General features: G+C 41.4%; 3 protein-coding genes and 1 long non-coding RNA gene across 5 annotated transcripts; all 4 read left to right on the forward strand.

Annotated features, from left to right (window-relative positions):
• Nucleotides 1–44,407: 44,407 nt before the first annotated feature.
• LOC117155301 (uncharacterized) lies at nucleotides 44,408–49,287 on the forward strand. Its single transcript, XM_076624475.1, has 6 exons — nucleotides 44,408–44,532; nucleotides 44,628–44,743; nucleotides 45,553–45,656; nucleotides 46,298–46,329; nucleotides 47,452–47,570; nucleotides 48,897–49,287. The coding sequence occupies exons 2-6, from the start codon at nucleotides 44,663–44,665 to the stop codon at nucleotides 49,038–49,040; spliced, it is 480 nt and encodes a 159-aa protein (XP_076480590.1). The 5' UTR covers nucleotides 44,408–44,532; nucleotides 44,628–44,662; the 3' UTR covers nucleotides 49,041–49,287.
• A 2,237-nt stretch (nucleotides 49,288–51,524) lies between these two features.
• LOC117154150 (omega-conotoxin-like protein 1) lies at nucleotides 51,525–53,942 on the forward strand. Its single transcript, XM_033328865.2, has 3 exons — nucleotides 51,525–51,678; nucleotides 53,032–53,143; nucleotides 53,618–53,942. The coding sequence occupies exons 2-3, from the start codon at nucleotides 53,033–53,035 to the stop codon at nucleotides 53,750–53,752; spliced, it is 246 nt and encodes an 81-aa protein (XP_033184756.1). The 5' UTR covers nucleotides 51,525–51,678; nucleotide 53,032; the 3' UTR covers nucleotides 53,753–53,942.
• A 29,524-nt stretch (nucleotides 53,943–83,466) lies between these two features.
• On the forward strand, nucleotides 83,467–198,865 carry LOC117154459 (uncharacterized). The gene is made up of 4 exons (XR_004463782.2): nucleotides 83,467–84,007; nucleotides 102,027–102,085; nucleotides 131,261–131,298; nucleotides 198,826–198,865. It is a non-coding gene; the product is annotated as an uncharacterized LOC117154459 (long non-coding RNA).
• Nucleotides 198,866–199,443: 578 nt separating this feature from the next.
• On the forward strand, nucleotides 199,444–242,633 carry LOC117165227 (uncharacterized). 2 transcript variants are annotated; one of them, XM_033348701.2, is made up of 5 exons: nucleotides 199,444–202,336; nucleotides 203,293–203,778; nucleotides 207,265–207,419; nucleotides 237,363–237,507; nucleotides 238,929–242,633. In XM_033348701.2, the coding sequence occupies exons 1-5, from the start codon at nucleotides 199,793–199,795 to the stop codon at nucleotides 239,106–239,108; spliced, it is 3,510 nt and encodes a 1,169-aa protein (XP_033204592.1). In that variant the 5' UTR covers nucleotides 199,444–199,792; the 3' UTR covers nucleotides 239,109–242,633. The 2 variants fall into 2 exon arrangements, with proteins under 2 accessions (XP_033204592.1, XP_033204623.1); XM_033348732.2 differs by having other exon boundaries at nucleotides 199,710–202,336; nucleotides 203,308–203,778.
• The last annotated feature ends 1,160 nt before the right edge of the window (nucleotides 242,634–243,793 follow it).

A 243,793-nucleotide genomic window follows, 5' to 3' on the forward strand; every position in this document is an offset into this window, starting at 1 on the left:
TATATGTGCGTGTGTGCAAAAAAATAAAAATATTGCGTTTGACACACATCTAAGAATAATTTCTTCCAAATATTATAAATATGGTTACATGCGCGTAAAATTGTACCAACAGTTGAAGACAGATAAAAGACAAAGGCGAGCAATTATCATGAAAAACTGGCGTTCGCTTCATGTCGCGTTTTAGATAGTTTATAGCTACGCGTAAATTTACGGCGAAACGTATTAACATTACAAATCTCGACAAAACGTTTCCTGTATTTTCCACAATCGCTCGCTAAATTATTTAGTCGTTAAACGAATAAGATTGAAATTTATTGAAATTGAGCAACAGCCGAGCTGCACGTCTAAACTTCCTCTAACTCAGCCGCCTCATCCCTTAGCAAATATTTAAGATTCAATCTTGAAATGGAATCGTGATGTTGTTCCTTATAACGAAACGAGTTTCTATTCTCTAAGGGATTCTAATACAGCGGTACAGCTTATAGCGGTAGAGAGATGAAAATCCCCTCCTCGAACTACCCCATCTCCCTCCTTCCGGTTCTCTCTTATCTGTCGATCTCCCCACTCCTCCGACTCCTTCTTCGAACCCTCAGATGCCACCCCCAACATCGCCACTTCCACTAACGGCACGGCCAGCTCCATAACTACCACCAACCCCTACAACTTTACCCTCCTCCGTGACACCGTGCGCACCCTCTCGCGCAGGCGGCCAAGAAAACTCTGAAAAACTCAGCTTTTTACGCGGGAAAACTTTTCGAACTTCTTGACCGACACGTCAGCGCACACGCAGATGGAACGAAAGTTTTCTGACGGAAGTGGGAGGCCAAACATTACCCGTGTGAAAGAAATCTCACCCCCTCGAGCGCGACTAACTCCGTCAAGCGAGAAGCTCGTGAGAGGGAAAAAGAAAGATACGTAACGAGGGTAGTTTCGAACCTCTTTTTCTCCGTTAATTTGCTTTATATAATTAACCAGAGAGAGAAATGAGCGCTATGAAATATAAAAATATATTAAAGCAAAGTTTTATCTCACACTATTTTTTTCTGTTACCTCGAGTGCAACCTCTTATTTGAGAAGGTACGTTAAAATAAAATTCTCTAATAGAAATGGAAATTTTTATTCTGTTATTGTTTGATCTATTTCATTATTCTCTATATGAAAACAGTGTATGTAAATACGAATCTATAATTGAATCATTATGTTTTACGACTAATGAACTAAAGAAAAATACATAGTAAAAATTAGAATAGTTCTGAAACCTATTTTCAATCAGTTTGTTTGTCAACTCATTTTACGATTATCTATAGAAGAAAATGAGCAACAAAGAAGATACTTACAACTATAGAATCTCAATTCAAATTGGTCGCATGACTTTAACTTTTTGATAGTGTAATCAAACATCAAACGATATGGTACAAATGCTTATCAAACATTGAAACGTTAAAGTGACATTGGTCAATCTCTAAATTCCTCTATTAAGTGTTCGCCGTCTTTGTTCCGATTGACATTCAGCGTTAAATGCAATCCTGTCAGGGGTAGAATCGTCGTAGGTAGGGTAAATACGAGCGAAAGGGCGGATCCATAGACGCAGTCATAAGGGCGGCATGGGAGGGCTTTAATTAAGGCAAGTAGAGGAAAGAAAAATCCTGAGGGAATTTATAGAGGTCGACGGAGCCACGACGGGGGTTAAGGGACCGAAGGGAATGGAGAACATTGGTTGAGACGGGGGATGCTCCTAAACTCGAAGGATGTGCCCATGGTAATTTAGACCTTCGAAACGACTCTGGGCCTCGTAAAGGTTTGAATGTAAAACAGACTGTCCTGCGTTAATTCCTTTAGACGATTAAACAAATAACTGTCTGACTTTTATTCCTTTTCCTTTCACTCAAATAAATTTATTGTAAATGTATTTCTATTAAACAGACAATTGTAATTCCAACTTCAATTCTATAAAACTATTAACGTTAATCAATAATATCTGTCTATAAGTAATTAATTCTATAAATCTTCAATTTTATAAATGTATTTTATAAATCTAATACATTAACACAATGTATTACATATTATCATATTCATGAATTTCAATAGAAAACATTCGTTGGTGGATTTAAAATTAATCGCCATAAATTAGCTACATTAATTTGTAGAAATCATCAAATCATCCAGGATAGCATAAAAATCGTATGAAAACCGTTTTAACGATGATTACGAAATTATCGTAGGTCAAAAATCTGTACAAAGGACAAAAACACGAAGACGTTATCAACGGTGGTTCATTGAATCCAGCCTTGGAAAAAAGGCGTACCATGGCAGAAATCTGGGCTTGTATTCAGACCAGCATCTCTCGTCAGCGATGGTTCGGGTCACGCAATGTAACACGCTCGTCTTTTTACCAGAGTTAAAATCCAGAGAGAATTTTCCTCAGGGTAGCTCTATTAGTGCACCGAATAATGATGAGTTTAAACATGGCGCCGTCGTGTACGGATACATAGGCGCTGGCTACTGACCAGACCGAAGGTAGTTCGCTCGGATTAACTTGGTCCGTTGACGAGGTGATTAAACGTTGATTAAACGCAGACTAAATTGCAGTCAAAAATATCGATCCACCGCCTTGACTCCGCCATCAGCCTCTTCCACCTCACCTCCTCCCCGTCTCATGGAACTACTGTGCGTCTATGCTACTCTTGCCGCTCACATTTTATCCGTTCCCTCCACCTTCCCAACGGGTCACCTTTCAAACCCTGGTAATCACGGTTATCTTACTCCGTCCTAATGGAATTACAGCACGCTGCTTTGATATCGTTGTGTCTCGTACTGCATAATTACGAGATTGCTTAATGACGCGGACTGAAATGTGGATCATTGTCGAAAACTGCGGTTACCGATAGACTCGTTCGTCCGTGCAGTTGGTAGAAATTGATGAAGGTTTAATATGATCAAACGATGTGAAAGTTGTTTTTGAATTTTGTGAAAATAGGATATAACATGTTAGTGAAAAATTGAATATTAAGAATGTACCCACTGAATGGATACGTATCATCTAATTACGTTGTAATCGTATGATAAGTTTATTTCGATGAACCTTTTGGATTAGAAGTAGCGAGGGAGACTACCTGAAAAATGATTTTAGGAAACTGATTGATATTTGATTTAACTCCTTACTGTGTACAACAATCCACGCGAATAAAATGCTAAATTTCGTTGCAAAGTTAATACAGTCTATGATAAAGCGACCAATTTTATTATTTCTCTTTGGATATGTTAACAAATGAATATATTAATGTACATCGTGTTGTATACGTTTTATTGAAGTAGATATTATTTATAAGACTCGACTTTCATTTATTCTTTCGTATCTCGTAGAAAAAGAAACTTATTAAATTATATTGCTTTTTAAAATAAAACCAGATTCATCAAAGAAATGTAATAAAAATATTACTTTCTCCAAATTCCTTAACATCCAAACTTTTTCCAAGAATGTCAACCTCTACGATTAGAAAATACTGCAAAACTACGCTAATTACAATTAGATAGCGTATACAGAACTACGTTCTAAAAGAAAACCAACTTTTTCCCAAAAGTTCTCCACCTCCGGGCAAAAACGTTTCTATCGAAGCATCAGGAACAGCTAGTTGGCGCATTAACGCCTTTCGCATGATCGAACGCGGCCGATTTTTGCGTGGTTGTTCGGCGAGCTCGGTAACGTACAATAATTAGCGGCTCATTAACGATGGATGCGTCGACGTGATACCAAGTGCTCTCATTGATTCCACGATTCAAACGTCGCGTTCCCCGTTCACGTGGCCGCTTCTGTGCATGCACATGCATGGATGCTCACACATCCTGTGAATCCGGTCTAGGAAATCAGTGTCTATAGTCGTCGTCGCGAGTTCACGCTTCGCGCGAGAGGGTGCGAAATATCGTCGATAGATCGGCGACTTTTAATCAATCCGATTATTGTCGGTAGCATTGGACTTGGCACTCTCCGTGGAACACGCCTCTCCGCTTGTGTTAACGTTTTACAGGCATTCAATCTCGATATACGTCTACTCTTTATCGTTCCGCTTCTTCCCAATCTTCCGTGTCGTCGTTCGTCTCGTTTTAGCCTGTTGCAACCATCGTGTGAGTCGTTTATAGCTCCGATACGCATTTATGGTTACACAGATGGAGAAGAGGCGGCTTCCTCGATCGATCTTAATTGACTCGTACACGGTGTGTCGGCCACTTCTCCTTTTTCATTGCACACCACTATTCCTATGGCCTCGAGCACGACGAGATAATTTTGCGGCCGGAGCCGCGACCCCACGAGAATTGAAAATCGAATAAGGAAAATATTTTTCTTGCGAGGAATTGTCCGGTCTGGCGGTTGTCCAAGGTGGTTTCCCTATGTCTCCATAATCTCCTTTCTTCCAGGAATTCTTTCACGTTTTACGAACGAACATTAATTGGCCGCGCACGTTCTTAGAGTGCTAAGGATCGGGCCTGAGTAAATGTTTGACTTGACGCTTTTTAATTCTTTCTTCGGGTGGTTTCTTTGAAAGCAGAAGTCTGATTTCTGAACTTCGTGGAGTGTCTATTTGAAGATGCAGATTGATTGCTGGGATTTTAAAGGAAATTTTGCCGGAAAATTTAATATCGCAGAAAATTTTTATTTTATAAATACTGTTTATTGGTCTATGGCGGGTATCGTGATTTTATTGGTTATCACACCAATTAAAAAATGTATATAAATTTATACTTATAAGTCATTTAGTATAAATATACGCTTCATAAAAAATTAATGTACAGCATAAATAGTCATTTTAAACAGGTAGGTTCTACTTAATGCTAAAGATATTTTCACTAAGTATACATATAATATAACGAATAATTGTCTGTCCAAATTACTTTTGCGATATCGTGGCTTCTAGGTATATTTTTAAACTCGAAGTCTTGCTTCGAATACAAGGTGAAGCAAATTTCTACTTAGGTTCTATTTCGTTAGTTCATAAAATATGAGTTTGCATAAACAACCATGGCCCATTAATCAAAAGAAAAATTCACATGGTACAACGCCATAAATCCGATTAAGGTGGCCTTCGCGAGTAAAACCGAAAATAACACACGCCCCGATCCAAGAATTCCTCATTTACATAATCTCCACCTAAACAACCCTCTAATTCCGAACATTATCCAACGCGCGGATTCCCCGTCTCTGCACATAAACATCAAGCCAAAGACAGAAAAAGAGAAAACAAAAGGGAGGAGAAGCGGGGAAAATAGTAATAATAAAAGAAAAAAAAAGAGAAGATTGGCCCGATATCCGCGTGCCAATACACCGATCATGCTTAGGTGGCGAACACACGACGGAGCCTCGAATCACAATACAAGTCCGGCGGACGTTGTACGTGCTCCCACACCAGATAGTACACACGCTCACAGTCTCGCAAAGAAGTGGACAGCCTGGCCCTGACACTCAGAAGCACCATCAGTTATACAGAGACCGCCGCGCGACTGAACCAGCTCGCACACCATCTCACCGAAACGGTGACACCAACACCATCGTCATCTACCACCGCGAACCGTAACACATGGCCGTGCGAGGGGCACCGCCTGGATGGGGACGGTTTTTTAAATCTAGCCATCAAGGATCCATCCTGGCCTGGCTGAATGCCCGCACCGGCACACATCGAAAGCCATCTAACGCGGTCGCGCGCGTATTTGTCGGCCGCCCATTATCCTCGTCGAAATTCAATTACCGGTGCGGTCGTTGATTCTATTTTTGCGAGCACCTGTACTCGTTCAGCCTTAGTTTCTTACCTCGGACCAAACTACACGTTCTTCTGTCTTTTAGTTTCTTTACGCTCTTTATTCTGCCTGACAGGTTATCAAGCATCGAGAATGAGCGTGGATCTTCTTGAATTGAATCAGTGATACGTGTACGTATTAAACATGTATTTTCTAATCGTATAGCAAACTTTTTTTTGAACGGGTTAAAAAGATATATTGCGAGTTACTGGAAGAATTGGAAAAGATGTTAGAAGTTAGAATGATAATTGATGATAATGTCAGAAGTGAAGATTTTTAATAGAGGTGAAGAATGTATTTTTTGTTGATTTTGACACGTATATCGTTTATCACTTGAACACTGTGGATTTTTCACATTTATTATCTTTATAGATTTAGTCTCTATAAGCGAACTATTTTTGTAGGACAGAAATATCCTTCAAAATCTGTTTGACCACCATTAAATTATCGATTTGTTGAAATTCCATGGATCTTTCTGCGGAATAACTAAATTAATTTCTAACCAATTTAAATGCCTGTATTTTCTATTAACGGGAACACGACCGAAGAGTGAAAGTAGCATCATCTGGTCCACAACAATGCGATTCTTTTTAATCAAATGCAAAGTGTAGGGAAAACGAACAACGAAGAGATATAATCACGGAACGAGAACCGTGTAACGCCATCCCGTAAATTTGTCGGCTTCCTGTTATTCCCGTTGAAATTCAATTACCGATACTAACGGTGGGCGCTTTACATTTTTGTTACAGACTGTACGCCAATTGGATTGTTTTGGTATTCGCCACTTATTCCGCTTTTGTCCTCGTTCTTCAGGCTTCATCGTTCACTAAGCTTTCTTCAAGTACTGTATATTCATTGATCACGTAATTACGGACTGTTGATACGATATGGGGATAACAAGTGCGAGGTATAATAATTGATAATGCGTCGTAATAATAAATTGACTTTAATGCTGTTTCTTTAAAAATATATATTTTTATGGAAAATCAAAGAAACCAATATATTGGAAACTTATTAATCTAAAAATTATTTATTCAATCCTATTATATTCCGCAGATGAAAATAATTTCTCTGCTAGATATTATACATATATAGATATCTAAAACTTCGAATATGCAATGACTTAAATCTGTAACGTATTTTTATAACATGTTATTTTTAATATCATAAAGCGAATGCTATAAGTATGGAAAACGAAAGATTCCAATAAATTGAAAGTAGGTACATAATTAAAATAAAAACTGCATTTAGACAGGATTCCGCTAGATTAGTGAAACGAGCGGAATAAAAATAGACGTCGGTACCTTCTGACGCATATTTTCATTGCAACTTTTTCACCGGCCGACTTCCTCCGATATCCCGATAGAACAGGGAACGCAAACTTTTTTTTTACGGAAACAAAAATTTTTTTCAGGTTAATCGAGAACCGATCAACCGCACGGTGAATTCTCGAAAGCCCGGCATTGTTTATCTCGCGATTGGTAGACGCGATTGAAATCTTTCTCCCGCGCCACCTTTGTTCCCGACCTCTTTTGATGCAGGGATGTTCATAGACAAGCTGCAACCGTCTCTTTAAAAGCGCGAATCAACCTCGCGTTGAGACCTCAGACGACATGACGTTGATGCAATTAAGATCCCGCTTTTCGTCTCATACCGAAATCCAACTCATCATAAATAAATAAATCTCATCTTCTTTCTTCTTTTTTATTATCTATCACGATCCCTCTTGTACTTGGTACAATAAATAGTACTTATAAATAGTTAGTACTAATAAATTTTTTTCTACGATACTAACAAATTTAGTAATAGAAGAAACTAAGTGTTGCGAATTATCAGCCATTTGGTTATTCTATGTAACGTAACATTGTAAAATTATAAAAGAGTCTATTCTCTTCTTACTCTAATGTTATCAATTAATAAATTAGTATGTAAAAGCGAGAAATATGTTCTGCACGAACATGTATATTTTCAATAAAGTGATTGATAAGCCGTGTTTTTGAAACAGAGAATTTATTTGAAGTTCCGTGGAAATATCGCTGCGAAGAATCGAAGTATCGAACGATCATCTATACGTTACAAATTTATTTAACACGAGTTAAAATTTGATATTAAATTCTTTTACAGTTATATTTACGAATGCTTATGGTGACTTATATTGCTTGTAAAAGCGTATGTTACACGAATTAAAGAAGACCTGTTTAGTTTATTTGATCTTTTAAATATGTTTTCTATACATGTAGAATATCATTGATCAGTTCACGTAGTATTAGAACATTTAGATACCCTAGCAAAATTAGCTACATTATTCGAATCGTGCACAATTTAATTTTGTCTTTCATCCAACGATCAAAATACAATTATACTTGACAATGTACATACATCATTAGAAAATGATATCTTTCAAAAGAAGGATTCTCGCGTGTACAAATTTTCCACCACAAAAAGGAATACTCGAAGGAAAATTACAAATAGTATGTAGAATAAACAAGCGTAGGACTATCAAAAATAAAAATATCGAGTATCATTAATTACACATCAGCTTGTAGTAAAACGGAACCGTTCTATTAGTCGATGGCACGACAAGGATGTCCATTCACCGATGTTCAATGGACGCAGGGCTTGACAAAGTCATGAACTTAATATCCACGTATCGCGAAATTGCCATCTGGCCTGATCCCCTTCATTTATTATTTCCCTGTCTCCTGGACGTTTCGATTTGCCTTCTTTTTGCGTCCAGGGTTTCGCACGACGCTTTTTCTTCCCTCTGTAGACGAAGGGGTTGCGTGCCGAAAAAGAGAAGGGGCTGTTGTTGCAGGCAAAAAAAAAGGCCGGTTGAAAAACGACGTGCCGGGCCACGATGACTTTCGGAATCATTTTTCAAAATGTCTGCCTCTGCCTCGCGGGGTGAGGTGGGTGGATGGTTGAGTGGGTGGTTGGAGGGGTCGGTACCGACGAACGAGGGGGGTGTGGGGGGAGTGGGTGGTCAACCCCCGTAGCGAAGGGTGGCAAGATGGCGGCGCACAGTAAATCGATGGAGGCTAGTCACTGCAGGCGCCCTCGCTTTCACAATCCCCAAACTCATCCCCCCGTACCGCCGCCACACCGCCAACCTCTCTGCAACCCCCTCATTTTCGTGCTTCACGCAAGCGCCCGCACCCTGGACGCCGTGTCTTTGCTCATCTAAGAATCATTCTGCACTGATGACCTATACTCGCGCCAGGAAAAATGGAAAAATTCACGATCTTTAATTTTTTTTTTCTTTCTTTTCTACAAGAAAAAAATCCGTTTTTCTCTGGGGCACGATCGTTTCTTTTTTACGAGGATATTTTTTTAATCGATAAAGTGTCGAAATTATGGTTGGAACATGCGTTTGAAGGAATTTGCAAGTGTCGTAATTGATTTCGTTGGAATCTTCTTGGTCTCTTTTTCATCGAACCTATTCTAGCCAAATACTACGTGCATCCCATTGACTGGAACGCGTCATGGTATCGAAACAGTGAAAGCAGAGATAACACGTATTATTCCCCTTTCGCTGCGACCAACGGTATCCATTCGTTCGTATTCTTTACGATGCGACGCGACGTATTGATGAATTACAGTTTCACCTTGCGTACGGCCTTGATTATTAACGTTCAATCATAACCGTACCGGATGAAAATTTCATCCTCACATTTAGTGTACTCTGAACGAGTGGTAACGAGCTGATTGATCGAAGCGAGCTTCGTAAAATCCTTTAATCAAATATCGAAGGACACGGGCAAGAACACTGGTTGATAAATAAACGATAAACAAACGAGTTCGATTAAATCATCTCTGTTACGTGGTTTAACGTTCATCCATGACTTAACGTGCCCGATAAAAGGGAAAAGTAAGAGGAAGAATATCAAGCGAGGCAAGTTCGTTAAAGAATTAAGTCGCTTACGTTCGATGTAAGAGATAAAAAGTTTCAAAGGAGTCAACGGAAGATAGATTTTTTATGTGGCACCACACACAAACACACACACGGATACACACCGGTTACGCAAACCTGTTTGATTCTGTCTGAGAAACGAACACTCCGCTTTCGAGAGTGAGAACTTACGACGGCTAAGGGAAAAAAAGAAACACGTGAAGCCACCGGAGTTGGCTAGGGCACAACAGGTTTCCGTCTCTTATACCTTTAACTCCGAGATTTTTCCTTTCGGTCATTTATTTCGTGCCCCGAAGGGGATTACACGTGCACCGCGTAACACCATTAAAATAACTGAATTAAAGTCTGCTAACCGCATAAAAACGCGTTAAATAGAGCTGTTTATTCAGTGGTGACGAATCGCCGCGATGGATTCTTCGATTCTTGTGAAAATTGAGGAACTATTTGAGAAAGGGACCCATAAGACAGGATGGCAAAGGATTGAGTACATTGCATCGAAAGCTTCGCTCTTAACTTTTTAATATTAGCTACGTTTGAATTGATAATTGGATATGAGCTGTTTTGGCCCGTGAACGGATTGTACAATGGCACTTAAAGAACTTGATTCATTTTATATTTACAGACTAAATGAAAATTTCATAAAATAATAAAAGTATTTGATTGGCAAATACACTTGATACTGATATTATTTACAAATTTATATAAGCCTATATACAATAAATTCACGTCTCTGAAAAGTAGTCGAATATTTGTCTACTTTTGATAGAATATACCTAATTTAATTACGGATTTACAAGTAGAAATTGGAAGAATCATTTCGCTGGGTAATAGTTATTTATAATATGAAAATGCATTGATCTCATTTATTTATAAAATTCAAAAGCAATTTTATGAGACTGTAGGATAAGCACAGACGCTGTCAAATGTTCGATTGTAAATCGAAAACCGTTACGTGTTGCATGGCTCTTTGTTAAAATTATTCCATAACCTGTCAAGGGAAACGAATCTAATAGCGTAGATCGAATCAAAATTTCGTACGTTTTACATGATGTTGATACAAATAAATGAATTACTATCGCTCATTGTGATGCTTTTACCGAATTAAACTCTCGTTATTTCGAATACAATATCGTTTCATGCAGTGTTTACAGTTGAAATAAACTAACGGAAAGCGTCAGCACGCGATGCAAGTTGTTTAAAAAATATGTTCAACATACGTATCATGAACATATACGCTCTTGCATAAATAAGAATGTACCATAAGGAGAATGGAAATAATTATTTTGTCAAGAAAATACAATTTTTTCTTACGTTTGTTCGAATAAGAAGTTCAATGATTGTTATTAATAGCACAGTCGTCATAAACATATTATTTTACGATCAGATCAAAATTTACGAATACAATGTGTAATTCAAGGCAGCTAATGAAACTCCATTATACATGTCAGTTGATTGAAGCATTTAATAGAAAATTTCATCTTAATTTACATCATATAAAATTACATGTTCATCATTGAATAATATAATTATTTGATCGCTGATTTCTTATTATCACTTTTTCAATTGTAATATGCATAATTATTTCGTGAATACATTTTTTTAGTTAATAATAAATCATTTACAGTAACCTTTATATAAAGTATTACCGTATACAAATAATTAGAAAAAATGCAATGCATAGATACTTTATGATCGTAGCATTAGATTATATACACCTAATTATCAACAAAATTGGCGAATACGATATCACGTTAAATTCATCAAATTTTCCATAATTATATTTTGCATAATCTCTAGTAGCTATCAAGAGATACACTGATTATTATCCAGGAGGAAGCTAAACGGTTATTACTATATTTGTAATACTTATACATGTATATATATAAATGTTATAAGGTAGTTTTACTTTACTATTTTCATTTACTCAATAGAATTATACAAGTGCATAATATATAATATATTTATATATCGATACTTTATAAATACTTTGCATTACAAGAATATCGTATTTTTCTTTTACGAAAAAGTAATATACGTACAATATTTTTTAAGATCCTACTACGTAGTTCAATTTCTTTTAATAATGTTATCTCCATTTTAATAGAAAAGGGTCAGCTATAAATAACGTGCTAATTTGTTCATATCATATTTTATCATACCACATAAATTATGGCATTGCTAAATAACACTATGTAGTATCACTGATACAATGTCATTATTCCATTATCATCGATGAGTAAATACGTTTAGTCATAGCAATTACATCTTAATTTCTAATCTTTTTACTCTTGTGTTCGTTTTATTTTTATTCACTATCATCTTCAATTATTCCATTCATAGAATCTGAACATTTTTGAATGATTCTAAATCTAAAATATTATTTCGAACTTTTTCGTATTATTAGCTTTAACAAATATTTTAAATAATTTTACATTCTATTCTATGTTTCTTTGTTTCCAGAGAAATTACAACGAATAAATAAGATGTTCCTTCTTTCGACGAGGATGTCGTGGTTAACGTGTTAATTAGCAAGCTTTGTGAATGATCAGGTGGAAGGACGAACATCGTTAAGGATGTTCGAGTTTCGTCAATGGTTCGTTTTAGAAGACGGGATGAAAAGCGATCTCTCGTGAATGCAAAACTCCTCGGGTGAACAGGGGAGCGAAGTGACAATGAACATACCTGAAACACTAACACGGAGTGAAACATTATCCTGCTATGGGATGTCCCAAACAGGAATGCACCTGATGCCGTTTCAAAAAAATCCCGGTTCCGACTACAAAGTCCTTTGCGGATCTGTGTACCTTGAAAAAAGCTACCTTTCAAAGCTATCCCCCCCCCCCTAAAACAGTCTTTTGTCCGCGTCATTAGGAGGATAAATTATCGCTAAGCAAGTTAGTAATTGTGATTCGATTTGTCCTGTGTACTTATCAAAGAATGTAATCGAGCAGTCGTTTATTAATGTCAAATTGCGTTTTGTAAAATTCCATTGTATGGAAATCTTGCAGAATTCTCAATATACATTGTAAATAATATTTTGATGAAATTAAGGAGAAACAAGCAATTTGGACTACAAGTAGAATTCCACTCTTTAAATATAAAATAGAATAATGAAAACAATATTTAACAATAAAAAAAAAATGATACAGTAAAAATAACTCTTAGTTGGAACAACTCTATTTTTTCAAATTCGCGCTCTAAACTAATTATCTCAACAATATATTTTCTTATTATATATTTTCTTTCGATCTCCTTGGCGATAACGCGAGTATATTTTTTCCTAGATCGGTCGTTCTCGTGATTATGCGTGACAAATCGGCTCGCTATCGGCAAAAATCGTTATTCGTGAATTTCGTCAGGTGCGATTCGGTTAAAGATAAACACGGAATTATTTAAAGTGACAGTGAAGCGACGAACATATCCCCCATCGAAATAAATTATCGATCTTCTCTGCCAAGCGTACGATTATTAGCTTAGATTCAACCGAGTCTTAACTGAAACACTAAGTAACACCTGTGTAGTTCGCATAATATTGGTCAGAACTGACGATATATGTATATATAATACATAACGTACATATATAGATACAGTAGAAAACGAAGTAATGCATCTGGATTCAGTAAAAATTGCTTATCGATCAGCCGCCTGTTCAATTTTCGAGTGGTCACTTTACTGGGAAGCAATTAATGTTGTTTTCTGTTCTAAACTGTCTATCACTAGCAGTTGGTTTTTCAATTGATCGACTCGGAGGCAATCGGATTGTCCGGTAATCTAAACCCTTTTCCGTGAATATTAAAACTTGCTCGCGTGGCCAGTAGGTGATTCACTGATTGTTTCTTTAACGCTTTCAGATTATCTTGTAAATGATTTTTTAATTCGATTAAATACTACTACTATACATTTCCACTCCTTCACTCGAATACCAATATTGTCATATTTTATTTGATTATAGAGAAAAGAGTAAATCTTCATTAATTTTATTTGAAATCAAAATTTTATTGGAATTAATGCTATATCAGATTAAATTTTATTTCAAATCTAGTATCGAGTATTCCTCATTCCCTATTTACGCCTACGTTCATAAATATTACAGTGTCTGTTCCAAAACATAATATTGAATTATTAGGAATCTGATTAATTGATTAGAATTTTATAAATTCGTACAAAATAATGATTTAGAGCATGCGATAAAAATTGAGAAAGATTTCCTGACAGAAAAAGATAAATTATCAGATTAATGAAATGAACGAAATTTCAAAATGTTTCACATAACATATATAATATATTCATCAAAGATTTCTATAAATGTTCGAATACTTTTGTCATCAACTATATTTCTCTGACAATTAGGACGAGCAAATCGTCCGATCGAACCACCTCGAACGGTCAATCATCGGGAAACGAATCGACCGCGGCGGACATTTTATAGAATTTCAGCATATTTGCGTTGCACTTGTGCACATTGCCAAGTGAAAATTGCCGGCCGAGAAAATTGTCCTTCTACGCACAGAAATCGCAGCCTAAAGAACTGGAAGCTGCATCGGCGACAGTAATTCTTGTCACCTGGTCGCCACGTGGATTCGGTTGGGCGGTCAAGATTAAAATCCGAAATTGACGCCCAGGGAGAAATTAAAGTTGTAAAGTTTCTGGTATCTATCAACGCGGCCCGGCTCCATATATCTGCGAACATGGCTCCCGGTTCTTCCATTTCGGCCCCCAAACTATTGGACTAGCTTGCCATGTTCATTCCCTTATGAAAAGCGGACAACTTTTTCTCCGTCGTCTGTCCTCCGAATGGCCATTTATTTTTCTCAGAAAATTGATGCCGAACGAGATCTCGCTTCTATTCCCTCTTTTTCTCTCTCGCTCTTACCTATCGCTGGAAAAATTCTCCTACGCTACCTTCACGCACCGAGAATTAAAATTTCTCGATTCAGCCTGCTCGTTTTCCAGCTTTCTTCGCTGATCCCGGAGGAGGAGGTATAATATGGATGCAGATGTTCTTGAAAGATTTTTTTCTATGAGATATGTGTGTGGACTGATATTTTAGGATCATAGATTAAGGAATATATTCTGTTCGCAATTTCCAGTTAATTTCTCTCTCCATGTAAACCAATGTAAATCAAATACAATACAAATTCTTATATATTATTTACTCCTCCTTAACTCTCCTAATCTCCTCTTAAGTTTCTACTCTTACTCTTTAGGTAAGAACAATAAGTTTCTAAAGTCTTAAACCGCCCTGAGATTGTAATATCTTAACTAATATTTTAATATCGTGTCAATACAAATTTCATATTGGTTCGGATGATTTCACGTAAAAGAAGAATATACGTGTGCTCTCCCTAACGAAAAAGGAATTTCTACAAATAAAGGGAAGAAAAGGGAAGAAAATGCTTCCTTTTCCCTGACAATGAAAGCACTTGGAAAAAGTGTAACATGTACGATTAACGAGGAAGAAATATACGTGTTTCCTTTTGTGTGTACGCGTATGTGTGGTATGTATGGTCACTCTTCGAGGTATATTTAATAACCACTGCTTGTTTTTTATATCCTTGCGGAAACTCGTTTCGCGACCACTTCTGACCGTGAGAAACGAGGTCGAGAAGGGACGAAAAAATCTACTTTCTCGAAGGATACTCATATCACGTATGCTCGGCTACACCAGCCTCCTTAGTTAAAATGACCGCTTTGAAATTGAAGAAAATTCCAGTTTTTATCTTCTTTGATACATCAATGAATTTTCTATTAAATTTACATATACCGTTGGTAAATTTTTAAACAAATAATTAAAATTTATTACTGGTTTTAGCTACTTGTTTCTCATTAATTTATATATTTTACTAACATTTATGTGCTGTTACTACAAATCGGCTGAAGTGTTTGGATACTTACGAGCGATAGTATAATAAATAAATTAAGGTCAATTCTCATACATCTTTTCTATGAACGAGAATAAATGTAACGAGCCTATTGTTTGTTTATCAATCGTTTTCCAGCGATTTCGTTCCTTTCGTTGATCCCCAATTAGTCATGAAATTGGTCAAATTACCAAGCGGACGGCACTCGTTTCGAAATTTTCCACTTTGTTGACCGGACGAACGTGTGTGTACGTGTTCCATGACGTCTTTCACTGAATTTACGCGTGCATCGCATAAAATAATTGCTAAATGAATCGCGACCCTGTTTTTCCCGGTGTACTTATTAAACAAACGTTTCGATTAACACGGTGATTAATAACCAAGGTCATCGGTTGATGATGATATGCATCATATTTACAGTGCAGACCGCTGCGTTTCGCAGCCAGAAAACAAACGAAATTTTAAACGATCATCGAAAACAATTTAAAGCTCGTATCGGCCAGTAATATCTCCGATAACGTGCTTCATTATGCCCCGATCAGAAGTAGTACGTCAGTAATTAATTGAAAGTGTTAATCGAATGAATCGAAATTCGAAATACGTTGCCGTTTCAATTGAACCATTCACCACAAAACGTTTCGTATATCTTTCTCTTACACTTTTATCGAGATATCCTCCATCGTTTTCAGCCAAGTGCTCAAGGTGAAGAAACGTTGTCGGTATAGTGATGTACCTGTATGTACAGTTATATACCGTGTTATTAACCGTAATTAAAATCAATCTGAATTAGTAGAAGAAACTGAACTTCGTCTATACGATTTAGGATCCATTCATGTTTTCTATTGTTTAGAAAATAGCAAATTTAACACAGAAAGTTTTCAACATATTCTTAAGAATTATGTGATACATCTTTTAAAATGATAATGGACGTTTGAATATTTTAACGATTACAGCAGTTTAGGGCGAAAGATCTAAGCTTTCATTTTCTATTTGACGAGAATTGAAAACTTCAAGATTCATAAGGTAACCTAAGGTAGAACACTGTTCTATTCTTCGTTTATATAAATAACTATTCCATTCAATAGTTACAACTATTATTCGTTATAACTCTTTAACAAGATGTTAACGCTTTAAAACTATAACGAAAGACACATTTGATAGCTACATTTTCATATTTAAAACGTCATCGTGTGTAACACAATTATTAATATTTATTTGCCATAACATGTTGTAATTGATATGAGAAATGGAAGAAATCTTTACGACATATAGTTAATTATTCTTTAAATCGTTCATTCTAAGTTCTCCATCATTATATGGCACCGTAGAAGATACAATTAAAATTGTTAATCCAATTAAAAGTGTCTTTGACAGAAGTAAGATCTTTTATGTTCAGATTATCCAAAAAACCAGGTGTTCAAATAGCGTTCCTATGCCAAGGGTCAGTCTGAAGGAATGATGCGACAAGAAATGGGAGATCGAACTACGAGATGAGCATAATTTCACATCGTAAATACGTAACCGGAGCTAGGCCGGTCAGCCACTTACGTTTAATTGGTTCTTATGATGGCCATCTTAATTGACCATCTAACTATTATCGGATTGGGTTACCGTGTATTTGCATGGTGCCTTATGGTCTCCCGCGGATGAGTCAACTTCCACCCAAGGAATAATGCGGTCTGTATAACCTGCACGGATTTATCTACTTCGCAAATAAGGTAATACGTCAAAGTCATCGTGACACAGCTAGAATGCCGATAAGTCTAGTCGATGAATTATATTACCCGGCGATTAAAGCAGACTCCTTGTCCATTGATATCACGGATGTATTCGATTGGTTGCAGATTTGATCGATCGTTAGGTCTATTCTGGGATATCCTGGAACTTCGCGGACTATTTGAAATATTAGATCACTTATCCTTAAATATTCTTAAAAAATATATCGAGTATTGAAAATTTTTTATATGAAATGTTTATATGCTATTACCTTCGTTCAATTTATCTTATTTGTTATTTGAAATAACTACACAGTTCTAATAATTTTTAGTGACACGTGGTTTCAAGCCTTCCACAAAAACTTGGGTATAGTTGCCAATGTAAAATCGAGAAAACGAACACGCGAAATATTTCGAGTATCCGGAAGTTTCATATATTAAAAATGCATAGGAATATTTAGAATTCAAAGCTGTTTCAAATTTAAGTAGGCAACTTCTCGCTCGCATAAAATCCGATGGATTACTCGAGACCATTACAGCTAATTCTGAGTAACTGAGTTAATTTTCAGGTGCCTAAAACTTTCGAACACTTCACGTAATTCGAGGCAACTGCACATAATGAAATTTTCAAATGTTTGATCCGTTTCAGGTATCCAACGTTTTCTATCTACGTGATCTGAATATGTGTTCTTCGTCTTTTATTTCCTTAACTATTCAGCCATTGAAGAATAATCCATCTCATTTTTATGAATAGATATTAAATAAAACTTCAAAGACTTACAATTGCACAAATAATTTCTTGCTAGTAGTTACATTTTTAAAGTGACATAAGCAAATTATTTGGAAGAATGTTTTATATTTACCTATTTTGCAAAATATCGACACTTTAATGAATAATCAAAGGGTTAATCCTCTTTCGTCCGAAAATACTCTCCTCCTAATTCTTAATTCTTTTAATATCGCAAATTTTTCATGTAATTAGAAATCGGACCGTATGTCCAAGGTCCATGTCAAAGTTAAAAAAAAAAATGGCCGAGTCAGGATTGGAAGAGCGTGCTAGCTCAGTTAATAAACCTTGAAGGAGACCCATTAATCATCGGCTATCTCGTGGTCGAGGTTGTTCGTGTAAAACCGGCTAGATATTTGACTAAACGCGCCTAAGTTACCGTGACCACTCTGGCGAGACAGTCATACTGGTGGCAAAGAACTCAGGGATAAAGAATGAAAATAAAAAAAGTAAGAGGGGAATGGGCTAGGGACGAAGGTGGCAAGGGTGTCCTTAATTCAAATATTGACCGTTCATTTATCAAGCGACGAGGCTTCGATCCGCGCTAATTAGCTTTTCCTGCTCGTTCCCGGATTCCGTTTCCGCGCTGTTGGCCGATACCTCGAGCGAGTTCGACGCTCCTTTATTTATCGGCCGTTTGATCTTGCTGCGTTCACGTAGCGATAAGCAGAACGTTTTGTCTCGCGACGTATATTTGATATCGAGGGAGAGGCCGGGCGAAAGGGTGGACGCGTGAAAAAGTTAGCGCCGACGACACCACCTATCTAACGCCGTTATTAATCAGCCTTCGTCGATGGATTTTCATTAGGACCGTGAATTCCTGCGTCTGTCCGTTTTCTCGACTCCAACCGTATTAAATGTACGACAGGTAAATGTGAACGTTGTTTTTCAACCTATATGAATTTTCGAGAAAAGTTTTTGTTCGAAGATAAGTACCTATACGAAATTGATCTTAATATGTTTGTAATGTTACATGTGTGTCACGTTTTAAGATTAATTTAGATTTAACTCTTTACACTGAGAAATACTCGAGCAAAGTATCACATCTACTATAAGTCTCTAGATGTCATTTATATAAATAATACCTACATATTTATTATATCTTCAAAAGCAGCTCTGTAGAATACTTTCTTCTAGGCTGGATCGGATATAAATCGTATCAAATTCATAAAATTGTTCCAGAAAATATAACGATTGTGTAAAAGTGCTGACATTATCATATTTAGAGTTCTAGTCATCGTCATAAATCCTTTATGAGTTACAAGTCTTCTCGAGGCAAGTGTTAAATGAGACCTATTTATAAGAGTATTAAAAGACATATTCCGCATAAAAGCAGAGTTATTCGGTTGAAAATTAATAAAAATCGTCTGAATGTTCCGTTCACTCACTGTGTAAGTCGATATTTTTAACCCATTGTTCCTTTAATTCGTTATTCGATCAATTCATTGTTGAAGATCAAATTAAGAGAAAGAAGTTAATAGGAAAAACACGTCATTGATGTCAAAACCGCATCTATTAACGTATCCATTGATGTATCGAAATATTTATCTACACCCTCCAACGACAGATGCAAAATGTTACCAAGATATATCTAAAACATTTATGATGGGAGATTTCAATACAAAATATCAACGATCAATTATCGTTACATTATGTCAGAAAAATTGTATTTGTTCCGCTTTCAGTATAAAATCTGTAATTTTTCCGATGAAAGGGTATTTTATCGAAGAATATAAGTACATGTAATACGCGAGTCCTCTATGCTTGATACGATTTTTATCGAATAATAGTACCTAAAAAAATTGGAAAAATTTATATAGTGTTTTCAAACATTCTAGATTAAGATCGTCATAAAATGTTTAACAAGTAATTCGTTTAAATACATCGTACAATGAATAATATACGGTGAAACACGAACTAACACGGATTCGAAAGATCCACGTTAAGACAGTAAAGTTTAATATGTAAAATGGTATTCGATGAGTTTCAATTGGGATTTTATAAAAGGTATGAGTTTCATATAAACAAGGCATATAGTTATTCCAAAGCGCTTTTTAGATTAGATGCTAATATAAAATTGTCTAATCGTTTATAATGTAAGTTTCGAATATGCTACTTAATTTTACACGACAATTCTATCATTGCCTATAAACGTACATAAAAGTAACTATTGGAAGTTTGAAATGTTAAAAATAGAAAAAAATATCCATATACTTTCGTGAAAGAAAACGAAATAATCTGCAAACTATGATTCGTTCAACCACGTTTATCGTATCGCATCGTATCGTACCCTTAACAACGTACGTTAGCAGTTCTCACGCTTTCGCATCAAAGACGATCAACTCGTCGAAAGCTTCTACCCTTCGTTTCCCAGCTAACAAACGAACCTCTATAAATCGACACACTTCGAAAATCAAACACCCGCACTACGATTCCCTACACAGCGCATCGGTTCGATTCTTAAATCACAAGCATTCTAACTGCCCCTGCTTGGTGAAACGTCCGAGGTGAAAGGTATCGGTCGAAGAAGCGCGAGTGTCGGCGAACGCTTAACACGCGGCACACGTATCAGGCCGCGAAGCTAGTACGGTCGATCGGTGTTATAGTGAACCAATAAACGTCACCTATCCGCCTCCAATTCAGATCAACCGCAAGATCGATTATCCGTCTCGCAGACGCGCTTAACAAATATGGCCGACTACGAACCTGCAGGGCCGAGCGACGCGCGTCCGCCGCCGCTGCTCTCCGTGCACACCGGTATACAGCCAACGCTGCCAATGTGTATTTATCACGCACACGCGCACCAATACGCGAAATTCACGCGCAATCACGCTCATACACAGACACACGCCTGAGAAACACGCGACGGATCCGATTCTCTTCTCATTCGAGGTTGGAGAACCTTCTCCCTCTCTGGATCTCGTCTTCAACGAGAAACACCGGGAAACACGTAAACGAGACGAAACAGAGAACAGATCACGGTGAGAAATGGCGCGATGCAAGACACGATCATCGCCGTATAGGAGAGAGGTTGATGCGGCTACGACTGGCTGGTGATGCAACATAAATTAAACTGCATAGCTAGCCTGCACACCCCAATCAGCCCCGTGTCCCATGGTCATCGTGCACAGTATTATCGGACAGTTGTGTTTGCGTGGCCGTGCGTGGGTGGGATCCAGCAGCACGCCGCGTATAAGCGTACACAACGGTACGGTGCGTGTGCAAAAATTGGCATTGCGCGAGGGTTACGCGTCCGCAGGCCGCGCGATACCGCGCCGCGGACCGAGCCCTGCTGTTTCCCAAAAATACCACCCACCGGTCCCCTCTTTTGCTCTCTTTCTCTCTCTCCGCTTCCACGATTACGCGTCACCCGTGCGGCTGCTTCCCTCGACTACCTTCGCGTAGCTGCCCGCTCTGCGCGCCACCCTGCACCTGATAACGTTCTATGTTCCTTTTTTTCTTTTTTTCGATTTTGTTTTGTCAAAATGAGCTTGCTTCTACCAACCGCTGCGCCGATCGTGCCTTTTAAAATTATGCGCGTTTTATGCGAGGATAAAGGACCTTTCACTTTAGGATCGTGCTTTCTGATAGAGAGAACAGTGGCAAAAGATCGGCTGGCCTGCGACCCCAAAGGGCGGAACTCGCTTTTTACGGATGTGTTTCAAGTGCCTGTATGATAACGATTGACGGGGTATAGGGTATCTCTTATCGCGCAGAATGAAAAAAATGGTGATGGTGTACGGCGTTTTAGGAAATCAAGATTGATGGATAACGTGTCAATTGAGATACGATATCTGCAGAAGGTTTTTAATAATTTTGTAGCTATACAACTACATCATGAAGCGAGAGAGGTAACTGGGATCTTTTTTTAATTATTCTTTACCTTATAAATTCGAAATGTATTGTCCAAGATTTCAAGTTTTTATGTACGTACAACTCTCTGTCAGGTGCTCCATCTCAACATTTCAAACACGTCTACTGTAATTCGCGGTCCATATCAACTCCTCTACATCGTCGCTCCTTGCTTATCCCTACTCACCCATATGCCCAGAAATGGAGAAACCTATAATAACTGTCGCAATTTACTAAGTACGCTTAACTATAAAAGTGGTGCAACGTAGAAACAGAAACGTATGAAGCTTGGTAGCTTTCATCATACCGATTCAAGTGGCTGTAGGCCATGCGATAACGAAATACCGAACGAATACACACAGAGAAACTTTAATAAATCCTTGCCAACAGGGCGAAAGAAAATCAGGCCGTGGTGTGTACCTCCCCTGTTACCTCCCCACGAGCCAATATTTCCTAAATATCGCGCGGATAGCCGTAGGATCACCGCAGAGGCAGATTGGAAACGAGTGATCGTCCAGCGAATTTCGAGGCGAGAGACCGCGCGTCGCGTCGCGGCGACTCGCGTTCGAGAATTCGGAAACGAGGTGAAGTGGAGACCACCGGCACAAGTGCGGCGCAGGAATTTCAATTTTCGCGGGTCGCCGCGTGCATATACAAACTGATGAAAAAGTCGCGACCCCGCGACCAGGCTCCATATCGCACGATAGAATATTACCGATTGCAGCGAGTCCACTTCACCTTTTCGCCTGCTTGCCTCGACGAATACTTGTTCCTCGATATCGTAACGGCCTCGAGCTCGCGAGTTGGACAGTGGTCTGGAAATCGGCATTCCGTGGTTAAAATTAAAAGCATCTATACAGATATATATTTTTTCAATATAAATCTAATTTCTATATAATAATTCGTCTATTTATTAAAAATGACACGATTGTTGTCCACGAAACAAAGATATTTCAAGCTTGAAATTGAGAACATCGATTGTTACGTCTGGCGACAGTCTACCTTGACCAGGCCACGCACCGCGGACAGGATGGTAACCAGACGTCCGTACATCCTTGCTGCGTACCCTCCATACTCTCAAGCACGTACCATAAATCTCAGGAATTTTCTAGCTAAGGTCCTTCAGAACGAACAAACATCTCTTTACTAAATCGTTTTCTAAAGGTTTATCGTTTACTACAGGAAAGTTACTTTTCTCACGTATGACGCTTCCCACTAGCAACTTTCTCTCGGGGGCGGTTAGCACCCTTCCCCACCAACCAAAATAGAAAATTAACCAATTGACAGCTAACTCTTTCCCTCGTTCTTCCAACGAAACCTTGTCCTTAACAAATCAGCTCTTTCTTGTAGATCAGACCCACCCACAACAAGCTTCCTCTTTTGCATTATGTCTTTATGCATTTTTTGAATCGTCATCGTCTAAGCGTACGTCGCGTACTACACATTGTAACTTTGACTATCGATCGAAGCTTAAGTATATCTCTCTAGTCAAGACGTTGTTTGAATAAACATTAATTTATACCTGTTAAATCAGTGTAACCTCATTTGAACCACCCCTATTGTCGTAACAGAAATAAGGGAATCGATCAGTTCGTGGCATCGATTATTTAATCGTAACGGGAATTTACGACGATGTTCGGTCGAAACATCGATACAGCGATATTTTCGGTATACAGTTGCTCACTAAGGTATCTGTACTCTTTTATGAATATCTTATATGCGTGTAGAAAAGATTTCGATATTTTATAAATCTACAATGAAATTATATTGGACAATTATATTGGACAATTTTCAAAGTAACTTAAGGACGTGTATGGGTTTTAGCGAAGCCTGAAATAAAACTGAAAATGAATATAAAAATTAAAAAATATTTAATGCAATGTTTCGTAAGGACCACAAACATATTTAAATAGTAAATTATAGTTATATCAACAATAATATTGAATATATTATTATATTATAATATAGTCATAAGACTGCCCATGCTATATACTAATTTTTCGCTATAGTAAATATCATATGTGTATCTTCTATATATATTTTTATATTGGTTTCAAACTTTATTTGGAAGTTTGGAGAGTCATCATTTTACAGAGATTTTTTTCCAAATGTTGAAGTCGAAAAAGTGTGTTTTTGGCCATGAAGTATCAGACCATTGTGGAGTCATAAGCTCGTTCACGATACACGAGATTCGTCAAGTAAATTCACGAGACTCCCAGCGTTTAATATTGTCACTTTTCGATCAAAATTAGCCAAAAAGGGAACGAGTACCAACAACAGGGGAACATAGCAAGAGGAGAAGTTAGAGAAGAAACTAGAAAAAGAAAGGGCGATGGAGGGAAGAGGAGTATACGAGAACGTTGAGAAAACCGTTGGGAAAGAGACGGAGAAAAACCGTCGGTTCTCTTTTAATTGAAAACTCAAGTGCCCTCGCGATCTTAATTAAGGGTTGGAAATTTTCAGCTCGATCGATTGGATAAATGAGAAAGACTGGTCCCTATCGGTTGTTCCGCACTCGACCAATGGTCACTCGCGCACCGTGCACTTTACACGGCTATTTTTTCATCTCTGTTTCTCCCTCTCCCTGTTCCTTTCTCGCAGCTTTCTCTGCGTTTTTCCGACTAGCCATTGTTGTACTTCTCTTTTTTATCGCCACTTTTACTCGTGATTCTTAGAGTTTTTCCCCTTGTTCTTCTTTTTTGCAGGAAGAGATCGCCGATATAATCTGATCGAGGAAAGTCGAACTTTACGAGTCGAAGCTAAACAAAGCATGAATGAGGAAGTCACGTGGTTCAAAGTATGGGACCAGTTGTAAAGAACCTGTGTATATGATATGAGCATTCCTCAAAGTTATCTTCAAATCATCTTTCCAAGTTATCTTTTCTCACATGTATTTCAAGAGCGTCACAATTCGAAATAATTCAGTCCTGTGTTAAAAGAACATCAAAACCGTCAAAGAATGATATCAGAAACTACGACTAGAAGATATTATTTGGAAGATGTATTTAGTAGATAATTCTTTTGTAAGTTGTCGAATCAAGTTCCTCCTTATCAATGTTGTAACAGAGTCTCAGCCAAGGTGTTCAGGATACACGGTCTGGAACGAGGTCGCAGCTCGAGGCCGTATCGAGATCCTCGAGTGGCACAGACCATAAGCTCGTTGCTTGCTCGGAGAATGATCGATATCTAAACTCTCTAGAGCTTCTGTTTCTCCCATGCACCGTTAATTCTGCTCGTTGGGAACGCGGCTGCAATCGTAGCTTGATGCTCTTCGCGACTAATTTGCGCGTAACACGAGCCCGCCGACCTGAGTATCGGCTATGCTTACCGGAAAATTTTGGCGTTGATTACGGTGACAGGCTCTTTGTCACGGTGTTTAGATAATAGACGGATCATTGTATTGTATTGTAACGGATTTTCACAGGCATTTCCAATATCATGCGAAACGTGTCGACCAACTCGCCTACGTTACTATGAGCATAATGCGGAAAATCGATGATGATCCGAGGTAAATATTTTTGCCAATTTCATTTCACCACGAAAAAACATTGTACTTCATTCTTGTAGAATTTAGCTTTACGGTTAATTTTGTTCATTAGTCTCGTCGATAGATGGGGTATATTTTTGGAATATTATGTAAGAATGTAAAAAATAGATGGTACGGGTAATAACTATGTAGAGTATGTTCGTGCAAATTTCTATATTCGTGATCACAGCTGAAGAAATGAGACCTAAGCAGCGATTCGTTCATTCACTAAATATTATAGTGATATTTTATATATTTTTCCATACTGTACGCATTCTATGCTTTATGGCATCTTTAAATTTCCCCGAAATGTTTAAATCTACATGAAATTAACTATTTCCAAATTTGTTAATTTATATAACTATTTCCTAATTCGTTACTATTAACATGAATTCATTTATTCGGAATGAAAGAACGTCGTGAAACCCTTGTATTTTACTTTAACGTTGCAACCATTGCACTGAGAATGCAGCGAATGGACGCCTGCAGTCTGCAACCCATCGTGCAAGTCGGCACGAAAAGAGTCAACCCTCGGGAGAGGCTTGAAAAAAAATCTTTCTAAAAAAAATACCGTTGTTCAGTCCTCGAATTTTTGTCATTTTTCCAATTACTTTTTATTTTTTCATTTTTCTATGTATTTTCTAAATTTTTATGGGTTTTTCGTCATTTCTAAAATGCGAGTTTCGCATCGAGCTCCTAATTTCTTCACATTATCGATCTCGTTAGGAATCCCCGTTACCGACCTTCCCTATTTCTGATCTTTTCTGCTCAACGCGCATGCGTCGAGCCGGTTAGTTCGCGTAGTCCACGGCAGGTGGCACCAGCGACCTGCTTAAAAAACGGACAAAGTGTTGTCTGCGATACTCGCGGGAATTAACACTGCAGCGAATCTTTTGTCCAATTGAGCAACATTTTACGACGCCCTTCGGCTTCATGTTGCGGCCTTACCACTGTTTCAGTAATTAATTATCCGAATTAGAACGCACACATGCTATGTGAAATCTTAAGCGAGAGAAAAATTGGTTAATTTCACGTAATGAATTGTATTCTCAGTATCTGTGGTTATTTATATCTGTAACATTAGCAAATATCTTACTATGAAAACATTACAAAAAGTAAGTTGTTCTAGTGAAATATTTCATTAATTAAAGTACTAACAAGTCATCTAATGTATACTGATAAGATAAAATTATAGGATATCATTCAATGGCTATACGTATTTCTCAATGTTAATGTGACAAAAGGAATAAGATTTTATATAGACCGATAAATAAATTATTTTTTCTTACAACTAATAATACGAAGGATGTTTATAGAAATTGAAACAATTTGCGTAACGAGATAATAGAACGACATGTTTACGAATCCAAGAATAATGAAAAAATAATAAAGCAATAGGAAAGATCTATGTGTAACTAATATATAGATCGTTCAAAGACAATTAATAAAACCGCCTACTTGAGAACTAATGAATTTTTTAATCGTATCTGCTCGCTATTTAAATACTTGCAGAAATTCGCAACGTATGAAACACGGCTCGATCAAAATGAAACAAAATGTGCTACGGAACGATGGAAATCGTAGTTATAACGAATGACAGCCAACGGAGACACGCGAACAAAACGAGAAACATTTATTGAATTCAAATTTAAATAACGATTTATTTATTTAGCGTCAAGTAGAATTCGATTGTTATAATGTATGCTAATTGAATCAATTGGTAGCCATTAACTTCTACTTCATAATTAAAGCCTCGTTATCAAGTGAAATTTGTTATCGGGTACCGGAATAAAATAATTCCGGAAATTATTACCGAGAGTGTGAGCTTTTCCTTATTCGTTCGACTGGCCATCCTCTATCGCATTACCGCGTTTCCAAACAGTCCCCAATAAAGTTGTAAAAGTCGATTCACGTTTACACAACTACGTCGAACAACATGTTGCGCGTTAAATTAATAATTTACAACTGGATTTGTATTCGCCTCTTTGTACGTAAATACTATACTATGGGGTTTACGGAATTATAAATCATACATCGATTTTTAGAAGCCAATCAAGTGTAGATATTTTATCGTAATTTTGTTTAATTGCGTGTACGATAATGCCGTTGAATATTAAGTATACATTTAACTCACAAATTGAACTATTGAATATGTAATAAAATTGATACGTTTATTTTCTGTTTAAATCTTCGAGTTAAAATAACGAATTCATTTTTCCTGTCTTTTCTGTATTAACCGGCATTCCAATGAACTATAACTGCGAGCATATGAAGAAGAGCAATTTGTATTAACCATATTCTGTGACCAAATCATTCGTAATTAAGTCACTTAAAAATGAGCAATCGATAACTCTTTAAATTATTTTTCAGATAATTCGTTCGCAAATAAATGTTCGACATATTGTGTTCACATTTCATCAAGTTCGTTCATACTTCGGATAGAATTTGTTTGCTGCGTGTTTCAATGCATACTGTGGGTACGTTATAAAATACTGCCGATTACAATGTCAAGGGTATTGATAAAGATCATTGATAAGACTATTAATAAAGATTTATTTGAATTAAAAAGAGACCTTCCAAAAAATTATACCTTCGACGATATATCTTCTGGTTACAAAATTAGAAGATTACAGCTGTATAAAAAAATACAAGACATTTACAAACCCTTTATGGCGGGAAATTTGAAAAAAATAGTTGAATAAATATTGTAGTGTGCTGTGCAAATATAAGAGCACAATCACTGGCGACTCATATGCTTTAACATTTTTAACGATAAATTAACTATCAGTCACCGATGAACGCTAAATTAAATTTCTAATAAATATATATGGTACCTCAGTACACTACTCACAATTTAAGCATGGTGTCGTGAAACGCTACTTTTCTTGCCAGTTACTGAACAGCAAATGCGTGCATAACGATAGTTGAACGTTGTAACGAGTGTAAAATACCGTTTACAGGTTACATCGTCGCGGAAAACTACACGACCATCCCTTTTTAGGATCTGCTGCCCATAAACCGAACGGTGGCACGCCTGATGCGAGATAACCGTATGTGCATCCGAGCACAGGCCACATTCTGTCCCTCTTTACGATCTTTCGCACGTTTTAGTGGCGTATTTAACGAAAACATATTCAGACTTAGTGGTGTTTTTTTTCCTTTCTTCTCCTTTTTTCCATAGGAAACACGCCATTGTCCTGTTTCAAGATTTAAACGCACTCAGTGCTGACGAGATCGTGCTTCTATTCGATCTTATCAATCACGATGCTTGGGCGAGCAGGATGAATATTTCAGTCTGGCTGGAATCACTTTAATCACGAATCGCGTGCCAAGGAATGACTAACTCGTTCGTCGATGTAAAGAATTATGCATATACGGTTAGCGGGCGAGGTATTAAAGTCGGGGATATCGTATGAAAAATGCAACGATTACGCGCGTGAAAGTGAGAGGGAACTGCGTAACGATATCGTCTCGTGCAGAAGCGATAATTTCCTTCGTGAATAGAATTATAAAGATTTAACGTATTATCGAGAAAAGAAGCTTTCTAAAACGAACGCAAAGACAAAATTGTAATTTCTGTGACGCGCGAGTCTCTAAATCGTTTAACATTTGTCTTTTAGATATTTAGAGAAGTTAATTAGAACATAGAAATTAGCGATATAAATATATCGTTTGAGATGCAAAAGACGAGTGTATTTTTAATCTCTTAATTTCTCTTAGTAGAGGAATTTACCAATTTATTATATTACAACCCTTCGATTATTCGTTCGTATGAATCACAATTTTGCACGATCATTTCGCGCTCCGATCACGAGTTACAAATCACACCATCTCCTCGCTGAGCATCTCGATAGCCCTTATCGCAGGGGCCGGAAACTTTGTTCGGCGGAAACTCGAGCTACCAAGACAGCTCGTTAATTTTCGAGTCCTTTTCGTTCGCCAGGCACACGGATCGTTGTCCAGCTCGCATTAAATATACAGGACGCATCTGGACATAAAAGGCCGGAGCGTGGGCCATTTATAATCGGCCAGTCTTGCCGTGGCTACTTAGCGAATATTTTCCAGTGAAAAGGTGCCAGGATAGGGGGGGAAAGGGAACAGTTCAAAAGTTCACGTGAAAAACAGCGTCAGGAAATTGCTAGGAAATGGCCACCCTTTTTGACCACGCTCGTCCCTACGCTCGTTCTCGTCTAATAGCCTAAACGGTCACAAGAAAAGCCTTTAAAAGGCTGGCGCTCGTCGAGTGGAGACTAAAAAATGTCGCCTGTTCATCCGCGCGCGCTCGATACATCGCGCCGCTGTCCTCGAGGAAATTAAACGACGTCCCTGCGGAGTCTTGACCAGAGCGCGCCGAAATTCGTGTTTACCAATGGCCCTCTTCCGCTCGATGGTCCTCGTGCGTCTCTGTCGCGCGTTCTCTGTCCTTCGCGATTGTGGACGCCGATCCAAGGAGGCGAGAGAATGGATGTCCCCGCTGTTTCATACCCGACGCTTGCTGATTGGATTCGACGAAAGAAGCCACCTCGATTGACCGTAAGTCGATTACAACGCGTTCTTCCTGTAAAAGAAGCTACGCTAACACTCGAAAATTCGCGTTTTACCCAGTCACCGAAACACGATTTTTACGTGTACGATCTTTTGACGAGCCATTCCACGCGTCGTTTCGATATACCATTTAAGTAAGACACTAAAATCGAGATTGCACAAGGGGTGTGTACAACTCGTCCAAGATTTTTACTTCGCCATTTCTAGCAGTTGTTTTATTGTAAGGTCGATTCCTTTTATCGCGGATAAAGGTTATTACCGAGCTCCCTCTCTCACGAGAGGTTCACCCAACAACGTAACTTTAACTTTCCGCGTTTCTTATTTCTTACTTTATGTCTTCTCTGTTTGCGATCAGGAGTATCGTATACGTGTACTTTAAGAGGCGGAAAGAAACTAAGTAAAAAGATCCATTAGTTTATTCGATAGAGGATTTAATTAATTAAATGTTGGGAGGAATTTGTATTTCGAGAATTTTATTATTAAGTATAATATTTAAGAGAAATTGCTATATACGCATAGGAATTTATCTGTTAATTCTTTTTACAATTTTAATATTCGATTCGCATTTTATGCATTTTCCTTTTTCGAAGATCTATGTTTATCTTTAATGTCATAAAAATCTAATTAAACTTTGTTTTTCAAAAGAGCAAACTAAGAAACAATATATATGAAAGATACGAATAAAAATAATTCGGGTTAATTACGTGTAATTTATCGTGCAAAAATGTGAATTATTAATAAAGCTAAAGTAAAGTCCAAAGCTAAAGAAACGTAGACCATCGAAAAAATTTTCGAAACAAAAGTAAGAAGTCCAACAAAGTAAAGCGTAATTTACAATTACAAACTGTAACAGAAATTTTTATATATTCTACGTATTATATCATTTTGGCAAGCGAAACTCAGTCGGAGAATGAAAAGCAGCGTGATAAATAAATTCGCGCAATGCCGGCTAAAAGTCTCCTCGATTACCGAAAGAAACGATGCCGAAAATGGCAACAATCCTCTTAACGCATTGTTGATGGCAGGATTTATGCGGAAACTAACGCCCGTGGCTGACTATTTTTCACGCAAGTCAGCGTTGAAACAACCGCGTGTGATATAAAAATGATCAAAAATAGCCTAACGTGACAAAATGAGAATGACGAGTAAAAAATTCTCTAATGAACGTGGTATCGAGCTTCGACAACTTTGTACGATAATTCTAACGACCAACGGAATTCGGATAACGTAAGACTTATTGACACACGTTTAATGAAAAATGTGTTGACGATAACTCACCTCGAACAATATCCTTTCAGCATTCGTCAACGCCATGCGCAGCCACCAAACAACACATAAATACGCATGCAGCAAGGATAAGTGGAGCTCTTAACCTTTTAGAAAGAATTGCACCAACAAGGAAGCTCCTTCACCCTTGATGAAGTTTAACACGATCTCAGGTTACGGTGTACGGTTGAGAGAATAAGTCCCGGAAGAAATTAAGAAGAACTGTTCTTGACGAGGCGACGACAACGCGGAATGAAAGAAAGGAACGATAAAAAGGGAGAAAAGGTTGGAAAGAGCGAGACAGAAGAGACGGTAGAGGATCGTGGAAAAAGGTATCCGGGCGCGTAACGTGTAATATTTAAAACACCTCAAAGGCGATGTAACGACAATGGAAAACGGGGAGGAGAGGACGCGTCTTTCTCCCGGAAACTTTATCCTCCCCCAAACGTTTTCGTTTTACTCTCCCCGTTTCATACACACCTTCGTTCGCCTCGCCTGGGGTGCACTTTTTCAGCCGGCAGCTAGACGCGGTAAATACAGCAAAGAAGCGGAGAAGCAGAAGAGAGCTTTCTCTTTTCTTAACGCGCTCGACGCTGCGACTGGCCGGCCTCTACCTCCGCTTTCTGTCTCTGTCTCAGTCGTAAGAGGAAAGATTTATATACACGGGTGCGCGTGACCGCAAGAGACTGCAAGAATAAAGCCACATCGTGCTCTCGATCCCAAGCTTTTTACTACAGTCGAGAAATCCTCTTATGCAACAGATAAAACCTGACAGCGCCGCTGTGTTTACCCCCGTTGTTTTTCACCACCTTTACCTTTCCCCTCTCTTTTCCTCTTTTCCTCTTTCTATCTGTTACTCCTTTTAGGTTAATGGTTTCATTCGTTCCGGTTAGCCCGATAATACGGGCTGACGATTTACAAAGCCACCCCGATGATGACAATGATAAAAATAATAATCGTAATTCGAGGACGATAATAATCCGCGGTGGTTGCGTCGTATTATCGTGTGTTGGTTGTCATCGTCGTTATTATATCGTCGAATAATTACACGAGAAACGCAACGCGTTATATACAACAAGCGATTCGAGCGGCAGGGGTGGCTTGGGGGGAGCGTGGTTGGGTATCTTCCGGTTAGCGAGACGAGTTGAAATCGCGGCCGCACAAATGCTGATTAATAAATTATTGAATTTATTTAACACGAGTGTTATTTACATTTAATGATTGATTTTCATACTTTTAATCCTTACCGATACGGGCAATCCGCGCAATTTACTCTTCATCCTGATGGCCGTGCGGCAGCAAAGTAAATTACCGTTTATCGTCGTTCGTTGGTCGTCATTTTTTACTTCGCGGACCACGGTAATCAATTAACTGGCTCGGTTTAATCACGCTTTATGCGTTATTAATTTATTATCCGGTCGTATTAACAATATTTAATGCCGTTGAGAATATTAAATAACGATATACAAAATCGACTCGTGTTACCGCGAAAGACATAACCGAACAGATCGGTCTTCCCGTTTTTAATGTATTAAGACTTTCCAAGAGTAATTTTTCAAATGTATATTATCCAAATGTAAATATACAACTATTTGACGATGATTAACCGATGATATATTTTATCTCATCTTTTTCAACTTCTACAATCGTTTTCATTAAGTTCTCTCTTTGCTTGTTTACGATATATAAGTTCATATAAATTTCAATCTCTTTAATAAGAAACAAACAAACAAAAAAAATCTATCTTTCCAAAACTATTTCTGGCTAACGTGTCACGAATAAACGTAAAAGCGTGAAAAAAAGAAGAGGAAGAGAAAATGTATATTCACGTGAAATTTTTTCGTCCAGAGAAGTTTGAAAGAAATATCGACTAGACGTCTGTGGAGAGATTCGTCAGCCTGGAGCGTCTCGCGCGACGAAAGCCAACCCTCCGACGAATTTCCAAGTTCCAAGTTCAGCGAAGCCAGAGTGGCGAATAAACGAAGAAACAACCGGCTGCCGGTTTATTTCTCTGGTGACGGTGTTTCCTGCTTCTCTTTTACGGTTGCCGTGCACGACGACGACGATGGCGACGTGCAAGAGATACACGCGGGCCAACTTGCCATCGGTGTGAAAAGAAAGAGAGAGAGAGAGAAAAAGCAGCGATCGTGTCGGCAGCTTTCACCCAACGGCAAGGAAGCTTTACGAGGTTCTTTCTGCTACCTCGTCGTTTGATTTTACGGGTCGTCGCCTTCTTCTTGCGACGCGAATTCGATTCAACGCGAACAGCCTATCCGGAGGCTCGCTATCGAACCGCAGGCAATTTTCCTACGGCCGTTTCAACTTCTTTTATATCTTCTCTTTCGTCTCACACCCGGTAACCGAGCTATCATCATCAGTGCCCACCAAGATCGGAAAATTATCGTGCAACTTTATTCCTTTTTCACTTCCCTTCTCCCCTCTTTTTATTTTTAGTTTATTTACCGCTGTAGATAAGGGAGAGTAAAGGCGAGATACAGGATTCTGTGTTAAGGGGATGTTCTAATATAAACCTCTGAAAAAATCGATCTTTCTCCTTTTGCAGATTTTCTTGAGGAGTATAATTTTTAGAATATAGCGAGTTAAAATATAAAATGAAACGAACTTATAGCTTTTTAAAGAATCTGAGACATATGCCACATTTTTGTGCTATTGAACGTATTATCTCCTTCGCATAATCGTACAATTTTAGCGTCTGTCTTAACGTTATAAACCACTAGCTCTAAAAGTCATAGAAATTAATAACAACGAGTAGTAACAGTAAAAACAGTAGTAACATCTACGAGAGAAACGGCAATGTCAACAAGAAAAAGACATTACTCCTTAAGAACAAAAATTCACATTCTCAAACAAAATGTTCCTTTTTTTTTAATAAATTTTTTTGATAAACTTTAAATACATTTTTAATTCTAATAAATCCAACTCCTCATAGGATAATAATGAATAGTAAAAGTTCCTTGTCGCATCCCTGGAAAGCTTGGATAATGGGTACATGTGACGCGATAATTTGTCCTATCATTGGAATTGCGTGGTAAAACATCGTCTAGCCGTGCTAGCAACGAAATTTTAGTTAATTCGCAGAAGACGCATCTCTCCAAGCCGATTGTCTCCACTTGGGGTCTTCGAGGGTGGATGCATCGCGTGCCCCCCGCACGGATGGTCAGCTGGACCCTCGTGCACGTAAATCACGCCACTGCCGCAGATCCAATTATCAAATTGTCCGGCACTTCAACCGAGTCAAGAGAAAACGGGCTGAAGCCGCAGAAGGAAGAGGGATGAGAATTCGGTACGAAGGCGAATTTCCAAGAAAAGAAAGAGACGAGGTAGGAAACGCGTGAAGACGAAACCGAGAAGACCAGGAAAACCGGAAAATAGAAAGAGAGAGAAAGAAAGAGAGAGAGAGAGAGACAGACAGACAGACAGACAGAAAGAGAACGAGAAAATGAATCTAGGTTGGATTTATATAGGTTGTTCTAGAATCGCATAAGATAAATAACAATTAGAGGATGAGTTTAAAATTCTACTTGTTTACCGTGAAAGACGAGTTAATCTTACTGTAATCGCTGAATTCGTATATTTTAATTTTCCTCTCATTTAAAAAAAGAAAGATTTGCGATATTTTAAAAGAATATCTAATGTGAAATTTTGAAACGAGAAGTTACGAATACCAAATAATAATTTTTTCATATTTTCCACCAATTTGAGAAGGTTTTTAACGTTAGAAAAATACAATTGTGTCATAACTGACGAGCTGATTGTCATTTGTTTTAATAAATTATTCATTGTAATTACTACTTAAAAGTTACAACGATATATGAAAGTGTTTCCTTGCGCACTATTCACATCATTTGATTGAAATATGAAAAAGTACCTGATATCCGGTGTAATTTTTTAATAACTTGTTACATGCACTTCTCGCGTTGGTATACGTGTTAACTTGCAGTCTGTTACATTAATGGTATTTTGATATATCATAATACTATTTTCATCTGTACAAGTATTTATGAATACATACCTGCATTTGTATGGAATAAACTATTTACCATAACAAAGGTAACTGCTTCGAATACAAATGACACTGTCAATATTTTAACGAGAAAATGGTTAAGATAGGCAAAATAAACCGAACCTATATATTATTTTAACGAAGCTAACAAACTTATAAGCGTGACTATCTTCCTCGAAATATTTTGAAATACTAAATCTTTATAAATTCATCAACCTATTACATGTGGTGGCTTGTTTATACAAATTTCCGAATTTGCATCGGTTTAAAGCATTCATAACTGTTATTTAAAGTGACAATTTAATCAGCTTTTAAGTTTATGTGCGGAATGTTTCGTTAGTTTAAAATTGTTCATTATTTTAGTTACATTTACGAATGCAAGAAATTATACAAAATATTCAGAATACAAAATTGCATTTATTTGTACTTCCATTTAAGAAAAATCTCGATGAGTTTAACAGCTTTTCGTAAAAGATGATTTCGAGAAGAAACGTCTCGAAATATCACGATGATCTCCGTTCTGAATTACTTTCTCTTGTTAGGACATAAATTTGTGTATCGATAAAAGCAATTAAGAACAAATCAGACCAAAATACACGAAACACTTTGTACATAAATGAAATTTGAATTTTGTATTCTTTTCTAACATTGAAATTTGGCCGTCTCTTATAACAATCTATTTGTAATTTTGAGCCACTATTTCGGTAACGCGCAGAGCAGACGATAGACAAGCCTAAGTGCCGTGAAATGGCCAACTAAGGGAGCAATAGATTTTGCCAGGCAAAACCACTAAAGACAGCTCGACGTTAGCAGCGAAAATTTATCACTTAAGTGACTGGAAAGCACACGAACCCTGGGGAGTATTTCGTCGTCAGATAAGGTGATAAATCGATAAGAACAACGGGCTGTAAACATCGAAGAATCGATGATGAAAATGACAATGAAGAAGCAACAAAGTGATCTTCTCGGTTTTTTCATGTTTTCGAAAAATTAATATAATTTGCATATATCACAAACGTCACGTAAACTGAAGCTTTTCACAATATATACTTGAATTCTGTGCATCTATGAAATTACTTATGATGTATAAATTTTTGGTAAATTGTCCAAAATAGAGGTTTTAAAAATAACGCGGAAATTACCGACAGAATATATGGCTACACTAAAGTAGACCATTAGAAGTAGTACAGAAAGTTCATTTTAATTTATACGAATTGACCGATGTATCAAGATTACCGTAAAACATGTAACTCCACTAATAAGATAAAGTTTTAGTTCCAATTTTACTTTTATTTGACATAATTCATTCGATATGATAAAATAGAGAAACGAAAATGTTATTTGGAAAGGGTATAATTTGTCAGTGTAACCTTGAGAATAATTAAAAATCAATAAATAAAATACGATAAAATATTCCTATTACAAAGAAATTGCTGAATTGTTGTCACGAAAATTACAGTTACCGTTAAGAATAGCTTCTTCGTTAGATGATTATCTGAAAAATTCGAAACGATCAGCTTTTAGGCGACTACACAGTTCACCCTGATCCCTATCAACCCCACGAGACACGTAAACGATGCAATTTTTTGTTCTCCCCTTGGTAAGAACGTCCATGCTAATTTCCTTTTCACCTAACCACAGAGTTTCCTTGAAGTTAAGGCGACACGTGTACAGGAAAATGATTATTAGTGCCTGGAAATGCAAACCGGATGTGCGTGTGGAATGTGTACACACACACCCCCTTTGCACGCGATTCTAATGCAGACATCGTCTTAGAGACCAAGTTTAATTCAGTTACGATACACGCAATATCGTAATCGCCAGCAACAAGTAACTGGCTCTTCAACAACGGGAATTATTGAACTAGGGAAATTAAGCACGATAATTCCAGCAATATGTTGTTTGAATTTTCAGCTGTTTAACAAAATTTTTGATTCCAGAACTACTGACAGTTAATAAATAATACATGTATCGAATGCATAGAACTTCAAATCAAAGAAATGAAAATGGAAAAGATACGAAGAAATATATTATCTATATATTTTATAAAAAATCATTGAAATTCCAAAAAATCCACTTTCGTAGATCTATGAAATATATATGAAGAATGTCTGTGACAAATTAGTCATTTTGATCAGTTTGGTATATTTGTCGAATGTAGCAACTGACAGTTCGCTTCTAAGATGTAACGTTTGCTCTTAAACTGGTCATCATTAACATTGAATTGCTAATCCTGTAAGTATTTATATCAAACGAATATTTAAGTAGTATAAAGTAATCATTTGTCATTCAACATATAAATCCTTCAACTAAGATAAATATACTACATCGTATAGTTCAATTACAAATAAAAATTCCTTGATAACATTGCTTTTTAAAGAAGGATATCTACAGGAATCTCAATACGTATTTCCCTTCCTAGCGAGTCATAACATCGAAGCTTATCTGTCCTAAATGAAAAATCGAGTAAACTGAAATCGTAGAACGTATAATTAGATATTAACCCTGAAAATTAATCGATATCGCGGAAATCTACTCGAGAATCGTAACAAACAAGTCCTCCTCGTGGAAATGCGTTTAATAATTTTCCAAAGACTAGGAGCGCAACATCGTTCTCGGAAGAGATATCACTTTTATCGCCTCGTAACTAACCCTGAGGTTGATAGACGTCGCCTTATTTCACCGACCACGTAGGTCATGCATATTGGTTATTCAAATTTAATAGATGACTTCGCAACGCAAATGTTCTATAAGCAATGTTCGTATTTTCATTTTTATCGAGTACGATTAACACAAATTCTGATAAGAGCAACGTAGACAAATTTATTAGATGTTGTTACATTCATGTATAATAGGAAAATGAGTTTGGAGTATTCGAAACATGGACAGATAACTTCACTTTCAGTGAATAAATGAAAGAGGAAACATAAATGATAAACATAAAAGAAGTTAGAAGACTGAAAAGTTCACGTTGTGAAATCTTAGATAAGCAATTATTGACACCGCACGCGTCATTGTTTTGCAAGAAGAGTAATACGACTCGTTAACTAAAGGAATGATACGGTACAGTTTCGTAGATCTCATTTTTTAGTTAACAAACATTATGTTTAATAAAAGTACCGTTTTGTGAAGAATTCAACTGCATAATCTACGAGTTGATAAATTCTACGTTCTTTCGTGAAGAATAGGTATGAGAAATATGTACTTTAGTTTAAATAAACGTTTATCTAATACTTTTGTACAATAATTATTCGAATGAATTTCGTTCGGTCGAATATTTTGCCTGGATAATAATTATTGGTTATTTGTAATATATTATTCTATCTGCATATTCAAATGATTCCTCATTACGTATTCGAATAATTTATTGAAGCAACTATTCTGAAATTATCCGAATAATGATGCAAATAACTACTGACAGTTTTCAGTTCCACTTACAACATTACAGGTTGTAATATTGGAATAATTGTTAAATTTGCAAAAGTTAATTTGGATAATATGCTGCATTGAATACATCATTTGAAAACGCATTAATTATATAAACCAGGTTAAAAACAATTACGCGATAATGACTACGATACGCTAAATGATTCACTTTCCGATGCTTTTCTTTTAAATCTTTTTCGATTAAAGACTTATTTACCTATGATAAGAGACTTTATGAAAACATACTCGTCACTTGTTATTGGAACAAACTTATGCTCGATTTTGCCGAAGACTCTAGTACATGAAATTTAATAATAACATTCCTCAAATTCTTTAAAAATTTTAAAAATTTCCCGGTAAAAGAATAAGACTCGAAAATATATGATACAATTTGTATGGCAGAATCAAAAAAAAAATATCTTCATTCACTATATTAGTCTTGTGTAATTTTCTCTTAAAGAGCAGCCAAATTCTTCCCAAAATCAGCTCTTCTCAGCCTTTTACGACATTGGAAAAGACGATATCGCTTATTAATCAAAACGTTGAAATGGATTTTCGTTGAATATTGTTAAATTTATTAAACTAATCCAGGATCTTACTCGAAGTACGATAACTTGAAAGAAGAAAAAGAGGAAGGCTGGTAATCCTGACGAACACTTCGATTGGCGCAACAGGAGCGCAACAGCTTGATCTTCTTTCGGATGCAACGAATTAATCGGAACAGGCATTTAATTATCGCTTCGATAAAATGACTGGTCGCTCGTTTGTTTGCCGATTATCAAAACCGCGCTCGATAAATGTTTTAATTGTCTTCATTGTATTAAATTGCAAGCAATGATGCACTTGACCAGCCGTGTTCATCAGTCAGAGAGAAATATTATTCGCGGTTAACGGAGCCCCGGTTGCATACATTTTATAATACATAATATCGTGTTTACGTAAAACACGTGATCGTCGATTCAAGCAGCTCGTTGCTCTCTCGTCACTCCAACTCGTTCTCTCATCTGCCCTTTCTCGTTCTCTTTTTCTTTTCCTCTACGTTCAGAAAATTCACCGCGGGATTCGTTTTCGAATTGCTAACGCGTTACATAACTCGTCGATCGTTTACATTTTCTATATCAATGAGTGTAATTTGAGTCTTGCCAACGGATCAGAATTTCTGATTTACGGGTTTCAAATTTTTCACCGATGTAGATTGTATTACGTTCTTCTTTGGAGCGAATCGTAATTGTAATCTTGTAATACTATCTGCTACCTTCTGAATTTTTTTTTCACTTCACGAAATATTATTAACCATGTTGCCTTAAGAAAAAAAGAAAAGAAATTTTGACAGAAAATTGAGATATAGACTCATACACGTTAACGTTAGAACTACCGACTTCGATATGTATGTACATGTTGTACACAGGTAATTAGAATTGAAGCGATATAATGCAAATAAGTAAATACAGTTTGTGAGATGTAAATATACTACTTTTATCATTCACTACATCTGTTACGATCACATCAATCGATTAAAAAGTTAATGAATATTAAAGCGATAAGTGATATCAGTGCGTGATTTCAAATTTGTTAAGGTTTCGGTGACTGTATTTCCAACAGCACCGGCATAAATATGTGCCACGATAAAATTTTAATAATATAAATGATATTGAATTCCATAAACGATTTTACGAATCCTTTATGATCGCGCGAACAATAAATTTCGTTACTTTGTAACTTTCGACGGTGCGTTTTATTTTATAATGTTTTTTCCGTTTACTGCTGCGTTTTCCAAACCTCTCGATATCGCTCTTTTTAATTTCGTAAAAATCCTATCTGATCTTGCGATATTGCTCAACGTTTTTAATGAAAAATTCCATTTGCGATATAAAATTGGAAATGAAAAGGAAAATACGGCCTAACTACTTCGATTTGAAACAAAAGCTATCGAATAACCTTCGCTTCTTTTTTCAGCTCAACATTCTTCGCACATTACGATTTTCGATGCAATGATATTTTTCATATCTTTAAACGCTTAATTTTTTTTTACATATAGATAAAATAAATATAAATAGAAATAAACGATGTTATTCAAGATTTTTGTCGTTTTACTACTGTCGTTAAATATCTCCAGTTACGCAATACTTTAAGGCGGAACATTATGCTCCAAAAAGAAGAAGCAAGCAACTTCTAGATAAAAGTCATCCACAGATAAAATGGTTTGTTTCATCATTTAAAAGATTAGACAAATACAAATAACTTAAAATTGTGTGGACTAATCGAGTGGATATATATATCGCGCACCACTATCATAACAACTTCATTTCTTTCATTTCCTCGTTCGTAGAATGCGAAATCGCTAAATGTTTCCAATAAAAGTTGTATCACTCTCCGCATGAAATTTTTTTAATATCCTGCCACTTGTTGCGGATAGACTCGAAAAGAATCGTTTTCCGAATAACAATCTCGGAAAAACAATTTCAGCCAGCGAAGAAGGAACACGTTGTACACGATTTAACGCCTTGAAACATTTAGCTTGGAAGTTTATCGGCAACGCGCATTTCCATAGCGGGTGAAACGTTCGATCGCACGACAATAATTTTTAGCCCCGAGAAACGCCTCGAGAAAAGCGTCGGAATTGGGGGAAAAAAGCAACAACAAAAAGAGCAGGCAGAAAAAACAGAGAAAAGTAATAGCAGTCGCGGTCAACGGATTTACCGGGTTCCCAAAAAATAAGCGCACGAGAAGGCCTCTCTTTCCCTCGGGGAACGACAATTGAATCAATTTAGAGGGCGGTTTTGATAGGCCGTACGACATGTGAACGCGTTACACGGCAGGTGTTTTGAAATATTACGCCGGTGTTACGCCAATTATCGTCGACAGCTCGCAGAAAAAAAATGCGATCGGCTGTTACGACTCACGTCAGATCGCGATTTTTTTCGCGGTATAGGTCGTATTAGACGATATATTGACATAAGTATTAGATCGTAGTATAATAAACTTGTTACGCATTTGTTTATCTAAAAATATCAACGAGATTGTTATTTTTATATTGTAAAATCCGCTTAATCCACGATATACGTATTATTTCCTTTCACTGTCATTTGATAGTGGATTAAGTAATTTTTGTGATTTTATTATTCGAAAGTTTTCGTTCTTTGAAATAATTTCAGACAATAAAAAATTTAGCACTTTTAGCTTCCACTACTATGGTATAGTTTAATAGCATGAAAACTGAAAACGAGAAAAACGATACGTATGCGTGGTGAAGTACGTACTTGCATTTTCAAGTGTTCTTGTTGACTTAACTGCAACTGTCTATTCGAGTGAGAATGCGTAAATGTTTGGAAGCTGATGAAGAGCATTTTGAACATCTATTACAATATTTTGACGATGTTGAACATGTAGTAAGCAGCAATGGTAACAGATACCCTTTTTTTTTACATGCATTTCGTCAGCAAGGAATGGATTAAAATCATTAAAATCAGTTGAGAGTGGAGTAATAATATTTGTCGTTGAATTCGACTTGTCGAGTTTGTCGAATCGTAATATTTGTTTTTCTACATGATTATGCCCTAAAAGATGAAAATGATAATGAGAAGTTTCCCTATCTAGAAATATTTCGTTTGTCACAAAGAAATGGCTTTTTTTAATAAAACTTCTAAGAAACTAGTTCCATGATAATTACAAAATTAATTTTGGATCATAAAAATTCCATAACATTTTAGTCTTTCGCATAGCACTTTTTCCTCTCTAAATAGTTTAATGAGAACGAGATAACTTGTATTTATCTTCAATTTTAATGATAACAAGGTTTCTGTTCTTTTTTTAACTACTTAAATTTATTTACTTCTGTTTATAGTTCCTTCACTGCGCTTGAAAATCATTGTGCATAAGATTTCATCAAAAGGATATGACAAATAAAACTTTATCTTTGAGAATGATACAGATTGCCTTTAAAAGAAATATGATTAAATAATGTGTTTACAGTGGTATAAAATAATTATCTTATAGTTAAACGATAATTACTCGCGACTCTTAATTAAAATATACAATGGAATATTAATTAATAAATACAAATGAATGCAACTGTTTATCCTGCTTATTTTGTCGAAAGCGATGATTTTGAAAGTTCATCTATCGAATACACGTGGCTATATGTATCTCCTGTTTATTCAAAATTTTCATATAATAATAAACATACTTACTATCTCACATTGATTCCATATTCATTTTTATACGTTATTTACAAAATGTAAAAATATTATTTACATATTATAAATTAAAAAACTATAACGGATAATAAACTTCGACGATTTTAACATTTCAAAATGATATACATTTTGAATCAATAAAGTAATTCATTTTTATAAAATGTACAGAACTTTTCATAAGGATTTCTTGTTTATGCAATTTGCTAAATTAAGAAGAAAATTAGTAATTATTAAATTCTTTATCAAAGCGGTTATTATTTGATCGTATGAAACTTTATTATTTTCGATTCATAGAATCTGCAGTTTATCGATGATTCAGAAGTCAATGCGACGAGAAATTTTTATAAAAAGGGGAAAAAGAAAATAAACGGAATCTTTTTCGAGGCATTGTCAAAATGAAAAAAGGAAGATCTGGAAATGTGAGTACAAAAATTTGTCGAGCACATAGAACTCTTACATAAAGTTTCAATATTGTCCTGGTTAACAACAAACAGAATAATGAATACACAACGTCGTGCAAAATTCAATCATACAAATTAACTGCTTGCATCAATTTCGTTTACCTTGTAACCCAGTCGAATCGCTCGATTCGATCGAACAACTGGTGAAAACGCCAAGTGTTTGTTATACTTTCAAATTATGCTATTTCCTGAAAATGTTGGTGACCAGCGATCGACGTATTAATGACGTTCTGGAAACACGACATAAAAGTTTCATTTTGGGAATAACGATCGTATCGCAGTTCTGGAAGTTAGTAACAACTCGACGATTAATTTAAAACAATAACGATTACTATACTTTGATTATTCTATGTACTTTTAAGTTATCTAAATGACATGAATTCTTCTTTTACGTAAAAGGAAACGTACGAGTATCATACACACGTACATGTAACTTTAAAAATGGAACACTTTGATAAAGATACCTTAGAAGTTTGAGATTCGATTTTTAAATAAATTTATTAAATGTGAATATTGTGTTACATTCGTGTTTGTGTAACTCTTCTATTTCTATATCTTTTACGAAAAAAAGTAATATTTTAATATTATAGGTATATTGTGATTACAATAACTTTGCAAAAAAATGTAAATTTCTATTTCTTATTATAATTTATTATACTATCTCGTTATCTATTATTGCAGTGTGATAATATCTATTGTTACTAATGTCAATTGAACTTTAATTATAGATTTACAAGCATATCTAATTATAAGTTTATTAATTTGGAAATAAACACTTACAAGATAAAAATTATGAACAGAGATTACAATCGAATTTCTTGGAAGAAAATGATAAATTGGCAGCAAAACAACGATCTTTAGAAAAATAATTATTTTATCAAGATAAGAAACGACAGGGGGTTTGTTCTTCTCTCTCGTGGATTTCTGCGAAACAGGAAGGCTTGCGCAATATGTTTGTCCAATACGGTGTTTACCTTGCAGTCGGTGAATCTCGATAAAATGCAGTGGTATCCGTGACGATCACAAATAGAGTTTGATGATTCGTCAAGGTGTCCCGTCCAAATAGAAAAAATATTATCTACAGATTTGTCGGATCGTATAAATATCAAAGTTATAACAAATATGCTCAGACGTTACAAGCTACATGAAAGAGACTGAAAGCTGAATCTAAGAAAGGTAAGTTTTAAGTTTGTATATCAGATATACTAAATTTGTTTCAAACAAACAAATACAATCTTTATAATTACGCTTCATTGTATGATATTTTGCAGTTTCTATATTTGTGGAATCATATCGAGTGATTAAAATGAGAGTACTGTTCGTAATTCTCTTCATTTGCTTACTGGCCATTTCAGCCATTACGGGTTGCAGACCAGCAGGTGCACTAGTAAGTAAATTTGCTAACGATGAAAATTAAACTTAAGAGTATCAATTTTGTTATTATATTAAACTAAGTAAAACTGTTTCAGTTGTTTGAATCCGCCAATTAGGGCTAGGCTTAATTTGAATCTGTTATTTCATTCGAATAGAAATATCTTTTCAAATTTCAGTTAGAATTGAGATTCTCTTAATTATTCTTTGTAACGAACAACACTTGTTAGATAGCATAATGTTTTTTACAATTTAGTGTATCGCTGATATTGGATCATTTAATTTTCATTAATCAGCTCTTATTAGTCAAGTTACTTCCAATTGCTTGAATTCAAGTAGCTTGGAATTACACTACCCTTTTCCTTCTATTTATTTATTTCAATATCGATTACAGTGATTATTCGTGCAAATAGTAATATACATGTACTTGTTACTTTACCTGACTTGAGATATTATTTTTACTTTATAGAACTATTGACAAAATGTGTTCCTATTATTAGTAATTAATAGGGAACAAATTTTCTCGCAAGTTAAGAAAAAATTGAACCCCGAAAGGGTAAAATTTAAGTAATTTTAATTCATACAACTTGATTCGTACAAATAAAAGCTTAAATTCAAGTCTTTCGAATTCAAATAATTTGACTAATCTGAATAACGATTGATTCTATGCGAATAATTTTCCAATCCAATAGCTATACGTAATGTAGCCAGATATTTCTTTAGAGACCAACGAAACTTATGCGTCGTCTGGGAATTTTTCGAAATTTTTATCACGCGTCAATTGGCTCGTTCGTATGGCTAATCATCGGGTATAATTTGTCGTAGTGCTCTGATGACAAAGATTGCTGTCAACCGTTGATATGCAACCCGTGGGCTCGCCGATGCACCAAGAAAATGGGTCCGCCTTCACCACTAGAATTGAAAAATTAGCTACAAGATCAAGCCGCGCACGTGTTCTGGCCCGGCAATGAATCATCTTTCGATTGATATCAATGTTATTTCGTTTGTCTACGAATCTAGTTAGATACTCGTCATATTTAGAATCTTAAAATTGAATTTATTTTCCTCTATATTAATATATGTATGCATATGTATAATAAATATAAGATACATTTGTGCTAAATTTATTGTTCCTTAATTTTCCTTATCTAAGGTCCTATATCTTTCTCTGTTTATTAAACAGATAAATTTATGTACGGTATAATTTGTAAATAAATTACGGAACTGCTCTGACTAAATTAATATTATTAGTAAAATTTGATGATAAATGTATACAGTGGTTACAAAAAGTATTTACACACCATTGTATTTATAGTACTATTTACTACATACTAATTAATAATGAATTGAAATATACGTAATACAAAAAATAACATACGTAAATGATAAAACGAAAGAATCTATTATATCTACACTGTATGTATTAAGATTCGCGAGAAATTATTGAACTTCTTATAACAATACGACAATAACATTCCACGATAACATGAATGGCTCTGTGATTTCAACCTCGATCGACTATGTCGACCGTATAAATACACGAAACTACCGATTACACGACAGTTTAAAGCGTACTTCGACGCTGGAAGCACGCAGATAGAAGTTAGTATATTTCTTTATTCTCTAAAATTATTTGTGATCTGAAACATCAAATTATTATTATTTCACTGCAATTATCTACTTTGAATAAAAATCTCAAAATATGGAAATATTTTCTAATTTGCTGTTTCCGTTCACACATATTGTAAATTTCACTGTAATTAAATTTTAAAAGAATACATAACTTGAATTAATATCTACAACAAATATAATAAAATAAATATTTTATAACTTTTCTTTCAAACATATTTCGTTCATGTTAAGTTCAACTTTTACGTTGAATTTCACCTGAATTCTACACAAATCATTCTTTAATTTTATATAGCACCTTAGTATCAAATTGTATTAAATACACGCACATATATATTACATCCATATTAATTCGCTTATCAAAAACTATAGTGGAAAATATATAAAGTTATATTCCAGCCTTAATATATAAAATTATACTCGTTTTCTAGAAAGCTCCTCAATTAGTATTATTCATATAAATATGTGCCATAACTAGCATTCATACTGTCAATGTTAATCGCATTTTTAGTCCAAAATATTGATAAATTGTATTTTTAACGAAACAGAAAATTCCAGGACCCGATAATCTAAAAGAAAATGATTTAAACAAATGTTTCATACTGGAAGGAATTAAAAATTTACATTATATCTATTTTGTCGCTTTGAATCGTATCGAATCTCTGTTCTGTGAAACATAATTATTAAATTTTTGAGGAATAATCGCAGAACCTGCTCAACCATACGTAATAGAAGTAATGTTTCAATTTCACTGCACATTTTGTATAGCGCAAGTATAACAGCAAAAACGAATGTAATGGTGAATTTTTATGAGCTATGCGCAATCGGACGGAATTCAACGTGAAATATGAGAAAAGTTTGCAGTTATGTTCACAACGCTTCTGTTATGTTTTTCCTATTAGATCTCTGTATAGAAATATATATAATTAGCACGAAACGTTTATAAATAAGGAGAATAATCATGAATAATAGACAATTTGTTTATTAAGCCTAATTAAAATATTTATTCAATTTCTTGTACGTATCATATTTTCCTAATTTCTATGCTTACAGTAATCTTTAATTATATCAAGTTCTTTTCAATAATTATTGCAGCTTCGATAGCTATTGAAATGCGATTTCTGCTGCCCATGTTGATGTTTATGGCAGTTTGTACTGCAGTGCTATCGACTCAATCGAAAGAAACCGGCACTTGCAGCCCTTGGAATGGAAAGGTACGTGCAACAGGCATAAAACTTATAAAGTACAAAAAGAAGTACTTTTCTTTATAGAATATATTAATTTTAAGGTATTTCATTTATACCTATAAATTATTTTCCTTTGTATTTCCTAAATTATCCTAGAAATTATAGACATCAGTTGTTTAAATCAGAGGAATCACGTAATTTTATAACAGATTCAATACTAATAAAAAAAAAGTTACTTATGTGTTGAAAAACTGAAAAAATTTGTAAAATGAAATATACATAATATCGGATATCGATATTGAAGATTATATTTTCTTTTTTTATACGGTACAATATTTTTGCTTGTAGTATCTTGAAAAGTGTATGTGCATGACGTTATTCTTTACATATCACAGTGACACATTTTATTTTTGTCACATTTAGATCGTCGCTGACGCTTACTTAAAGACAACTTATAGTATTACAACCTAACATCACTTACATGACATATAAGAATATAACAAATGTAAAATACCTTGAACTTTATTCTACAAACTATTAAAAAAGAGTCATATACGACTTTTTCTCTGCAGCTAGTAATTTTTAAGTATACCTAATGCAGTGTGTACGGTTTATCGTTTAATCTTAAACGATTCTGTAGATACAACTTCGCCACAGTGTCGCTAATATGAAATAACAAAATATATAATAATATATCTCTCGTGCATATTGATGATACACTTCTACAATGATATCTTCCACTTGTTCGAAGATAATAGTCAAGATTTTTTATTATCTAAGATTTTAACCCACATTTATTTTGTTTACAGGTGCTAATAAAGCATTTACATTGTATGTAATTTTGTGATAACAATACACTAAGCGTTATTTTACGACAATGTTTAAATAATCTCGTAGAAAATATGACAATAACCTAAAGACAAGGTTGATGCCTTATAATTAGTTTCATACTAAGAAAAGTAGTTTTTCTTTGTCATCTTCTTTTTTCATTTTTGGTATTAGTAGACTTCTTTTAATAATTATGTATACAGTAATATTTAACACGAGCAAAAAACGTGCAACTATCCAATTGGCAATGTTAAAATTCTGTTATGAGTATGAAATATGCACATATACAAGTAAATGTTATATTCATATATATATGAAAAATTATATAACTTTTATTGAAAATTTGTACTATGCAACTTCGCAATTCGAGTTTGTATAAAGCTTGAATTTCAATATATTTATTATACAATGAATATCGATATATTAAACATATAAAATATCAAGTACAGTTTAGTTACCCTAGCTCTAAGTCTTAACATCATTTTTAGCATTGAATATTCTATTATTTTGTATTTCTGATTTTAGTGTACAGTGTATGAAGATTGTTGTCGCCATCTTCTTTGTCTTACATATGCAGCTAAATGTGTGCTAAATTCAGTGCATATTCCAGGACAAGACAAAAGACCTATTGGAAATGGACCATTTCCTCCTGGTTATCCAAGCGATTGAGTACTATGTAAAATTATTTACGTTTTCGCTTTTCCCCTTAAACTCTTTATTTATCCATAACAAAAACGACCCTTCTGAATTTTTATCTTTTTCTAGGAAAATAAAAAAGATACTTTAACATGTTTCATTTTTGTTTAATAAATTTTGATGCTTTTTAACAAATCGTATAAATATGTATCCTCGTTCGAATTGAACGTTCCTTATTATATAAAAAGAAAACAAGCAATAAAATACTTAAAAATATCAATACATATTTCGTCGTCTTCGTTGTTACTATAATAGCTGAATCATATGGAACCATGTGAATCAACGGCTAAAAAGAAATAAGTGACTGATAAAAATATCTGCTGATAGCAACGCAAAAGTAATATTAAGATAAGAAATACTTCTCACACAAATTTTTTTTTTTGTAAAACGTTTCAATTTTCATTTGTCCTATGTGAAGGTTCATTGTGATATCAGTTTCACCATATCACGAGTCTTATTTCTGACTGTTAGCATACGTTGTTATTTAAATAAACGAAAAATTATCACTGCTCGTTTATATTACATATAACATAGCAACATAATTTGAAACTTCATCCGTTCCTGCGGATGTTGCGTGGAAAATGTCAAAGTTTTCAAATGACCTAATCTTTTGACAGTTTAGTGGCAGTATCATCGTAACGATAAGTAAACGAAATTGTATAACAAACAAACAACGAGATACGTTAAAAAATTTTTAATTTTGAAATTGCAAAGTTGTGACGTTGTATGGTGATGTTTTTCAAAAGCAGATTTACCAAGGAGGGAAAGAAAGCTACGGTTGCGGCGCGCCGGTTCGTTGTACGTGAAATTCAGTGACGTTAAAAGAAACAAAAAAAAAAAAAAAGAGAGAGAGCGAAAGAAAGGAAAAGAGAAATAATCGACGTTTTCACTTGGCTACCGTCTACGGATAAAAGGACAATATTACCGGATGATTCGGTTTTCTTTCCTGTTGTTTCCTATTAAGCGAATTAAAGAACAAGAGGGCTTTGTCGGGAGATCAATGGAATGTATAAAGCCTGCAATATGCAGTCGATGGAATATCGGCGCAGAAAGCAAAAAGTGCTCGACCATTTCATAGCGACGAATGGAAAAAGAATGTTCGCAGTGACTGCCTCTTTTCAATTGTTATACAGTTTAGAGTATAATCGGAGTGAATTATAATTGTAGGGAAAATAGTACGGCAGGTTTTGACTTCCTCGAATTTGCCGAGATACAAACTAAATAACAGGTCCAGAACAATCTTCAGTTACTATAAGTTAATAGGTGGCCTTTTCCTTCTTTATTTTCTATTTTCTTTTCCTTTTCTTTTTTTTTTTTTTTTTTTTGTTAACGCAGAAAGGAAAAGAAGGATTTGTACATACGACAGAACGATTGAACTCGAAGATAGAGATCGAAAGTAATGTTTCATTGTTTACGCTCATGCAGTATATTGTGAAATTGAAAAATGAAATCTGTTAGCAACAAAGACAACGGATTTCCCTATTTTATCTTCCTTGTTATTTTTATTCGCGTTTAGCCAGCAATTTATATTCTCCAAACGTTATCTGTTCAATTAATTCTTTTTCTCTTCCCTTTCTTCTTTCTTTTTTTTTTTTTTGGAGAAGAATAATTGTAAAGCATTGCTTTATGCGCTCTTAATACTTTACTGATGTAAGGTCCTATGAATGTTTTATAGATAACCAGAAAAAAAGAGATAAAAATATACTTGTTGCACGTATACACGTTGTGTACATTCAACTTTCAAGGACGAACTGTATCACGTATTTTCCATTTCCGACAGACTCCTTAGTTTTCCCATCGTATCTGTTTTGGAAAGTATGACGAAATATGTTGAAAGACAGTTATATTATAGTTATATACATGTAATCTACATAACAATTATAACTGAAAGATAAAAATTTGCTCATTATTAATTATAATTTTGTATTATACTTATCTTCTATTATCTTCTAAATACGTAATTGTAGTTAGTCACTTAAAACATATAAATTAACACGGATTAAAACATGTAAATATTAATATAATTTAATACTTATAATTTTAATTTAACCAATTTAAATTTAATATCTATAATTAAATTAATTAATAATGATGTGACAAACCTACTCGATTAATCTCTCAGTAATGAGTTTTAACACAATTTTCCAACCATGTTGTTTTAATATAATATATATAACAGTTCTAAATGACATAATTGCATTTCACAAAATTCTACAATAAAAATTCCAAATTTCCTCCAATAAATAGGTCAGAAAGAGGAAAGAAAATAAGACGTGGAAAATTCATTCAGTAGCTAAGCTAATCGTTGGAACGAAAACTCATCAGTGTAATAAAAAGCGAAACAACTGCACAAACATTTCTTAAAACTGAATCACGTGTACTTGCAAGAAATATAACATTTCTCGCTATTACCCAGCACTCTTCCAGCTACGCACACGTGCCGCATACTGTATGTGTAATACACGACTTAAACAGCGGCTAGAGTGACGCGATGTTGCGGTATAAAAGCGTAGTATATTTCAAGTTGAGAAATCAGTTAAGGTCGAACTCTTGAGACGTTAGCTGTGAAGAAAGAGCCGTGAAATCGCTCCTACAGATCAAGTCACTTCTGGTGAGTAGAATTGCGCAGTTTCTTCGTGAAGCACAAATTACTTCTGAATAGCTGGCAACAACTTGTTTTTAAGCTGATCATCGTGAAAAAGTGTTTGAAAATAATACAATTACAGTTACAGATTTCACGTATAAACCGTTTTTCAGTGATTGGTTCGATTCGATTGTGAATTTGAATTTCGGTAAATAATTTTAGATGGTGAAACATTTGAATATATGATTTGGAGTGAATAAATATCAAGAGAATATAGAAAATCGTATGAAGTGTACGAAGTGTAAATATGAGTGTATCGTAAACGTCAAACTTTCTCAAATTTCTCGAGCTCTTCAAAGAGACGAAAACGTTCGACAGCATGTTTTCCAAGTGACTTCTTCTCGATGCGTTAACTTGGTCGTGCATTGAACTTTGAACGCCTGTTGTCACGTATTGTTGTTATTTTAGTACGTTATTCATCTCGTCATTGTACACGCAACTATCGAGATAGTTATCTTTTTCCAAATCAAACGCTATGATTATAAACGTTTTATTAACGATCTGGTAAAATAAAAATAAAATTGGCAAATTAGGAAAGAAGACAATTTTAAACTGACTATAGTGCTGCTATCGATTAAATTAAAAATATTATTCTTTTAACGAAAAAAAATTCCAGACACGTCGATAACAGAATTGTGTATTCGCATAATTTCCATAAAAAGTGACGTAATAAAAAAACTTGAGCAGATAAAGATAATAAATTCGTAACTCGTCAGTAAGTTATTTTGCAGAGGAAGGCCAAAACAATGTGTTTATTATTTCATGTCCATTATAAAGCACGAAAGAATTCTGTCACACTAAATACGTGACAACCACTTGGCGAAGTAGATTGATGCCGTACACGGTTGGCCGTGGCCATATACTTTAGTCACTCTGATCGCTATTCAAGAACGAGTCAGGTCAGTAGTTAATGACTCATTCACGGACACCTGTGTACATCCTTCCTGCGCAGAACTCATACATATGCCCGGTCGCTTGCGTAATGAGCTAGAATGTTATGAATCTGAGTCCGACCTTCGCAGGAGAGCGTCTTTCACAGATCTATTCAGACGAGATATAATTGAGTTAAGAAGTATCTTTCTCTTGATATATTCCGGTTCGTTTTGAATTTCTTCTAAAGATAAATGCCCCGAATTTGACAAAAAAAGCAAGTGTTCGTTAAAAAATGTTCGTTACAAACGAAAATAAAAAGCAAAATGATAGTTCGATGGGAAACAATAAAATTCCTAGTGCTATACGAGATTAAAAAATTGAACAACAAGAAATGAATTGCATTGCAAGATGGGAAGAGAAAGTGATACAATTTTTTCTCATTTACAGTATGAAAATACATCGCAAAATGTCCAAGTTTATGCTATTCGTTTGCGTCGTTTTGCTGGCTACAACCGTCATTACGGCCGTCCCCAGCTCCTGCGGTAGACACGGTGACCCCGTAAGTAAAAAGTTATTTTGTTATTTCTCTGAATGTCCACCAACAAAATGATGTAACGTTGGTTCGTTGTCAACACGTTCAGTAGCGTGAAAAAAATTTCGAAATTTAAAACGATATTAGAAATTTATATTCGAATATTTAATTGTCCTGATTCTCGACATACTCTGCCTGCCATTTTCCTTCAACAGTAGATAAAACAATATCTCTGTGTTTCATTGAATGAAACTATCATTTTGTAAACGTGTTGATCATCAGAAACGTTCGACGTCAGCTTGACACACAGGTCATAAAGAGGACCAGACGTAAAAATAATAACAGGGTTACGCGAAGCAGTTCCGCTAATTAGAGTCTCGTGGACGATGAGAGCCTAAAATAGAATTTTAAAGCAGCCGTAATAATATGCAGCCAGAGCTGCACAATGTCATTTATACCAGCTGATAAATTCGCTAACGCGAATTTATTTCTTCATTTCAGTGCGTTTCCAACAGAGACTGTTGCACTAACACAAAGTGTCACATATACGCTAACAGATGTCAAGTACAGATCACGGAAGAAGACCTGATGGCTGCACGTGAAAAGATCCTTGGCCGGAAAGGGAAGGATTATTAAGTAATTAGCCATTTCAACGTTGAGCATATATCAATCAAAGTCTCCCATTGAATCAAATCAACGTTCAAAACCGATTAATACCTTTGCCTCGAAGTTAATGTTTACCTAGAAACAAACAACAGCGCATGATTCATGCAACAGATGTAAATATGTGAAACAAATAAATGAAATAAATCGTACATACAAGCAAGTCTAAAACTACATTCACGTATTTTCTAACGACTATCGTAATTATATTGTTGAAATTTGTTTACAGTTATCTATTGCAAACGTATACTTAATACAAAATTAGCGTACATCATGAACAATGATTTTATACTTAGAATCAGTGCTAAAGATTGTCTTATTAAATAATATAGCTTATTAGTATAATCAACAATTGACTGTTCAAATAATAATGTATACAAAATGTATGTTTGCAATGACTATCTTGTAATTTCTATATATATTTTCAGATTGGTTTCAAATGTGATTAATATAATCATGTTTCATTACAATATTAATAAAAGTTCGAAATAATTTTATATAGCAAATGTAATATATTGAAAGTTTTTTATGTTAAGTGTCCAACTATTTCCACGAGCCACTGTATTTGAATTAATCTCCGAATTGACTTTACTTTTGTCAAGGTTCGCCTTAGAAAAATTAACATTTATCTTTTAATTTCGACGTCCACATTCGATCGAATGTGTGACGATAGAGCGTTACGTGTAAAAACGAACGAGCTGTGGAACACAGCGTAGATGGAATTTCCATTCGACGAAGAGGTCACGATTATTAGGCTGACGATTATTATTATCAGCTAATACGAGATTATTGTGCTTCGTTTCTGACGCAGGAAAGTTGCACGCAAGATAATATCCGCGTAACTTGTGGCAGCGGCAGAAATGCGATTGTTATGAAATAAAATTCCGCTAATTTTATACGAAACCGTTCGAACAGCGTGTGGTTACTAGGAAGATAAACATTTTAGAAAATTATATGCGATCAAGCATGTAATTGCACGGTGCCCGCTGGAAAATTAAGCGGCACGGCGTTCGATTGCGCTACATGCTGTATCGCTTTATCGCGCGTATCGCATCGCGTTTCGAACTTACTATCGCCTTTAAATTCGCTATCTTCGACGACATTACCATTGTTCGTCCGAAACGTATAGTAAGCTAGGATTATTTGAATCACCTAAGCTTCAATATCTTAAAACTTTATTTTCAGCTTTATACAGAGTAATCGAACTTGTTGTATATTATGAGACACCGTTAGTTTTAGGATAACGACGGCAAGATGAGAAAATATCGTACAAGTACGTTAAACTCGGCAAAAAGTATTTCTTGAAAAATAATTAGAGTTATTCGAGTCAGTAACGAAGTATCGTACGAGGAATAATAAAATAAAGAATAAAATTTCTCCTAAAAATAACTTCCTGCTTTTTGGATGAATAGGCGTTGAGTAGAAAATGATAGTAATCGAGCTGTCAATGTACACCATATATTTCATCGTTTAGCAAGTTGTTTTCGAATACAGATCGTTAAAAAAATTCGTCTAACAGGATTTAACAAATTACAAGGTAGATTAAATTGCTTAACTTGACCCAAATATCCTATTGATTTAAATAATCCTATCTTAGCCGAGATATGCCTTGTCCTGCTGATAAAGGCACTTTGCCTCTGATCGGAAATGTGAATAGATTGAAAAAAAGAATCTAGCAAATAAAACTGACGCGAAAGGAACAGGTGCGCGTTACAGGAAAAGGGTGTAGTTTAATCGCCTCGACTTATCATTCGATAAAACGACAACTGAATCAGCCATATGTGACTTAATCGAAATCGCTCATGCACAAGGTCTGTCTGTGTCTCGAGATTTCTACTGGATAGGTTAATAAATTATCCTCTGGCTTTTTCCTTGTTGAACAAATGGTTCGTCTAGAAACACTAATGTTCACCAAGAATCGACTGCTTCTTCAACATTCACGATTGCTGGCACATCGATTTGCTTCTTTTTACTCCTAATTTACATGCGTTTTTGTAGAATAAAGAATTTGATGCAGTCCGAATGTCTAATACGTATTAGTTTCGTGATCAAACTTATGGTTTCTGACAGAAAAGAATATTTTCACGCTGAATTTCGAATATTGTTTTAGTTTCTATCGTTAGACTATAACTGATTAATCCAGTCTACTCTGAAACGATAAATACATACTTATTTTATGCATTAGTTTACATACTTTGAGATATTCCTCAGTTACACTTTATTCACATATTAATTTATATATTTAAAAATATTTAATGAAAATTTTCTATGTGCAGTATATATGTATTTAGATTTAATAGAATAACGGAAATACATAAATCTAACAGGTAATCTCGCAAAATGATATTCCGCATATTTCTAAAATTACCATCTGTACTCGTGACTTACGAAAATCAAAGCTGAAAAGAGAATTTCAAACTCTGCTGTTTTACAGATGTCGTGAAACTTCGCGATCGCGTTGGAGATTTTAATTTCAGCAGAAGTTGTTTAAAAATTGAAATCGGCCGAAAGGTAAGCTCGTTACTTGGGGAAAAATTCTCGATCGTTGGTCGACCATGCTTTATCGACCATTAAAAGGCATCCTAATTTCCAAAAGTAGGCGTACTTTGAATCAAAGACCGAAAGCTTCTTCCGTTCGTTAGACGACATTTACGTCGTGCTTCAATCTCATTAGTTTCAGCTTAAAGTTAAGCGCCTCAACTCTTTTAGGCCGAGCTGTTTCCGTTCTTTGACCATCACGGAGTTTACAAAGTTCTTTTCGACGGAAGTTACGCCTGATAGCCATAGAGAAAAAAGAAGAGCGCGCACGAGGAACACTGTACCCATAATTTAAACTTCTACATTTCTTCATATTCGAATATCGACGAATCTTTACTACTTTCGCTCTTTTACAATCATCTATGTTAATCAAACTGGAATGTTATCGAAAATAATGAATCAAATTCAGATTTTAATTAGACTTTTCTTATTCAAATCAGACTTTCATTAAAATTTTCTTTTTAATTTACCTCAAATTTTGTCACTGAATTTTACTACTCCAAGCAAGTATCATGAGGTAATTGTTCATTCATCATTTTTCTATAACTCCTACAAATAATTTTTGTCAGCTTTTATCGTATATTTTAAGTCGTTATCTCACACGATACCAAAATTTTGATTGATTGTGTCCCATATGAAATTAGTAGACGTCCATATTTATGTATATAAACAACACAGAATGCTGATATATAAATACATAACTTTTACATTAAGGTTTTACATATAGAAAGATGATTCATGAGCTTTTTAGTAAGCTACGTACTCAAAGCAAAATCTTCCTTCGTCAACGCTTATTTAATTTTTATATTTCCGAATCTCGATCCGTGTGACTCTGATAAGATGGAAAAAGTCCTATCTAGTGGATCGAAGGTAAAGGCATCACTGGACAAATATTTGTCTGATGTACCTTATCGTGTTCCAGCTTAATTGCCATATGTTATACTCTCATACTTTGTGGTACACCTTCTGTCTTAGGTAAAACGCGCGTACGTGCCTTTATAAAACGATATATTTTGATGAGATTTAGCGTTGTATTAATTCTAAGCACTCTGGATTTAAGCGTTAAATTAATCTTTATTCTTGAAATTAATCTCTTACGTCTCCTAGGTTTTAATTTTGAAATTACATTACTCGAAATAGTTTTTACAGTAATGAAAAGGCGGTATGGTATGATAGATGATATACATCAAACGTATATAATCTACGAATAACGAAATGATAGAATGCTATAGATAAATAAGAATAGTACAAAGATATTTAAATTTTGATATTAAAACGTATTCAAATTCTAAATTTATTTTATTTTAGCACCGAACATAAAGAATACTTTGTTAAAATTCGTTCCTGGTTTAGCGAAGTACTTATCATAATCCATTACATTAACTTTTATCCTCAGAACTGGCGAGTCATTAATTGAAACATTTTCTATTTTCTATTAGGAACTTTTCAAATTACTCCTTCGAAATTAATAAAAACAATTTTTCTTCCACTGTTATGGACAGAAAAAGTAACGCTATTCAAGTCTGAATTACTAACAAGTAGATTAAATAAAGTACATATTTACAAATTTTTTAAAATTCTTTTTATCAACAAATTCTTCGTCCCTTGAATCATCGGACTCCTAAGAGGTAATAGATACTTGATCTACAAACCACAAAAAGAATAGATCTTTTTCAATACAAAGTTCAACCCCCTAAAACCCAGTCTCATACAAAGCCAAACGATACCATTTACCTCGTCCACAATTGGAACGTAAAAATCATCGATCCGTAAGCTGAAGGTGGCTTGGTTGCCGCGTGAAACATAGAGAAATCCTAAGCGGGAAACGAGGGAATCGCTCGTACGAAAGCTGGTGGCGAAAAATTGTCGACGTAGCTGGAAAAGCGTAAAGGATAAGCATATGGTGGAAACGAGGGAGGGAGCGAAGTCGACGACGAGTTGAAGACAAACGGTAAGCGGAGGAAAGCACTCGAGCTGGAGTCGAGTGTCCCTTTTCGTGGTTCCTTTCAAGTTCTCTTCCGTGAGGCAAGCCGAGTCCTTCACTGCTTTTAAGCTCGTTCTCGTTGGAAGGCCGTCCGGGTGAGAAGCTGCTCGGATGCCAAGAGACACGTTCCGGTGCAATTCTGAGCGCCAGCTCGCGCTGGCTTACCGGATGTGCCAAGAACAGCCTGAGCTCCAGGGTTGAGGGGGTGGAAAAACGTCGAAAGGACTTAAGTTCGTGGAAGAACAGTGAACAAGCGACGGGCAAAACGGAAGAAGAAGCAAGGGAATAATGCAGCTAGCACGCCGTAAACATTCGGGGCCATAATATGAAAACATTGTCGGATGTAAGCCGGAAGGCACACAGTAATGTGCTGAGCTTAGCTAGCGAGCCTGGTGCCGGCTCTCGCTTCTGTCGGCGCACTGCCACGTCAGGACGTCAGGATTTCAGGCAGCTACACAGCTCTCGTTCGATTCGTGGGATTCGCCTAGCCCAAAAGCGCTCTCAGGCCAGCAGGGTTGGAAGGACAGGGTGCAAGGAGCGCGCCACGTGGAATTCCAAACGGCTCCAGCGTGCCATACGCCGCTGGTGAAACGCTGACGAATCTGACGCGCGCTTTTTGCCAAATTGTTCCTTAACTCGGCGACCGGTCCGCGGAAAATTCGGGGATAATCGAAGCGCCGCGTTGTTTGCGTCGCTCGCGACTCGGATTCACGTGCGTCCGTAAGTCGCGATCTAGCGCTTGTAATCGTCGCTCGGTGTATTCGATGATGGATTAAGCGCGCTCCCGAGACCAGTCGGTGTGTTTCAGTTCATGGATGAATTAGACGCAGAAGTTCATACTGGCTTTTATATGCTGGTGCTAGTTCTCCTTTCCTTTTTTGCTTTGGTTTTTAATCGACTGAAACTAAAGTTGTAAATACGTTGTTTTCACTCATTGAATATTAATAGAATATAATTGTAAAAGAATATAACAATAAATTTTTATTAGGAAGATAAGAATCGTAGGTTTATCATAATAACTAACACGTTTAAACATCGTAGCACAGACTATTTCAACGATTTTACTGCTTCGTTGAAGAAAATACAGCGTAAACGTTTCATGCGATAAATGTACTTTCTAAGTGTCGAATTTAGATTTCCTAATAACATGTACATGGAAAATACGATAAATCATTCCTACGCTTATAACTCTTTTTATCACATTCCTTATAGAATCTACATTTTCTCTAGCAAAGAAAATCTACTCTAACTGTTCGATTTTATCAGGTATAAAGGCTTCTCGAAGAAAACTAATCCACGTACGTCTTCGTCGACGGACCTTCGTAAAACGAGCTATTCACAACAGACACCAGCGGACATTAGTGATTTCCCCCTTATCGTATCTCGATCTGACGTTCACGAATAAAGGGGCTGGCTAGGAAACGCGTATAGGCCTCGACGATAGGTGTGTAAGTTATATCGGTGAGAGGCGGCGATAGTGAGGCAAGGGCGACTGTACCGTCGACAGTACAAATACCTAGAGCTACTTAGAGAAGAGGGAAATGGGACTAGCCATTTAGGGCAAACTACCCCCGAGTTGGCTCACGCGACTGATCTTATCGTTCGCCCAGTCGGTTCCCGGCTACGGAACGCATACACTCACGGTTATCTCGCTGCAGAATTGATTTCTTGCATTCGTTATTTCCCTGAGACCTCGCCTGGTGTCACACGCGCGATCTTTCTGCTGCCTGCGATGACTATACACGCAACAAAGTATCAATAGAAATGAGATATCAGATATGATATATTGCGTAATGCACGAAAAGTAAAGTAAAATCAAGTTAATTGGGTGCAATTAAAATTGGCGATATTACATCGATTATATCATGACGAATATCATGGCTCCTTTTTCCAGATATTATTTTACTTGACTGGTCTATTTTCTAAGATAGAATTGACATTCTGAGATCGGTCGGTGAACAGAGCATCATTTCATTGGCAATCGAGGAATTTTCTGAAATGGAGAACTATACATTTATGGTAAATATGATCGAAAGTAATGTTTTCTAATCAAACAGTTAAATACTTTAGTAAAATTTTTATTTATTTTGCAAATGTAGAAAGTACAAAGTGTCATTATATCATTTCGTTAAATTTTTCTAGAAAGCTTTTCAACTTCTCTTCTTATTTGAATTTTTTATTTGAATTCTAAGAAATTATAGGGATGAGTTCTATTACATTGGTAAGTCCATTTACTTTTTACTATACTGTGAATTGAACGTAGAGAGAGATTGACTCGATTGTGTTTGGTTAATATGCCTGAAACACAGTACGTGCGATTCAGTCAATTTACTGTTGTGCCTAACAGGTGCCAATTGGATTTCATGAATAGTTATTTATTTTATACTGTGTTCTACTAATTAATTTCCTAAATTCGCGTAAAATTTAAGTAAATAGGTAAAAGATGAAAATTGACGAATTATATTTATGTCCTTTCTTATTTTATATAAGAAGATAATTTATTGAAATGATTGAACATTGCTCGACTACCTATGCTATTATTTCTGTATCATATGTCAAGCGTTATACTATCGTAAAATGCTCACATAAAAATGAAGCGATAGCTGAAACGGAAATTTTAAAGAAATACTGACTCACATATTTTTCAAGAAGAATATTTCATGATGTACTAATATGATATGAAAAATTATGGCTTCATGTACATGCCGATATAATATATAATATATGATAACTCAGCAAACATATATTAGATTCAAAAGTGAATAGAATTCTGTGGTCGAAAATATTACATATGCATTTTATAGATACTATTTTTTCTACATTTTCTCTGTAAATTAAAAACAATTTTTATTAACTTTGATAGGCATTTAACATATTCCTAAGAAAGGATATATTGAGAAAAAAGGTTGAGGTATTCGAATTATTTAATAAAATATCTATTTACAAGTTAATGCTCTAAAAATGTAAAATTTGTTGTGACGCGAGTGATATATATTTTTAACGTCACATATCAGATTCTTGATTCTATTAAAAATATTATAAATTTTTTTGCAATAATCACATAATTATCTATGTTATCATGCATTTTAATTCATTCGTGAAATAAGCAGAAAAAGATTTCTAAGAGAAAGAATTATTGACTAAATCAAATTTTAGAATTGAAATATTTTCATGAGTCACGATATATTTGTACAAAATTGGAAAGAAATTTCATTCTCCTGATCATGGAATTTAATGCGACACTAACAAGATACGTGTTGATTCGATTCGTAAGAGATTCCTGTTATGGGCCGCGGAATCTCATGCCCCTCGTGTTTGCAGTTCACGCGTCGACATTCGTCATATTCCAAGATTTCGATTGAAATCCATCCCCAGACCAGGATTCCTTCGAAGCAGTCGCGTAGCGCTCGCATACTCAACTTGCTGCATTTTCCTACGGATCCTGCAGATTAAACGGGTTCGATCTTCGGAGTAACTCGAATCGAACTTAACAGTCGGTTAAGTCCAGACGCTGGTCGTTTAGTTAGTCCGTTTAGACCAGAGGCCACGAAGTTCGATCCGTAAGCCAGTACAGTGTAGGGACTGAAGAGGGTCAGTCGAGATCGTGGAGATTTGCTAGTCCTATCTCGATTTGCATAAATTCATAGTTTGCGGCTTACATCTAAGGACGTAAGGAAACCTCGCTGAAGGGACCGCGAATATTCTTGAGGCGAGAAGCTGATGTTCCTTTCACTATTAAGTACTTATAATATTTGACAATAGCGATATAGATACAATTGTAATATATACATATTCTATAATATATCTATTTCACTGCTTGGTCTTTAATGAGTTAACTCATCGTTAATTTCCTTTGGTCAAATCTAAATACCGTTAGTACAAATTGGCCAAATTATCTGTATTCTTACAAACGATAGTGTACGTCTATGTACATCAGTTTCTTTTTTACAATAACCATTCTCTCTCCTCCAAACCTAAACTCTCCTCCAAAAAGGCATTGTCACAGTCTTTTCCGAAAAACTGCTCATAAGCTGATTCGCAGCTTTCAATGCTCAATCCTTTCTCTGTTGCTCATAGAACAACATAGTCGTTGTAGAACGTAACCGAAATTCGACAAAAGTCTGTAGCGACGAAAATAGGTACTTGCGACGCGTGCACAGGCAGACAAGGCCCGCGGGTGCGCGCTTTATGGAATTAATAAAATATTCACTCGACGGACAGACGGCAAAGTAAGGCATATAATAATTTTCAGGCACGCCACCTTGTGTGTTGTCTCCGGCGGTGCGGGTCGTACGTGACCGTTATCGCGAGATCTGATCAGAAAATGGCGCAAACTCCGATAAATAAGATAAATAATGTAACGCGGCTTCCGTACAGGACACAACCCCTTCCCGCGAAAAACTTCGAAAGTCGCGTGCACGTCCATCAGCGTGCCGAGCCCTAATATCGTGTTTCGCGCAAAGCGACCACGATTGGCCTCGTTCAAGGAGATTCGCTCTGGAACAACCATTATCGGCCCGCTTTCGCCATAGAGTAAAAGTCGTTACACGTCTATCGTCCGATCGGTATCATAAATTGCCACTGGTCTAGTTTTCTTCGTGCCGTGTCAGCCTCGACGACTGCGATACTTCAGAGGTAATAACGCCACGCACAGGCATGCGTTCCTTTCAAAGGCTATTAGAATCGATCCGATAGAATTCACCCTGAGTGAATTTTAATTACGATCTTCGATCGTTTCCATCGTTGATTGACTCTGGCGTGATTAAGGCAATCAGTTAGTCCTCCTTTCTAGTCGCAGTTAGAAAAGAATCGTGTGTCGTTGGAATGAAGGGGGAAGATACATTAATCAAAGTGTATTGTACCGGTTGCAATAATCTCCACGTCATACGGCAATCTAATGTTTTGTGACTAATGAGCGTAAGACGTACAGTGGAATTAACTCATTCTGAATTTAATGATATTGCGTGCTACGTGTAATACAGAAGCTCTTTTTTAACAAATAGAAAATGTCTTGTTTTTGTAGAAATAATTGCGAAGAAATAATATAGTAAGTTAGATAACTCGGTAAGAGTTTTATTTCTTACATAAGTCATTTGTTTTCTCTGTCTATCTTAAAAGAAAATATGAAACATATCCTCAGAATGTTTGAAAATTATAATTAGTTGAAAGGGTCAATGGGATGTATAGGTAATACACTAAACTGAGATTGAAAATGCTTCAAATGAATTTATATAAGTTGTATAAGTAAAACATGAAAGTCAAATTTTTTTAATAGTAAAATATTAGCTACTTCTCATAGGAAAAATAGTCTTTTTTCTACAATTTAGTATAATTTATCTATATTTGCAGGTAATAAAAATTTCTATTTGTACATTTTGTTCCTACAATTCTGGGCCGTTACTATCACACTAATCCCATTTCTCGAATGGCTACAGGTAAAAAAAAAATAGAGGACTGAAAAAACGTATTGTATCTACAACATGTAGCAAGTTTCGCTTTTCACAGCATGGATATATTGTTTACAAAATATTTTAGATACAGAGGTATCATCCACATCCCGGTGCATACATTTCGCAAATGCATTTCATGCATGCGTCATGCATATCTATTATCTCCATTGATACTACCCTAAAGCTCGAACCATACAAGTTGCGATAAATTTTATGTCGAAACCCGAAGCTCTCAAATTCTCAACACTCTCTACTAATTCGGTCTTGACAGTAACGATATGTGCCGCGAAAACCTCAGCTTTACTCGTAAATTCAACCACCAACCACTGGCGAAAATCAAAATACAAACAATGGATTCCGAATCGTGGAACTACAGTCGCATTCGTAAGTACTAAGACACTTAAGGAGAAATAAAATAAACCTTGGCAAATCGTTAGGAAATTATTTAAATTTTTAAAAAATACTATCTCAAACATTAAGCTATAAAGAACTCGTATGTTCAACATCGTAATAAAAAGCTCAGAAATTATGTACCAGATCATTTCGTAAGTGATGTCGTACGGAAATATTAAAAAAATTTTTAACGTGGATAGCTTATCATATTAATAAATAATAAGATCCCGAGTAAAGTCGAGTCGTTAAAAATCCGACATTTTTAATGTTACAACTTAACGCGACATTAATTTCTTTTTAAAAGGAAATTTTTTTAATACAATATCTACGATGAAACATTTATATTTCAACGCATGATCTATCCTAAAATACCAAAAGAAATTTGACAATGCTTTGCTTGTTTGCTTGACAAAACAAACGCTATACTCGATATCGATTGTAAATACATATTCGGAAATTATTCAATTATAGTTAATCGACTGTTCGATCTGGATTCAATGAAGATTAGTCAGTATCGTAACATTTCTGAACAAGACAGTACATTCTCCCTGTAACATTTCGTAATTTCGCGAAGAAATCGAGCCGAATCGTATCGCGTTTTGTAAATTATTCCACGATACACGAATTCGCATCGAGATATTACTGTAGAATACGCTCGAGTACGCGTTTTCGTCGATCTTTAACCCCGTGAAAATCCACGGAACGCTGACATTTTTAATGAACGCGGAAGTCTGAATTTTCATGGGATCCGGACGGTCTGAGGATGCGCGATAATCATTAGACATAGATTCGCAGGGGTGACTGCCCGTTCCCCCGCGGCCCATTCGCCCCTCTACCTCGGCTAGCTAGCGCCGCACTTATCCACCGAAATTCAGGGTCCCTCCGACGTCGTCCCTCTGCCCTCCGACTCACCCTTTCGCCCTCTACACCGCGCCCCCTTCTCTGTTCTGCAGGATGCAGTTCCGCTCGCAAACTCAAACTGCAGCCGTGGGGGATGCACAGGGTGCCGTGGTGGTGCAGTCGGTTACCATGGCGACCCATCGTCACTGGACACCCTCATCCCACGGTCCACCCACGTTCAACCCCCCTGTGCACGGTGATCCAGCGGCCGGACAACATCGTCCCATGCCGAGCCAAAAACACTGGTCTCTTATTACGCGGCTAAGCCCGTGAATTGTCTTCCCTCCGAGCCCCGTTTGGTCGTTCGCCTTTCATGCGACTCTACCCAACCCGGTTCAACTTGATTTTCGACTCCCTCCGACCCTCTCCGCGCGCCCTTCGCACGAACCTGCTTCCACGTTTCTCCAAGACACCGTGCGCTGTCGACTTCTGGAATATCGTGCGAATTCAACGATATTTTGAAGTTGAACCAGTGTTTGAATATTTTTCGTTCTTGTAATTTCGGTTTAGAAAGATTGAAATAACGAGTGGAGTAAAGTTCACGAAATTACGGACACGTATCGATCCGGTGTTATTAATATGATACGAAGGTCTCGTGTAGACAGGTTTTGTACGAAGATGAATTTTAATATCGCGGAAGGTTAGGAAGTTAGATGTTCTTCGAATTACAGGTTCGGTTAATAATGTAATAAAGTGAGATTAATGTATGTTTACGGCATTAATAAACGAAGTATTTCAAGCTATAAATATTTTGTGAATTTAAGTTCTATGCTCTATGTGTAGCAGTATTTTTATCCCAACATGGATAGGACATATTATAAAAAATTTTAACGAGTTACATCAAGCGCTTTGAAAAACGTATGCAGCAAAGTACAATTTTTTGAAAATATTCCAGCTAATTCATTGGCTATTTAGAGAAAAGAAGAGAAAATTTTCTGTACAAATTCCCTCAGTCAATTTCTACTTTTTTCATGAATCCACTCATAGTATTTTTTATTCTTTAATATAAAAAAAATTCACGATAGACAAAAAGTTCTCAATCCATTGCTGTATGATGAACAAGGTGTATAATTATAAAAACTGACAATTTACTTTCAGGTTTTATCGATTTCGTTGGTATGAGACATCAAACACGCCTGATAAAAAGTGTTTTAATTACTGCGACGATGACATGGCAGAAACTTAGAAACTAATCAAATGGATTAGCCATATTGGTTCGATAAATGAAATAGCAGCTCGTCAGAGCTTTTACATAACCAAGAGAAGTGGTAACGTCTTAATATCAGATATCCGTCGACTAACCGGATGACAGCCACACCCTCTTTTGGTCACGCGAGAGACGACTTTTCAAAGCCGCCTCAAGCAGACATAATTAATGAAACACAAGGGAGTGGAAAGTGTAAGCATTTTAACGGCTGAAGTCTCTAAAACTTCTGGATCATTTCAACCCGCTTCACGATACGTTTCTCTTATAATTCAGAAATATAATGTCGTGAAAGTATCCTTTTATGTCATCCGAGACTATTAATTGCGGCGTTTTTAAGATATTTGAAACACAGTCAACGTAAAGGATTCAAAACTGTCTGATCACGATGAGGAAAGAATTATTCAGTAAAGTATTTCCTGAACAAACTGATCATAATAAAAATAAATTGTATACAGATTTGTATTTCTCATCCTTCTTCTTATTGTAATTCAAACTTTGAATTAATCGAAGAATCGCTTATGGTTAGTTAATTTTTCAAAAATTGTAGATTTTAATACAAAACAAAAGTTCTATTTTGATTAGTGATATTTTATAAACAATTAATTAATTAAGACAAACAATAACTTTGATGATATTCTTCTCTAGCAAGTTAATATCTATTGATGGTTTGCATTTACAAAATAATATTAACAAATTAATTTCACCATGCTTAATTTAACCAATAATTTCTATAACTATGAGATTCAAAATTAATGATAAACACATATTCAATTTTAGGTAAATCAGTTCAAATTCTTGTAAATACGAACATGAACAAAAGCGAAATTATACGCAACGATATAGGGTATCTTTAAACAAAAAATTACCATTTAATGACGAGTGAATTCGCCTTGTCCGATTAACAGATTAAGAAACTAATCAAAGATATAGTGAACAAAATACACGAAGACTTTCGAAACAACTCAGCATGGCAATCTTCTACAATCAAGACAAAATAAGATTTAGCCAAGCTTCAGATCATTTTCGCGCGTATACCCTCGACGATTTAACATTAATAATTCGACTTACGCAGTCACCGTCAATAATTAGTACACAGGACACGCGCCTGAAGCGACAGTAAATCCTGGCAGCGCGTTTATAGATACTAAAGCGTTGGCTACGGCTCTGAACGGGATCGATCGATCGAACTTGACGATACGATCGGTCGTTTACCATTACGTATCCGTATGATCGTATCGAGGGGTGCACAACCCCCTTAACGTGTGTTCCACTGGCATAGTGACCTCGATACCCGTATACAAAACGGGCACATTCTCGTCGAGCACACAGCCACGCTCATGCCTGACCACGCCACGTTCCCCCCGCGTCTGTTGTGTACATGGACACGCACGTATTGGTCCTCATCGATACCGATCAAATACCAAAGATTCTGAGGCAGCCCGAGTGTATGTGCCCTTCGACCGAGGCGCCTGTTGCACGTCGCCTCTTCCTACGAAACATTCCTGAATTTCGCGTTTCTGATGCTTCCGGTCGTCGTCCCTGCACACCTGCAATGCTCCGTGTTTAGGTGTCGACAGACTTTTCTTTCTGAAACCTAGGGGAAAAAAGGAAAGATTGTAGAAGAATTTGAAATTCTGACCAAGACGAGATGTAATTGTGTTTGTGTTAATATATATTTTTATGGAAGATTTTTTATACATTGGTTGTCAGTATCACATTATAATATTAACGTCTTTTAGCACTTAACACGTTTGTACACTATAATAATGAATAGACTGAGGATGTTTGCGCATTTATGGAATATTGAAATACGCAAAAGCGTACAAAATGCCATTATACCTGTAGATATCTAAAATAAATACTCGTTATAATACTTAAATTATTAAGCGAATCTCTATTTAAATTCTATTTCTTCGGTTGTATTCGTAAGGATCCAATTTTGCATAAGCATCTGCAATTTGATAATAAAATTTCACTAAGACTATTCCATTTTACACAGCTTGAATTATTCAAAGATTTCAAAAGAATCGTACAGCTATCATCGTAATAAGCTCAATCGTAAGACCGATAGTAGCCACATTATCCTCTGTCTGTTATTAACTGGAAACGTTGTAAACACACGATTGAACAATTATCGAAGGTCCCGATCAAAATACCGATCGAAATAACGATCGATCATTGATACCGAATTTATTATTGCATGTATTTGTCCAGCCTAATGAACAGCGCGCGGCCGACTCAATCGTGTTGCTGTTGCACGCACACGTCTGCATGTATACGCGTCATAGACGCGATTACAAGCGTGGATATAATATATACACGTATACGCCGCACCCCGTGCGATCCCGTGTTTATTTCCACAATCAGGCGAGTCATAATACTATTATCAAGGGGTGAACCATGGGGGGAACCACCGCGTCGATGTATCGTGGCACACGACCCACTGATACGATGACCCTATTGAATGTACAATATCGCACGTGGGTTGACCCGTAGTTAGGCTTCAATTTCGATCTGGCTTCGACGGATCGATGATGCGTCGGCGTATTTTCTTTCAAACATTCCATGAGATTTCTTTTGCTTCAACTGGATAGAAGCTGGATATTTTGGGGGAAAGGTCATGGGTAAGTACACCGTATCGAAGGAAGCATCTTTTAATGATGAAAATTTTGTTAATTTGCGTTAATATTTTAATTTTTTAATTTAAAACAGCTTTAGTGCCATTATCTATCTCCTCAAAGTAATAACACGAGTACAGAAACTGCTTAATCCTTAAGTGCATAATGTTGTCATTTGCAAACACACCTATATTTCCTAATATACCAGACACATTGCACTTACTGCATGATATGCTGAAACATCAGTACGTTGAAACAGAGAAACAAACACAAAAGAATTACTTTCGCTTTATTATCTTATTACTCCTATAACTCGAGCGTCTCAATACTCTTTATTTATGGTTGTTACTTTTAATGTTATATTCAAAATATTATTTAATATTACATTATTTAAAATGTTGTGCTATACCTATTACCAGAAGATAAATAATTTATAGTATTTTTACAATGACTATTCTATAACTTATTCATATATTCTACATACGGTGCATCCAGGGAATAACTATACTCAAGTGAAACATGCAAAATGGTGAAATATCCAAATTCGTATTCTACTCGCGTATAGTTTCGTAGTATAAAGATTAGAGATTTTAAATTGTTCTATTATATTTGAAAGACTATACATTTAAGGTTCAATATAGAAGACCTCAATCGTAACGTAATTAAAATTATTGTCCAAACATTTACACCTTAACTGCTTAATATGCGTCTGGTATATCCTATTTGCATATAGATCACGAAGAAGCAGTTCTTCGAAGAGTAATAGCACACTTCCTGGAAAAGGTTCAAGGAGACGCCACCTCATCAAAGATGCACTACTATCGGTATGTGAGACCAGACCAAATTTTCAAACGTATAATCGGCATTTCGTTTGGATAGTCGTTAGTATACGTGGCCGCGGTTGATTTATTGTGACGGCGTACCGTTGTTGCTAGTAATTTTATCTCCATCGAACGTTTTTCCAGGAAATCGAAATCAAATGGGGGTATTAATATCTCATTGTACGGTCGCGTGTCGGCGACACTTTCCCAGCGTGCGCCGCGGTTTTCCATCGGTTTATTTCTCTCCCCCTTTTTTCCATGCGCATTAAAGCGAGGCGACCGCCAGTCCACGTGCAACGAATCAACCGTGGCTCGCTTTTGGAAACGACAAAATATTCGCGATCGTCGAAACAATTACTCGCTGTTTGCGCTCATATTATCCAATCGCGACGGTGTCAATGAATATAATGACGCGAAGTGTTTGCGTGTAATTAGCATGAAGGTGAAATGATCGGTGGAAATGACGCGTCGCGAAAGGAATTCCTGAAACGGCCGACTGAATTTGTAAGTTAATCGGTTTCCCCGGTCGCTCTCAAACCTTTGCCCTTCAAATCTCGATCGGCCACTCGCTGTTTTCTCGATTAATCGGCCTCGTGTTTGCTTTTAAATCATACTTTCGCCTTTAAAACCGCCCCGACGTCGTTCCTCGTCAATTGTACTTTTCAATGCGTACTTCCTACACACCGTCATTGGCTAATTAACGACTGAAGCGTCGATCGAAAATAATATATTTCTAATTAAACCAATGCGCGATGTTAATTTCAACCCTAATTAGAAATGTTACAAATTATCGTGGGGGATTTGATTAGTTTGATTTGATACTCGTAAACTGGTAGATGACACCCAGATGACCATTTTTAGGCAGAGATTGATACGAGTATATCGTTTACATAAAAGAAAAAGTTTCAAAAAAATGTCAAAAAAGAAGAACAATTATCTATGTTGGCAATTAACGTTTCATTGTTCTTTTGAAAATCATATGTTTTGACATAGATATAGACATGTTTTTTAATTGATCATTTTAATTGATCGTTGTTTATCTTCGAGCAACTACAGTAGCATTATTATTAGGATAAATATTAAGAGTTACACATTAAAGATATTATAAATATCAAGACTTGTAAAAAGAGTATAGATAAACGAAAGAGTATAGTTTAAAACGATTCACATTAACATTAATATTTATTGTACATAATATGATGACCTGGGATATATGTACATAATTATTATAAATGTATACAATACAAATATTGTAATTGGTAGAAACGTATGTTTAAATAATAAGCAATAAACTAAATGATGCTGAAATTTCACATATGCAAAGAAGCATATATATCAACTACATATTTTAGGTCGTCCTATAAGTTGATTTTGAAATATTCAAGATATAGGACATTCAGAATCACAGAGACATCAGAATCAATAATTTCAATTACGTATGATATAATAATAACTTATTAATTTATTAAATTTACACATTTACGTGCCCATAATATCTTCGATTTCACGAATTTATCTTCCCATCAATGCAGCTTTATTCTGACGAAATCCTTAACTAACCGGTAGGTTGTTGCTCAAATGTCTACTAGTCCGTGAATAGAGTGAGTTTCGAAGGTTATTGCGAATAAAGATAGTCCCTTCTTGATAACGCCGTGCTAAGATACCATAGTCCCGAAGCAAGTGGCATATCTTGATTGGGATCTTCAACCCTCGCGCAATCCAACCTTTGCAGGCGGTGCACAGAAGATTTTGGATTTGTGTGTAAGAATCGATTCTACTTGTATCAAATCGCAGGTTGGTACGAAACAGAATGGAATACGCTTCATACGACGAACTACAAATAATATGAGAATATTTAAATGCGAGAAATTTTATAGAAAATAATTAAACTGCGAGTATTTACGCGTTTATCGAAAATTTAGCAGTAAATATCTCCTTTTACAGACAGTTCAAATCACAGATGCAGTGCAGCGTATTAAACCATACTTACAAAATTGAAACTTGTCGTTTATCATTGGACAATTAATTTCAAAGCAACGAGCAAATTATAAGAAGACAAGAAGAAATACTAAAATCGATTTGTAAACAAATTCTTGGCATTTGAAATCACAAAATGTAGTGCTAATGATTAATGGGAAGAAGAGACATATATTTACAAATTCACAGAATGCCGTAAACGTTCCTGGCATATGGATACGTGTGTGATGATCGTTCTATCGATCTCCTGTACTCGAATTTCAATTTTTGAATTTCACGGTGCACACGAAAGTGGTAAATTAATGATATTATGTTCGTGTAAATACGGCAATGGCAGATAATATGTAAATAATTTCAAGCGGCATCATTAAACGAACTGTTACATGTTGCAACCACATTTATCAGGCGCCGCAAATAAATCGTCATTTTAATTACTCTGCGATACTTCTAACCTTTATCGTGTCATTTTCTTCCATTTCGAATGTTAAAACCATGTCAGTTACATTGGCACATGTAGAAAAGACTAAAAACAGACACATTCAGTTTTCTCTACCGAGTGATGTACATATCGTAACCATAAATTTCAATCTTTAAAATTACCTTTGCAAAAATATAAATTCGCGTAAATATACATAGATGATCTACCTATAAACGCTATTGCACCTTTAAACACAGGTAGGTCTCAATTCCTACTTCAACGATAACCACAAACAGCAGTCATGTCGTAGGTTCTCCCTTAACAATTGTCGAAGGAAGGGTTCGGTGCGCGTGAACGAATTTCGTTTCCGGTGTTCGCATCAACGTTAAAAGTTGCTGGTGATATCGTGCGTGCGTACTTACGGACCTGCCGTCACGCCCTTTAATTATCATACTGGCCATCACGCCATTACACTTCCGTATACAATTACTTAGCTGCTGTATCGTCGCTACTCGCAAGATTCATGGGAAGATGTCGGGCATCAAGATTAACCGCGCTAGCCATTTCCTCGAAATAGAATCGTCCCGGTAATTTATCGCGATTGACTTACATGCATACGCGCATTTTATATAGGCGTCGCAGGTAGAATAACGTACAATAAGCATAGAGAATGCGTTGTTTGTTTCGTTGAAACGGTGCATTACGCATCATCGAAGCGGCGATGAAACAATGAATTAGTCAACAAGTGAAAAGCCAACTTTTGGAGGCGGGGCCGATGGAGTCGCGATTTACGGGCCGGGAATGAGGTGCGTTATTTCAGTAAAATTTCCTCTCACCGCGTCGATCGACGCAGAAAAACTAATATTTCTGCGCTGGTATTAATTACATTATAAATCCACATAATCCCACATTATCGCACGCCCTCTAATTGCCATCAATAATTATCGTATATCTGTCAGCGGCCGAGAGCGTTGTTAAAATAATGTTTAAACTGCACGCTTTAATTACATTGCTACCTGTTGCTGGTTGATTGCAAAATAAATATTTATTTGTTTGAATATTAATCCGTTGCCACTCCGTTCTCTACCAATGCCAGACGATGGGCGCGAAAAATGAATTCTTAAAGTTTACTTTGAGAGAACGAGTTGGGAGGGACGATCGACAAATTTTTAGGATTTTAATCGTTAATTATTAATTAACGGTAGGTTCGAATATATTCATCATCAACCGTACTTATCATTCTTACAATTTATTCATTATTATTATTATAGTATGTGATTTTTAGTTTGTAAAATGTAAGAGAATTCAATTGTAAGGATGATGAACAATAAACAATTAGAAAGGTTGTTCATTTATATGAACTATTTGGAAAATCAATTTTTCTTATTTGTAAGAAGAGATTCAGGTCGTAGAGAGTTAAAAAAGCTCAACTTCAATATGATCCTTTCTAACAGAAAGAACAAACGTACAATTGTCGTATAAACTAATAAGTCAAACAAAAATTGTACACTCTCAATTCGCTGGAAAAAAGACAGAATGCTCGTTCCTTCTCATCCTTTATGAACTTTCCACGAACGATGTAAACGCATGGCAGTATCATAACTTCACAGTTTGAAGTACTAATTAGAAACTTGCGCAACCGAACATAAAAAGAGCAAAGAATAAAAAGATGGAGAAGGATGAGTCCCGAGGAACTTTGTAAAAAAGATCGAGAAAACTCTATATGCACAAGCTCAACAAGGCGTTCACCTGTCGCGTATTTCGCATGGCTAGTTTAAAACGTTTAATAGTTCATGTATATCCGTGCGCGTATTAAAACCTTGCAAACTTCTCGAGCCACGTTACGGTAGAAGTTATTAAACAGCCGGTAAAATTTACTGCGTCAAACTTTCCTAACTTCTCCAACGGCCGCTCTAATGGTTTCGATATTTAACGAGTGTCCAACAGAAAACCGTTACACCCAACGAAGGAACAGTTGCGATACTTCGTATGATAAAACGAAGTTAACCGACAAGACGAAGGAAATCGTAGTTAAGAAAGACGGTTAAGAATGCATTATACGTTCGACTCAAGAGGTGGTCAACGTGCGTATCGTGGGGTGCACCTGTTGGGGGCCCCCTTAAGGTGCACCGCAGCAGAACCCCGCCAACCTCTGCTTAATGTTTGTGACGAAGACGTTGGTCGAACGTGGACGTTTAAAGGCCCAGTGTCTGTTACGTGTCTTTTAAAAAATCACCAACCGACAATTTTGTTCGGTTAGGTTGCTATTTAAAGAAGGCTGGTATTTAACTACGATGTATAAAATAGTTTAAGTATAGAATTAGATGTTTCCAATGTTTTTGTATATTACACGCATTATAGGCATTTATGTACCTTCGAATTTCCAATAAATGCGTAAAGATCTGGTAATTAGCAATTTATCGTCAGCTAAAATCATAGATTGAGTTTTATGATATTTGAAAAAGATCGGTTTCCAATGTTTGATTAAAGTACAAATATCTTACTGGCGTAATGAAATCGAAGTTTTGCTGATTCCTCTTACCACAGTCACCTCGTACAATCATTATAAAATTTGACGTTCTAGCGAAGCGATACCTTTCTTTCTGTAATATTTCAATGGTAATTGCAGCGTGGACTGTGTAATCGAGCAAAAAGAAAGAAGAATGAAGTGAGATCGCAATCGAGTGGTAGAACATCAAAAATCTGAGCTGGCACCCGCATCCGTTCGTTGAAAACCATAGCACGAGGTGAATGAAGGAGGATCAGGCTTGGGTAGTCGTTTTCTCGCTTCCGAAGAGAAGCTTTCACGCAATCTAAAGACATTCCTTAATTGAACGAGACTGGTGTTTGCACCAAAATCCAATGATGGTCCTACTCTTGACGTGGCACTTAACAGGCTTCGTTAAAAGCAGAAATGTCACGACGAATTATAACAGCGGCTGGGTACCTTCGCCGGCTTCAAAGGATTTCGATAATTCTTGATCGACTGGAAATCGTTTCCCCATTCGAACGCTTTGAATCTATGGGCCGGTGCGCATCATCTGTATGTTTCTCGAGAAATAAAACGAACACGATTGATTCAAGCGTTAATTTAGCTGAAACGCCACTCGCCGTTGAGGTTCAACCGTTTTCGAAAGCGAAAAAGTCGAAATTTCGGGCGCTGCAAGTGGTACCTCTTACGGATTCACTCGCGAATAGTAAACGCGTATATACGAGTGCGTGGATGCGTGCGTTCCTGAGTGCATAGAGGAACGTGTTGCGGGTTCGCGCCACGGAACCATTCGGAGAATGTGCTCGGCCGGAACGAGGTGGACAGGATTTCGGTGCCATTACCACAGTTATTGTCCACTGGAAATCATTAAACTAAAATCTAACTACGGACTAATATTGTAAACCTGCCACCTATTCCAAAAGCTTTCCTGCCAGACGGTGGAAACTTGCCACGCGCATAGAATCGCGAAAACGTCGTTCGCAAGGCCAGGCAAGTCGAATGACGAGTTTCTGCGAACGTTTCGCTGAATTGTCGAGAGAGAAGACAAGGATACAACGCGACACGATTACCGATTACATGAAGCAACTCTTCGTCAAGCGAACACGTGTACGGCAATCCTTTTCAGACGATTTCGCTGTCGCTAACAGATTCGCAGCAAGTTGAAAGTGCGTGGGATTAGTCATAAAACTTTTTAGTGCTTAGGAAAAAATTTAATCTTTTAATCGAATAATAAATCTTGCTCGTACTATTTTTCACTAAGATATCTTGTAAAGTCCTGGATTCGTAAATTAAATTAAGGGTTTATATACTGTACTAGATTGCAGTGAGTTATATAATTACCATTGTATGTTTCGAAATGAAACTGGTTGATTTTATATTGTATATAAAAAATTATTGTTCTCTAAAAGACGTGATATATAAGTTTGACTTATCTCTTCCACTTATGACCTTCACATTGCATAAAATCGTACAGCATATTGTACACAGAATGAAATTGTTGATAAACCCGTACCATACTAGTTGACAGTTAAAGCGAAAACTGAAAAAGTCGGAAATCTATGGACGAGCAAAATCGACATCATGGGGATACCGGAGACTGTCTGGGAAGGAACTCCTGCGTCGCGAACTTTAAATAACAATTTCACGGGAGAAAATGAGCCATCAAAAACAATGCGACAGTTAAAAGGTTTAATTCGACTGGTCAAAGGTGAAGCAGACCGAGTCTGTTTGGCTGCAGTCCTGCAAGCCGAGGGAAAGCGAGAAACGGACCAACGGCGGAAGGGTGGAGAGTAGAAAGAGAAAAAGAGCAACGAAGGGGGATGAAGGCGGACGAGGCAGAGGCGGATGAAGAGGACGAAGTTGAACCAGTACCTTTCAACCGACGTAGCCGACCTCCGTGCAAACGTAGATACGCGTATACTTGTACGTCGGCGAATTATTATGGTAAAACGGATACGAAAGCACCCCGATATCCTCCGTTAGCGGGCCGTGTTCGAATGTACCGTGGCCGGGATTCGTATGTATGCGAAGTCATACGGACGTGCGTACGTGCGCGTGTTTTCACGGCACGGCGTATATCCTCCGCTATGAGTAGTTACTGGTCGGAGTAGGAATGTTAATACCGCGGCTGTCACCGGCAGAACAGCAGGACCACCAATCCGTCCGACCGGCTTCAGACTTTTCCGACTATTCGCCGTGTGAAAATCGAACGCCAACGATCCCTAAGCTACGTTTCGACGCTGACTTTTGTTTAATTAATGCAAATTTGTTGACGAACGGTTTATTTTTTAATTTTACTACGTTGTCTGGATCATTTTCAATCTAATCGTGTTTCTTTCAACGTATGGAAGGATTTTTCAAGTGTAAGGAATATACGAAAGGATCGTTGTTAATATGCTTGATTTCTCGTTTCAATCTTATGCCACAACCTTTTTGAAAATACTTATTTTTAGTTCGTTTCTATATATAATAAATATCTTATGTTGAAGAATCTGAGAAATGCATCCAATCAAGTGGATCGTAATTTTGATCACTTTACGTCATCGGTGTAACACGCGAGTAAGTTAAGAGTAATTAATAATTACCAGTGTATAGATCAGTAGTCTCTGATAAAAGCAAGAAGCTAGGATACTTCAACGACTCTGATCTTAGTCGTCTAATCATTGAGTATTTGAGAGATAAATTTCACGTAATCAGAGAGCGAGTTGCGGGAAGGAGATTAAAGATAACCGATAGAGTAGAACCGTACTTATTGTTACGCGGATGTCGCAGATGAAGTTGATACGGACATCACCAATTAAAGTTCTCCATTATCGCCGATGAGAAATCAGTGAGCATCGCTCTATGCATCGATTATGTGTTTGCTTTTTTTCCGATTTATTCCCTCGGGTTTCAAAGGAGATACGCGATATACTGCGAATAATAAAATAATCATTGATCACATTTAACTCTATGTACATGGAATTTCAATCGGACTGGTATGGTTTTTTCGACGTTATGAGTAAACTTATAAACGTATCCAGAAGCGAACTTTATATTCAAAAATATTTTCGTTCTTTTAAAAAACATTCACGCACATACACACGTGATCAATCCGTGTGAACGTTATAGACGTTGCATATAGAAAGAAGTTGCAAAAGAATAGCTATCAGTTTTTGACTAGACTACAAATTATTCCAAAAGATTTGAACTCTTTTCTGTAATTACTCTTTCGAGTAATCATTCGAACAATTATATTTAAGAGATAGGGGGTTATTCGAGCCATCGTTTCTTTTAGAATAACCGATACCTTTTTCTTCTACCTTATGAGATTTTCCATGACAGTAGAATAGGCTCGTGCCCACTGACGTGTTAGGTGAGATCGGTTTGTACTTCGGTCGCTGTGCATCCAACGCTCGTATATGTGTACACTCGAGGCTGATGGAGTAGGAAGGTGGAAAAGACTGACTCTAGGGAGTCGATGCTATCGATTCGGTCGATCTATGGAACCTGAACGCTCACAAATCAACCTCTACACCTATTTCCCTCTATTCTGTGTACGTTGCTAACCGATAACTATTACTTCCCATTGCTTAAACGTGTCCCGTTCTGTATATATTTTGTTCAACATCCGAAAGCGGAGAGGGAGAGAGGAAGAGATGCAAAGTCGTGTCAAACGGTAATTACTTGTAATTATCGATTTCGTGGGACACAATCGAAGAAAAGGCATCGCTAGTCGAATGGAATTTTAATTAAAATTCTGTCAACGATCAGGCATCGCCGGAACGAAATTAACCGGATAATATGAAATTGCGCCCTGAACTACTTAACGAAGTTGTAATACGGATATACTTTTTCATTTGAAGGAAACTGAAAAAAAGAAGGGGAAAAATGCCGTTTTCCGTTTGGTACATTAGCCGGGGGCTCTTGCCGCGCGCGGCTTTCCCGCGCGATTAAAAGCAAAATGACGTTAATTAACGTGAACGAGCTTACAAATATACTGCTACGCTGTGTAACTCCATCAACTTGGCGATTTTTCAATGCGTTTTCTTCCATCCGACACGGGCACAGTTCGAGTTTCCTGGCCTCGCAAATATTCGATTTCGCGAGACACGAGCGAAACCTCGACTTCTGGACAGAGCCGTATTTGAAGCAGGACTCGTAATTGAAGCCATTTACATACGGCGGATGAAAGTCAATTTGGAATTTCTGATGGTAATTTGTAACGTGAAATGAATCGCGGTATTGTAAAATTTTTAGGTTGGTCATAATCTTTTTTAAATTTTAGTCGAGAAACTACGTCGACTGTCATAAAAATAAAATACATTTTAACATTTTGATCGTATTGTGAGATCCATATGTATGGACAGAGTATTGTGACAGATGTAGATGTGAGAGATATGAGTCACTCATGTTGATCATAAATTGAGAAACGAATAGAAAAACAAAGTTCACAGACATTTTTTAAAGATTTGCCTTGGAATTTGCAACTATCGTACCATCTAGTGATAAATAAATTTACGAAAATCATTTAATTAATCATTACTAACTATTTATATCAATAACGTGCAATTAATAACTTTATAAAAAGTGTAGTTGATCAGTTTGATTCCTAAAAGATTTGTATATGTATTCAACAATGAGATAAGACAAGAACGTGAAATGGGAAATATAATACTTTTATAAGTATAGGTAGCAAAATTCTTATCGTAAACAAACAATTACACAAATATCGAATCAAACATCCATGCACTAACTTTAAGACACACTGTGTACATACTGACGTTTAATCGCTCGAAACGAGACGAAGTAACTGCTTTAAAAACAAAACAGCCTATAAACACGTACCTGATTAAACAGCGTGCCGGTGGACGGTAGAGTAAAAACAGAAACCGCTGAAACGAAACGATATCCCGAGGAAGAAACGCGAAGGTGAAGAAGCGAAGGCAAAGAAAAGCCGCGGATGATACGTTGTCCCTGTTGTTGTTTTTGTTACAGAGTAGAGGAGAAGTACGTCACGGCGGCCGACTAGCGAAAGCTGCGCAAAAAAAACCGCAACGGTGGAACCCGGACGGTCTGTAAAAAAGGAGGAAAAAAACCGGGAAAAAAATAGTGAACCGATCCCCACCACGTTTCCTTTCCCGACGCTTGGTCGACGGTACGGTCAGTGGTAGGGGTGGAAATGAAATCGACAGGGCGTCCACCTATCGGTCCGATGGCACGTATACAACACACGATCGCATACATGCAACGCCTTGCACACGGTGCTGGCCGATGCTTTGTCCACGTGTGTCGCGATACGTGGCACGGACTCGACCACACCGCCACGCGACTGCACACACGCTCTCTGTATGCATGTGTGTGCGCGCATGTTGACTGATCGTGTGTACGCCGACATAACTAAACAAGCAACAAGTGACCTTAAAATCTGCGAATAAAAATACCGGCTACTGATCGGGTATCGTGCGCAGCTGCGAGCCTGCCGGTGGCAAAGGGGTTGCAGGGTGTGTTTCGCCGTGCCAAGGAACCACTAGCAACCCGTTGCCGCATGTAAACACCGGGATCGTAGTTTAAAAAAACAGAAAAGAAAGAAACAAAAAAAAAAAAGAAGAAAAAGAAGAAAAAAGAAACCGCTGCTGGCAACGTCAGTTGCGCTTTCCTTTTTTCCTCCCTCCCATTTGCCCGACACGCGCTTGTTTCTGTCAATAGGAGAAAAGTTTTACCAATCAGTTACGCGCGCGTAACTTAAACCGGTAGCTCTATCGTTGATCGATCTATTATACGTGTGTGTATGCGTACATCGCATTTTTAGTATTTTTGTCTTCGCTTCTTTGAGACGAAACTGGTACGCGGCATTGCGCTGTTAATCGTCGGAGTTATTCACGGTGGTAATTGGTGTACGCGTGCATACCGAGTTGGGCGAGTTGAAATGTAGGGACGGTACCTTCGGTAAAGAGCGAGCTAAGTGGTTTGCATAATGGGAAGCAAAAATTGTGCGACGAACAGTAGTGGAAATTGTAACGAAACTGCGTAATTCATTGAGCACTCGATAATAATATTCGTTATTTCACAAGTGACGATAATAGAATGACGAAGGTACCTAATAGAAGGTATTCGACCGTATAAAGGTTTTTTCCATACAGGACTTGAGAAAGGAATCCCCGCAAATTGTTGCGTCGGGTCGATCGATCAGCAGCTATTTTCTTTTTGCGGAAACAGCTGTTTTTTCGAAAAGAGAAACAGGATTCGACCCGGGGCCGAGATATGAAATTAAAGAGCAACAAGTGACCTCAAAATGTACGAACATAAAAATGCGAACGGCCGATCGAGAGTTTTACGCGGCTCAATCGAACTCAAAGCGGTAAGCGAGATCATTCGGAAAGGGGAATATGGGGTTAGAGTAAACCGAGAGGTAAAAAGGGGCGAGAGTCGACACGGCCGAGGGTAGTTCAGATAGATAAATACTTAGAAGTTACGCTGCTTTATTGACCATTTCTGACGTCATCGGCGACTACAAAGAAACCGAACCCCTCTCATGCATATCTTGGGGGATAAAACGAGGGGTACTGGGTTTTCGTCAGAATTAAAAGCACAAACATCGAGATCACGAGACTGCTTATACAGAGTTAAACGAGTGTTTTTTGCTTCTTTAAAGAAACTAACATAAGCAATCTGAAATTTTACTTCGCGAATAAATTGCTTAAAAATTATATTTGTGACGATAATCAAACGTTCAATAATAAGACCTAAGATACGTAAATAAGTACGAATGAATATTTTCTAAAATTAAAACAAAAAATATTTCGACGCTGCATACGCAAGGGTTTAATAGGCTAAAAGGGGAAATCGCAGCAATAGAATCGCGCACAAAGAGCGGAAAGGTCTTTGATTCAAGCTGTTTCTACGTTAGTTCCAATATCAGCCGTCTAAGCAAGAGCTCGCCACTGTCCAGCAACCCTTTCACCAACACAAGCAGGATTCAACCCCTTAGCACACACGGATACGTCTCCACAGACGGGGGTGATTTTTCTTTGGAACACCGACACAGAACCGAGTCGTCTCACCGTCAGGAACACAGACTCGATACGAGCATGCATCAGTGGGGTTGCGAGTATCCTCGTTTCGCTTCGAAAGCGATAGCTACCCTCTCTTTTCTCGAGAATCGCGCATGACCGAAACCATTCGCGCTCTTCCTCGCGCTATCTTCGTCGAAGCAACATCAAATGAATCGCTTCTTCCAGAGGACATAAAAGTACTCGATTGTTATCGTTAATGTCGTTCACTGAGGCTCGTATCAGCTTAAAAAAGGGAAAAAATATCGTGTACTTTCTGAATTGACTAAATACAGTTTAAAGTTTTCTTGCTTTAGAATAATAATTTATGTTACGATAAGTTGCTTTAGAATGACAGCATTCTCGTAGTACCATTTTAAATATCATTTTATACTTCCGCAATCAATTGTTCTTTCTTTGTAAAATAGAAATAATCTACATTCCTATATAAACCATCTTAGTAACCAGTTATGCTTCTTTTGTAAAATAGAAATAATCAACGTTCCTACATAAACCATCTTAGCCTGCCTAATTTCCGTTGCATTCGTCCGAAGCTTGCACGTGTCCAGCCTATCCGATATCAGCATATACCATCGCCTCGAAAGCCCCCATTACACCTCGACGTAGACACGCACACGTACACAGGGGCAGCGTGATAAAGTAGAAAAGCTCTCTGTTCCTGTCCATCTAGGTGCAACGCGTTTGTCCGTCCTTCTCGACGGTTCACCGTTGCGAAGCATACGAGCGCGTGGTCAGCTTGCGAAAAAGCTCTCCGTCGTTCCAATGGTGTCTATTCTATCATCCTCTTCGTCTTCGTCCACACCAGCCGCGCGGCTCGTTTTCTCTTTTTCACCAGCGATCGTTCCACAAGCTCCGTCTCCGTCTTCTGAACGGCTGGCCAGTCGAGTGCGTCTCGGACGAGATCGGGGATGTTCGTGTCGTTTGCAGTCGTCCTCGTTACGCCCTCGTGGACGTCACGGCGCGTCATCTTCCTCTCGTAATTTATCCCCTTCTCCCGGCGTAACCTGTTCACCCACCACCGACGATTCCGTCGCAAGCTTCCACGATCGAGATCCTCCTCGTCACACAAACGACTCCCTCGTTGATATCGTCTTCCTCTGAATTCATTCAGTGCCGGCTGCTGGACTCTGGTTACCCTATGCAACGAGCATTTCTTCGAGTCAACGAGAATAGGCCAACGTGTAATAAGTTCTTAAGCTTAATAAACATTTCTTTCTCTTCTTTTCTTATTTCTATTATTCTCTATCTCTAGAAGATGTTGTTACGTATAAGAAAATTTCATGCTGATAGAATAAAAATAGAATCGTCCGTTGTCGAACACTGCCCCTAACTGTCTCCCTATGACAAAGATCGTATCGGAGAAAAGTTAGACTGGAAAAGAAAAACAAAAAGTGGTCCGCGACAACGACCGAACGGTAGGTGAAACGTTCGCGAGAAACATCTCATCATAAATCTTGAATTTTGCCGGGGCAGTCGGAGCGGGTGCCGCTAGGCCGGTGCCAAGGGGCGGTCATGTCCTCGCCGTCGTTCGGCTCGTTCCTTCTTTCTCGCGTTACAAACATTCCCGCATAAGTGAGTCTCTGTCGCGCATCCGGCGTTCACTTTCTCTGTTCTTTGGTCGGTCGGATCCGATCGCACTGCCGCGGCTCTCACAGCTCGCTAGGAGAAGCAGGCGGCGAGCTTTCGTGTCCGAACGGCAGGGGAGCCACCGTCCGGGGCAGCGGCCAAGAGGGGCCACCGGCTTGCCTCCGCTTGCTGGCCGGCGCGCGTGTTTCTCTCCCTTCGGCTTACAGCATCCGCCGGACCTTCTCCTCTCTCCGCCTACGCGGTGCGAGTATGCTGTGTGCGCCAGTGCGCCCGCAAGCCCGCAAGTTCGCGCTCCGCCACGCAGCCCAAGCTCTCTCTAGCCGCGCGCTGATCGGCCACGTTCGTCAGCCGGGCCCCACGCAAAAAGGCAGCGGGGCCGCGCGCGAGCCGACTGGACACGGACACACACGACGGACGATTTCTTACTGTTAATTCGAAGACAAACACGAACGAACGGACCGTGCCGGCTTGGCGAGCAACGCGTCTCCAAGACAAGTCTCTTAAGGAAACGATCATTCTTATATACTATATATACATATACATAGTAACGTTCTCGCTCGCCGCTCAAGGAAACAGTTCGACGACGTGGTGTGACACGTAATACGAGTGAAAACATTCGAAACACGCGCGCTCCGACCTGATCACACGAGACCTCTTCGAAGAAACGGGCAGTGACTGTGAGGAAACGAACAGGATATCACGGACTGCTATCCAGTGCGCTGTTTTCGTTTGTGAAACACCGTTTACGCACGTCCTCGAACACGTCTTCTTGGGATCGCCGCGATCGTACAGGTGAGTCCACCTCCTCAACGATCATCAGGATTTTTTTGTTTTTCTTTTTCGTTCGTTTCTTTCGTTTCTCCTTTTGGTGTTCGATCTGCCTTTCACAGGAACGGTCGCGAGGAATGTCTCGTGGGGTGGCACTAGCGAGGTGTTTCAGTGTACGATGAAGAATTTTTTAATTTACGTCGTTAGAATGTCTCGAGGGAATATACTTTGTAATTGGAAATTGATCGTTTCGTAGGTTTGTAAGGTGTATCGTGAGGAAATGTCATCGTTGCCAAGAACTGTCAGATCGATTCTGACTAACAGTGATGCTCTGTACTTTAAAATATTTAAATATATCATTTTTAAAGAACGGGTAGCTATTAAGTTTTTCTCTTTTCGTCTATTATCTGTTTATTCTGAGGTTCAAAGAAACCGTCCAGTGACGACAGAATTGCTTCCGTTGGATTTTTATATTTTCGCTTCTAACTTCTTCAAAATCGTCAAATGATTACCCTGTTACAGTGCTTTTTATTTTCCCAGTGAGATTAATAAAATTCTGTTCCTTCGTTTCAAGTTGTATCGCAAGTTGTATCGCAAGTTACTTTCATAGTTCGATTGCTTCTTTTCTGTAAAATCTAATAGGAAATAGCGTATTTTTGAAGCTGAAGGATGTATTTTTCAGTCGCGATTAGGCGATTTCCCTTTGGTCTAAGTGGCTTGTCTGTCGTTCACAGATACATTCCCCTTTTTCGTAGACATTTCTCAAGCAAAGACGCGTCTCTGATTGTGTGGTGACACTCGTGGTGACAGTGTACAGTGGTGGTGGTGCTAATTGTGAGCTAAACAACACGATTAATCAATACGATTGCGAGATGAGAATAAATTTTGAAAATTAGCCGGAATGAGGGACAAATCGTATACTAACGATCGTATGAAAACAGTGCAAGTGACATTTCGTTCTAAGAATTCGGTTAAAACACGTGTCACTGGACGTTTGTGTGATGGAAAAATTTCTCGTAAATATAAGAGTCTGTTAATAAAGTGACAATTACGTATTAATTTCGTCATTATTAAATCGAAACACAATTGCCGAGGTGCAAATATAATGAAAATCAAAGTCACGTGTGCGCGTAATTAAAATATCGCAAATATGAATGTTTCATTCTCGGTATATTAATATTCCAGTCCGTGTATATTAATAAACATATGCCGATGGGCTTCGTCATCGGAAAACTATGCGGCTGATCTTAAAACAAAAAATAGGAGAATATTTTAACAGCTAAGATTTCCATTCAATTTGCAAGAAGTCCAGTGAAACGCGTATGAATAAATATAGTAGTTTTCAAAGAAAATGTGAATGAAATCGAGCCGATAAAATCTTTGATCAAGACGTGTGAAAAACTATTAGAACATTTTTATGGTAACTCATTCTACTATCAAATATACGTAAAATGGTATAAATTGGTTGGTGTTGAAATAGTAATGAAGGTATTATTATTAGAGCATTAGAAATAACTCGTGGAACGTGTATCTAATAAAAAATGTACGAATCGTCCGCCTCGAAGTAGATACGGTCAGTTCTTGTCAGACGTAAGATGATACATACGCCCGAACTACTCTTCCGTCGGCAACCAGATAAAACGGGACATGTTTAGAAAATAAAAGATGAATAACACGAGATAATGAAAGATAACATTATACATTTTTAAATAAAACTTGTAAAATGATAGATTAAAGATGCGAATAATACTGACGTTACCGGAAATTGAAAAATAAGAATAATCATATCTAACATACGTATCAAATCACTAATATACACTAAAAAGTAATAAAAACATCTCTAAATATCACGTCCGTATTAATAAAAACATATTTTCGTTTAATCACAATCGATCGTGTTATCAAGTCGTATTAAAACACTTAAATCGTGATTTAAAACCGATAAATGTACTCAAATTGTCTAAAACTCGATGAACGATCGATATTATCGTAAAAATTAACGAAATTAATCTTTATAAGCATTTCCGACTCTAATCGTAAAATCACCACCGGAATAATCTTGTCCGCAAATTCGAATCGGCTGCGTTGGAGGACAAAACAACGTTTACAGAATGATTTTCGGTGCAATCACGAGAACTCTATCGAGTACGAAAAATTAGACACTTTCACGATACTATAAAGACCCCTAATCGTGGCGGCGTCCTCGTGGAACTGAGGGTCCGAAAATCAGTATCTAGCTTCGATCACGAATCCGGTGGAACCAGTTTCGCCGGTCCGAGCAAAGGGTTGGGCAAAAAATAAAAAAGAAAAAAGAATGTATGCACAGGCAGTCATGCAGGAAGGGTTACCGATGGAACGCAACCTCGGAAGCGTTTTGTTGTTGAAATGCCGCGTGGCAGTTGGCAACTCGATCGATGACCGCGTATAAACAGCTAATAATCAAACGAATCGTGTCATAAACAATCCTGCGGGGGCGGTAGAGTGGTGGTAAAAGTATAAATGAATTTCGATGGCAGAGTGGGGTGCAACAATGTGACGGGGTGGGGGTGATCAATTTGAAAAGCATAGGAAATCTCGACCCGCTGAAAAATTTCGTTTCGATGTCCGACTTTCATCTGGATGTTTCCAGTTTTCAGTTACATCGATGTGTCATAGTGTGATTTCTCGAACATTCTAAGTTTTTTGATATTTTCGAATATCAAAAGTAACCTTCCTTTTTCCTCTATAACTTCGTTCAACGATTCTTTTCATCTACTTTGGACAGGGAAAGATCGTCAGATACAACGATAGGAAGAAAACACTTGATGTGCTTGATCGATTTTGAATTGGATCTTGTTCGAATCCCAAGCTCAACTTCTAAATCATTGGATCCGCTCAGATTTTGCGTAGGTTGCATTGAATACGTTGCGTATAGTGGAACATGTGTTTGATCAAGTCCGAGCTGCTACTTTGAAAAGCTGAACGCTACTTTCGCGTTGAAAGGTTTCATTGACGTTTGTTCTTGTTTCTATTAAATCGTAGAGGCACGCGCTATGGGAAAGAAACGAACGTGTTCCACTGTGAGAAGTCAGACAGTGGACTCTGCTTTTATTCATCTTATTCTGCGATGACGTGTCTCCGTACCAAAATATGTACCAACTTATTTTACTTTCGCGAATCATCCAACTAATACATGGAATCTAGTTAGATCTTTTTATTCGTTAAAAGTCAATTTCGTAATCCTTGTACGGAGATTCATTGAAATTCCAAATACACACCTTCGCAGAAATTTATATTAAAATGCAGCAGGCAAAATTGAATAAAGTTCAGGCAATATCAGGCAAAGTTCAAGCAAATTAAAATCAAGTAAGAGCATCCTGAAATTTTCAACGTTTGGTCAAATTTTTCGACGTCGAGTCAAAGTTGAAAATGTCTACAGTCGTATAAATCTCGCAAAAACGTAACAGGGATCACAAACTATATTTCATTTTTCTCTGTCACCCATCGTCAGTTTAATCTTTCGCATCCCTTTACGCTGCATGTCAACGCTTCCGTTAAAATCAGACACCTTGTCCCTTCGTTAACACGCAAAACTTCTAATAGCGCAGGGAATCTTTCGCTATTCACTTCTAAACCTGTCAAATAATTTCCACGTCCGTCCCGCATCGTTTACGTCCTTTGTCAGCGCGAAAAGTTCGAATCCTGACCCCTTTCCTGACTATTTCTCCGAAATACCAAAAAAATCGAATTCTGAAAGATCCGGGCAAAAACTAAAACCTCGGAGCTGGTACGTCCGATCGGGAAGAAATGGGGGCGAAAGTGATCTTGCCGGTCACGTCACAGCAACACGACGACAGGACTGAATACGTACACGTCGAAGATCGATGTGCCTAAAAAAGGTCCTCAAAAAAAAAAAAAAAACAACACACTGACAACAATATATACCGACTCTGTGAAAAAGCACGAGGTCGTTCTCGTTGTTGTCGTCTCCCGTTGGTGGGAGACTCTGGGTGGTCAAGGTGGGGGTATGTATGTTCCGAGGGTGAACGGTATGATAACGTCGAACAGGTCGACACGCGATGTATCGGTCGGTGAAGAGAGGAAAAAAATGGGGGTGGACGGGGAGGGGGAGGATTGAAGGTTGCCCCCGAAAGAATCGAAAGTTTCGTCGAGTCAGAGTGAGAGAGAAAAAGAGACTGTGCGATCGAGTGAAGAAGAAAAGAGAAGGAGAGGATTGAAAAAGGGGTTGGGTTGAGTCGTGGTTGCTTGCAAGGGCTAGTATAGAGAGAAAAGAGAGAGGAAGACAGAGAGGAGAGGTTAGGAAGAAGGGGTAGCCTGGTATCGAGAAAGAGAAGGGGATAGTGGTAGAGAAGGTATAAGGAGGGGTAGAAGGAAAAGTCTGTCGGATGGTAGGGGTACACGAGGCGAGGGTGAGTGGGTTAACTGCAAAACCCGATCGTCCGTGTTTTTATCTTAAGACGACTCTCCGACTAGAAGCCGCGTAGGAGACGAAGAGAAGAAGGGGTTCGTCGGTGGTGATTCTGGAAGGGGTTCTTCTCAAGCTCGGAGTCCAGCTGGAGGGGTAGAAACGACAACGGCGGCGGCGTCGACGTCGGCGGCGGTGGCGGCGTGCGTCGCGGGGTATAGAGGTTTCTGGTGGTGGCAGCGCTGGACCGTCTGGGGGTGGGTGGGGGTGGTAGTCTCACTCCTACGGAAGAAATGGTGGGGATAAGACTACCCTCGGAGGCAGGAGTGCGTTTGCGCCGCCGCCGTGGAGGTGGCATCGGGTGCTAAGGGTTGCTTATTCGCCCCAGTCCCTGGCGGCGGAGGGGTGGTCTCTCTCTCGCCCGCTCACGACGGGGGTGGGGAACCCCTCGTCCCCGACTGCAGGGTTAGGGTGGTCTTTAGGTCTGTCAGTAGCAAAGCGGCGGCCTCATCATACGGAGCTGCCGGGCTGACCAGCCAGGCCGAAATCACTTAAGACGCGTACACCTTGTAATATAACCACCGTAGAGGCGCGCGCGCGCTCCCGCGTCGTCCGCACCTACACCTACTCACACGTATATACATACACGTACATACGACTACCCACAACCACACCGTACATATACATATGTGTACATTGAAACGCGCGCGCGCGACCAAAATTCTATATGTATATATAAGCTGGTACACGCACCAACACTGCAACTCACATACGCACAACTGCCCAACCAATACAGGTCGATCCACATCGCGCTTATTTACCACACACGATCGTGCCGAAACACGCGGACACTGCTCTCTTATACTACGTACACGCGCGTATCCGATGCGTATACCAGTCAACAACGCGAGCGCGGTCATCGGTCAGTTCTCCTAATATACGTGCACCTTAAGGACACGGAGGTGCATACGTCCTGCGAAGACGCGTACGTTGAAACAGTGGTGTACACGGATCGTTTGAACAGAGGTGAGATGTGAGGTGAGGAGACACGACGCGCAGTGGTGGTCGACCGATTAAGAACGCGAACAGACGGTGATTCTTGATTCAGTGCTGGACGCGTGAACATAGAAAGAGGAACAAAACGGAATCTATATGTGTCGTGATTGGCATTCGTCACCGTGTACATCGTCGATGCCAGTTATCGTCACGATGAAACGATCGTGGATTAGTTTACCGCCGTAACAGGACACCGTTCGTTGGTTTTCGTGAATGAAAGATGCTCGGGATTGTATAGAACAAAGATGACCGGACAGTATCGTGAAAATCGAGTACAGTGTGTAAGAACATTGTGAGGCTGCTGCCGGTAGAAGGCAGTAGATCCCTCTGCTTCTTCGTCACGTTGGTCAGTGGTTTGTCGACCTTCGACCGAGACTGTTGTGTTTCTACGTACAACTCTACGCTCGTGTGACCGACTCGACCCACGACTGTTCCGTTGATCATCCCTCGTGTTATACTACGTCGTGACTCAGTGTGACACGTGTATTTTTTATCGTCCGGATAAACGTGGCTGCGTCGACAATAATAAGGTAATACATCGTGAATGTCCCGTTGACATGTGTTCACTAATCAACCAGGTTCAAGTGATTCTAGTGATTCTAAATTTCTTCATGTTCCCCAATTATCTTAGGATTCGTTTCTTCAATTTCCATCTATTAGAGTATTGTTATAGGAGAGATGTTCGTCGACTGTCCCGTGATCATCGAAGAAGAAACCTGTGCTAATCATGTCGTTAAGACACTCGGCGGTACTGAGTTCCGCCCGTGAAATTCGACGTTATTCTCCGAAAAAGTTTAACGAATCGAGGAATAGGTTACGTGATACCTTCCTTCGCTGATTATTGTGAAGTACGATGAAAATTAACCCGTCTCGGTGATCGACGAGCAAAATTGATTGGTTTGCAATTGTACCGGTGGAACTTCAGTATCGTCGAGTCTCATAAAAAATTTCGCATGTCAAAATTCGACGACAATAAAATCGCGGTTGTTAGCTGTTGACTATCAGTGGCCATGGATTGTAATTTTAATGAAGCCGCCTTTACGATTTGTACGGAACCGTTGTTCGACAGTGATTGCGTGCTGTTTTTCAAGCTGAATGAACACACGATCGGTGTTTAACACAGACAGAGAGAAAGGGAGAGAAAGAGAGTGTGCGGGTGTATGTGTGAGTGAGACGAGTATTTAAAAAAAAACGCGTTCGCTTGTCGAACAGCGCTGAAAAGAGCAGCGGATCGTATTATTTGGTGGTGTTTAATTGAGATTTAATTGACCCCTCCATTATTCATCGCGATTGTCAATGAGCGGTTTACGCGGTGTATGCGACCAGTGTTTCACTTTCGTTCCATCGAATCCTAACCATGAAATACAATTTATGTTTTTTTTATGTTGCGTTGCATTTTTATTTATTTCTTTTCCTTTCTTATCCTTTTGTTTTCCTTACATCAACTTGATCGTGCAAGTTCCATCATGCCATTTTTCAGCAGTTCTAGCAAAAATTTCATACAGTGACGATCGTTTTTTCACTTTGAAAAAATTAAGAAATGAAGTATAGAAAAGTCTTGCGCGATCAAGAGCACTTATGCTCTTACATTTAATTTAGTTATTATTCATTTGCTTACTGCAATTTATTTGCAATTTAATTGCTTCTCACAGCGTGAAATTTCAATCATCGAACGTGTCAAGGAACGGTGCATGTTTCAACAAACAAAAAAAAAGGAAAGAAAAGAAAGAGAAGAGAAAATGAAAGAAAAGGAAACAACTGTGAACACCGTGACAACGATTAATTAGCACGGCAACGAGCGCATTGCCGCGGTACTGGAAAGAATGGGTACGCGTGACGTTTCAATAATCATTTTAAATCCATTTCGTGATTCTGCGTCCTCTCCGTCGGCAGTCTTTCGTATCAGGTCACAGTCTTTCTCTCTTTTTCTCGGTTTTTGTCCATCGCCAAGTGGATTCTACCCAATAATAGATCAAAATCGCGCTGTCATCCAACCAAGATCGATATTTCACGCCCTTGCGCTTCCGTGATAGCTTCTGAATTGTTCAAACGATCCAGTCTACGATACGTGCCTAAATACAAACAGCCAAATTTATACAAGATACCTACGATTAATTCAACGTCTTGTGGTTAGGACCATCGCGGAAATGACTATTCTGTTCGCTTTAAATAGCAATAGTCTAAAATCACGAGGAAGAGACGCGAGATTACTCTGTTGATCGGTCTTAGTAGTAGCAAGCGTGTGTGGTCAGACGTCGCGGTCCGATAGACTACGAACGCCTGGCGCCTGAGACGAGAGAGAACCCGTCATGCACAATGGTAAAGCTCCATTCAAGGGAATTATATTTATTGTGATCAATAGTTCGGTCTCTCTTTACCCTATATCGAATAACTAGCCACGGTGCTTGCTGCTGCTGGTTTATTTATCAGAAGCGAGAGACACTCGAGTTGTTCCCCGACCTTCAATAATTCAGTCAGATGTCATTATTTCGATGTATATTTCTCACCGTAGTAAGGGCTTGATTCTGTATGCATTCCGACATGTTCGAGCTGTCAGCAGGATGAACGTGGAGGAAACGGGTAATAATACCTTTTACAAAGAATTCGATACGTTATCGCGAGAAGTTGAGAATAATCATATATATATATACGTAGGACGTATGCAAATTTTTGACAGAATATTATTTGTCTTCGCTCTTCGAGTTGTCTAATTCGACTTCATCGAGTCGTTTACTATTTTTATGCTTGGCGAATTTGAATGGTTCTTGAACTCGAAGGGATCGGTCGGCGATCGCACGGGAAATCGGAGGCGGCAGAAAAAAAGCGGTATTTTTTTACAGCGATGAGGGGGAAAAATGTCGAGCCTTTCTTCGATAATTCTTTGATTCGTAAGGGGCCTTTGACCTATAATCAGCGAACGTGTCGAACAATACGGGGCAGCTGTCACTGTCCCTGTCTCTGTCGCTGTCGTCCGTTATCAACATCTGCCTCGTAAAGCAGCGCGGTCCGCGTGTGCATGTATGTGCACGCGTGCACACACGCGCGCACGGGTGCAAACAACGCCGAAGCCAGCATAATCTACGACAGCTTCGAATTCAGAGTTTCACGCTTATCGCGAGCACTCCTTCCAATATTTGTTCTCGGCGAAAAGGGGATCGAGTGACTTTTATCAAATGGATGTATTGTTAGCGAGAGAATGGACTACGCTTTCCCACACGGGAACAGCCTCCTTAACGTTCGCGATCGTTTTCACGGGGTTCATTAACCATGCACGCGGACCATGACAAAGCTGTCCGGTATCGTTGTCCGTAAGGAAATGCGACGACTCCCTTTTGCTTTCGAAACGCAGCGCGATTTGACAGCTCGATCCCGTACAACGATGGTGTCGCTTGTTTCTGGTTACGAAAAAAAAAAAAGAAAAAGAAAAAAAAAACGTTGAATACGATCGCGTATTCGATTCGAGGTCGTTCAATTAGTATCGAACCGGGAATAGAACAGTGACGGTTGTTTCGAACTTTTTTCCGCAATTTATATTGCTACTTTCGAGTATGCTGAAAAAATGGTTATGAAACTCCATGAGGTCATTAGACGATGTATTTGTTAATTATTCGATGATTTCTTACGTTTGATATAATTAATTCGTGAAATGTGTAAAAATAGTCTGAGAATTTTTAATTGACTGTACAAAAAGCTTCTTTGATTAATAGTCTGATCAATCTGTTATATTTTATCGCGAATTGTATGATATCTTATGAAAATTGGTCTTTTCCGTTCGATGCCATACGCTACCGAGTTTTACGGTAATGCTTGGTAATAAGATAAGAAAATTAAATATTTGTACGATATTTAATGGCTAATAGTTTATTCGCAATCATATTGATAAAAAATACTATACGCGACTTTACAATCGAAATCCATTGACATTCCTAGAGAAAAATACATCAGAGAATTTCACATAAAAGAAACTACTTTTTCGCATAAATGTTTCTTGCTATAATACTCTAGATTCTAGACACTTTAAATTCTTCACGATTCTATTCAACAATTTCGAATTTTTCTAACTTGGCTTATTTATGAAATCTAAAGAAAAATACGTTCCTCGCCATCTTCGATATTTCTTCGAAATTCTGAACTGCAAGGTTGCGTTACGAATTTGATATCCTGTCAAAAAATGAAAGAGATTAGACGAACTCTAGCGACTGAAAGTCAATCGGTCAGAATTAAACTCTCCGTCGGTTCTTTGTTACCTAAGATCTTAGATCTCCTCGGCTTCGAATCTTAATTAATTTTCCTAAAACCAATTTGCCACGGGGATCACGCGAAATCTCGGTTGCGCGGAGTCGACGGAAACTTTTTCCACGAGCGGCTGTTCGAGGCTTAAAATGGGAACGAGGTATACGTTGCCTAATGAAATCTCAGAATCTCGCCATTAGGAATCCCGCGGGGGTGCGTCGCGTTTCTCAAACTTCTCGTTCACTTTGCCTGCGAAACTTGAGCTCCGCTTCCGGCTTAACTTTTCACCGACGTTCTGAGGAACGTCGCGCAAACGGTAATGCGTCGCGACGATTCGATTCGTTGGAATGTATCCGGCCAAAGTTGTCCATTGTAATGCACCGAGTTGCAAATTTATTTCTGAATTTATTTTATTTAGCTTTGGACAAGGCTTAAATCGAAGCCGAATTTCAAGACCTGTCATTTTCAACGAATAGAATCTAGCCATGCACGGTTATCGAATGTTCGTAAAAGCAACAGTAGATGTTTTAATAGCGTTCTCCTAAAATACGATAATCGTAAAACCGAATAAAAATTTATATTCGTAACTGTCAAAAATTCTGCTCGTGTTACATTGAAAAGAAAATACGTTGTGCATTTATATTTGAATATTGACAAGTGTTTTATAGATTTATATCTATAAAAATACCTTAATCTTCGACGCAACTTTTCAAATTCTTTAACATTTTTGCATGGAAGCTTATCTCTTACTCGAAAAGAAATCTTTTACTCTAAATTCCGAGCAGAACGTAAAAATATGGATGCATTCTCTTAGTTTAGGAGATTTGTCCATACGATTTCATTCTGAAAAACAGTTGTCACATTTTTAACGCCGAAATGCAGCCGTGTTGTCAGCAATGGAACGAAGATCGAACGATTAGGCGACGTTCCAAATGCTTCCCATTTCATCGAGCCGCTGCTAAGCTTTCAAAATCGCTATGCAGGGTTATGTCTTGGCAAGTGTTGGGAATAACGACTTCTAGGCGCTCCCAAATGGCGGCTGTTGTCAGGATTTGCTAAGTTCTCGAGTGCCACACCGTGACGCATCTTAACGTATCCTCGCGTCATCGTCTGAGTAACGAAAGTTTCATCGTCGAGTCTCGATTGTCGAGCCTAATCTCGTGGGAGGCGAAGAAGTCGCGAGCTAAATCGCATACGAATCAACCGAATTTACAATTATGAATTTCATCTAGAGGACAATTCGTTTTGTCAATTTTGAGAATAACTGCTTTTTTCTATTAGATTAATGGTAAGAAGCAATTTGTAAATAACTAAGTATTTTTTAATCTTGCGAAATTCGTGTTAGTCACGCCAATGTTAATCTTAACTACTCTGTTGACTCTAATGTCACCTTTACTGTTTGTTATATGTTCCTAGAAAAATATGATATAATACATAGATTTTTTGTGCCGAGCTTTTAATTTCAATGAAGCGAAGTCTCCATGGATAAAAACTATTTTGTCCTCATCGTGTGAATTGATTATCTTGCTAAGATAAATAAATAATAATAATAATAAAAGCTAAGATAAAAAAGTCCTTAAGTTTTTCAAACTGTGCAGCTTTATATTGTTTTTAAAATTGTTTGTCTTGGTAATTTATATTTGCATAAAGTTTTCTTTGCTCTACCTTTAACATTCGAAATTACAAATTTTCGTCATATAGTGGAACAACTATATCGTTACACTTCGTTGTATCCAAATAGGTTGATAAACGCTTACTAATATATTTTCCATCTAATCGTGGTATTACTTAATTTTATTATCACTCACTTTCGTGACATGTCGGATAATTATTGATTCTGAGTTAAAAATGACTATTTTATAATTGATCTTAAATAAATAAGTAGGTTCCAGAATAATCTATCGGCTTCTCGTCATGTTTTTACAAATATTATTTATGTATTTTTCCTTCCTTGTTTAATCCGTTCGGTTTATATGTATCTGCAAAAAATATCTGATAGCCCGTTCCGTCAATCATAGTTACACCTAGTTTTTTCCTAAATTTAAAAGTACATTTCAAAATGTATGCCCTTAATACGCTAAATAATAGGAATCTTGATTGGCAGAATGTCACATAATCCAATAATCATAAAATCGATATTCTAGTATAAAAATTCATAGAATACCATAGAAATCAAAATTTGACAATATTCAAAATAAAATTTCAATCGTGTACAGTTTGTCGATTTAATACAGTCGCTATAAATATTATAATCCTTTACTCAATTATTTCAACTAATTTTTCATTTAATACTAGTAATACACGTAATAATAATACGAAACAAGTAATCAAATTTGCTTGTCACTAGTGACAATTGCGGTATTTACAAGACATCGTACGTTCCTCGCTACGTTGCATCATTTTCATCTCATCCTCGATTTACAAGGCGTTCTAACAAAGAGAGGAAAGTACGAGAAAGAAAGAAGAGAAGGAAAGAGAAACGATCGCGACTGGCAAACAACATTCGCGCACGGTAGCCGTGAAAATGAAATCGAGACAATAAAAGTACCTACAGGAAGGTGGAGGGCAGGGCTCCCCTTGTTTTTGAAAGATTTCAGGCCACGCGGCGAACTTTTATGAGCCTTCCACGAAGGAACCTTGCCGCTTCTAAGCTCGTTGAAACAAATGTAGCCGAATGCCGGCCTATTTGCATACTCATTGTAAGCCGTAAGTGCTTCACCCTAAAGCCTGCGGATAGCTGGTCTCGTGACGAAACCGGGAAACGATAGTACGAGAGGGCGAGACGAAAATTTTCGTCACGGACGTCCTTGCTCGTTTCACTAACAAGAATTTATCATCGAAACGAGAAGCGGCGCCCTTTTCTAGCCAGTTTTTAATACGCACGGTTGTTCTGTTACGTCGAAACTGATAAAATATACGGCCGTGAGCGTGTGACCGGGCTTATTTTTCGCAGGTTTCCAACCAAAATATCCGATTTCACTCAACGCTGAAAAATAATTTTATTGGTACCTCGATGCGAACAACGAAAAAAAAAAAAAAAAAAAAACAAATTGGAAGCCCTGGAAGTTCTTACGAGCGATGTTTGATGTCGACGTTACACGCTATCATTTTTACAGTTTCGCGGGTTTGATGGAGTAAAATATTGAGAGAATTCGGAACTAAAATTTTCCACTCTCTTCTATTATTTATATCGCGATAGGTGAAATCAACGATGAAATTGTTAAGAGTATTTTAACGATGCTACGTACAACTATGTATGGTGTTCCATCGCTAAGTTCCGAGAAATATAGATGCTTTACTCGGAACTGATAAACATTGAGAAATCATTCTTATCGGTGTTCGAGTAATCTCCGGCTTCCGCTACAATTAAAAGCAAACCGCAGAATATTCTTTCTTCGATAGAAGAACTTACTTCGATCGACATACAGTAATTATGAACTTTTAATTACGATTTACCGAGGGAAAACCGATTTTCCGATGACTTTCCGAATCAAGAAACTGAAGCCAAGGAACTAAAAATCTTTTCATCTGTTACAAGAAGAAGAAGATTGGGGCATAAATATTCGAGGACTGCAGTAGCATTCATAGACTGTAATATCATTCACCTGATAGAACAAGATCTTCTTTGAAAAAAATAACACGTACGTATGTGATTAGTCGCGGGTTCTCACGCGTTCCTTCAATTATTTCCTGGTAGGCGCGAAAAGCGTCGTTATCCGACGCCGACTGAAAATGGGGAACTCGTCGCAATTAATAATATTGGTAATTGGTGTACGCGTGTCGTGTGCCGCTGAACTTCAAAGGTCATCGATTGGCAGCCAGTTTAATTAACGCAATCAAATGAAAATATTAATGCACGCGCCGCGGTATGCGTGAACGTGCATGGGGTGGATCGGTGATGGTGCGTCGCTCGCGGCCGCGAGGCTCATTATGCAAAAGTCCGTCGCGCTACCCCACGCCGCACCTCACCGTCATGCAATTTCGATATTCGTTCGGCCTCCAAAAAGATTGGATACACGCGTTAAATCGTAGCATTGACCCACATCGAATGATTTCGAGTTTGACTGCGTCGTCATGCCGACACTTCTTGTAATTCGTGTTCGATTCTCAGTTTCAATTTTCTCTATGTTTTGATCGTTAGATCTGAAATGAGCGGTTTCTCTGGTAGGGTGATGTTACAATTCAACCTTAAATTTTGCATAAAATCATCCGATTTGTATATCGTAAGAGTAAAGAGAGCTCAATTTTATTATTACGGCCTATAAAAATACACATTCTCCGTATCTTAATAAGGCAAACGAAATGATAATTCCAGAGGTTTTAATAATAAATTCCTAACGATTTTTTTCAGTTTAACCTGATTATCGCGAAAAATCTGATACTTTATCATGTAATCGGTGAGATTGTTATTAAAACGTTCAGTATATCACTTTTTGTACGATCTAAATTTCCAAACGAAGCTTAATAATTTCCTAATGATTTCTCAGGTTTTATCTTATTTTTCCGTAAGTATTTTTAGTATCTACTCATAAACAAAGGTATACATGAGTTCATAGAAAGAGAATGAAAGTCTGTCTTTAAAACGTATCACGTTGTCACATGGATCGGTCGAGGTAGCCTGGACTTATCAACGAGGAAGGATGTTTTAAAAGAGTTTGATTGTACCGCGACGTTGTATCCGTTCGATGACGTGCTTGAGGTCGAATTTATCGCGCAAGGAAGCCGGAAAAAGCGTCGCGGCCACGGAAAAATAACATTCAACATTTAATTGAAGACCCGCCGCGCCGGTAGGTGCATTAACGATAGTTTTACAGTGAGGGGGTCGGGGGGCGCAATCGCAATTTGAAAACGGCTTTTAATTGCGTTTTCCCTTCCTTTTTTTCTTCCCTATCCCCCTCTCTTTTCCATCTACTTTCCTTTTTTTTTCAAACGATCCCGCGTAGACCGTGAAATACCATTAAATTATCTCGACGATCGTTCCGAAACTAATTTCGAAAAAACGTCGGTAATAAAAGTAAAACTCTCGTGCTCAACATTTTACGTTTCGAACAATGCGTCCCATTGAAAGGAGCACTCGAACGAAACGACACTCGAGCGAAAGATCCGGAAGACTGCGATGAAATTGCGAATTGAATATGTTTTTTAATATTCATTTCGACCAGAAACCGATTACCGCATCTCTTCTCTCTCTCTCTTTCTCTCTCTCACTCACTCACTCACTCTCGTTCATTTCCCTTCCTTGATTAAATAAAAAAATCAAGAAAGGAAACAAAGAAGGTAAAGCTTCTCGTGTTTCTTCTTCGATAAAGCCCGCACTTATGATGCATGATCATGCACGATGCTTCATACGATACTAAATATTACCGTCCCGGAAATCGTGTGGCTTTCTGCTGTTGGCTCAGTAGCAATTGGTCGTCCTTCGTCACCCTCCGCAATTGTCTCGAGGATGCGAGCCGATTCTCGCACGGTAATTGCGAATCGACGTGTCGCGTTAATGCGTCACAATCGCGTCACGTATCCAGCGGCTCGAGTCCGCCATTAAAGCGCAGTCTTCGAGCCGTGGGAACACATATTCACGGGACTGGACTTCGTTAAAATAGAGAAGAACGCATCCGTGTTGGACTATTGGTTGCTCTTATTTATTAGATCGTCCGAAGAGTTTCGTTCGTTTTATGAGAAAATAAGAGACGCACAACGTTTTTCGTTTTATATTATTTTGTCGAATTACGTACGATCCATTTTCTTCTGTTGAGATAAACACCGCGATATTTCACAGACTTGATTTCACGCTCGTACGAAAGTGAATTGTTGTAAAAAAACACGTTTGCGAAAGAAAGACACTTTCCGGGCAACCTAATTCATCGAGATTTTGTTAATAATAATTTCCACGCGAGTCAAATTTTCACTTCATTCGACCGTGTTTTCCACGAGTATTGCAATTTTCCCAATTTGTTAAATTTTTCTTCAATATATTCTTTAATATATCGTGATATTGCGATTACGTGTAATTGAAAATTCGTTGATTCATACTTGTTGGAATATTGACAAAAATTCTTCAGGCTTAACGCTAGATTTGTATAAGTCTATTGTATTATCTATTGTATTATTTTAGGCAGCTTTTAGAAATGTATGACACAAAAAATTACTTTGTAAAAGATTATCATTAAGATTGCAAGAAATTGTACCATATCGTAGAGTTATAAATTATGAGGAAGATAACAAATAACGACATTTGTTATTTACAGCAATGAAGGAATTAAATCCAAACAATAAAGTTGCGATGAAATTTTGATTAATCTGTACTAATTCATATAGTTTTACTTCAAAGACCAAAATACATGTTTTCGAACATCGGTCATTGTTTAACGCGTCGATTCTGAAATAGATAGCATCAAAATTGTATAACCTTTCTATCGTGAAATTTAAATATGTATTTCTCTGAAAAATTCATGGCACGTAAAACAGTCGAATGTAAATATCGCTTTTTCCAAAAATGAGCAACGTTGGTCATTAAAAATTTCTTAAATCGTAGGTTACTCTGTTTCAAAATTCCTTAAGAATTTAAATAATAAATTAATACTCTAAATAGCAATTTGCAGAGATCATTGACTACGATAGCTAAATAACATTATAATTAAATATCTTAAAAATTTAGAAACTTAAAAGAACCACGAACTAAATGATAGAAAATAATCAAAGTTGACTTTGTCTATCCACTCGTATCAAACGATACAGTAAGTCACAACGCGCGATATGTCGATTACAGGCATACACACGCATACATCATTCGTTAATGAATCTCACGAGAAATGTATGAGTAAATGTGTATATCGTGTGTATACGACACATGTGCGAGTAAAGGACACGGGATCACGACGAAAGACACGAACTCGGGGTACGGAGACACATACTAATTAAACGGCAGCATTGTCTGGCCCGTTGTGCGAAGACATGCTAATTACATTTCGAAGAAGAAATCCTTTTTCACCCCATAGACTTGGCCATGAATGAAGCGCGAATCTCGCGCCCGTTTTCTTTTTTCCGCCGAATGAAAAGGATTTCTCCGTTGCTCGCTCATCGCCTCTGTCTGTCTCTCGTGCGCCCGCGTACGTTTCCTCTGAAACGACCAACTGCTGTGTGCCAGTTCGTATATCCACGGGCCGACCCTAACGTCGCCATTGTATTCGACATATACATATATGCACATGAACACACGGTTCTTTTAAAAGAAAACTACTCGTCCGTCTGTGCCTTCTTCTCCTGAGAAGTCTTTTTCCTCTCGAACGAGGACGATGTCGTCGATAACGAGGATGTTCATGGCTGTTGGTATTCGCGTATAAGCTATACATGCTTCCATTGGTTATTATATAAGTGATATGATGATACAGAGAGATCATAGAGTTTATTAGTCAATCGGTTAATTTCGGAATTAATCAAACGAATTGCATTGTATTGGGTCATCCTATAGGGAACGCAGCTTTTCTGAGAGCTGAATCAAAAATAATAAATCTTGTTGCCACGTGAGGGTTTAATAAGTTTCTTTAGGTACGTTCGTAAAACTACAAAGTCCCGCAAATATTCGTAGTCTATGCACAGTTTTACATCAAATATTCACCGAACTCCTGAAACGATGCAGTGCTTTTCTGACCAATACAAATTTATATTTATATCACAATTTCTCCTTTCCTTTTAAACTTATTGCATTGGTACGTCTATTTGCGGGTTTTCTATTTATGAATGAGAAGATATCATAAGTTCCAAGTAGGTAACTTTTTATCGTATGGAATACTTAAACACAGTTGGTGTCGAGAGCTTAATTAATGACTATGCTATATCTTGGCCCATACTATATACAATTGAAACGAACAATAAAACCCCGATGGTGGTAATTAGCGATCGAGGCTCGATAATCAGGTTGGTTTGTTGAACGGCATTGTGCCGGCCGTTCCCGGCCAACCGTTTCATTCAACGCATTTTGTTGTTATTTTGTATAAATATTTGCGGATTTTAATATGAAGTGACCGACAGAACGTGACGGCATAATGCGAAGGTGATGCAATTTAATAGAAATTACTTGAAATTCATTAAAACTACCGGCGCGCGAGTATCGAAATTAATTTATGCCCGTCGGTGAAACATGCGCCGCGATAAAATCGAAATTATTATAAATTCCGATGCCGCTGCTCTTGACCTTGTTGCATCGAATTAAATGTTTAAACGGATTTCGAACCCCCGTTTCGCGCGCCGCGCCGCTTCGAAAATGAGAGGAAAGCAATCGACAATCACACTCGAAACGCACACATTCGTTTCCCCACTAACCGTTCTTTCACCGTTTCGTTTGTTCTTTAGATTGACGAATGACGACGTAACAGAGAGCTGGCTGGTGCGCGGATACCGGGACACAAGAGGTAAGTCGAACTATGATTAAACAATAGGACTATTCTGGTGCGCGGTTTTCCTTTGACGGTGCATTCGTAATTTCCTAAGTGTCGCCCCGTGTCGAATCGCTCGAAAAATCATCGGCCGCGTAACAAGCGCGAAATTAAGCGAGCAGAAAAACGCGAGGAAACTGAATGCATATTGATTACGCTCGCTGAGAAGAAACGAGGGAACACGGTATTTATATTCGATGAAATATGTATCGCATTGACACGCCAGAAGAGCGAATGCAACACGTGTGAAAGGTAGCTTTCAATCTGGATATTTCAATATTTTTGTCTGCTCTGTTCCTTTCGACTTTTCGGCCACTTTTCAGCCGTCTCGTTAAAATCACTCGCACGCGCTCTCGTTTCTTGTCACTTTGTCGATCCACTGATAAAAATGCTACAATCGGATCTTGTTTTATCAGGTGTTTATAAGTAAATATACATGCACGATGCTTTATAATTTTATTAACTCAAACTACGGTGGGTAATTGAACCGTCGATGTGAAGTTTAACGATCGATACAGGTTTTTGTCAATCATAATTTATACCGAAATAAAAATGTGTAAAGGAATTACGTTAAATGATGGAAAGATATATAGATAATTTATATTTATTGACATACACAAATTTGTTATGTTATTATTGCTTTTTTATTATTATTATACCGCAGATGTTTATGCAAATTCATATTAATAATAAGGACAAATAAAGCATTGAAACTGGAATAAAAGAACGCTTTATTCTCTAAATGCAGCAATATATTCTTTGCTTTTAATATTCCGTTCCTTCTAATACGTGTTCCTTCGTGTGTGCATACTTTTTTCAATTATTGCATATGTACATCTACTTGTCATAAATACGTAAATATCCACGATATAATTGTTGTATAGCGGACTTTTGTCGTGCACTTCTTTAAGAAAATGTACTAATCTTGCAATCAATACCTCTAAAATTACCAGACTCTGAACATAAACTTAACTTCTCTTTTCTTCTCCTCAACGTGATCTATCGACTGAATTTTATACCTGTAGTTTGCTTAGCCTGCAAGTGCACAAGCACCTGCCGCTTACAAGCAGGCGAGCTATTCATAGGAAACATCGTGCGATATAAGCGCCGAGGCAGTCTCCGTCTTCGACGGATATCGTGGACGAAAGTTCACGTGGCCTACGGCTGCGGAGGCATCCGGCAAAGGTCTCTGATTCGACCAGTGCATTTTAATTCCTCCCCGTTGGCTCTCCGCCGTTCTTTTTTAACTTTTATACATCACCGGGCAGGATTATGCAAGCAAAGAGCCGAGGTCTTTCCATGACGCGGAGCGAATGCTTAGAATTTAAAATGCATTTCATATCGTTATGCTCTCCGCTTTCTCTTTCTCATCGCGCTCTTCTTTTGCCGGGCACCGTCTCTCGCTTCTTCGTACATCGCACGCGCCCCGTCTCCCTTTTTTCACCCTCTTTCTCTGAACCCCACACCCCCTCTTGTACCGTATCTGTTTCCCTCTTTTTCTCTCTTTCACCTTCCTCTCTGTCTTCGCTCTACTCCTCTTTCCAAGAATCAGTCCTCCTGCCCGCTCGTTCAACAGACGGCATATATGTCTTTATGAACGGTATGTGGAGTAGACAAGTGCATTAAAACCTCGGGCGTTAGTTCAAGCTTCAAGAGGGAGGAGGATGACTGGGTTGTAGGAGGGTAGATGGAGGGCTCAGGAGGACACACAAAGGAATGCAAAGTAAGAACCACGACCTCCGCCAAACCCCTTCTCGCGGCTGCCCCTCCATTCCGTGCTTCATCCGGCCTCATCCTCGGCAACCTGCTCCTCCACCTCCGTCATCTCCAACCATCTACCTCCTTCTTCACCGTATCGTTCTCCTCTGCCGGAGGTTACAACGCATTATCATACAAGGCGGTCCTCTCCTCGCCTTCCCTTAATTGTTTTCCACCCCCGTGTTTTCTTCTTCCTTCTCTCTCTCTTCCTTCTCTTTCGCTCCACGGTTCCATGCCTGTCATCCGCCTCGCTCTCCAACGTCTCCGGACAATCAGTGCCCTTCCCCCCTCCACCCTTCTCTTCGCACACCGATCACCTGCGTTGAAACCACCAAACGACACGGAAAGAGTGTTTCCCTTTGCCTTGGATGGAGACACTCGTCGCGGATCCACGAGTGGTCACTCGTAGGGCGCCGAATTCCACGCCTTCGAGCGCGATCATCCACGATTGTTCGACATCAAAGGTGGTTCCCAGCAACACTTTGTGCCTCGCCCGTCGAGTCTGTGTAACCAAGAGAAACTCGTGAGCCCGACAAGCCCAGGGATTCTGGTCTTTCTCCCTCCTTCTTCTCTTCCTTCCTTGCAGAAATAAGAATCAGTTTGATGAATTTTGAACGCGCCCTCTCTCCTAGTCCCCAAGCACCCGACAGATTCGTTTGAGCGTAACTGATTAAAGGAACGACGAGGTGTCGAAGGATCTTCGCGTTTCAATTATCGCCTCGCTTTTCTCTTGTTTATACGTTCGAGTGGACGCCAATCGTGATCTTTTACCGACAAAAATATCGGCTGCCTGCTTTTAGCGCGGTGATTGTTGAACGATTCGTTTCGTGTCTTATCCGCACTGGTAGTGAATTGTCGTACATTCGACTGTAATGCATGGTAATCTACATATATGTATATGAGGTTAGAATAAACAGTATTAGTTAAACTACAGATATTTCTGAAAGCAGCTTCCACGGAGGAGTAGCTGTATTTTAATAACGGACAACATGAATTTATAGTACCTTTCAAAAAGTGATTCGATTTCGATCGATTTTGAGTTGGAGTTTGTTGGTTTATTCAAACTATGTATTGGCAAATGGAGGTGTCTCCTTATGAATTCTAATGCTGGTGATCAGTGATATCCGTGCCAGTGAACGTGCTAATGCGCAGGAAGCAAACAGATCCCACGATCAGCGACCTTCTATATTTCCGCGTGCTCGTATATTTTTTCCTCTCGCGATGCGTTCCATTCGCGTTTCGCTCACCGATTACAATTTGCCGGCAAGTTGTTTGCCGCGCCAATTTATATTCGCCCAGCTCCCAGCACGTACCGCGTTCTCCGCTAACGTTCGGTTGCTAGGAGACGAACCGGGCCGCGGTCTGCAATTGAAATTAATTTGGTTGACTTTTTGAAAGCAAGCACGGACAATGGTTCGTGCGCAACCCGAGATGCTTCTCGCCATGGTTTCCGGTGAAATTTCACGTTCGATTCTATTTTTTATTTGACGCGGCTCTCGTTTTACCGTCGTTACATCTCTGATGTAAGAAATATTTAATTGGCGAGGGAAAGAGGAGGACCAACTGGGAGGAAGGACATCACACTTGCCACAATTATTTACCGATAAGTTTATTAGCAGAACCGTTCCGGTATATGTTCGCGGTATATGTGCAAAGTGTCTATTTGGGGATAATTTCGTGATGTTTATCTATGTAAATAAATGTGGTGTTCGAGTACACTGTTGATTCCCGTGGTGGATTAGGGAATCGAATTGTGCCGGGTACTGCTCTTATGGGAATAGTCTGTTTCAATTTGTGACGGCGTCAGGTGTAGATTAGATAAATTCTTGGAAAAGGTTATGCGAGATAATGTTACTAGAAAAAGTTCTATTTGAATATCTATGTATATTCTATTTAAGGGATTTTCTGATTCTTCTATTATGAGGATGTAGTAGGAGAGCAATGTATTTTTCAGTGAAAATATTGAATTAGTATTATGACATTTTTATTCGTTGAGCAAATATAAAAAGAACGAAGAAAAAAGCAGCTAATATTAAAATACTAGAATTAAAACTTCCGACTCAATTCGTCATTTCATCTTACGAATCTTTTTCTCAGAATGTCCCCTATTTTCTTGATATTTTAATATGTTTTCAGTTTTAAGATTACGAATAATAGATGTACAAAGCGTGGTGTTTCATTCACCCAGGAAATAAATAACGTAACTTTACACAGAAAATTCGAATAAACGAAAGTGAAACTAAATATCTCGACTCATTATGTTTAACGTAATGAATTGTGTACAATATTCAATGGCAAAGGTATTAATATTGGTAATAATTTCTGTAGAATTAAATTATATATTCGTTTGAAGGATGATAATACTTCTTTAACGTATTATTGAATTATTGTATAATTACAGAGCAATTACAATTACACATACATAAAATAATATATGAAATAATCGTATCCAATTAGAATTAAATACCGAAATATTGTTGCTTTTAGCGCTAGAAAATAGAATGTTTTCTCGCTTCTGTAGGAAGATAAACAATGGTAAACTTAGAAATGAAAAAAGAGAAAAGGATATTATAATTACATACCTTTTTTCTCATCTTCGAATACTAACATAATTACATGCTTAACTATTACGATTATCGTATCACACTTGGTCATTCTTACACGATACTACGCAAATTGTCAAAGATCACGGAGAGAGCGGCGATTAGTTACGACAAGTTACTGAAGTTTAGTCGCAACTTCCCGTTCCAGATCGACATCTGTTTAAGATGAAACGGTTCACCCTCGATTAACCTCGACGGATGTGAAATTTCTCGAACTCTCGTTAAGGATTCCAACGCTGTGCGATTCGCTTCTAAACCACAAGTAGTCGTTCTCGAACTCGATTAGCATTCTCATTTTCGGAGATATCAGAAATTGGCTCGGTTTCAAGAAAGCACCGTCTGAATCGAAGCGAGAAGCGTGACTTCGATAAAAGCGAAGTTGAGGAACATTAACGAAACAATTAAATTTATAATGCCGGTCGTGACATGGAGGAAACCGCGTGATATTCGATCGATCGTATTTTCAAAAGTGACAATTCGCCACGCCAGCGAGTTCACAAACACTTTCTTTCATCTGGTTTACGGTCGTGCGTCATCGGTACGATGTAACGCAATTACAAAGCCGTAACATACTAATTCGGTTAATTCCAAATTATCACCCCTGATTTTACGCGTCGTCAAGCATCGTTAACGCGGTGAGCTTGCGCGCGCGCGCCTATGCGGGGGCGATAAAAGCGATTCGCGTCGATTATGTATATGAGCGGCGGAAACCATTGCAAATTTTATTACGACAAACTAAACAGGCCGCGATCGTTGATCGAGAGAGGTTCTTCGCCGATTATAATGGCGAAAATATTAATTTGTCGACTATTGAACCAACTGCGAAGATCGTAATTTCGTTTGAAGGAAGTTAGGTGATGGTTACATCGTCCATCGGCACGAGAATATGATCGGTCTCTGTAACGCAAGTGGTTTGATCTTGTTTGTCTCAGAAGGATTCTATCTTTCTAAATATAAATAAAAATGGATTCACGATTACGATGATGAGAATTATGGTTGCAATATACGAGGAGAAATGTCAACTGTGATTAAGAATTGTACGAAATTAATGAAAAATATTGGGATGGTCGACCATTTGATCGATATCGAGGTAAATTATAATTCGTCCAATATAACCTCGCTAATATGTAATTAAATTTATTAATTGAATAACAATATCGATAAAACGATTCTGTGTGTTCAAGAAATACCAGATTTTACTCTATGTGGGACGTTTGAAGTGATTGAATAACATTGACATTAATGTAAATAAAATTTTGCTAATAGATTTTACAGATTACAAGCTATCTAATCATACTTGACTTGCTTGCCATAACAACTTGAAAACTTGAATGCCATAACAACGAAAGCTACAACCCATGTGATATTACGTAGTTGGCAAATTATTGTACAATAGCTTCAATTACAGAGCTACGTAATTAAGCATAAAGAAAAAATGTTAGGGTTGGCAGATCATCGATAGGATGCATAATAAATATCGAGTGTGAAATTTGACAATGACCCTAAACGTGAATATAAAGGTTTGTTGAACGCCACACGACCTTGCTCTGATCGCAATTTCTGATATCAAAATACATCGATTTACACCTCCATTGTTCCTCGACTCGAAATGTATCATAAAACAGCGACATGTGTGAATACCTGCGACGCATCCCATGCTTTGTGTCGTTCGACCAGTCGACAGGCTTAATGGTTTTCTGAAATTTCTACCCGATTTACGAAATTGCTATATCGGTACGTTTTTCATAACAAACAGTTATAATCGAACCTGTAATTAAAATTCCATCGCTGGAGCGATTTAGACCTTCCATAGAGAAAACTCGAGTGTTCACGTCTTGGATAACTTGTAAGAATTGCTTAGACATCGATATAAACCTTAGAGGAGCGAACAAGTTATCAGATCGGTTGATTAAATCGTCTTCGACGTTTGTCAAACGTGAAATTAATCATTTCAAAAGTACGTTGACACTTTTCATGGATACGACTTGAAGAAACGAAACACGATCTGTCGTGATTGTTCCGTTACAACCCATTATTACTTATCGAACACGTCGAAGTTTATTACAAGATACAATTGTCTCTGGAAATATATATTGTATCAAACAAATCAAAATTTTACCGTATCTCTACCCAAGCAACTGCCACCTAGTTACGTGACAAATTCCTAGGTACCAACGTCGACAGAAGACATAAGTCGCAAATGCCTATCATTGGCAATAATCAAGAACTACGAATTACCGGTGTTTTCTAATCACGCAACGAATACGAAAGCCTTGACAACTTCCCGGGGATCCGGTCGCTAATTAGTCGGAGCGGTTGGTACGAGAAAGAAGCAACACCGGATGCCGAAGGCTACCTCGACTTCGGAGAATACGAATAATTTCCCGAGCTAGGTGGAGCTCTTACATCACGGCTCGTCACCGTTTACGAGAACACTAGAGAATCACGGTGAATCTGCGAAGGCGTGTGTAAGTGTATCGAATCGCCGGCAAACGAAGGCGAGGCAATGCACGCTGAATGGCCATTGAGAATGGCGACCGACAATGGACGATCGGCGTTCTTCCGGAGCGATCGCCGTTTCCCGCGCGCTGTTCTACGCCCATTCCCGACGAACGGGGCCGGATCTTCGCTCACTGGGCCCCCATGATCGCGATTCGAGTCTACCAGGTTCCAGTTGTTACCAGGTTACCCGCCAATCGCGACTTTCCAAACGGAATAAAGAATCCGGATAATTGCACCCGCTGCAACCGTTCGCACGCGATCCGCGCCGTCTGCCTGCAACCAGTCCTTTTCCAGATGGAGGCATCGATTTTTGCGGACGGCCTCGAGCACCCATCCGCCTCGATATCGAGTTACTGACCACTTGGGGACGTATTATTGCTGAGGATGAGATGTCTAGGAACGATTGCTACCTCTAGAGTTAGACACTTATGTGATGGCTATTTCTGGTCATGTTAGATATTGGCAGAATTCTTGAACACGAGAAATTGATTCTCTATTTGGAATTTAGTCGTCGGAAACTCTGCCATGTACGTTGGTCTTGGCGTATCTTGGTGTATTTATACGAATACGTTTATTGCTATATTAATGAATTAATGAAATAACTTCTTAGAGGGTAGTCAATGATCTTGCTTCTCTTTGATTTGTTCATGCGCAACAACTGCGCATCATAATTACTCAAATACAGAAAATAGAGTAGAATATTTACAAGAAATTAGAAAATAAGCTTTCGTATTGGTATCGTATAAAATTTTGAAAATTATCGAGTTACACTTAGAATTCTGAGAACCTTCCAGATAAAATTTCGAATTTTTCATAGAATGTTATATTTCCGCTAATAAATTTTAAAGCAGAACTCGAAAAAGTACAAGAATCCATATTGACATCAACATGTTTCGCTTTATTCAAAATTAAAATTCGCATTGGACGTGGCCGTACGATCGACTTAGCATCCCTGAAAAGTCTCTACAGATCGTTAACCATCATGAATCCAAGAGAAAAGAAAAAGAAAAAAAACAGAAAAGTGGAAAGAAAGTACAGAGAAAGGCGGCAGAATTGTGTCACGGTTTCCACGCACGCAAACGAGCTACGAGCGGTAAATGGTGAAACTAGAGTGCTTAGATCACGGTATAATGAACGTCGTACGAAGATTACGTTCGTGGGTGGAGAACCTATTTACATAGATGCAGAGGGTATGTTTGGATGGTAGGGAGCCGGAGAATTGCGTCGTCGGTATGGGGCAGAAGTACGTTCGCTCATGCACTTGCACTTCCACTCTTAACGGAGATTATGTGACGCGTATGTCATGTGGTCGGAGGCTTATGAGTCGTCAGTGACGGACACGTGAAGATGATTCTTTATCCGCTGTCTTTATCGTTCGACTAATATCCATCATTCTAGTAACCACATACACATATATATCTGCTTGCTTTCTAATGAAGAATATTTTTCATGGTAAAATTTTTACGATAACCAAAAGATTCTTATTTATCAAAATAAAACTGTAATTTAATCAATAGCTATTATACCACGTGTTATTTGAGCTCAAGTACTGGATTTTCTTTCCTCTTTTCTACTTTTTTCGATATAAATATTGACATTATTAAGTGATCGATAAAATTCATCTTATATATTAGTTTCCTTAAAATACTGTTCGTAAAGATATATTGGATCAATTAGTTATGTATCTTCTCATAAGTTAAAGGCTCATTTACGCCTTTCCTCGCCTCGACGAGCTTGATAAGAGGACCTTCTTTGAAATCCAGAAAAACGTAGGTGTAAAAAACAATTGCGGTCAAGGAGTATATCGCCGCGGGTCTTGCAAGATACCGCCCGACGCTATCGTCCGGCAATATTTCCGGTTCCTGCCCAAGAAGCGTGTTCTCGAAGATAAATGGTTTATCGCGCTGTGAACCGGACTTTCTGTTCGTTTCTGCGAACTGAACTACACAAGACGGCGATGACGACGTCGACGAGGCAACGGGATGGAGAGGCGGCGGAGATAATTAAAGAGGGAGAATAATCCTGAATCAGCGTGTCCTCGTGAGCGAACGAAACGGATTCTCCTCGTGGCAGAGCGAAGGCTAAACGGATGCGCATTGTGCGCCACTCTTGCGCGTCGTCTTGTCACTGGTATCACAATCTCTGCACGTGAGCACACGACGACGATGAAAACACAACCTGAACGCAGTGACGATCTATCGGGTCTAGTCAGCGTGTCCGTCGCATCTTCTTTCGCTTTTGTGCGGCTGCGAAGGACAGATTCGTTGAATAGATTCTGCGTGGCGCGCGCGACAAGACGCCCGATCGGAAAGCTGTCGTCCGATCGCTTACGATATTTTCCATTCGCCCGCCATCCACCTCCGTCCGGCCCCCTGGCCACGAGTATTGATCGGAATCTCCGGTTTTTATGGAACCTTCTCTTCTCGCTCGGCCTGGATAACGCTCTCTACCTCGAACGATAACGCAACAATGAAGTCTGCAATTTCAAACAGGCAACCGCGGCATAAGGAGCGTATCAATGAGACGAAGGATAAACCGAGGAGGCGTAGTTCGATACGAAACCGCGAAATCAAGAAATGATATAATGGGTAGGGTTGGCGAATAGAAAGAAGTTGAACGAGCATAGAGAAACTCGTTTTCGAACAGCAGGCACCGATCAAACCGAAACAAAACGATGATGCTTTGATTGGCTGGCTTCGAGAAGTCTTGGAGTTCTGAAGTAAGAACGGATGGATGGAGAGAGGGGAGTGTTTGATCGTGAAAGAAAATCCAACGAATACGATAGAATTTCTAGGTAGCACGAGGAAGAGGAGAGGCAGCGACTGCATCCGCAGCTGCAGGAAAAAGAGAGGAGCATCGAACGGTCGAACCATCGGGCCGGCTCGTCTCATGACTCGCGGTATAAAACAATATTGATTGGTCGTACAATGTGGGTGGGATTATGGGGTGGATCGGTCGTGGAGGCGGAGAGGGTGGACCACGGTGCATTGTGCTCGCTGCGTCCGGTCAAACTTTTCATCGTCCCTCGCAGCTCTCCTCTCTTTTCTGCTCTCCTTTCTTTTTCTGTCCGCGCGCACCGACCTCTCTGTCCCTTTTCCCGTTGCCCTTCCATTCTCCCTTCGTCGTTCCTTTTTTCTCTTCTTTCCCGAGACCCCCGATAATTATTGCAGACTGTCTCGGTTTCGTTGGTCGCCCGATTCCTCCCGATTCCCGCTAACCTGCACGCTTCCAACTTTTCTACCCTTCCGCTCCAACTCAAGAAATCAGCCAAGATGTTGTACAGTCTGTACGAATCGTTCGTTCGTGTTATTTTTTCCATTGGTAATTTTTGATTGAAATGGAAATGGTCGTGGCACGATGTTGTGAGAAAAACGAATAGTTAATCAGCTACGTGATAAATATATCTATCTATAGATATATCTGGTAAGATTGATCTTAGCTTTGTTACTCAAACCTGGGAAAAAATCTTATCCTTTTAGGAAAAATGTAATTTTATTATTGATAACTGAAAATTAAATTTTGTTCGCTGTTTAGAAAAACGTAGCCCAGAAAGGCTTAAATAATATGAATAATATAAAAGATTGAATCTGCAACGTAGAATCGATCTGGAGGAAATGCAGATTTGAAAATTTATCGTATAAATTTGACAAACACGACGTTATCATTAGCGTTATTGCATTTACATAAATATTATGTACTGCTTGCGAATTCCTGCAAATGGAAATATTACAACAAACGCGATGAAACGTTATTTATTTAATAACTTATATTTAATCTGTCAACATGAAATTACTATTAACAAACTTTCCAATTATATGAATTCCATCTCGTATCTTCTGTTCTTTTACATTTCACAATTTTAAATAGTCCATGCTTCCTTTAATAACCACCAACGATATCTGTCAAGTAACCACACTCCACATTGTCTTTAGATTAAACAATTCTTCGAATAAATGATTTTTTCAATTCTTTAGTTAATAATACAATAACTTTACTATATTGCCGAACATCAGAATCGTACTTTGTCTCCAAAGATCATCGTATTTATGCTACAAACGGCAATTAGATAGCTGTCGAAACCGATTCACGGGTGTCGAGTAAAAAAATCAATTTTTCCGTCGAAACGAAGTATTACACAACTTTGGTAATATTTAAAGCTGTTGCTCGTCGATTTCGTCGAACAGTATGCGGAAACTTTGAAAACTAATATCACCGTCAACTCTGGCTGACAAAGGCTCGCCCCAACGACATCACGCACACGTTCCTTCCACCCATACACACGCGCATTTTATAGATGCTCGCGCAAACACACGCGTTGTGTACACTTGGATTACTCGCAATTACGCTCCGTAGATCAGATGACTCTTCTCAGGCAGCGCCTTTATTGCGGCTTTATTAAACGGCGATGGCCGATGCGATCGGTCGTGGATCCTATAGTGACTATAGTGTGTAGTTACAAAGTCTGAAGGCGACAAACAAAAGAAGGCGCGATGAAAAATAAAAAATAGCGTGTGGCAGACTCGGAAAGGAACGGACCGTCACGGAACACACACACACACACACACACTGCGCAATAAAGAAAGAGAGAGAGAAAGAAAAAGACGGGAAAGCAAGAGCAACGGAGAGCAGAGGCGAATATACGAAGGAAAACGGAGAAAAAGGAGACGATGGTTCGCCAAATTGCGAGCTTCGAGGAACTCGCTACGAGAAGCTGTGAAACACCTAAACCATACGTCTACTTCTCCGCTTGGAGATACGCTTGCAGCCAGAGACCGTGCAAGTATCGTGTAACTACGCGATAACTGTAGCGCACGACCGCGATACTTCTCCAACACGAAAGCAAAGGGTACACAGAACACACGAGAAATGTTTCTATGACTCGCTATTGCTCTGGCCAGGGCCAGGCAGTAGCGAGGAAGGCCACGTATGAGAGAAAAGTCGGAGGAATTGACGGCAAGGTGTGCACTCTGCGACCGTATACCGGAAAAATTCGAAACTCGGTAAACTCTACGAACTACGTAATGATACACATGTGTTATGGCCAACTTCGGCCCTTCAAACTGCCCGCCTTGTTACCATGGCTAGCTCACACGCTGCTACTCGTCGAATTTTCCAAATATACCGGCCAACTTCGCGATCGTCGTTTTCTTTTACGGTCACGTTTTGCCGACCACTGACAACTTCGTGGGAAGTTATGAGTGTGACGGCTTTGGTAACGTTCTTTGATAACAAGTATACGTCAGAAAATTCTGTTAAACGAGAGGTAATTTTGTTCATCGTATAAACGTTCGTGCGACTGATAATTTACGATAGATATGGATATCCTATGTGCATATCGGTAATAAATTTTCATTATGAGTACACGTTGTAATTAACTACCATTTTTACGATGATGTTACTTGAAAAGAACCATTAAAATTATGATACAACACTACGTCTCTTTTTCTGTATTTTAATTGATCTTCTACAACCATTAACACAAAATCACACAAACCTGCATATTATTAACAGCAATGAGCATGCATAATTGGAAAATTCCAAATTTCTCTTTACTCACAAAACATTCTTTCGTATTCCTTTTTTCGAACATATACCACGACTTGGTACAATTATTTACAAATTAATATTTAACTATAACCGTCTCTTTATTCATTTCCACGAGAAAGGATTCGCCTCCTGTTTCTCATTAAAGCCTAAAAAAACCGGTTCGAATGCTCGTTTCCCCGGTTTCAAAATTTCGCATTCACCGAATCGATTTCTCTTCTGGAACACGGTTCCGCTCGGTCCTCCCCCAACGGAAGTGACAATCGAGCCTCGTCTTTGCCGTTGCCCCATCACATCGGAGCGGTTACCAGAGGGAAACGAAGAACGAGCCGTTCGATCCGCGTCGAGATTGTTTCGCGAACGGTTCGACGTTTCGGAAGAAGGGTGGACATTCTTGGGAACAGCGCGCAGTTTGGTAATTTATTTCTTGCTGGATCTCCTGACCACAGGATGCCTGACGAGGGTGGCGCTCAGGTTCATTCCCAAACTGAACTTGGTTTAGTCCGCGCCGCCAACTATTTCGGAATTAATTAAACTATCGAGGCGACCGAGTGTGTGCGATTGAATCGTTAATTAGCAACTGCCCCCCGTGCTCGTCCCTCCACAAGTTACACAATCGGCACGCCCTGCCCTTTATTTACACTTGTCACGTCTTCAAATGTTCGGGGTTAGCATCGGGATGTTCTTCCAATTAGAAATTTCTTTCTCTTTCTCTTTTTTATCGCATAAAGCTATCGGTATATTTAGTAAAGCTCAAAACAAATAAATGATACTAAATGTTACGTAGTTCGCTATTTTTATATATCACTCTGTAACATGGATAATATACCAGTATGTATCAGATATCGAGTTAAAAAATAGAAGATTCGTCTGAAAGACAGAAAAAATTCTAGATATTCAATGTACCATGAAAACATAAAACGAAATCTACAATGCAAGAATTATCCAAATGTCAGACTCCACAGCACTTACAACTCAAAGTGCAGTTAGAACGCAATAAAAACAAATACTAAAAAAATCAAATGATAAAAACAACAATGCCAAACAACAGGCCATTGTTCCAAAGCACTCCACTTTCAAATCCGACAAGAAACGTGCAAACCTGAAATCGATAACTCAGTCGATCAAAATGAAAACTAATTATCGAAACGGCATACGAATTGATAAGAAAACGATTATCGACGATTGCTATTCGGACAATAAGTACCATCGCGTCACCATAAGTGTTGAAAAGGAAGCTCGGGGAAAAATCGCAAATAATAATAACTGTAACCGGTGGATATTTCTTTGAAACGTGGTGTATTTATTTGCGGACGAAAAATTATTCGGTCGAGGTCCAGCCACGATTTTCCCTGCACCCTTTCGACCACGAGTTATACCTGCACCGGCGCCGAAAGACGCGCAAGATTGTCAAGAATTACACAATGCCGCGCGACAAATGAAGCATTTCAGGGGAATGCGATCCGCCCCCCATCTCGTGCATGAAAACAAGGGGGAGCAGAGCAGGAGTTTAAAAAACAGAAAAAAATCAAGAGAAGGAGAGAGTCGGAGAGAGATAGATAGAAAAAGAGAGATTGTCCGTGCGGCGTACGAGCCTCGGAGCTCCATCAAGCCCTTCGAAAGGTTATGAATAAGGGATGAAGTTCATGCGTAGTGACGCACATACGCCGCCGGTGTCCACGCATTCATACGAACTCGGCCGAGTTTAAGCTCGATTGTATGCCGATAAACGAATAAATGTGCAAATTTGACGAACCAGCCCCACTCTCCCTGGCTGTCCTCTCTCACCCCTTGTCTCCCTTGCCCTCTCCTCATCTATTGGAAAAAGGACGCGCGTACAAGCACGCCTGTCAGCGACCAGTGTACGTGAGAGAAAATAGAAAAAAAGCAGAGAGAAAAAAGTTAAGAGAGAAAAAGATAGCAGATTATGCGCGTACTCTCATGCGTCCATACTTTCGAGAATTTTCTGGTCGCATCGTAGATGCGTGAGGGCTTGGGCGCGCGTTCCATGAGCTTCCCCAGAAAAATTCGACGTATATCCCAGGAACAAGTGCGCGAATATGTACATACGTGCGTGCGCACGTGAGTATATAATATATATATATATATATACATATACGTGGAATATGTCAGTGGCCCCGAGTGGTGCATGTTGACGCGTAGATCGGCCCTGATGGGCGCGTTGGGCGTTCCTACGTGCGGAGTCGTGAATAAAAATAATTAACGGAAAATATATACGAACGTCGAAGCGGCGATTGATTTACGGGAATGCACGGAGGTACGAGGCGGGACCCGTAATTTCGCAAAAACCGCGTATCTGCGGGCTCGGCCTCGATTTTTGTTTTTACCCCGACCAACCAGATCGACTGCACACCTCGTACCTCTTTCTCTTTCTATTTCACGCTTTTTCTTTCTCTCTTTATCTCTGTCGATACACGCAGGAACAAGAAGCGCGCGTGTGTACGAGTGTGTCCGAGCCTGTGCAAATTTACGTTCGTGCACAAGCATTTAGGCGTGCATGAAATTTTTTCGCCGTTCATCGCCCTCTCAAACTGTGCAGACTCGACGTTCCACGATACTCGTTGCCACAGATATTACGGATAATTTAGCAATAGCTTTTTACCTTTAATCAAATACGACAGCTGATAATCCCAGGACACTTCACCATGGATAATGTTTTTTGTAGCGTCAGGAGGGTTTTACGTTTTGTTCGACCAGTCGATTTTTTCGACATCCATCGTTAAACAGGGACAAAGACGAGAAAGTTTCGTTCATTTCTTCATGGACAAATCAATATCTTTTTTGTCCACTGTTTAATCATCCAATCTCTCTCCTGTCATCGTTTTTGCCGCGTGGAGCCGTAAGTAATAGCTAGCATCGATGTTCGTTGAACAATACCCCTGTTTGATCGAATCGAAGAATCGTATTTTGTATAGAATCTATACAAGTCTCTCGTATTATCATTGCCTAAGTCATTCTCCTACAAGAACTAAAACTTTGTCATTACGCCAATGTATCCAGATGTACGAGCTTGCAAATAGTATATAGCAGATGGTAGCCCACACCCCTACAATAATCGGTGCAGTTTACTCAGTGTGGCGTGGAGTTATCTTTAAGAGACGTTGCGAGTTCCTTCCAAGTAATAGAATCGAAGTAATACGTCACATAATCCGAAGAAGCTTCTAAAGCTGCTATAGATCGAGCCGAACGAGCGCATGGTCTGCGTCTCGTCCAAAAGAATTTCGTTGATTAATCGCTCTTTTCCTAATATAATATCGCAATTGTTCCTGGTACAATCTTTTCTGTTCTCGAGGGTTCTTGTCCGACTACCACAAAAATCGTTCGTCGCTCGCGAGCTCCGGCACGGTCAGCAAACACCGAGAGAATAAATACGCGGCCCCGGCCCAGTGCTTCTCTTTCTTCCAAGATAATAACTTTTTTAATTAAAGGAAGCACAGCGACGGCAACGGAAAAAACAGCGTCACTGTGGAAAAGAGAGAAATAAAACGACAACACAGTGTGTCGCGTGACGTAAGGCACCTAGCACACCGCCGTTGCACTTTGCATTATCTTATTCTCGAGAGGGTGAGGCAGTTTACAAAGCAACGGGTGCGCGAAGCGGCGGAGCCGAAGAGACGATTTAACGCCCTGAACGACTTTCTCACCCCAGACTTAGACAGAGGATGGAGTGGGGGGAGGGGGTGAGAAACGAAGCACGAGGCGCTAGGGAGAACTAAGAACCTTGAGCGTTCCAGAGCAGAGAGAAAGACACACCGTTGGAAGAATAGCACGGTTGAAGAGGGACAGAGGACGAGTCTTGTAGACATAGGGCTAGGGTGCTTAGTTTGCCCGGTGTGAAAAGCGGAGAAAAGCGCAAGAGAGCTTTTTTCCAACGGGCTCTGAAGTAAGTGGCTACATCGTACATAGCACGTAAGTCCACAGGTGTCCGCGGACAATGACTCGCGTCCCTGTTGTACGTCTGCACATGCACATGGTCCCGTGGATAGAGACCGCTGTGATCGGCTAACGTGTGTGCGTGTCACAGATTCGCGGCCCCGAGTGCCTGTGCGTTGCACGTCCGTATATACGCGGATCCTGCGAAGGGGTTGGACTACCGGCAGAAGTCTCTTAATTTCCGTGCTTCGGGACAAAGGGGAAAAAACGAGCGCTCGAGAAAAGAGTCGAAGATAGAAAAGGACCGTCCGACGTCTCCCTTTCTTCTTCTATCATTTTTCCGAGCCCTCTTGCTGCTTTCTACCGGTGCGCGTTTCCTCGCGCGTCCCCGTCTTCGTTCCTCTCCTGCTGCGCTCCTACGTGCCGCTTCTTCTTCATTCTCCTTCTCTCTTTTCTTTTTCCCTTAACTCTCTGCTCTTCGATGGTAAATAGTAAGAGAGAGGGAGACAACCAAGGCGACCACACGGCGAGGGTGCGCTGCGACTCGATACCGTGTACATATATATGTATATATACGCAAACATTCGCGTACCAGACAAGATCCTTTGAGTCTATCTCGTAACAGGTTTGCTCGGTACGTCAACCGGTGAAGCAGCCGTAGGATCGCCGTGACTTCAATTCCGCGATTGTTCGTTCCGCCAATCCCTCAGAAGTTAACTGAAGTGGCACAGAAGTTTTACCGCGTCATACGTGTCATTATATCTTCGGTTTATCCTGCGATTGTGCGTTCCGCGAAACAAGCTCGGCTCCGTTCCCCGGCAAATTTCTTTTCATACGAGGCACGCATGCGTTTCGTCGGTAATCTCGTCCGTGACTTCCGTTTGTTACTCCGCTTTATATGCGACGAAACCGCTGCATCGTTGATTTTTCGAAAGACTCGCGAAACATGGGCGTATTGAAAATTTCATGCGCTGGCGTTACTAGCACGGAATCGGGGACTAGATTTCTCTTCTGCTCGCCGCGCCGGTTCGTTGATCTTCGGCCGCTATCGAGTCTCCTTCCGTTTCATTGTCCTTTGTTGCGATTCTTATACGGCCTGTTCCTTTCTTTCAGAATTCACGGTGGAGACCACCCTTCGTTGTTAATATTTATTGGTGCTTATTTGAGAGCAGACAAAGGAGAGATTTATTGGAATAGAATGTAAAGAATAAGCTTAAAACGTAGTGTAGGTGCACTATCGATTGTGGCTACTCGAGATTATCTCTTTCGTTGTTTCAACTTGAATTATGAATAATATCGTGAGAACTATTTGTCTGTGTTTATTCTTGTGTAGGATTGTTTTGCTCCGATACTGCATTTATTTCTTGAGATTTACTAAGATGTACGTGGGTATAATTAAGAATGTAATAGCTATCGCGAGTATCGGAACTGAATTGCGGAATAATGCAACGTGTCTATTCATTCAGACAAAACTAATATTTCTCCTTCTTAATTAAAAGTTAAATATGTATATATACGAACGTTATGAAACAATCGTATCAACTGGTGGTTGACGATTTTAGTCAAAGTCTCCCTTAACTCGTTCTTAATAAATCAATAACAAAAACTCGAAAATAGTATCGGAAAAGCAATAAATCTTCCGATTCGATTCTAACGTAGTTAGCGCTTAAGAAACGACGGTCCGATACTTCGGCTAATAGCTGCTATAATATTAACAACTATTCGATAATAAATAAACATAGCGTGCAATCGTTTTATCGACTAAACGAAATTTCATTTTCCGTATCCAAAAACGATACACCTATTTTATCAAAATTATCCTCTCATCGAGCTTCGTTATCAATCATTACGTAATTATCAAAAAATTATCGCGTCATATGCGTCACCAACAGCAAAAGTATAAAACTAAGCAACATCTATAAGGCGTCCTCTTATTTCCGTACAATTCGATCACCATACCAACAAACTGACATCGATCTCAGAGTTCTCGACTTAAATCCATTATCCTCGCGTTATTGTCTCCGCGATGAAGCAATTTCGACATCTGCCGAATGGCAGCTGAGAAAGAACAGCATCATCTCAAATTACTCTGGGCGCTTCTTCGACGTTGCGGTTCCCTTAGATTCCTCGTGCGGCCCGCGTGTAATGTCCGCCTGTCGCTAATCCCAAAAATCTTGAAAAAGGTTCATCATCTGCTCGTGTAGTAGGTGGCTGTTTGTCTGTCTGTATGTCTGTATACGACGACTGCATAATGCCGATCGTCTCGTGTTTACGGCGTTTTGTGGGCAAACAGAATCGACGATCTCCTCCACTTTTCTTACTGCTTATTTTTGCCCTCCACCCCCGTTACCGTACTAAACGAAACGAGGGCCACCCTCTAGCTTCGCGGCTGGCACACCTTTTGTCGGTGTTCGCCCGAGCGATGCGCCGTTGCTCTGCATATTTTGAATATATCTGAAAGGATCCCGTGCTCCTTTTCGACGCAACACAGAGCTCGTCTCTTTTCTCGTCACGCGATCGAGCCAGACCTAGCCCCGACGTGATCGAGTGCATCCCGCTGCTGGGCGTCCTCCTGGCCGGAAGGATGCGTCCGGATGCATTCTGGGATATTGACGTAACAGTACGACACGGAGCTTGTTAAATATTTATCCTTGCGTCGGGTTTGGTGGATACAATAGACGTATTCTCCAATAAGAGGATGAAAAAGAACAGTTCCTGGGCTGGAAGTCACGCGCCGTTTAGAGGCTGTGTTTCGCGAGTACTTTAGGCAGATGAAGAACGATAGGATCCGGAAGCGGCAGCTGAGAGGCTAGCCCGCGATCAATCCTGTTAATCGACTGGAGATGCCGTGTACGCGGGCGTAGATTCTTTTGACAGATTCGAGGAAATAGGGTGAGATAGAGTCGATTGTGCAGCCAGCCCCTTTGTCGGGGTAATTCTTTGTCAATCAACGAGACAATCGAGGTGGACGAAGATTTTGGTATCGGACGAAGCGAGGAAATATGAACCCGATGGAACAAAAGAGGTTTAAAGTTGTTTGGGTAGTGGCAAGTGATATTCTTTTTTTGTGCTTTAGCTTATCGGATTAAGAGAATTTTTATTAGTTATGTTCGGCTTGGAATAGTTGTTCGAGGATATGGATAGGAAAATTAGAAATTGCTTAGGTAATATCGTTTTCCTATTAAGGCATTAAATTTAGTTTTCTTTGCTATCGTATATATTGGATCGTGAAATTTATAACAGAATTTTTTTCATTAATATCATCCGTGGAATAATTGATTCCTAATTGCCATTGTACTACTAACAATTTCTCTACTATTATCAACAATGATGTTATATATAGAATATTTTATACAATTTTGTAATATTTTTATTGACATTAAATACAATATACGCAAGCTGGTGAAAAAAAGCAAAAAATGTTTCGTACTATAACGATAATGTACGGAATGTTATTAAAGATCTTTAACTAATTATACTTTGATCTACATACATTTACAAATGTTGGACCATTTGGTAATACGTAAACACTTCATATATAACAATCCAAACTGTTATATAATCGTATCAGCCCTTAATTAAAAATTTAGCAAATCGGTAAAAAAGCAGGATCAACAGAGATACTGTAATTTTTTATTAGCAACCTAAGATATGCGAATAATCATCCGTATGAAGAACACGCGTGGTGTAGTTAACGCGACGCCATCCAAGGGTTTTATCTTCGTCTCCACGTAATTTTCTCGTAACGCCAATTTTCCTGAAGACTAGTAACCCTTCACACCACGCTCGAGCGCCCTTTGGGAAAACAAAGGTGTCACTTCTTCAAAGAGCTCTTGGCTGCTCTGACTCTCTTACTGTCTCTCTTCAGGGATTCGCCGTGTCGCGTCTTTCCGTCTGGAAAGATCTCGGCTATCATTCTTTCCTTTTCACGCTTTGCCACTCGTCGTTCTATCTATGTCGCTCTATAGATTTTATCCCAAGCATCTCAAGATTCTTGCACAGCAGAGGCCCCCAACTAAACTTTCAGCCCCTTCTTCATCGGTGCCAAGAAAGCACTTTATCTCTTGAGGGGTTGCTTCAACAGGTTACAAGACATCGGTCGTTTGGTTTTTCTTAAGGCGAGTTTACCCCCAAGAAATGCTCATCCTCTTGATCTCACTCGGCTTTCTTAGCCTACGGGAAATGTCTGCTAATTACTACACCCTCCCTCGGTGATTTTCTCGGCTTGTTAACCATTACCATGGACAATAAAGCAATAAACTTCCTGTAGAAAGCAACCTGTCAGGTAGGCAGTCTGTTAAACTTTAAAGTTTCTTTAAGTTTCTTTAAGATTTTATCGACTCGAGAGACGATCACATTTTAAAGAACTTTTAAAGGTTTTTATAGAAACATATTGATGTTCAATCTAATGTCTGAATTTATATTTTATTTATTCTGTTATAACGACGAATTTAGTAGATAAAAAGTCATTTTTATGTTTTCACTGACATTGTTCATCTATATTTGTTGAAAAGTACTTTATGCTCGTGTTTTGCCTTTCTTATAAATTATAAAAGATCTCAATAAACATTTACTCTCTCAGTTAACTAAATCTCATTCTTTATTTGTCTGTACATTAAACGTAAATCAGCGAAATATTTCCGTTCAGGATACAATTAAATATAATAAACTGAAAGTACAATTAAAATATAATATTAAATTTAATAAAAATACCATAGTACAAATAAGAACTAGCAAAAGATATAGAAAATATCCTTTCAATACACCTTCTTAATAAGTCACTACCTTTGTTACCTTTCTATTTCATTACCTAAATAAATAAACTCTCGATTACCTTAAATACCATATTACCGCGTTATCTCACCACGCGCAGTAAACAAGCCGCCATAATCTCGACGCTTCGCAGCCGCAAAACGCCAACCAACCACGTAGTTCAATGAGGAGGTACTTTATCCCATTCGAAGAGGGTAATTCCAACAGGTTACAAGACGCTGAGTGCGGTTGAATCGTCTTCACGGTAACCACCCCTAAGGAAACACCGTCCCTTTACATCTTGGTCGTTTCCTGAACCCTAAGGAAGCCCATTCTACCCCGAATTCAGCCAGTTTTCTTAGCCCCTTCACGGACGAGGAACTTCCCTACGAAGATTTTCCGGGCTAGAGGGTACGGATAAGGAATCTGTTGATGAAAAGGGACAACCAGCTAGGGGATGAAAGTAAGAAAAGAAAGGAAAAGCGTTTTCTTACGACGATACTCTCCTCCTCCTATTGCTCGAGTCCTCCTACCCCCGGGCCGCCCTCGAGGGAACAAGATATCAACTTGTTGCTGTTGGGATTGAGCGTGGGCCAAGGATCTAGAGGGTCGAGGTTTTTATTTTATTATTTAGAGACGGCACGCGAAACCGACGCGCCCCATTCCACGTCGTGTTTCTCCTTCTTTCTCGTCCCTGGATTAGGAGCGCTTTGTTCCGTGTTAATACGGAGAAACTTTGATACGTTGGAAAGTTACTTCTTTCTTTCTTTTTTCTCACGTTTTTTCTTTTTTTCGTTTTCTTCGCCCGTTTTTTTTTTTTTTTTTTTGGTTCTTTTAGAGATTAGAATGGAAGGTGGAAGTGATGAAAGTTTTAAAGGCTAGGAGTTCTTTAGAAATAGTTCGATATTATTATTTCTTCTAGGGCTGTGAAATGTCAACACAGGAATTGCGTGGAGAACAAGTGAAAAATAGATATTAGAAACAACGTACATTGGATGTCGTGATAAAGGAATGTTATTATTAGTCTTGTTATCGCCTGGATACTCCTGTTTCCTTCCACAGTACGCAAAATGAATGCAACGAAGGTTTACAAACACAGTGAATGGTTCTATTTCGATAGTAGCGATGAAGTATACATTTTTTTTTAAATTATGCATTGGTAAATATCATTTTAAGATTTTAGGTAAAGAGCTACAGAATTTTACAAATGTCTGGGAAAATTATATTTTTATATATATCTAATTAATATGTAGATAACTACTAATAATATGTTTTTGATTTCAATTTAAACAAATGCAAAGCCACGCTATATTTATAACTAAAAAAAAATACAGTTGCTTTTTTAGACCAAAAAAAAAAACGATCATAGTGTAATAATAAGAAACATTAGATAAATAAGAATGTAAAACAAGTGGCTTAACATAACGAACAAATTGTTTTACTAGATATCCAGATAATTCAATTGAACTGTACGAACATTTCGTGACAAGCAGCTGCTTTTGCTAAACTTCCTGCGAAAGATTCCCAGAACATGCGTCCATTCGGAAAACACTTGTTGAACATCGAACTAAGATTGCCTGAGCTAAGAAGCCACTTGTTGCTTCATCCTTCCTGTAAGGAACTCCCTGTCCCGTTTCAGGATACTTAGCGTAACAGCTGGATATATTCCGTCTTACTTTTACCTTGATCTTCTCTTTTCCGTGATTCAGGTCGATCGAGTGAGAATCACTCGATTCTTTTAACTTTTATCATTTTATGGACCCTCGTTAAAATTTTATTTTGAGGAAAAATACAGCAAGATATAAATAGTAAATTTTTTCAGAAAATTAATCCGTAAGATATAGATAGTAAATTTTGCAATTATTCTGCAAAAGATAAATCGTAGAATATTGTTTAAAAGTGTAACATTTAAAGATACCTTTTTATTAGTTACGGCAAATGAAAACTAAAATACGGTGAGATTATTAGGAATCTTGTTACAGCGCATAAGTAGTAGAATAATCTATAATGATAGGCTGAGCATAATTATAGCTTTCTGAAGAACGGTAGCGATCCCTCGATTCTTCGATTGAAATAATCCATTAGCGGTGCAACGATTAGATGAAAGGGGCGTCTCCTGAGGCAGGGGCCACGTGTTTCTAGCATAGTTCCAGACACATGTACAACTTGCACGCACGACACCAGCTTAATCAATCGAACGACGTATCGAGCGCTGACTTCGAACTGATATGAACGTGTAACACATCGAAACAAATCTTTCCGATTGCTTTGCTACTTTGCAACAGATATTCATGCTAAATTTAATAAATCCGCCGAGAATACATCTACTTTACTGTAAAATATAAATACGTCAGCTGTTATTTCAATATCAAACAGTAAGTAAAATGTTAATTGCCACATCTTTGTTTTATTCCTAGACGTCCCTTCGTCTGAGAGACTGATATCGGATAATTCTAATGAATAAATCCAAATAAATTCCTAGATGAGTTTTAGAAGCTAAAAACTATTGTAAATTAAAATCCTTAAAATCGAACAAAATGTTTGAAGTATGTCTCGTAGCTCGTCGTTATATAATAGCTCGTTCGTTGGTTACGATTATATAACTAATAAAATTCATTTCACGGTTTTCGGAGAATTAGTGAAAAGCAATTTCTTGAGATCGATAATCGAATTAAGATTGAGAACGGGCAATAAAACGACGCCAAATATATCCAATCGGTCTTTACGACAAACCAACGAATCCTAACCGAAACTCGATAAGTCGGATTGACAATTGGAAAAAGGAAATAAATGTACCAAACGCTAGTAGAATATTATCGTGTAAATTATAGGGGCTGAATTGCAAATCATTCAAATACGTTCGTTCATCCCGACATTTACGTAAATATCGTTTTGCGTTGCACGAAAACAGCTCTGTCTCATAGAGCGACGCGGATTAACGAATCATCTTCTATCGACTTAACACGCTGAATTGATGAAACTTAAAAAGAAAAAAATACAAGCTCACCCTGAAACTTGCGAGTATGATTAGATTCTGCCACGTGCCCATTGTGCCAGCCATCGACGTAACGCCCCTTCCTATACGCGCGTGTGCGTTTCAGTGCGTTCAGACACGTTCATGCGTGTCAGTGCCATAACGTGAATCGCAAGACACAGGACTGTAATCTAGCATCACGTCATTCGTATCGAGAGACTGGACTTTACGGTAATTTATTGTTATCCGGAATTATTGGATCCACGATCGTCCTCTCGTGCGAGCTTCGGTCCAGAATTTCGGAATATTATTCGTTTCCACAACAGGTTACGACGTAGTTGCTTCGAAAGAACGATAACACAAAAATATAACAAGCAACAAAATTATAACTTTCTTATTTCATTGTTCGTCTTGATGTTCCGATATTACGAATAATATATTTCTGAACAATACTGTTTAAACCATTTTTACCATAATCGAACAGAAGTAAACAATAGTTGTTTCATATCGTCATACAAAACTCGATGAAATTTCGTGATGCTATGTGAATTTTCCAGGACAGTGTTATATCGCCCATAAAACAGAAATTTCACCTATAAGTCCTTTGGAAAACAATGTTAAATGTAAATCACGTACATATTTACGAAAGTGTAACTCGAGCATAGTAAACACGAGACAAATTACCAACGAGGGAGCATTCGTGACGAGCAGTTCAAACGCGGCCGCGCCATTTGCGGTTGCACAGTATTTAGAAACGTTTCCCCTGATGCGATCCGCCGATCTCCCAAAACGCAAGCCCGACGGGAAAAAAGAAATCACAATACCGCAGAAAAAGCGTGGAACGATCGTAATTCCCGCAGCTAATTCCACATCCAATAGCGGGTGCCGTAACGAGGTTTTGCGGAAGGGAGTCTCCTAATCGTCTAATCGTCATGGAACACGGCATGGAGCACCCTTCGATCGTTCTTGACGCGGTTTTCGTCGTTTCGAGGGGGAACTGAAACTTCTGATCGGCACGATCGCGAAGAAAGATAAGAGGTACGGTCAATAGAGAAGGAACGATAGAGAGATTTCAATCTTGACAACGATCAAGGTTTCCCATCGAGACGACGCTATTTGATTTTCAACCCCATCGTCCCTTTGACGATCGGTCCGTGTGCCTGCACGAGGGCAAGAGCGTTCACGTCGAAGGACGATCGACTTTGGACGCTGGTTTTATCGAGTTACGCAACGCGCCACGAAAGGCAGTAGACCAAGTTCTTTGTCTAACGGGCCATCTGTCACCCTGAAGAGAAGAGAGGCGACGTCGTCTCTCGCCAGGAGGGTGGTGTGGGGACAACGATGTGGGCGTTACGACAAACGCGTTACGACGACCTACTTGTGTTTGTAAATGCTTCGCTCATCACCTCTCTATCGTCTGAGCAGGCGGCGTACGACCGTATTTCCCACGAGCGCGCCAATACCAAACAGATAGCATCGTGATAAAAGAGAGATAGCGCGAGACAAGTAGAGAAGCGGACCTCTGCAAGGATACGTATGTGTATCGGGTATTGATTTTCCACGTACGGAGTTACGCCAACGGGGTAAGCCGAGACGCGACAAAGTTTATTAATCCTGGGGGCAGCAGACGCGTCTGCGTAGCCCCGGCCACAGCGAAACGCGCGTTCCACGAGGATACGAAACTTTTCACGTCGATCGTTGCGCTTGTATCCTCTGCCGCTTAGTTCCTCTGTCCACTTTGTATGAAAATTCGGACATTTTTCTTTCTTTTTTTTTTTTTTTGTAGCTCATATTATCCGTGTATTAGTAAAATTCTATACTTGAAAGAATTTCGAATAATTGTAACGATCAGCTCTACAACGATTAATACGATAATCCAACGATAAGCTCAGGAGGAAGTTCTTTATGAGCTTAAGTGTACCTTAATCCGATTCGCATCGAGATATATCACGGTGCGTTTAGTTTACTGAAATATTTGAACGATTGCGACGAATTTGAATATATTCTATATATATTGAAAATATTCTATGTGTATTAACTGTCGAAGGTATTCTTTCTATAAAAGGAATTCATAACGAAAATCTGTATCACATAGTAAAGTACCATATGTTTCTTCGCTTATTTCCTATTTTAGAATCTAAATCGATAGAAAATCTAAGTTAATCGTTTGGTATAGGTGTATAGGAGTTAGAAACTCAAGTCAAAGCAGATGGTTCGCACGAGAAATTCATTCATATTACACTCTGTGTTGGGTATACATCCTATACTATAGTACAAGAGCTATTGTTAAACTACGTACATTTCATTGCTTTAATACGAGTTTATCCTTTTAATTCTTTTCTAGTTTTACAATTGCAAACCTGCCCAGAGTTACACGTGCATACGATAAAATAAAGGTTAATATTTATTAAATAACCATTAAAAACATATTAAACCTCATACCAATATCAATATATTACTAGTTCAAATCATTTTAGAAGATACATATGCAAAGACTGTATTAATATATTTATTATATTAATAATACTAAATATATAGGTGAAATAATATTAATCGACAAAGGTATAACACTCGCGTCGAAGAAATCAAATTGCAAGGTAGGAAAAACACATATGTATCATTTTATATGTATATTTGTGAATCATTTTAATCACTATGCCTGTTCTATCGTTGAGAAGTCCGCGGTCCATCTCATCCAAACTTATTCCAACACATAAACCCAATCATTCTAAATTCTTGTGTATCGCAATGAGAAGCGTCGTTAATTCGGTTAGATGGAAGTTTCGCGTAGACTGCCGGGTACGACATAAATTGGTCAGCCGAAAGGCGCGGTAACGGAGGAAAGGAACGCGGCAGAATGAACGGGGAACATCTAATACATCATAAACTTGGAAACAAAGAGGAGAGAGGATGTCGTGGCAGTGCCGGAGAATCCGCCGGGCGCGGTATCCTCGGAACAAAACTTTGCCTATTTGTTAAGTCTTGCCCGCTGAAACTGTCTCAGATACTGGCGTCGAACTATGCCTCACACCTATGACCTCCTTAGTTTCGTCCTTCTTCCTTCCTTACCCTCGCCACCAAAGCGTTGTACCGATGCATCCTTCGCCGAGACCGCTGAATAGGGGCACAGAAAGACGCATTCTGATTCGTGGAATTTCGCTGTTTCACGAGAAATTGATGATACACTACAACTCAGTTTTCCTCTCGCGATGAAAGTAAAGGAGGTTGAAACACGTACATAAATTTTTGGTAGTGTTTCGGTTTTAAATATCATGAATCGGTCGAGTTCGAAGTTGACAAAACGTTGCAAATGGATAGGAAGATTTATATTTACTCTGTGAATTATTATTATATAATACATTTATTATATATTATATAATATTTATTTAAAGATTTATTATATATTGTATAATAAAATAGAGAAACTTGGGAGAGTATTCGCTGAAAGGACCGAGAAGTATGTAGAGTCAGTGTATGGAACTTTGCATTTATTTCATATAAATAGACGCTATTTCGTTTATATTACGTTGTAGTCAAATTTTAAGGAGTTAAATTTCTCATTAAAAAGAGCGAGACAAACAATATACACGTGTAATATGAAATCGGAAACATTTCTTCATCGTAAGATGTAATCTTGTATTTATGGATAATTTAAATATATCACTTGGTGATATATCAAATGTGAATAAAAGATCGAAGTGCGAAAAGATTAATTGAACGAAAAGAAATACCGTATCGCGAGAGAAGATCATTATTATTACGATATCAAAGAAAATATTCACTCATAGTAAGGCTTGAAACTTTATATCCGCTTTCGCTAGAAATGTACTTTCCTTTTATTTGAATACGATATTCACATATGTAAATTTTATATCGACAGATGTATATCTTCGTATTTTCCTGTTTTACTCTACATTGTTTGCATACCCATGCATTATTGTAATTCAGCTACATTATTTACAATGAATGAATAAATTACAACCGACAAGTATTCATATAAGATGCATATACCAAAGATACCTATCGATCTTAGAATCGATGTAGAGCAAATATATTTCACTTTTCTTGGTGAGTACTATAATTGTATGCATTTTACATATTTTTGCATCTTTAAACATCTCATGAAAGCATAATAAACCATAATCCAGCTACTACAATTCTCCTAAATTTACAACTTTTCGAAACCCGTTTCTGTAGTCCACATATATACACTTGCAATCGCTTTTTTGCCGAAGCTGCAATTTAATCGTCAAATAACACCAACTCGAAGACACGAACAATGGGTACGTCGCCACCTGCAATGCAATGTAAATTAGCAGGAAGGCTAGCGTAACTATTTCGAGCCGGTAATACCTATCGGAAACTAAATTCGTGCCGGAACGAGAATTCAAAATTAAAAAGTTTGCGCGGACGAGGCTGGTCATCTGCATCTAAATTTTCTCCGGCGCAAGTTTCGGCTGGCACACGGCTGTTTCAAAAGGATTTTAGCGTGTCCAGAGGGACAACTCGAAAACTAAAAAAAAAAAAAAAAAAAAAAGGAAGAAAAAATACGAGAGGAGAGGAAAAAACAGAAAAAAAGGCTGATAAAATTTTTTTGTTAGCCGTGCCGTGATGTATGCGTGATCAGAATTCGCGAAGTTTCGCGCATCTGGTTCGAGGCGAAAGTTCGAGTGCGACACCCGCACATGACATCGCTGTGTCGGAGTGTGTATCGAGGGATGGGACAGCGAGCTTCGGGGGGAGGGTGGTTTCATTGTGACGACAATATCGCCTTGGGCGGCATTGGCGAGGCAGAGATGCAAATTTCGTGGAGGACGGCTCTGTTCTCTGCGTTTTCATCTACGGACAACGAATTTGGTAATACTGCGAGGGATTCTAACGGCACTCGCTCCTTCAGGATCTGCTTACCGAAACAATTAATTTTCCTTAAGACGGAGTACCTTTGATCATTATATGAATTTAACGTGTGAAATCATTTCTCGAAATACTTTCAATAATTTTAGAAATAATTTGAACATGAGGAAACGAAAATTAATATTACTAGAAATGGTTTCCCTTAAATCTTTATTACCAAGAAGCCTTCATTTTACGAAGATGTACATTCGCAATTTTCTTTTGTTGCAGGGGACAGCATCTTTCAAATCGCCACAGCAACGTTTATCGTAAGTACCAATATCCTTCACCGTTATCCATCGATACTCTTCAACTCCTTCTCTAAATCACCCTCAAGCTAACCTCGACGATGTTACGCAACGCGATAGATGTCTATACGTATAAGAACTTAAGCTTAACCCATCGGAGCTCTCGAAGAAAACGAAGAATCGTTTATCTCGCGTCTATAGAGACGCGATTCCTCGGCTTTCTACGCCATTGCGTGCATACACTCGTGCAGGGAGCAGCGGGTTAGCAGAGGGAAGGGGTTGACAATGCAGCTGCGACGGGGTGGCAGATTCGTAGTCGTCGTAGTAGTCTCGTCGTCGTCGTCGTCGTCGTCGTCGTCGTCGTCATCGTCGTCGTCGTCGTCGTGCAATGTCAGTGGCGATATGACGGTGACGGAGACAGAGTAGGAAGAAGGAAGGGTGGTTAGACGTGTGGGAGAAGGTAGGTAAACGGGTGCTCGAAGAAGGGAGGAGAAGGAGAAGGGCGGAACTGATAAACGGAGGTGGAGACGCTCTAAGGTACATAATCATGCTTGCTGATTCCTTCGCTAATAAAAGTCTCACTGTCTGCCCATCCCCAGCAGTTTCGTACCTCACCCTCTTTTGCCCTCGTCATACTCTCGTTTCTCTCGTTCCGTGGTGTTCGCAGCACACGGAGATCTACCTTTCCCGCGGCCTCTGGCTGACTCTGGTTTTCTTCTCTCTTGCTCGCGCGCTCGCAAGTCGCGGCACACATGCGTCACGTAGACAAAAGTGCATGTGTGCCTACGAGCGCGGTAACCGGGTCCGCGAAATGCACCCTTGCACGTAGCCAAGTCCCGCGACAGAGATCGGGGTGAACTCAGGCTGTGTAAGAAGACAAAAGTAGCAGGGTACGGGAAGGGGCAATGAGAATTGCACGAGATACGGGTCAGAAATGCTTGCCGTAGCAGCATCTGAAGTTGCAATTTTTTTCATCTCCCGATATCCACTCGAAGATTACGCATACGTGTATTCGTACAGTCGTTTCGTCTCGCGTCTCGATTTCCTACTCTCTTCTGTGGACTTGCCTCGTTTCTGCATTCGTTGGGGTTCGTCGATATCGTCCGGGACTTGCGACGATGAACACTCAGTATGTATATCGATTAGGCAGCGACCGACGATCCCTTCGAGATCCGCATCAAGAACGATTCGCAAATTAATTTGGCTTTGTCGGTGAGCCTGCCGCGATACGCTGATCTTCAAGGTAAACAGTCCATGTACGTCGCTCTTCGTTCTCTTTCTGTGATTCTATAAAATGTTAATCGGTATTCAGTGGAAGGATGCAAGATGCATGGACCATTGCATTAATATTTTATTTGAAAGCACGAGATCTTATAGATTATAGATGCATCGTTCTTTCGTTCGTTTACTCACAGAGTAAGACTTTCGATAAAAATCCCATCGTCGTAGTTTTACTTCTCACAGTTTCGTGAGAATATTCTCATCCTCGTTGGTAGTTCACGTGGCATTTGTATCTCGATTAAAGAAAATAATTTCGATGTAATAAATTCCCGTTTCCCAAGCAAACAGAGAAGATGAAACATATCGATCTAAATGCAGTTCGGTAAAAACTATCCATCACCTAAACACACCCCTTCAATCAAAACCTTAAAAAAAGGGCTCCTGCGAGTCCATTAAACCCGATACAAACCAAACAGCGAGATGTCCGTGGAGAAACACGATCCAAATCAACGGAACAGAAGAACGTGTACACGTATTAAAAAAGTGAGGAGAGAGCCGGACCATTGAATGGTGCGGTTACCCTCGAGGTTGTTAAGGTGAGCCAAGGGTAAGGTCTCGGTGTCTTCGTTTCAGGATCGATCTTTAAAGGGCCAAGCGTTCGAGTTCGAGGGCCCTTGGTCCAAACAGGTCTCAAGGTGTGTGTCTCTGGTGGATTTAAAAGGCCCTTAAGGTGGCCGTGTGCAGAGCAAAGAACCAGATGGCTCGACCTACCCCACCCTTCTCGTCCTTCTGCTTCCTCCACCCACGTGTCTAGGCGCTCCAGTCGTTCTCGACATGAAAATGGATTTTCCTTCGTTCTTTACTACCACTCCGTCTTTCTCTATCTTCCTTCCGTCTAGATTTCTTCTTCTACCCGTTACAATTTCCTACACGAGAGAACGAACCGTTTTTCCCCTCTTCTGGCACGCGTTAATAACGTATCTTGATGCGGCCGAGAGAAACTCCATCGTTCGACATATGTTCCAAAGTCATTGTGCATCGTACGGTGAAAGAAACGATACAGTCGCGTTGCTCGATCGTGAAACGCTCCTGGATGCGGTTAGTTTTTGATGATGTTAAGCTCCCGTTAGGGAGGGGGCGGTTCAAAAATGGAGCCGGATATAGCGGAGTGTGTTGGCCAATCTGTCGCGAACAGTCGAAGAATTGGAAGGCTCGCGAGGGTGGAAGAAAAGATAGAGAACACTGGTGGATTCCGTTTCGGTCTTTTTATCGGAGGCACTTTAGCCGTCGAATCATTGCGTTCGCATGATTCCATAGTTCAGTTTCTGACAGGCACGCGTGTGTGTATAATATACTTGAAAGTCGAAAACGTAACGGAATTCGACGTTGAGAGGTGAGAAACGGTGCTGAGGTGGGTTTCTGGAGGAAACTCGTGCGGGCAGATGTTTCGCGAGACAAGTTGTTTTGTAGACGATGATAGTATTGGAGGAACGTTGGAGAATTGAATTAGACGCTGAACGATGAATCGGCTCTTTAGTAAATGGCAGCTTCGTTAGTTTCTTCATGACCACTTCGCAAAGCCACTTCAATGCAGATGTGACGTTAGTAAGTTTGATTGAAGCGGAAAAGGAACAGGGATAGAATCGGTTGCTAGAAAAATAATGATTGTACCAAATTGATAGTACTGTACCAAAATAAACAACGATGCTACAGCCATAAAATTGACCATGTATATTATGTTATATAAAATTGATATACGTAATAATGAGCATATAAGTAGCGAAAGTAGTTATAGCAAATTCAATTTGATTTAATTCGTAATTATTACTCTGTGCTTACTACTGTAATGATTACACGAAAGGTATCTTTATATTCGATATTGTGAAATAAAATAGGAATAAATTTTTCCATAATGTCATTAGTTGAATTTACGAGTAAGCATTTGCATATTTATAAAACTATTTTAATTTCACATATGAGTATTTCTATTCTGACAAGTAATTAGATAATACAAAATTGAGAATAATAGCCTATCTTAAATACTTTGATACATAAGAAAATTCAAATATAATGTCTCGTATAAAATGAAAAAGAAACAAGAAAAGATCCAAATTCCGACACAGGACTCCAATACGATTTAGTAAAGATACCAGGTGTAATACTCGGAAAAGACCGATCGGGCACACGTTCAATCCATGCGGAAAAACGAAGGTACACAGCGCAGACAAAAGGTTTTACGGTCAGGACATTATGTTTACCACACGAAACGCCCCCGCAATACCTTGCTCGGCACACCGGATGTCTCGTGCTGAGAATTAGCAGGAAAGATTTACGGCCGACGACAAATCGGTCTGTAGTTTCTCTCTTTCAACCGAGGCGTGAAAACGGTCGAGTCTTCCTCGTTACTGGCCATTTTGACGCAGTTTAAGAGGTTTTAGTCACTGTGCAATAACACGCCGGACAATGAACCGCCTCGCTTTACATCCATTTTCGCGCCTTTGTACATTTTTATGGTACCCGTTGTAATTAGTTCGGATCCTTTTTTCGACTAAAGAATACGGTCACTGAAGGCAGTGGCCAGGAAGTTTTCCTTAACATAACCGAATCTTTTGTCGCTGTATTAATAGATCAAGAGGCTAAGGTCCAATTGAAAGGATACAATGATATTCTTCGGATCTTTTGTCAAGTTTTGTGTACAGCTTGATAGAAAAATTCTACAACTCCTTTTACACAATAATTTATTAGATTAGTGATATTAACGATTTAGCAAGTGATCAATTAGAGATTATATTTATACATTAACATTGCAGAAACAATTCCTTCATTTTTAACGAGTATTTGACAATGTACAATGATGATGAACATTAGCCTTATATCAATTCATCGAGTAATTTGGTTTCCTTGATAAACATTAAGAAATTCTGATTTTTGTTCTCTACCAAATTATCTTCCAAGTTATGTAAACAATTTTTCTCTCTTACAATTTTACAATTTTATGTCAAATTTGATAAACTGTCTTATAATTTGTGCTTGCTTTAATACCAAATCTGTTACCCTTGTACATTATACAATTTATTAGAACAATTTATCTGTTTATTAGAATTTATTAATTCATTTGTGTAAAAGGATTTATCGCCTTCGAGCTTACGAATACTAAAATCTATCCAATTTGTTATATAAAAAATATACTTCCGTGATCTGAAGATTAGTTTGCTCCGCGTGCCGTGTCATTTTTCATTTTTCAAATATTGCATTTCTGCCCCTTTGGTATATATACCGAAGAGGGCGCATCCCGAACAAATCGATCGAAAGTTCGTCACCTTAATAATCTCTTTCTTTCTGCCGTCCCCCGGTTCACGGTATTGCACGCAGCACGCGAGGGAGCAGCCGGGCGTCTGGCCAGACGGAATTTTAATGGGGCACGGCACCCCATGGCAGTTCCGTTCTCTAATGTGGAAGTAGCTCGTGCTACCTGAGCAGCTGCGCATGTGTGCGAGGAAAAGGGAACTCCCTTGACAGAAGTTTTATTTTATTTTGCCTTACCTTATGGGGCCACCGATGAAGAGGGGGGACCACGCTACGATACACGGCCAGAGAAAGAGGGAGTAGGGTGAGACGAAGAGAAAGGAAAGAAGCCCCATGGGTAGACGCCGCCAGGTACCCACTGCGGGCCGAACGTCACGGTTGAGAGGGGGGCCCATCTGCCCCCTAACGAGTGTGTGACGTCAGGTGTGACGACGTGTGTTGCGAGCTAGACGCGTCTTCTGCGTTTTTCACCCTCTTCTGTATCCCTTCGTTACAAAAATGTATAATGCACCAATGATATACACTATACAGGATGTTTCAAAGAATTTCGATCAAACTTCAGAAGCATGTAATACAAACCAAAATAAATTCGATTTTCGCTGTTCAAACATTCGAAACGATAAAACATCCGGTCGAATCATTTATTTCTCTTTTTCCTTATTTACAATTGTTCAACATCAACTGCATTCGTGTATAAATATTTTGTTAAGATAATACATATATATAAATAAAGTATACATACAAGTATTTTATTTCAAAAATTATAATAAATGCGAGGCCAGGAATATTATTAATTTTCCAGTTATACATTGCATCTTATTTTATTATTTCATTACGAACAAGTTCTTTGGGATTCTTTAATATTATAATATGCAAATGCCAAGAACGCACTTGTTTCTGTCGATTCTGATTTCTTATCTTCTTTTCATGGTCCCTTGCATGTTTTAAGCCGCGTTGTTTTTCAAGCAAGGATACGATACGATATAGACTGAAGTCTTATAGCTTCGAAATTAACGATATTCGATCTATTCTTTTTAAGACTTTCTTACTGATTTTGGTGAATACTATATGCTGCTGACTTTTCGAAACAGCATATGTAATCTGTCTGCGTCGATTTTTGTTTCAACTGGGCGTATGTAGGTACGCGCGTAGAATCGTCCAGCGAGGCAATTCATCGAATCGAGGCCGCTGCGTTTTCGCGGCATCCATTTGCCGCGATTGTGCTCGCCGCAAAAATTGTCTCTTTCAATTTGCCCGGTGTCGCCGGCTGTATAAAATATGAAGTTCGGGGTTTCACGGTTAATTGTATTGGCGTCTGAAGGGTCACCTTTTCAATTCGTGAAATTAATTTCGTGGCCAGCGCGAGCGCAAGCGGCCATCTCACCCTATTGATTGGAAAGTTTACGCGAATGCCTATACATCGATTTCGATTTCGCTTGGAACTTTGCCGCGCGCGTCTCAAAGCGACCCTTGATTAATGGAAAACCGTTTTTCACGTTCCGCGATCCTTCGTATAATTAATTATTTCTTGAATCAGCAAGGTTGAAATAAACGTTTTGATTGGAAACATCGACCGATTCTAGCCGCCTTTTTATCTTGGCAATCGATGGTGAAAAAGCGGAAACGAGAAGTCGCGAACTTTGGATGGCAAACGCGGAAAGTCACGCGCGCCTTATGGTCGTTTATCGCTTCGATACGTTAGAAAGTTCGTCGAAGTACCAGGATGGTAGGGATAATTACCGGGTTTTCTAAATTACAGTTAATTATGCCAGTCAGTTTGGCAACAACTTGCTTTCTTCCAGTGGCAAAAGCTGTTCTATAAAAATTTGCTTGAATCGATAGCGTGGTTCTACCGGTTTTGTCGATTCACGAGGTTTCCTTTTACAGGTCTTTCACGGTTCCTGTAATTCCTGTCGGTCCACGGTTCCTGTCGGATTTTTACGCGAAACGTATGAAAGATAAAAATCTCCTTTATCATGTGTGATACGTTCTCTTTGAAATATTTTCGTTTTTACACAATTCAAATATTAAAAATTACCGATAATCGTTAAAAATAGGCAAAAAGACTACCGAATTCGAGGCATGAACATTTTTTAATCTACACAAATAATAAAATAAATTGGAATATTTGAAAGTTAAACAATGTTTCTGTCTGAGAATAAGATATAGGTTTCCAGAGATAAGAAAATGACAATTTATTAGAAATTAGGATAGAAATCCTTAAATTCTCTAACTTGAAATGACCGAATTGATTCGTAGATGTAAATTTTCTTAGAACAAATACACGAATATTCAAAACTACATAAACAGGGAACGACGTAACTTATAAAATCTCGCATTTCCGTAAATTATTACCTATGTCTATCAAAATCATGTTGTTTTCGTACTTTCAAAGGCACTGCATTATATTCTTATTGACACAGTGGTTCGATATCCTTGGTACATATTACGTTTCAACGATCGAAACACGCTGGCTCACTCACTTTTATCGCAGTAGGCGTATTTCGTATCTTTAACAAGACCGTTAAATTGTTCTTTATCACACGGCTCGGAGTTATCGTGCTAGGCGGTTTCTGGAGATATATGCACGCACACTTACTTGTTCTCAGCACGCCCAGAAAGCCTGTGCGTGATTTCTGCTGTTTACAAAGAACATTCACATCCGAAGAGACGAGTCAGACTTTTCCGCGCGCGTTGACATCCATTTCAAAGTCGTCGTTCAATCAGCGTCAAAAGACTCGAGTAAAACACGTTCCCCAACCACGCGAACCCGTTAAAATAGAATATTACATTGCAACAAAACACTTGTATAAGTCGAAATTGTTGCAACATTTTTTTCTATCAATTTCATCATTTTGTTGGGAATGGAGTTTTCTTTTGGAAATATACTTTCTAAGATCGACGAGTCTTTACAATTATAAATATTTCTTTTCAATTTTTATACGCTGTATTTACATATATTTTATATTTATATAATCTTCTAACGATATGCTGAAGATTTTGAAATTTTTAATACACCAATCTTTTAATAATTCTATTTATGTTGCTACACGATGTTGCATTGCTCTTACGATCGGTCCCATATTGGAAACTTGGACACAAAATTAATTCGGTTTCAGTTTTAACTAATTTCCTATTTTCACGTTATAGATACCAAAATGTAGAAAAGGATAACGAATTAAGATAAGGATAATGGACGCAATTATATTTCATAAGTCAGGTCATCGATTTTTACTATATATTTTTGTTTCGATACAAATAAGCTTCGAAAATTTGGGGATAAATGAGGATTATGACAGAGATATTGCAAAAATGAATTTCGGTCAACTGTATCCTACACTTTCTGCTCCGAAACGGAAACCAGAATAGACGGCCAGTGACCCTATCTCATCTGACGTTTCAAATAACGCAGAAAATCAGATAGTACTTAGAATTAAAACATTCGTCAAGTGTCCTATTTTCATTTTACGCCTAGGAATCGACTCATACAGAATTACATAAAAGTACATCATTTTATATAAACACGTACTTTCAAAACCTTCTGATCGTAATAGAACTTCAATGAATAATACTTAACACCCTATTTTCCAACCTTGCCTGCTAATTTCAATTCATATCGTTATAATTATCATACAAATATTTTCCTGCCACCTCCAACAATCTCGAACCATTATCAATCCAGACACGTGCCTCTACAGAAACCATAAAACTGGTGTGTCGTTGACCATCCGGAAAACACGGGATTGGTTGCGCAAAGGGTTGGCTCAGCATGCGTGCAATCCATCAAAGAGTCAAGAGTTGGCCCTCCTTCAATCGGCGTTCGCATTCTTCGAGGCGAGCAGGAGCGCGCGCGTGCACGAACGCCGAAAGAATCGTGCATATGCATATCGATCGATCGGTGGTCGGTCGGTCGGTCGCGTGTTACACGCCTTGCACGAACGAGCTCCAAGTATAAGTACGTAATACGCAGGAATGAAGGGGCATGCGTCACGGGACATCTGCCGCGGGCGCGTGGCCCCCGTTTGTACCCCAAAGAGCACCGACTGAAGAGAAGGGTCCTTTGAGACAAAGAAAAAGTATGACGTACCGGCAGCTGCCGCTCACGGTGACGTAGGGGCCCCTCTGTCTACCACCGATCATCTAAGGTGAGTCCCCGGTGGAACGAAGATTTACGATCGGCGATCGCGCGTATGACCGCAGCCGCACCGCCAATTCACACCCGAGGTGGCGTTCGGGGTGAAGCTACAGTATCTTTTCTCCGTTTAGAATTTGGACCATCTATTCTTATCGTTGTAAGAATTGTTTACATAGGTTTCTGATATCGGGAATATGTGTAGTGGTATAGTAAAGGTATAAAGTATAGTAAATCAAATATTTTCACTGTTATGCATGTATGGTTTCTTCCGAAAGAATTGGATACAGTAGGAGTTTTGCGCAAGATCGCATTTTTCTAAACGCAACTAAAAAGATGGAATCTAGCTAAAGGATCGTTTCATGCTTCAAATACTTCTTACGTATAACGAGAAGTTTGCTTTGCAAGTTTTATATACTTTTCCACGTAACCCGAGTACCATAAGAGAATGCATTAATACTTTACTTATCTTTATTGGTAGCTCACTTTGAACAAGAATATCATAGTCTTTCATCTATTTTAAAAAGAAGTGGACAAAGCTGATTGACATTTAGTCTTTTGCCATGACTTATAACTAGGTCCCCTATTATGGTAGTATTTGACTTCTTTCTACGACTACGTTCTTACGTAATACGTGTAACTTGAAAGAGAAGAATTGAAATCTCCGATGGACGACGCAAACAAAAGCTTCGTTCAACCTGGTTTCCATTATAATCCGTCGACTCGCGATCGTAGCTACTTTCATAAGCATCTGGAAAGTTTAACTTGAACGGTGGACTGATGACTTGCGAAAATATCGCGTACCAGTGGAACTCGGCGTAAGCCTCGATCCGGCTTCTTTTTTTTCACCAGTGTCTCCCCTGGCTGTCCGATAGAGACGAAGCAAAGTCCGAGAGTCCATCCTCAAAGCTTGCAGGCCGCTGAGTGCATGCCTTTCTTCTCGACAGAGACGCGAAAGAGGAAAGGAGACAAAGACAGAGGCACGCGGTAAAGCGTACTAATCTCCCAAGTAGACACGCTAATGAAAGCTCGGATGCCACTGTCTTTCCCAGTTTTTTTTCAAGGCTCGCTCGCTGTACGCGCATCTTTTGTCTCCCTGTTTTCAACGGAAATTAAACCCAAGACATTGAGATTCCGTACGTCGTAATAAGGATTCCTTCATTCGCCCGATAGGCATGTTAACAAATTCCAAAGTTACGTCGTTACCGTGATACTCGCATTTTTAGACATAGATTTCAGGAACAAGTTTTCTTATTTAATTCTGTAATGTATAGAAATTCGTAGTATAGTTCAGTATACGTGCATTTGTCTACTTTCTAACTGCATCGTTTTGAAGAAAATTGAACTGGAATATTTCTCGAGTATACGTGTACCGATGTCAGATTTGGATTATGGTAAACAAGATCGATTTTCTCGAAAATAAAATCGCCAATTCAGTTTTGTTATTTTCGGTCTTCGTCTTATTTTCAGTCATAGAATTTCCACGTTTGTCCACGTTTGAACCACCATTTTCGGTCCATCTTATATAATGTGCGTATAAGTAAGCTAAAAAGTTAAGAAAAATCATTAAAACATTAAGAAGAGCAATAACGAAATCAACAAGGAAGGTTGCGCTTGAATAGGCAGGCATTTGTATAAGTCAAAGTAAAACTCACGTGCTAGCCAAAGAATAGCGTACTGGGATCCTTGTTATTACCTGATGGTTTCCGCGCCCCTGACTAAGGGTGCTCACAGTACCTCTACCATTCCCAATCTCCTCGCATCTGTCAGGGCACGCGAATCGCGTTTGCACTTGAAAGATGAGGTCCGGAGAGAAAAGAAATAACACGTCCACGGTGGTACTTCCCCTTCTAAAGAGATCAATTAAACCGTTCTTGTTCAATTGCACGAAATTAATTCGCGTCAAATGGAACAATAGAAAAATATATTTTGTCCATTCTGGTATTTTTCCTTCAGTGCCCGATTATTATTGCATATAGTACGCAAAAATACAAACAAAAAAGATTAGAAATTAAAAATAAAGTAAAAGTATAATATATATAGAGGATGAAAGAAATTTTTATTTAAATTCCATTTCCTTAGTTCTATTGTAGTGCAATGATAAATATTATTAAATTTCGTAAAAATATGAATTTGCATAAATATGCAATTGGTTCTGTTAATTAATCATTTTTACAGAATAGTTTCGTTAATTTACGTTTAATAATTTTGAAGTTTTGATAATTTAACAATTCTTCTGGAATGTTATGGATTATAGTTAGAAATTGAAGAATGAAAATTTAATATTCTTACGTGTTGTTTGTTATGAAATTATCTGCTTACGGAGAAGATTTAACTCTGCAGATTTTTAGACGCGAAGAAAGCACATGTCAGAATAATCAAGTTTACCTGAAAGAAATAATTAATTACCGTGAGTTGGAGCATAACTGCGCTCGTCCGCCAACATGACATTTCATTTCCTTTACAAACAGTGTAAACATCCTCCATTCCCGCGTCTGCTGAATATTTGAACGTCTGTATAAATATGTCGCGACTCGTATTTTTCCTGACCCCACCCTTCAATTTCAAAGCGTCAATTATTCTTGTCCATTATACCGCGCATACTCTTCCACGGTTCGTAAAAGTTCCGTGATGTGAATGTCTTGACCACGATTTAATTCTTTGAGCTAAATATCAGGATTTTTGACAACACTCTTGTACAATCGTTTTCTTATCAAACCACGACACATAATTATTTTTAAATCTGAAATATAATACGACTTCTACTGCAGAGGTTTCTTATGTGACAACTAAAAATCATTACACTTATCAAATCAAACGAGGTTAGTATTACAAAAAGTATTACTGAAAATTCGGAACGCGATTTACTCACATCGTTCTAAGACTTTGTCTTATAGACTTCAAGAGATTGAACCATTAATAGTCAATAGTCATTTCTGACTACCGTTTCGCAAGCTTTTAATCGAATCAAATCAAAAACAGACACTTTATGAGTATCGTATACGCGACACAATAGGAGTAAACTAATAGATCCATAAGACAAGTCGAATAATTTACATAAGCGAAACATTTATAGTACTCCCCTTCTGGAAGCTTTTAATCCTTGCACACGTTAATCTCCAAGTACCTTCGAAACGTTTCCATCCTGAAGGATTTCGACTGCGACGATCTTCCGCGAAACATTTTTGCTCGAGTCATTCGCCGGCGGTTTTCATGAGCCGAAAGAATTGCACAAGGGGTAGCGAAGGGGTTACTCCTTGTTGCAAGACAGAATTCCGAGAGTGGCAGGGAGAGAGAAACAGAGAGGATCGAGAGCACAATGACCGCAGCGAATCACGAGTGAATTTGAGAGCGAAATCGCAGGATATTGTTTGCGAGACAGATGCATCATACACATCGAGAGGAGAATGTGAGCTGCTGTCGATGAAAAGGATTCGCAAAAGGGCCCAGCAGAGCAAAGCCGCGATTCCTTTGCATTCGTCTATCCGGGAAGAACCCTTTCATTTGCATCTGTCTCCGAAATGCAAAAAGGCCTTTTCCAAAATACAGATGTTCCTAGCCGGCGGGTTAGTTCGCGAGCAGCCGCTCAAGTGGAACAGAAAATAGGATATTGTGCGTTCTTTGGCTTCCTCCAAGACATTCGTTTCCACCTTCCAGGTACCCTTCGAATCTCAATTCGGTCGTAGGAGGGACAGATGTGATCAGCGATCATCTGCTTACCCCTTCGATCAAAGAAAATCACGTTTAACGAGCGATGTTTTCAATCGCTTCCGCTCGCGGCGAATAGGCGATTTTGATAGGCATTTTTCATAAACGTGGCGAACTACCATAAGTATTTCTCTGCGTTGTACTTTTATTCTTCCCGCGAAGAAATTGTTTTATTCTCTGAAACTGTTTGGTTTGGGATAGTTAGAACTTTTACAGATATTAAGGACTAAAACCAATAAAGACAGTGAAATAATTTTGAAATTATAGAAAATTGGTTGATAGATGTAAAGTAATATTTCCAGTCACATTACTGTGGATTTCATGAATTTAAATTTTAGGCTTGCATCGGATAGAAAATATAGGAAGGAAAGATTCGACGAAATAATCTCGATATAGGAGATCGTGGTTTATGGTTATGCTCCTGTCACACGACAAATTAATCAACTGATTATTTTTAAATAAGCAGCGTCGACACTTGGCCGAATTTTTCCGCTTATAATTCTCATCGTTAGAGCTTGCAGCTGTACGCGTTTATCGGTGTCGCGTTTATCATCGTTAAAATATTTTGCATCGAGTGTCAATGCGCGTTTAAACGTTATTTGCTATCGCGCGACCGTGATTATCGTTGGTCGGTGGAAAGCTATTAACGGAAGAAGCAACCGTGCACGCGAGTAGTGGATAAGGAGCTCGGAACAACGAAAGAAAGGGAAGGTGAAAAGAGGGTTGGCGGAGGAAAATCGACGTGGAAAAGAACGTGGAAGGAGGTAGACAAAAAGAACGGAAACGGAACCACGGTGATAATGCCTATTTGGCATTTCGATTATCGAGATCAAAAAAGATTTTCAGTTCGTAGTTCATAGGTACGTGCGCGTATTAGCTGACAGCTCTGAAATTGCGAAAAAAAGGAGAAAACACAAGATCGGTCCGCTTCACGAACGGTGAGACGCAAGCGCAGAGGTGTAGAAAAAGAGAGTACGCGTTAGATCGAGTTTGCTGATTTTCTGTCGTACGTAAATTCTTCGCCTTTTTTCCACCTCGCCTCACCTCCCGCCACCTCGGCTTAGTCGGCAGTGCCGCCGTCGCCCAGCCTCTCCCCCTTGGTCAGATTCCATCCTCCAGCAACCATGCTCCTGGAATGCGAGGACGAGGGGACGGAGGGTGGCGTGCGCACTTTTTGCGCGGAGATTTTTCGCAACGCCCTTCGGCTTGTCCTCCACCTCCACCTGTGCCACTGGCAGTAGCCCCCTCCTCCACAGCCTGCTGCTAGCCTAGCCGCGTTTTTTATTTTACCCCGCGCGTCGCCGCTCGGACCGTGCCGGGCGATCAATGAATTGAAGCGTCCGTCCTTTTTCCTTTTTTTTTGGTCAGCTCCTGCCTCTCCTCGTTCGACGCACTGCCGCCTGCACATTTCCATCTCCTTTGCACCGCGTTCCATCTCGCTTCGACTCCGCTCCGAATCAACCTTCTACCTCTGTCCCTCTCGTGTTTCGTCCACCTCTTTCTTTCCCCCGATTTTCCTGCACTCTCTCTGCATCTCCTCTTTCTATCCAACGGTCTTTCTCTTTTGCTGCCGGTGCCGGTATTCGTTCGTTCGTTCGTTCGTTCGTTCGTTCGTTCGTTCGGGCCTCTCTCTATCCGCATATCTCATTCTATTCCCATATCCTCCTGTTTCTCCTCTCCGTTATCGTCCTTCTCCACCTCCGCCGAGCTGGTCCACCTCTGGTCCTTCTCGTTCCTCATCCGACTCACCCTTCCGCGTTCGAGAGAAACGGACTGGAAGCTGTCCCGCTCGCACCCTGATCGCTCTTCTCTTTCGCAACGTCGTTCCACTAACGGCCTATCCGACCCTATCCTTTCTCCGTCTCTCTTCGATGCTCGCCGGACACACAGCCACCCTCTCTCTGTTTCCCTCTCCACACATGCACGCACTCACACACGTGACCGGTTACCACGGTGCATATACATTCCACATGCACCTGCACGCATGCAACCCTCGCGTTTCGCGATCTCGCATCGCCAGATAAATCTCACTGACGCTTACGTGCGAGCGACAGAGAAAAAGGGAGGCTCGACGAGAGATAGAGAGAATGAAGACTGGTGCATGCGCCCTGGAGAGGGAACATTACCTTTCCATATATGTATCCGTACTTCTTTCTTCTCTCTCTCTCTTGCTCTCTCTCTTTCTCTCTCCCACTAACCGACGCCTTTTTTCGTCTTTCTTTTTCACGTTGCACTTTTATTTCGACAAAGATCCCCCTCGAAGGTTAATGCGAATTTCCACGTAAAGCGACTGATGCGCCTTCGAGTAATATCGCGCGGTTGAGCGCGAGACGCGTGACCGTAAACAACCGGCTCCACCGGAAATGGACCAGACCCCTGTTCACAGACCGGCGCTCTTTCTCGCGAGCTTCGGATTTTCAGGGGAAAATGATTGGAATCGTCGGATGAAAGCCAATCGATGTCAGTCCTTCCGGGAAAACTCCTCGAAATTCGCCGGCGAAGAAACGCTTTTTCCACCGGCATTGTTCCAGCCCGGAATGGAACGTTATTACACGAGACACGCAATTAATTAAAATGTCGCGTAAAATTCCATTAAACGGAGCTCGTTGATGCTGAAACATAAAAATGTCAAAGTCGTTTTCCTAAAATTTGAGATGTGAATCTCACGCAAAGGATTTCTTTCATTTTAATGTTTAAAGGGATCGTTCGATTTAAAAAGAATTTATGGAAATGAAACGATTCGTAAAGTCGGAAGATGTGTTGTATCTTGAGAAAGTATCGATACGAGTGTTTTTTGCGTAACGGCAACGTCAATATGAAAAAAAACAAAAAATATTTGCAATTAGTCGAGTCGACTAACATAGGAATATTCCTATAGGGGGGAAAAGATACACAAATTCCGAAAAATTATTACCAACGCGCGCTCTCGTATCGGTGTTTCAATATTTTCAGAGATTCACTTATCTCTCTGCAGCATTCCTGCTCTGTGTTATTCTTCAGAATTTTGTTTTACATACTTCCATATCATATATTGCGGTGGCACAGCCGCGTGCTCCACAGGCTTGCAAAAAGCGCTTCCCCTAGAAACCTGTGGCAGCGACAAATGTAAAATTTATAACGCATTACGTGCTCGCGAATATTGTGACACGCTCGCGTCCGGTTATCATCTATAAAAAAAAATAAAAATAAAAAGCAAACGCAACAAGGTAAAACAAAAAAAATACATACATATATATATATACAATTGCACAAAAATAGCGACGTGATAAAAATAATAATTATGTTCTTCTGCCTGATATAAAATTGCCGGTCCCCACCCTTTCTTTTTTTGTCTCTGTTTCTCCGCATCTCCGTCCCTATCTCTCTAAAAAGACGTAAGTTTATTCATTATCCTGGACGTACAGTACTGGACAGTAGTCGACTGGACAATTGGACTGCCAACCCCATCGAGGATAGCCTGGGAGCTCCGGCGGCAAATAAAATCGTATTTCATCCCCTTGCCGGCGAAAATTTTGTCTCTCTTTCTTGCCTCCTCGCTCTCTCTCTCTCTCTCTCGTGTCCTCTCTTTTCGCGGCGCAAGCTCGTACATCAAAGCTCGTATGCGTCTATCTTCCTCCTCGAATGTTGCTGCTGTAGCTGCTACTACTGCCGCTGCCGGTGCTGCTGCTGCTGCTGCCGGTGCTGTTGCTGGTGCTGCTGTTGCCCTTTCTCTCGCGTTCCTCGCTTCTCTGCCGACCCATCAGCTCGAATCCCCCACTGCTCACCCCCGTGAACCCCCACATTGCCCATACCCCCTTTTGCCGCCCTTCCGACCGCCACCCACTCAAGCCCATCCTGTGTACAACTCATAAACTTTTGCACCGAGGTTTAGTAGTTGGAAGCTAACTTCCGGTTCTCGTGACACGCTCCTCTGTCCAGTGTCAGGCGTTGACGATGCCAATCGAGAAATCGTCGTGTTGTTACTGTTCGTTTCCAAACACCCGCCACGCAGCCACGCTAACCATGCGTTGTGTTCTCCTCACCGTAAACATATTTACCTGTTTATTTCCCTGTATCGACAACAGGGATATTCTTTCACAGATGTCGAAGCGTGTTTTAGTAGATCGTATCCGATGTATTCTTCGTAATAGCAGTTTCTTGCTTTTTCAATGTTTTGGTACTTGGCAAAGCGAAGGAGACTGCGCTAAGGACCTGTTTACCTGTTCGTGGGAAAATAGATAAGCAAAGAATTCACGATATAATACAGAAAGTTACGTTGAATATCTAAAACACAGTAATCGTTAAAATATCTAACCGATAGAGTCTAGACTCTGCATTTTAATTATTCGTGTAAGAATATACATTTTCATAAACACATCAACAATTTAGTGATTAACCTTTGTATTAACAAAAGACAGAAGATATCAGACACATGACTAACGATGCGAATTTCAATTTTTCTTTCGAATATTCCTCCGTACGTAAGAAGGTAGACATCTAGACGATTACAAGGGACAAAGTAATCAGTCGCGCAAGAAGTTAACTCGAACGCAGCATCGCGATTTATTTCAACCCTTTCATGGCCCAGGCTGGCTTCGGGACGCAGAATGCAAACCCCGGCGGTAAAGCTAGCTGACCACCAGTGGTTTTCATCGTATAACTCGATTAGCCCTGAATTCTCTCTTTTTCGATATAATTCAACGCCAATGCAATTTTCAGTAATTACGATAGAGAGCGTCGGACAAAAGAGGACACGGCAAAAGGGAGGGGCGGTGAAGCCGGAGATCCCATCAAACTCGCGGAATCCCATCTTTATGAGACTGGAGGACATTGCAAATCGAGTTTTCGTTTACATCCACGAACATCGACTTCGCATGGAAGGGAAAAAACGACTGGACAATTTGCGAGAAAACGACAATTAGATCATCCGTCGCAGACGATCGCAGGCAAAGAAATACACGGCTATGGAAAGACTCGAGCTTAACGAGATTTCCATTTTATCTCAATATTCGACGTCTTACGCGCGTTAAAGTCAAACGCATTTCGTTTTTGAGAATTGAAAATTTTGTTAAGTCATCGATAGATCGACGTCCTCGTTTTCCTATGGCGCGATTAACGGAACGCTAACGCTCAAAGGGTAGGAGAGAAACACGAAGGGGGTGTAAGCTGAAATACATTTCCGCGCTGATTCTTCGAAGCGGTTAACAGAGCTTAGAAAGCTGGTTTCTCCTTTCTGAATACGGCGGAGACCTTACTTATTAGACTCAAATTACAGGAAACTAGGTTGGAGGAACGTTTTTCAGCCTGTTTTATTCAACGCGGAAAAGATTAAAAGTACAAGGAGAACTCGCGGTCCGCCGTCACGAGGCGGAAGCTGTACGCCTCTTTCGACGTTTACTTACGCGCTTCCTCTGCCACGCGAGCGTAGGTCTCGCCAATTAAAAAACCCGACTTCTGCCAATGCGGTTTCGCTAGGCTCCCATTTGTGACTGACAGTTTTCATCGGTGCGCTTGCCGCCTGCCGCGTTAAAAAAGAAAGCCTCGCCACCCTGGAGCAGAGCGAACCAGGTAGAAAGAAAGGCGGGCGCAAGGGAAGGAATGAAAGAAGAAGAGGAAAAAAACTGTTTCCCGAAAACCCTTCCGAGCGTACACATCAAAAGCATCAGGCCGCGGCGGATGCGAAGAGAACGGTCCGCCCTCTTGGCACACACTCGAAGGTGCGCTCCTAATTGCGTTATCCGCGGCGAGAGGAGAAACGAAATGAGGGAAAAAACTGTTATAATTTTTAATTGGAGAACGCAACTGTCGTCCATCAAATTGGACCATTTGGCACGTGGCTGCCACGCGAGACTCCCGTTAAACACCCCATACAGCGTACACCGTTAGGGTCTACGCTACGCGCTTTCCTCCTGGAACTATAATAACAGGTGCTATGTATAGTAATTATAGTGTAGCGGTTCGTATCGGAACGCACAAATATCGACGGCCATTAAGAAGACGTAGTGCGCGTTCCAGAATACCTTCCGATGACGAGGAGATTTATGACACTGATCGATAAATCGGAAAACACTTTGCCTGGAATTCGAGGATAGTTATTCTTGTACTCGTGTTAAGATTTGCATTTTCTTGATATTTAGAAAATACAACTATGAGATCTGATACTTGACTTTTATACTCTTCTCGTATCTTGCGCGACACACCATAGTTGGATCTCTTTTCTTGTATTTTATATGAAATATACTGCCTTCCTCAGTTGAAATGCCTAGCATTCTTTTTTTTTTATTTTTCGAGATGGGCATATTAGAATATTTGTAGCTGCCGGTGTGTTTTCTCCTTTAAATAAAGTTACGTAAATGTATGTATGTATAGGATGTTATAAAATAGCGATTAAATGTTTGAAATTGAACGAAGAAAACCAAAATCGACGCAGAAGATAATAAAACTTGAATTTTCTCGAATATTTTGAAACGATAGTAGAACGTTTTAATTATCGAGGACGATATTATAGGTAGATCGTTGTATTTTCTTTTTTTCATGTTTCTGTAGATATAAAGAATAGCAGGAAAAATGAAGTTGGCGTTTCTATACATTCGTTAAATAATATTTGTTACGAGATGACCATAAAACTTTCTCCACGTGGATATTATTAAAGCACGTTTGATTAAATGCGACCAACGATGTTCGAATATCATTGGTTTTTTCAAACTTTTTGCTCGAATAAGTATTTAACTTCCCAATAAGAATTCGTAACGCAGTAAAATTTCAAATTAAGTGTCTTGCTTTTATAATTAAACGATATGAATGAGAAAAAAGATTTCACCAGTCAATTATTGGAAAATGAAAAGACAGCAGATAAACATTATAGAAGCGCTCGATATAAAAAGTTCGTAAAATGTAAAATATAAAAGATGTCTATGTACCTGTTTGTTTTTGTTTTTAAAAGAAATTTAGTCATTTCAAGAAAGATATATATAATCCAAATACTGTTTATACGACATTTCTTAGAATACATCAAAATCTGTAGTTCAAAGTTTTACCATACTTCTCTAATAATCTCTATATATTTGCATATATGTATTTCCGATTTGATATCGACGAGTTTGCGTCAAGGCTGTCGTAAATAATTGAAAAAGGCGTTAATGCGTTTTCTTGACCGAATCTGTTGCCTAATTTCTGTCAGAGCTTTCGATCGCCGCCTGTCGACGCGGAACAGACGCGGTCAAACAGATTCTTTCCATTTGTTTCGATTGGCGGACGATCGGCGCGCGTACTCACGGCCGGATTCGGAATCGAATCGTGAATTTTGCATGCGAGGAGGGGCCGTGCAGTATTCGCTCGCGCCACATCGCAGGAAGCCTCCTCTCTCTTCGTTATGGCGAGTGAAAAAAAAATGAGAACCAGAGAGAGAAAAAGGGAGGAAGAGAGAGAGAGAGAGAGAGCTTTTGTCGCGTTTGTAAATCGAATCCGTCGTCAAGTGCTCGTTCATATTTCACGCGGCAAGCTGCGAACGTTGTTCTCCGGTTGGAGGAGCTATCGAGAACGTCGCTGTCGAATGGTCAGAACGTTCGGTTCTTCGAATAGTGATGGCTTCTCGTTGTTTGATGGCGTTCGTTGTTTTGGTAGAGCTTGACATTCGTTTTCGTTGTTCCGTGATAAGGTTCGGCTAGACGACAGCTCGTCGATTATTGCAGGATATATGACGATCTCTAATGCTAAATAAATTTCCTGAATTGTGTAACGATAAAGACTAGATAACGTATATCGCCTGTTCTAAGTATTAGGATGTTTGCTTATGTTTAATGTCAATCGAATGCTTGTCGCGTCTTTTATTTTTTAGGTATTTTATTGTTGATCTGTTGTTTCGTACACGTATCTTAGAATATAAAATATGACAAAAAGTAAAACTAGGCATGATAGCCTTCGAGACTCCTAAAATCGAATTTAAGACGCATTTTACTTTTGTTCTTTTCGTAGTTTATCGTAATCTCGTTTCGTCTACAAATATTTATCAATAACGAAAACTTATTTCTTGTTTTATTCTTCATTTTTTCCTACCATCGGGTATCTTAAAGATGAGTACGATGATTTCATAAAAGTTGTGCAAGTAGACGTACAGGATGCTACTACAGTGGATAAGTTAATTCTTATAAAAAAATGAATACCCAATCGTGTAACACGAATCTCAATATTTAAATAAATTTGGTTTCCACGACTGACGTTTATTATCGATTGAATTGCTCGTAGTTCAGCAATGAACGCCAAAACGAAAATGTCCGTTTATTTATTCTATCTCTACCACGTAGGTTTATGACGTGATTTGTGTAAAGGAAAGTTTTCCCATACGGAAAAAGAGATAAGCTACGGTAATTAATTGAATGCAATCTAATAACTCATTTTGAATAAAAGGAGAATATATGGAATAAAGAAGAAGGATATAAATAGGAGAAGAATAAAGATAAAATATGAGAAACTAATAGCACACGTAGATTCGTACAACGAGAGAAGAAAAATGGAGAAGAATATACGAAATAAAAGTCACGTATGTTTCCTTAAACAGAGATAACACATTCTAGTATACAAATCGTCAAAGCAGAAATGCATTGTTAAAGAAATACGTTACATAAAAGTACGCGGAATTCACGATAAACGTAGTGGAATTGACGAACAGGAGAGCAGATACCAAGAATATTGATCGAATCCCATAAATCCTCATCGGTGATGTCGATAATCGGAGAATCCAATAATCGAGTCGCGAGGCCGACGTGCACGGCTAACAATCGCGGAAAAACGAAGAACGCGAGAAACGAAAGATCGCTTTGCATTCGAAACCTGGACAATCCACGAGGTATTTGCAAACGTAAAAGTTTGGTCGGAGAAAAATGGCGATTATTCGGACGAAACGATGAGAGCGGAGGGAGCTTGTGCCGCTTGAATTGCTCGATCTTCTTCTGTGTCGGTGGCACGTTCTCGCAAAAGAAACTGGTAAACGGGGAATCGGCGTGTTCTCCATAATTAAGGAAGACCGTTTAAAGCTTACACGATCCGGCGAGTTTTCGGGGGTTGAATTGTAACTTTCTCATGAGGAAAGAAACGCGCAAACGGCTCGGTGCTCGAGATTTAACGCATTTGCCGCGCTGCGGGCCGCGTTGCGGTTCATTCTTCCCGTGATTTCGCGTCCACTGATGCGTGTCCAGCCAGACTTTTTCGACGAGCCTCGCCAGCGCGTATCCGCACGCACCGAACCGCGGCTTGCCTCGCCCGAATATTCGTCTCTACACATACACACCGGCTTTTTTAATCTATATCTATATCTATACACACGTACACAGGAGCAGTAGCGAGCGCACGCGCGATCTCGCTTCCACTCACATAGGAGGCATGCACACGCACACGAAGAAAGAGAGAGAAAGAAGAAACAGAACGCACAGAGCGCGTTCGCGAAACCAGCCAGGAATTTTCTACCGTCGTCGTCCTACCATCGTCGAATCCAGAATGCCGTCGTGAATTCTGCATAATGCACGGGCCACGCTCGGCCGAGCTTCCTGCATAAAATAATCTCTTTCCGCGATCGCGATTCGCGGCCCAAGCCGGCCAAGTGAAAGAGTGGCAGATGTCACGTTGCCGCGTATTTTTCACCGACCCACTCCTACCCTCTCAGCCTACCGGTCCCTCTCCTTTTTACCTACCCTGCCTCTCCCTCGTGCCGTATTTTCTATCCATCGTCCCTCTTTTTCGCGGTTGTCGTCGGCAGGGACGAAACGTGAGCCGAGGTAAAGAGAAAGAGAGAGAGAGAGAGAGGGAGAGAGAAAGAGAGAGAGGGAGAGCGAGGCATAAACGGAGAGGAAGAGGAGGAAGAGATGGAGGAAGAGCAGAAGGATGGATAGGAAAGATGAGAGAGAAGCGTGGTAAAAATGAGAGAGAAAAGCAGAGAGACAAGGAGGGGTGGCTACACCGGGGTGGCAGTGTAACGGCGCGGTACGCGGGAACGTGCGTTAGGCGCGTGTACGTGTGCTGGCGTACGTGAGAGGGCTGGGATTACGGGAGGATAAAGAGAGAATTCGAGAGTGGCGATGAAAAATCATTTCGAGCCCGGTACCGAACCTTCGGCACGACGATTATTATCGTTATTAGCCGAACTGGTGCAAATTCGACGAGAAAAAAAGGAATGGGACGTACGGCCTTCGTACGGGAAGACGCCTAGAAACCAGGCGTCGATGACGTTGGATCTGAGGATATTAATGGATTACGGTCGTCCTTGCGGAGATGTAATTCGTTGGACTACGTCCACAGCGCAGGCAAAAATGAGCGAAACGGATATCACTTTTGCTCGGCTGCTGTCGACATTAATGCCTTGTTTCCTGGGCGGCACGGCGGCGATGGTTTTTAATTAATACTTGTTATGTCTGACTAGCGCGCGCTGCCGGTTCTTTCGTTTGGTGAAACACGGATGATATGTTGTTTGCACGCCGGGACAACGGACGCGGCGCAACACAGGCAGGATTAATGGGAGACGGTCCGATGATGTAATTCCAGGAACGTTTGATATTTCGCTGGCGCGGTAACAACGATTTTTTCCTTTTTTCTTCTATTTTTACTCGCGCGTGTATGCGTGTGTGCGTGTGTCGTTCGTTCTCTGTCGGAGGATCAAAGGTACACGAAACGCCGACGTATCGATTCGAGACTCGCGGAGAACACGACGAAAGTCTTCGCGGAGATCGGCGATAAAAAATTTTTGTAATTATCCTTTGTTATCCGATTATCGAACGTTTCGATATATTCGCGGATAAAGAGACGGTTATCGTGTAAAACGTCATTTTCTGGGTATATTAAGCGGCGAACAGGGGAAAACGAACGGCTACAATCTTTTCAACGGGAATCAAATATTCCGAAAGACACGGCGTGCAAACGAGGCAAAAGAGAGATGGGAAAAGGGAAAGAGGAGCAGGCGGTGGAGATGGTGGACGCGGCACTATATGACGACGGCAGACAAATTAACTCTACGCGTTGGCGAGCGCATATTTTCCTGAAATTAATAAAAAAATAACGGATAGCGGATGCTTCAAGCGCGCACACAGCAGCACGTTACATGCACGCATAATGCGCATAAAAAATCCGGTACGTCGGGTTCGTTTAAAAAATTCAACGTATCCGGGCTTCTAGCCGCGATGCTGGACGATTTTATATGTAAAAAAAAAAAGACAGCCAGGACGTCAGGAGTAGGGAAAAACGAGGAGAGCGAGAGTGAGAGAAAAAGTATGAGAGAGAAAATACGAGAGAAAAAAAGAAGCGGGAAAGATGTTAAAGGTAGGAGAAAATTAATCGCGATTTACTCGATGAACCATCGCGTAGATAAAGCGCGAACGTTCAAGGGTCGGCAAAGAAACGAACACAAAAACGGCCCTCCGTCAAAAGAGAATCGCGTTTCTGCGATGCATTAGCGACATATGAACCCATTATTTTTCACGAACTTAATCTCCCTTCGAAACGGAAAATCGAATTCGCGTACGCGAGTTTCGCAGCGCGAAAAGAGAAAATCGCAGCGAGGCAAGCGATCCCGGTGAACACTCGCATCATCCTCGATCACGGTCGACCATCCTCAAAGCTTTGAAGAGTGGCGTGGATTTATCCTAGACCGGTATTCTAATGAGAGTCCAACACGCTCAAGGACAGCGAGCGGAAAAGCAACGGGGTGCGAGTGGATGGAAGGGCCGTGCACGCCGCGTGGTGCAGCTCTGCTTGGTGCGGCTCGGCGTGGCGCGACGGTGACGACGGGTTTCGGGAGTGGGAGACGTAGGAGAGAACGACTGCCGAGGACGAATTAGCCCAGCGGATTAGCGTCCGCATATTTTTGCAAAAACGAGATAATGCAAAAAAGCGTGCTGACCGGTCCAGCCAGGCTGGTACGGATGCTGCGTAGTAGAAAGGCAGGTAGAGGAAAAGGGGTGGTTGGGTGAGGATGGTTCGTGACGGACGGAGGGCAGGAGGTGGAGGAGGTGGTCGGAGGTGGATGAGGGGGCTGCGTCGGGGGTGGAGGGCGTGGCCAGGCGGCCTCTGGCAGGTTTCAAACGAGAAAGAGAAAGAGGAACCGCGTTTCCGTGGTACCAGAACTCGCGAGAGCGAGAGCCAGAGAAAGAGAACGGCATAGCAGACCAGAGCAGAGCAGAGCAGAGCAGAGCAGAGCAGAGCAGAACAGAACAGAGCAGAGCAGAGCCGCGGCGATAGGAAAGAGGGCGAAAGAGAGAAAAGCGGAGAGATCGAGGGAAAAAGAGGAGGGAAGAGAGACAGAGAAGGTGAGATCGTAGAGAATCGTGTACGGATAGAGAGGAGCGGAAAACGACAGAGAACGAAAGAGATGGAGAGAGGGAGGACGATGAGAAAAAGTTATAGATGCATCGTTTGCATGTGGTTCACGTACGTGGCCCGACAAGACGCGTGTGTACTGGTGCGTTGCATACGTGACACGTACGTGCACGCCACGTATGCAGCAGCGGCGCATATACGATCGCACACGCTCAGACACACATATACACGTGGCCGCGTATCGAGCACGGACCTGTGTGCGTTTAACTATAGCCAACGTGGCCCGTGGGGCAACTGGGGGATGGGGTGGGACAAAGGGGTAAAAATCATTGCGCGGTCCAGCCTCGAGGCTGATCGATGGTTGCTGCACTCACCCCTGCATCTACTACCCTCTACCTCTCTGTGCCCGTACCCTCGACGACTACCCTATACCACCTACATCCCTCCCCCCGCGCTCACATTCACTGATCCCTGGGACTCACTGACTGGCCAGACAAAAAATGGCCGGTTCGAAGCCCATCCGCCTCTGCCCAGGCTGACGTCGGGTGTTTGATGACCTCGGGGTGGCAAGAGAGGCCCGGGAGGTGAAGGGTGCAACTACGAGTCAGGGTGCAACCGACGGCGGGGGACGGCTGGTGCACCCGAGGGCCGACGGCCGGAAAACCGACACCCTCCACCCACTACAACCCTCTACCCACCGACCACCCTCCCGACCCACCCTCGCGTTTCGACCACCTACAAAAGGGTGGACGCCGGGAGGGAATCGATGACGGTAGATGATTTTACGTAGACTAGTTCGCCGGTCAACTCTGCCCTCTTTTCGTGGATTCGGTAGCTTCACGATTCGTAGCGGACCAGCCAACATGTTCCAAGCCGACGTCGTCATCGTTGCACGCCTCTTTTCTCACTACTCTTCTCGTGTTTTTCAAGGAGTATCGTTTGATGAACACGATAGAGGATCGACGTTCCTCAGAATGGACGAGAGAGAGAGAGAAAGAGAGAGAGAGAGAGAGGATCATAGGTAAAGAAAACGAGAAGCAGTCTGAAGGATTTTCTTCTCTCCCCTCATTTCTTTTCTTTTCCTCCTTTTCTCTTGTTTCTTCGTGCATTTCACAATTCGCATGCAATTTGTTTTGCGGTCGAATAGATATTGGACGATCTATTATCGACGAACTTCTCGCTTTTCGAACGATTACTATCCAATACCGAGAAAGCGTTTCATCATATCGAAACGTTCGATTTACATAGCTCGATCACGCGTGTATTGCATGTTTTAAAATTACGCGCTTGTTGACACGGTCCACTTGTCCGATCGCAAAAGCATCCTTATCTCGCACGATGTTTCTACATTTTTCAAACTCCGTCGACACAACATTCTAGAAAAAAGAAAATATCAGAAAAACGAAATGGAAAAAATACGACCGACCAGCCAAAGCCGCTCCCTTCGATGTTGCCTCTGGAAATTTCGATCCCCAACCGATGCTTTACAGGCGGCCCTCTAAAGTCGATCGTTGGTAACCCCTTGCCGAAGCTCTTTCCGCGCGGCAAACTGGCGAAGTTCAACGCCAATGACACGTCGTCAGGGCCGTTAATGATGCGCCCCTACCCCCGAGCCAGCGGCGCCTACACTCGACTCCGATCCTTAGGTTCACACCCCCGGAGACAAAACGCTCCCTCTGCAACCGAGGCGTCCTAAACGGATGTGTGTATGATAGAATTTCTTCCGTCATTAAGAAAGCCTTACAATGTATACGGGTTTCTAAGCGAGGCCGTACAACTCTCGTCCGTATCGTGAGACGAGGTGTCGCGCTGCGGCGTGTGTCGCCGTGGGACAAAACTTTCGCGGTCCTCGGGGCGACGAAAGTACACCGGGTCCACCCCCCACCCACCCCTTTTTCGTAGTATATATCCGCGGTGTCTATTGAAGTAACGGTAAACGCGACTCGTGAAAATTCCTCGCACTTTGCGCTCCAGATCCGCCAGGTTTCTTGTCTCCTCTTTCTTTCTCCCTTCCGCCTTTCCTCGTGCTCCCATACAGCCTCCTTTTCCGCTCCCGTCACGCTTCTTCTTCGAACCGCCACGCTTTTTTTCTCCCCCGCGAAACTGCTGGCTCAATGGTTACGCGCGTCCCGCGTCTACGCTCAGGTGACGACTCCAGTCGGAAAGGGGTGCGGGCGGTACCTGGTATCGTTGTCGGCATTATGCACTGAGTTTTCCATGCGGGAGGGTAGAACGGAGATGTTCATCGGTTCTTCGTGCCGCAAGAGCGTGTTACAGTTTGATATTTTTTCTTTGTTCCGACCGGCCTTTAGAGATACGTCTCCTCGTGTCTTGCTAGCACCTGCCGTGGCTTTTTTTCTCGCCCGAAGATACCCCCTGATACGTATACGTATACGAGTCGGTTTTAGACCCGTCGCCACCACTCTGACGGCTGTTTGTCTCGAAAGGAAGAGACTGCCGTTGCTCGGTTAACCAACGAGAACTATATTGGCATTCACCGTTTCCGCGTTCGCAGTTTCGGATATTTAGATCGGAAAAGTGAGAGCTATATACATGGACGTATATACATCGTGACAGAAAGTCGGGGACCGTGCTAAAATGAATCGGATTTTTATTCCCAGCCGAATACTTTCAACGAACGCCCGTTCATTGGGAGCTTCTTTAATAGACGATATTGATCTTTCGCTGCACGATTATACAATTGTATTGGCCACTATTGAAGGTCCATTTTATATATAACTGCCGCTTCGTCCTACAAACTGGTGAACGAACTTATTCGTATTATCGATTGGACCAATTGTATCAGATCGAAATTTAGTTTCAATTAGAATTGAAAGTAGCCTCGTAGGAAATAAACCATACGATAACTGATATCCGAACAGATCGGCCGTAAACGGTATACAGGAGTTTATTACTGCCTCAAGTTGCACGACTCTATCAACTTGTGTATACGGTAGCATCGCCTCTTCCCCAATAAAACCGATCAATTCATCGGCGAAGCATTCGTTACAACTCCATCGACGATCCATCGCTCGGCGCTCTTGCCTCGATCCTCCTGCACCGGTTATAACACGGTCACGCGTTCAATCGGGTCTAGATACTCCGACATAGTAGATAGCGTATGGCAAAGTACGGCAAAGTGTCCCATCGCGTTTGGATACCGGTCCGTGCCGCGTCGACATACCGGCAACCCTAACCAAGCCGAGTCGATTCAGAAAGCGGCGTAGGAGCAAGAGAGGACAAGAGGAAGAGTATATGGATATAAAGTAGCTCGAGCACGGCTGATAGAGACGGAGAGAGAGAGGTGGTTCAGGCGCGTTCGTGAGAGAGAAGGAGGGAAGCGAAGAGAAAGAACTCCAACCCGGCCTAACCTACCCCAATCGAGAGCTTACGTTGGAAAGCTTGTACGGTACAACGCAGTGCGCGGTGGAGGCAACGGCAGGAGAATCATCGAAAAGCCCGGCGCTTTGCTGGGTGGTGCAGGGTGAACGAGCTACCGGTGCGCGGTCATTGAATGGACGGAAAAGGGAGTAAAAATCATTGAAAAGCGATGACTGCAGCCCGACGCTGGCAGAGTGGATCATCGAATGACCAGAGGCCACCCCAGCCCGCTTCTAGCAGCCGCCCTCGTGTGGACCCCGCTTTCATGATTTCTACTGGAAATTAGCCAACTGGCTAACGACCAAATAGGAGCCTTTCGCCTTCTCCCTTCCTCCCTGTACACCTCTTGTCTCTGAATCTCTGTCTCTCCTCTTGCCCGCCCTCTCACCTCTGTTCTCTCTTCCTGGCCCGACCGTCTGTCCCTCTCTATTTCTCATTCTCTTTCCTCTCGCGAACGCACCCTGTGTCGATCGCCCGTCCTCTCTCTCTCTCTCTCTCTCGTTCCCTCTCTCTTTTGCTCTCGAATTTACGCCCTCCGCCGGTGCACCCTGTCGCTCGATCGGCCGGCCATGTCTGCGTTTTTATTTCGCCAACTCTCCGGCAGTGGCACGATCGTCCGGCCAAGTCCTTCCTCGCTGAGATTTCACCCACCCAACCCGATCAATGATCCAAAACTTTCAGCAATTACTATTACGAACTAAGTTCGGAACTAAGTTTAACCTTTCGTCCGATTCCATATTTTTTGTTATTCTTCTTGAAGGAAACCTTAGGGTATCTTGAAAGCAAAGAAAGATCGATAAAGAAGAGAAATTATATAAAATTTGTTTATAAATATTACACATTAAAATATTGATAATTTAGCCCTGTCGTTGTATGTCATCGTTCGGAAGAAAGTAAGCTTAATAATCTAATCCACTTAAAGGTAACGAAGAAAGTTGAAAAAGAACGCGAAAAAATGTAAATCGGAAAGCAAGGAAAGGCAGCAGAAAGTCTGTATAGTGTCGTTCGAACTCGCACGGAGGAAACGATCAATTAAAATGCTCGTGATTGAGGGTCGAGTGGGATCATGAACGCGCGCGAACGCAATCGTCGAAAAAGTCAAAGTTAAAGTTGAATTCGCGGCTGTGGAGGCGCCTAAAACGGTGTGTCGGGTTCTCGGGCCGCGCAAGAATATATCTCGGCCGAAGGAAATATCGGATGATACCGGGCCGATCCACGCGAGCTGGAAGGTGGAAGGTGGGACGGGACACGGGAACAAAAGTTTCGCGGTTCGTGATAGAATGATAGACGTTTGTTCGGGAAAGAAAAATGCAAGATTCGCTGCAGTCACGAAATGGCAAATTGGAGTTGAAACTTCCCTCGTACAGGTTTGGGATAGGTTGGGTTAAGGCGTGACGGTGGAGGGTGCGAGAGTGCGAGGGAGGAGGGGAGACCGGTTCTCCTACGGAAAACACAGGTCGAGGGTGAGAGTTCTGGTTAATCGAGTTTCGTCTCCACGGGAATTACGAATTCGTGCGTATCGCTTTAAGCACATCCCACGATATTTACCCACCCGGGAAATTATAATATTTCTTACGTAAACTTCTTTCTATTTTTTCCTCTTTCTTTCTTCTAACGCGAATCGCTTTGCTACTTATCACCTTCGTATTGCGGCTTCTCCTCCAGTTACGGAGAACAAAGTTTTTCTTCCAAGCTTTCTTTTATAACGGCTATTTATTCGCCAACGAATCGGAACAAAATCGTAATGCCTCTTTAAAGAGATACGTATCGTTTGCTTTTGCAAATACCATCTATGTGTTATCGTTGAATATCAGAATTTGACAGATATGGATAATCGAATTTGCTATATATTCAATGAAATAAATCTTGCTTGATACGGTTAACTGTTCTTTAACGTTTGTTTCTTTACGTGTGTTTTCATATTAACAAATGGGTTTTATCGAATTGAATTTCAATTAAACAGTAGAATTCGAATAACTCAAAAGTGTGTGTACGTACTTATCATACGTTCGAAATAACGCTCCTCGTTAAATTAAACGTATACACTTTTGATGTACTGAACCGAAGTTTCAATACATTGGTTTAGGAATCTTGGAAATCTTCCGATACTTTCGATTCTTAGAAATCTTTGGATATTATTTTTATTCCGATCTTTTTGTGGCATTTCGAACGAATCCTTTCGAACGAAGTTTTCAATTACATATATCACAGCAAGCAAATTCAAACTCGGCTTATAACTGTACTTTACACTTTCAAATTTAATTTTATAACTTTACATTCAATTTTTAAAATGTTCCTTTTTAAAATGTGCCTCAAACTTAGCAATCACGACATGCCTATAGACAGTGAACTAACTTGAGTTAAACTATACCTAGATATACGTATAACGTGTAACAGACATTCCACCAAACTTTGTATACCTGAAACTTCGTTCGATATACCAATTGAAAAAACCTTTACGTTCAAAAAGCACTAACAACATCGAAAATTGTCTCCTGCGTCGAATAGAATCAGACCAAATCAAACGCAAACTAGAATCAAAGATAAGAAACAAATATTCTCTCTCTTCTAGAACAACATTTTCAATATCCAAGCATATACAGTCGAGCATACAGCGATGGCAAGAAATGATTAATCGTATGATGATCGAAATTAAGCGCGACACTGCAACGAAAAAGGGTGGCTGGTCGAACGGTCGCGCCGCGCCGCCATAGATTCTCTCGTAACCTTAAAAAATCTTAATGTGGCTTTCGGGGCCGAATCGGGGTAAAGTTTAAATTGAACCGAGCTGGCGGAAGGGACGCGAGATGACGGCAGAAAGAGAAAGACGTAGGCCAGGGGAGAAGGTTAGGGGCTTTGGAAGATATACACCGAGCGTTGGCTCACGTGGCTCGTCGTTGGGGTTCGGCGGGGGGTGGTACAGGGTGTGGGCCGTGCGTGCGAATCCCCGAACGGAACACATGCAAGCTTTGATAAGCTTTAGGAACACATATACATGGTAGCGAGTCATTCGAGCTTCTGGCATCGCGGTTCGCATAATATTACGTAACGCGCGATTCAACGCGGTTCCTTTTTAGCGCCATCGTGCCGTGCTACGAGAAAGACCCCGTCGAAAGAGCAAATAATAGCCGGCGTCTGACTCTCGCGCGATCGGCAGCTACTCGTTCTCGCGATGTAACGCCGATTTCCTTTGGCGGTGGCATTGATGTTCCGCGATGAACGAAAACGTACACATAAGGTTTGATGCAGACGAGAAATTGTAGCACATCGAGACTGTGCGATCGAGTAATTAGAAACTCGGTTTTCGAGAGGTTCTTTGACGGAAAAAGGTTTTGATTCGGAGATTTTATGTGTTGCGTTTAGGTTGCTGTATTCCGTGCGTGAAATGAAATTTGTAATAACGTAATGATGTCTTTTAATAATGTATCTACAATCCGTACAATCCGGAAAATGATACCGCATATAAAATGGAATCATACGATAACCCATATCAACAATTAACTTTCTCATTTATGTGTTACTCGCATATATCGTTTCATTTTACTGCATTTCACTCTCGTTATTCAGTTCCCAAACATCGCGTAGCATATTACGAAAACATCTAGAAGAATGTCACTCGCCTAACATCATCACCAAACGGATCAGTTTGTGAACACGCATTTAAGTACAATTTACGCTCGAATTTTTGTTCAAGCAGTATCTTTTTTCCTACAAAAGAGAATCGCAAGTTTTTTCCTCGCTACTTTTTTGTACTTCTTACGTATTTTTTATCTTACCGTGTCTTCTCCGCGAGATACCATGGACCGAACCCTGACGTTGAAAGTAAGGGTTGCATCGGACAAGTAAGGCGCAGCAAGAGAGGGCAGAATATCACCCTAACCGAGTCTGGTGGCGCACTCCCTCCACTAGAGGATGCTTCAAGGAGGGTCCCTACTGCTTATTTATTTCTCCATTTGAATTTTATTATCTTGTTCCGTCGTTACGGAGCCCCGGTTCGTTTTCTTCGTTCTTACATACACGACACCAACCAGCACGTCCGCCACCAAGGACCCGGAGGATAGTCCTCTGTCAACGACACAGAGAATTCCTTCTTTCGAGGGCAATTCTGCGGACGCAGCGGCGCGTTAATTCGAACACGATAATGGATCACCGTGTTTTCGCTACATAACATTCTACGCCGTCTTTTATTACATCCTATTGATACCTTCTCTACGTTACTTTCGAAAATCTTCCATCATTATTATTGCACCGTTTCGCGCTACGAAACCGTCAATAATTCCCACGTAACTACAAAACGACTTAAAGATCTGCAATTCTTGAAACGTTATGGTAGAACCGCGATACTTGTGTCTGGTTATTAATAAAATTTCAATATGTTTTATATAATCCGCACGATATTACATATAAGTTTCAAGTGTTGGAATGCTTTCGCGAACCATTGCGATTATGAGACGCCAGCGTATTTTGAGTATCCCTGGATCTTCACTGACGGTGTCCTAGAAACGACCGTTTCTCCACTCATAGAATAAAATCAAGCCGCGTTGAACGACTAGTTTTGCGCGGCGTTTGTTCTTCCTTTTCGAGGAGGACGCTCGAATATTCGAGCGATGCCGCGTTTTAACTCGGCATAAGTTTTTTAACATGGCCATATTACGTTGCGCGGACCCGTTCGCGGGCGTCACTCGCCAGAGAGAAAAAAGGCAAAGCGACGAGAAAGAGCTGGGAAGGGGTTTATACATAAGTTTCGAAGGTCCTCCAAAAACCGGCGTTCGCGGGCACCGTAGGTTTGCCAAATTGCCGTGTAGAAAAAGTTCTCTTTAAATCGTCCCGCTCTATCTGACCGCTGCAAGCCTCCTCTTCCCCTCCCCCGTCACCCTCGCTGTGCCTCTAGTCGTTTCCGGGCATAGAAAACATGTGTGCTAACATGGCACGCTGAACCTGCCGAATGTTAGGTAAAACGCGCGTGTACGCGCGGCCGGCCCTCCGAGTTTTGTGGACCCTTCTCTCTGACCCTTCAGCGCTCGCGAAGTTGGGTTTATCGATCGCTGATGCAGCCCCATGTTACGCTGCAATTTCGGTGTTTTCGTCATTCGAAGAAACTCTGACTCGTACGATATCGGCTCTCCGGCTTTCTCAGAATCACGCGTTTTCGTTCTCAATTCGTTTCCTAGCAAGTTTGCAGTGTTCGATCGAGCGCGACCAACTACATATCTCTCGTTGACATTTAGAATTTTTAGATGGCTTTTAATATTATTCGTTGGAGTTTTATCGATGATAAAATGATTATTATGTATTCGTAGAAGATCGAAATATATGACTGAAGTAAATACGCTATCGTTCTTTGATCATTTTTCGAGATTACGTAGCTATCAGAATAAATTATGTGAAAATTTAGAGTTTCATATTGGAGCATTCATCCGAAAGAAAATTATAAAAATTAAATCTTTCTTCAAGATATTTACATCTGAACTATTGTCGCGAGGATAGAAATACTTTCAAGAAGATAAACCAACAATACTATATCTTGAAACAAAGTATATCATTTCTAACGAAATAATACGATTCGTAAATCGAAGTTCGATATCCAACGGGGGACTCTCTTTTCTCTGATAGTTGATTGCCCGAGAGATGGGAGCCAAATCGTACCTACCTTAACCTCGCTACGTTTATGCACACTTTAATCTTTTTCGTTCACTCAAACTCAGTTTTATCCTACTTACCTTCGACGCTGGTTCGACTCTCGTCAGTCAGAGTAGAAGAAGGGTTCCAGTCTTTCTTCCCTCTCGACCGAATCCTTCCGGCTCCCTCTTTTGCCCTCCTTGCGAACATGACTTAAAGCTTGCCGTCCTTCAGCCGAATGGGGTTTCGATGGGGTGATTTCGACGATTCGCTCGTCGACTGCTTGCGAGCCTCTAACTTCGTCTCGAGTCGTGGCTACCGTGGGGAAAGGGATCTCGCCTCCTTGGAAACTCGTTAGACTGACGAATTTATCGGCCTCCCCTCCCTTCGATGCTTTAAAATGCATGCAGCCGTGCACATTATTCTCCGAGTTATTTATTTTGCCCATCGTTCTCCTTTTTCTCAGGTGATATCGATGGCTCCTTTATCCTCTGCATTAATACAACAGTAATCGAGCTGTCCTGTTCCTGGTTTTAGCAAGGAGTCTTTCATTTTATGAAATTATTTCTTGACGTCCCGACGTTTCGCAAACATAACAGTTTACTTCTTCGAGACAGACCTGATCGAAATCGTGGTGGATTTAGTAATATGTCGTAGTGAAAGTTAAAAATCTAAAATCATTTCTTCATGCGTGCTTGCTATCAGGTAATTAGAAATCGGAGGTTTCAAGTTGATACTAAAGTTAATGTATATCGAATATATTATATTTTAAGATATTTCGTATCAGTGGTATTTAAATTATAATTTTCACAAGAGTTGAAAGTTTTCTAAAAACCAGACTATCCTATGTCACGAAGATACTAAGAAGCAATCTCCATTGCTGCAATGGAGAATGCAAACAATCTGGATTGAGATCCATAACAAGAATTTACAAAGTATCCAAATTTAAAAAAAAAAGAACACCAAATTACAAAAGAAAGAAACAAACCCGAGGAATCGCGCGAATATTCAAGACTATTCTCGATAAGTCATCGTACCTTACTCCATACTCGATCTAAAATCATGGCGTTATCGACATGGTATCAAGACGTAACCCGTCCCACAGGCGATTATTATTCGAATCCAGAGAAATCGAGCCCTCCCCCATTGTGCAGTGAGAAGTTTGACAAGGGTCGTTGAAACTTTGTTCAGTTCTCGTTGGAGCAAAAATCGCGGCGCGCGTACCGACGAACGCACGATCGAGCGAAGAAAATCGGATCGTTCGACAGACGCTGGGCGTCGTCGTCTCCGACACGCAAATCTTACAACGTCTCGGAAACGCATCGCTCGAGAGAGGAAGAAGCTCTTCCGATATTCCCGGCAGGCATTAAATCGGTCCGCGACGTGGAATTTTCTTAATAGCGAAAACGAGCTCTGGTTCCGAAGGGTGACTCGAGGATGAGGGGGGGTGGTAGAAGCTACGGGGAATGGAGGATGGGCGAGCGAAACGGGCCGCGGAAGACAGAGAAACCGGCGAGAAAGGAAGAGAAGTAGGCAGGGTTCGGTGGAAGAAACGAAAGAAACGGGAGCAGAAGACGGAGAAGAAACGAAGGTATCGGTGGGGTGAGAAAGAAAGAACGGCAGAGAAACGAAAAAGGAGAGAGCGAGAGAAAGGAGAGAGAGAAAGTCTGAGGAGTCGGCTGCCGACTCGACGACCTCCACCACGACGATGAGAACCCTTTAAAGAGAGACGGAGAAGGAAAGAGTTAAGAGTCGGCTTGATGACGAGCGTAACGGAGAAGTAGAAAGAGAAGGCGAGGGGGCGGAAGGGGTGGAAGAGGTGGCGGGTGGCGTAGTCGGGAGGTGGAGTAGACTGGATGGAGGAGCCCACGTTGCAATGATATCGATTCCAATGCTTCTTACTAGACGCGGTTGGTTAGGGTGGGCAACCCCTTACTTTTTATCCCTTTTCCTCCGCCTCACTTCCCTGTACGCGCTCCGACCACAGTTCTCGTCCTTCTCCCGGCCCCTCTAACCCTCTTCCGATCCTCTCGCGATATTTTACTCGGTTATTTTTGCTAGTATTCCTTTTACCCCTTTTCCCCCGGTGATAGCTCTCTATCTTTGCTTCTTCGCCGTCCTTCTGTCACCGTTTCTCCTCGCTTTTCCTTCTTCTTAGTCCGCTATCGGTTTCGGTCACTTAAGAGAGACGGACGGTGTTTTTCTCGTCGAGCAGTCAGTCAGTCAGGGTCAGAGGGAGCCGAGACGAAGTTAACGAAGTGTTATCGCCGGCATCATGATGCCGCTTGTTAGCATGCTGACTCGATTGCGTGACACGGAATTTTGATTACGCGATCAGAGAGAACCGAGTCATAGACGCTCGTTAAATTCGACGTTTGCTTGGACGAACGATTAATTTCTCTTTCATTTACGGTATCTGGTCTGTGTAAAGTCCTTTGCCGCACAGATCGTTCGACAAATCTGAAAAGACACGCGGAAACGCGTACACGAGTAAATTCGGTAAGACGAAACGGAAATCCATTCACGCTCGTGGACTTGTTCTTCGTTAAACGATTCGCGTTCAATGAGTCGGCGGTGAAATTAAATGTATTACAGGTTCGGGAAAGGACCGCAGTCGGTTCCCTCCTTAAATTTCCCCCGCGTGCAAGATCGAGCCAGAAAAGTTTACCAACGCTACACTCGAACCACCGCTTCAGTTTTTCTTGGCCGCGATATTATTATTCTTTCTTTGCCGCGAGCTGACTGAACTTCGGTATCCTTCTTATCCGAACCTCCGCTTGATGAACTCTTCAATGAGCAGAAACGAAGACGGGAAAAGTGAAAGAAAGCAGGAGGAGAGGGGGGAGGGATAGGATTGCAAGCGACGAAATAGATGAGGAGAATCTGAGGGAGTTAGTGAGAGAAAAGAGAAGAGCGTGTATATATATGTACATATATCTAGAGATCCCCTGATTACTGCGAATTCCGTCTTTCGCCGTCTGTCTTTTCGTCTTTCCCCGCTTCATCCACTTGACAGAGAGCGGCCTACCTTCTGCTCGCCCCTCCTCCGCCATGCTCCTTCTCCTTCCTTCCCTCTCCTGTTCGCTCGCACTTTCCATCTATCCTTCTCCATCGTCCCTTAGCTGGATTCCCCTCCTCTCTTCGTCGGTCCTCCTCTGTCGTCCTCTCTCCCCGAGCAGCAGGCTCTCTTCGTTTAATTGATTTCTTAAGACCCGATGGGGTTCGCGGATGTGACTCGAACGGATGCAGTTTTTCCTGCTTCTCGCCCCACTGTCCTCCAGCGCTCCATCCCCGCGGCTTCGTCGTTCGCTCCGTTGCTATTCCCGGATTTTCTTCCTTCTCTTTTTTCCTTCGACGACGACGTCGACCACGACCATGACGCGAAAGTCGTCGATGACGACGACGACAACGACGACGACAAATACGAAGATCGCGAGGACGACGTAAGCGGACGTGGAGATGGACGGGATAGAGGAGAAGGCGTAACAGAAAGAGGAGACGGAGAAGGGTGCACCGATGCTGGTAGGAGGGGGATGCAAGATATTGCAGCCCCGCGGGACACACAGAGACGTAATCTCCACGACGGAGCTGGAGACGTATTACAATCCCGCGGTCCTCCAACTACCAAGTCACTCAGTTTCCCGTGCATGAATGGCCCATTCTCCTTGGCCTGTCTCTAGGAAAGTCTCTATCTATCCCGATTACCGTTCCACCTCCACCCCTTCTTCCTTCTTCTTCGCTCATCCACAGTGCTGGCTCACTGGTTGGCGTTTCTCGCTCTCGGAACGAGCATCAGCTCGCAGTTCTACCTTGCTTTTTCAACTACCAGCTGCCTACCTAGGCCGCCGGCTTCGGAGAACAAAGATTTCATTTTTCACCAGACGCCAGGGACCAAGGCGGCGGGTTCAGGAACGGAGGCGGAGGAGGCACGCTTCTTGCGTTGCAGATTTCTTCCATTATTCCTCTTAATCACGCCTCGCTGCGCTGACTGCGCCGTTCCTCTCGTGAGTTCTGACGCGCGGAATCAGGACAGCGAATGAGATTCTTTTAAGAAGACGTTCCTCACCCCTACGCCGCCCTCTCCGCCGCCCTCTCCGCCGCTTTTCTAGATCATCCCTCAGAGCTCGAATTCCTGATTCTCCAACGAAGAAATTATTCTCTTAACCGCGTCCTAAACGGAACCGCGATATTTCTCACAACCATTGAAAGGGCGTGTGCAAATCTTTGGAATCACTCGGACTGGAAATCTAGACCGTCGCTTTATTAGGACGGAAACGTATCGAAGAAAGTTAACGTTACGGTCGCCCATTCCTCTTTTCCCTTCTTACGTATTAATTTTCATACGATGTAAAAAAGAGTGGAAGAGTCTCGTAGACGCGCGTAGAATAAAACGAGATAGGAGTAAGTAAATCGAGCGTGTAGGTAGCACGACAAGAATAACGATTCACTTCCCGAAGCCACCTTCCTTAAAACATCCTTCTACCCCCTTAGCACAGACGGTAGCCCCCTTCGTCCTCGAGAATCCGCGCACTTCTTTTCTCCCTGTCCTTCGAGCGTCTCCCTGCCAGCCTCTGAAGCTTGTCTCTCCCATCGTAGACGTATATACGAAGGGGTGCGAAGTCGTATGAGCGTGTATACGGAACAGGAATTGGAGGAGGACGAGGGCCAGGACGAGGGGGACCGCGTAGAACAAAGAGTGCAAGTATAAGGTGGACGGGAGAGAGGGTTAGCTCCGAGGGGTGGGTCGGGTGGGTGGTGCATATAAGATGGGCGACGTACAATGCACGCACCCTCGGCGCACTCGAGGCTCCTCAAGCAATGCCCGTGAAGGGACGAAGGGTACGGAGGGAAGATTCCAAAAACTCGGCCGCTCAATACCTCCGTGCTTCGACTCACCCTCGTATTTTCTTTCCTACCTTCTTCTCTTGCTCCTCTTTTCGCCGCGTCTTTCCTCCCGCGCTCTCTCCTCTTGTATCGCTGCATCGTCGTCTTTGTTCAACTTTCTTGTTTCTCCGCAAAAGCCTATCTATCTCTCTTCGTCGATATCTCAGTCGCACTCTCTCACCCTCTGAATACCATCTACGACAGCGATCGCAGTTCGATGCACAGTCAAGCCGATCGAGCATCGTCATAGACGACACCAGGAAGCTTAATTGCGTTTAATGGGCCTCGAAAGGGGCCGCGTAACAGGGATGGAACTTTGTTGTGTCTCCAGCCGCGGTTCTGCTTGCTTTTGCACGACCAAGCGGTTTCGTTTCCCTGCTATCGGATCGTTTAAATTGGCCAGCTTCCGGCTTGGCCAGCGGGCCGCTGTGTTTCTAATAGATCATTTCGTAATGCATATTACTCTCCCCGTGTACTCCCTCTCCTCTCTGCGCTAATTGACCGTTCAAAATTGCGACATTACGCGTGTAATTAACGCTTCACGTAAACTCGATCCCTCATTGATGTCGTAATAATAACCTTATCGGCATAGGTTGTCGTCAAATAAGCACAACGCAACACGTGCCTTGCGCCTAAAATTCAACGTTGCATGGAAAGTTCGCGTGCAAAAGGCATCTCTGTTTCTACTTTTTTCGTGTTGGTCGTCGAACGTGGTTCGATTTTTCAGTTAGTCGAACAGACCGATATCGTGACGCCCGCAACGTAATGTTCTCGCAAGGGGATATTTGAGCACCCCTTGTAAGGTGGATACACCGGCGACACTCCAGCATTCCTTGCGCATCCTCAGGGGGTGGGCGGTCGAAGCTCAAGTGGAGTCATCGTTTGCGAGAGTGCTTACCAGCCCAACGTCATCCTCCTCTCCCCCCTTCATCATCCTCCAATCTCCATCTCCATCTCCTTCCTTCTTCCGGAGGAGAAGACTCGCCGGGCGAATCCTCGAGCATCGAGGCATCGTCTACAACGAGAGCGGCGTAAACCTTATTCTTACGCCACTTTGCCACAAGATGTTAGTCACGGAAGGGGGCACTCTTGCCATCAACGTATGTATAATCCCTTCATCGTAACGGTGACGAACTTTCGAGAGGACGGTCCCTCGTCTCGTTCCCTTATCGCGTATTACTTCCTGTCTTCCTTCTTCGTCTCTGTCTCCTTCGCCGTCACGCTCTTTGATCCAGCCCGTGTTTACACGCGACGAGAAAGAAAGACAGAGGAAGAGTTGGAGGAGACGCTCCAGATCTGCTCGACGACGAGAACTTGGCCGGCTGCAAAGTTTCCTGCGTCTTCGACCCAGTTCGCATCGTCTGCACCCGCTGGTCCGCGATCAACGTCGTTCAGAATTATTATCAAAGATTACTGGGTCATCTCGACTCCATCGACATTGCCAGGGAAAAGCTTCCTTTTCAGAAGTTTGAGAGCCTTCCAGATGCGGCCATGTCCTTCTTTCTTTTTTCTTTTCTTTTCTTTTTTTTCTTTTGTATAGTTCGTTGTTTGTAGGTGATGGATTATTGGAGTAGGTAATATCAATGGAAAATTTCTGTCATTGTTGTCTATCACTTGTGTAGTCAGTTTTAAGGAATGTAATAAACGTAATCATTGTAAGGGCAGTAATTTAGAAACACATGAAAATTGCAGATTTACTTTATAGACTATTTGCTTTGAATTCAGTAAACGAGTTTCATCTGTTTATACAATTAATTGAATAATTACAATATTCGAAATTTAGAGATTTCTATCCCAAATGTCTATCCGAGCTGTGGAAGTATTTGCAACATCAAATAATCAAATATGTACAAAAAATTTGTTCCCTTATGTAATTGGTCAAATATCGATTACAACATTGAACATATGAATTTTCGGCAATGAAGTTTCGGCAATCTTCCGATAATTTTTCTTAAATATGGTAATATTTTCAAACGACATAAAATTATATATTTCCAAGCATATCGCGCACAGAGAAAGAAACAGTTCGTATTGCTTAAATAAATCGCGTGTCTGTAGACCAACCATCGACGAAAGTAAGTAAGTCGACCGCGATTCAAGCTCACCATCATCCACTCGTTCGCCGAGTTAATCATATCGTCAAATTAATGCTCCCGCGAGCTCTAGTTCGGTCGTTAGCTAAAATACCCTATTCATCCGTACCCTTTCCACGAGCAGAAGCTTTTCTTCGGCATCGTTAATGCAACGTACATACCAGTAATCTCTGCACAAGCTGCCAGCACTGTACAAAGAACGGAGCTGCAGACGGTCGGATGCAGGCACTTCCTATCGGAACACTTTCCACCATCGTTTCCCATCTTTCTTCTTTAGCTTATAAGGGAGGCCTTTTCCGGACGACGAGGCTTATAAAGAAAAGCCGGTCGTGGCCGTCGTCGTCGTCGTCGTCGTCGTCATCGTCGTAGTCGTTCTTGGTCGTCGTCGCCGCCGTCATTCTCTTCATCCGCGTCGTTCTCCATCGGCAGAGTGCTACTTAGAGAAATCAGAGCGCGGCTCGGTATACGGTTTCTCGTGCTACTTACATCGTAAATAGAAGAAGACTAAGAGAAAAGAGGTATCCGGTGGATGGAGCGGAACCCGTTGGATGCCTCGAACTCCAACGGTAATGTCGAGTGCACGCTTACTCGTCGTCAGAAGAGCTTTTCTTGTTCTTGATGCGCGTTGGACAATGGCGAAAAAACACTCTCCTACCTCCTCGCTCTTTCCCCACCACGTCCCCTCTCTGTCCCTCTTTCTATTTCGCGTTCTCTGTCGTTCTACAGGCAACTTTTCTCGTTCCGGCAACCCCTCAGTGTGGTCTTTTACCACTCCTGTCTGTTGGCTTTCGTGATGACACGAGAAGGCAAAGAGGAGGAGGTGGAAGAGGAGGAGGAGAAAGAGAAGAAGTAAGAGAGCGGTGGAGGAGGAAGATGAGAGGACCACGAGAAAGAGAAAGCCTCCTGAATGTCCTCCACTTACTTTTCTTCTTTTCCTCCGCGCTGGCTCCTTCTCCTTTTCTACACGGAAGAAAAGACGCGTAGGTGGAGCAGGAACGCACGTGGAAAGGACAAAAGTAACGCGCGAGGTACGATTTGAGACGTAGGTACACGGCATTCGTGGAACTTCCTCCGGTCCTCGTTTCGAAAGAGACGAGACGACAAAGAAGGTGTAGGTGTCGCCTTCAGGAATTCAAGAAAGCTGCAATGCTGAATGCGTCGAGGAGCCACGCTTTTTACCACTTCTTTCTCTTTCCTCCTCTTTCCTTCCTATTTTTTTCCTTTTTTTTCCTCCTTCTTTTCTCTTTTTTCCACCTTTTGCCCGAGGGTCCGGATACGACGAACCAAGAACAGAGAAGGAGGTCCGCGAGAGATAGAAGAAGACCGTGACACCGAGCAAAGAAAACCGTAATATGCTCGAGTGGTGCGAAACGAGGATTGTCCCTTTCTTCGCCGCACTGCCACCTTCGTCTTAACGCCGACAAGTGTATTAGCCACTCGACTCGTTGCTTCGTCCCAAAGAACTTCTTCTTTTCCATCCGACCGATGGTGTCATCATTTAAACGTCTTTTCGCGCCCAAAGGAGCCGTTCTTCTAAGTCCTTGAGGCAATTATAAGCCACTTTAACGTCGCGCCGACTGACGACTAATTTCTGGTAGACTTAAGTGACATATTCGTGATATTAATTATCTAAGCAAGATATTAATCATTCGGTTATTTCAAGTAACGAACTTGAAAATAATTTCTCTATTTCTTCCTAACACTTGTAGGAATTATAAATACTATGGCTCGATTATCTCATCATCATCTATTAACAGCTTTAATGGTGCCACTTTAAAAGAATTGCAACTAACTGCGAATTGTAATATGACATTTATTGTTATCATTCGTGTTTGTACTTCCATATATATTTCACCATATAATTTTAAAAAATATTATTTGATTCACTAAAACACAATTTACTTTTCAACGTTCCATACCGTTTGTGTGTCTTTGTATGTCTTTCAGCGTTCTGTATTATATAACGAGCCGTTCTCTGATTATCTTCCTTCCAATTTTTAACATTTTAAAAAGATGCGTAATTAGCATACCAGAACCTAATTGAAAATTACCGTATAATATAGTAGCCATCTTTAAATAACAGATAAGTTTTTGTATAATGGTCAAGTTCGCATAATTTCCCTTCACCTATTGTATGGATATATACGTAGCTTAATTTGTAATATTTAAAGGTAATTTCGAGAATCGTGCCCGAAATAAACACATATATCTGTCAATATACGTCAGCGTGACTACAAAAAAGCCTGCGGTTTGAAAAGCGGTGTCTTCTTGAATAGAAAGCGATTGAAACACGAAAGGAAACAATTCACGGGTTAATTACAGTCACTCGCCGGAATATATTACGAGGTGTGTCAAACGACGAAAAGGCAATATAATTTTCTGCGGAGCGTAGCGTTCCCGAAGCGCGACAAATAGGCGCCGGAAGTTCGTATCCGCTGGACCAGGTATCCTTACTGGAAGCTTCCACTTTCATGGAGGAAATGAGCTCTCGCTCCTTCCGTTCGTGCCGCGATAAAGTCTCGATACGAGAACGACCACCGAGCATCACCGTACCAAACGATTTTACTTTTTCTTCCATTTTAATTCAATTTTTCAAATGCACGTACGTACGTGCGCAATTATAACCACTTCCACCCTTCGATCCGGTGAGCAGACCGAAAGATAGGAGAATGTGTTAATGCAGAAAAGGCCAGGTGAAAAGAAAAAAAAAGATAATTTTATTCGATCTGTTCAATATTCCAGTCGGGCGTATAACTTTTTATTACGCTACATTATATCAGATTTCTTTCCAGCCGGATCCTGGCTGGAAAACGCCGGATAATGGACTTTGAAACAACAGGCCAGTTCTGCACGCTGCGTGTGAAACGCAGTCCAAGGGGAAAAGCCGGAACGAAAAAATATTTACGCTCTTTGTTACTCGCCCTTGCTCCTCCTCCACCCTCTGCCCCTTTCTTTCTCTGTTAACAGTGAAACGACGAAAAATGATATTGGGAATCGGAGGACGGCTGAAAAAGTGAATGCACGAATGTTTGGAAAACATTACTCGGCCAGGATCCGGAGAAAATCACGCGGAATCGAACGACCCAACGAATAAGCGAGGACTACCAGGACATAATAATATTGGTAATTCAATGACGAGATCAGGATTCGATGTAATATGGGAAATTCGTTCAGATCTTTACCTTTTACCGAACAAAAGGACTCTTATAGGTGAACTTAAAATTACAAAAGAGATTCAGATAATCAGACTCGTCTATCGATATCAGACCGTATATTACGAATAAAATAATTCGCAACTGAATCTTGTGCACGAGAGAGTGCAAAAGAGTAATTAGAAACACGGGGAGGAGTCGATCGCGAGATTTGAACGGGTCAGCGAGCCGGAAAGAGAAAAGGAACCGGCGACGGGAGAAAATGAAGCAAATCGAATTCTAGCCGGTGCACACGAATCTAATATGATAGCACGGAGCCTCTTGTTGATCGATCAATCGAAACCCCTGGAAACCTCATCCCAGCTGCACCTAATTATTAGAAGCCGCCAATTACCATCTATAAACCACCCCCGAAAATCCGCTTCCCCCCCTCTCCCATCCTTCGTTCCGTTTCTGCCCCACACCCTATTCTACCCTTGTTCATCTTGCTCCCCGAAGCGGTCGTTACTTCATCGACAAGATCCTCGCGCGCACGCTGTATTACGAAACGTGACCGGAAACTCGTGTGCGCTGGACCAAGTAACCTCGCCTGGAAGCTTCCACTTTTCCAGAGGAAACGAGGCTGTGGTTCGTTCTTCGTTCTCTGTGGCGGACCAGAGATGCACGCTACGAAAGAAAGACGGATGCCTGGATGGGGGTAGAAACGAGTGTAGAAAAGATGCATAGAAAAACAACGCGGCGGTGGCTAGGAAGGGGCAAAGAGGACGAGAGAGATCTGATCAGCGACGGTAGAAAGGCTACAGAGATATCGGAGGGAGGAATCGGAAGACAATGGGTGGGACTGAGGCGAACGAAAAGGGACGGAACACGCCGGTGGAGAAAACGGTAGTACGAGGTAGAGTGAAAGGGAAAGAGTAAGTGGCAGAGGGACGCAGAAAAAGAGAGGAAGGGACAGAGAAAGAGCGTGAGAGAGGAGTGTCGTACTAAGGGGAACGATACCTGTGCGACTGTCTGTCGTCCGGACGTCCGTTGTTTTGTTACAATCACGTATCCGTGGTTTACGCGGGCACATATCGGCGCGTTGTAACCGGCATACCAACACGAGAAAACGAACCAGGATGTGAGCCGTGACTGGGGCTCGGCTCGAGTGGACGCGGGCCCGCGATGACTCGAAAGGTGCGGAACCGTGTGTTCCGGCCTTCGTCAACGCATTATTGTACGTCGGACCGGAAATGATGTCTTAATTGACTCCGTTTGCGCTGCCGTGACCATCGACCATCGCCAGTAGTTGGTAGCAGTCGAACACGTCGTTTTTATCGTTCAAATTGCTCGCCAAGAGATTGATTCGAAATTTTCACTCGGCATAGATTTATCGGGCCTCGTTCATGCCATTACGGAAGAGCCAATTTACACGGACCTCCAGCAAGGGTCTCTCATGACAGAAATAGAAAATCGCATGCTTCTTGTTTTTCGTTGCTCGGGCTGCTTCCGTGCGATTTCGAGACGGAAACGGTGCGAAGATTGAAACTGTATTACCGTGGTACTGATTGCGATGATGTTGATACGGAGATTTTTAGTAAACTATCTTTTGTAAAGACAGTAGAGTTTTAGATAGTAGAGTCTTTTGAAAAGATAAATTATATGAATCGTTTTGCCTCTAAAAGACATTCTTACTGGCTTGTTTCTTTTGTTTTGATCGTAGAATGATGTACTCTTATTGGAAACGATATTTCTTTAGCTGTTCGTCGTGAATTACATTCAATGGTCTTTAAATATTATTGTAGGTAGCATTTGACTAATTTTTGTCCACGCTAACTTTCATATAACTTTAACTTTTATATCATCGGTGACTTCTAAAGTAATTTTTAGATTCATTTGCAGTAAGGAAAATTCCTTCTTCTTCCATTCGATTGACGACAATCGATAATGCGAGAGAATTTTTCGGGAAAACTACGTCGCGCATTAACATAATATTTGTCATTTTCGGTCACTAGATACGAACAATATAGTTATACATAATTTTATTAATCCTAACCCTAAACATTTCTCCGCGACATTCAAACCGTTATAGCCGTTATATTCATAACCGTTCAAGTCATACCGTTGGTCGACGGTAAGCATTGCAGGCCTAAGCTGCACCCTTGGTCGACAAGTTTAAAATTACGGTTACGTGCAAGAGGAAAAAATACTTATAACAAAATATGCAAACTTCTCCGTCCCCTCGCGGGCGAACTTCGATTCTATTTATTATTTCAAGCGATTACCAGCAGCGTCTACGTCCATCGCATCTAATTGATGCAACGATGGACGTTAAAGGGGTCGCGAATTGATGAAATATTAACCCGTTCCTTCGTCGCAGTTCTTTTCTTCTTGGTAAAAAACAAGAGGCGGAATGATCACGATGAACATCAAGGGAGGGAAAAAAAATGAACAGAAAGTAAAAGGATAGTTTGAATAAGCTGTACGAACTCCACAAGCGAATAAATCCTCTTTTCAACTTAACCGACGAATAATATAGTTGTACGTTAATTAACAAATGGGTTAAATCTAACTCGATATTCGCCGATCATTGTCGGCAGGAAAACTGCGTTAAAACGGGAACGGAACTTTCGTTGGAACGACAAAAATATTCTTATTGAAATTCAATTTTTAACAAATTTACAACAGTCGTAACAGTTCTCGATCGTGAAATATTTTACCAGAATTTACAGAATTGTATCTATAATTATACAATGTTGACATTTAGCAATATATCTGATTAATATAAAATAATTGTACTTTTTAACAAGATATCGAACAGAAAAGTATATCGCCACTTGTCATTTTATTAGAATACGACAGGTATCCTGATTTCAAATGGCGACTCAAACATTTACAGCTTTTCCTAACATCGACAAATAATATGAAATAGTTCTTATATTCATTCATTCATATTCTACTTAATAACAACTCACGAAAGAACATACTGAATTTCTCTGGAAGCTTCCATAGCTTTTCTAAGGAAATTTAAAAATACCTTTGAAATATCCAGATTTTTTAACAATACGCAAACTCTCTTTTCTCTTTCTAAAGTTTTAATATTTATTAAATTCAATCAGTTTACTAAAATTTTCAAACGACGATCTGATCAACCCACGATTCCACTTCAAAGTCCGTGATCGAACGAGCGGAATAAAAAAAAAAACGCCCGAGTGTCCGAGCTATCTGGCGTTTTGAGGGGGTGCCGAACGTTGTTACGTCGCGTAGGGAGGGAACGCGAGAACGCGTAAAAATTCGTCGACGGACTTGCGACGTACTCTCCCGCGGACAATAAAATGCTTTTATAATACTTTGTAACGTAGCCAGCCGGCTCGTTATGTTTCTCGCGGTGCGTTACGACCGCTCTTTACTGCCTTTGAGTTTCTGGCGGACAGTTTACAGCCTTCGTCGCACGACTTCAGCCGAGAGGCGTGCACGCTGCAACGTGGTTCGTTCTATGGGAAAAATTCTCGCGTTGTAAAACTATGGCTGTAGGATGAAATTGTAGAAAACGGTACTGCGAGCAGAAAAGAGGAGTATCTAAAGTATATACAGTACATGAGACATTATTAGATTTGGAATACAACTCTTCGCTATTTGGAGAATTGTGAATTCATGTTTATCAGTGACTGTCTTCAAATAGAGTCTAATATTTTCATTATTAACAATATACATATATTGCGTCTCTTGAATTATCTAATTAATTCATTCATTATCTTATTAGCTCACAAACTGCTGCTTTCCCTTTCGATGTTTTTAACACCGAATATGTTAAGCTTTAATTACATAATTTTTTCTAAATATACAGGAAACTAACATGGGCTACGATACGCAACGATGATAAAACCAACGATAGATTATACAAAGTAGATTACATTAAAATTGTAAACAAAAAGATTGATTATAAAATATATATGGTCCATAGAGTTACTACAATTATCTCTCGGCCAACCAATAAAATCTTTTTCATAATTATTCATAAAATGCCAGTTATACGGTACACCTGTAATTATCTTCGCGAGGACTTAACATCGTCTCTTCCAAAATTCTCCGGCGAATTGATGCATGGTAATTCCGTAGAGAGGAGAATCCACGTACGGAACGGTGCTTAGCGTGACAGATACACGCGCGAATACTCAGTAAAGGGTAAAAGGAGTAGTATCCGCCACGGAAACGCACAATGGCTGACGCGCACACGCGGCCTGCCCGTGCAATTACTAGCGTGCGCGGGTCTGAGTCACGAGTGTGCACGCGTGCAACGACGACGAACGCGCGGATACCGCGTACGCCTCCCACACGTCGTTTTTCTCTGTTCTTCGTTGTGCCGTGAATCCGCAACAAGTTTGCTGCACGACGGACGCTCGCGTATCGCTCACTGGGTAGGTCTAATGTATCGTGATTACGTATTTAGAGCGACAAAGCGCCCGGGAGAATTCTCTGGGACAGTTATCGTCGGTCGACCATGAATGCGCGCGTAAAATAGTCGCGATTCCTTCGCATTCTCTTCCTTCTTCCTCTTTCTTCTTTATCACCGAAAAGAGCCGGCGTAATTTTTGGAGAGAACGCGACTTTTGTTTAACTTAATTGAAGGTATTAGAAGATTTTGTAATGATAGGAAAATTCAACATTTATTAGCAAAATCAAACATGGTTCAAAATCAAATGGTTTGGTTGGGTCGTAAAATTTGTATTTGTTTGGCGTAGAGAAATATTTTGCAATTTTAGTTTTGTATATCTTATTTCCTTCATTGAAATTCGGATATCTTATCGTTCTTTAACGCGTTCATTTCATTTTTAAAGATATATATCGATTTTTGCAGTCTGATCGCGATATAATTGAAAAAGCACAATGGCAATCGATAAAGCGCTCGTTTAACACGAGTTTTATTCATGAAGTATCTAAAGTGGTTTGATCTGTTTTTAATGATACATAATACATATGTAAGAAGTACTTAATATGAGGGATTTTTTTGAAAGAGCTTTTGATTCCAAGTTATCACATGTGTAGTCCACGTCTGAGTAATTGCTGAAAGTTTGGAGCTCTTTAACAGGATGACGTATGTACTATAGAAGTAATTAACACTCTCGTCACGTAATCGAGAAATTGAAATGCGCGCTTATGTTTCGTATCTTTTAACTGTAACATTATACTTAATTTCCTAACAGAGTTGTTTTCGCTGTAGAAATTACACGAAAGAAAGCGTCCAACTATGACATTCACTAAATTTAAAAAAATCTAAAACGTACTAATTTGCAGAGTTCAAAATTTCTAAATGAATCACTTGGGAATTTGGAAACATTAATTCTTATCAAAAAAAGAAAAAAAAAAAATGAAAAGACTAGAAAATCACTCGAATCTCGTTTCCTTCGAATCTTCTCTGTCGTCTGTCTAATTATTCAATGCTCCTTCGGTAATCAAAAAGAAAAGAGAAAGAGAAAAGTTAAGGTGTTTCATTATTCGCAAACGCATTACTCTATCCTGCTCCATTTGTCGTCTGGGAAAAATTTCGATCGCGAGGATTGCGCGGTACACGTACGCGCACAGGCTCGCTGAAAATCGAGCCGAAACTAATTATTCTCGCAGCGGTCGTGCGCTAATTAAGCGCGTGTACGCTTAACATAAATAAGCCGCGGCGCGAGCGAGTGCCGTCATCAAAGGAACGCAAAGGCAAAAGACGCGTGATAACGTACGCGCTACCTACGACAGCACTTAAATCGTTCAATTACCAATACATCGTCTCTCGGGAGGGACAGTGACAGGATTATTTATTACGTTTCGCGTGAATCAAAAGAGACGAGTCGAGATTGCATTCCGTTCGATACCGGCCCTGATAAAAAAATTCCCGTTTGATCAGCCGCCTAACAATAATGAAAATATTGAAGCGTTAAGGCGATATGCTTGCTAATGAAATACAAATTAAGATGTATACATGCACCGAGTGAAAGATTAAATAACAACAAACCCGTTACGCATTAATAAGTCTGTGGATCTCTCGATTATTATCCAAGCGAGCCATAATTATACGAAGACGGGAAATAAATATAATCGCCAGTATGACAGACAGAGAATATACTATAATACGTCGGATCGATCAGTCGTCCGTTAAATTCGATTCAATCGAATTTAAATCAATTAAGATCTCGCGAAGGAAGAGAGGAAAGAAGCTTAAAGCAGAAGAGCTGTGTATTTGTCACGGCCACGACAAACGAGCGGATGCAAAACCGGACGCAGCTACGGGGACATTCGCTATCATGGACCGCGCGCGTTAAATTAATCGTTGCACACTTACGTTTCTTAATTGCCATCGAAACGGACCTCAAAAGATCCTGCCCCGTCCAGTGACCGCGGATGCAAGTGCTTCGATTACCATAAACGTTCAAAGGCCGGGTCTTGTCTACGAAACGACCGACGCGGCAACCGGTTGACCCTGTGAAGATACGCTAGAGGAGAGCCTTTTCCTCCTCTTCTTTTCTATTCCTTTTATTCTTCCTTTACTTGGTGGTAAGCCGCAAGGCAAGTGTCTTGACCGGAGAAGAAAAGGAGAGAGCCGCTGGGAGCCGAGGAGCTTCCGACAAGTGGCTTTTCCTTAAGGAGAGACAGACGATAGGGGTGGGAGAACGGTGATTGGTAGTAGAGGCACAGAATGAGAGAGAAGTAGAAACGCGGATATCGAGAGAGGAAGAGAGAAGCCGCGATAGAAAGGGAAGGAGGGATTATGGTCGTGAGTTTGTCGAGGGACGATGGCCAGGGACGAAGAGGGGTAACTCAAGACGGGTCTAAGTGAGTCTTCCGGTCGACAGGCAATGATAGCCCTGAGAACTGACCCGACCCCCGGATATGTGTTGCGCATATATGTGGGGACACATACATAGCAGCATCGCAAACGTGTCACAACATTGTCCGCCTCTATTCGGCCCGGACCTGGTCATCGTAATAGCTTATTTCGTAAATCGGAGATTCGTAATGGGGTACGCACGCGTGACGATAGGTAAGCCAGTATGCGGTCAATTCGGCATAAGCGGTTTGCATGATGCCGAAGAGTTTCGGCTGTTGAGGTTACGAGGTGAACGCCAAAGACCAGGCTATTAGGGATCGGACGATGAACGCCGTTCCCGAATAGAGTTCATTCGTGTACAGCGACCGTGCGATTCGATTTAGGCCTCTGCAAACGTTTATGCGAACGATTTTGTTCGAAATTATCGATATTGAATACGATGATGAGAATTATCACGTTAAAAAGCTTTTTGGATTACAAGATGTGACAACTATGGTGCGATAAAAGAGAGTTTGATATAGTGTAACGAAGTAGTAAGATCGATTGGTAGTCAAAGTAATTATACTTTGGATGTGGAGACAAAAGTATCGATGATAGAAACGTAGGTATATACATAAGTGTTTGATACCTCGGACAGTGCCGTACGAAGACATTTCTAATACGGAGTCTACGTACAACGCTTTGATATATCGAAATAAAAATTTATCTTAGAATTTTCCTTCCTGGTTTTTCAATTTATTAAAATAGTAAATAATATAATTCGTTATTGATAGAATTCCAAAATAGAATATATTACGCGAAATAAAAGGTCCTTGGCGTACCTATAATTCTAAGATATCATAATCCGTTAAACGCTGATTTAATTTACGACATGACATCTACAAAAAATAACGAAGACGTAACAAAAATGTTAAACAAAACAGATTTAACTGCTAGATATTTCCAGTTCCTTTCGGATATTTTGTCAATATTCCAGATGCACGAGTATCGTCACATTCGAACAGTTTGAACAGACGCGAACAGAAGACAGATTACATGACACTATAAATCATGAAACAGTGACATAACGCCTCCTACGCCAGCTCGCGACCTCGTAGTTGTCAGATAATTAGCTCGGCCAACCTTCGTAAGAATCTTCTCTGCACTAGAAATTACGCAACTGCCAGAGGAAAATCCTTTGAAAAACAATCATTTTTCTCTGTTGTATGATTAAAAAATTCGTCGCGATATACGTCGATCTTCCAGAATGAACGCCGGAACGAGAAATACTCGGAAGATAACTATCAGACTGAGTTTCAGTTAAATCGCTAAAGCAGTTCGAAGGAGCGATCCTCCCCCCCACTTACCTCTTGGGCGTCCATTTAATCGTCTACTTCGTAATTTTAATTTGTGAGAACGACGTCTCATTAACACCCGGCCGACCATTTGCCGCGTCTTACTTATGTTCGACTTAAAGCTTAATGAGAGCCACGCGGTAAGTTCGTGCCTCGTGCGCTTAATGACGTCGAAGGTATCAGTTTGAGGGGATGACGAGGGACAGGGGAAAGGGGGATCGAGCTTTAAGGTCGTAGGACGATCGATGGCTGGAGAGCACGCCGGCTAAAGGAGTCATTTGTCTTCGTAGCCACTTTGCTTGTCAAATCGAGCCGGCCTATTATTACGGCAGAGCGCTGTTAGACGCCTTAGATTTAAACACGCCCGTTTTAAGCTAATATCCTGCCGCCTCTGACGCGGCTCCACTTTTCAAACACGGTTAACCCTTTTGAATAGTGGCGCGCGAGCGTTGCCGCTTCGATCGCTACCCTGCCATTCAGCCTCGTTTGTTCGAAATTTGGCGACGCTTGCTCGTCACGATTTGTAATTGCCCCCGTTCGATCAGTGTGTTCAACGTTGATGGCGAGATCGTGCGTGGAATCTTATCGCTGGTTGACACTGAGAATTTTAATACGAATAGGATGCACCGTGGCGATTCAAATTAGACGATTTTTTGGGATTGTAAATCCCAAGGAAATATCGCAAGGCATTTTCTTCCGTCTGTCATTGTAGTGATTGTTGTCTAAAGCGTATAATTCGTGATGATTTTAAAAATCTAACGAGATTTTAGATACCTTATAGAAGAATTTTTCAGAATTGCATTAAACTTATAATTTTAAACTACCAACATAAATTTGAAGGTAAAAGTATCGGTAATTCTCAATAATAGTATCGTAGTATAAAATACACGGGTTCGTAAAGCGAAGTTCCACCACAGAGTTGTCTCTATCGTCGTGTCATATTTTCCCAGAATTTCAACGTTAACGAGACAAGATTAGCCGAGCTATTTAGAGACGCGGTATCCAATAAATAAATTACCAAGCACTTACACGGTGCTCCTATACATTGCCCACAAGCCAACACCGTTTCCCCGTTACTGTTAGGAAGAAGACAGTTGGTATTTTCTCGAAATCGCGAGCGAAGGATCGTTCTGGGTCATCTCCGTGGATGAACGGAAAGGTTGAAAAACATTTTTCCCTTTTTACAAGGCACGACGGCGTATGCACCAGCGTACAACCAGCTAATTAGCATTCTCATTGAAAAAGGCTTTTCTCGAGCGAGGTTGAATCCTTAGCTCGGCGAACATGATATGCGCGGGGAATCACGGATCTCGAAAACGAGGAAAGGCCCGCGCACAAAGGGAGTAGCAAGGCTTGTACCGACTTGCGGAAAGAGGCGGTCACGCCGCGTTTCCGAGTCGCTGCCGGCGCGTCTGCTTATTTACTAATTCGGAAGCAATGTAAATAATCGCACCATCACAGCCGGACGGCAATCACGGCACGAATAGCCGTACCCGGTGTCTCTCAGGAGACGAGCTTCACTGACCACGTGGCACGACGAGAAAGTATAGTCGAGAGGTATAAGCGAGCCGACGCAGGTGTGACGGGTCAATAAATGACCGATTGTCGCAATCGTCCAGGTGTATCGCCTTCCGTAGCATTGTCAACATGTTCCGGATCTGAGATACCCGCCTACGTATCTATCTCGGGTAATATGGTCCTCTTTTTCTCTCTTCCCTCCAACCTTTTCCTTTTTTCCTTCCTTTCCTTTTGTTTTTATTCTTTTTTCTCTCTCTTTTGTCCTTTTTCCTTCTTTGTTTTGTTTCGTTGAGCCGGAGCCACGCCGAGCGCGAATCCGTGATCAATTCATTTTCCAACGACCGCGGCGAGCGCGTGCATTCAATTTCTTAATGAGGTTTATTACACTCCACTCTTTCTCGCTCCGCCTCCCCTCCGGTTCACCCTTTGCCTCGCCCTTACGTCTTCCTTTGTCCCGCGCTCTTTTAACATTCGCGTTTGATAATATTTTTATTTCCCTGTTATTCTCACGCCCCAGGTGTTTCCATTGTAACCTCATTAACATTGCCGCAAACTCGATACACTTTCGCGCACCCTCTCCCTCTCCCTCTTACTCTCTTACGTACGCATTCCCTCGAATTTTTCTCGCTGTCTCGCAACCGGCGATGTTTCGGTGCATCGGGCGTCGCAGTCTAGACGGTCCTCGTCAGATTTTCCTCCGTGACTCGCAGAATCGTTATTTTTACACCGGTTCTTCCCGTGGGATCTCGCGAACCCGGCATAGGAACGGCGATACCCTGTCGTTCGTTCCTGTCACGTTATCTCGGCGACCGTGCATCCAGCACGGGAAACTTTTTCCTGTTCTTTCTGCGCGTCCACCGTCCCGCCGCCCCTTCTCGTCCGACTCTTTCTCATTCTCTCTCTTTCTCTCTTTGACTCCCTTTTCTTTCATGTCCTGCCGCAAGGTCTCGTTTTATAACCACGTAAACTCTGTTTAATTAACGCGTGGACTGAAAGAGGAGGAATTTTCGATGTAAGCGGCGCATTGCACCGCCGGTGCATAAGGTACAGCGCGCATTGCGATGATCCTATGTCGGTGATGGAGTTGGTCGAGACGGTGCGCGCCGTGTGGAGGAGTGGAGATGGTTAGAGGTCGGTCTGCAGGGGTTGCAACAGGGAGGACCGTAATACTGGTGCCGGTGGTCGTAACGTTGATGATGGTGGTGGTGATGGCGATGGTGGTAGTAGTGGGTACTTGAGAGAGCTCGCCGTTTCCCTTATTCCTTCAATCAACGTCAGCTGGGGAGGCGAGTCTAGTGTGTACCCTGAGCAAATACTCGCGTGCTCCGCACTAGAGCAGCATAGAGCTCAATGACTACATCATCCACGAAGGTGGTGGTTAGCTAGACGCGCCTTTGCCCCATCCGGTCAGACAGTCATCGAAATCGATTCTTTCCGTGATATAAACGGCCAGCTCGCAAATACCGGACAGTATTACAGTAAATACGCGGTCCGTGGTTGCACGCCGATGACGCGATCTCGAAATATAGTAAGACGCGACTTTTGCGCGAAACATACACCGGTTAAACGGTAAACGTACGAAACAACTTAATACACAGTTAAAAATCATCTTCTTATACCGATATTAGCGATAATCGTTGAAATTAATTATCTGTAAAGTAACGAGTTATAAAAGAATAACAGACAATGGTAGTAAAAATACTCGCGCAAGAATATCCAAGCCGAAGGAAAAGTGTCAATCTTCGATGTCTCGTGATAAATTTGTCCAACAAATTCCCCAATCGCGTGTACGTTCCAACGTTGAACCGATGTCGAATGCCATCGAAATTAACGAAACAATCGAATCAAGGAGATGAAAATGGAACGAGCTTTAGAAGATCCGCGTCTGCAGAGTTCGTGGAACGTTCGTCCTCCGTTGAGCATTTCCTCCTTTAAACGCATCGTATGGGTGTCGATGTCTCGCGTCTGGAAAGGTCTCGTTAAAATAGGAAGGAAGAGGGCCGGATACACGGCGGTTACGCATGCATCATGGGTCGTCTAAACAAGCTGTTTAGACGACTTCAAGTTAACCCAAATTGACTCAATTGGATTAACCGCGCCGTGGCTCACCCGACACTTGGGAACCGGCCTGTACCGGCGTCACCGTATCCGCGAGAGAGCCAGTCCTTTGCTTCTCATGCAAATACGCATCGCGTTATTCCACCACTTCAGCCCGTTTCTCTCCCTCGTTTCTCGTCCGAGTCCTTTTTTCTCACCCGTTTCGCCTGTCCCCTGTGCCCTCCTTGCCTCGTTCGCGAATTTAGCTGGTTAGCTGAATTGATGGCGTTTGGGAAAATTGCCTCGTCTACGCTTCGTACGGGGCTATCAGAGAGGCCCTGCTCTCACAAGGAGACCCTCCGCGTCTTCTCCGTTCGCCAGCCGTTTCCCTCTCTGTTGCTCTGATATCGGCGGGGGCGATCTCTTCTCCGAATAGCATCCACAGCGTTGCATCACGAGCACATTGACGCGGTTAGGCTTTACAGAGGCTCTAGGCCGAGGCTCTTTCAGGAGAGTATCGTTCGGTGTGCACGCAGACCGGACCATGTCAACGCGGACCACGAAGAGTCTTCCGCTCCTCGAGCCAGTTTCGCGTGTACACGTGACGTGCTGACGCACGTCGTTCTCCTCTGTCCTGTCTCTCATGTCAATTTGCGGCCGAGGGCCGCGGAAGGAAGAGACAGAGTAGTGGAGAGGAGGAACAGGAGGCAGAGCGAGCGGCAGAGAGGCGGCGTAGGAGAGCCCAGAGAGGCTTACGTTAAATCGTAGGATCAAGGGAGTGTTGCGTGGATTGAAGTGTCCGTTCCTTGGCTAACCGTGGACCCCATGCGTATATATGAGTAATACAAATGTAACCTCCTCCACCTCCATCGGCCTCGATGCTCTGTGTTCTCTGTTTCTCCGTGTCCCCCGACTAGCTTTGTCTTTTATCGTCGTTGCGCCCGACCGGGCGGTCTTTCTCGCTCCCTTGGGCTGCTCTCCGCGATATATGGATCGTCGGAAGTCACCTTCCTCATTATCATACCAACAGGCTCGCTCGCTCACTCGGGCACAGCCTTCATCCTGTGCCCTAGTCACTTACGGTTCGCGGGTGACCAACCCAAGTGCGAGCTACTCCAGCGTCCGACGATCGGTAGGGTGAACACTGGATCGTTCCAGTAAGCCGCGAGAACCACTGGCCTGGGGAACAAGACGCAAGTCCATTATACTCAATCACGGCGTGATTGGCTCAAACGATCGGACCACCGCTCGCCGCGCGTCGTTCCACGGAGATTCGCGCGGACGTGCCGCGTTGAGTTTCGTAACGTCAAGAAGGAAAGATCCTGCTCTGGACCGCTTCTCATCGCCCTCGAGTTTCCTCTTCCCGTTCATTTTTCTCTCGTTTACTTAGACAAAGGCATCTGCGACCTTCTGACATTCCAGTTTCAGATAACTCGCCGATTATCTGATCTCAGAAAATAACATACTGCGGTTTGAAAATCTTCAAGTAAAAATTTTGAAATTATGTCGGTAACGACTTTTGGTAAAACTTTTGCATAGTTGGAGGAAAACGATATCGTTACCGTTTCCTTGATATATAAGAACGAAAATTTACAATGAAAGCAATCAAATTGCGAGTGTTAGTATCGTTATATGGATTTAAGATCTGGAATTAGTTCAATTCATTTAGAGCAGGTAATATCTGATTCACCTAGGAAACATTTGCTTTTCTTTTTCTTCTTCTCGAAACGCTTAGAGTCAATATCATTCTCTTTTTCAACAATCCAATCGTAATTAAGAGAACCTTACAGGTTCGCCAGTCTCCTAATTCGTTAGCATCCGTCCGATAAATCGAATCGCAGTAACCAGGTGTTTCCGATTTCGAGAACGATCAAAGGTGTGTCCCATGCACTCCGTTTCTAGAACCACGAATGTAGACCAAGGTCCAGCTGCAACAAAAGATCCACGGCACACTCTAAACTACGCAGACCCCATTTCGAGTCTATCTATTCTCACATCTGTTCCGCTAGATTCGAAAGGTGACTTTCCATCTCCAGTTTGATCTATCTTCCCAATCTCTCTATCTCTCTTATACTCCCATTATATTTTTTATTCAACCATTTCCAGGCAGATTATCAGAGAACTGCGTCGAAAAAGACGAACGAGTATCGCTCTGCGTCCGTGGTTCGTATCTCTCTCGTAATCGGGCTCGTGGCGAGCGATCGTGCACGAGCACCTTAACGACTCGAAACATAGCCGTTTCTTTTTCTCGTTTTTCTCCGGCTGGACAATAGCAGACAGATATTTGCAGCGGCTCGTATCGAGACTTTCGTCAGCCACGGCACAATGTATCTTTCTTTTATTCCCGTTATTTCGAGATGACGATATAATTCGCGAATAACGGCTAGAAGAAGCGGAATCGTCGCTTCGTTCGTTGGCATACTTTTCGAAATTGCCGTGACTTCGAGACAGTGAGGATAGGTAGTACGATGATCGTTGGTCCGAGCCAAACGCCGCGAGCACGGTAACTTTGGCAATTGAATATAATTAAGTAATCTCGGTACGATATCGTGGAGATGGTTGGACGACAGGAAAAAGCCGGCGCGGCAAAAACTGGAGGGCAGGTTGGCCGACTGCCATAAGGAGGCCTCGCCTCGAAATGCCAACGACAATAACGCCGATAATCCTGCAGGCTCCTGCTTGCCAATATGCTGCGGACGTATCTACGTAACTGCCTCGAAAAGTAGCCCGTGGCCAATAAAATGCAAACAGGGAAAGACCGGGAATCTGTCGTTAAGCCTCCTCGATCTGCTTCACCGCTGATTACTCGACTCGCGAATCTGGGACTCTTGCTTGGCATCGGAGAACGAAGGAGGTGGAACTCTTATGCCGAAAACTCCATATTCCACAGGGGTGGACCAGCCTGGCCAGTTGTTTTCCACCGAATCGTGGCGAGGTGGAAATTATTGGCTGGGAACTATTGGAGATTATTTACATTCTGATCGAAACTCGTCGACTGAACGTTGAAATTAGCTTTCCGTATAACTTTTTTCCTCTTATATCTTGTTTTACGTATTATCTTCCTTTTTTTCCAACTACGTAGGAGTGAAGTTTTACGATGCATAGAAAATAGCAATTGCTTTCGAGCATTGGTAATGGGTAATCTTCGTGTGTCGATATCTCGCTATTTTTGGTTCTTGGCATTTGATTCTCCCGTTTACGAATGAACGTTGTTGGTGTAATGGTATATAGTAATTGACAGTTACAAGAAAACAGGAAAAAGGAAATTAAAAATTTACATTTCTGCAGTAGAATTCCAAAGATATTAGCGTAGGTTTGTAAATTCTAAAGAAACACATTCGTACACTTCGAATTATTCCAATAAATGTAAGCTATTTCGTTCGTTAATTATCATTACATATGTACTCTATTTGTATGCGATTTCCATTTACAACTATGGAAATAATTTCTATGTTTCCAATGTACTTCTTCCTACTTCTTTGTAAGAATCCATTCTCGTGTTTAACCATTTACTTAGTCTATTCAAATACACAGCAATTTTCTAGCAACCGGTTCCCCTTGAAACTTTCCCACTAATTTTTTTCTAGAAATCAATGATGTAACGCGGCGTTTTTTCCATAATACTTGTTTTTGCTTTCGAAATTTCAGAACTAAAGTGCAGAATCTATAAACGTAACAATATGTAAAACAATCCCTACACAAAAATCGAGCAACGTTTACGATAGCAGAAGGATCCTAACTTAAACTAAAATTTAAAGTATAATTAGACAAATACGTAGTTGTCAAAATCTGCTCGATATCTTCTAAATTAAAAATCGTGATTTTCGAAACAAGTTTTAAAAAACTGATAAAACGTGATAAAAGTTTTTCAATTGGCACTTGTCCTGATCTAACGTCATCGTCCTTTTTCAATTCTACGTAACATCGTCGAGTTATTCGAACCTGAAAAATTCGCGTCGCTACAATATTCTGCACGCACGAAACTTAAGGACGTATTGAACATTTTCGTAAAATGAAAATTTTCAAAAGATTTCTAAATCACCAAGTTGCTGTATCCCGTTAATTCTTCGAAATAGTAAACATTTAAACGCTACTTAACGCTCGAGATGTTTCTCCCCTGCTAAGCGATCCAACGTACGCTGCTTCGTGTAATTATTAGCAACCCTAAGACGAAACGGTGTTCCGAGCACCCTTATCTCGAGCGTATCGGATCGAACAGAATGACATGGTGTCGTCGAAAGGAAACAGCTAGACCGTTACTCCACCCAGGCACGAGTCAACCGACCGAGTCGCGTGATTCTTAAGACGTTGAAAAAGTAGGGGTTCGTTTGTGCTCCAAGACGTTAGAGCGACCTCGTCAGGGGTTCGAATAATGGTAACAAGAAGCCAAAACGTCGGTTACTGCTCGTCAACGGCAGCTGGCACGCGCTCCTTCCAATTCCTAAGGAGACCTTTCCTTCTGTCTTCTTCGCCCTTCTCCGCCTTAAGTCTTGAGCGCACGCTGGGGAACCAAACTAAGAGGGGAAGCCAGTCTCGAGAAGTTACCTTACCTGAATCCAGTTGGGGATACCTAGACATTTAAATCGGGGGACACCACCCGGCGGAACCACCTGAATACTAGCAAGGGGGCCTTCTTGATCTTGCAGTGGCGTAGAATTTAAGGGCTGTTTCTCACGAGTCGGTTATGTTTCCTTGATTCTGCTGAAATCATTCGGATCTTTATATTTTAACGTTGCTCTCGTTTCGAGAACAATTCGAACGAAAGATCACACGTACAAAAAAGGATCTTTTGGTTGTCAATAATATTTCGCTAGAATTTGCATTAAATCTACTGCATTTTATAAATATTACGTTAATATATTAAACATCTTAAAAGTTTTGAAGCGCGTGTTATTCACGTGAAGATTCGTATCTCGTTTCATAAATATATCCGATTCGCTTGAAAAATTAAAGTAGCGGAATGTTTAAAAAATGGCGTGAAAGTTGAATGTTCAATGAATGAATAAATGGCACGAGATTCTTTGCAATTTTAATCATTTCAACTGAAACAAAAATATGAGCCAGAGTAACAAAAATGTCATTAATTAAAAAAATTAAAGTATTTTCGATTGTAGTTTATAAATTTACGATGACTAAAAGTCAAGGCGATACAAGAAACGTTTACAAATCCAATCGAAATCGTAAGTTTAAATGTCCCACGAGATTTCAACGACCGTCACAGCGACAGGGTAGCGTCTACGCTGTTGAGGGCAAGGACCGTTGTTCCTACTTCCTTTCCAGAGGGAGGACGAAGGGCGCCGTAGGATTTTTTTTGTAACTTTCAATATTAGACGTTAGCGTTTCCCACAGAGAGAAGTCATGGGAACACATTGAACGAAAGGCCGCAGAACGTCTCGTGGAAATTCTTCAGAGGAGATTTGCGATTGCACCTTGGGAAGAATTCCCCGTATAAAGGACGTTCAATGTGCGTTTAAATTTTTCTCTTTCTTTGACGTTCGAACCTTAAATTCGTACGGTCCCTTCCTTAGATATTTCGTGCTTTAGTGTATTTTTCGTGACTGTTGTATCAAAAATTCGATCTATCTTGTTCGTAATTTTTTCCCATGAAAAACAACGATATTTCGATCGATCGTCGCATAAAGCGACGATTTAGACGAAGGAAATACGTTCGAACGAACGAAATACGTAGAATTTCGTTCGACGACAAATTTCAACACTCGACGCTCGCCCTTTAATTCGCGAGATGTTCGCTGATCTTTCTCCTCTGCTTTTCGTAATTTGCAAAATCCGGTACGTGGTATAACGGCGTAGCAATGTCACGGACAAATCGGACCGGTATTCCCATTCATCCCGCTAAACCAAAAAATTCCAGCATCATCGAGTCCGCGGCTCGTAAAAGTGGCGCGCTCATTATCGCTCGTATTATCTGTAACGCAGCATGAATGGCGACCGAAATCGAAATGAAAACGCAGGAAAGGTCATGCTCGCGTGCCAGGAATAACACGGTGGCCGTGGCGTTGACCCACATTGTTTTTGAAACGCGATTAAACTCATTGGAAACGACCGAAGGTAGATTAATGGTCCTGGGTCGCGTAACCGTGCGCGGAAAGCGAGGTAAAAAGCGAAACAAATTTAACGAGCTGTGAATTATGAAAATCGGTGACAGGCCGCCGCTTTTAAATGCTCTCTCTCTGTCTCTCTCTCTCTCTGTCTCTCTTTTCCTCTCTCGCGTGCCGATTCTCTCCACGTTGTCTGGCTCTCTCGCGCTTGCGAAGTTTGGTTTGGGCGCGTGCCAATGAATCGAAACGATTCGAATGCAAAATAATAATAAAACAGTGGAGGGTGTACGGCGCCGCGGGTGTGACGTCGGGTGGACGGGGGAGGAGGGCGGGGTCGGCAGCGCATTAACGCAATTAACCTCCAATTAATAACACATCAATTGACACCCGGTCAACTTGTTGCATCGGAGCAACCCGATAATATGCAGAACGCGTGTGAGCCGTGTATATACACATACGAGTCACCATGCTTCTGCTTTTGTATGCGTGTATCATTCTCTATATAGAACAGAATAGCTGCCTCTCTCTCTCTCTCCCTCTCTCTCTCTCTCTCTCTCTCTCTCCTGCAGCTTCCTATGTCCATGTGTTATTCCGTCTCGTGATCTCCGCGACTGTCTGCCTGTCCGTCTGTCTGCTAGTCATGTACATACGTGTAAATACACATTGACGATTAGGCGTCATGAAACGCTGATGCGTTTGCATGTTTGCGAATTCCTGTCACCAAAGGGGTTGCTACCTTCGTCCCGGGTAGTGGATAATAACGAAACGAATGTTACAATAATTTACTATGTATATCGAGAGGGAGAGCGATGCATAGCGATGTGTGCGTGGTGTACACGTATAGCACCACGATGGACATGGACTGATGACCATAGCCGGGTTCCCATGCACAACCCCCTGCGAACACTACGGCCACATGACACCTACAGGGGGTGGAATTCCGATACACATGCCATTGCTGCGTCACCTCGACAACACCATGTGGGGTACGCGCACCATGTGATATTCAGCAAGTAGGAACTTGGTAAACCTGCTTGCGCTCGTGGTTCGCGGCTTCATGCCGGAAGGAAGTCGTTGCCAATCGCAAAGTATAAGTAGTATTGTTTCGTTTTCGCAACGGGTTCCGTGCCGGTGGATCCCTTTGTTTCGCGCAACGATCGGCCAGTATCGAAACCAACGGTTTCTGGCTCGTCGACAGGAGACTTTCGAAATCGAATGGAGGCATCGAGGAAAAAAGATCGATTCGTACCGTTCCGATGTCCTTTTCCTCTTTCCATCTATTGATCTTCCATTATTATTATTTTCATCGTGAAGAAAAGATCTGCTCGAAGCACCGAAGATCTTTGCCCGATAAGACAGCAAGAAAGAAATTTTGTTTCAAGTATAAGCTACGCCGATACCGCGAGTTTGTTCGTCTTATATCGATTCCAACAGTGTATTTGGTTGTCGTCCCGTGGTAGGACAGTGCAGTCAACGCGAAAGAATCGGCGCTGTAACAGAGGAGATATGCCCTCTTTCTTTTCATCGATGGATTCATTAAAAAATTTCGATTCGCGGTATTCCCTTTGAAATTTCATACAAGGTCGATAGAAACCACGTAATGGACGGTAGGAGATTAACGAACGCTTTCCTCGCCCCGGGCTCTTTTGTGTTCCGGTCTCTTCCTTAATTACCCGAGCTATAGGTGGAAGTTATCTGCGTCGATAGTTCGAAACAATGGTTACCTTAGATTCTAACCCCTTCTCGATGAAAAATCTTCGGGAAAAGTTCACGAGATTACAAAGCCGGTCTTTCGTTAACTTTCTCGTATAATCGATAGTTAATTTTTAACGTGATATAGATACCTTGCTAACTCGCACTTTATATTGTTCGTTTTTAATTTACCTGGCTGCGTCTCGTCCATATTCTTCTATGCTTTTTTCTTCACAATTCTTCCTTCAAGATTACGTTTATTAATATCGTTGAAATCCAGGACAGAGTATTGAACGAGTAACGAGCCAGACAAGTCGGTTCCAACCAGCGATTTTCTAATCTTGTATCGCAACCCCACCGGCATGACCTGCAATCACCCCTTCAAATCAAGTCACCTGCTTAAACGGTAAATATCGCATGACGCACAGGAAATGGCTGTTGGTGGTTCATCAGACTGTTTTCGTCTCGCTCGAAGATGATCGATGCGAGTGTCATTGCCCATGGAAATACAGGGTTTTGTAATGACAAAGTCACGTTCGTTACTCTCTGGCTGACGTGTTTTGTAAACTCGTACGTGCTTCATCATTTCGTCACATTTCGGGAGGAATTATAAAATCGAACGCGCAAACAAAACGATTTCAATTCGTTCGTTTTGTCAGCAACGTGATATATTTATCAAATTTAATAGATGTCTTTACTTGCCGATATTTGCGAATGATAAATAAAGGATCGATGATTTTTCTAACGTGCACACTTTTTCGGACAATTTCTTCGTTAAGCGATGGTTTATTAATAACGTTTCATCGGTAATAATTATAGATCGCGAATGTTTATATAAATTCCACGTATTTGTACAAGTAAAAAATACAGTCTGGCCAGAGATCTTATTCGCTCGTTAAACGATAATTAGCCGGTACTATACCTTGGATATTTTATATATTCTTGCAAATTATACGCATTTTGATGATCATCCATTAAGAAATTATTTTCTGGAGACCGCGTCGAAGTAACAGAAAGTAATTTACTTGCGAATCGAACGAAGCGCATCTGCTCGATATAACATATATCGACAATGGGGTCACGAAAGCTTCTCGAACACATCGCCACGTATACACGTTTCTCGCGTGTAATTAGCCCGGCGTGTCTACTTCCGAATCGAGTTGGTGGGAGAGTTCCTAAAACCATTTCCGGCCGGAGCACCTTTTTATTCTGAGCGTCCCACGCGTGACGGCACAGGAGGGAAGTGGCGATCAAACGTAGGAAGAACAGACTTTACTGACCCCCCTCGAAGCGTTACGTTCTTCGAGGCAGGTACGATCGTAGACGTTATCGAGCTTGAGACCATATGTCACTCTTTCAACCAATAAGAGTAAGATAATTATTGCCGGGGAATAGTATCCCGGAACAAAATGTCTTTTTTTCACGAGAAATACACTCGAAAATATGCTTAGCTAGTACAATCGTATACGTTATTCTGCCACATGTCGATACAATGCGTTTAATAAGAAATATCCGAATGCATTTTCGATACACAGAACAAGATATAGAGATTGTAAAAAAATAATCTGCGAAAGCAGAATTCTAACTGTTTGACCATCTTCGTTGCATTTCATTCTCATTGATGTTCGCGATCTTATACGCATAAGAACAAGAACAAGTTTCTATTATTGGACTTTTTTACTTACTTATGCATTTGCTTATGAACGAAAATGCGTTAGGAATGACGCAGACACTGGTTACGACGCAAATTCGCTAGATAGTGAACGAAAATGTTAAATTTTCCAGTTGCAAACGAGATGCATCTTTTCGTTTAAAGAGAATGATTCAACTTTGTTAAACGTACGTGATAATGAAATTTTGGAATAGACATTCCTCGACGTATATAAACGTTCGCGGAACATCATCGTGATAAAAGACAAGTGAGAAAAAAATAGCAAAAGTGGGAAAGGAACACGCGATGGAAGTAATCTCTGGCGATGCCAGAAGTGGCAAGTTCTAATTCAATTTTCATTCGGCTCCAAGTCCTTTGCATCGATTCGACGGGGTAAACAGAAACAGTGGATAATCGTTATTCAATTAGATGCATCGACGAGGCGAACGAATAATCGATGAATTCTAAGCTGCTGATTTCCAACCCTCCTTGCGCGATCGCGCGAACACGAGAGAACAGTAGAACTGGAAACGAGCGTTCGCGCTCGCGCGCCCGCATACGAGTTCTGCTCGTACCGGCCGAGGGGAAAAAGTACAACGATTCCATGCTTTCACCAATTCGCCGCTTTTGCCACGTGTTGCTATATACGTATTCCTCTCTTTGAGCCTTCTTGTCGCTTCGTGAGCCACGCGTATATATACGTCTAGTCTCTCTTCGTCAATATACGTATAGGGGCGAGTGCTCGTGTCCTCGAACGCAGGCGGCTCGTGCGTAGGCAAACTATGGAATATGTCAGCCTATTGAGCGCAGGTGCTTTAAGCTGCTCAGCTGTTGCTTCGAATCTCATGTACATTCGCGCGGCTGTGTATCACGTTGATATTGGTGCACACTAAGCATCGTACCGTATCGGCCATCCGCGTGCGTGCAAACGCTGAACCGACTCACGTGTTCACCCACGCACTTATGCGTATCGGCAATTGAATGGTGAAACGATCGGGCCCTCGCCTCGCCGTGAGCACCGTCGTCGCTCAATGAATTCGTTGAACAACCGTCGATTATCATCCATCGACGAAGTCGTTTCCTGAGAACGATGTCGTGGAAATAATTTACCCTTGTTTGGAGCGAAGAACGTTCGCGTTAACGTTTTACCAGGTCTACCTTTACTTATCGTCGAAACTTACTAATCGGAATACGTACTCGTGTTGCTTTCGAGAAATATTATTGTTTTACGCTTTTATAAAATATTCACGGATAAAAAAAGAAATAGTGACATCCTAAACAACATTAAGTCTTAACTCATAAATAACTCGAAATTCGTGTGTATTCGTTATATCGTAGCAACGAGAATATAGTATCTCAAATAAAAGATACCTACACAGATATACGAAACAAAAGAACATCATAAATCGATAGTCAATTTTATATAAATTATACGGCGGATGAATGATACACTTCTAGATAGATACAATCTAAAAAAAGAATCTGAAAGGATCTACAGAAACGTTCGAATGGACAACTAATAGTTTAAGACGCAAAATCATTTCTAAAAGAACGTAAGCATATTTGAATCATTAAGGAAACAAAGCTTTGGATACAATTTGTCTATTAAATCAATTACAGGAATAGAATTTTCTAATAATATAGTTTCTGCACAACTTTTTATCCTTGAGTTCGATTAAAACAGACAACGCATCCAGTTTATGACGGAGGATTACTGTCAATTACTTTTTTGTGCATCTTTGTCTCCAACTATCGATCAACGACAGGGTGTAATTGAGAAAGAGTCGACTTGCCGGAACTGACTACGTTCTGAATAAGAAATTCAATACAAGTAATTTTCTTATGGTCTTTCCACGGCCATCCTCGTCTTCGACAAATCCTGCAGTTCGCTGTACTTGCAGTTTTTCTCGCTAGAACTCTCGGCAGAAGACTTCGGCAGACAAAGTTAAACCATACCGTTCCCGCTACCGCTCTATTCCTCGTCTTGTAGTCATGATCGATTACTAGTATTTTTAACTGGTAACACTTGCTATTCTCCCCGTGAACATTCTCTTACGGTTACGTGACGTGATCGTGCATTGAACCGGTATACTTATCCCAAATATACGAGACCTGACAGAGGAAAGAATGCTACTTCCTATGTAAATCTGTACGATTTCGATGGCTATATAAAACTCTGATGAATTATAAATCACCTAGTACGTAAGATGAAACGAATATAATTCCGAAATACCTTATCAACGAAATCAAGATAAGATTCACAATGAGAGATAAATAAGTTTTTTTTTTTTGATAAAATGACAATTACGCTTTTACTTCTTTAGAAATTTGAAATTTAGTACGTGTTAAATATCTCCCCTCTGAAATTTTCTCCATCTTTTTCTCGATTTTCTCTACTTACAACGAAATCATCCTTTCCTCGTAATTAAGTCGGTCTATGTCGTAAAATGAAGTGAACGGCAATCGTATATAGAGTCTCAGACGCTTTTATCTACGGAAGTAGAGAGCCTATATACGGAAGGCGTTTAAGCTAAAATACGATTCACGATCGTAACTTCTCTAAGTATGGAGTATCGATCGTGTATCACTATGTACAAGCGTGATCGAGCTCGGTATTTTTCTTTTTCTTTTTTTTTTTTTTTGTAGGGGCAAGATAAGTAATGCATATCTTGGTGTGTTTGTGTTGCAGACGAATAAGAAGAACCGCGGGAAGGAAAATCGAGACGAGGGAGCGAGGGGCACCGAGCCCTTTGGCGAGCTCGAAGGATGCAGCTCCCAGGCGGGAGCACGAGAATTCCGCCCGCGAGATCACCGGCCTCAGTTCTCGTGATCATCAACGGAAGTAACATCGTATCGACTGTCACGAAGAAACGTAACGGCAACGGTAGACATTGTAACGAAAACGACGGACCTGGTACGAATAGCGGTAGAGACTTAAGGAAAAGTAGAAACAGTCCCGAGAACGAGCCGCGTCTCCTTAAAAGAAATCGTCATTGTGAGACGAGGACGAGTCGCCGACACCGAGTCATCGAGAAGCCCCAGCTGTTGGCGTCAGCTCCAAGGCGGAAGGAGCGGGGCGAGGAATAGTGAAAAGAAAGTAGAGAAAAACCGAGGAACGACGGAAGAAGAGGAAGAGGAGGCGCGAGAGAAGGAGAAAAAGGTGAAGAGGAGGAAGCAAGAGTTCGTCAGGAAGGAGAAGGGTGCCGACGTCGTCGTCGTCGGCGGCGGCGGCGGAGGAGGAGGAGGAGGAGGAAGAGGAGGAAGAGGAGGAAGAGGAGGAAGAGGAGGAGGAGGAGGAGGCGGCGGCGGCGGCAGAGAAGGAGGAGGAGAAAGAAGAAGAGGAGGCGGCGGCGGCGGAAGCGCGACGGAGGAGAAGGAGGTGGAGGAGGAAAAGGAAGAGAAGGAGAAGGAGACGGCAAAGACGAAGAAATTCGAGAGGGGAGAGTGCCGGCGATCAGAGTGGGGAGGACAAGGTAGTAGAAGGAACAAGGAGAAAAGACGGCTGTGGTAGGGGAAACGGCGAGAATAGAGTAGAGAAACGGAGGCAGCGCGCTGAGCCACGAGGGGCTATTCGAGCGAGAAGGGGAGGGGTGACAAGGAACCCTGGCGGGGAGGGGACGCGGAGGCCTTCGGGGGGCCGACCAACCAGACGGCCGATGATGTCATCGGGGGAGGAGACCGAGTATTTCGCCCCCTACGGAGCAACTACGGAAAGCAAGCAACAGCGACTCCAGAAGAAGCAGAAGCGCACCAGACAGCGCGTGGACGCCGGCGAGCCGCGCAACAACTACTCGAGTATACCGCACTTCACCTCCCGGCCATCCTTCCACAGCGGTGGTCTGTACGGTTCTATCTTCGGCGGCAGCGGACCAACGCACCAGCAACAACAACAGCCACAGTCGCAGCAACATCATCAGTCGCAAGCGCAACAACAACAACAACAACAACAACAGCTTCAGCAGCCTCAAGCTGGAGCGGCAAGCAGTCAAGGTCATTTAAGCACAGCTACCACGGGTCCTAGCACTCAGCAGCATTCCGCCCACGCGGCTTTTGGCTTTTTCGGGGCACCGGGTTACGGCCCCGCCAAGATGTTGAACGAGCTACTCGGACGACAGGTCAAACAGGCCAGTGACGCTGGTGGCTCACCGCCAGAGGGCGGCCACGGAATGACTGGTGCCGGCATGGACCCCGCTGCTAATTTGCAATCCGGTGCTGTAGTTAATTGCGACGATCCCGCCACCGCCGAGCTCACGCAGCACATGCTCCGCGATATACTCCAAGGGCGCAAAATCTCCGCGCTCGCGCTGCAAGAACAGCCAAACAACAACAACAGCATACACAGTAACAACAACAACACCACAGCGGATCTACTTAAATCTCAACAACAACATCATCAGAGCCCTCAACAGCATCAACAACAAAACAGTGATAGTGCACGTAGTGGAACAGTGCAGAGTGGTGGAGAGGAAAGTGGTGATGGAAATAACGTCGTGAATAACGCGAATCACAGTGATCGTGATACGGTGATGCCGGGCGATGCCGAGGATAGCGCCGAGGACGCAGCCGCAGCCGCACGTGCTATGGAAGAGGCGTTCGCCGAAGCTGGTATGGAGCCCGGAGCCAACCTCGATGGATCCGATTGCGAACAGAGTTTACCTCCCAGTCCCACGCAACCAAGGTCAGGGTCCGTTTCCGTCAAGGAGGAGATACAGGACTCGTTAAACATCAAACGCAGTCCCAGTCACTCTCCTTGTCCGATCGTGCCCAAAACGGAGACCAGCTCGCCAACCACGGAAACGAAGCGCGCTCGCGTCGAGAATATCGTCAGCACGATGCGTAGCAGTCCAGCGCTTCAAACTGCCACTGTGAACGGTTGCAAGAAACGTAAACTCTACCAACCCCAGCAACAAACGGTGCATCACGTCCTCCAGCACGGTGTTAACGATACCATGATGGACGACGAAGAAGAGAGCGAGGAGGAGGAGGATCCTTCGACGATCAGGCAAAAACGCGAGGAAAAGGATAACCTCCAGACGCAGCTGAAAAAGTTGCACGAACAATTAGCCGTGATGCAGCAAAAGTACAATGAGCTTACGAGTAGAATCGATTCGGACGCGAGCGAAAGCATCGGTGCTCCCTTAAGTCCTCAGCCACCGCTCAAACCACCGCAACCTCATCCACCGCCGTACAACGGACTCCCGGCCCTCCCAACCGAACACCCACACGCCGCGGCAGCCGCTATGTATCACATGGGACAGAAACTCTACCTCGAACAGCAACAAGCTGCTCTGGAGAGAATGAAGCAGCATCAGGAAGCTACTGTCAGGCAACAGCAGCAGCATCAACAACAGCAACAGCAGCATCAACGACAAAGTTCTCCACCACCGCCTCCGAGTCAAGCACAGCAACAGAGTCAAAGCAATACCGGCCCGTCCACGCCGCAAACACCACAAATGCAGCCAGCCAGTACGCCTCTTCAACATAAAGAATTCCAGGAAAGGATAAATGTTTTTAGAAGTACAGCGGCCGCAGCTAGCTCGTCGGGTCCTCACATAACCGACGAAGATCTACAAAGTTTGTCGGATACGTTGAAAGCAGAGATAACCTCGTACTTGACGAATTTAATCGACAAAGTGGTAACAAGGTTCATGCAACAGAGGAGGTATCTTGGAAATCAAAGCGAGGCGGCGCAAGTCGCTGCCGAGCAATTAAACAAGGACCTTTTGTTGGCCAGCCAAATACTCGAAAGAAAATCACCCAGGACGAAAGTAGTAGATAGAGGAGCACCGCAACCACCCGGTGGCCCAAACGGGCCACGGGGGCCCCACAATGGCGGGCCCCCACCTCCACAGTCTACGGGTTTCCCACAAATCGGGTCCATGGGTGGTGGTCCTCATGGCCCACATTCTGGCCCCACGGAAAACAATCTTAACCAAATGAATCAACTGCCCTCGCACGTGAGGTCGTGTGGCAGGATGTTTCAGACGCCAAAACCGCCAACGATGTACAGCATGGCCTCTATGCAGGCACAGCAGCAACAGCAACAACAGCAACACCAACAGCAACGCGAACATCAGCAGAGAGAACAGCAACAACGCGAGAAATATTGTAACTTGAGGGGCGACGAGAGAGAAAGCAGGGACTCGGAACAGAACGAGGCGCTCTCCCTCGTAATGACACCGAAAAAGAAACGTCATAAGGTAATTATCTACTTTCTATCTTCGATAAAAATACCGATATGTCATAGACGACCGTTCGTACAAGTAAATTCACTTGTTGCTTCCTTGATAAAAGCTCGAGTCTTTGATCTATAATCGATTATATCGATTGTTATTACAACTCAATATAATTCCAAAGAGTATTCTATAAAGTACGATGCATCAATGAAAATATTTTAAATCCATAATTTATGCAGTAAATTTCTATTTATCGATGATATTATTACGTACGTATTTATATCTGTAGTATCAAGTAGAACAAGTAAAACAATTTCACTGACGAAAATTTCAAATTTTGTTATTTATTATGTTAACATTGTATGTTCGTCAATATCGATAAAGAAGATAAAAAACTGAATTACCACTGCTTTGGATTCCAAATGTACAATTTATATCGATTATTTCATTCGTCGATACTATCGTACACGCGATATTAAGTAGTAGAAGAATATAATTTCATCGACGAGCATTTCAAATTTACTATCTGTACCGCCAAGTTTGTTCGTTAATGAGAATGTATAAGTATTGTTAATATTAAACAGAAGAAAAGAAAAGAAATGAATTTCACCGATACATATTTCAAATTTATAATTTGCATTTATAAATTTGTAATAATTTTGTTCGTCGATATCATTGAATGCTTAATATAACGTAGAACAAGAGACTGAATTTCATCGAGGAATATGTCAAATCTATAGTTCACGACAGTAATTTTATTCATCGATGCATTGCATACTTGATATTAAGTAGTATAAGAAACTAAATTTCACTGACGAATACTTCCAAATTATGAATGGTAACGTTGACTTTGTATACTTGATGCAAAATAGCATCAAGCATAAAAAGAAAGCATAATTCCGTTCGTCAGTGAATATTTATTAGTTTTAAGTAGGATAAGAGACTGAATTGCACAATGGTAAAATCGAGGCATCAATTAGTATTTCCCTCCACAGGTGACGGACACGAGGCTGACGCCGAGGACGGTGTCGAGAATCCTGGCCCAGGAAGGTGGCGGTTCGCAAGGAGGCAGCGAAAGTCCACCGCCCCCGCCTCCACCGAGATCGTATCATCCGCCACCACCGATGTTGCCAGTGTCCCTGCCAACCAGCGTAGCGATACCAAACCCGAGTCTTCACGAAAGTCAAGTGTTCTCGCCGTATTCACCGTTCTTCAACCCTCATGCGGGTCACCCAGGCCAGGTACCACCTCCGGGGCCGCATCACTTACCCGCGAGTCCTCCTGGTGGAGGTGTAGATGTCAGGGATTCGCCTCCACTGCCCCATCCGCCATCTATATTGCATCCTGCCTTATTGGCGGCTGCCCAGCATGGCAGTCCAGACTATGGACATCTCAGGATGGACAGCAACGACCGGCCCAACGACTGCAACTCCGACGACATCAGTTACGACGGGATTCAGCCTACAATATCCTTTTCTAATACAACGTCGTCGAGAAAGAAAAAGAAAGAACGAAAACCAGAAAAGCAAATAAAAAAAAAAAACGTTCGTCTCGATGCCTTTGGTAGACGAGAGTTGGAGAACGTCCAGAACGACGTGCCTCAAACACGAGGGGTAGGCCATTTGTGTAATAGTTAGCGAACTGTCGAAGTTTCCGCTCGAAAACGGATATCTCTCTGTTTGTTGGAGCAACAACAACACGCGCGGAATCTCCGTCGACTTTGTACCTCTGGTAATATCGCGAAGGGACAGCGAGTCTGAACGTTCTCCAAAGAAAGTACGACGGAACTTTCGATATTAAATCGGCAAGTAGCGTACGGTCAGGACCGCGCTTTTAAAGAGCTGTATAAAGAGACGAGCGAAAAAACGAGCGTCAAAAAGTGGTAGGAAGGCGAAAGAGTTGATGACGATGCTTAGGAATGTGTTTTTTTCGTTTCTTTTCTCCGTGTACCTTTTTTCTTCTTTGCCTCTGTAGAAGGGAACACGGGCGCGTGAGAGAGAGAGAGAGAGAGAGGTTGGAAACTTTGGAAAACAACGCGGATTTCTACGAGAGAAAAAGGCAGACCCGCCAACAAGGAGAAGGAAATCGGCAGATAGAGAGTAGAAGGAAGAGTGGGTGGCCACGGGGAGGCTCAGACGAATGTTAGATTAGTTTGCCACGGAGTTAGGCTAATGTTGGCTGCACCTACGAGTAGAGTTTGTCCGGCAACAACGCGCGAGGTCGAAAGTTCTTTGCCTACTCGGCCCACCCTCGGCCTCGAGACTCACCCAACTTCGCAAGCCAATAATCTGTCCCGCAATTTCGGAATTTAACCGCGGAAACGAGAAAGAGAGAGCGAGAGAGAGAGAGAGAGAGAAAGAGAGAGAGAAGGCGGTCCGCCAACTTCTCCTCGCTAACGTCTCCTCAACTTATCGTAGATAAGCCACTTCTACTACTTCTCCGACCGTATGAGAGAATTTACCGTAGAAACTCCATTTCTACAGGGTCAACTTGCCTCCAACTATATTCCTTACGCTAGATCGTCCAATATCGAATTGTCAATTAAACCATATGGTTTTCGCATATCTCGTCATTTTCCCGCCTTTTATCCAATCGAGTCGATCGTTCTTCGCAAATGTTCTTCGAATATCCTTTCGTTTTCTCTTTGTCTTCTTCCTGCCGTTTCTCTGTTCCATCGATCATCGACGCTCGTAGTGTCACGCGCTCGACGAAGGATAAGAAAAGAACACTTGGACGCGTTCCCTTCGATGGAAAACCGGTCACGCAAAACAGCCAGAGATGTACGCATCTACAGAGCGGGGAGGCATCGGTGACCTCGTAGTACGCTTTGACTTCGTAAAAATAGCCGGCGAACGGACGAAGTTAAGACACATCGTTCTCTACGATCGTCTGAAAGCGTGATCAACAGGCGCGAAAAGTTCAGCAGCTAGATTATCACGCATGACCCAGCCGGGTAAGGTAGCTCCTCGCTGTAGCTCCATTGCTGCTCTCACACTTACCGAAAGCACTGGCAAATATATCGAAGGGACCTCGCGTTAACCAGGAAAAAAAGAAGTCGCGCGGGGGCGTGCGGTAAACGCGTCGGCAACGATGCAACGTCGCTAGAACTGCATCGGCGTGTGTTGGTCCGGGTCGTTCGATCGGCAGCGCGGCGTTCTTTGCCGCCTTTTTAGTCGGCCTTTGATGTAAAATCAATGGCGCATTTTTTTCACTCCCTCCTCTTGGGGTAGGTCGAGCGCATGACCGCGGCGCAACCTGCTGTTCACCACTCGCCTCTGGATTCACCCTTGTCTGTTGCTGTTCCTACCGGCCTTCGACGTATCCAAATATGCTTTTCACGCTGCTCGACTTTCTTGGGCGAGCTACGTTCACGGCCGAACGTGTTGGTGAACGTTGGTGAACGCTCATCGCCGGGGCTGGTGAGTGCGACGATAGGGTAGACAAACGTTTCGGTATACAGGCTTGGCAAAGAAATTGTCGATTATCGAATTTTCTTCTATAAAAAATTAACGTAACGTATATGTTCATGGTAGTAGGTGATGTGCGAAACTGGCAAGAATGCCTGAATTCGAGTAATTGTAAATAATTTTAAGACAGTTTCTTCCATTCCATACGATAGCGAGTGAATACGTATTACCATTCGTCTTCACATCGATTCGTAATGACGTTATATCGATAATTTCCTTTGTATTCATAGATCTTCTTTCCATCATATTCGTTTTTATATTTTCTCGATGTATCCCACTGGAACGATTCGTTAAAATCAAATCACAGGTTTCTGCGCCTATTGAAAAACGATTTCATGATCTCACGTGGTTCTTCCGTCGATCAAAAATCACCGGTGACTTAATCGTCATCCACCTCGACAACATGTACCTATAAACGCTATATCGCTGGCTTTCTTTCCCCGTCTTTCCTTTTCAGTGTTCGAGGTGTGCCGATTACATAGCATAATAAGCACGAGACACGTAGGTGCGGGCCGCGCGTTGAGAGGACCAGCTCGACTAATCCAGGGGTGGCTACACGCCGGAATAACCCTTATTACTGTCTGGCATCTCGTTATCGCTCATCGACGTTACCGCAAGCGCAAAATGCGACGCGCACCACGCGTGCACGTTTGATGCGTACGGCTACACTTGTCGACTCGTTCGCTCGTGAACGGAACGACTTCGCTTGTACACGCTGAGAGTTCGCACGCTGACGGTAACACCAATGACGATAGACGTCCGTGAAAATTGTAAACGTTCCGCGCTTTTCCCGTCTCCTCGCGGAATTAGATGGCTTTCAGCGGATCGAGTATCCGAGAAAAACGTTGCACAAATTTCACCTGATAGTAAGAAACAAGTTCGTTATAGGGCTGTCTTCGTTGATAATGTCTTTGACGATGAATTTATTCGCATTAACTTTCAATTGCACTCGTCTCGGTTAAGGAACAAATAAGGGACGAATTTTCGGTTTGTTCGATAGGGGATGGATTTCTTCGAGAAGCGTGCCTTAAGGCATGGACGAACTGCGGCAGATCGAACACACGGATTAACCAAATAAGAATGCGATGAAACCACATGAAGAGATCCTATTACCGATAAGGAGTCGGTAAGGCTTCCGTTGAGGATACGGCCAATCGTGGGTCAACCTCGGTGAGAACGTTCGAGCCCTACTACCCTCGCGACATCCACAGCTTGTACGATTTCTAATCCAATTTGATACGAAGGAAACACGATTAAGTTTGAGATATTTGCGTACATAGGAACAGATTGCCGTACAGAACGTCCATTCTTCGGATCGACGACATTACTTACTCCTTTATCAAAATCCATGCCTCTTCCTTTCTCTTGATAGAGAGATGGGATACGAATTGTGATAGAATCGACGAAATACGTTCGAAACATGTTAAAAATCCATTTCAATGGTCGTTTGACAAGCAAAAGAGTATTTCCTTAACCACGGTGAACTCGTCAATGCTGACACCGATACATCTGAGGAAGGCGAAGCTGATGTTCTTCTGGGTCAGGTACCCGTCCTCGTCCATCCTCAAGATGTACTTCCCCGACATCAGGTTCAATAAGAACAACACAGCGCAGCTGGTCAAGTGGTTCTCCAACTTCCGGTGAGTACAGCGACATTGTATCGAGAATTTACGGTTAACCACGGAAGTCGAAGGATTGTTCCAAAGTTCGAGTAACGGTTAAGATTCCGTAGCATATGACGCTGAGACATTGTATAACCACGATATCTTCTTCGTGCGTTTTAACACGTGCATGTTCAGATTTAGCAGTATAGAAATTTAACGAATTACGAACATCGATTAAGGATCTTACATACGTTACGTAAGAATGGACTCTTAATCGTAGTTGGATTAATTTGCACGTACATGAATCATATAAATTTGTTACGCGATAACATAGACGATTTGAACGTTTATTTAAAATATACCGAAGTCATAAAAAATAATACTGTCGTATGTAAGAAGAAATGAACAAATTTTCTTTCGAGCCTCAAAGATAATGTACGGGAACGATCCTTCGATCAACGATTGCATGCTCGTTATTTACCAAAAGAGAGTGCCGATCATCGGTAGCGAATGAATTTGCATAACATTCCCCGACGACAAGAACGACTCTGCTGTAAGGGCCGATCGTCGATATGAGATATCGTCGTCTTGGAACTCGCAAATCCGGGAATCAACGAGGAACATCGTTCTCGATTGACATCGTGTTGCCACTCCCTAGCTAGAGTTTCCGTGTCGCAGTCGGGAAAAGAAACGCGATCGTGGAAGATGTTTGAGGTACGCGAGTCCTGTTCCGTGTATGCAAACGAGAACGAGCTTTTCAAGTGATCGACCACTCCCTGTGTAGAAGCGGTCAGAGCCCAAGAGACGAGAGTCACGATGGGTGTGTCCGAATCTTAATTACCCTCTCTTCGGTCGGGAATAAGTAACAGCGGCTACATTGCGGCCAGGTATGAAGAGCGTAGGAGTCAGCGCGGGTACCGGCGCGTACCGGCCACAGCAGGCATTAGGCTGATTATAATTAGGCTGAGTACAGTACAGATCCGAGATATAAGGCGGTCGAGAAACGCGTGCCCGTGTCCCTACATTATTGCCGCTTTCTTATCGCGAGAGACGCCCATCCTCTTGGAGACCATAAGTTTTCGCTCGACCTCCGACATTCAACGCGTTTGCGGCTCTATTCCTGAAGGGAGGGTTGCTTGCTCGTTTCGTGACTTATTCGAGGGTGAGGGATTTAGAATTACACTATCGTTCAGGAGTATTCGGACACTAGATTATTTTTTATGAGATTCAATAATTATGGGTGAAATGATCTATGATAAATTTTTGTCTTATAATCATCGCAAGTATTTTTATATTTTTAGTAAAATTATTATAAAATTCAGTTCTTTTAATAACAAAATTCGTATGCTGTAATCTTCAACTAATATAATATGACTCGTGTCTTAACTTTAAGTCGAACAAGTTTGTATTCTGTAATTTATACGATAAACGCTGCTAATTGCGTTTATCGCAAGATTCGATAATATCAATCCAGAAAATGACTCTAATCTGGTAGAACGTCTAAAGATTATGTTACGATTTTATTTATTACCAACGATTACGAATTCAACTGTCACACGTGAAACAAAACGTGAATAAATTGTCTCTTACACGGCTGATCGTGAATCGTTGAATTCCATTGAAATCAGCAATGAAAATGTTCACGCAGGCTATACGCTTTAAAATACGTGGCAATCAATTTCATCATCGAAATTCAATGTCCATCATCGCGCATCGTTTCGTCGATCTCGTACGAAATATTCGAGGCACTCGAGCGAACGGGGGAGACCGGCCGCGAAATTTAATTAACGCAGGAAAAGGTCCATTAAAAAAGCTAGTCCCATGGAAATGAGGAAAGGGTACACTTAAAATTCCGTCGGGGAAAATGAGCGAAAAAAAAAGTTGTTCGAAATTTTATTCCGTAAAAACGACGTGTGCGGTCAAATGCCTGTTCGCCGAAACCACGAACGTAATTCCGGAGTCATCTGTGATCTATCGCGAGTCACTGATCAGAAAACGAAGCGACGAAATTCGGAATACCGAAAACATACGAAAAAAAAAGGAAAAAGCGAGTCGTCGTCGCGTTTGTCGACTGTGAAATAAAAAAAGTAAAGCGAAGGGCACGACGAATGGCGAATCGCAGTTGTACCGAGGAAGTTGTTCCTCGTGCCTATGCTCTTGTGTTCCGCACCCCTGCGATCTCATCCCCTCGTGGCCCTGTTTCGTTCACCCGAAACATTTTCATCGAAGGCAGCGAAAAAGAGAATCGGCTAGAGTGGTTGATAAGAGAGAACGGGCAGGAACGGAGTGTGTTTGCAAAAGTTTCAAACGTCCAGTAAAAATTGCATCGGAGGTCGGCTTCCGCCGTTAAGCACAAAGCTAATTACCGACTGAATATATTTCGGTACATTTCGTCGTGTCGGGGCCGGAGGGGTCTTTGGTCTCTCTTCTTCAACCTATGTACCTCCCCAACCTCGTTCTTTCCTTTTTCTTCTTCGCTGTCTCATGCAGCTACTATTCCCGATGACGAACCAGACGAGGAACGAGCGAAACACGACAAGGGTTCTTTCGGAATCTCTTTCAACGACGATCGACGAAACCGATAGCTATATTTCTCCGTTCACCCCTTGTTGTTTCTTTAGCTCGTCGAATTTCGTCCTACGCGATGTTCGCGAAAATCAAAGGGGATCTCGATCTTGAACCGCAAACTCCTTTCTTCTTTCTCTTTTTTCCTTCGTTCTCGACTTCAACGATAATCAACGACGCAACGAAACGATCGAAAGATCGAAACCGTCTTCTGAAACGGGTCGGAGGGGAACGCGAGCGAACGACGATGTGCAATTAACCCGAAGTCGGGTGATAAAATTAACGCGTTCGAGGCGGACCGTCCGCGACAGATAAACTATTGCGGTTGATGGAGAGAATTAATCGCGAGGGAAAAAAGATCCACCCTTCGGACGGTGCCGGTTATAATCTCAATGTTTCTAGCCTGGCCGTGTCCATAAATAATTACCGCGTCTACCCCGACGGCCACCCTAACGATCGTAAAAGGGAGAAATTGACAACTTTCCTCTTGATAATCCTTGCATATTAGTTTCGTACAAGTTTCCCGTAAAATGGCGATTAAAGGACGACACGAAGGTGCCAATCTCGCGGCTCATTAGGCACACTTTCACCCTACGAACCCTCTCCTTTGACGACTAATCACGTAAGGGTTTACCCCGGACACTTTTTCCTCCTGGCTCTACGGCAGTCGTTGTCGAGCGTGCTCGATCTGATAGCCTAATGCACGGCTTCCTATGCGGAAATGCTTCGCCACATTATTCTACGCTGCTACGTGTACTCCGACCACCCGTCACCCTTCGCCACCCTGCCGACGTTATACTTTTGTCACGAGAACCGAGTCGTGTTCCGTTGCCATCGTCCACGCTTTTTCAATCTTCCCGGTCAGCTTCGACCGATTTTCATCGGGGAAAAGAACGTTCGAATCAATTTAAGGGGTTGCTATGATCGATCGATCTACCCCTTGGTTCAATCGAATCGCTTACGACCCGAGTGAATTACAGGCAAGATTCAGATAAGAAGCTGTCAAGGTGATGAATTTTTGGCTTTATCGAACCAACAATAGGAGAACGTTCGAGGAATCGATCGATGCGATCGATAAGAAATACGCATGGAAATTTTACGTACTTTGCAATCGTTCGGAAACCTTTCTTCAAATTTATTCGAATACATATAAATTTAGTCGGCAGATTTTCTTGAACTTTCTGCTTGATAGAATCGTTTTGATCCAGAGAATCGTAATTTGTTCATATTACAACGATAAAAAGAAGAAATAAACGCGTCATGTAACTACGACGTTCTTCAATACTCCAAAAGCATGCAACACCCTTTTTATTAAATAATTAAATACCGACACGCGATAATCTGTCTTTCATTAATCACCTCGAACATTATAATCAAAAAGCAATCACGCTTGAAACTCATAATCAAACACACATATATGCATTCGATCATATATTCTATTTGACGAAATATTTCAAATTTCCAACTTTAATTATTAAAATAATAATTAATAAACTGTTTCGCAACACGAACGCCACACGCACAAGGATATTTCCTTTAGACGTTCGCGCGGCGAGAAAATCGGTCCCGAAGCGACAAGACTTAAGGGGGAGAAAGAGGATCCGGTGTTGAGCGTCGTGGAAAGCGCGAGGCGAGGAGCGAAAGGAGATCAGGCGAGAAAGAGAGGGACGAGCTTTCACAAAGCGATTCTTCGCACCCTATTTTCTCACGCGCACGTCGAATCGAAAGCACGTCCGATATCTTACGGAGACTCGTTGACGTCGAGCGTACATCATCGGATCTGCTTATACCGACGACGATATTGACAGCCTTCGTTCGATGAAGCTTGCCGGGGGGGATGATTGGGGTCGTCGATGACAGTGTTGCGACGCCTGTGTGCGCCTCGAACGTGTGTCGCGTTCGTGTCCCGCTCTCTCTCTCTCTCTAGCTCTCTTTCTCTATATCTGGCTGCATCTCTGCCTCCGTTCGTCTGTTTGTGCGCGAAATAAGGGAGGAAAAAAGGAGGGTAGACAGAACGAGAGAAAGAAAGGGTGAGATGCGCGCGGACTCGGGTTAGTTCGTTATCAGATCTCACGGTAGGACACGCGACTCGGCCAGAGAGATCTTATCGTACGGATGGAAGGAATTTTATGTCGTATAATGGACAACGCTCGTACACGACACAGAGACGGGGCGTCGCGATGGATCTGCGTCGCGTGGAGCCGCACGACTTCTCGGTAGCGAATAAAAGGCCACCGCGATTCCTCCTCTTGTTTCTTTTATATCGGCAGACCTTTTTTTCCCTGAACTCACATTTTTTTGCCATGTTTTCACCGATCGCTTCGTTTGCTACGAACTAATTTAGAATTCGTAGGAGGCAAGGGTGAAAAATAGATCGCGTCGAGAAGATGTACCTCGGAAATTTGACGTCAAACCGCGATAATATTATACAAAGATGATTTTTTCTTTAGAGAATAAGAAATTAGAATTATCGAGGAACAGATTTCTTCGGAAACGTCCGTTCATTTGAATGAAAACTAATATCAATGGTAGAGCACGATCTATATTACATTTATATCTTTTTTAAACAAATATGTCTTGATCAATAATTATCGATTGATACTTAAAGATCTGTTTGGTATCTGCTAAGAAAAATTTTCTATTTATTATATACGTATGTGTACGCATTGTATACATGTAATCACAGATAACAGTTTTCGTATACTTCACAATTTACAAATAAAACATACTTATTAAAATTCCTATTAGAACAGTCTGTTGTGAAAACTCGTGGCAAAATTAGTAATTCCATGCTCGTTAACTTCCTACAATACTCCAATCGTTACGATCAGACGCAGATAAATCCAGACGAAAGGACAACGTTCTGTCTATGAAAAAAAAAAGACGCGAAAACGTAACTGGATAAACATAAACGCGGGGGTTAACGATTAAGCTAGCAAAGTGTCTGGAACGCGAGTAAAGTAATAAGAAGAGGAAGTGTTCGTTGTAAACGAAGAATCGAAAGCTCTCGAGCAGTCGAATAATGAAGTCGACGATGAATTTACCCAGTCACGCTTTCGAGGGGTTGCTTATCGTCTCGAAATCCTCGATAATTCTTCAACGAGGGTGCCTGTTCGCGTCTCTCTTTCTAATTTCTCCTTCGCCTCGTCCTTATCAACCGACGATCTACTTTGCTGTGGACATTGCCAGTCGGTTCTCCACCCTGTCCCCGCTGACCACGATGGTTAGGGTAATGACGCGGTAATTTTCTAAACAGGAATTTCCTTTTCCAACCCCTATCTGCCGGACACGAGCACGTGACCGGTCGTTAGCGACCACTTTCCTTCGCCTCCACGCTATTTCTGCAAACCGCGATGTTCTTCGATAGTTCTTGATTCTACCGTTAAAGAGAAAATCGGATTATTTATTTGGATTGTAAAAAACTGTAGGTTAAAATAATTTTATCGGTCATATTGAGAATTGCCGCAAGTTTTGTATTTTATTATTTTCATTCAAATAAGTTAAGAGATTTTAGTTGTTATTTTTATGATATTTCTCTTGACTGATTTTCCGTTTCTTTTTCCCGCTTTTTTCGAGCAGGTTTGATCGAAGCAGATTACTCGGCAGCAAAAACGTTTCTCAACGTGGACGGTCGACATAATGGTTGTTTTCTCGTTTTAGCGTCCTTAGATCGCATAAAATCTTTTTCAACGGAAAATGATTACAATCGATGGATCGTTGATGAATTAGCCGATACGAAATCACAGCTTTTTTCATTATTATCGTGTTTCCTGTCTTTAATATGATCACCACGGTTTGAGTGTACGTCGTTTCTTATTTAGAGAAAAAGTAAAATTAAGCGGACAGCTATTCGATCACGTTCATGTTGATAATAATATGCGAGGATTTTCATTTGCGCGGATTCTATCAATTATAGAAAGACACGATTTTCTTTGGATAGCTAGTTTGTGCAGTTAATCTTCGATTCTCAGCTATTTAAAATACGATCGGAAAAGAAATTAAGCCAATTACAGATTTCTACTCTCATGAAACGTCGATATCGTTTTACAAATTAAAAAAGAAACGAATACCTCTTCAATAAGAGCAGCTTTCAAATAATTATACTAAACAGAAAACAAACTTAAAAAAGACATTTCAAACCCTACATGCATAAATGTCTATTTATATTTCATAAAATTACAGATGGCACAATGTTTAATTCTTAACTATCTTTTCATTCCAATCTGTCTTAACTTTTACTACGAATTTTCCGAGCGACGTAATATCTATGATAAATGCGCATTGGAATATCTTGAAAATACCTATTTTTCATAAATTGCCTCAACGTTTGCGGTCTAATTATAATTTTCAACAAATGCAACGTACTTCTATATTGAAAAAATCGCTCCCGAAACTATGACAACCAAAAATTTGTCACAGCGATCGACATGTAATACGAAATGGAACACGCGCGAACGACAAAGGGACAATAAGCGGCAGAAAATTGAAATTAAAGGCGGAAAAGCGGTAATCCGTGTGTTCGCCGAAATCTTGACGACTACAAACGGGCCGAGAGACTGTAGGAAACCTGGAGGCGCGGGACCGCGCGAGTGTTCGCTGCTCCTCGGCGTGCGCGGCGGCTTGTGTTTTAATCCCACAAGATTGTGCATGCTTCGTAGAAGGAGAGAAGTGCGAGACATAGGGCTGACGGTGGATGGAGTCGAGGGATAGGTTGGCGGTAGAAGGCGTGCGTGGGCGGCTGCGTGGTAAACAGGCGAGAGCAGGCGAGGGCCATTTAGCGAGAAAGCTAGACACGAGCGTCGTCACGCGTGCTCTTGCACGTATGTACGCGTGTGCACCCATACGCGAACGATGACGACCGAGCCCCGGTTTTCTCTTATTGTGAGGAATAAGCTGGCTGCAACCGAGGGAAGAGAAAGAGGGTGGGTAGTCGGAGAAAATTCGAGCCTTGAGGTAGTAGACACACCGGGAGCAACTGTGACAGAGAAGAGAGAGAAAGATGGAAATCCGTACGTCGTATGCAAACGTTCGTAGGTAACGTGCAGGAGGCGAAGCGAACGCGTGCTTACGTTCGTAGGTAGTGGCCTGTTCTCTGTATCCCGAGCTACGGGATAGAGCCGGAGGAACACGAGCCTTGTAATTACTATGCTCTCGTAATCTTTTCTACTTCCACCTATGTATCCCCATCCGACTCTTCTTCCGGCGTGTTCTTCTTTCAATTCGTTGGCTGCTTCCTGCTTGCTGGTCTCGTTGTTTCACGAGCCTTCCTTTCTCTTCTTCGTCCTTTCCCGCTGGTCGCTATGGTTTTTGGACACGCGACATGTGCGCGGTATATGTATGGAACAGTGTACCGCACGATGCTTGTAATTGGGCTCGTTTCCTGGTTCGTTGAGTTTCCGAGCAAGACGAGATTTCGCTTATTTTTTACATGGAACACGTTGCGGTTTACCGCGGGGAAGAAGTTCTAGTATGGAGGCCTTAATTTTTAAAACGCTTGTTTCCAGGTTCGCTTCATTGTGTGTCGTTTCCCCTCTCTCCTATGTCTTTCGTCTTCTTTTTTTTTATTTTTCTGTCGTTCTCACTCGAGTTCAAGCAACGTTGATTCGTAGCAAGAAACGAAACGACGATGCGAGCGTCTGACTTCTCCGAGAAAAACGAAGCATGTCTTCGAGATCGTTGACATCGGAAGCTTCGGCTCCGTCTCTTTTCCCCGAGGATTCCGATTCGCTTCTGTGCAAAGTCCTCTCTGGATTTCCTTCTCATTTCGCATGCAGGAGAGTCCGGTCGTCGAGAGGAAGAAAGGATTCTGGTCGAAATGAGCAAGTACGAATTCTTTGAGACAAAAGCCAAAGCATAGAGAAGCAGAGAGAAGGAGAGAGGGAGAGAGAAAGGTGGTCTAGGGCCAGAGGTAATACATCGAACACGAGAAAGAGTCGGGGGTGGCAGAAACAGCAGCAACAGTAAGAAGTGGTAGGAGTAGAAAAGGGAGGGAAAGGAGAAGACGATGACGGAGGGGGTGGTGGTAGGAAAAGAAAGGGGTAGGAAGAGACGGGAGAGAATGTATCGTGGCAGTTCCGTAGCCAGGACCCTCTAATGAAAAGAAGGAAACTTTGGTCTTTGACTTTCGGCCGCGGCCTTGCTGACGGCTATACCTGCTTCTCCGAAGGGTAGAAAACGAAGGAATGGAAAAGAAGAAGACGCCGGTGATCTCTTCGGCCGCCGCAAGGCCCTTGAAGTTCACAAAGGAGCCCTCTTTCGTTCCTCGTGTTCTCTTTCGTGTCTCTGTGCTACACAGATGCACGCGCGTCCTGCACGCGGCCGTCTGCCAAAGACGTACACGCACGGACGTAATGGCGAACCACGAGCGAACGAGTTATATAGGTAGTCGAGCGAGATCTCGAGAAATTCGCGCCAGCTCCTTAATTAAAAACTCAGTATACGGCACAATGGAGTGGCAACTCTTTGGGTACCGCTACTTGCTACCGCTGTGCTGCCGCTACCACCACCGTTGCTGACGCTGGCCTTCTGTAGACAGGTACCTACAATACCGACCTACCCTAACCACCAGACTTTTACTTCCTTACTGAGGTGGTCAGGGTGCCTCATTCCTCCACCAAATAATCAGCCTCGGTTCATCGCGCGAGCGATTTTATTATTTGCCGAATCGATCGGTTCTTTAATTGCTACGTTCACGCGACTTTGTCGAGTCGTTTGTATCGTACACGTACGTATCTTTGCAAATGTACGAACACGCACGCATTGTTTGCGCATCTTTGAAACGCAAATGATCCATCCGCTTTCATTTTTTTTTTTTTTTAACTCCAACGTACGAATTGCGAGTATCCGATATTCTCGATCGAACGATCGTTCTCCACATTTACGCACACCGCGGGCAAGTATCTTCGCAGAGTAAGTGAAACTCGTCGGTTATCGCCCGAATTCCCGCGAGGAAGCGAATTTTTCGGAAGAAGGGTAATCCGGCTTACGGCGATGCAGCCGGGATGAAGCACCCTGCATCCAGTCAGCTTACCTCGTACGTGGTGGTTGTGCGCGTAAACGGCAGTCACTTAATTAAAAATTACTTAATTACGTTCTTGGCACTAATTAGTGGCGCTTGGCTCTCTCTCGCCCGTACGCCTTCGCTACCTAGGCACTGCTGCCACCTTCTTTCTCTCTTTCGCGCGCTCAGCCAGCCCGCCCACACCACGACCTCCTTCAACCCTCTCTCGCCTTCCTCGACCGTTAGCTGCCTCCTCCATCTCCTCTTACACCCTCCTTCTACACTCCGTTCACAACCAGCCGGCAGCGAAATCTCTGTCTTGGTTTGCATTCTTCTTCTCTCTTCCGCCGCTCGGTATTACCGCCAACCCCCGCATCCACCTTGCCACCCGCCAACAATCCAACACCCTCTGCTCTCCCTCTCTCTCTCTCTCTTTCTCTCTCTCTCTGTCTATTTCCATTTCTCTGTCCCTCTCTTCACCCTTTTCTTTCCCTGCTCTCCGGAAGTCAGACTAGCAACGAGTTACCCGAAGCGCCGTAAACTTCCGGTTAACGTTATTTCTCTTCTTATTCGGTTTTCTTCGCGGTTTTCACGCACTGCCGACCCTTCGCCGCCCTCTCCGCGCCCCGTCACCTGGCTTCCGCAGGGATTACCCCTTTGTTGCCGAGTACACGACTCCGGAGTCATCTTTGAAACTCCAATGCTATATACCAGCAAACAAGTAGAAGCTCCCGCTTCTTCTTTCTCGTTTTTCCTCTCGTCGCTCGTACTGATAAACCAAGAGAAACGCCGGCTGAACGAGGGTGAAACGAAGTGAAGTCGTTCGTTTATGCCGTTCGATGTTGAATTTTTATTAATGCGATCTTCATCGATTCCATTTCTGTTCCGCTATCGTCTGAATGTCGTTTGATATCGTAACAAACGCGTACTAAAATCGATCGATCCTCGGTAAGGAAAAAGAAGAATCTCGATATTCTAAACGGTGGAAACCAACCCCCCTTCTGACAACACCTTCGCCGCGCAATTCGCCCCCGCGAACGATCAGAAAAAATAGGAGTCCTGATCAGACAGACGAGGAAGAGAGCGAACGAGCTTACCACCCTCGCGATATGTCAGTGCCGTAACATAAGGGGTTCCTGCTGGCGTTGCAGCAGGCAACCAGTCAGGCGGCAGCCGTGGCAGCAGCAGCATCATTCCTTTTCGAATTTTTTGATAATGAACACAAGTACGAGAAATACGACGGGTATTGGCTGGGCGGCAGACAATGCGGTGGCCGCAGGGTTATCGCGGGAGGAACAACGAAGGAGGCGGGGGCTAGCTGACGGGGTTTCGATGGGAGCGAGCCTCTGCGCGGGGAGAGAAAAGGAAGAGGAGCAGGGGGGAGAAGGGGGTGGCGGAGGGTGATGCCAGGGGACTTTATAGGGGATGTAAGCATCGCCACTGCAAGGCTAATCCGTCGCTATGAGCTGCTACTTGCAGCATGAGTACGGTACACTCCCTGCCAAAGATTCTTTTCCCTACCACCTTCTCCCTCCTCCAAACTCACGATGCCCCCTTGGGCAGTCATCTTTCTTCTTGTTGGTAGAACGAACTGGTTCATTGACCCTGCCAGCGAGGATATTGCGCCGAAAGATCTCGTGAGATCCTCGTCTTTCGTAAGATGTTGCGACTTCAAAGACACTCGATGATTTCGACCCACGATTTCGACCAGATTAAAGTTCAGAAGATGTTAACGTTCCCGTACATGTTCTCGTCGATCATTCTCCAGATTCGATTAATTTGGAGGATCGAGAGAAAAACAACGATATTTGTAGTAGAATGGTCCAATTATGATTCGGTTTTTTTTTTTTATCAGATAACCCGTATCGATGCGAATGAGAGGAAACGAAGTAGGTAGGACGATTGATTAGATCCGCGAGGTCGATGATACTGAACAGGATATTGCACGGTGGCCTGATTACGTAAAGTCTCGGAGTCTTGTCATTCCGGGGGTATTTAATACCTCGAGAAAAATGCTTGTGACGTTCTAAAGAATTTTATTGTCCGGGCCGTATGAGCTAGGTCCGAGGGCTCGTTATCCGTATTTCTATTGTTCACCGAGTGCATTCCTGTCGGGCGCAAATTACGCCGAAACATCTGCCGGCTACCGTACAATATCAGCCCCTCTACCTAAGAAATATCGGAAATAGTTGGCCGATCCGCGAAGGAAACACTTGGCACGCTGCCTAGTTCGCTCTCGGCGGCTTTGCTCCGGTTGCGCTACTTGCCGATGCATTACTTAGCTAGCAAGTGCAAGCGAGCGGCCGAGCTTGCACGAGCAAGGAGACCTAGAAAATTCATCGTCCACGATGAATGTGCCGTTTCTAAATGCGAGTGCTTACTTTTTATCTTCTTTTTCTTTCCTCTCTTTCTTTCGCTTATCCCTTTCTCCTCCTTTTTCGGTTTGTTTCTTTGCGAACCGTGCGCTGTGATCGCCTTCGCCATCGTTGACACACGCATACCCACCACATCCTACACACATATATACCGATAAAAGAGACGCCACGGAATTAAAATACGATATTGACCGCGTCCCGGTCTAACTAAATATTGATCGTTCTCCTTTGCGATCCCTTTTGTTTCGTTTGCGGCCGGGAGAGGCCAACTGACACGAATATCTTCTTTTCTTGCCTTAAGACGAGACTAGTGGAGTCATTAACGAGACGGCCTCGGTTTTCTCGCGACACTGATTCCACTCCTTGAACCCCTTCGCGTTCTTCTTTCTCTCTACACGTTTAAATACTACCACCACTCCGACGTAATTGTTTTCCGTGGAACAGGCAGTCGCGTGCTTTTCAGACGCGGTTAGAAGAGAGAGGAACTTTTAGAACTAAGGCTGACTACTAACGCGACCGCCACGAAAAAAGGACCTGTATGTGTTTTTAAGCGAATTAATCCTAGCGCGAGATCGTTAAGACAAGTGCGGGGCCACTTTCGATATAATACCGCGTTTAACCGTTTCTTAAAGTGGTTGTACTTAGCGCGTTCGCGCATTCCGATCTATCGAAAATATCGTTATCAATCATATTGCAAACACGTGTTTGCGAAAGTAATGGGAAAAATATTATACCTACATATTATTAGACATATATAAATATTGCTATACCAAAGAAGTATCTATTATGTTATAACTACGTAGAGAAAATTTGAAAATCCTTTCATAGACAATTAGGTTTTATAATTTTGAAGTGTTAATTTCATTTTACCAATTATATAAAAATATTAGATTGCGTTATAAGCTTAACAAGGTACGTAAATCGTAGAATAGAAAGAATTTAGATGATATAATTTACTACGATGTAATTCGTTAATTGATTTTTTTCTACCAAGGAATAAGTATTGTAACATAAAAAAGTTGCCGCCATACATGGTACTTCAAAAATCCGGGAAATATCCGCAAAAGTAGGTGTACACAAAATCCCTTGAATTCTCTCGCAATTTTTTTCGATTCTCTTAAAAACATAATTAAATCGGATATCTCGACTGTACTATCCTAACATCCGGAGGAAGTCTACTCGAGTTTTAAATCACGGGTAGGGTAATTCGTTATTCCGCGTGTCTCGGTAGTCGCGTCACGCGGTCCGGTTATCGAGCGTTATTTGCTATCCATGTTCGAAGGATTTCCACGGAAAAACGCGCGCATTCGTCTACGTCCATCCTCTCCTGCGCTGAGTACGCGCAGGATCTGGCGTGCTCGCGCGTCAGCCGTCGAGATACCGGGCGCTCGTTGCCCGGAGACTCTTCTCGTTTTTGTGCTCCGCACGAAAAACGTGAAATGATAATGTAGCCGGTATCCCGCCCTAATCGGCTTTGTATCCACCGTGATGGCTGGTGGACCGGGGTACTGCAAGCCGTGCGGCATAGGCACGGAACGAGGGAGGTGGCAGTTGGATCCTGGGGGCAGCTGGGAGAGATGCAAGCCTCCTCCGGCCTCCATGGAGGATTTAATTTACATCCACCGGCGAAAAACGCGGAAAACAGTTTATCAAAAAAGTTACCGCGCAGGCTCCGACCGTGCCGAGAGGCAGAGATAAAACGATGGAAGAAAAGAGAGAGAAAGAGAAAAGAGTGGGAAACAGCGGACCAGGAGGAGGAGGCGGTAGAGGTGGTGGAGGAGATGCCGGAGGAAAAGGGGGTGCGGGATAGAAAGAGGGTTCACGACGGCAGAAATGAAATTGTCCGTGCATGGATTACCGTCGACTTCGTTATACCGTCGAATTAGTCTCCCTCTCCACCCTCCTGCTTCCCTCTTTCTCTCGGCTCTACATGTCCATTCTTCTACCTCTATCTCGCGGCGCATCATTTATTCACCGCTCCTAAAACGGCACTTAAGTATTTTTTAATAAAACCTCTTAGCTCGTGCGAGTACTTATATACCTCTGCCATTTATTACACTACGTCTTTCTTTGGCGGTTTCTTTTATTACTCGTCGGATAAACACCGACTTAATTTTCTACCTTTCCGGAATCTGACACCTTTCCCCCTTACGCTAATCTTCACTTTACTGCCGATTCTTATCGTTGTCACACGCCGATTGCATCGTCGCGACGACAATCGCAAATAGATTCGGTCATCCAGTTACGTAGTTACGTACATATCGATATCCGTATCAGATCTCGAACGAATTATCGACGAGGAAGAGGTTTCGGGGAAATAACGATCATGCGTGACCCGACGAGTAAAACGATCGCGGCTCGTTCGGTGCAACTTTAAATTTCCCGCTAATCCCACGGGGAATCGGTCCGATGCCTCTTGTGACGGTTCGCGGCAAAGCGAATCAGGATTCGAAATCGGCATGGACCGAGCGTAAAATTACTGTTTCGGCCAACATTTACTCCGGCGCTCGCGGGGGTAACGTTCGACTGGACAGCGACTCTGAATTGATTTCGTTTGAAATCCCATCCCCCATCCTCCCTTCTACCTCTTCTACGTCCGCCACTCACTCTTCCCCTTTCTCCCCTTCTCTCTTTCCCTCTCATCCAGGATCGTTGTTCGCTACCCTCGCCTTTCTCTTCTCTCACTCTCCCTCTCTCTCTCTCTCTCTCTTTCTCTCTCTATCCATCTATCTCTATCTCTATCTGCCGCCCTCTTTCTCCCTCTTTTCCTCCCTCTCTTCGTTTTCGAATCTCGTCCGGGTCTCTGACGCCTACATACTGAGACCAGGGCGAAATGCATTTCGATCCGCGCCATTTTCTACCGGTCGCATCTGCGTGTCCAGCTTCGAAATGGAGAAAAAAGACAAGCACTGATATGAGGAGGTGGTAAAGGGGGGGGAGGAGGGCGATGGATAAAGGAGAGAGAGGGAGAGAGGACTCATTAGCCAGGGTAACGTGACACACGAGCCGGAGAAAGTGATGCTGCAATCAATAACCAGCGACGCTATTTCCCGATGCGTGCCCCTTCGAAATTTCTGCAATTTCGCCACCGATTGCGAAACAATGCGCACCACCCGCCACGATTCCGCGGTCGTCACGCGGACCGCCATACGTTTCACGCGCGTTGTTTTTTCCACCGCGCAACTCTCGCAACTCTTGGACATTACCCCCACGCTGGCTAAACAATTCTGGTAACTTTCAAGTTTAAAACGACGCGCGTCTGATCGTTTCTTTTTGGTTGCTCTTTTCGAATTTCCTACGATTTTCGAATTTATCGTATTCGATTATCTATTTCGATTGGCAATAGCAGACAAAAATGATGAAACTCTGAGGACGTTAGGAATTATCGCTGTTTTCTTTTGTCCTTTTTGATGGTGAACGATTCATTCAGTGTTCGGAAAATTATTTTATATAAAAAAAAAGTTTAGAAAAAAGAGATTGTGGAACGTAACAAAATTTTCTTTCAAATTCCTCGTATCGTATGATGAACGTGTTTCGAATTTAACGAAGATCGTATATCGTAAAATTATGTAATGGCTGTAGCAATAAATAATAATTCTTAATATACGAGGAGAATTATGCAATTTCGTAATATTCTTTGCTTAAAGGAATACGATAATTTTGCCTAAAATTTAGGTAATAATGATTTCAATGAATACGTGTTCACGGGCCAAGAATCGGCTAAAGTTCTCGCTATTGTTCATCATTTTCACGATCGAGCGCAGGTAGAAAAGTTGGCTGGAAAGTTAGAAGCCGTCGATCATCGATATAATGTAAAACGCTACGACCAGCGGCACATCAAAAGAGCGAATTGCAAAATAATAGAGCAACGCGGTTAGTTCAAAATTCAACGAACCCCGTCCATGAAGGCTGGTAATCAATGAACCTTATGCGGAACAAAGAGATCAATGAACGCGAATGACTCGATGATACCAAGCTAGGAGCAAAATAAACCGGGGTTCGTGAAACTGGATGAGAGATGAAATGAAAAGCCTAGTTTAAAAACTCCAAAAAAAAAAAAAAAGGAAAAAGCAAAATAAAAAGAAAGAAAAAAGAGAAAAATAGGAAGAGAAAAAAGAAAAAGGGAAAAAGAGAAAGATTCGTAGGAAATTCAACAACGAACGGCCCAACCGATAATATCCATCGTCCACTCGAAGACGGGGTAGAGGGTCGGTGTCACTGGTCCCGGCGCCACGTCATTCGATATTTTTGTCAGTAAAACGATATCAGGCAAATTGCATCTGTCCTTTACACCGTGGCTCCGAGCCAGATCAAACAGTGTTCGTCCCTGGATATTACTCTTCCCTCATCGGTAGCCAGGGTGCACTTTCTCGTTCGTATCCGGCAGTCGGGCGTCGATGGAGTGCCTTTCGACGGTAAAAGGGGCGCGCGAGAGTGCGCAATAAATTTAGAGATGCTCAGAGATTAGTTTTATCGGGTAATCTATATCGCAAAAATGACATCACGCACGTGGGTCTGGCGATATTATTCCGTTTCTCCTCTTATCTTTTTTCATCGAACGCGTTCTTCTTGTTGCGTTGTGAACGCGTCGTTCTTGTTACATTATGAACGCACTTTTCCACGCAACGTTGCTAATATCGTTTCCGAAGAGACGAGAAAGTTTCGTTGACTGCGCCGTCGTAGCAGCTTCGTAAAGTTCGTTCCGAAAACGAGTCCGTTAATGCTACCTTTAATTTGGCGCTCCTCCAAAAGAACTCATTCGAAGCGGGCGCAGAGGCCGCGAAACCTGGGCAATGGCCGCCGAACGGGACTCTTATTGGCGTCGTATGTAAATCGCCCATATGCCGAGTCAATTCTCTTGAGCACACCATAAGCATGCGGGCAAACGAAGCACGCCAAGCACGACTATCTTACGACACGACATACGGGCGACAAGTAGGCCGGTGTCGTTAAAGGAGTAGCAACCTCGGACGTGTCTACAAAGAAACATGAAGGTTTTGACCGCTTTCGTTCACCGATCGGATACATTCTTTGCTCGATATAGACCTCACGGTATAGACGAATGGAAAGTCTCGCGTAAAATGAATACCGTTCAGATCGTTTTCCTAAATACCGTGCAAACTAATTTTATGGATTTCAGTTTACCTGAATAAGTCAAAGATCTTGTGTTTCATTTGGTTAATAGGTTTATCGAATTTATTACAAGAAGTGACGCGTTAGATTCATTGAGAATTCTAGATACCACTAAGCTATTACCGGTACAACGTTAGAAATGTTTATTTCGTGTATTATGTTAGAAGAAAGCTCTAGGAAAGCTTTAAGAAAATTCTCGATGTTCCTGTGAATTCTTGAACCTTAAAATAAATTCTTCTATCACATTAATATTATTAATTGAAATATACGAAGATCGTAGTACTAATTACAAGACCAATCAACTTAAACTATCGAAAAGTGAAGAGTCACCTGCTCGGTTCGTGTCCTACAACAATTTGCTAATCCAACGTTCCTTTCGCGATAAAAGACACGAAGGTGTCATATACCTGGGATCGACGGAAATGGTATCGTTTAAGACCCATAAACCTAAGCCGGTCGAATATTTACGGCAGCTTCTCCTATCCCGGGTGGTCGACAGTTGTCTAGTAAATCCTATTTACTGTTACCCAATGGTCTATGTGCACTAGAGATGCTGGGAGGGTGCCTATCACCCCTAGCTAACCTACTGCCCTACTGCCATGAGTCTCACCCCTGAAAGAGTCTGTCGTATCTCTTTCTTTCCTTTGCAACCTTTCACACGGTCTCCATCTCCCTTTGCCACTCTTTCCGTGATAGAGCTTTTGCTTTTTTCTCTTACCATCCCCTTCCCCCTTCGTGTTACGTCGCCATCTTTCCGCATACACGCAACGGTCCTTCACAGATCGGATCACGCGATGATCTCACGATATTCGTCATTTTCTATGGGACGAGCGAAGAGCGACTGTTTTTCAAGGTTTCTCATACCTCGGAAATCGTCCCCTTTATTCCTATCGCGCCCCTTCCGTACGTAGTTCTTCGGTTACGCTTGATAATCGTTTCGAATCAACAAATACCAAGTATCGATCGAAGTTCTTCCCAAGGTATTGGCTAATTTGTTGGCTGTCGACGCATCGAACTCTCTTTCCACGTTCGAAGAATTATCCATTGAGTCATAAGTACTCGCTAAGGCAGTTACTTGTCGTATTTAGTGGACAAAATTCGGACAAACTTTACTTTACGAGGTATACAGGCATATAGGCGAAAGCAACGAAAAGCATTCGATTTCTACCAAATATTAATATTAAACGAATTTAGCTACAAAGAATCGTGTAAATTTTAATTATATCACACAGGATCCTAATATATTCCTCCTAGACATTTAGGACGTCTCTACTTTTCGCTGTGTACCAACGTGTTCTATCAGAACAGTACGATAGGAATTACCAAACTATATTATCAGAGGCAAAATTACCATAATCTTTTACCGAAGATTCTAAACGTTAGAGGGAGGAAGGAAAATAAAGAAACGAGAAGCCCGCGGGAACGCGGAGGCTCCCTTGAAAAACGCGACCTAGACCCGTGGCTCTGTTCCGCGTTACAGCTCTTTCAAGCTGCGGAAACGTGCCCGTAATGTGGTTTAGCGTGGCATGACAGGAGGTAAACTTGACGACAAAGAATTATTGATTTTTTTTGAGCGGGTTGAACGAGTTGCTGGGCGGCTGAAGCGGTCCCGGTAGGGTATTCGACAAAGGATGTTTTCCAAGTCCCTAACCTAGGTAACCCTTCTCCTACGCTTCTGTCGCATGTGTACGTGTTTCCGTGTGCCACCCGGACTCTCAGTGGTTCTACTCTTGCCCCTGTGTCGACGTGTGTGCCGGGGGTTCGCCCTCTCCTTCTCTTTCTCTTTTCCTCTCTCTCTCTCTCTCTCTCTCTTCCGCCTGTCCTCTTTCCCCTCATTTTCGTCTCTCGCTGCCCACACGCCGTGTGTACTCAGCCGATGCACCGAGGACTTAACTGCCTTATTGTCGTCCCAACAGGCATCGGAGCTTCGGGACAGATGTGCAAAATTTAAGGTTAGAATACCAGAGAAATCGTCACCGACGTCGAGACCCAAGCTTCGCTCAGCCTCTTCCTTGCTTCTCGCAATAACGCTCTCCCCTCGCTTTCCACCAATGAATAGGAAGTCGATGACCCACGAGTTTCTTCAAATTAAATCGGTAAATACGGCGTCTCGCAGAGTAATCGGTCAATTGATACCTTTTGGTAACAGATTATGGTCGGAATATATGATTATGGTCGTGGGCTAATCCCTTGACGAGTTTGATAATTTAGAGAATAATTACCTCCTTATTCTCAAGATCTTATACATATTTTGCTATCAAATATAAAAAATACCTACTTTTACGTATATTTGACGACTTGGATGAACTATTCCCGAACTACTTCCGACGAATGAAACATCCGAAGCCCATTCATAAGAACGTATACCTAATACCTGTTTATAGATAGCAAATCCAACTGTTGTACTTTAGCGAACTTTCGTAACGTACACGTATCATCGATACCATCATCAGATTTGTTCGACACGTAAAGACCCGCATTGTTCGTAACAGAAGCGTGTAACTATTCATGAAAGAATCAGTTACATCGTACAATAAGCAAGCTGAAAAGCGTCGCTAATTTAACAATCGGTGAACGAAAATTTAAGAAAACTTAAAAAAAACTTACAAAAACTTGCAACGTTCTGCATCTTTCGTAGACAGATTACATAGATACATCTTGCATAGGTACGAACACCAGGACAGAGAATCGATAAGTAACGTTTCCGAAACCAACCAGTTATTACACATATGTATATCAATCGAAGACCATTCGACGATTAACGCTCGGACAAGCTTTGGAACGGCCAGTCGAAGAAGGTCAAAGACCCTGGGCTCGAATTGCCGCCGGAATGGATCCGGTGTTCCACGATCAAGTAAGACGCTCAAGAATGCATCGTACCGGAACCCGGTAATTGAACCATTAAAAATTCGCTCGATCCCTTAATCAAAGAATGCGTTTAAAGCAAAGTGATCGAACAGTGTGGCTTCGCGTCTGACATCCCCTACCCCGATGATCGTAGCAGGCTGCCGTCGTTGCAGCAAGGCAACAGCCGCCAGCGGCAGTAACAGCAGCGGCAACCAGCCTGGCTGAAAGTGCATCCACGTTAGAGCTCGGTCTTTTTGGAACACCGTACACCCAAATAGTCTAATTCAGCTTTCGCACCTTATGCACGCGAGGCTGCACATGCATAGTGCAACAGCGGCCGGTGCATCGGTGGCGGCTGCTCGGACGCCGGGGAAAAATCGATCGAATAAAAAATGCTTGGCCGATGCCGACGTGTGACGAGGACGCGAATCGCGGCCGATAGCAGCCAGTGGAGGTGGAGGAGGACGAGGACGAGGAGGACGAGGACGCCGGCGGGGTTGAAGGAGGGGTGGTGGTGAAGGCGGACGGGGGCTTAGTACGGTAGCAGAAGGAGGGATAGTCCGGGACCATTGAAGAGTGAAACCGCTCAAAGCAGCTGCCCCCGCCCCCTCTCTCGTCCAACCTTTCACCCTCCTCCTCGCCCCCTGATCCTCGCCCGCTTCGGCCTGTGCGCCCACCGATCCCAGAACCTCGACTCTCTCTTACTCCTCGTAGCTTTGAAAACCACCCCTCTCCGCTCCAACGTATCGTAGAGCCCTACAGCATCGCCACTCTCTCCCTCTCTCCTCCTCCCTGTGTAGCCGCTTTCTTTTTCTCCTTCTCGTTCGCGCTCGCTCTCGTTCGTCTGCTTGCTCGCCGATTTCCCTTAAGGGAAGCCGAAAATCCCCGCGCTCCGAGAGTCCGTCGTGTGGCCGTGCTGCAAGAAACCGAATTACATTTCTCCGATTCCCGATCCTTCGTTCGTGTTTTTCCGACCAAACCGTCCGTCACGATGCTCGTTTACCAGGTTCGGTGCGCGGCTGCTTGTCGAACCGTCGGTTGTTGCGACCGTCATGGAACAACTTCCTGAATGAGAGACGGGTCGCGTGGGTCCAGATCGGACAATTGCTTGGCGGATTCCCGCCGCTTAATACTCTGTATTAACGCGTTCCGTTTGATTATTTTCTTATCTCGCTTACTTGTCGTAAACGCAAGTTCGACGCAGATTCGCGAACATATCGAGCAATACTATTTGACGAGGGGAACAAACGCGTCCAAGCAACAAAGTACGGGGTACTGCATATACGAACGAGCTAAAGGTGCAGAAAATAAAAAGGATCCGCTCGAGTATCGGTTACCGGTACACCGCTTACCAGAAAATATGCAAATGCGTCTTTCGATTTCAATGAGCACCGGCTCGCGCCGAGTCTTCTTCGGTCGTTCTAATGCTCTTTGCATAATAAATTCGACTCTCCGCCGTGCGATTTACATTAGGCAAGCGTGTGCCACGAGTGGCCAAGTTATTCGTCCGCCTATCTGTCTGTCGGCACACTGTTGATGTTCCCCGAGGCCAACGTTAAGAGAATGAAAACGAGTTAGCAAGGAGAGAAAGACCGAGGTTCGAAACGAGGGGAGCACTAAGGGGGTCGAAGGGGGTCTAAGGCAGCCAGATGTAAAAAGAGAGAGAAGAGAGTAAAAGAAGCGGGAAGGGGAGTCGAAAAGCAAGGGGCACACTAGGAGCGTGCATTGTAAGATCGGCGCGTGCGGCACGCGGAGCCTTCGTTCGCCTAAGTTTGTGCCCTGTGTCGTAGAACCCCCATGTTCAGAACCGGGCCCCCTTCTCCCTTCTGCCTTTTCGTGCCACCGTTTCTCGAGTTCCCTCTTTTATGAAGGGCGAGGGCCCAGAAGCTCATTGTCGGGGGCACATCTGCTGCGCGATCGCCAAACGATTGTCTCGCAAGCTTAGGAAACTTGCTCCTCGTCGAAAAAAGGTGGCTTAGCAGCCGGGCGGACCAAGCACGCGGCCATACGAACGTACGTTCCCCCTTCGAGGGGATGACCAGAAGGACGACTGTTTTCGTAGAAGCAATGTAACTTTTGGCAAATGTCTATCTGCACGTTAATAATTTGAATGATCGTCGTGTCTTGGTTCGCAGACAAGTCATTCGATGTGACTGAATTATTCTTACTAACGAGAATGAATTTTGGATAATTGTTTCTTGACTCTGTTGCGTCATTTGAGTCGTCGACGACGAAAACGTTGAAAGATCTTTTAGGTTTAAAGAGAATAGGAAAATGTCGTTGTTACGATGCATAATTTCTCGCACGTATCGAAGAGTCCCTTAAAACATTAAGAACCTGTTTCTTAAAACAATCGCGAGATCGCGATATAGAAATTTTAATTGACACGCATGTCGAAAATTGACTAGAGTTAGATTTATTTATTAGAGATTTATAAAGAATCTGCAACTGTCTGGTCCATCTTGATCTCTAAGTGTACAAGAAGAACAAAGTACTCAACGTGATACACAACAATGCAAACTCCTGCAACACGAATGATATTGATCGGTCATTTACTTCGAGTCTCGCTGTAAAAGGTATGCACCACGGCGATGCTTTTCAGAGTTTCTTACAACACCCTGAAAGAAACCGTAATTACGGTTCCCTCGTAATTTAAACGCGTGGCGCGCATCGCCGCGAGAAAATGATCTAATTCGCGTATCTCTTCACCCCCCTGCCCACCCACCCATGCTCTCGGACGTTCCGTGGAAAAAAGTTCATCGTTCACAAGCCACGACTCGTCACCCCTTCCGAAAAGGGGCACCGGATATTACTCCGTCCGCCTAGCACCCATCAGTAAGCCCAACAAACCGCCTCGCCGGTCGCAATCAACAACACCGGCGACACAGAGCAAGCGTGCGACCCTTAAGCCCTTGCGGAAATAGCACGCGAGCGTACGGAACGTGTCATACTTGGCTGGGTGGCCGTGACGGGACAGAATGAAGTAATCACTTGCTAACTTGTATTTTAATTACTTGATTTTCCGGGCTGCGATCGCGCCGTCGTCGACAACGACCACGACGAAGTCGGGACGACCAACGCAGAGCGGTATCGCAGCCTAGATGATCGTCATCGTCGCGTTTGCCGCTCCAAGTCTGAGTACAGATGGCGTTAAAGTGTTAATTACTAATTAAGGAGGGTGCACAGGGTGCAGCATCAAGACCCTGCGCGACACCTTTTTGAACGCGCCCTCTGAATGGACGCTTACGCCCTGACGGGCAAACGCGTGTACTCACCCATCCATCCGCATTCATGAGCCACGCAACCACGCACACACCTATATACATACGCACTGCGTACTACGCGATCTGTCCACATAAAGAGGGAAAGAGAGAGGACGTGCATCTGTGGGAGGTGTGCTCGGTTGCACGCGCGTGAGAACCGAGACACGGCGTGACTCGATGCGATACGATGCGATACGATGCGGCGCGACACGACGCGACCTTACCAACCCTGCATGCAAGCAAGACGAACGAAACCGGAACGCGCGCGCAAACACGTAACACGCGCGCGCTCAGGCCACCGTTATGTTACGAGCGCGCAGACGCTTAATGTTCTCTCGTTATATGCACTTTCACGCCTCGTGCCCGTTACCCGTGAGGATAAAGTAGCGCGTGGCACGACGTTCCTCTCGAATTCTTTGCGAATTCTTCTTCCGTACCCTCTCGTCTCGCGCGTCCGCGAGACGGTTTTTCCAGCTGGCTGTGACGCCATCGGCCACCGCACAAAACAGCTGCGTGTGAATTTATCTCTGCTGATGGCGGTTGAACGCGCCGATTCAACTTCGCCCACGATGTTTCTCTGTTAATTGTGCTGAACGCGCCGGTATTCTGTAAATGGACCCCGTTTCTGCCCGCTGATAATTATAAGCTGAAAAGAAAGCTGCCGCGCGGTAGTAAGGAAACGCCAGGGTAATGTTGTCCCTTTTCCTTGCGCCACCGGTTAAACGTTCCTCTCGAGCGTCCCTGAGCCGTGAACTTGAGTTTTTTGGCGCACGGTTTAGGAGGACGAGGAGAAGTAGCCATCCAGGCAAAGATTAAGCGAACGAAATTTAGCGTTTTTGTGGCCTGTACGCCGTGTTTGTCCTGAAACAGGCCCTAAAGATTCCTGCGAGTAAACTACCTTAAAAGTCTCTCTTATTTTAACAGTGTCCCTTTCATGAAGATCGCGCGCGTTACAAAATATTTAAAAGCCCGCGTTTTAGCCGTTGCTCCGATGTAAAAACGTTTTAAAACGCTCGCTGTTTACTTGAGTAAAATTTCAAACTAGTATTTTATTCTCAATTAAATTAAACAGGCTTACAATTAGATATACCATTTATCGTATCAACTCTATCGTAAAAATATTTTTACTAGTCTTATACAAACACTTGCACGAACTAGATTATTATTTTATATGGTCGAATTCTTGTTCATCGGCTAATTTCACATCTCCGTTATATAATTCTAGAGACGTTGGATAGACGCACGCTACAAACGTTTATAAATCGTCGCGTTTATCGTCGATCGATGAGCCAATAAGCAACAGATAAATGTAGAAATTGATTCCATAAACGGGTGTCGAACTTTAGCCAAGGGTAGATAGATTTAAAGAATGTAAAAAGTTTGTTCGGGCCGATCCAAGAACAGCTGTTTCACAGAGGGGACAAAAAGGTTCCAAGGTGATCGAGCCCGCGGCCGACACTTTGCGAATCTTGGCGGATTGTCGGCCGTTCCTTGAGCGTCTTCTCCCCTTCGAGAGGGAGTCGTCCGTGGGAAAGTTCTGGCAAGAAAGCCGCGCGAGGGGTTGAGAGAGACTTTAAGGGTCAGCTCCGGTCTTGGGGAGCCGAGGTGTTCGGCATTGTCGAAGGTCGACCGACTTGGCATAACCGTTAAAAGGGAGCCGGCTGTCTGGCTTAAGAAGCACGATCTTTGAATAGAGACGGGGATGAGGAATATAAGTGACGAGTACAAGGCGAGAAGACGCGAGTCGTCGTTACGCCCTGAGTCACTTTACAGTCTGGAAACGCGCGGCCGATTTCTCGCCGCGCTTTTCCACGCCCCTGTTTTCTACATCCCTGTTTGCCGAATGCAAATGCAAATAGCTTCTCTTTAGAACTGCGGGAAGCAAGTCATCTTGCGACGACACCCTTACGTTTCAAAGCGAAGAGAAGGAAGCGACGTTAAGAAGGAAGCAAATAATAAAAAGAAGAGAAGAAAGGCCAAGTATATGTATGTTTAAGCCGGTGAAAATTCTTAACTAACTCGAAAGTATGTTTGGACAATGACGATTGGAATTCGAAAGAGACGCGCGTTTTTTCGCGAATCGACCAAATAGTGGTTAAAGAGTGGTGTGAAATTAAAAAAAAAAAAAAAGAAAAACGGGCAAGTACTGATGTTCCCCCTTTTAATTGGTGCTCTCGCCTATACGGCGTGCAACCCGCTACAAAAGCGACGCGTCGAAACAGCAACCCGCGACGATGAAGATCGCGTATGAAGGAGGCGTCACGTCGACAGCCATCATTGCCATTAAACGCTTCAATACGCGGCGCCTCTACAGCTCGCATTATTGCTTCACCTGTGCCACAGTACGCGCCATCGTCACGAAAAAGGAATCGACGAATTTATGTTTATCGCGGTGCACCCTGTTGCCTTTGTGCTTGATGAAAACGCGGCCCAAAAGGATCGGTTGCGACTCGAGGAATTCTCCAACGACAGAAGCGTTCCATTCAAAGGTGACAAGTGAACGCGAATGTTCGAACGACCATGAAAGGAGATACTAAAATTAAAAAAACTAAGAAAGAAAGCGAACAAAATGGTCGCGATTGTGTTCGCGTAAATGACGAAAACTGAGATACACGCGTCAAGGTCTATTAAATTACACGTGTTACGAACATGTTCCGTTAAGGACGAACAAATTACGGGAAAGAAGGATACTTGCAGAACTACGCAGTTCTCTCCCTCGAGAGCGCCTCTCGCGATGCTAAGGATCGCGAAAAACTCGAGGTAACGATTTCCGTTCGCGGCAAGAGTTAATTATTCCCTCCTCGAAGACACCCCGCATCTTCGCCTTCTTTCTAGTCATCACCTCCTGCTTTCTCTCTCTCTCTCTCTCTCTCTCTGCCTCTGTTTTTTCGGTGGTAAAGGCAGCTCGTAATTAGATGCTAATAATCAGCACCCTCCAGGAGGATCACGCTCTTTTCCTCTGTCTCGTTCGCGTCTCTGTCGCTCTCTTTCGCCGTCGCCCCGTTGCAACGGGGCGCAAGAAAACCCAAGCCCCTGAAGAGCTTATTATTATCCTAATTATACAATACTATAATGAATGACTCCGCGGCTCACCCTCTAGCCCTTACTCTCACTATCTTCCTCCCGGTGGTGGCACGTTCTCTTTTTCTCTTCGTTCCTCGTGGTCTCTCCCTCTCGCTCCTTTTCCTTTCTTCTCGCTCACCGTTGCTCTTCTCCTCTGCACTTGGTAGTCGAAGAGTGGCAATTCTAGCACTCGGGCTTTTTGTCAAACCGACTACGGAACTAGTGCCGTCTCCCTCGCGCCCTTACACCCTATTATGCGACCAGCCTTGTCTCTCGTCCCGTTTTCTCTCTGTCTCCTGGTGTCTGTTTTAATTAGGCACTTCGCGGATATATATACGTATCTACCATGCGGTATTACGTAGGTACATAACCCAGCCGAGCCCAGCCCAGCCCAGACCTAGCCCAGTCTGCCTACCGTACGTATTCCACCTATACTCGGCGATCCGACGAGCTTGAATGCGGTTGATGGGTGGTTGAGTAAGGATTATAGACGCAGGTGACACATACACGTTACCTCCGAGAGGTTGAAGTCGGGGGTGGCTCGGCCCCGATGGGTGCTGCTGACGGTTCAAGGAGACGTTGAAATAGAGAGACGGAGCGCGAGATAGGAAGAGAAAGAGAGAAGGAGAGGAACGCACACGTGAGAGCGTGCGAAAGGGAGAGCGACCACGAAGGGAGAAAGTGAACGCGAACGAGCTACCGAAGGGAGGGAGAAGGGACTCGGGACACGATTCTACAGAGACACACTCCTCTTTCAATTCTCCTCTCTCGTGTGCACAACCTTCTCTGACTGACTGCTGATAAGAGCACGCGAAATTGTCTTAATTGGCGAGAGAGCCAATCTGGAGTGATCGAATGAGAAGTGGCTCTCGCGTCTCCGCCACCTGACTCCTCTACTCGCCCTTTCTTCTGGTCGCTGAAGAGATAGATCGGAACGTGACGCGCCAAGGATCCCATTGTTTTCTTCCGTTGATTCGAATAGACGAGTTCGATAGACGAGTGTAGCTGCGTCGATCTTGTTTCCTCGATCCTCGATCTTGCCATCTTGTTCGTTACTTCGAGTATCATCCGCTCGTAACCGCGGTTGCTGGTCTTATCGATGACTCAGGTCTACCTAAAACTTTAGCCCCTTACCGATATCGTTGAAGTTACCAGGTCGAGAGGTATCTTTACTATGTACGTTTTCAACATCGTCGAGAAAATAAAATAAAAAAAAAAAAAAATAGAGAGAAAGACCGAAGAACTCTGCCGAACCTCTGTAGTAAGACTATAAAAAAACTGTAAAAAATCCTTCGTTCGTCGTATGACCATTTTAATCGTCAATTTCAAAGATTCGATTAATCGCTGATTCCCGAGCAATTACTTAACTCCAAAGAACGAAGGAACAAAGCATCTTCAAAGGGTTGGTTTCAAAGGTAAACAGGAAACTATAGCGGAAGAAAGAAAGGGACGAAAACGCCGTATAATGGAATATTCCTAGATGCATTTGGTTTGGTGGAAACGACGGGTATGGAAATGTTAGTCGATCTCCTGTTTCATGAGCTGCGCGCGAGTCCGCCAGGCGGAAGCAATCTTAAAAATTGCTCCCAGAGGCACCGAGCGAAGACCAAGACCCGAAGGTTTGAACCGGTTGCCTCATATTGTCGAGCATTCAGGGACCTCGAGTTATACAAGCCGCAGTGGCACTACCGACTCGTTGCTTTCCCGCTGAACCGTACTTCTTTGCATCCCCTCGGGATCCAAAGTGCAAGATCAACCTGACTGCTATTTTCGCTGCCATTCTGGCCTGCTACTCTAGGATACTTCCACCACCGAGCGCTCACTTCTCTGTGTGCGTTTAAGGGTGAGGAGGATAGGGACTTCGGAAAGAAAGATCGAGAAAAGAATGGAAAAATATCCGGACAAGTAGCAACCTTCGCTTACCCGTTCCTTCTCTCTGTCTCTCTGCTCCGGTCGTCGCGTCAAGTCATTTTTGTGTTTCCCTCGCTCGACTTGCTCGTTGCTGATATCGATAAACGCAGCGGCGGTTTCCTTCTTCGTCGCCATCGACGTCTTTCCCTCTCTTCATCCGTTTTCTTCTATCTGTCGCGATAACTTCCATGTTACTCCGTTGGATACGTGAACGTATGACAAGTAGGAGAAGACACGAGAAGTCATTTATTTACTCTTATAAATTTTGAATTTTGCAATTATAGTTACTAATCAATTATAGTCTATCGAGTGCAGTTATCTGAACGTCAACTCTTATTACGTACGTACATGAAGGAAAAGTCATAGATAGTGAAGGGAGTCAGTTAACTTGTAGTATATGAACTGCAGCTGTATCAACTGTTCGTCTACCGATGGTTAAACTAATCCTTAGTCTTTAACGATCTATTTGCTATGTTACAAACCTTGAGAAAATCTATTTTCAGAATACACCATGTAACACGTGATATTCACTCCATCCCTGACATTTACTTTGCTACCCTCCTGTGATGAAAAACTTGTAATGCTTTGAAACCCGACATTAGTTTTCTAAGGTTTTATTAGAATAGCTAACGAACGCTTACCGCCTTAATTAAACACATTTTGAAAAATCTGTGAGAAATTTTGTGAAACGCAACAAAAGTGACAAAGGTTGTTCATTGTCGCCGCGTAATCGCATCTTAGCGAGATCGTGTTCAACCCCTTCATCTTGAAAACGAACGAGCAAGCGTTGCATAGAAAGTAATTCCGTCGGCGTTTCAGTTGAAAAAATAATTAATTTCTTAATCAGTGGCAGCCGTATTGAAGCGGTTGTCGCGTACGCAAAGACGTCGTACAAAGAACCGGTTCGCGTTCAAAGTAGCGTGTTTCGTTTCAGTGTCGGCACGACGCCTCGTAACCGTTCCTTTCCCGAGTTTTCGGTGAGATCCAGCGAAGCGAAGCTACCCCTTGGTACCGCCCCTTCTCGGTTTCTCCACGCGAAGGCTCGGGTCACTATTACTATACAAATTACCCGCCAATTAGTGACTTGTGCTTGTTTAACTGCGTTAATTAATGAACGTAAACGGCAAACTTGACGTCGGGAACTCGATTTTTTCCTTTGCCGGTGCAGAGAAAAGGAAGAAAAAAAAATGACGGTATCGCGCGCAATCCTGCGGCGTTTGTAAGTGTACGCGCGTACACTCGTTCGTGCTTTTCTGTAAACGTCGGCGGTTGCCTCTGCGAGGGTGTCGAGGTCTTCTTGGACGATACAGTGTAACACGTTCTTAATAGTCTCTTTGAACCGCGTCGCTTGCCAGCCGACGAGGAGTTGTACACACTCTTTGCGACTCTTTCCCCTTCTTCCTTCTTCACCTTCTACCGCTTGCGTCAGACCACTTTTAGTATCGACCCTTAATTAATTATCGGTAGTGCATTAGCATTCTCCGTTCCGCGAGAATCAACGTCAAGCATGGCGCTTGCTAACTTTCGAAGGAGAAAATATATTTTTACCCCCCACCATGGTTCGTCGTTTTCTAGCTACCAGCGAATTAAGAGGATCTCTGATATCTTCGTTAGGTTCCTTTGAACGGGTGGGGAAATTACGAGGTTTTGTACGACGAAGCTCCGGTATATTTCATATCGATGTATTTGTCGAATGTTTAATTTGAGATTGCTTTTTTCTTTTTTAAATGCAGATTTGAAATCATTTCGAGGAGAATCGAAAACAAAGTAGTAGTTTAAAATTGTTGTATCGCTGACGACTAATTTACTTTTGTTGTTTCAGGGAGTTCTACTACATCCAAATGGAGAAATACGCGAGGCAAGCTGTTTCGGAAGGCGTGAAGAACGTAGATGACCTACGAGTTGGAGGTGACTCGGAAATCTATCGAGTTCTCAACCTTCATTACAACAGAAATAACCATATTGAGGTAAATTGACCGTTATACTGCGCGAGATTCTCCGAAAAAAAGAATTCCGTAAAAAGAAGATATATGAAAAATGCATTTCGAATTCTATTTAAGAAAAAGAAATTCCAAAATTGAGGTAATTGAAACTGACTGATACCGATTGACGTCGACTTCTGCTACGAGACGTTTCAGCCGCATTTATTAAGCCCGAAAAATTACGCGATAATGAAGGATTAAAAAAGGAAGAAATAGTACTTTTGAAAATTTACGTTACACTTTTCCAATTATTTATGACGTCTTCTTGCAACGACTGAAAGTTATAGAAACAGGTGATTGATTATTTAAAAAGATGAACGTTAATTACGTTTTTGGAGAATAGAATTTTTCAGAAACGAAGGTATAGTTTTCGTAAAGTTGAACCGCGATTCGCCATACCTTAATACGATAAAAGTTGCAGCACTCATAATGTCGTTAGAAAAACAAAGAAACGGTTTCGATGCACGACCACCTGCGTGTCCTATGATTCGCCAATCAAACTCGTGACATGCCGCTGGAATCGAGCTGTCAGAGTCGAAATTTCGATAGAAGCGACAAAATTGCCGGCAGTCGGATCGTTTCCAGCACGGAGACAGCGCGCGACCGTGCAATTATTCGGCGGTCGGCCATGACCGCGCCACGTTACCCCGTCTTTCTCATCTCGCGGAACGCTTTTAAACGAATTCGAACCGGTTAGGTTGAATCCGAAGTTACACGTCGCAAAGCCGGTGTTACCTGGCAAATCACTCGTACGTCTCTACTTTCCCATTGTGGGGCGCAATTTACTTTCGCCACAGCGTAACGACCGTTGATTGTATTTGCAGCAGGTTGCGCGACGCCGCGCGTGCACGCGTAAAGCAGCTATTTAATATTATTTAACGAGTCTCCGGTGAAACCTGGAGGCATCGTTCTTCCGGGCCTGGCCACAATCGTCACCCCCTTGACGCGTAATTAATTACTCGTGTTCGTTAATAACCCAAACGTACTAATTATAAGTGGAAACTCTTAGCACGCGGCTCAGGCAACGCGGACGAACCTGCGCGCCCGCTCGCCTCGTGCTCGTTAAGCGATACATGCGTGACATCGCTTTAATTCTTCGGATACGCGCGACTCCTTCGATGAATCGTAATGAGCGCAGTGAAATTATCTTTCTCGTCTCTACCGGAGATGTGTATACTTTTTTTCCCCCGTCCTCTTAACCACGTTCGAGATTCCCTGGTCGTTGAGGATGAACGGCGTGTCGATTGATCATTTGACGCGAATTCCGTTCGTCGATGAACTTTTTCAGCACGAACGTGTTCTTGAGTAACAGACTCGATTTCTCGCGGCATGTAAGAAAGAGATACAACGAGATAACAGACTCGCTGCTTTTTTCAAAATTGCTAATGTTCCGTTGGAATTTGCAGGTGCCGAGCAACTTCAGGTTTGTGGTCGAACAAACGCTAAAAGAATTCTTCAAGGCGATTCAGGGTGGCAAGGACACCGAACAGAGCTGGAAAAAGTCCATCTACAAAGTGATCTCGAGGCTGGACGACCCGGTACCGGAGTACTTCAAGACCCCGAACTTCCTGCAGCAGCTCGGTTAAATCAGGAGGTCGCGTGGCTCTTGCTCTTCGTGGTGCGCGGGCTCATCAGCGCTCGTCGGCTCCCGGTAAAACCAAGAAACCAAAAATATATAGCGAAAGAAGGAACGGTCAGCGAAGAAGGATCGCATCCGCCAGGAGGTACACGTCCTTCGCGTAAAGCGCGTTCAGGTATCCTTAAACTAACATATCGCAAAACGAGCGTGAGAGAGAACGTGAGAGGGAGAGAAAGAAAGAGAGAGAGAGAGAGAACATGAGAGAGTTAGGGAGATTGTACACACGACGTTCAGGAAGAACGAACGGAACGAATGAACACGCGACGTACGGAGGCATCGATCATCAGCAGGAACGATGAGGAGTGCCGACGAAGGATCAGGCTGTGACCTAATCACGAGACAATGTCTACGCGCGAGATGGGTGGATAATTATTATACGCTTCGTGCCTTTAATTACCCGATCGAACGTCTCTCGATCGGGACACCCTGAGTTACTAACGAGGCCACGAACTATCCACCCTTTCCTTACCGTGGACAACACCGATACCGAAATCGACGGTCTTTGGAGGAAGCGGAAGAAAACAGGACGAAAGCGTGGTCAACGAACGGCAAGGAATTACACAATACACAGCTTCGAGCGTCGAGAGTACCTATTGTTTCGATTTGTTGCGTACATAATACGGTTCACCGATGAATATCGCCTAATTTTAAGACACTCGTTTCTCCGAGTAGGCATTAAGGAGCGTAATAACCCGCGACGACGACCGATGGGTGGCTTTCGTTCGAACGAACGTTGACGAGGTGTGTAAACGACGATAGCTATATTTGTCCACGTTTCTAGAGAAACCGATGATACTTATTATCTACCGATGATGGAGCGAGTTCCGCTGGACGGATCCTCCGCAGCTTCCGGTTGAGAGGCAGAAGAGGAACCCTTCTCGTGGATCTTCCGGAAACGACTCGCAACAAACGGCTAACAAAACCCTTCGTTTCGAGTCGTTTCGAAACGGTATGGAACAACGATGGCCAGTTTCACTCGGCATTCGTCACGCTGCGTACCTCGTGGCATTCTTTTTTTTTTCTTTTTTTTCTTTTTCTTTTCTCAAAGCGCGGACCTCGTGATTCGATCGCACCCCTGTCGAACGTCGTCTCGGTAGCATTAGTTTCTATAGCGCGATCACTGCAACAGACTGGCTCCGACACAGGGAGAGCCTGGATGATTCGTTGTTCCCAACGAGAATGCTAGGATGGCGGTTCGTACCGAATCGACGGGAACGAAACCCGATGTTCTTTTCTTCAACGGAAGTAACATTTTTCCATAAGAAAGATAGAAACGGCCGGAACACGCAGGAAAACCTGCGTAGGAAGGCTAGCAACAATATAAAATCCCTTCTATTAAGTTGTACATAAGATTTTTGTCTCGTAATCGCACCATGTCGAAATAAACGAAAAATCGAAGAACACGTTGGAAATCGTCGCGAATATGCTTGGTTCTATTCGATGGAAATTAAAAGGTAGATTATAACCAACGATGAACATTCCTAACCCGGTGAAAGCCTCGAAAATTCCGTATTCGGACGAGCGTGACGCGCGAATGTCGAAAAACTGGAGCGTATCGCGGACGCGATCCCGGCGATGCTCGCGATCGCGAAACAAACGTCGATTTAACTTGGCAAGAAGAAAAATTCTCTGTCGTTGTATTTTTCTCGGTTCGAAGTTCGCTCTCGTGAAAACAAGAGAACGAAAACGAAACGCGATTGTAAACGGAGAGAAAATGTCCGCGGTGCACGTATAATATTGCGCGTAAAACAAAAGTAAATTACGTAGAGAGATGTTTTTATTAACGATTAATTGATAGAATATAAACGAGGTTAGGCTAGTCGCAGTGACAGGAGTACGAGTAACAGGGACGACAACAGGGAGGGGCGAACGAACGCGTAAACGTACGAGATATTTTAACGAAAACGATCCAGCACCGGCGATTAATTTTTCAGAAATAAATAAAACGTGTCGTAGACATTTAGATTCGGCAAAGTTAATTCAAACGAACATGCATATACGAGGAAAAGAAAAGGTAACAATTATCATCGAGTAACAATGGGCAGGGAGGAGAAAGTCGATATAGATTAAAAAGAGGCTAAAACAAAAACAAAAAAAAAAAACAATCGTACGCCGGTGCGTAAACTAATATAAAGTAGATTATATTAAAAACGTATATATGTATATATACACATATGTATAAATATATATATACCTATATATATATGAGAAAAATTGAAGTATAAAAGATATACATAGATATATATATATGTATAATTACATAAAATTATATGTATATATATAATAGGCATATAAAACGAAAGACGGATGTTGGCGCGATTAAAATTGCGTAAGGAATGTGTGACAAAGGGTTAGCCACCCACGCCTCCCTTATTCCACTTGTATCCGACCTATAGCACACGACACTCGCGCGCGCGTACACATTCAAGCACACGTATACACATTCCCACACTTACACATTCACATACACACACATCACACGGTGTATTAGATACCCGTTTTCGAACGTTGTACAGACCACGTTATACACATATACGCATACGCAGAGGCAAGTGCGGATTTTCACGCGAGAATTCATTGCCCGAGTCTACACATGTTCTCTTACTACGAACGTTTGTTTTCTTTTTCCCCTATATACGTATAGACGGTTTTGTAGATAACTTATCGTACGATATATTATGATTATTATAATTATACATATGTCTCGGGTGGTAGCGAGTTCTTGTAAGTTAACCTAATTACCTTCTCACCTTTACTACCACTATTATTCTCGCTATTATGTGCACTATTATTATTAATATTATTATTATTATTATTATTATTATTATTGCTATTATTATTATCATTATTATCAGTACTATTATTATCAGTTATGTTATGTATATTATGCGACGATTTTTGTTTAAATCGCGATTATCACGATGGTGATCAGCGGTAGTCATTGATTTTATTTGTTTGGCATTGTAGTTCACCCCTAGTTTCGCGTCGCATAAGTATCACCGAACGACACGATGTCCCTTGTTCGTAAATTCCTGTCTCCCTTTTGCATTTCCATTTTCCCTTTTACGTTAAGACGAAACCCCTTCTATCAAAACTCTTCCGTACCACGTTCGTTCAACGATACTTTTCGTCTGTGTTTTGACATTTTAGTTATTATTGTGTATTTTAGTTATTGTATCACGACGATCATTATTCTTATTATCATTATTATGATTATCATTACAATTAAGCATGAGTTTATACAAGTGTACACGACAGAGAAAGGGAGCAAATAAAAAAAAAAAGAAAAGAAGAAAATGAAAAGAGAGAAGAGACACGCGTACGTACACGTATACATATACACACACGTTTCTGTAAGCGGTGAGTCTTAACCTAGTCACGAGTCACTAATATTTTAATTTTAACGATCGATTTATTGATTATTATTTTATTTATTATTTACGAGGAATAAAAACGACACATTGGACTCTGATTTGTCTTCTTTTATTTTATTTACCATTAACCGCGGCCACGTTTTACGTTTCGCGTTTCATACTGTTGTTTAGCGTTATAATATAAACCACCGTCACGCGTTACAGTCCCTGTTCCCATCTCTCTTCAAGTCCCACATCGAAATTGTAGATTTGAATGCGACACCTGGCGAATTGTCTCGAGCTCAGACGTTTCGAACATATTCGACTGCCGCATACCCGGCCTACCTTCAATCCGAAAACCGAACGAGTCTCGTATATCTGAAAATGAACATTGCGGTGACGGTGTTCAAGCTGGAAATCGACGTTGATCGAGTCGAATCGCTACAAAGAGTTAGCAAATGATAAAAAGAGGTTACATAAAGTAAAACGCAGAAAAAGACGTTTATGGGACAAGGGCTGATTGTAAATTTATGGAAACTTTCGATACTTAGATACGATTAGACAGTGGCCTAAAATTAATGTAGCACATCTCCTTCGGCGTTGGCCTAAGATTTTGGTCTAAAAAGTGTTTACGTTCGGGGAGCTAAGGAACGGAGCGGGGATGAAACGTGTTGCAAAGATTGAATATTTAACAAATTATTCGTTTTAGGGGATTTTTCGAAACGACGATCACGTACCTGCGACTCGAGATCGCGATTTCCGGCTGAACGATCCACGTTGTCCGCGCACGATTCCCGTGCTCGTTCGATGCTCAGTTCCTACGTTCTACTCGCATCTGCGATCAGCGACAACATCATCATTCGCCAGGGGAAATTTAGCAGTGAATCTCGAGGGAGATTTAATCTACCAATGCGCGAAGCGATCAAAGCGGGACGGCGAACGCATGCCGCAAATCCCGCGCGTTTGCGCCTCGCAAACACCATTTGTCGATTCGTTGAAATTTGCCCGACAAAACTTTTCGTCGCACGCTCTTTGATCGTTAAACGTCTATAACTCGATTTTTTGCATTAACAGGTATTGCTAGCCGATTACGACGGAAATTCGTGACATCTACTACTAGGCAAAGCGAGAGAAAAGCTGATAGTATTCGCTGTAATTGTTAAGCGAATTGATCGTTGCGTAACGAATTATAATACGGTGGAGAAAAAATTTATCGACGTATAAAATTTCGAAGGATCCTGGAGATCGATTATTTTTTTACAAATTTATTTAAAGTTCT

The sequence above is a fragment of the Bombus vancouverensis genome, chromosome 14 (genome assembly GCF_051014615.1).
Source record: "Bombus vancouverensis nearcticus chromosome 14, iyBomVanc1_principal, whole genome shotgun sequence".
NCBI classification, from domain to species: Eukaryota; Metazoa; Arthropoda; class Insecta; order Hymenoptera; family Apidae; genus Bombus; species Bombus vancouverensis.

What these genes read in the sequence shown, in the direction of transcription:
- LOC117155301 (XM_076624475.1), top strand. Translation starts at nt 44,663, where the DNA reads ATGAGAGTACTGTTCGTAATTCTCTTCATTTGCTTACTGGCCATTTCA. An exon ending in CCACTAGAATTGAAAAATTA is followed by an intron (nt 45,657 to 46,297) that starts GCTACAAGATCA and finishes GACAGTTTAAAG; the next exon opens with CGTACTTCGACGCTGGAAGC. An exon ending in GCAGCCCTTGGAATGGAAAG is followed by an intron (nt 47,571 to 48,896) that starts GTACGTGCAACA and finishes TTCTGATTTTAG; the next exon opens with TGTACAGTGTATGAAGATTG.
- LOC117165227 (XM_033348701.2), top strand. Translation starts at nt 199,793, where the DNA reads ATGATGTCATCGGGGGAGGAGACCGAGTATTTCGCCCCCTACGGAGCA. An exon ending in CGAAAAAGAAACGTCATAAG is followed by an intron (nt 202,337 to 203,292) that starts GTAATTATCTAC and finishes GGCATCAATTAG; the next exon opens with TATTTCCCTCCACAGGTGAC. An exon ending in AAGTGGTTCTCCAACTTCCG is followed by an intron (nt 207,420 to 237,362) that starts GTGAGTACAGCG and finishes TTGTTGTTTCAG; the next exon opens with GGAGTTCTACTACATCCAAA.
- LOC117154150 (XM_033328865.2), top strand. Translation starts at nt 53,033, where the DNA reads ATGAAAATACATCGCAAAATGTCCAAGTTTATGCTATTCGTTTGCGTC. An exon ending in GCGGTAGACACGGTGACCCC is followed by an intron (nt 53,144 to 53,617) that starts GTAAGTAAAAAG and finishes TCTTCATTTCAG; the next exon opens with TGCGTTTCCAACAGAGACTG.